Source organism: Lissotriton vulgaris, unplaced genomic scaffold, assembly GCF_964263255.1.
Source record: "Lissotriton vulgaris unplaced genomic scaffold, aLisVul1.2 SCAFFOLD_3519, whole genome shotgun sequence".
Classification (NCBI taxonomy): domain Eukaryota; kingdom Metazoa; phylum Chordata; class Amphibia; order Caudata; family Salamandridae; genus Lissotriton; species Lissotriton vulgaris.
This window is the reverse complement of record NW_028240618.1, coordinates 1-230875: the sequence shown is the minus strand read 5'-3', so window position 1 is coordinate 230875 and position 230875 is coordinate 1. Positions and strand designations below refer to the sequence as shown.

Below are 230875 nucleotides of genomic sequence, written 5' to 3'. Positions count from 1 at the left end.
ACACCTCCATGACACTTCTAGATCACAACCAGAAAAGCTATCCTTCCTAAAAGGGTACTGCAATAACGTCTTACTGATTGGTTCAAAAAGTGGTGCCAATAATTAAGATGCCGCAAAGTTACGTTCCCATGAAGGAAAAGGCAGCTGTCTTGGAGGGAAGGGCTTCTTCAATCTGGGATCATGAAAATATATTTTTGGTCTGGTCCTTTCTATAAGTAAGTAAGTAAGTAATTCTGTATTGTATGACTACCTAATTTACATAAGGCTTTCTGTAAGTAGTGATGGCAGCTAAATGTACTTTTATTGAAGAATACTGTAACTTCGATTTCTCCAGATGTAGAAGATAGGGTATAATGACATTTTCTTGGCATAAAATGGGACTGTGGTTTTTCTGTAAAAAACAGGATGATGAATCATTTCCACTTGAAACTGTAAAGACATTCTTTACGAAGGCTATTCTGCTTCCTACCAAATGTTAATTCATTCCGGAGGTACACCTAGGTGTCCATACTACAGGACCTCTGACGATGCAAGGATTTTATAATGGGATGATGGACTTTCTCCTGCATCTTCGATAACAAATTTGGTCTGTATAGCAATTTCATGTGTGGTGCTTTTGAGTGATTAAGTAGTTTTGGGAACAACCACTGTTTCGGTCATTGTGGGGCGATAAGAATCATTTTATGCATTGGAATTCCTCATCACCACAGTTTTAATTAGTGGGAACATTGGAAGCCCACACATAAATTTGTTGTACCAATTCATGACCAGTGCATTGGCCATTGATCCTGGTTCCCACACTCTCAACACAAAGTTTTTGGAATTTTGTGTTTCATCATGTTGCAGAAAGGTCGAATAAAGGCCAGCCCCAGTCTTCAAAATTATCTTTCCACACATCATTGCTTATTTCCAATTCGTGTTCTTTTTACTAAAAACTGCTGAACAGGTCTGCTTGGCAGTTTTGCGGGCCATCGAGATGCACAGCCTAGATTCCTCCTTACAAACCAATGCCAGATTGCTTGGGCTTCTAGGGATAGTGTCCTCAACTTGGTCCCACCCTGTTGGTTTCAATAATGCATTGTGGTCACGTGGCCTGTCAGAACTAAAAACTTTCTAGGGTTGCGAATGTTGAAACTCCTTCAAAATAAGATGTACAGCTTTATGTTCCAGTAGACCTGTATGGTATAGTTGTTTTTCTTTGAACACAAAACCTATATCGGCAGATCTTGGAAGTGGTCTCCCCATTGTGAAAGGGACACATATCTGTCTCTACGGTCTGAGAAGGTAAGCTTGAGTAAAATCGTATCCCTATTAGAAGATTTTTTATCTTGCACCACTAAATGAGTGACTGGTTTGTGGCGTTCGCTTCAGTTCATCTTTCCAATTGTCTGGTATTAAATCAATTGGTTTTCCATGTCCTGTTGGGGCAGTCTCATGACATTGCTTCCTGGCATAGGCGATATCTGACATGCAATGGGAGAAAGAGCTTGCATTAGGAGTAGTACTTTCTTCAAAATGGTAGCGACACATTTTCCCCTCCCCCCTCCCCCCCCCCAAAAAAAAAGGAGACACTTATTTTTGTGTTCAGAGTACTGCCTAAATAGACTACAACTTGAACCGGAGCTAAGGTTGATTTTGTATAGTTAACATGGGGACCCAGACTGTGAAGAAGGGAAAAGGTGGTGTAGAAATCCTGTTGAGACTATTCTGGTGAAGGGGTTTTTATTAGCCAGTCTTCTGGGTATAAATACGTGCAAATCCTTTGTCTTTTTAAGAGTGCATTCACAACTGTAATGCAAACAATATGTGTTTTTAAAGGAGAGATGTTACCTCCTTTCTCAGAATAAGTAGCTGATGATTTGATGTGCTTTTCAGTGGAATTATCAAGGGAGACAATTTGAATCGAATTAAATCCCCTTTTTCGAGGATTTGCAAACCTCACTTGTCTGATTAAATTTGTTTCCACTTTTCCATGTTTTTCAGTACACTACCTCCTGCTAGAGTGAGTAAAAAAGTGATAGGAAGTGGGATACTCATGGTTTCCACTGGTGGATCCAGAGGTAGTAAAGAATCCTGAACAGATCAGCAGCAACACTCACCTTCCTTGGCATCTTCATTGTAAGAGGCAAAATGAGGTAGTGAAGGAGAGTTTTTCTTCTAGTGACTACAGAAAAAGGGAAGTATGTCTCAATAGAAACATATTCAACATGGATGGTGATAATGGAAGACTCAACGTTGATGTTCAACAGTTATCTGATTGCCATTGGGGAAAATAGTTTGGTAACATTCTTATTGTTAATGGTCTCTACATCAGCCGAATCTTCCTCGCCACTGTAGACACCGTCAGGCTCTTTGACAGTGAACATGTCAGGATCGAGCATGCCATGGTGTTCACGTGACCCCCCAGGAGTGTGCCAAATGACGGGGATGGAATCTGTGCCACCTCTTCTCTCTCCTTCGATCTGCTCTACCGGGAGTTGTTTATCAAAGAATGCATAGGTTCAGTAGCGGACTTACCCTCTTTGACCTGCCTCTTGTGCCTTCACAATGTCTGCCTCCAATGTGTTCTGAGGTCCCTGCATGTTGGCAGGAATATTCTATATTTAGGACTATCAGTGAGGATTCAACAATCCAGAACTTTTGATACCTGTGCCTCAAAGAATAAGTCTGAATCCAAATGAATTTCCTGGTTTGGTACAGTACTAGATGGAACTGAATGAGAACATTGAGCATAGTTTTTTACAGAACAATTCTAGTGCTAAGGAGTTCTGTCTTACCTGGATTATATTCAGGTAACGAGATGACATCCATCAGTATACCAATACCAAACTGTTAGTGAAAGAATACTGAAGAGCAGCAACTTGACCAGATGGATGAAATTGTGGGGATCAGACTGAAGTGCATCTCAGTGTTGTTGACATACAGTTAACAATGGATAAGGAGGGAGTGAAGTAATGTGGCTAAATGCAGCATACACATAATGAAGAGTGAGAGATAATAGCAAGCCCTGGGGCACAAAGCAGCAGATCTTCTTTGCTTCTGTTCCAAAGGGTGCAGAGTAACAATTTGCTCCTGCTGTTGCTATATACTCATATGTATGTACGAGTTGCTGATGCTCAGTGGGCTCTATTTTACACTTCTCTAGTTCACTATTTCTGATCTATTTGTATAGGTGTCAATACAAATGTGATTTTGATGTTTAGTATAAAAAGGATAGCGACTATGCTCCTTCGCTACAGAATGCATTTTTGTTACTTACAGATGCCATATGCCTAGCAAACAAAGCTCTCAAATCAGTCTAACCATGAACGGCCGAACAATTTATATTAACCTCTTCATCAGTCCCATATCTACTAACTACCTCTCAATATGTCAATCTGACCTATCACTGTGGGAACAGAAAAGGATGAATAACCTTCCTTGTACCTAGGACTGCAGCTTCCATTTTCCTGGAAAAATTTTATAGAAATAGCAGGTCTCATAACTGCCAACAAATTATTGCTAATAGAAATCTTCAGAGGATTTAGAGTTTGAAAAATGATCTGGATAAAATACCTCTGAGCTCATGATCACCTATAGGAGGACATCAATTGAATATTTAGTTACTAACAGTGGTTTACAAACGGCGACATGCAAGCACACTTTTTCACTCCTCAAATGTTATAGACAGAGAAGATTGTTGATCATGAGATGAACAAAGCATACCTAGCAGGAAAGGATATTGAGTGAGCACTGCATAAAACACTCATTAGAGGGGCATCTTTTTTAAGTGAGGCGACTACGTAGATTCAGCAGCGACTTTATAACTGAATATTTCCCTTTACAGAGCAAACAGTAGGATGTTTTTAGAGAGGTTGATTGTGTGCCAGATATATGTGCATCAGATGGAATGTCTGCATCTTGAATGAAACCTTAATACCACTTCTTGGAAGTACTCTTGCTTGAAACCTTGTATTGCTCTGGAAATCTATAGCTTTAGCATTCCTTCACAACAGTGGTGAGAGACTCAGAACACACCAGGTGTGAATATGTCTGAGAAAACATACCAAGATTCTGATTGTGCATTCACTCCACGCCACCATAAAAACATTTGATCACTCTAAATTGGTCAGAAAATTTTTAACACACATTATCCTTAAAGCACAACTCATCACCTCACTTCAACCTCACCCATGTCTCACTGTTAAAAAAAAAATCTCTTCTAAACATTTGCTCATAAATGACCCATTCGTATCTATCAATGACTTTGCAACATCTCAAATATCACCAACTGCTTCACCACCCTCTTACACCACGACTACATCCCAACTATACTCTCACAAATTAGGCCACTACATGTCTGCCTGAACTCATTCCCATTATTAAAGCTTCCAACCCATCTTGGACACCATCTAATCCTGTCCGTCCTAGAACTATCAAATATCCAGCCCTTACATCTAGCATTGTTCTCTGTCCAACATATGTCACAAATGGGACATATTCAACTTGCTTCACATTCGCAGTGGTTCTATTTCTTATAAAGAAAAATACTGCTGAACCCCTCTCTCCCCCCCCCCAAACAAATGCTGCTCAGTATGTCAACTCATAAAATAGCCCTCTATGCCGATGATCTAATACTGTACACGAGTGACCCTGAGGTGGTGAATCCGAGGGTAGAGAAGCTTATGGGGGAATTCGGATCCCTATCTGGGTATTTAGTTAATAAAACAAAGACAGAGGTGATGTGCTGGAACTTGGAGTGGACAGGAAGGGTCAGCGCAGAGCTGAGATATCTGGGGATCTATATTGTTAAGGATTTGGAAAAAATACCCCAGATTAATCTTAACAGTCATTAAAGAAATAGCAAGCCTCTTCAGTAGATGGAGGAACCTTCCCTTAACCATTTACGGAAAAACCAATTTGGTAAAGATGGTCATTCTTCCTAAGCTGTCTTACTTATTTTCCTCTATACCATTAACCTTCACAAAAAAAGCCTAAGTAAGGTGCAGAGCAAGATTGGGAGCTTTGTGTGGGGAGATAAAGGGGTCTGATTGGCATGGAAAAAACTCAGACGCAGATTAAATAAAGGCGGGCTAGCCCTTCCTGATTTAGGCTATATGCAGCAGCATTCCAGTTTAAAAGCATCCGGATGCTACTTGTCAAACCAGAGGAGTCAGCTTGGGGCAGGCTGTTAGGAGAAATGGCAAGAGCGGAAGGAGGAGGAGGCGGTGATGCATTTTTATTTAAATTTGGATCTCTAAAATTTTTGAAGCGGGTACGTCTGAAGGTTTTGAGGGCGACCTTGGAGCTATGGTATAGGCTTAGATGTAGCTGGGGCATAGGGTATTATTTGGACAATGCCCCTGTTTGGGATGCACCGGGAACACCGGGATGCCTCAGAGACAGTTTGGCGTTGCCTATAAGTAGGCCGGGCATCACCACTTGGGCAGAGCTAGTAGACTCTGGGGGGATACACCCATGGGAATACCTAAGAGCAAAGATTGGGCCAGGGTTCTCTAGATTCAAATACCTACAGTTGGTGTCATGGTATGACGCAGAAAAGGGGGAAGTTAGTGGGAATGGGGAGATTGAAGGGCTGTGGCAATCCACCCTCCCAATTAAGAAGGAAATCTCAGTCTGGTATAACAACTTGATGGAAGTTGAAGATCTTGAGGTCCCTCCTTTAGCGGCGGTGTGGACTCAAACCCCCCTTGGGTCATCAATAGAGTCCTTATATGAGCCCTCATTAAATGTCTTGTATAAATATTTCAAACCAGCCTGTTTAAAAAAAAAACACTTCTTCGTCATCAACAGACTTTACTATACTCCCGCAAGATTGCCAAGTTTGCCCCAGAGCCACCCCCCAAATGCCCAAGATGTCTGCTACCCCTAGTTAATGACCTACATTGTTTCTTAAAATGTCTAGAACTGGCAACATTTTTGACAGAGGTGGACGACACCATTCAAGATATTTTTAATACCAATACAGATATCAACATGTCACTTGTATTTTTTTTAGATGATGGCCGATTCAGTCAGACCCTCTCTCAGAAAAACAGAGGTTTATTAATTTACTTAGTATTGTTGGCCCGGAGGGAAATCTGTACAAAGTGGAAAGATCCCCTACCACCAAAAAGGGAGGATTGGCTCAAGGCCTCATTCGCCATGTCCCGTCTGGATTATGAGAGCGCAGAAGATAAGCCATTAAACATCTGGCATCCTTTTGTGAGTTGGTGCAAAAATGTAAGATTAATATAATCTGTCTAATGATTATGCCAAGTTCCCTCACTAAAAGGGATCGGTCGGACGACCCAAGCGAGTGCGGTAAGCCGGACGGGCCACAGATCGCAAGGACGGCTTCGTAAGACCCGCAGAGGCTTGAAAGGTGAGACGAGGACCCAAAAAAAAAAAAAAAAGTATGTCAACTCCTCCTCTTTTTTCCGCAAGAGACTACACTGATTATTCTTCAATCAACTAACACTTTCCACCTTTGCTCCAATAACTCTAAATTTAAATATGCCCTTCTTGTCTGACTCTGTACCTTTTATCACCACTGCCCATTACAAGCAACTTTCCTCCTTCCTCCTGGGCCGATCAACAACCTTTAACACTGTTGACCATGCTATCTCCTTTCTAAAACCACTAGACATTTACTAGCTTGGCACACAACTTGCTCACCGCATATCACTCCAAACGATAATTCTCAGATGCATGAAACTCAATGACATCAGCATCCACCTCCTTACCAGTAAGTGACACTACAGCCTTTTTCACAGGCATTTCACGGTCTTCACTCTGCTTCTTCAGCCTCAGCGAGAAAATCTCCTCATTCATTTTTTCTATTCACCTTCATGCAGGCAATCTATAAATCCTTTTCTACAGTTGCACAGCACCTCCAGTCAAACTACAAGATAAGATACTGTCTGTCATTATAGTTGCTTATGCTGACCACCTATAAAACAGAGATCCTGTACTTGCCTTCTTTAACAGCATCCGTTTCTCTTACAGACTCCATCCACTCAGCCCGCATTCTGAGATCTGTGTCATAATCTACCAATTCTGGAGTTCATTTCAGCCCAGCAATAAAAATGGAAGCCATCGTTACCAACACAGCTACTGCAACATGTTCCCACAAACTGAATATATGTAAGATACAAACACACAAACTACTAAACAGAGGCAAAACACTAATCAACTCATTATTTCTCAGCAGACTGGATTACTCAAATGTCTAGATGCACTCCACAATACTCTTTCACTAACCTAGATAGGATCATAAACCTTCAAATTCGAACACTGTATAATTTACCGAAGCATACCCCACCTAAGCATACCGCTAAACAGTCAGCTGGCTCACTGCCATCAACTACGTCACACACACAGGTTCCTGAAGTTTGTTTTCAAAGCATTAAATTGTCTGATTGGAGACCAGTTATTGGACATTCTAGACGAACACCCATCTGCTCATAGATACATCAATCAATCAATCAGGGATTTGTAAAGCGCTCTGCTTACCCGTGAGGGTCTCAAGGCGCTGGCGGGAGGAACTAGTACTGTTCGAAGAGCCAGGTCTTGAGGAGCCTTCTGAAGGTGAGCAGGTCTTGGGTCTGCCGTAGGTGGGTGGGGAGGGTGTTCCAGGTCTTGGCGGCGAGGTAGGAGTAGGATCTGCCACCGGAGGTAGTTCGTTGGATGCGCGGGAGGCCGGCGAGGGCGAGGCTGGCGGAGCGGAGCTGGCGGGCGGGGGTGTAGAAGTTGAGTCTGTTGTTCAGGTAGGCTGGTCCGGCGTTGTGGAGTGCTTTGTGTGCGTGGGTGAGGAGTTTGAAGGTGATCCTTTTGTTGATGGAAAGCCAGTGCCGGTCTCTTAGGTGGGAGGAGATGTGGCTGCGGCGGGGGAAGTTGAGGATCAGTCGGGCTGAGGCGTTCTGGATGCGTTGTAGTCGTTGCAGGTGTTTGGCTGGTATTCCTGCGTAGAGTGTGTTGCCGTAGTCCAGCCTGCTGCTGACAAGGGTCTGGGTAACCGTTGTTCTTGTTTCAGTCAGGATCCACTTGTAGATCCTGCGGAGCATGCAGATGGTGTTGTAGCAGGAGGAGGAGATGGCGTTGACCTGCTTTGACATGGAGAGGGAGGAGTTGAGTCCGTGGGTGTCGGAGCTGTTCCCAGTGCGGTCGGCCACCAGGAGTCGTCTGAGGCCGAGGGGGTGGGACCTAGGATGAGGACCTCTGTCTTGTCCGAGTTCAGTTTCAGACGGCTGCTCCTCATCCATTCGGCGACGGTCTTCATTCCCTCTTGGAGGTTGGTTTTGGCGGTGTGCAGGTCCTTGGTGAGGGAGAGGATGAGCTGGGTGTCGTCAGCTTAGGAGATGATGTTCAGGTTGTGCTGGCGGGCCACTTATGCGAGGGGGGCCATGTAGACATTGAACAAGGTCGGGCTGAGGGATGAGCCTTGGGGTACGCCGCAGATGATGCTGGTGGCTTCGGAGCGGTAGGGCGGGAGCCGGACTCTATGGGTTCTTCCAGAGAAGAAGGACGTGGATCAGTGGAGGGCCTTCTTCTGAATTCCGGCTTCTTGGAGGCGTGTTCTGAGTGTGCGGTGGCAGACCGCGTCGAAGGCGGCGGATAGGTCCAGGAGGATGAGGGCTGAGGTTTTGCCGTTGTCCAGCTGACCCCTGATGTCGTCTGTGGCGGCGATAAGGGCAGTCTCGGTGCTATGGTTGCTTCTGAATCCGGACTGGGATGGGTGTAGGATGCTGTTGTCCTCGAAGTGCTGGGTCAGCTGCATGCTGGCGATTTTCTCAATGACCTTCGCCGGGAAGGGGAGCAGGGAGATGGGCCGGAAGTTCTTGAGGTCTTTGGGGTCCGCTTTGGGTTTTTTGAGAAGTGCGTTGATTTCAGGGTGCTTCCAGCTTTCCGGGAATGTTGCGGTGTCGAAGGAGATGTTGATGATTTTTTGCAGTTGGGGTGCGATGGTTGCGTCAGCTTTGTTGAATATGTGGTGTGGGCAGGGGTCTGATGGCGATCCCGAGTGGATTGAGTTCATGATCTTGCGTGTCTCTTCGTCGTTGACGGGAGTCCAGGAGGTCAGATTATTGGTGCAGCTGGCGTTCAGGGGGTGGTAAGTTGCGGTCTGGGGGGATGAGGAGTTGAGGCTGTCGTGGACCTACTGTTCGAAGAGCCAGGTCTTGAGGAGCCTTCTGAAGGTGAGCAGGTCTTGGGTCTGCCGTAGGTGGGTGGGGAGGGTGTTCCAGGTCTTGGCGGCGAGGTAGGAGTAGGATCTGCCGCCGGAGGTAGTTCGTTGGATGCACGGGAGGCCGGCGAGGCTGGCGGAGTGGAGCTGGCGGGCGGGGGTGTAGAAGTTGAGTCTGTTGTTCAGGTAGGCTGGTCCGGCATTGTGGAGTGCTTTGTGTGCGTGGGTGAGGAGTTTGAAGGTGATCCTTTTGTTGACGGAAAGCCAGTGCCGGTCTCTTAGGTGGGAGGAGATGTGGCTGCGGCGAGGGAAGTTGAGGATCAGTCGGGCTGAGGCGTTCTGGATGCGTTGTAGTCGTTGCAGGTGTTTGGATGGTATTCCTGCGTAGAGTGCGTTGCCGTAGTCCAGCCTGCTGCCGACGATGGTCTGGGTAACCGTTGTTCTTGTTTCAGTCGGGATCCACTTGTAGATCCTGCGGAGCATGCGGATGGTGTTGTAGCAGGAGGAGGAGATGGCGTTGACCTGCTTTGACATGGAGAGGGAGGAGTCGAGTCCGTGGGTGTCGGAGCTGTTCCCAGTGCGATCGGCCACCAGGAGTCGGCCGAGGCCGAGGGGGTGGGACCTAGGATGAGGACCTCCGTCTTGTCCGAGTTCAGTTTCAGACGGCTGCTCCTCATCCATTCGGACGACGGTCTTCATTCCCTCTTGGAGGTTGGTTTTGGCGGTGTGCAGGTCCTTGGTGAGGGAAGAGGATGAGTGGGTGTCGTCAGCTTAGGAGATGATGTTCAGGTTGTGCTGGCGGGCCACTTGTGCGAGGGGGGCCATGTAGACATTGAACAAGGTCGGGCTGAGGGATGAGCCTTGGGGCACGCCGCAGATGATGCCGGTGGCTTCGGAGCGGTAGGGCGGGAGCCGGACTCTATGGGTTCTTCCAGAGAAGAAGGACGTGGATCAGTGGAGGGCCTTCTTCTGGATTCCGGCTTCTTGGAGGCGTGTTCTGAGTGTGCGGTGGCAGACCGCGTCGAAGGCGGCGGATAGGTCCAGGAGGATGAGGGCTGAGGTTTTGCCGTTGTCCAGCTGACCCCTGATGTCGTCTGTGGCGGCGATAAGGGCAGTCTCGGTGCTATGGTTGCTTCTGAATCCGGACTGGGATGGGTGTAGGATGCTGTTGTCCTCGAAGTGCTGGGTCAGCTGCATGTTGGCGATTTTCTCAATGACCTTCGCCGGGAAGGGGAGCAGGGAGATGGGCCGGAAGTTCTTGAGGTCTTTGGGGTCCGCTTTGGGTTTTTTGAGAAGTGCGTTGATTTCAGCGTGCTTCCAGCTTTCCGGGAATGTTGCGGTGTCGAAGGAGATGTTGATGATTTTTCGCAGTTGGGGTGCGATGGTTGCGTCAGCTTTGTTGAATATGTGGTGTGGGCAGGGGTCTGATGGCGATCCCGAGTGGATTGAGTTCATGATCTTGCGTGTCTCTTCGTCGTTGACGGGAGTCCAGGAGGTCAGATTATTGGTGCAGCTGGCGTTCAGGGGGTGGTAAGTTGCGGTCTGGGGGGATGAGGAGTTGAGGCTGTCGTGGATGTCAGCGATCTTGCGATGGAAAAAAGGTGGCCAGTGAATCGCACAGTTCCTGGGAGGGCGGGATGTTGTTCGCGTTGGCGCTGGGGTTGGAGAGTTCCTTCACTATGTTGAAAAGTTCTTTGCTGTCGTGTGCGTTGTTCTCCAGTCGGGATTTGAAGGACGATCTCTTGGCTGTTCTGATGAGGTGGTTGTGTCTGCGGATGGCGTCCTTGTGGGCTGCGTGGCTCTCTGGTGTGCGGTCGTGCAGCCATTTCTTCTCCAGCTTCCGGCATGTCTGTTTGGAGGTCTGGAGTTCTTCGGGGAACCAGGCGGCTTTCTTGCTGGGGTGGTTGATGGAGGGTTTCTTGAGCGGGGCGAGAGTGTTGGCTGAAGTTACGAGCGGCGGTGTCTGGGTCGGTGGGGTCGTTGAGTTGGTTCTGGGCGAGGTTAGAGGTGTGGAGAAGACTGGGTCGAGTGTGTGGCCGGCGGCGTGGGTGGATTTGGTAACGAGCTGTCTGAGGCCAAGGTTGGCGAGGTTGTCGATCAGGGTGGTGGAGTTGGCGGCGTAGTTTTTCTCGAGGTGGAAGTTCAGATCCCCGAGGAGGATGTAGTCGGTGGAGGCGAGAGCATGGATGCTGGCGAGGTCGGGGATGGAGTCGCTGAATGGGGCCCGTGGTCCGGGGGGTCTGTAGACGAGAGTTCCTCTGAGGGTGGTGTTGGGGGTCGGTGTGGATCCGGAAATGGAAGTGTTCGGCCGAGTTGAGTGAGTCGTCTGTGAGGGTGTGGACCTGGAGGGTGGACTTGTGGACGATGGCTATTCCTCCTCAGATTCCATTGGTGCGGTCTCTGCGGGAGTTCTTGTAACCGTCCGGGATGGCTATGGCGATGTCCGGTGCCGAGGAATCGTTCCACCAGGTCTCGGTTAGGAAGGCAACATCTGGGGCGGAGGTGTCGAGCAGGTCCCAGAGCTCAACAGCGTGTTTGCGTGCGGAGCGGGTGTTGAGGAGTATGCACTGAAGGCGGTTGGGGCCAGTTCTTGGAGGCTTGGTGGTTCTGTTGCAGGTTAAGTTGCAGGTGTGGCAGGAGAAGGGTCCATGGGTGTTTCGGGGCAGCCTGGAAGCAGCGGTGGTCTCTGCCGGTGTTGAGAGCGTGGAGGGTGTTGGCGTCGTATAGGAGTCTGGTGTTGTGGAGTGCGCGGTGACCTTGCTGCGCCCGTCCGCTGCGTGTCCGGGCGGCGGTAGCCATTTAAGGCGGAGAGGGAGGAGCAGCTGGGAGGCGGGAGCGGGGCGGCGAGGGGGCGTGGCCTCGTGAGAAGGTGGCGGAAGAGACCGGGATACAGAAGGTGAAAGAAAGAGGTGGGTTGGGGGGTGTAGAGCGGCGAAAAATACAGTGAAATACGGCAAAAGATACAGTAAATAACAGGTGGAGAAGAGACAGAGATTAGGCAAAATACAATACAGCACAATCGGAGACAACTATAGAAGAGGCACAGGAGCAGTGGCAGTGGTCACTGCGGGCGCGAGCTCACGCTGGGAGGCAGCAGCGAGGCGTCAGCAGGTGGAGCCTAGTGGCGGTCGGGGAGGCGGCCCGGCCTGCAGGAAGGTCAGAGTCACCAGGCAGGTCAGAGTCATCTAAGCCACGGTTACAATCTTTCCACATTTTATTTGCACTGCACAGAAGCTTTCTCCCACCAGAAATCTAGAACACCTACTCTGCAAAAGAATTTGAAAACAGCACAGAAAATTCAGATTCGGAAACATGAAAGAAGAGTGTGATTACACCTCGGTCTAGCTGCAAACATAATTTCTATATAATCCACTAGCTAGCTCGACATGAAAATGTAAATAAATACATGGCAAAGCCTTAGTTAACTGTGCATCTCTTCCAGTCTATACCATACAACTGGTATAATTAACACCTACATCTTGAGTTGCACAATATTAACAACCATATTTCATTGAACCGTGTTCGGTCATTGATGCCATGTAAAAAGGTAATGGATCAAATGAATATGCTATCAAATTAATAAGTAAAAGAAAGTTGGGAAGTCGTGAAATCTGAGAGGTCTACTTCACACAGCCGCAAAACTGAACATCAACCCAATCTTTCGGCTTCATACTCAAAGCAGATAGCTCTGGTAGGAAATATCTGACTGGTCAATGCTCAGATTTACCAGTTTCATACATTCATAGAGTTTGTTCACTAGTACAAAACCTTACAGGACTCTATGTAATGTGTCATGCTTGTGCAAGTCATGCAGTCTACTTCTATGGAAACCACATGTCAAGGAGTCACCTACACATTCAGTGGTACTATACTACTAGACAACACCGCAAAAGTAAAACAAAAATAAATGAATACACCTCACGGAAATGTCAACATAAGCAAAAAGGGTACTGGTAAATAACTAAGTTACACTGCCCTCACGTCCAATAATTACATGTTTTCCAGGGTACTGAAAAGCCTTAGTCCATTCCGAAAATATCCTTGAAACCCTGAATAATGCTTAGTAGAATAAAGTATGCCAAATTAACTACAATGCGTAGAAATCGTATCTAAGTACATGTCTCAACTAGCAACTAAAGGAACAAGCATTTACAATGTAATAGGTCTCGCAATTGTGAGATTTTGAGCTATTGGCATTGTAAACGGCAATGCCTATTATAATATTAAAAGGCATTCTCATTTACAATACCAATAGGTCAAAGTTTAGCAAAAGAGAGACCTATTGTATTGCAGAGCGTGGTGTACATGAAGCAGGCACTGTACTCACCATTAAAGTAAAAAGAAAAAGAAACAAAATGAAATAGAGAGCGGTGTCCCTGAAGTGGGCACTGAGCTCAACATTAAAGTTTAAAAAAAAATAATGAATCTGATTGCGGTGTCCCTGAAGCAGGTGCCGCATTCATCTCAAAAGTAATTAAAAAAAAAAATAAGTGGCCACTGTACTGTGGATGCTGTGGTGGTAGGGGGGAGCTAATTTTAAATTCAGAGCAGCACAGTGCTCCATAGGAAAAGCGACCGCCATTGTCCTGTGTGGGCGCGCTGCAAATACAAGTAGCCACCGGCATTGTCCCCATTAGTCAATAAACAAAATTGTGCTCACCGACTTAGAACACAGACCGTGTAACAAGCCAAGGTAATAAATGCAGACAATGTGGTATCAATGAGGGACTAACAAGCCTATTTACGAACCAGAAGCCAGCATTTATGAAGGACAATGGCACAAGCAAATGACAAATATGGGCGGAGTGTGGGCGGAGCTTCAAGTGCATACTCTAATACAGCATGCCTCGCAGAGTAGTGTATGCGCAATACCTCTAGGCTCGACCCGAAAGGGTACAATGTTTGAAAAACCTACAAGGGGGCTGTCTTTAACTGGCAAATTGGTAAAAGACATGGTAATTTGACATGGGAATTTGACTGTGGGAAAGGATCACAGAGTCTAGTCTCTGCCCTAAAAGCGCCTAGCTCCCTGGTGCTCCAGCAGATGGAAATGATGAGGACAGCATGCAGGGCATGACCCATGTGACAGCTGTGGGTTATTTTATCAGCTAAGAGAGGACTGATGTGATTGTGTTCTGTCGCTTTGGGCATACTAGTAGAGGTGAATCTTCTTGGTAATTGTGAAAGTCGAATGGGTTGTGCGGATGCAGGTATGGAACTAAGAATTCCAGTGATGTGGGAGGCACTGACTGATTAGACTGGCAGAGTCAACTGGGAATGAAGCAGGAGTGATAGGCAGAGGAGACAAAGAAATCTGAAACAATAACCATTGGGGTGATAGCAGGTAGCAAAGAGTAACAAGGGAACATTTATCCAATACTAGTCCAGTTCACCTACTCAGACATAAAGATCTGCTAGGCACCTGTATGGGGCATAATATCCTCGCAGGGGTGGGTACCAGGAATGCTAGACCAACAGTCAAGCAGGGGAGAACAGAAGAAAGGCCGCAAATGAAGGTTTCTCGTAGTGGACAAGAATTCTGGTATAGGGTGTGAAGGCAATGTAGTGCAACTTTGAGGCCATGGGTTTTCATGGCTAAAAGCAAATTAAATATTTTCAGACTGCTCAGCCACAGCAGGTACAGCTAAAACTTGAGGAGCAAAAGCGAAAAAATGAAAGATTTCTTAGTTAGGCACAGGCTCCAAAGAAATAGTTCAGTGGTGCTAAATTGAGGAGGTAATAAAGATTCCAGTTTTGAAAACAACACCAAAGAAAACAATTATTTTTCTGATAAGCTTATATAAAAATGTTTGCAGTCCCATATGGGACGAATTGGCATTTTTGGGAAAGCAAAGAAACATTTTCTTATGTATGAATCCCAAATTGAGATTCGGTAAAATGTTACCGAATCGCAATTTGGAATTGCGAATACATATCGATTTGGTATTTGGAAGGGCTGTGTTTAGGGCATTGCTTCCAAATACCGAATCTGAATGGGACGTATTAGGTTTTGCAACCAAATTCTAGTTGCAAACATTAATATTTTACTGACACCTTGAAGGAGGTGGTAAACTCTTTGGCAATGGGAAAGGGTCAATCAGGAATATGCCTATATGGACAGACTAACAGCCTTGATTAGGATTCGGTAGACGGAATACTCCATCACAAACGTAGAAGACGACCCATCCACTCTTATAAGTGCATTACAGCCTATTCCACTTGTAATACGGTGGGTGCTAGATCTGCCACGTTTTGACGGAGTATGCTAAATAAGGCCCCAAGTTTTTGTTTCTCATAATAAACCAAAGTAAAAGTGTTATCAAAAGAGAAGACATGTAATATTTCTAAACATACACCTATCGATATCCACTTAACAAAATCAGGCAAAGCAGTGCAATGGTTATATGCTCCTAACCTCACCTGTATGGAAGCACCAGTCTTCTCATTGCAAAGACTGCACACTAAAGCCCATCTGCTGCTGGGAATATGGGACACCTTTGTTATAGGTTCCATCTTCTCCGGACTGCCGATGCTTACCTAAGACACGAGGAGGAATTATTATTCATGAAAACATTTTAGTTTTTTAAGTATCAATCTAAAGTTTAACTGGGTTGCAGTGCCCTATATTACTGCTATATAACTTCCTCCTTAGATACATACACTTTCATTTTGCAGACCACAAGAATGCAAAAAAACCACAAAGAAAACACTTTCTCGCAACAATTTTGTCGGAGCACGGCTGAAGTCATAGTTTATTACCTTCAGTGAACTCCTTCCAGGCAGTGTCACATAAAACCCTATAAATAACAAAATCACTTACCTATTACTACTGTTCTCCAGCTGTTTGTCACATTGACATACTTTTATTATTGCCAGTCATTGAGTTGAGAATCCTCAGCAATATATTCCTAAAAACTATAGAATTCAAATACATGTATTTATCACTACTTTAGCCGTACACTATGTGTAATCCCTCTACCTCTCTTTGTGGCTTGAACCCTGGTAAAGGCGATGGTGATACAGAGCTCCACATTCCTCAGAAACTTCTGTAACAGATTTTCAAATCAAGATGTGCATATGTCAAGCAGTCATACAGAATAGTGAATAAAAAGGGAGTTGCCTGAAAATCTTTTAAATGTACTAAAGCTGAAGAACAGTAGGCATATGTAAGCAACTTTGTTTCCTATAACTTTCACAGTTATAACTCAAGCTTGTAAATCTATCAAAGTAGTAGCGACAAACTACCAAACAAGTCTGTTGCAACCGCTTCAGATCTTGACTGGATTTCTTGACAATTGAAAAAAACACAGTTGATGGACAGAATGTAGAACAATGTCATACATTCACCCCAGTACAAGGATCTGGGCCTAAATCCATCGTTTTTTTACACTCCACACCACCCTGGGTTAGACACTGGCTATATGCAAATCAGCTCTGTCCCTGTGCCTCATGAGAACAGTCCAGTCCGAACTACCAAGCCATGTCTTTCCCAGACCGGAATCAAGCATCCAAGGACCGGTTTCTGGCTATCAGCCTTCATCAGCCTGGATAGCTTGACTCCAGTGGTGTGGAGAGCCTGGGACTCACGTCTGAGCATGCTTGATTCCGGTCTGGGAAAGACATGGCTTGGTAGTTCGGACTGGACTGTTCCCATGAGGCACAGGGTCAGAGCTGATTTGCATATAGCCAGTGTCTAACCCAGAGTGGTGTGGAGTGCAAAAAAACGATGGATGTAGGCCCAGATCCTTGTACTGGGGTGAATGTATGACATTGTTCTACATTCTGTCCATCAACTGTGTTTTTTGGATTTCTTGACAGCAGAGCTCTGTGAACGTGAGTGGTGCACCATGTTGCTGCTTCATAAATATCTATGAGCAGTACACCGACAAAATGTAGTGATTATGCCTCAGGTGGAATGAACATCCGTTTTGTGCTGAAAGGGCCTGACAACCTTTGATTGACACAGGTAATGTGCGTGTTGTAATCCAGTATGATACACCCACTTTAAAAGGGGCACATCCTCTGTCATCAATTGTATGTTGGAGGTTAGTCTCCTATATAAAGACTTTTTAGGGGTGGGAGACTGAAGTGAAATTTAAAGCATCCTCCCTACCATGTTTACCACCTACACTAGGAGCAACCACAAATTACAACCTAGACGGTTGAGCAGAGCAATGGCTCACTCTTTCACACATTGACAGTGTTAAGACTACTTTGAATGGTTCAAAATATTCACTGACGCCAAGGCAATAAACATTCAAACTGGTAGTAGTTCAAACAAGTAAGAACGGTTGAATCAATTTCCTCATGTTTCTGCTTGAGACTCTAATTGCCTATATAATTGGATATATACATTTCAAAGTCCTCTGCTTCAAATAAAAGAGCCTATTGATGATGCAAACAACATTGTAGACACACCTCAAATGACAAAGGACAAACAAAGGATATGGGAGATTCCTTTCACAAATACCTTAATCTTTCTTTGGATTTGCTCCTAAACATTCAACCAAGCTGGATGTCATCACAAAATCCCCAACTCATATCATTCTCCACGACTCGAGGTACCAAAGATCTATCTTCTCAATACTAGGTAAACTGATAATGTTTCTTAGCTCTCATATTGTCTTTGATTTACTTCTATACACTGAAGGTCCTTTGTTCATATGTTGAAGACTGCACTAAAGAAATGATGTGTCTTATAGCCAGTCTGAATATTCCATTAAGAAATTACTATAGGGTACGGGTATTTAAGCAGTCTCTTCACTTTTGTATTTAAATAAAAAAAGTGAAGACGCTGCTATAGTGCACAGACTAAAAATTGACTAGCTAAAAAACTCATTTTGAAAACACTAGCATTATGAAGCTGCCTCCTGTTGGCATGGGTGCTACAGCCAAAAAAGACCAATACTAAATAGAAATACTACACAAGTTCAGTAATCCTATGAAAACATTGAAGATGCTGAAAAAAGAGAAAGTAGATCGCAAGAACACTGTAGCAAATACTATGCAGAGACGTCTGAAAAATGTATTGAGATAAAGATAATTTGTGACAGTAAAAAAGGTATTGAACATGGCCCGCAACAGTTGTACCAGACCACGAGTAACTTCACATAAACTCCATACCTAGTGACAGAAGTCTACTTTAATAAAAGCAATCTCAGCTGCCTACACTCCAAGACAGAAGTCGTATGCTCAAGAGCATGCAATTCAGAGGTACCACTGCATGGTATAAACTATCACCTTATGAAAGTCAATACTTACCTCAGGTATCCAAAGAGCACAGCTAACATGGACCCATTTTGTTCCACTACGTGTTGGCTTCATTGCTCCACCTTTTTTGGGACACAACAGGCACTTTGGCTTAACACCCAGGGCGCAGGTTCGGCATAGCCAGCTTCCTTCCGGAACTTTCAGGATTCCATAACATGCCTGCATTTGTATTCAGAAAGGAAGAAATTAATAGTTTGACTGAACATTGTTTGGGGGGATAAACATTTACAAAAACACAACTTTGTTTCAACGTTAAAAACGAGTTGAAATCAAGACATTTTACATATAAATTAATACATAAAGTATGATCTAGAGCATTTGCTATTGGTGCGTTGCAAACTCAGATAGCCACTGTTGATCTTTAGACAATACCACTGCCTTCTTCATTACATTTAGGATCTGAATCGATTTGACATGAAATACTGCGTCTTAAAAACGAAACACTCCAATAGTCAAGTTCTTTGGCACAACCTAAACAAGCATTTACAATGCAACGGTCTCGTCTTTGGTAAAGTTAGAGCTATTGGCATTGTAAATGACAACATTTTTATTTATGTGTTGGTTTTAAAAACAGATAAATAAATGGCATTGTCATTTACAATGCCAATAGCTTCATCTCTCGCAAATGCGAGAACTATCGCATTGCACCCACACACAGAGCCACACACACACACAGAGCCACACACACAAACACACACAGAGCCACAAACACACACACAAGGCCACAGACACAAACACACACACACACACACACACACACACACACACACACACACACACACACAGAGTCACACTGGCATGGCATTCCCTCGCTAATCAAGCATTCCCCCTCTTGCCCTCTCCACTGTCGGAGCATTCCACAGATGACACTGCTCTCTCCACTCTAGTTCCTTATGACTTATGGCTAGGACACTGTTTGGGGCAATAGCAGTCTTTGCAGAAAACTGTTTTCGCTAACCTGGAGTGGTCAGTGTACTCCCATACTCCTGCACCATAGGAGGCTATCAATACAGATCTGGCTTTATACATTTTAACATCAAGTGGCATGGACCCTAGTTAGACAACAAATTTGAACAGTGATGCTATGGTAGGTTTGAATTGCATTGTCCTCACTCTCATCAAATGCTTCCTGGAGCTCGTATTATCAAAGGGGACCCCCAGGTAAGTAAAGTTTATATTATTTAGCAAAACATTTAATTGCCCAGGAAACATAGTGCATTATTTAAAAAAATTGGCTTCATACGTGTGCATTAGTAACTTTTCTCTAACAAATACTCGAGAGAGTTGTAGGGTGCAGAGAACTGGATGCACAGCCATCCATGACCATTTGCTCAGCTTTAAAAATGTCTTTATAGCGGGGCAGCTACCACAGAGTTTAGTCAAGAGAACGTAGTTTAAAAAACTATTCTACATTAAGGGGAAGAGTAGTAAAAATATATGTAAGGCTACTTTACATAAGCAAAACTTTCTGAACCATGGAGCACTGATGACAGTGCTAAATACAGAAGTTGCTAAGCTGGTTTATGTGTACAATCAGGCTCATAGAAAAGACATGGATTGTAGGGCATGAAGGCTAGGAGAGGGTTCTTGTGAGCTTATAGCTAGATCAAATCCAAATATTAGCACTAGTAAATAATTTGCATAAAAATACTGCATGCCGGGGGAGTGGCCAGGAGCATGGCTAAGTAGCCGCATTTGCAGAAGCTCAGTTCGCCCGGCACGAATTCTGCCTGGTATCCTGTCTTGTAGCCACCAATAACGCTCTTGCCTTCCAGCGGAGTGTGCCTTGATACTCAGCCCTGCAGAGGAAGCCGCCTTTGTGCTCGCTGCTTGCAGATAAAACAGGAGTAGGGTACCCGTCAACCGTGTTGGATTGGGGTGTAATAATGTAAGAACAACAGTATCCCAACTGGTATTGATTTAAGACAGTAAAGATATGAAAAAAACATTATCCGGAAGGAAACAAGGAGACTATATAATTCTGACATGTGCTAGAAGCATCATTTTATGTATAAATATTTAAAAGTGAAACAGAGATATAGTTTACAGTTATAGCAGCACTGCAGTATATAAATCACAAAAACTGAAAAACAACCCAAATTGTACGTGGTGCTCTAGGTGTAACAGTGGAAACCAAAATAGCGACGCATGTGACAATGTGAGACAGCGTGGGTGGCGCAAAGTGACTGGTGAATAAATATACAGTGAGATATTTGATATACGGCGGTTCCAAGTAGATTAAAAGTTCATTTTGGAAGTATTCAATGTCGTCAACCGCTTCGTATCTCGCGCCTGTTTTTGCGCTGGAAGGTCGATGGCGTTTCGATCCTTGTTAGTTCAGGATCTTCATCAGGGCTGGGTCATGGGCAGTGCTGAAGGCCGATTGCGAGGAACAAATCACTGGTGGACGGCACCTCAGACCCGGAATTCCTTTCGTGGAGAAGTGTGGCTCAGGGGTTAGAGGCGGCAGACCCGGAAGCTGAGATCGGCCCTGGACCAGGGTTCAATTCCCCGCCTCGGCGGGTCTTGAGCTCAAAAAATTCCACAGACTCGATAATTCTCGCTCCGGTGCCTTCTCAACTCATGGGTTCACACTCTGCGACTCTGGGCAATAGCTTGCTTAATCTCCACAACGGCCCCTCGCGGCGGGATGCCTGACTTTCACCTTGTGGATACCCTGCCGGGGTTATCTCACAGGGGAATACCAGGACGGGTTCCCTAAGCAAGCGCCGGGAAACCCTTTGTGGGTAGCTATATAAGCTCAAATACATTTACATTTATCCCCCATTAAACGTCCGGAGACTTCTGCAAATTTGGAACAAGAAGCCAAGCCCAACACTCGGTTATTGCCGTCCACCAGTGATTTGCTCCTCTCAATCGGCCCTCAGCACTGCCCACGACCCAGTCCTGATGAAGATCCTGAACTAACTAGGATCGAGACGCTGTCGACCTTCCAGCGGAAATACAGGCGCGAGATACGAAGCGGTTGCCTACATTGAATATATCAAATATCTCACTGTATATTTATTCACCAGTCACTTTGCGCCACCCACGCTGTCTCACATTGTCACATGCGTCGCTATTTTGGTTTTCACTGTTACACCTAGAGCACCACGTACAATTTGGGTTTTTCAGTTTTTGTGATTTATATACTGCAGTGTTGCTATAACTGTAAACTATATCTCGGTTTCACTTTTAAATATTTATACATAAAATTATGCTTCTAGCACATGTCAGAATTATATAGAGTCTCCTTGTTTCCTTCCGGATAATGTTTTTTACATATCTTTACTGTCTTAAATCAATACCAGTTGGTATACTGTTCTTACATTTGTGCTCGCTGAAGCGTGATTTGGGGTGGAAAAGCTATGTACCAGACGTCGAGATCCGGCTTCCAAGATGGCCGACCAGACCCGATAAAGACGCAACATTCTCCCAGGCCTCCTCACGGTGACAGGAGGAGCACCCCCACACTGTGACATGCCCACTGCGAACTCTGTCCAGCGGTGAAGTGCCGAACCTGTAGGCCGACAGAGGGGTAGATATCGCCGGGACTGGGCCCTGTAGACCCCGTGGTGCCAGGACAGCAGTCGCCACCATCTGGGGGGACTGAGCAAGTATTTCGTGCTGAGCTGTGGGGAGGTTCTCTTCCCATCCAGCCCTGCCGCGAAGTGGAGTGCTGTGCGGAGATTCTGCTGAAGTGTGGGTTAAGAGCGGGTTCGGATCGGCGTGCGCCCGGGCTCATGTCTGAGATGTGGTAAGGGCCGCAACTGCGCTACGGGCACGCCCGGAGGCAGTGAGCAGCTGCCCACAGTGGAGGCCGGTGGGGGAGCGGCGCTGAAGCAGTTTCTCTGGACAGAGACGATATTGCCCATGACACGCCTAAACAGTGAGACGGGCAGCAGGAGTCTGTAAGCCCCGTCCTTTTCAAACTGGGGGATGTGTTTTTCTTTCTCCCCTCTTCTCCATTGGCTGGAATGTAAACAACGGGCGTGTTTTTGTCTGTTGTTGTTTACATTCCAGCCAAAGAAGAAGAGGGTAGAAAGAAACTAAAAAACACCCCCCCAATCCTAAAAGGACGGGGTTTAGGTCGAGAGAATGTTGTCACTGGGACCTCTTCTCCAATGGCTGGCCGCCGTTTAGGAGGCCAGCCAATGGAGAAGAGGGGCGGGGCTTAATCTCGGAAAAGTGAAGACACAGCATGGCTCACCTCCTATATTCCATCCTGCAGACACTGCATGTAGTATAGGTAAGACACCCCTACATCAAGCCTTACATCCCTAAGGCAGGGTGCACTATACTACATGTGGGACATACCTGCATCATCAGCTATGCCACTGTGATATCTCAGTCTATTCTTGTATATTACCAGTAAACAGGGAAGCCATTTTAGGAACATGGGCTGGACACTGGTGGTTATGAGTCCCCCAGCTACAGGATGGCTTCACTGAAACTAGAGATGTTTGTTATCAAACATCTCATATTAATAAACCTACACTGATTCCGGTAATGGATTTATTAATTCATCCACACAGAGGGCATCTTTGAGGTGCCCCCTGAAAACCTACAGACTATCAATGTGCTGGGTGACTGGTGTAGACTAGACAGCCACCACAGAAAGGTTACTGAGCCCCTGCAGGTGGGAGCAAGAAATCTCTTGAGGGTAGAAATAATGCTTGCTCCCGCCGGAGGTGGTGTCATCTCCTCTAAGCAGGACAACTAAGCGATCAGTATATTAGGGTGGGGCTTCAAAGGCCACTGCTGCCTTTGATATGTGACCCAAGGCTTCCCCAGACAGGGGAATTGCCACCCCCTGCACAAGGCCCTTTGGCACTAGGACTGGTGGGAAATGTAGCTAGTCAGGAGGCGTTTTCCTCTCAGGCTAGTACCACCCCTAAGTTGAGCTACCTGATTTGAATACCACTTATCGAATTTCAACATCTTCGTTTCAGTGGACTTAGGCTCTCTGGGTCAGGATTATGCTCACGTCCCAGAGGAAGTGGTCATATAGAGGGTGCAGACACCCTAAAGGTAAGCAGCCCACTGGCTACTACCTGGCACTCTACATACCTCCCCTAAATGTCTACTACCTGGCACTCATCGTAACACCTATAAATTTAGTCTTTAGGTGGCACCCCTCACACCAGGAATCTAGTTTCGATGGATCAAGAAGAAGAGAACAAAGAAGAGCTGCGAGAAAAGCGAGAACTGAAGACTGGCTGTGGACATTAGGCGGCAAACCCTGCCTGCACCAAGTATCCACAATAGTGACAAGCGACTCGTCCTGCAGTTGACCAGCTTCCAAGAACCCCGGGAGACTGCCAGCCATTCACTAATTGCCAGCAATCACCCTTGAAGTAGAGAAGCTACCCCCCTGCAGTCACTGAAGGGCAAAGTCTGATTCACCGAGTTTTAGCTCACCGGCCAATCCGACACAGCAGCCCCCCAGGATGATGCACTGGTGATCCTGAAGGTGAGATCTGTCCCCCCACCAAGTGAGAAGACACCAGTACCAACCGGAGCCACAAGACCCAATACCCAGGGTACTGGACCCCTTGCAAAAAGCAAAGACTGTAAGAGTCCAATCCAGACTCCAACAACACTGAGACCGAGCAGCCATTGATGGATATCAGCACCGCAGAGACCTACTTCCAGAGTGGCCCAGCTGCCCTGATTTTGCACCCGTAAACAGCTAGGACAGACAACTGCAAAGTCCTAGGATGCAAATAGCCCAGCCAACCTTTTCACTCTGCACCCGAGTGTCCCAGCCTGGGTACAGACGAACTGACTGTGCTTTCTTGTTCCTATGACCCTTGTGACCCAATCTTAGTTTTTCTGAATTGGTCTTGGATTTATTCTGGAGTGTGCATCTAATTTATTGCCTCAGGGAGTACAACATATACTTAGCACTACCCTCAGATAAGCCTAACTGCTTGCCCAAACTACCACAAATGAGAGCATTAGGGTTATCATGTGTGCCTTTGTAAACAAACTGGGGTTTTCCTGGAGCCAGCTAACTACAGTAAACAGACCCACAAATATTTTCATAGAAATTTGCATACTAAGTGTTAAAAGTTCAAATAAGATCATAGGTCCACCTGACTCCTCTCAGATGTGGCCTTTCCTGCTGCCTGTGGATCACGGTGGCAGACACCTTCACATTGCTGACACACACTGAGCTTTCAGCTACAGAACCAGAGTCAAAAGTGATGTGTTCAGGTGACTTGCCATAAAGCATGGCCAGTTGATTGGAGGAGGCTAATAATTTCTACCCTAGAACGGGAAATCAGAATTGCCTTCAGGATGCTATGGAAGCATCTTTTGCTCCGCAAGTATCCTAAATGGATAAACTCCCTCCGTGTGATCTTCACTAGAATATTATGTCCCTTACACAGGTGCTCTCAAAAATGGAATATATAAATATTCACTGTGTATTTAAAAGGTGCTTGAATTGAGGAAGATTGATGAAGAACTTACAACACAACTGCCTAAGCAATTTATCCAGCAAATCCTTGTGGAACAGTGTATCAAAATCGAAAATCTTATGTGCTGCACACAAAGCAAAAATTCTCAATTTCGAACAATTTATGCAAATTGAGATACCGGTTTTAGATCTTACACCTGTATACGAACCTTATAGACTAAACATAGGAGGCAAACTAAAAACTAGGCTATAGAATTCTCAATAATTATCTAGCTAAACAAAATCAACTTGATTAAATATGTAGAATATCTGCAATAACCAGCCATCCTCTACAGAAGCTGTATGTTAGAGAAGCATTTTATATACATCACTCAAGATGGCATACCTGATGCACACAGATGTTACACTTGTCACAAAACACCATTTCATTGTCTTCTTCTCCATCTGGTGACTGGCACACATCACAAACCACATCTTCATCATACTCGATTCCGAGTCCTTCCTCTGTTTCAATCGCATGATTCATATTATCATAACACTTCTGTTCAAACAATTCCATGGTTTTCTCCATTGTATATTCATCCAGTTCAGGTATTCCTGGAATAAAGATGACTTTTAGTGAAAAAGATTTAAAGCAAGGACAAACAAAGAAGGGAAAGAAAAGATCATCAAAACATCCACGGTTACATGATTATTTTAAATAACTAAATACAGCTGGTTATCTCAACTTCATGATAGAGTACCAGCAACCAAATCCCAAAATGAACTGTCTTCCGATGTACTAGTGAAATGCCCTTATTATTGGGGTCTTAAAGCCATGATAGAAACTACCTTGTGCTCTTTGTCCCGCTGCGGCATGAGGATTGAAATCAGTGGGAACATATGGACCAGACCCTTCAAAAACAGTTTACAAAAGGTGACCTAAAGAGGCAGGGATGATCAGGTAAACACAAAAGGGCCGACAGGGCTGAGAAGTAACTTATCTGTTTCCAAAACAAGAAGATCGGATTAATGAGAATTTCGGGGTTGTATATTTCAGGAAGAGCACCAGAAAACAAACTTCTCCCAGTGTCACGCATAAATCAATTTGATAGATTCACGTTTGGCTACTAACCTGATACTAACCAGTTCGGGAGGAAGATCAAAAGCCATCAACTGTCGCCAATCAATCTCCATGCATTGAGATGTTGACTGTGCAGCAATGAGTGCTAAACTCTGCCCCGCTGCTGCTAAAGGCGGGTCTTCTGAAGGGGCATAAGTATTGGAGGGCATATGCTCAAGGCCAAAAGTTCCGGGTACCACAACCTCCTTCACCAGCATTGGGCCACTAAGCCCTGTACTGATCTTCTTGAGTACACTAGGTGGGAGGGTTGGAAAGGCATACAGGAGTCCCGGCCCCCAATGCTGGCGAAAGTAGTCTCCGTCAGGGAACTCCAAAGTGCAAACCTTTTGACACTGCACGCTCCCTGCTGTGCAAATTTGATAGAGCCAGGGTTCCCCTCATTCTTGGAAGATGCCTTATGCCAATGCAATTTCTGATCTGCAAGGTAACATCTGCAAAGTTGGTTTGCCATCATCATTAAGCCACTTCTAGAGGGCCACCACACAAAAGATCCACAACCCTACTCTGCCCTGTATGTTGCAGTACCACATGGCAGTTCTGTTGTCTAATAGAACTGTATCTGTTCCCCCGTGATTGTTGGTAGGAACGCCTTCGGTGCCGAACAAATCACTCACAGCTGCAGTAACCTGAAATGGAGGCCAGTGTCCACCATAGACCTGAGTTCTCTGATCACTACCCCAACCAGATGAACTTCCCCAAATCAGCCACGATGCATCCATCATGACCAATAGTTCTGGGAGGAATAGGGAGTGGGGTTTGCCACTGGTCTAACTGTGGTTGAGTAGCCACCACGACAGCATTTTTGCAGTCTTCCGCTCCTGAATATACTCCTACAGGTCTCCTTGGTGCTGAGCCCACTGAGACTTCAGATCCTACTTCACAATCTGCTTGTGCCACCTGGCATGGTCCACAAGCAGGATACAGAAAGCCAGGAGGTTCAGAAGACTCAGAGTCACTCTCATTGAGATCTAGGTCAAAGGCTGAAACATCAGGATTATAGACCGAATGTCCTGTACTCGTTGAGGCAGAGGGATGGATCAGAGTAACACTGTGTGAAGGCGTAAGGTGTGACTTTGGCACGCCGATGGAGAAACCCAATGGTGGTCAACAGGTCGGCCATAGTCTGAAGGTGATTTACAACTGTGTTGGCCAAATCCGCTTTTAGAAGCCAATCATCAAGGGTTGGGAAGACTGGTATTTCCAACCTCCACAGATGAGCTGCGACCACCACCACCACCTACGTGAGCTTCCGGTAAGGTCAAAGGCGAGCACAGAGAACTGAAAGCGCTTGTGACTTACATCAAACTGCAGAAAACGCCTGTGGAATGTCTGTGGGACGACAGGATGGGAATGGAGGGTAATGTGGAAATATATGTTCTGCAAGTCCAGCACTAACATCCAGTCTTCTGGATTTAGGGCAGTCAGGACTTGGACCAAAGTGAGCATTTTGAACTTGTCTTCTGTAGGGAAATGTTCGGAGAATGCAAATCTAGAATTGGATGAAGGTGTCCATCCTTTACAGCAACAGAAAATAAAGCAGTAACAACTAGTCCCAGTCTCTGATGCCAGCAACATCTTTGTTACGCCCTTGGCCAAGAAAGCTTTAACTACTCAGTGGAGTGTTTACAAGTGGTCTGCTTGGAGGTGTTAAGGTGCAGGTGGTATGTCTGAGGAATAGGACAGGAAAGGCAGGGAATAATAGTGTTCTACAATCTGGAGCACACATTGGTCTGATGTGCTGCTCAGCCATCTTGGGAGATGAAAGGTGACATACTCACCTACTGGGTGATTGTGTGACACCATGGACAAATTTAAAAGAGTTTTGGTGCAGCTGCAGGAAGAGGGCATGGTATTGGGGGTAGACCGTTGCCCCAGGTGGTCTGAACGCTGTCTGCCAGCCCTGCGGCTTCACACAGAAAAGGGGCGGAAAGCCTGCTATTATGGAGGCTCGTATTGCCATTGCCTCTGCAGGTATCCCCTTCCAAAACCTCGAAAGAGCAGCTGTTGTTGGGGGAACAGCCAAACAGGCTGAACAAGGCCCCGAGAGCAGCAGTGGATTTGCTTGATGGACTTTTCGTTGAATGTCCATCAATTGCTCGCCTTGACAACTAGTTCACAGACCATTGTTACATTTCGGAGCTGTTCAAAAATATTTTCAAAACACAATTTTTACTGCTTATTGATGTATCCCTTGGAGTGTCCTGTAATCAGATTGAATTTTGAGGGGGTCATTGTTCATTGATACTGTGGATTATCTTCCAAAAGTGGACATGCAGTTCAATGGCCTGAAACTTGAAATGTTACTATGAGTGACTGCAAGTGGTTAGACTAATTGCAAGCATTCCTCCCATCATGTGTTTGAGTGTTCTCTGATGGCTCAGGACACAATATCAGGTGAGCAACGAATACCAGCAGCTGATCTGCAGCCTCAACACCTTACTGTACATGTAACGCATATTAGGACAGGAGTGTGAGTAAAATGAAGGAGAAAGTGTAAGAGGAGTGGCTGTGAGAGGAAGAAAGCGTAATCTGAGGGATGTGAATGTGAGAGTCCGAGGACGAGTGAGTGACCGGAGTATATGGAGGAGGAGGGAGCAAGAGCAGTGTAAGGGGGGAGCAAGAGCAGTGGAAGGAGCAGCAGAGTGGGTGGAGGGCGAGTTGATGGTTTGTGAATTGGCTGATGGTGTGTGGAGTGAGGGGTGGGTGAGAAACTGTAGTGTAAGCATTCAGGTATGTTAGACGAACAACCCATAACTCACACTACAAACACAATGCTCATGAACTCAATATGTATACAAATAAATTACAAACAAAAACATAGCCAGAAAAATAAAAGATGCTGTAGACACAGTGATGCTGTCAATGTTAAAGTAATATATAATAATGTCACAAGAGATGTCAGCATTGATGAGACATGAGGTCATGACCATTGTGTTTGGGGTGTCTGCAATTATGCCCATGCAACCAAGCAAGTTATACGCTGCTGAGCTAGACAGAACTGACCACAATCAAGTGTATTTCAGTTATTTTCTGGTTTTGTTATTAACCATTCATTCACTAACTTTAAGATTTTTTTAAGCATACGTTACTATACCAACAACTTACTGTCCCCATATTCTTTTTCAGTTAAATGATGCCTTTATTAGTCCATGGTCTCGACACATACATTGAATTCAATACATCCACAATAGCACCCATAGTCTGTGGTCTAAACAACTGGATCTGGAACTATGGGTGCAGTCTTACGTGCATCTTGTCCGCAGCCTAGTTGTCGAGGCTGTGGACTTCCACGGCCCTCATGGAAGTGTTGAGTCTGCAACCTTAACAACTAGTCCACAGACCACTTTACATTTGGGGGCTATTTAATATTTGAAAAAAACATAACTTTAACTGTTTTTTTTTAACATATCCCTTGGAGTGTCCTGGCATCAAATTGAATTTTTAGGGGTCATTGATACTGAAATCAAATTTCCACACGTGTGGACTGTCTTGCAAAAACAAGGACCCCTAGTGTCTAGCAACACTGGCCCCTGTATAGTCAACAGACTATTTTACATTGTAAAGGCCCTTCGGAGCGTCCTAGTTGAAAGCCCACGTAACTTCCCAACACAACAAAAAGCGCATCTTCCCTGCCAGAAAGCACATCCATCATTTTGAATTGAGCAGTTGTGCCAGGAAGAGCCTGTTTATGTTTATGTTTATGTCGGTTTATATAGCGCCAAGTCACCGACAGGTCTCAGGGCGCTTTTGACCGCAATGACATCACAGCTCGGGCAGCAACAGGAGGCGAGCTAGGTCTATACTGAGCTCAACGCTGTTCTAAATAGGGTTGTCTTTAGGGCTTTCCTAAAGCGAAACAGGTTTCCTTCCTTGTGAAGAGCTTCCGGCAGCTCATTCCACATTTTGGGCAATAGGACCGAAAAGGATCTCCCTCCTTTTGTTGCTAGCCTGAACCGAGGACATACAAGCAACTGAGCCTCGGAGGACCTTAGGCTTCTTTCGGGCCTGTATATGACTAGTCTTTCCTTGATATAGGAAGGGGCTTGCCCATAGATGGCCTTGTGGGCTATGCAGAGGCTCTTGAAAGCCGACCTTTGCGTCACTGGTAGCCAGTGAAGATTCAGCAACAGCGGGGATGCATGTGATCTCCTTGGAAGTCTGAAGATTAATCTTGCCGCGTCATTTAAGACTACCTGCAGTCTGTTTGTTAAGGCTTTAGGTAAGCCCAGGTAGAGCGCATTTCCGTAGTCCAGCCTCAACAGTATGGTGGCAGAAACTATCGTGCGGATCGTGGACTGGGAAAGAAGTGGAACAAGTTTGCGCAGTTGTCTTATGATGCCGTTACAGGTACCTACTACTGCAGAGATTTGATTGGTCATTGAGAGGGCGCCGTCTATTCTAATGCCAAGACTTTTGACCACGATTGCTGGCTTAGGGGTGGGCCCTAATTCCTGGGGGCCAGTAGAGGTCACACCAGGGGGAACAGGTGGATGACACAATTAACACCTCTGTTTTCTCGGGGTTTATCTTCAGGAGATTCCTGGACATCCAGTTGACTGTGTACCTAAGAATCTCCTGTGCCAGTGACTGGGCCCGTACGGTGTCATCTATGCTCAGCAACAACTGGGTGTCGTCTGCATAGTTGAACACCCGACAGCCCATCTCAGCCAAGGTGCTTATTAGTGGTTGCAGGTATAGGTTGAACAATAAGGGGGACAAGGTGGAGCCTTGGGGTACCCCACATGTCAGGTCTCCTGCTCCTGATACCTCCTCTCCCAGCTGAATCCTCTGGGTTCGCCCGGACAGGAAGGATTCCAGCCAGAGGTAAGCAGAGCCCCGAAACCCAAACCCGGCCAACCTATCCAGGAGTATGGTATGGCTGACGGTATCAAACGCCGCTGATAGTTCTAAAAGTATCAGGGCGCTTGTTATCTTTTGGTCAGCCAACCCTCTAAGGTCGTCCAGCACCGAGAGCATGACTAACTCGGTGCTATGGTGGGCACGGAACCCTGCCTGCATCTCATGGAGCAGATGGTTAGACTCCAGGAACGCAGCCAGGGACTTCAAAACATGCTGCTCAAGCAGCTTGGATAGAAATGGAAGCTGGGAGATGGGCCGATAGTTTTTTAATAGTTTGGGATCGGCCCCAGCCTGCTCCATTACTGAGAAAAGAAGGCAGAAAACACCCAACCAGATGTCACCAGACAATCTAAACCTCCACCAGCAGCAGACAAAGATGAAGAGGTGGTCTATACCAGAAAGATGGTGAAGCAGGAGAAGTGATTGGTGGAAGTTCTTTAGCAATGCCCCAGGTGAAGAGAAAATTAACTCAGGACAGTAACCTGCAAGCTTTGAGACCAGAAGCCTAAACGAAGCCCACAAAGTCTCTACTCCTTTGAGACATCAAGCATGTAAAGACACAAAAGGCCTAAGCCGGAGAGTGAGTGCGCAAAGGCCAAGAAGTAGCAGTGCATAGGAGGGTGCAGGGGAGTGGCCTTCCACCAAGCATGGCGGAGGAGTGATGAACTGTCAGGAGGAGTGAACCCATATCTGACTGTTTTTGTTCTATATTGTGTGGTGTGCACTCCTGATGTGGTCAACAGAAAAAAAAATGGACAAACGATTTTTAAAAAAATAATAATATTTTCCACTTGCCTTGACAGTTGTGAAACCTTCACACCCACCAAAACAAAATGGTTCTTTTGATAACCACCCAAGAAAAAAAATATTACATTTTTCTATTGACCATGAGGCCCTGCATGGATGTCCACAGGAGGGTGGTAGCAGTAGGTGCCAAAAGTAAGGAGCTGTGACCTACCAGCTCTGTGGATAGGGTGCAAGAGCAGAGGCAAGGCGCTGTGGTCAACCACCAACTTCTGTGCATGCACCTGAACACCATGTGTAGCAGGAGATGAGCACAGGGCCAGATCACAGGTTAGGCGCTGGGCAAACCCTCATGAAGGGTCGAGCGCATGACCTGGCCGCAGACCAGGTGCCTGCAGTCATCCCAATGTGCACACAGCAGAGCAGAGGTTGAATGCCCACTTTTGGGATCATGGCTTGGTGATGTGGAGGGGTAATTGATACATAGCCGGTTAAGCGTACCATAAAATAAAACCCTAGCAATGTAATGAAAAAAAACTGGGGTGAAATAATGGCTATGTGAAAATTCTGAAATCCGCCAGTTTCGTTGTGGGGTGCAAACCATTAACCCACCCCCCTCCCCCAAATCACACATGACAGCACAAGAAACACCACTGAGAACATCAGTTAGATCACAACACAACAGTTTGTGGGAGGTTTTTTTATAATACACAAAACCTCTGTAACAATCACAGTTGCAGAATGGGTGGGCATGTCCTTTTTTATTTCACAGTCTACGAGACCAGGGGTGAAGGGGATGGGGGCCATGGAGGGGTCCTACCCTCCGGCTAAGCTGTACCTATATGAATTGAGGTTTGGCTCATGGTTGTGGAATGGCAGATGGCAGTCGCTGGGGAGTAGCACAGGTGGCTTGCGGCATATGTGGTCCTTACATGTTCGCTTTAATGTCCCAGTTGACACAGGCGTGTGCACTGGCTGGGCAAACTAACACAGGCTCTTATGTGGTAGGGTGTAATATGCACGGGCAAGCATGTTGCATGTCTATTACCCTTTCTTTTTATCTCCCCTCCACTGACTCTAATTTCCTTGCTCACGCACGGTCTCTCAACCTACTTCGTCCTCTAATCTTTCTTGCCCTCATCATTCTGTGTGCCATCTCTCACTTCCATGTTGCCTCTTCCTCGGTCTGTCACCCTTTCCCCCATTCTCTTGGTCTCTCTTACGACGTCTCCTTTTCCGTCTCGTGTTCTCTTCTGCCATCATCTTTCCTCTCTCTATACTAATCCAGTATTCTATATTTTTTGTTTCTTAAAACGGTTATGCAGCATTATGTTTTGTTTTCTTTATTATTTCAACGTTACTGTGATGTCACAAATATCAAGTGTGATATCATACATTGTGGATGCAGGAAGCTAGAGTTAATTGGACCAAAACGGGCGAATTTTAGTGTTTTGAGTTTAAGATAGAATTACATCTCGGTTTCAATTTCGGTTTTTAAATATATACAATATTCTCTGAAAGAACCAAAGGGTAAATTTACGTTATAGTTGGGTGAAAATGACAGCTTAAACATATGGTTTTAAACTAACAAAATGACTGAAATTCACCAGTTACAGTCATCTCAAGTAACTTTAACTCGTGTCCTAAAGTATGCACATACTTCCTGGTAATAACATTATAATCTGATACTTTTAAGACATCTTAGTCCAAGTGAAACATATATTCCCAACAAAAAACACAGCGGTGACTCGAATTGACCACTAGTCAAATCATGCAAAAGAAAAAAAGGTGAACAGCCTCTTGTGAGATTGCTTAGCAATTCTACTTATAGCCCCAGAAATGAGATATTTATTTCAATAATGTTTTACCTTATCTTCATATAATTCTTGCCTAAAATCCAATTTTCTCCCTCAGCAATTTGATTAACAATCATCTTAAACAATGGGTTTACTAGACGACGACGAGTATTACTTTTTGAGAGTGAATCGTCCGAGGTACCCGTGCCTATATACCTTACCAAAGATTCATAAAGGCCTGCCATTTCCACCAGGGAGGCCAATAGTATCTGGCATAGGAGGACCAAAGGAGAGGCTTTCACAATTTGTGGACGTCTTTTTCCAACCGATTATGATCAACCTCCCATCTTTCATAAAAGATACAAGACATATCCTTAATATTCTGGGGGATATTAAATGGGAATCAGGGATGACGTTGGTAACCCTGGTTCTCGTTATATACGAGCATCAAGAATGAACTAGGACTGAAGGCTTTGGACCAGTCATTGGCAACACACACAGATGATTTTGGCAATGACTGAATAGATTTTGGAAAATAATTACTTTCTCTTCAAAAAAGAGTGGTATAAACAAAAACAAGGTGTGGCCATGGGCTCTAAATTTTCTCGAGCCTATGCAAATATTTTCATGGGGTGGCTGGAGGAAAAGGTTGTTTGGGATCCAGGGGCAAGCGAATGGACTGGATCTATCCTATTTTGGGGAAGGTTCATTGATGACTGCGTTATGATATGGACTGGGTCTAAGCAGTCTCTTAATGAATTTTATGAGTACCTTAACAGCAACAACATGAATATAAGATTCACCACCAATGACAGCACAACCAGCATTGTATTTTTAGATGTGGAATTGTACATAAAAAATGACTGTATAGAGAGTAGATTGTATCGTAAACCGACTTCATGTAATACGATTTTACATGCGAAGAGTGCTCACCCGCATAACCAGATTAAGGCTATTCCATTTGGTGAAATGTTAAGAGCGAGGCGAAATTGCAGTGAAGTTCAGCAATTTAATGACTGTATTGAAGACATGGAAAGGAGATTCATCAGAAGAGGTTATGATAAACGCAATGTGTGTCTAGCAAAACAAAGTGTAATGAATGTAGAAAGGAATATGACATTGAAACCTAAAAGAAAGGATGTAAAGGAAGAGCAACCGGTGAGATTAATTACACACTATACCCCGATAAGCAAGCTATTGTATCAGAGCATGTCCAAGCATTGGGATGTATTAAGAATGGATAAAACACTGAGAAAATATGTGGGAGGAAGCCCTCAGATAATTTACAGGAGGGGCCAGACTCTGGGCACCCTACTGAGTCCAAGTTATCCAATAAATGACCGTACAGAAACCTGGTTGGATAAGCACTCGAAAGGGTTCTACAAATGTGGTCACTGTGGTATGTGTAAACATGCTAAGGATAAGACAAAGCAATTTCAGGTACCAAATGGAAAGAGATATGAAATAAGGATGAATTCGACATGTAATACGAAATATGTGATCTACATTATTGAATGTAAATGTTTAAAGATTTATGTTGGTAGCACCATTCGCATGCTAAAGGACAGAATGAGTGAACATCTGAGAGCTGTGAAAAACAATGATATGCGATATCCAATAGCAGAGCATTTAAATACATGTGACAAGCAAGATCAGAGTAAGAGCTTTAAATTCAATGGAATAGATCATGTGTATAGTGATCCACGAGGGGGAAACAGAGAACTGAAATTAAGACGGCAGGAGGCAAGATGGATCATGTGTTTGCAAGCTGTAGAGGACGGCCTAAATTATGATCGGGAGCTAGAATTCTTTCTGGGTGATTAAGAGGCTAATAAGTGTGTTACTCGCAAACATGTCCAATGTGATGGTGATAGTCAATTGGCTAATATCAGTTCCAGTACGTCGATTAGGGGGCTGAAATTTATTTAACTGTGGCTATTATTCGAGAAGCTGTTCAAAAGAAAGTTTTGATAAAAAGGCAGCAAATAGTTAGCGTTAAATTATTTGGAGGTAGGGGTAACATTTACTTTGAATGCGATTCAACAAACTCTATTCAAAGATGGCGACCGAGTAAACGCGAGTGATAAGTCTGCTCTCTTTCTCTGGGCCAAGGAATGTAATGGGACCAGAAAAGGAGGTGAGTGTTCGTATTGGAGAGCTTGTGGCTATTATTCCAGAGGCTATTCAAAAGAAAGCTATGATAAATAGGCAATAATCCGTTAGCGTTGAATTATTTAGAGGTTGGGGCAATATTTACATGGAATGCGATTCAGCAAACTCTTTTCAAAGATGGTGATCGAATAAACGCGAGTGGTGAGCCCACTCTCTATCTCTAAGCTAAGGAACTTAATGGAACCAGGAAGTGTTGGTGGTGTTGCCTGTACACGGGACGCCAACACAACGTGAGAGGTGAGTGTTCGAATTAGAGGGGCATAAGGCTTTCAATGGGATACGTCAAACTTCGGATTAATAGCGATAAAATACGCGTTTATGTTTAACAGGGAGAGGTGCAGGATCTGAGGGCAGCAGAGTGAAAGCGAGGGGATATGGAGTGAAGCCAATGATCAAGGTACGAATATGAAGGTTATATTAGTGGAGCACCGGTAATGTGGATGTAATGGTTAAGGATGGGACGGTGACCTAATGGTGATTTTTAATTTCAGGCAACCAAACAAGATAAGAAAATTTCAAATAGGAAAAAGGAAACGGGACCTAGACGATAAATAAACTAGTATTTCAGGTGAGAATAGTTATGTTGGATTGACACTCCTTTGTGGCTTTTTAGAATGGGCTATTGAAATAGATGGAAATACAATGCTTTGAGACGTAGTTATGTATTATATTTTTTAGAAATTACGGACGCAAAAGAACCTATTGACTCCAACCTGAGGTTAGCAGTAAATAATATAAAGAGCATCCTCCCCAAGATAAGAGGTAGGAAATTTCAGTTATTTGAGAACTGAACGTTGGAAATATCACGCAATGTGATCAGAAGTCTTTCCTCACGCTGAAACTTAAAAGTAAGGAAATGTTTCTCTCTTTAGGCATGGAATTATTTGAAGATAAGGTAAAACATTATTGAAATAAACATCTCATTTCTGGGGCTATAAGTAGAATTGCTAAGCAATCTCACAAGAGGCTGTTCACCTTTTTTTCTTTTGCATGATTTGACTAGTGGTCAATTCGAGTCACCGCTGTGTTTTTTGTTGGGAATATATGTTTCACTTGGACTAAGATGTCTTAAAAGTATCAGATTATAATGTAATTACCAGGAAGTATGTGCATGTATTCACTATATGATTGAAATTCTGAGGAGCACAGGTTTTCCATGGGCCATATGGGGCTCTATTCCCTTTTTTGCAAAAAAATCTTTATTGGAAATATGTATGTGATGCTAAGACAGAAACATTTTGTATTATTTCCAGCCCTGATGAAGCCGATCGGTGTTCAATAACCTAGGCGAAACGCGTTGGTTTGGGATTGGAAAAGGAATAAAAGAAGAAAATCCTGAGAAACCTTTGGATAATTTTCATCTAATAATTTGAGCTATTTTCAAGCGGTTATAAGTGGAGTGCTTCAATCTATGTGGATTTTCAATGCATGCCTAATCGTTTTGATTACGCAGGGAGAAGTTGGGTGTTTTTTCTCCCCTATTGTGAGCACCCAAAGGAAACAAAACTCATAGAGTGGAAATATAATTGTGTATTGCTTCTTGAGCGCTTTCAAAACTCCTAAAACACCCAAGGTTTTAGTCGTGTCCTAAAGTAATTGGAGTAATAAAAGGTTTTGCGATGTTTCAGTTTGGCGCAAATTACACTAAACCTATTCTCTCTGCTTAAAACCACTACTAGAAAAAAATAGACTTTTGAAGTGAGCAGTATTAGAGTGTCAGTGGTGTTGTAGAGTGATTCGTATAAAGGAGCTGTTCTCCATCTACTTCATGTGAACTATCCAGAGTTCCCTACTTCCCTTTTAGCAGATTTTATCTGGCACTCTTAAGCCTGAAAGGGTATTACTTTGATAGGTCTATCTATACACATACATAGAGCTACTAAAATAATAATTTTAAAAGCTCTCCACAATAAATGAAATGCACTAAGCAGCGAGACGACAGGCCATTTTGTCAGTGGGCTTCACAATTTTTCAATAAAAGACTCCTGCAGATGGACATTTATAAAAAAAGGACTTGAGATACCTGGCACATTGACAGTGAACATTATTGAACAAGCTTACTAAGACATTTCCATTCGAGTCTGGATATGGCAAAATGTTGGTGTATTCAAATGTGACTAGTGTGATGTGATACAAGTACCTTATAACTTATCAGCCTCACAGCTGCAATATGAACTGTCTGTAGAGAGATGGGGGAATCGACTAACAGATAAGGGAGTCTCACAGTGATTTAGGCATGGAGTGAGAGTTGCCCTCAATGTCTTCAGTTGTTCCTGGGAAATATAGATTTTATTTTCTTAAACCTTCTTAGTTAGGAGTAATACTATGGAGTCTAGAGGAAAATCTGTGATAAATATCTATCTATCTATCTATCTATCTATCTATCTATCTATCTATCTATCTATCTATATCTATATCTATATATATATTTTGGAGGCTCACAGTACAAGTGTAATAAAGAGGCTCAGAGGTGGAGGATAGAAGGATTACCATGGTAAGGTTATGCCTGATCTTCCTTATTGTCTGTGTAAATCCTATTTAAGACTCAGTCTCTTAAAAGCCTCAAAGGTATGACTGAAGAACACAAACAGTATCACTGCTAAAAGAATATCAAGACAAATAAAATGCAACATCTTCTCACCCAAAAAACCAACACATGATTCTAAACATCAAGTTAACTAGATTTGTGTCTCCCGTCATTTTCACCACCACACCATTCATGCCCTCCCAGAACTGCAAAGTAAGCCACATACTGCTGTCAAAGTGTTAGTCACTGAAAATAAGCATTAATGGTCGCCAGTCTGGATTCCCAGCATGACAGTAAGTGTGCTGCTATTCTGTAATAGAAAAAAATAATATTTTGATGCTTAAAACAACACTTCTACAGAAATCCGCAATTAACTTGAAAATATGCCAGTTCTCACCCAGGTCTTTAAATTCTTCATTGACAAGTTCCAACCATGCAACATCCATGTCATTCAAGTCATAGCGACAAACACCTTCAGCCAATGTTTTAATATCAATATATCCAGGTTCCGGAGGTTCTGTGTCAGATGATCGAATATACTTCTTGGACCTAGTAAACGTGACAAACGAATCCTTCGGAGCAATCTCCCTAGTAAAAAATAAAATATACAAGATTTGTAGCTAAAGACATCGTTTGCATTTTGAAAAAGAGTTCGGGATTCCACAGCAGAGCATTATGAGTCCTGCAGGAAGTAGAACTCACTACACTAAAATTTAAGGGGCTGATCAGCAGTAGAAACGAGTTTGCTTGCGTTTTACATTCCTGCGTCAGGAACACAGTCTAGGAATGCTAACTCACTCTGTGGATAACCCATGAAAACTGGTTTAGGATGTATTTTGTTCACAACCAAAAGCACTCCAGCCCTACTAATTAAATTCTGCCACTTCTCCTTATTCAGGAATTTCTTTGCACTGTATGGGCTAGTCTCCCAAACTAATATCATGGTCTATGGCTTTCTGTAACTATGCAACCCTTGCCAATGTTTCTGATGGCCACTTTTTCATAACAGTTTAACACTGGAACATATAGACCTTTGTAAACCACACTTCCGACAGACACTTATAGCTGCAGATTCCTCACCTTTTGAAGATTCCCCAAGTATTCGACTGGACGCGCTAGAAAGGTTGGCGCTGTGCATCCCCCCACTGAAACAGTCCCTCTCTGGAAGTGACCTGGTGGGTCTATAGAGGAGCCATTCCTGCATGCAGACGCCAATTCCTTTCTTTCTGCATCACAAAATGCAGATCCGGCGCTTCTCTCATCTCTGAGACCCTTTTTCTTCGTGATTTTCTTTGAAAATTATTCAGTGTGCGAGGGATGTCGCCCTCTAAGACAGTATTTAAAACCTGTAAGGACAGTCACAAGCAAATGCCTCTGACAGATCCCCACCAGGTTTTACTGTGGTGTCTGAAGTCCGGTCACAACTCCAAGACCTGCGGAGTCTGCCCGTTGATCAACCTGAAGGCCATCAAGGAATGCAAAGCAACACTTTACGTCACCACACACAAGTCGACACAATGAAGGAGACCGCTCAAAGTCCCACTCCAAATACAAAGCTCAACCATGCCTCTAAGGAAGAGAGACTTCATTGCTAGGATGCAAAAGAGCTCTTAGCTTCTACATCGGTCATACCAAAGACCACTGGTTGGACAATTAGCTCTTTGTGGGGTTCTCAGAGCTAAGAAAGGCAAGGCTGTGTGGAAGCATACCATATCACACTGGACTGTGCTCAACATTAAGATCTGCCACACTTAGGCAAAAATGTAGCATCCAGAAGGTCTGTGAGTCCATCCCACCAGGGCCAAAGCTATTACCACTGCGTTAGAACACAGAGTCCCTGTCCTAGGCCTCTACCAGGCAGCTATGTGGGCGTCCTTACATACATTCACAAGGTACTATTGTCTGACAGCCAGGCCCACCACTCAGGGCACTTTGCCTGCTCAGGCCCGTCGGACTTTCTGGTTTGAGTCTATCACAGCCCACCTTCCATTAGGTATCCACTTTGGCATCTATTCAAAAGGTGAGGAATCAGCAGCTAGTAATTTCTATCAGAAGAACGTGTTACTTACCTTTGGTAACATCCTTTCCAGCAGAGACTATCTAGGCACAGATTGCTCATTGTCCTCCCATTCTCCCTATTCTGTGATTGAACTCTATCCATTAACAAGATCCCAAGTCTAAAAAACTGCACACTGGTCTACCAATTTTCTTTTGGGCTCCACGTCTGGAAGTGCGAACACTTTCGAAACCAACTGACGCCAGCAAACGGGTGAGGTGCCTTTATAGGCCCTGCACGTCAGTTTCAGAGCCGCATGGCGCTGCTTTCCGGCACATAGAGGTACTACAGCAAACGTTTCCAGATCCAGTCTGACGTGTAGGGAATATTCATAAGGTGAGGAATCTGCAGCTACATAGAGCCTTTATCAGATAAAGCATTACTCAGATATAGCATTACGTAAGAAAGTACATTTTTTTATCTTGCTCATGTTAGAGGGTGCAATTACCTTTCCGGAATTTTTTAGATTGTTTGCCCCTGCTTGATATGCCCTAAACAGCAAATTAAAACATATTTTATCATCGAGCAACTCTCAATAATACCTGGCTGTAGATTCTGGGACGGCGTCTTGACTAACTGGCACCTGAACTCCCTTTTCCCATTCCTGTCGCCAGGGGTCTGCCAGCACATAGTACTCATCTGGATCCAGTTGGTAAGAATCATGCAGTTTCATGGCAGTGATCAAGTCAGTTCTGAACACCTAATAAGAAACAAGGTCATGATGAGTCAGGAAGAACTGGTGCAAAAAGAATATGTTTCAAGGGCACTTGGAAATTTTAGACCGATAGGACTAGGAAAGTCACTTGCAAACACTCTCCAAAAAAACACAAATCAGAGTCTGACATTAAATACAGAATAAATCCAACCCCTCACTGGCATACCTTCGTCCAAATGGAGTATTATTTAACTTATGTACCTGATGTTTTTATTGACAATAAAACTGAATTGATGTTTATTTGAAATTCAAGTCCGCAACATTACAAATCGATACAAGTTACAAGTGAACACATTTTAAAAAGAAGTAATAATATTCAAAACAAATGAAACAATGTGAGAAATATGAAAGAATTCTTTGTATTAGCATACAAAGTTAGTGAAATGCATCCATTAGGCATGTTTCAGGGGCAACTTCAAGTAGGCTTAGGATTCCTCGGCTTAACTTTAGTAGCTAGGTCTCATCAACAGGGCACTCCTCAGAGAAAATGTGAACAGTACAACCAGACAATTCAGTTAAGAAATTAAGAACGTAAAGGTTGTACTAAGTTCGATTAAAAAAAGAAAAATAATTTGAAGTAGGAAAGGATGAAAAAGATCAGAAACTGTAACAAAATAAATGATAAAAAACAAAATGGTTGGAAAAAAATAAAGCATCAGACAAGAGTTCCTTAGATCGAACTCACCACCAGGTTGCATCCAAGTGTTTTGACCGAACATTGAATGAGAAGAAAGCAAGTTTCACGAAGGTCGGGTGGCAGAAGAAGAGGCAATGCCTTCTTTTGATGAACACTACTGCTCTGACGGGAGCACTGTAGGATGGTTAACAAGGTAGCACTCTTTGGACATTTCAGAGTGAAATTCAAAGTCTGCAGGTCACCCTTTCTGGCTTTATCTATCCCTCATGGCCCAAGTGAAAACTCACAGGTATTCTGAACTGAATGCTGAGCACCCAGTCAATTGGGTTTCTGGTTCTCTGAATCAGCACATCCCTCTTGATTATGAACCTTTGCAGCTTCTCAGCAGTCGACTCCTTCCAGGCAGCAAATTCCCCAAGGAGGCCAAATTAAATAAATATGTAGGTTAGGTCAGCGAATCGACTCCCTAAGTGTTGGAGCAGAATTCTCGGCTCACAAATTCAAGTCAGACCAAAGAGAACATCCTGAATGTGCCTCCACAATGGTAACCTCTGCCTCAAAGCAACTTTACCTCCATCAGGTAAACACCACAAAAAAACAACACAGGTTATACTCCCACTTCGTACATCAACAGTTTGTCAGACATCACCATCGACTTCATCAGCACAAATATTAATGTAGATCCATCCTCTCTCCCATGATCTTAAACATGTACATGCACAACTTCAGAACACACCTAGCCAACGAAAAATTCAATATACTGACATCAACTAGGGATGTGAGGATGCATCTACTGGACCTAACAAATATGACCTACACAAACCAAGAGATACAGGTGCACTAGCTGTGTTCACCCCGTCCATAATTCACACCACTTGTAAATTCTACCAGTTGTGAAACATAGAATATAGTAAAAGACAATGTAAACGAGAACGAAGATCTTCTACCACTCTTGCCTTGGCCGACCTCCACTGGCTGCCTATACACCAGAGGATCGGTTTCAAATCCCCATGTATTGTCTTCAGGGCAGTTCATGGGCTAGGCCCCCGACCACTCCAAAATAAATTTTACTGGTATGAGCCTACCCGGTCTCTTCGATCCTCATCTTTAAACCTTATCAGCATTCCTAGGATCAAGAAAGCCACCTGTGGGGGAAGAGCCTTCAGTATAGCTGCAGCTCATTTATGGAACAACCTCCCTGTTGACATCAGAAAAACAAACAAACTGATGGACTTTCGGAAAAAGGTTAAAACATGGCTCTTCCCAAAAATCTAATTGATTAGCACCTTGACCACTGTCCTCTTCTGTTCTACAGGTTCTCAGCTATATTGTACTTAGCGCCAGGATGCCCGTAGGGTTGCAGAGCGCTCTACAAATACCATAAATAGATAAATTAATAAATAAACCTAACTGGACTGTAGGGGTAACAATACATATGGTTCTAAGATAGAATACTGAACCTCTACACTGGCCTACGAAAAGTATCTTGTATTTAAGGCCCTTTAAATGCTCACGTTGCCCCTAAAATGAGTGCTTTGACATAAAGGCTCCCAAAGAACCCTGCTTTCTCTTGTTGAAGATATTTTACAGTATTGAGGTCCACTGCTGGAACCAACAACTGCACTGGAAGAAAGTGCACAGTGACGGAGTCTGCATCAGTTAGAAACGCTATACAGAAAGCATCTTACCGTGCACTAAACTCTGAATGTAAGAGGTAGGAAAAATCGTTATTCACACAACTTGTCAGTTTTCCTAAAGGCATGAATAAAGATTGCTTGCTCAAGAACTATATCTTGTCAAATGCTTGCAATTAATTAATGACGAAACAGCTGAAGGGTTCCTTGGAGGAGTGCAGGATATAATCCGGAGCACTGTTACAAGATGGAGTCTTACCCTATGTAAAGCTATGCCCAGATTAAAAATAATCATGCCCTAAGAGCAATGAATGGGGAGGAAAATAGTAAAAATAGCTAACAGATACTGGAGGAAAGTTTGTTTTGGGGTAGAGAAGTGTCCACCTCTACCAGCTAAATGTCACACAAATGAAATTAAAAAAAACCTGGGCTCAATCCTGTATAATATTTCACAAACAGTTCGGTATAAATCAAAGGAAATTTGTACATTATTTAGGCAGTGAATACACAGTAGAAAATGTCACACAACATTATATATATATTTTTAATTTCCCGGAATTTTATTAAGAGAAATATTTCATGAGTAATGTGAGACCAAATTGACACAAATACAATAAGGGGAATCATAGACCAGCTATTTTAAAGAATTAACTGAAAATACAACAAAAAACACACTCAGTGCCAATAATATTCAACGGACGCTGTAGGTCAGGACCTAAGCCCAATTTGAGGCAGATGTCGAAGGAGCCCTGGTCAAATACACAAAGTGCACTGGTCCCGGGAGAGTCTGGAAATCCAAACTTTTTAAAACTTTCAAAGTCTTAAAACAAAAAATGACTTTCATTTTCTTTTATCTTTTGTTTTTTAAAGAAAATGTGGTCTTCCTGCAAAACAAATTTGAAATTGCAGCCGCTGCCATAGAACAGCCTGTCTGATACCTACAGCAGGTTGGCCCCACTAAGACTCCAGAGGTTTTTACTTTTTTTCTAGGAAAAGTTTTAAAGTCCAAACACAGAAAGGGACTTTGTCAGTTTTTCAGAGATGTTGGAGCCTTTCAGCAGTACAAACCTGAAATTCAATCAGACGCAATGGAACTGCTGATTCAGTGTGTTTTGCAGTCACTTCTGAAGCAAGTGTTTTCAAAAGTTTCCAACCTTTTTCCTGGTGCCCAAGGAACCACAGAAGTACACTTCTAATCCTCAAGGGGTTGGTAGGCATCTAGAGACTCTTGGGTGCCATTCATATGGCACCAGCATAGTCCAGTCCTAGTTCCAGGAGCAACCAGTCAGCTAGGAATTATCGAGAAAAGGCCTCCTGCAGCATCTTGTGTCCCTGAAGCCACACAGCATGTTAACCACCTGACCCTTGGATTCAACTTTTTTGCCCTGGGTAAAAGGAGAGAAGGGGTAGATCCAGTCCTTCAGTGCCTCTCACATGTCATACAGAAAGTGTTCTGCCAAACTTTCCTGGGAATGCCACATTTATGCCTGCTGCCAGCTATTGGGTTCTGTGGCTCCTAGGCACTTCCTAACCAGGAAGGGTAAAGGTTCCCGGGGGCAACCACACTCACTCGGTCAGTAGTTCTTGTCTGCATTACTGCTAACTGGCCCAAAATGCCACATGACAGAGCATTTTCAAGATGATGAAAGTCTTCGGCCACACTAAACTTAGGCTCCGAGTATTGTCGGTGAGTCAGGGAGTGTAATATGGTAATCACTAGTCTTACATGGAACACTAAAATCCAGTTTGAAACTGACACTGTACCCAGAGACAGAAGCCCAGGAGGACAAAAACAGGGTCCTTGAGTAACCAGACAGGGGAATTGACCCGACATCCTGTTTTGTCCCATTCAAGTGTGAAAATATGTTACAAGACACTCAACAGACCTGTGAGGCAGGATTTGACACTATAGTGTCCACAGAAAGCCCACAGTCCCACCCTACATATTCTATTCAGCTCAGAGGAATCATCTCTGTCCAGTCAGCCTACTCTGTGCTCTTGGGAGGGATTTAACACTTCTTTCCATGAGAAGCACAGGCTGGGAGTTGCAGGAGTGTTAATGTAAATTAGCCGCCATAAACTTCAGGCAGGCAAAAGGCAGATTTCTAAACGTTATATTTCCAGATATTTAATAATAATCTGTTTTCACAATTGATTGGAATTTTATTAAATATAAAAATAAGTCTTTGAAGGGATTCTGTAGTTTGTGCAGGTCAAATATTTTAGATTAAAATGTACGATCTATGCTTCAACTTGTCATATGTGCCAGCTACAACCTGACCGGTGACAATGCCATTTTGGGCCTGGTTATTGGGGGGGTGGGGGGGACATGCCAGTTCTAATGTCACACATGTTCCACTCTTAAATATTTTGAACCCTACCTTGTAAGCAGAAAGGTGTGCCCAACGTCCTTATTTAATATCTAAAATCAGGTTTTCTACCTGTCAAGAAGGGGGTTTAGACAGTTCTGTGCAGCAGGGTTCAAGCTGCCGCTGCCAGACTACTCAAGGTAGACCTAAAGCCATGTTTTCTCTGCCACTGTAGCAGATGATATAATAAGTGCTGCAGTCTACAAGTAGCAAATACCTTTCCAAGTATGGGTGTACTCTTGCACCATATACTGTGAACTTACAGGAAAGCAATATGTGCCAATGATGTTTTACACCAAGTTTGACGTGTTTTAGGGCTCAGAGCACATGCACTATGTAGTAGCGACCCAGGGATAAAGAGTTCAGGATTACCAGCACGTAAGTCCCAAAAATAGAAACCATACAAACGGAGTGAATACCCAAAAGGGGTCTATTTGCAAAGAACACCATTATTTAGCAGTAGAAAGTTCTAATCAATGACTGCATTTTCAGTGAAGTAGAGAAAATAGTACCTCTGAAGGTTTTTTATCTTCATGCCCAGAGCCAGAACTCCTCCCATGATGCGATTTGGAATGCTGCGACCAAGAAGTAGAGACACCTAGAGATAAACCAAAATCATTTAAATTAAACATGGGCAAAGCCTGCAGTTTGATAATTGCATAATGTGGAAATGCACTAATACAAACAGAACATGCATAAACAGGGTAAGAAATAATGCAGGCCAGTCACTCACAAGTGAGCAGCAATCGAAACTTCTCTGAGACACAACAGGTATAAAATGGTCAGAAACAGTGCAGCGCACCATCACACCAACTGCAGTAGTAGTATGAATCACTTTCATACGCACACGCATCCGAGGTACAACACAGGCAGTATTAGCCTGTGATTCAACAAAAGAAAAGATTCTTGCTGCCCAACTATGTGTTATTTGTACCAAAAATGTAGTTTGCACAAGAATGATTTTGTAACTTTTTTCAACATTTGGCTGGCTGGCAAAAGCCAAGACGCGATTCTAATTTCTCTGATCACTTTTTAGGTCGAGCCTAGCGCAGCACGCATATGCTGCTCTAGGTGATGACCTTTTGGAATCGGTCTGCACTTTCCTAACACTTGTGTGTGTGGCAGTATCCAGCTTGCGGTGTAGTGTAGTTCCTATTTTCCCTATAGGCCCTGCGCATTGGAATAACAAACAGCAGTGTAGACGTAGGACTGCGGTCTTCTAGGTCTCTACTGACTATGTTAGACTTAATTAGGTTTGTACCAGCTAGCTCAGAGGTCACTGGAAACTTTCTTGACTGAATAGGAAGTGATCAGCTTCCCTGGCTCAGACAAGAAGGGATTCAGTTTTCCAACAACCGCATTAACATGACAACTTTGCTCCTCAGAATAAGAGTCAATCTCTAGAGTCGTGTGAAACAATACACAGCTATTTCACTCAGTCAGTTGTGCAGAATTACTTTCACCAGGATGCAGAGAATAGAGAGACGGGCGTTTTCAATAAAAGGTATTATTTATTGAACAGTCTTCCTTCTCATGCAAGAGAAATGAATTGCCACAATTGCAAGACTTGTTATTATGAAAAGTGCATACAGTAAAAGGAGTATTACGAAATAATACTGTAAAAGCATTGATATGGTTTCTTAGCCATAAGATAGTTAAAATGAATAAAATATATACATTAGCTAACGTCCTCAACTGGTGCTTCTAACTACGCCTACCCCAGTGTACCTGACCTAAGCCTAATACGTGGGAGGGAGTAAGTAAGTAGCAGTTTAAGTTTAGTTGGTTTTGCCAAGGGTTTGCTTCAAGAATTCTCTCTAAGGGTTTAGTCAGCACCGTACCTCTGGATTAGAATGTTAAAGGTCTGGTATCTCCTCTCAGGACTCGATATTCCAGTTACCCGTAAGGGTAGGCTGGAAACGCCGGAGCTGGATTTTCTCGGCAGGAGAAAAGACAGCGTCTTTCTCAGCGCGTCAAGGAGGAGGAGCAGCGTCCGTGGGCTTCTCGCATCTGCAGGGCTTTCTGCAAGAGACAGCTGTTCTGCTCCAGTATTCACCACCACCGTGTTTGCTTAAGGCAACGTCGGTATTATTTATACCTGAAAGGTGCCGAGTTTGACGTACGTTTTTGGACATAAGACGTCAATAAAGATGTCACTAAGAACTGGTCGTTCTTACAGTGCTCGCTTGAGTTCTATTACTAATTAAAACAAAGCAAGTGGGGCTTTCCCAGGTTGCTGGGGGGTTTGAGCTGTCGAAAGAACTCGGTGTGTTATCTAGGAATCTAAGGAAGTGGCTTCTGCTGTGTCATGTACTGTAATGAGCTGCAGAGACGAGTTACTGAAATATGGCTCTGATTGTTTATGCCATTATAGGGATATGTATTGATTATAGCCGTATAGGGGCATGAGGTCACAATATTGATCGGGGTCCTAGATAGAACACAACAGCGGGAGCGGACAGCAGCACGCAGGTGCCATATGTTTCTAATTGACGTGGCCGCGCATGCTTGTTTACATTACTCTACTCTCTCTCTCCTGCCTGTCTCACCCTCGATTTTGATTCTGAACGACAAAGAGAATAAACTCACAAGGTGTAGAGTTAAGTGCAGCCGTTTCTTCTTTTAATTGTACTCTGTGTCCCAGTGACCCCAGTCAGCGTCACATACGGCCATGTATTTTAGGGGAGTATACACTCTTGCGTACACTGTGACCAGGGGGCTACAGTTTGTAACAAGTGCCGAGTCACACACTGCGTGCAAGTTTCGGGCAGCTTTGTTTTTTTGCGGAGAGCTTCCTGTCACGGTGCCGCTTTTCAGCAATTTCAAAGCATCAGACTCGTCTGCCACAAACAGCTGTTTTTTTTCGTCACCTCTCTATCTTTTCCGGCCCGACCCCATTTGTGTTGTTTAAGCCGACAGCTGCACCATGTGGAAGTCAGGCATATTTGAATGTATGGCCGAAGGAGCACTGAAAGCAATTTAGAGGAAGAAGCTTATATTTTAAAAACGTCAGCACTGTGAGGTCCAACACTTTGTTTTTTTTAAAAAGAAGCATAAACTGGCATTTTACCCTTGCTTCTCTTGCCAAATATATTAAAGAAAATATGTTTAGGACGTCAATTAGAAGTTTGTGGTATTTACAGTGCTTCAAATTGGCTTTTAAGCACTCAACAGTGAAGATATATTGAGAATTTGGGCACAGCCTTCATTCCGATCGGACTACATACACTTTGTAACTCGAGTAGGACCTTAAACTTGTTTATTATCGGGCTTAGCGCTCAGAAGTGTCAGCACTCTTCAAAACACCCAGCGTAAAAAGACCTAAATAAACTTGAAATTGGTTTATTACACTACTGCAGTTTTATCAGACTGGTGGACGCTCGGAGCAAACCAGTTTTCAATTTGATTGGATTGAAGAAGAGGAGAAAGTGCCGCACACAGTTACAAGCACGTTGGGTCATGATTCGTAGGACATACACATTTCACTACCCCTTATACCCAGGGGCACATCTGAACCCAGACAAAGTATTTTTCAGCCCAAGGCTTTAAGTGGGCCGGGTCCTGCTGGTGCTCAGCACTGGCAGCAGTTCTAAACAAGCATTAACCCCTTTACTGCTAAGGCAATATTTTACTCCTCATATAATTTCCATTGAAATCAATGGAAATTCCATGACGAGTTACCCTTGTCATTAGCGGCGAAGAGGTTAAAAATGTAATAGGTCTCGCCTTTCATTAATTTTAAGCCATTGCTTTGCTATACAATACCATTAGCAAAGCAAATGGCATTAACTTAATTAAAGGCGAAACCTATCGCATTTTCAATGCTTGCCCTTCTGGTCTTCCTTTGTATTTTCTCTAATATTATTTCCATTTCCTTTCTCCTAACCGTTTTCCCAACGGCTTCTCTAGTATTTCATCTTGTTCTCTTTTCTATGTTCCTTCCGTCTTTTTCCTCCCTCACCCACACGTCTTCTGTCTTCATTGCTTCCTCCATTTCTTAAACGTTCACTCTCGCTTTCTTTATTTCCTTCTGTTTTTTTTTTTATATTCCTCATTTTCTTTACGTATACAGGCATATCATTATTAGAATTAACATTTCTTCCACCAGATCCAGCGCTGGAATTTTGTCAGAAGGTAGAGGAACAGAAGGGCAAAACGAAAGCGAAAAAGGATAATGGCGAGCGACAAAGGTTGCGTGGGGTTTGATCAGTAAAGAATAAAAGAAAAGCGGAGGAGGAAGGGGGCTGGGGAGGGGAAAAGAATAGAGAACGCGGATAGCAGTAGCAGTTAAGAATAAAGAGATAAAGAGGAGCAGGCAGGGAAGAGAACGCAGAAAACGGGGAAGTAATCAGATAACCAGGGAAGGAAGAGGTTCTAAGAGAGAACAGACGTTGGATGAAAGAGTGGGGACGAGTAGTAGCGGAAGAGGTGGTGGAATTTCCAAGGAGTGTCAGAGTAAGAACTGGAAAGAAAGATGGGTGAGTGGGAAATAGCGGAAGTAGGGCCGGAATAGGGAACATGAAAAAAAGAAAAGATGAGAGAGAATCAAAGAATTTGATAAGAATTTAAGAAGGGGAGAAAGAAAGACGTATGTCAGAGGAAGGGAGAAAGCAGTTGAGAGAGCGAGGACGCAGGACATGAAGCAAGAGAGAGGAAGAAAGGTGCACAGCGTTGCATGCTTCGCAGAGGGGGGCGCGAAGAAGGAAGAGTTGACAGACAGTGGTGGGAGGCAGCAGATGCAGGAAGCTGCGCGAGAGCCAGGAACCAGACTTTGTCCCGTTGCTTTCGATGGGTCCTAGCACTCCCGGATTAGGCAGTCAATTTACATTGAATTAATGATGGTGTTGGGGCTGTTGTGGTGCGTAGCTAGAAAGATGGGAGGAGCTAATGATGCATGCACGCGTAACGTGGAGCGCCTAGTTAGGAAATTTCACAATAAGAAAGTTTGGCTGGATAAAACTGATTGCGTGTCAGTGTACGGCTTCATTACGAAATCTGAGCCCAAATGGGTAAAATCAGTGGTGAAAGTTAAAGCCTGAGCACAAACGTGTCGGGTTAAAAAGCAGAAGTGAGTAATACATGCACACTGGAAGTTGAGCAAAATAGATCGTGAGTGCAAATAAAGTGTTGGAATTCCCATAAATTGGGGGGGGGCGAGGGAGGGGGGAGGGGTGTGACAACAGTTGGAGGAGAGCCGCTCTGGGGTGTAGCCCTGAATGAAACCGAAAGCAAACATTTAACAAGGATTGGGAGGGTGAGAGCGGGGAGGGGCGAGTCAGAGGGCAGGAGAAAAGGGATGCCAGGGAAGTTTGGTGCCACGCCGGAGCTTGTCTTCATGGGGCGATGTGTTTGAAACACATGGCACCATAAAGATAAGAAACCTTTTGCGACGGGAGGAAGGCAGGTGAGCCCATCCAAGTGGGATGGCTCAAAAAGAGAAAAAAAACACGTCACAAAGAGCTCTTTCCCAATGGCTGGCCACCGTTTAGCATAAACGGTGATGCACGCCAATGTGAAAGTGGAGCGGGGCTTAAAAGCCTGTTACTGAAAGCTCCTCAAAAACATAAAATCTCGTCGAGCGAGCTGCGCATGTGCGCAGCCACGCCAGCCGAGACCTAAAAAAGAGGTGCTGAGATGAGTCTCTAGCAGGCTCTCTATTTTTGCCCTCATGGTGAAAAAAAAGTCTTCACTCTGCAGCAGTGCCACCCTTCACTGCCTATGATGTAACTTTAAAGAGACTCGCTAGAATTCTTTTATTATGCTGCATTAACTAAACACTTATAAGGTCCCAATGGCGAGACCTATTGGCTATGCCAATGCTTGTTATTCTTTCTAAGAGGGAATATCCACATGTGCAAGTCTAAATGGGCTTGGGGCATAGCCACTTGCAGGGAAGAGAGGAGCCAGACACTGGTTGATTTCTGGAGCCCCTTTGTTGAGTCCAGCAACAGAAGTTCAATTTTGATGCAACTGCACATGCAGAGTGTGTGTCTATGATGTAACAGTGAGGGATGCCAGGCACGGTCAAAAATGGGCAGTTTTTCCTCAGATTAGGGGGATAAATTGTCAAACACTGACCAAGTGATTCCGGTTTTCGTTTTGGCAGATAACTCGGACGGCCAGGCAATGGGAGAGGAGATGAGATCCTGAGGGGATGAGATCTTGGCACCCATCTCGGCTGCTCTCTGCCTGCAGTCTTCACTAGACTCACATGTTTGCCCGTCAACTGCTAGCATCCATGTTTCAACCCCAGCCACTCGCTGTAGAGTGATCTCTTCAGGGCTCGGGGAGGGGGAAGGCTGCCATGGGCGTTCTTACAAGATTGCAATTACCTTAATTCGTTACATTTATACCTCTGTGCATTACAAGATTGTGATAAAACTACAATATAATTATACTACCACATCCCAATTGCTGCTACAACAATCTTGTTTTTGTCTAATGCAGAAAAGTGATCTGCAGATTAATAATTGTGATAATTTAAAAAGATATGACTAGATCCCTAGGAAAAAGTACTGGCTCTGAATGCTTTTGGGTCTTCTGCGAATCTGTGCAATAACGGAGGCTCAAAGAGCAATTTACTGGCTAGTAGTTAAAAAACCTGCCACTTTTTTTTCTTCTCTTCAGCTTAGTGTTTTACTCACAAAGTTTTCTATAACCAAGACCTTTCGGGGAAAAGTAGGCGTTCAGCCCTCCCGTCGAAACCGGAGGTCCACCACTGCTCATCTTCCGGACACTGACTGGCTTTTCATACCTAGGCCCAAAACTTTGGAACTCACTTCCGCTTAATCTCTGGGTGAAATATAACCACTTCAAATTTCTCGAAGGACTGTAGACTTGGCTTTTGAACAAGTTTTTATCCCCCTCGTACAGTTGTAGGACAACTCGGCTTGGGTAGCCTTGGACTACATAAATGTGTTTTATTCATTCATTAATAGCGTTGGGGTGCAAATGAAACTGACCACACCACCAGAGGTGTTCTGCAAGCAATAACAGCCAGTTCGAAGGTACGGTGGCAGGGGGTATTAGCTACGAAGAGCCACCTTTGGGAATCGATATTACTGTTCGATATGCGGGCCTGGCAGACTTCCTTAACTAGGGCATAATCAGGACCTCGAAATGAGGTATCATACCAGGGCCAGATAGGTCCAGGGTGGGTCCATCACCTCATGGCAGATAGGTCCAGGATGGGTACATGATGGCAGACAGGTCCAGGGTGGGTACATCACCTCATGGCCATAGGTCCAGGGTGGGTACAGCACCTCAAGGCAGATAAGTCCAGGGTGGGTACAGCACCTCAAGGCAGATAGGTCCAGGATGGGTACATCAACTCATGGTAGATAGGTCCAGGGTGGGTACATCACCTCATGGCAGATGGGTCCAGGGTGGGTACATCACCTCATGGCAGATAGGTCCAGGATGGGTCAAACAGCCATACAGCAGATGAACAGTCCGAGGTAGGTGTAGGAGAGCGGCGGGAGGGGATCTGAAAGCATGAATCTATTCTACATTACTTTACACGCTGCATGACATGCTGTCGGTCAGCAAGGTAGTGCTTTTCCCCATGCCACCTTACACTTTCTCCTTTACCCCTCAGAGTTGGGCTGGGAGAACTTAGGAGAGGCACTGGGTTGTGTGCTGCTCCCCCAACCCCTCCACAGAAGCCAAGCTTGAGGGGTGGAACAAAGCCCGGGCAGGGATACCTAAACCCAAAGTTACTAAGGCTCCCCCGCTTTGTTGCAGATTCCTGTGCTGTGGCTGCTCCCCGTGGCTTAGTGGAGTTACAGAACAATCCAAAAGAATTTAGCGTAGACAGCAACGCCAAGGAAAAGTATAAGGCAGAACTGCCAACCAGTACACCAGGAATCTATATGCAGGGCCCGGATGAAAGGGACAGTACCCTCTTATATGATGGGTGAAAACCGTAACTACAGGGCTGGCCACATATCACTCTGCGTAAAATGAGAGGTCCTTTTTATTAGGTCGAGCCTGGGCAGAGCATGCGCTGCTCTGCGAGGCATGCTGTTTTGGGGTAGGGACTTGAAGCTTCGCCCACTCTTCACCCACATTTTTCATTGGCTTGTGTCATTGTCTACTGTAAACTGTGGCTGTTTATTGATCAAAAGGCTTAGTAGCCCCTACTTAGTACCGCCTAGACGATCTGCAATGCGGAGTACATTTTGTTAAAATGTTTTATAAGATGTATAGAGACATTGAGGCTGCCTATGTGCAAAATTAGCATTTTCCAATTTGTTAAAAATATGTGGTAACCGGACGTATATTTAAATTACATTGACTTCTTTAGTGCAAACTGGCAAAACACAGAGGGGGAAACTTCAGGCATGTGGAAACATTGAAGAAAACATTTAAACGCTTAAGGTGCAAACTAGGGAGTCTTCAGTACCAAGTTCACTTTTGTAAATCGTTTTGCAAGATGTGCAGACACATTTATGGTAACCACTGTGCAGATAGCAATATGTTTAACTAAGGGAGCTTTACCCCACCAGGCATAATTACCAAGTGTTACATCAACAATAAAAGACAATTCCGTGCAGGAGCCATCAGGGTGAGCAGGACAGGCGTTGTAGTTAGTGTCCTATGTGCAAAGAAACAGTCATTTCAACTGGGTGCATGAAACCAGTTCAGGGGGAAATTTGTTTTCTGCCTTAGTAAGGAATTTCACAAAGCGACAGTTCAGCTGCGTGTCCGTGGGTGGAAAGCAGGCCAATACCACTGGTCTGTATGTTTGGAGCAGAAAACAAGAATCCCTGTTTGAACAATTGTAGGCTAGTGTGGCCAAACAGAATAGTTCTGGACGGGGTAGGAGATAAATGAGTGATTATCCTTATCTAAATTAACTCATAGTAAGCTGTTCAAGCAGGCAAGGTCTAAACATTCACACAGCAGTATTCAAAAATGTATAAAATATATACTCCACGGGTCAAGATTTGTTGGTTGCACCAAAGTTAAAATAATTTATTCCCTCCCAGTATGGGTTACAGTCTACGACGCGGCGTTTCGGTGTATTTCTAATTCTTCACACCTTCTTCAGGACTTTTGTAAAATATTCATTCAGTATCTATAAAATTAAAAAATACATTTTACTATATGATCTCATGTCTATGTAATAACCAACAACCTTACGTTCCCACCGCCTTGCTCAAGAATTACACAGCTAATATTATTATATACGTTTCTTATCTACAACCCCTAGACGCAACATTTCTTGATCAGAAAAGTACACAGTTCATTTATAGCATTATTGCTGGACTCTCACAGGCATTGTTGTCTATAAAATCCATGGGTTTAGTGAGCTATGCATCTGTATCATTGTGCATGTGGACAAGGTTACCTGATTTGATACGGACAAGGCTTTAAATTTTCCTTTTCTTTAAGCTTGAATTGCTTTCAATAGTGTATCATTGGCTGTTTAAAAATAAACACAGAATACTAATTTAGTGATTTTACCCAGGTTTTCATATTCTTGAAATAACCGGTATTATACATATAGGTCCGGGGTTTTACCTTCGCATTAAATTGAAGAGAGCCTACGTGTACACGGAGGAGCCACCGTCAATGTGAAAGAATGGTCATCTTTTTCTTATGATCTAGAAAATTTACATTAATTGCAGCACTTATTATTTTTGCAAACTAAGGGTTTACATTCCCCATAGTGTTTCTACCATGACCAAATTTACTAACCTGTTTATGTTTATTTCACAGAAAACTTTTGGCCAAGGTATGATGTTCCCGTTGTGCCAATCTTCACCTTCTTACTTTGATGAAGTGGTCTGATATCAAAAATAAAAGGGAATGTATGTTTTAGGATCTTATCCCCATTGTTCACATTGGGTTATGCATCATTATTCCTAACTTAAGGAGAGCACATTTCACTAATAATATTAGCCCACTTATCTATTGTTGATCTGAGAGTAGGTTGTCTATTAGTCATAGCCATGGGCAGAGTGCTTATGTAGGCATTACGCAAGGCTAATGCAATATTGTAGTTTGTAGATAGAGTGCTTATGTAGGCATTACGCAAGGCTACTGCAATATTGAAGTTTGTATTTAGCCTTCACAAAAGAAGAGAAAATATATCTAATAAGAAAACGGCAATGTTTAAATGTTACCGCTTTACCGAGCAACATAAATTTCCTCTTTTGGATAGAAAACTTAAACTGCACATTGCTCAGTTGTCTTTCTCTCACGGGACTAAATTAACCCTACAGTCTAGAACTCCTCACGCTTTTCAGTAAAGGAGAAAAACTATATGCGCATCCCGAAAAGGATATTGCCTACCTCTGATTCAAAAATCGGCCTCCCTGCTCCTCCGTGTGTCAGGACTCCATGCGGATTCGAAGTAGAATAGGTTTCCCGAAAAAGCATCTTTTTATGCTGCCTCCGCCTGTCTTGACCCGGAAGTCGTCGGAACGACGCGAATACTTAAATTATATATTGCGTTCTTACCGAATGGTCTTTATTTTTTATTTATAGTGGATGCTTTGTCTTCCAAATTAATTATTAGGAAGCATCTTTGGCGGCAGACATGCATGGTTTTTGTTAATCATCACGATGTCTGACCCGGAAGTGGAGCGCTAAATTTCGTAATGTGGCATCGACAAGCCCTTCAATATTAAAGTAAAGGACTCAGCAATCGAAGTGGCAATAGGGACTTACTGGTGCCCCATATGTTTGCAGTGTTATCTTATCTCGTCCTCATAAAAGTGTATATTTTATTTCTGACATCCTATAGTTATGTCGGACATTTTGTGTTGGGACGATATCGATCAACAGGGGTCGGCCATTTTGGATAGGGACATGGCTCGGTGATTAATATTAGCCCTTTTACCTACAGCCAGGTTTTGAAGATACTCCCATTTATCTGTTTCGAGTGTCTTATATATTTTTGTTGATGTTTACATATTGTGCAATAAATCATAATCCATCAGCTTAATACATAACAATGCCATACTGTTACATTTTCAATCCTAATAAGTATTTATAATGCATTTGCCGGATAAAACTCTCTCATTAACCTGAACCAACAGATTACATAAATCAACATTCCAGAATTATAAATTATATGTGTTATCTCAGATCTATACAGTTTAACCAGTATGACATGGCAATCTATTTCTGAATAGGCCGCATGATTGCTCGCTATTCCTTTAACAATACTATTTTCAAATGAAAGCCCAGTGATTGTATATGAATCAAATATCCAGATGTACATGTCGTCCTACTTGCAGACACTCAACAAGCTATAGTTCTTAGTTCAGATTTTTAGACTGACATCACATCTAGCATATCTGACACCTTTAAAACTTTTGTCCATATATAGGAGTTCACTGACCCAGCTATTTCTACCTTTTGTTCGTTTAGAGAAAAATGTGGGAATATTCTACGTAAATGTAACTATTCATAGAAACTTGGAGATAAGGAGGGTACTGTCAGATATTATTATTGTCATATTATAGGATTATTCTTTCCCATTCCTCTCTGTTATTAAGGCCAGTTCGGAATGTATCGAATAGGGACATAAAGAATTGTTCTCTCTTTTTCCTTTTATTGTTGAAATTTCCGCCTCTTGAGTTATGCATTATGACTTCAACCACACACCACTTAAGATCTTCTAATTTGTGGTTGTGTGTTGTCCAATGTTCCACCAGTGGCGCAGATTTCTTTTTAGTCCTAATGGCCGACCTGTGTTCAGTGATTCTTGTTTTAATTTCCCTGGCTGTTTCGCCTATGTATGCTTTATTGCAGGGGCAGGTGATCATATATATTAAATCTTTAGTTTTGCAGTTTGCAAAGTTTTTTACATTATATATGCCATGCCATTATAAGATATCAGGTTGCCTTTAATCATTGATGCACAGTTTGAACATGTATTACACGTGAAATTACCAGTGGGTAGAGGGGTTCTGTTGATAGTATTAGAAATATTGCGGGTCTTGTCTTTGTATGTGTGAACCAAACAATTTTTAATTGTTCTGTTTCGGCGGAAACTGAACATTGGTTTCGGGATTTTCTCACCAGGTCTGTTATTTAATAAAGACCAATTGCGATTGATAATATTTTTTATTTTATTGCTTGCTATGTTATAGTTAGTCACGAAGATCAGTCTATCATCCTTCTTATCCATTCTTTCTTTGTCTTTATTGAATAGTGTTTCTCTGTTGTAATACTTCGCACGTTTGTATGCGCGTTTGATCAGTTTATCAGGATATCCCCGGTCTCTAAGTTTCACCGAAAGGGCATCTGCATGCCTGTTGAAATCATGTAGGTTGGTACAATTGCGTCTAATGCGCAAATATTGTCTGAAAGGTATATTGTCCTTTTGACTATTCGGGTGGTTACTTTTGTAATGTAACAATGTGTTACGATCACTTGGTTTGGTGTAAAGATCCACCCCTAATGTCGCATTTTCCACTCTAATTTTAATGTCTAAAAATTCAATTGCCTGTTTATTAAAATTGGAAGTAAATTTGAGATTTTTATCTCCCAAGTTCAACCAAAGTAAAAAATCATTGAGTAACTCAACTGTACCTGTCCAAATAAAAAAATATCATCAATATATCGCGACCAACATGTAATGTTCTCGCTAAAAGGTGCTATGTTATTAAAAATGTGTTTGTCTTCAAAGGCCGCTACATATAAGCAGGCTAGACTTGGGGCGCAGGTAGCCCCCATACTGGTCCCCTTTATCTGCTTAAAAAAGCAGATATGCTCCCACCCTTATCCCAGGGTTTGATGGTTAAAGATTCATTATTTTCAAGATTTTTCAGAGCAGCTCGTTCCTCTTTATTTAAATTATTGGGTCCTCTTAAAGGGTGTGCTAGAAGTTCTGAAATGTTGCTTTCAACTACTTTTTCGAAAAGGTCTATTTGTTTGTTCACCATGCCCACGTGGGGTGTCCAGGTTGATTTGGGTTTGAGGCCCGATTTGTTAGTCTGACCTTCTCTTGGGGGCTTATCTTTAAAAAAATCCTGTAGCCTAATCTTTCTAAAGAAACCTTGTAGGTCCCTTTCTAGGTTATACTTGTCAACCCGGTTGCTAATGGCAAAACCTAAGCCCTTCTCCAAGACATCCATTTCTGTTTTATTTAAAGTGATGTCTGAGAGATTGATGATAGCAGCCTTTTGTTTCAGTCCCATTTCGGCTGACTTCTCGTATAATATCTCCTCTGTTGAGGTTGAGGGAAAAATTTCCCTCTCCCATTGCCTCTCGGATGGTTGTTGTGATTGTTGTGATTTCCCCGTCCCCGTTGTCCTAAAAAATGGGACTGATGATTTGAGCCGGCATGCAACATTCATTATTGAATGTGCGGAAATCATTTTGAAAAATAATATTTTTTTGTTTAAAGACAGCTTTTTTAAGCAGATAAAGGGGACCAGTATGGGGGCTACCTGCGCCCCAAGTCTAGCCTGCTTATATGTAGCGGCCTTTGAAGACAAACACATTTTTAATAACATAGCACCTTTTAGCGAGAACATTACATGTTGGTCGCGATATATTGATGATATTTTTTTTATTTGGACAGGTACAGTTGAGTTACTCAATGATTTTTTACTTTGGTTGAACTTGGGAGATAAAAATCTCAAATTTACTTCCAATTTTAATAAACAGGCAATTGAATTTTTAGACATTAAAATTAGAGTGGAAAATGCGACATTAGGGGTGGATCTTTACACCAAACCAAGTGATCGTAACACATTGTTACATTACAAAAGTAACCACCCGAATAGTCAAAAGGACAATATACCTTTCGGACAATATTTGCGCATTAGACGCAATTGTACCAACCTACATGATTTCAACAGGCATGCAGATGCCCTTTCGGTGAAACTTAGAGACCGGGGATATCCTGATAAACTGATCAAACGCGCATACAAACGTGCGAAGTATTACAACAGAGAAACACTATTCAATAAAGACAAAGAAAGAATGGATAAGAAGGATGATAGACTGATCTTCGTGACTAACTATAACATAGCAAGCAATAAAATAAAAAATATTATCAATCGCAATTGGTCTTTATTAAATAACAGACCTGGTGAGAAAATCCCGAAACCAATGTTCAGTTTCCGCCGAAACAGAACAATTAAAAATTGTTTGGTTCACACATACAAAGACAAGACCCGCAATATTTCTAATACTATCAACAGAACCCCTCTACCCACTGGTAATTTCACGTGTAATACATGTTCAAACTGTGCATCAATGATTAAAGGCAACCTGATATCTTATAATGGCATATCATATAATGTAAAAAACTTTGCAAACTGCAAAACTAAAGATTTAATATATATGATCACCTGCCCCTGCAATAAAGCATACATAGGCGAAACAGCCAGGGAAATTAAAACAAGAATCACTGAACACAGGTCGGCCATTAGGACTAAAAAGAAATCTGCGCCACTGGTGGAACATTGGACAACACACAACCACAAATTAGAAGATCTTAAGTGGTGTGTGGTTGAAGTCATAATGCATAACTCAAGAGGCGGAAATTTCAACAATAAAAGGAAAAAGAGAGAACAATTCTTTATGTCCCTATTCGATACATTCCGAACTGGCCTTAATAACAGAGAGGAATGGGAAAGAATAATCCTATAATATGACAATAATAATATCTGACAGTACCCTCCTTATCTCCAAGTTTCTATGAATAGTTACATTTACGTAGAATATTCCCACATTTTTCTCTAAACGAACAAAAGGTAGAAATAGCTGGGTCAGTGAACTCCTATATATGGACAAAAGTTTTAAAGGTGTCAGATATGCTAGATGTGATGTCAGTCTAAAAATCTGAACTAAGAACTATAGCTTGTTGAGTGTCTGCAAGTAGGACGACATGTACATCTGGATATTTGATTCATATACAATCACTGGGCTTTCATTTGAAAATAGTATTGTTAAAGGAATAGCGAGCAATCATGCGGCCTATTCAGAAATAGATTGCCATGTCATACTGGTTAAACTGTATAGATCTGAGATAACACATATAATTTATAATTCTGGAATGTTGATTTATGTAATCTGTTGGTTCAGGTTAATGAGAGAGTTTTATCCGGCAAATGCATTATAAATACTTATTAGGATTGAAAATATAACAGTATGGCATTGTTATGTATTAAGCTGATGGATTATGATTTATTGCACAATATGTAAACATCAACAAAAATATATAAGACACTCGAAACAGATAAATGGGAGTATCTTCAAAACCTGGCTGTAGGTAAAAGGGCTAATATTAATCACCGAGCCATGTCCCTATCCAAAATGGCCGACCCCTGTTGATCGATATCGTCCCAACACAAAATGTCCGACATAACTATAGGATGTCAGAAATAAAATATACACTTTTATGAGGACGAGATAAGATAACACTGCAAACATATGGGGCACCAGTAAGTCCCTATTGCCACTTCGATTGCTGAGTCCTTTACTTTAATATTGAAGGGCTTGTCGATGCCACATTACGAAATTTAGCGCTCCACTTCCGGGTCAGACATCGTGATGATTAACAAAAACCATGCATGTCTGCCGCCAAAGATGCTTCCTAATAATTAATTTGGAAGACAAAGCATCCACTATAAATAAAAAATAAAGACCATTCGGTAAGAACGCAATATATAATTTAAGTACTCGCGTCGTTCCGACGACTTCCGGGTCAAGACAGGCGGAGGCAGCATAAAAAGATGCTTTTTCGGGAAACCTATTCTACTTCGAATCCGCATGGAGTCCTGACACACGGAGGAGCAGGGAGGCCGATTTTTGAATCAGAGGTAGGCAATATCCTTTTCGGGATGCGCATATAGTTTTTCTCCTTTACTGAAAAGCGTGAGGAGTTCTAGACTGTAGGGTTAATTTAGTCCCGTGAGAGAAAGACAACTGAGCAATGTGCAGTTTAAGTTTTCTATCCAAAAGAGGAAATTTATGTTGCTCGGTAAAGCGGTAACATTTAAACATTGCCGTTTTCTTATTAGATATATTTTCTCTTCTTTTGTGAAGGCTAAATACAAACTTCAATATTGCAGTAGCCTTGCGTAATGCCTACATAAGCACTCTGCCCATGGCTATGACTAATAGACAACCTACTCTCAGATCAACAGTAGATAAGTGGGCTAATATTATTAGTGAAATGTGCTCTCCTTAAGTTAGGAATAATGATGCATAACCCAATGTGAACAATGGGGATAAGATCCTAAAACATACATTCCCTTTTATTTTTGATATCAGACCACTTCATCAAAGTAAGAAGGTGAAGATTGGCACAACGGGAACATCATACCTTGGCCAAAAGTTTTCTGTGAAATAAACATAAACAGGTTAGTAAATTTGGTCATGGTAGAAACACTATGGGGAATGTAAACCCTTAGTTTGCAAAAATAATAAGTGCTGCAATTAATGTAAATTTTCTAGATCATAAGAAAAAGATGACCATTCTTTCACATTGACGGTGGCTCCTCCGTGTACACGTAGGCTCTCTTCAATTTAATGCGAAGGTAAAACCCCGGACCTATATGTATAATACCGGTTATTTCAAGAATATGAAAACATGGGTAAAATCACTAAATTAGTATTCTGTGTTTATTTTTAAACAGCCAATGATACACTATTGAAAGCAATTCAAGCTTAAAGAAAAGGAAAATTTAAAGCCTTGTCCGTATCAAATCAGGTAACCTTGTCCACATGCACAATGATACAGATGCATAGCTCACTAAACCCATGGATTTTATAGACATCAATGCCTGTGAGAGTCCAGCAATAATGCTATAAATGAACTGTGTACTTTTCTGATCAAGAAATGTTGCGTCTAGGGGTTGTAGATAAGAAACGTATATAATAATATTAGCTGTGTAATTCTTGAGCAAGGCGGTGGGAACGTAAGGTTGTTGGTTATTACATAGACATGAGATCATATAGTAAAATGTATTTTTTAATTTTATAGATACTGAATGAATATTTTACAAAAGTCCTGAAGAAGGTGTGAAGAATTAGAAATACACCGAAACGCCGCGTCGTAGACTGTAACCCATACTGGGAGGGAATAAATTATTTTAACTTTGGTGCAACCAACAAATCTTGACCCGTGGAGTATATATTTTATACATTTTTGAATACTGCTGTGTGAATGTTTAGACCTTGCCTGCTTGAACAGCTTACTATGAGTTAATTTAGATAAGGATAATCACTCATTTATCTCCTACCCCGTCCAGAACTATTCTGTTTGGCCACACTAGCCTACAATTGTTCAAACAGGGATTCTTGTTTTCTGTTACAAAGACCCCCTTCCCTGCTATAGACATCAGGGGTACCTCCTTCTGTTTAATTCTACTGTATGTTTGGAGGCCTCTTTAGTTAAAGAGTGGGCATAGAATGGCTTTTTGCTCAGACTTTAACTCTTTGGCGGTACACACCAAGTGATCTATCTTCTTTCCCTTTGCAGCACAGTTGGTCATGGGGGTGGGGCATTTCCAGAGTGAGTGGTGTAGGAGCGAAGGTAAAATGCTCAATCGGTATCTCAGAAGCTTTTCTTTTATTGAGTTGGAGTACCCCGTATGAAAGTAGGGCTGAGGTGTTGTTTTATCATAACTGTGCAGCACATACTATGAGTGGGCTTTGCCTGCCACTGCTGCCTTGTCCTCAATTGACAAGACTAATTTGATGGTTTTATTTACCAGTTTTTCTTTAAGCTGGCATGGGTTGCAGCTGGGATCCATTGATCTTGTAGACCAAGCTCAGTGACTGATTCGTAAAGATTAGTCTTAGTGGGAGAGTTGCTTCTGATTAATAGTTCCAGTCATAGTTGTGTTTTTAGTGTATTTGGTTCTGCGTTTTGCACCAACACTTGATGTATGCAGCTCTCCTGGCAAGGGATTGTTTCTGAAGCCCAAACTCCAATCCTATCTGAGCTGGAGAGGTGTATTTGGGGAGGACGAAGATCATTCTGTAAGATACAACCATGATCCCATCCAGAGTTGATGCGTCCCTTCCGCATAATGGTTTTGATTGTATTACCTGGAGCAGCGGAGTTAGAGTGGGGCAAGCCACTTTCTTCTTTAGGTTTCTTCGGGCGATGGCTAAGGCATTCCCCTTCCTTTTTAAGGCCTCTTTCTGTGGTTTAAATGAGCCCTTTTTAGATATTTACATTTCGACACGGACTCCAGGTGATGTATGAGCTAGATGCTTTTCTTTTCGTGCTGTTCACTGCAATTGGTTTTGTTTTTACAAAATGGATCTTTAGGCTATGTTCAGTTGAGTATGTCTGGGTGGCATCCAGAAGGTGCTGCAGGCCAATCAGAGTGCGGATTATTAGCACCTGGTCGTCTGCATAGAGGAGGTTGGAGAGGACTGACCACCAGGCTTCGGGGCGTGGGAGCTGCAGCAATCAAGTTTTGTCATTAAGTCAGCTAAAAAGGGATTGAACAGGGTAGGGGCGAGTACGCAGCCCTCCTTCAGGTCCTTGGTAGCTGGAATGCATCTTGAAAGATGCATCTCAATTCCTAGCTTAACTTGCACCCATGTGTCTGTGTGTAGAAGAATCAGTAGCTTCAAGAGGGCAGGTGGAGCATTCTAGTTAGCTCGGTTCATCCATAATTTACCATGGTGAAAAGCGGCGTGGAAATCAAAGCAGAGGTACAGTGGAAGCTTTGAGTTTTTCGACCAGTCTATTAGTAATGAAAGGGCCACAATATTCGTTAGAGTTCTCACATGTTTGCAGAAACTGGTTTGGTTTAGTGAATTAATTTGATTGGCTGAGACCCACGATGTTAATTCCACTAGGATGGTGCAGGCGAAGTATGTGGCCTCGTTATAGATAAGCACCACAAACTGGTAGTTTTTTCGCTAGTTTTATCACCGTGTTTATGGATTGATGAAATTAAGGATCCCTTCCAAGAGGACAAGATTGCGGTGTCCGCTGATATGTGCTGGCAAATTGGCTCCAGTTTATCGGACCAATAGCTGGCATCCTGTTTGAATAGTGCTAAGTTACCTAAGTAATGGATGTATTGTCTGGTACATGGGTATAGAATAACAATGCTATACCATTGCATCCTCTTCCTTTTGTTGTCAAGCTCTTACCGGGAGGTCTGCAGCACTTCTACCTCCCTAGAGCACTCTAGGCCGGGCTAATGAAAACACTGTTACCGGGCAAAGCAGTGGGGTGATAAATTACTTAGGGTGACAACCTCTCTTGCATCAGTGACGCTCAAAACTTTGGATTTTTTTTAACCACTTCAGTGTTCTACGGCCATATTTAATATATAATCTATTTTACAGGCATCAGTGTGCCTTGGGACGAGTAGCAACGCTACAAAACAAAGGAATCACATCCTTGATCTAGTCCCCTGCTAAGCAACCTGGCTGACTTACAGCATTTAAACAATGCCCATCACCTGAGCTGGAGGTACAAAAATTAAATTTAGCACAAGGGGGCATGCATGCAAAATCGAGATTCCTCAACTTGTTGGCAATGTTTCCTGCAGAATTTGACACGATGTTTCTGAAGGTCTGGATTGCATCTACATAATGGCGGCCTTCTTCAGTGCTTTTGGAGGGTCAGAAGTGGGAACGGGGTGTAATAAAGGCAGAAAGGAGAAACCTACATTTGAAAGGTAAATAGAATGCCTGCTAAATATTGCGATTAACAACGACTGGTTAAAGCCAAATACATATTTGCCGCAAATCAAAAAATATTTCCGAGTAGCCTAAGTTGACGGCACCTAGAAGGAGGTATATTATATTAAACATAGAATTACAATAACAATAGCCATAATGTCAACATATGTATGTCATATATTATTGCATTTCATTAGTACGTTCATTAGTAAGACGTAAAATACTGCATTTCAAATTATATGAAACCTGTGCATTAATCGACTAAGCCAGTGAATTCTCCACTGTAAGAAAATAGTTTATATGATCTGCTCAGCATTAAAAAGAATACAAAAACATCAATGCTACAATGTCAAATAGTAAAATAAAACTGGCGTTTGCTGACAATGTATTACCAAGCAACAGTAAGAAGCTTACTTAATGTTCAATGGACGGCATGCCGCATGTCAGATACAGTTTAGCATCTTGCATAGTGGACCCTTCCCACTGGCTCAGGTACTAATGTAGCTAAATGTGTTCCTTTGTCAGAACATTGTTTTTTGATTTCCAGACTTTCCAGATTCTGTAAATTATAGAACATTACACCATCCTCTTGGACAAAGGACCCCCAGGCTATGCTTGGGAAAACCAGAAGTGCGACAAGGGAATCCTCCAATGTGCTTTCAGTTTAAAAAATAAAGTGCCGTGAAATGCAACACCTGCTTCACATATTATGTACTATACACTGACCACATCATGTGTACTTACTGCCATTGTCGTCGGAGTCCTCGCTGCTGCTAGGGAGCCGGTTTCGCTTCATGATCTTCTCGAACCCCGACAGGCAGCCTACAAAGCAAGGGACCAGCAGTTAACCAAGGGAATGCACTAATGTGGAGTGCAATTCAGATACCACATGAGAATATGTATAACAGAACAAGGCATGCTTTTTATTTGCATCACAGCTCTAACAAATGCCAACGACTTTGCAATCAGAAAAATGCGGGATTAAAGACAACCTCACATAAAACATTTACTGCAACAAAAAAAAGCAAAAAACAAAATGTTGAGCTATTAATCTGTAGGAAAGAAATAAAAAAAATACCTTTTGTCATTCTCATTATTTAAAAACAATATTTCGAATGTTTAAATTTCTCTAATGGTGTTTTTGAATGTTCTCTGTGAGCAGGTATTTCCCGGGGCTGGGAGAAGAGGTCCGGGAGAGTAATGTGTGTGTGTGTGTGGGGGGGGGGGGGGGGGGGGGGGGGGCAGAGAAGGTAGAGGAGGCAGAGTAGCACAGCAGAAGTGGGAATGTGTGGGCTGGACATCCCCTCAAACGAGCATCTTCACGTTGGTTAGCCATGTTTGGGAGCTTAGAGTCAGATATACGGTTCAGCATCAGGAGTGAGGGTCCCTGTCTTCCGCAGAGGAGGAATTATACGTTTTATGAGTGGATTAGCATTAAGTAACTGACACAATATCTTTCAAATGTTAAAGCAGTGCCCGCTTGCAATGTGCCCTGATAGACGTTTCCAATGTTGTGTGTGTGAGTCTTTGAATGGTTTCAGTTGTCTGCTGCAGCTCAAGTTATCAGCATGCACAAATACTTATAAAGAGGGTTTTGGGGCAAATCCTTCAGCCACTGGCTTGTTTGGATCAGGCCTCCTACTTAAGCCATTGCTTGTCTGACGTCTGTTTCATGAGTGCTTTCAGCCGACCTAAAATACAGCAGGAATACATTCTACAATGAGGATTAGCAAAGGAGTGCATCGCTTGCACCACATATAATAAGTCTTGTAGAGCGCACAGCAACTTCTAACGAAGTGTCCCAACGCTAGGATTGTAGCTCCAGAGGATAAAATTGCCCATGATACAAATCAGTTCTCAACCAGACCCACAGAGCCAGGTTTCAGTGTTTTCCTGAAAAGAGTTTCAGATGAAACCTGCTGAATTGCCACAGGAAGAGAGTTCCAAATGTTTGGCGTGAGATGGCTAAAAGAGCTACCTCCAATTCTAGTTATTTTCCATTTTGGAATAATGGCCCATTTTGCTTCAGCCGATCTTAGATTTCTAGATGAAACATAAGGCTTACCCATCGACTGAAGATACGATGGACCTTCAGAGCATATAGCATTAGCAGGGAGCTTTGAAGAGGATTCTTTGCCTCACCAGGAGCCAGTGCAGTTTTAGAAGTGCGATCCCGATAGAGGCACGCTTAGGCAGATTGAGCAGTGGCCGAGCTGCATTGTTCTTGACTCGGTGAAGCCTGCTAAAGTGGGATTGAGGCACATATAAATAGAGGACATTACAGTAGTCCAGTCTGGATATAACCAGTGCCCGGACTACAGTTTATTTGGGCAGAATCTGACAAGCAGTGGAAAATGTTCTTCAGGGATCTCAGCATCCCAAAGCATTTCCCTGTGAGGGCAGTAATCAAGTTGTTGAAAGGAAGTATGTCATCAACAAAGATTATTGAATTTAGGCTTGGGAGGGGGTAGATGACCGAGATATATGCTGTGCAAAGCGAAATTAGATTCAAACTAAAAAGTGTGGTGTTTAAAGTTACATTTTAAACAATGGGTGACATTGAAAACAGAAGACATACTGCCCATACCTTTTGCCATGTCCAGTCGCATCTCTGAAATATACATTTGAGAGTACAAGGAACCAGTAAACAGAATAAAATATGTTCCTTATTACATCAAATAATACGCAATACAGGACACTGTATGAACTCCATAAGTCCTTAACGAATTTTAGAATTTTGTACGCATTTTAATGATTCTCACTTGTTTTGTATTCATGACATGTATCTCGTAAGAAGTTTTTTAATGAGGAAAGTTATTTAGTCTGCTAATGTTTTTTTTTTTTTTTGTATCCTGTATGCTTTTATGGTTTTTTTGTCAAACGCCGAATAAAGCTAATTTTGAATTTGAATTTGAATAAAATAAGCAAACTGTATGATCCAACCCAAGGGCATCTCTGTTGTGCAAATGAACCATGGCATAACGCTTTCCAGAGAAAGTGTGTACTGTCAGAGTGGCTATTCACAAAAAAAACAAGTTATTGCAAAGCCACTAGGTCTCTCTAATGTGAGGGCTATATGCTCTGCCAATGTCATTTAGTCGTGTTGTAGAGCAGTGTGGCTGCTGATCGCATGGCTAGAAGTTCTTTAAAAAACATCTGCTATATAAGTTTTCTTTTTAAAGCGATATGACGCGGGAAGTGACCCGTGACCCTGATCTCGGATCAGGTCGCTCCTCACGCCGCACGGCTCCTCCTGTGCACCCGCGACACCCCACTGCTGCAGCTGCCAGGTGTTCACCACGGGCGTGCCCCCGCGGTCTGGTGACTGTCTTTGTTTTTATCTTGTCTGCACTGTACTGCTGTAAATCTTGCATTGGTATTCTGTATTTTACTTTTGTTCTCACTGTACCCGGTCCCTTTGCGCCCCTTGCCCTCTGTGTCCTCCCCGCCGCTGCTCCCCTGCGGCCCGCCCCTTTTCTTTCTGTGTCCCGTCCCCATTGGCCACCCCGCTCCCGCCTCCCAGCTGCTCCTCCCTCCCACTTCGCGTCTTATGGAGGACGCCGCGCGGAAGCGCAGCGGACGCGCGCCAAAGGCAAGCCCGTCTGCGCCTGGACTGCACCCAGCGCCAGAACCCCTGGACCTCGTGCCCCCCGCAACACCAGACTACACTACGACTCCAGCACCCTCCACGCACTCAACACCGGACGAGACCACCCCTGCTACCAGGCCATCCCAAAGCACACCCAAGGGCCTGTCACCTGCCGGAACTGCAGACTCACCAGCATCCAGCCCACCAACCCACCTACCAGAGAACCCAACCACCTCCGTTGCATTCTCCTCAACACCCGCTCCGCTCGAAAGCACGCCATCGAACTCTGGGACCTCATAGACTCTACCGCCCCCGACGTCGCCTTCCTGACGGAGACCTGGCTGAACGCCACCTAAGCACCAGACATCGCCATAGCCATCCCACAGGGCTACAAGATCTCCCGCAGAGACCGCACCAACGGAGTTGGAGGGAGAATCGCCATCATCCACAAGGACACCCTCAGAGTCTCGACCTACACCGACGACACCCTCACCACTGTCGAGCACATGCACTTCCAGATCCACACCGACCCAAATACGACCCTCAGAGGAACACTCATCTACAGACCACCCGGACCACGACCACAGTTCAACGACACCATCGTTGACCTTGTCAACACCCACGCCCTCGCCTCCATGGACTACATCCTCCTCGGGGACCTGAACTTCCACCTTGAGAACAACAACGACGCCAACTCCACCGCCCTAATCGACAATCTCAGACTCAAACAGCTCGTGACGACACCCACCCACGCCGACTGGATGAAGGACAGCAGACTGAAGCTGAACTCAGACAAGACTTAGGTCCTCATCCTCTGACCCACCCGATCAGCCTGGGACGACTCCTGGTGGCTCAGATCGCTAGGCACAGCCCCAGAACCCACCGAGCAAGTCAACGCCGTCTCCGCGTCCTGCTTCAACACCCTCCGAATTCAAAACCATCATCCAGGCCCTCATCACCAGCAGACTCGACTACGGGAACGCCCTCTACTCAGGAACAACAACCAAGCTCCTAGGATGACTAAAACGAATCCAGAACGCCTCAGCACGTCTGATCCTCGAAGTCCCCCGACGCAGCCACATCATAACCCAACTGAGAGGCCTGAATTGGCTACCCGTCAACAAGAGGATCACCTTCAAACTCCTCATCCACGCACACAAAGCACTACACAACACCGGACCTACATACCTCAACGCCCTACTCAGCTTCCACACCCCCACCCGCAGCCTCCGCTCACTTCGCCCTCGCCACAGTTCCTCGTATCCGAAAAACCACAGCCGGCAGCAGATCCTTCTCCTACCTCGCTGCCAAGACCTTTTGTATGCCCTCCCTACCAGCCTACGACAGACACAGGACCTGCTGGCCTTCAGAAGACTTCTCAAGACCTGGCTCTTCGTTCAGTAGCAGCCCCCCCCCCAGCGCCTTGAGACCCTCATGGGTATGTAGCCCGCTTTAGAAATGCAATGATTGATTGATTGAGTGTTTGCGTGGGAGGAAAAAAATAACACAAAGCAACCCAACGGGAAGAAGCAGCAGGACAATAAAAAAACAGAACTTGAATCACAGTGCCAGCAGCAGAAAAATCCAAATTAAAATGAAGCCATCTGTAAATGGTCCATGCTCTTCTAGATGAAAGAAGAAGCAGCAAAGCCGACTCGTGCTGCCCAAAGCAGAGGCAGCAAATGAGAGTAACAATGAAGCCCACAAATGGTAAGTAACATGTGAGCTCCAATGCTCAGTGGAACACAATCTCTCTCACAAGCTAAAGCGCATGCACTATCACAGGGTAGACCTAATGAAACTAAGATCTAGGTGCTGGTGCCAGCCTGAAGCTTCCACATCTGGAATACCAGTGAAAGGCTCTGTAGTGCTGGTTGCTTCTGGAATGCAGGTGCACCTAGTCACTTTTAAAAGAAAACATTATATATGTGCTATTTAGCTTCAGATCTTAGGCAATGCACACTTATTTCATGCTGCAGATTTACATTACAGAACCATACCTACTTTAAGAGATGTTGCAGGATATATGGTTGTGTACGAGTGTGGCAAAATAATATTCGAAATGTAAATCAGCTATGCAAGTGCAAATTTCTTACTAGTAGGCTTTCTTAGTGCAAGGATTTTTAAACTCTTTCATATTTAGAAACGCTCTAATAGCTCTTAACATTTTCCTCTTAGATGGTGCAAATGAATTTAGAAAAAACACAGCATATACCTGCCTTATGCTACCCAATTAGAAGTGGCGTACTAAACTACTCCCTAATTGTATGATCATGGAGAGAAGAGTGTGTCAATCCTATAATTTTTGTGTGAATTCCCCAATACTGTTGCAGAAGAAATTAGCAATGCAAAATCCCATTTACTTTGGTAAAATATGTAGGCGAAAACAGCACAACATTGCACACAAAAAACATGATGTTGCTAACAAAGCACACGTATTCGAGGCCTGAAAAAAGCTAATCACGGACTAGAAGGCAGACCTAGAGAGCTCCTCTCTTCCTCAGCCCAACCCATTGGTAAAGCACCCCTTCCTGGAGGCTAAAGCTCTCCAAGACCACACACCATGAGAGAAAGTCAACACCCCCCCCCCACAGGAGCCCCACTAGGGGTTAGAAGTGGTCTCTAGACAAAGTCTCGCCAGCTGCTCCTGGGAAGAAAGCAGCCACCACTTGGAATCCACTATCAGTCAAGAACTTCCACGGCGCCCGCAGCTCACTCCAATCATCTACACCCCTCCAGAGGTGTAATGCACAGGCCTACCTGAGTCTATCGTTGAGACCAAGCTGCTGCTCCCCACCCCATGTGTAACACCGTTCCATACTGTGGCCACAGGCGATCACAGCAGCCAAGCAGAAGGCTCCGCAGCAGCGCCTTAGACCCCTGGAGCCTACTCCTTCGAATTAGAAGGCTCAAACGATCATTATCGGCCACGACAAATGACAAAATGGACATATTACCAGAGCTTCCCAGAAAGATACTATCAAGACTCGACAGTACGAAATACCATCACAGCTTTATGGAGGTGACAGCAGGGCCTGCAGATTATTATCAAGCATGAAGGTATCCAAACCAACCTATCACATCACCCTGCTGCACATCACAACCTCGAAGGACACAGAATACTACGAAATGCAGATGCATGTGCTAAACACAGGACCCTGCTCCCCAATATATATGTGGGGCTGCCACAAACTACCGGTGCAGAGATCTCGGAAAAGGGCAGAGTGATTCTCCTCCATGTCACTCAATATTGAATGCCTGGCCTATGGATTATCCAGGCCTCACCTTCCGGGGTCCAGAGCCTCGAACTGCGTCCTACATGCGCAGGTCACTTAGTAACCTGCAAGAATATCTATCGACCAGCTGAACTACTCAACATATGCCCAAGGGTTACAGTTAGGGAGTGCATGAACCGCTACTCATTGAATATGGGTGGATAGGGCTCTCCCAGATCGCCACAGGTGGACAGAGTACTGGAGAAAAGGCAAATACTAAAACATTCAGTCCAGCCTGCCTCAATTTCTCCTATGTAGTCCAGCCTCTCAGTGATGTGATCCTTCACCCTAGCCCCCTCATCCTTGCTATTGCAACATGGTCAAGGGCAAAAACCAGAAAGAGTTCCATCACAGATATGTCGAACTGAACAGGTGACGGGCCACGCAAGCAAGACGATCCACCAGAACAGAGTAAGGAGCTTACAGCGATCCCATCACACAGGAGTACATGGATTTATTTCTGGCAAATTCAATCTGATATTGGATCATTTTGAACAGACGTTCTATCTTGCCTGCAAGAAAGTTGGGAACATTTCCGTGACATAGGTTAGACGACCTATAACCACCATTGATTCAAGAACCGAAGACCAAGATAAGCTCTGGTAAATGGTACAGCTACTAGAAAAGCAAAACACAGAAGACTTGAAAAGCCACCGCAGGGGTGCGAAGGGAGCTGCTATTAGGAGTTTTACCACAGACCTCCATGTGACTAGAGAAAACTCAAATCTATCAGCACCACATCTTGACCATGTCCATGGAGTTCTGATAAGTTTTAACAGATCAGACATGGGCCCAGACATCCTAATGCAAGTACATTATTTTGAAAACAAGGAAGAAACCATAAGCATCGCAAGGGGGGAATCAGAGCTCATCTTCTGAGGGCACACTATTTACCTCTTTTAGGACTTATCTGCATCCATGGGCTGGCAGCGTAGAGACTTCAGACCTATGACAGACTTTTATAAGGAACGCAACATTAAGTACTAATGGAGTCATCCCTTCAGCATTATGTTTTTTATAGTCTGGAAAACAACGTCATATACGCTCACTTACAAAGGCGAAATCGCTGCAGGGTCTCCCTCAAGACAGAGAGGCCGAGGATGCTGTGCCTGTCCAGCCTCCGGCACCTGTTGAACTCCATCCAGACTGGAAGACAGCACACCAGAGTGTGCCAGGTCAAAGACAAGAAACCAGTCAATGCCAAGGTCGACGTTACATCCCCCACCCGAGAATAAAATGTTACTCTTAATCCCAAAGTCCCTCGACACATAATAAAGAACTTCCCACAGATGATTTATACACCAACCAATTTTTACTTCTCAAAGTAGGTCCTTTAGACTGGCCGAGACTGGAGAGTTAAGCAGAGACACTGATCAGTTCTTTCACCTTTTGCCTAACTAACGCTCACATTGACCTCTACTATTTCAAAGACTTCCCTTCAAAACGACAACACCCTTCCTTTCCACATTACTGGGGATCGCACCTCTAATGGGGAATGGTAACAATACCCCCACTTTTGATGTCTATGGAATTTTGGTTCAGCCATGTTGGCCTGTTAGTCTTCTTGCTTCTAGCTCTTCTGCCCTTCCCTTCCGAAGCTGCTTCGCTAGCCAACATGGTAGGAATCCACAGGTCCCAGTCCCATCTACCAGAGTCACCACCACTGCCCAGGGGATAATTTGTAAACAATTAAGTGCCATGGCCCTCATCAGGAGGCCACTGCAACTTACACCACCCATTGCCTCTTCTAGCGCTACCAAGTACAGTACCAAAACAGTTACTAACCATCACACTTCTACAAGTGCGACAATTCCAGGCCTCCAAAGCTATAAAATTAGCAAGGGCTGCAGTTATTAGTCATTTTTTATCCATCATTTTTTATGTATATTGATTTAGTAAACAACTTTTGTTGTGCTCACCCTAAATCAGGCAAAAAGACAGACAGACTACCATGTGGAAGACTGACATAAATGCCAGTGCTGTCAATTAAGTGCTGGTGCAGAGCACCAGAAACCACAGGCTCAAATTAAGCACTGTCACTAGCTATTTCACTCAAACACTATAGCTCTCAATAACAGCAGTGGCTTCATGCACATTTAAACTCCTGTTGTTAAGTGGCTTAAACTCGCCTACTTAGGGACAAGAGATATGGCAAAATCTTCTTCAACAGGATGCGGATATAATCTTTTTTTACAAGAAATGCATCTCCGAGAAAAAGGCCATCAATGAAAGCGCCACCCAATAAACTCTCTCCAATACTGTGCCTTTCCCTCTACTAAAACACCTGTTGTTGCCATTCTGTGTAAGCCTCGCACTGGGCAGAGACCAACCTCTATTGTAAGCATCTCAGAGGGCTGCTACCTGAAACTGGTCTCACACCAGAATTTTATAAACTATTTCTCCCCTCCTTACAAGACCATTTTTACTCTCTCTGTTTAATTCCTTTTCTATTAATGCAAGCATCACACTCACGCTGTGTAAAGAAAAGATTACGCATATGCCCAAGCCCTGGAAAGATCTCTCAAACTGTGCTTCCAACCACCTGATCACCCTCCTTATTTATTTATTTATTTATTTAATTTATATGGCGCGTTATAACCACAGGGGTCTCTAAGCGCTGTCCGTAACAGATGCTGAACTGTATATAAGAATATTAGCGATGTGACCGGAGATCCTTATCCCAGGGTTGATAGACCCTTATCAGGTTGGCTTTATCCGCAAAAGACAGGGGCCAACAACATTAGAAGCCTCACTCACCTGGTTGAAAAAGTGCATAAATGCAATAATTCAGCTCTGCTGGTCTCCTTAGATGCTGAAAAGGCATTCGACCAGGTTAGCTGGGCTTTGCTTGAGGCAGTACAAACCAAAATCAATATTGGCCCATTAATAATGGACAAAATTATGAATGCCAATGCCATACCTACTGAGGCTATAAGGATCAATGGGCAATGTAATGCTCAAACTAAACTTGCCAGAGGCACGAGGCGTAGCCACTCACCCCATTCCTATTTGCCCTAGCCATTAAAATCCGGAAAACACAAACGATTGTGGGCATTCCATTCAGGGTTGTCAGCATAAGTTAATCTATTCATAAAAGACATCCTTCTCTAGTTAACTACTCCTTCAAAATCCCTTCTAGAGCGAGCTGCACACATTCCGAATTTTAACTAATATCAGGCTTCAAAATTAACAAAGATTATAACACTAACAAGGGTTAAAAAATAAAACAAATATAACTGATATTGAAAACAATAAAAATAAAACAAACCTAATAATAAATCAAGAAAGCTATATCGCATAGAAAAACTGGACAAAATTACGAAAATTATACCCATACAAAATTAAACAATATATACTGCATTTACTGAGATATTATAAAAAGACGATACAATGATAGACAAATGGTGCTCATACAGTTACATAAAAAACACAATGTTAAGTGTAAACAAAAAGACAAGGGCAGAGGCAGATAAGTTAACGTACAAAAAAACTTATAAAACAAATCACGGAAACAGAAGTAGCAATCAATGCTTCCACTTCAATAAGTGGCAAGGGTTAGGCGTCGACCGCATTTCGAAATAACTAAATTGGTTAGGTCATCATCAGGACAACCAATATAATTATCAGTTAAAAATAAGAAAGGTTTGCTCACTCGAGGTAATTCGGGGACATGAGCTTATTAAGTTCAGGCCAAAGAAAAGAAGAAATCGCATCAAATGTAATGGAATAAATCCAAAGTCCAGCCATAGGTATGCTAGGGGGCGTGTGAACAAATCCGGGACCTCACATGGAAACCGGTATGAGCTTAATAACTGGCCCAAGGAAAATTCAAAATAATTTAGATCTGCCCAGTAGCCAGGTCTGCATCCGTCTCAATCACCGTGTATGCAAAGACTCAAGATTAACAAAGGCAAATCCTATTGTTTTAACCTTATGCCCTTCAGGGACATCCCTTCTCTAGAAATGTATGCTGCTTTTCAATGGGCCAACTCCTTGATCCTATATCTGGCTCTCGTTAATACTACTCTGCTTGAGAACTGGCTGAGGACAAACTGCATGGAATACAGTAGATGATGCCAACTATACTTACCATGGATAGGACGTATTACAGTTGTTAAAATGAACATTATGCCCAGGTTCCTCTACCTCTTCCAGTCCCTCCAAACCCCCATATCTACCTCGGATATTTCTCAACTACTTTCTCAAATATGCTCATTGACATGGAATGGTAAAAAGACCTGTATTTCCAACAAGCTTCTTATGTTCCCCAGATATAAAGGTGATTGGCCAGTCCAACTTTTTTAGATTACTACTGGGCAACACACACCTGTTATTTTTCAAAACGGGTGTTGAGAGAGTGAGGGAAATTGGTTTCACCTGGATCAAGCAGTAGCCTGCTGCCCACTTTGAGATTTAGCATGCTCAGCTGAAGAGTGCAAACACCACCACATTGATTAAAACAGTTATTGAAAAATGGGATGATATTGCTATCAAAAAGGGTCTCAGAACCTTCCCATCCCCAACCAATGGCCAGAAATCCTGATCTGAACCCTTCTTTAGACCCTAAGGCCTTCCCAGACTGGGCAAAGGGTGAATACAGGACTCTTAACAAATCTCTTCCTGGGGGGGAATCAATTACATGTTTGTTTCAATGTAAACAAGATTTTCATATCAAGTGAACATTTCAACTCTGATATTGCAGGCTCGGACACCGGGCATTACATTCACCAAATCTATCCATAGCTATGAGGCCACCCATAGTCTTTGAGAACCTGGTTCACACATACACAGGCACAAAAAGCTTAATCTCTGGAACATATCGTGTCCTTCAAAACTCCAAACATATGCCCACTCATTCACACCAATCCCTATGACAGGACACACCTAATATTTTACACAGAATCACACAGAGCTTCTACAGTTATGTACCATTGGTACCACACCCTGGGGAAGCTTCGTAAAATGATCCCTGCGACATCCACTATAAGCTGGTGTCGTGTACTAGAAGATGGTACCTTTTTGCATGTATGGTTGCCCTGTATGATAATTCAGACATTTTGGGAGGAGATTCTGGGTTACATTAAGGAAACAATAGGATACCCACTTCCAGCTGACCCAGCCATGATGAGCTTAGGCTTAGCACGTTCAAATATGCGAGGCATAACGGGCCGGTTTGGAAACTTATCTGTCAAAGGATAGGTGCAGCTAAGCGACTTCTAACTCTCTTGTGCAAGAAAAAAATGCTGCTCACACTGTACTGTGGTTCCATAAGTTATGACAGGTACTTCCTGTGGAACAAATCACACATAAGTTAGAGCACACTGAAAAGAAATTCTTGCGTACGTGGCAACCCCTCATAGACTATATGTCCTGACTAGAATATCAGTGCTTCACACCCTAGACGCCACGCACTGCAACTCACTGGAGTAACCTATATGGGCCACAACACTTATCCTAATATATGCGAGATGCCTTATATTCTCTACCCATCTTCCTTTTCAGGCCACAACACGTCCTACACCTACCTTCTCAGCTCCTACATTTTACTGTGCAGCATCCCTCTGTACGCCAAACTGCCCCCCCTTAGTACAAGAGCTCTCAGACAGCACACACTTTCTCAGCGACTCATAACCCGCATCTTCGATAAACCTGTGTTTCTTCACTCAGATAATAATCTGCTCCTCTTCATTTTCGTTTTCAGGCCATTGCCTTTCCTTTCTCCCTCCTCGATATCAACCTCCTCACAGGGGTGGGGAGGAGGGTCACAAGTTATTCATGTTTCTCTATACCAATGTTTTCCAAAGTTTTTGTAACCACAACGTAATTTTTTTTAACTACACATTTTTGTGACCAACCTTTAATGGAAATTAGGTGTTTTTTTAATGTAAATAAAGCATTGTGTGGTAGCGCACTATCATTTACAGACAGCACATTTTCGACTGAAATTTGTTAAGTCATACAGTTTTACTGGTATACCTATACTGAATACAAATAATGTGTGGAAATTGGGTTTCAATGAATATTTATCATTTGTTCATCACCAGGTAAAGTCTCTTGTTTTGATACTATTACAATATTTGTTCTCATTACGCTTTCAAATTACAAAAAAGTGCTTAATCTTTGCTATTTTAACTGCTAAATGTGTAAAGTTTAATTATAGGTATTTACATTTTGTAGTGTGTAACAAAAAATGACAGCCTCTCTTCAACTCCCTGTATCCCACCTAGATTGTCACGTAATCCACTTACTTTCTCTGACTGCAAAATGAGAAGAATTTGTAAACACCAACCCCCCATGTTAAAAAAAAAAAAAAAAAAAAAAAAACATAAGCAGCAATTTCTTCATCAGACAAGCCTGACATTTGACCTCTGGCTTTGTAGCGCTGCTACTGTGACAAGATAAATGCACAATATAAAGGCATCTTTATTTATTACTTGGACTTTAGGGAGCCAAAATCGCGACCCAGAGTTTGGGAAGCACATCTCTATACACTATTTGTAATATTAAGTGGGCTACATGGTTTGATATCTTGGAGATCATTGATTTTGCATGTCCACAAATTTCATGACCATATGCATTCCAATAAAAAGATTTGAAATACAGTAAACTTGTCAATAATGGTTCAATCATATTGGTACCTGCAGAAATTCCTCCTGGACTCCGTCCTCCGAAGAAGACATTGAAAGACAACGACGACACAGCGTTACTATATCGTCTATGCATGCTTCCATTCTAATACCAAAGTGGTTTATTTTGGAAACCCTCAATAGTTTTATCTACATTAAGCATAGGATTTGAATTTTTACTGGTTACATTCACTTTGAAAGAAAAATTCTCAAGACAAAAATAAAGCTAACTGCATTTTCTAGTTACCATCGAACCAAAATTGTTGAAATTGACCCTATGGTAGACGACAGAACGTGCTGCATTTCGTTCGAAAATCCTCATTTTCAACCTCCGCTAGCACGTAGGACTGCTGGTGAACAGGGCTATTATTTTCAATAACTGTTTCAAAGGGAGATCACTTTACTTAACAGATTTTTCGACTTTACTGTGTAAAAGGACAATCGAGATGCCATGTTTGCTAGCAGTGACTACTTTCATTATTCTGCCTCTGAATGGGAAGCTCCTGGCTACTGTTTAAAGCACAGTGCAAACATTATTTGAAGTCCTCATTCATTCTATTGAAATACAGCATGCTTTTCGTCACTGTTTTTGTGTTCTAGTCATTTAGTACTTTCTTTTTACATATCGCTTACTACTGGTACCCAGCGCCTAGGTTTTCCTAATTGTAGGAAATAAAAAAACTGAGCTATAGAGGCAAAGTGATATGTGCAGGTGCTCAAAATCTCAATATAATGCAATATGTTCGAACAGTGGAGCGATTCAGATGGTCAGCTGACATGAAATGCTACTGTGCGGTTTTTGTGGTGTATTGTCACCGCACAAGTGGCATTTATTGTAATTGTATTAGAATTGCATTTACATAGTGTTTACTACCCCTGACGAGGCGTTGCAGTGCTTTTCAGCAAGTAGCACGGTTCTCCAGAACCCATAAGTGATTAGTGTTGAATTAGTATAGTGAAAAATGAAATCCATTTGAGTTGTGGATAGGTTAGTCTGTTATTTGAATTCAGAAAGATAGCGGAGGGATAGAAGAGGGGAAAAAAAGTTTGCATTTATATAGTGCTTACTATGCCCAATGAGGTGTTAAAGCGCTTTTTTTCAGCGAGTGACACACTCCTCTGGAACCCAAAAGAATTAGTGGTGAATTAGTATAGTGAAGTATGAAATTTGAGAAGTGGGCATTTTAGTCTGTTATTTTGAATGAAAAGGATAGTGGAGTGATAGGAGAGTGAAGGATTTAGATTTTTTTTGGAAGTCATAGCAGTAGTGGGAGGCTTGGGATGAGGACAAAGGGATGCGGAGGGGAAGAGTCAGAGGGAAGAGTTTAGAAAGGCTTGTTTTGGGGGATCAGTATAGTAATTGTGACAAGAATTTACAAAATTCTGAAAGACTAAGGACTAGCCAAGGAAAGAGAACACCATTAAGTTTGATACAGCAAACATACATTCCTAAAGCCGGTCTGCTTTCAGTGTCTACATCAGCTTGACTAACTGAATGGTCAAAAACCATTCCTTGTTTAATCAAAACTACCAGCCACCTCAGTATTTGTTAGGGGGAGGGGATGCGAATTAATACAATCCTCCCCCCATCCCATCAGACAAATATTATAGAGCCCCAGGAGACCAATAAGAAGCAAGGAACTGCGCTGACCAATAAGACGCAAGGAAACTTAAGTGCCGTGGAAGGTAAGTAATGGCAAGCAATGGGTGAGCTCCAAGACAGTTTTTTTTTCTTTTTTTACCAAAATATCTTGCCAACAGCACAAGCATTTTCTCAGGTGAAACCCACAAATAGCCTACGGGACCATAAACCAGGGACACAAGCAGCCAAAAAACCAGCCAACACACTGTCATCTTAGACCAGCCCTTCGGGCATTGCCAGATTTTCATTTAGGTTAGTCTGAAACTGTTCAACATATACAATGACAAAAGCAGACCATGATAGTTACATTTCCTTTCAAGCATGCAAACGTCTATCAGTTACATCAATACAATCTGTGAGAAGATGAGACATCCATTGTCAAGTATTACAAAAAAGTTAAACATTGTCCTAAAATATGACGTATTTATAGACTATAACAGCATTAGCATTGAGATTTGTCACGAAAAACAAAAATCTCAATGGACTTGATTGAAAAAGTTAGTAATCTGCACAAAGAGGTTAATGGCGTTGCACGCAAGCAGACTTTTTGAATTCACGGCAATATGCCTAGTAACAACGATAGCTGTGACCAACATGTATAGTGCAAGAAAGCTTTTGAAAAATCTGATATACGAGCATCTGCAGACATTTTCACACACGTAATTAATAGGCCTGGGTGAAATGTTAATAACAGAGGTGAAATTCCCGAATCGCACAGTATATCCAAGTGATCAAATCTCACCTTATGCAATGTGATTTTTTTGTTGTTGCCAGGTTAGGTTGCTCTGCACAGAAAATATCTTCTATCAGTATACTACACGTCTTTAATTATGGGATACAAACCCTCGTGTGAACTTAGAGACCGGTACAACCCATATCTACTAAAGTCTTTAAAAACCGCAAATCTGCACTCTCTAGTAATTAAAAATAGTGGCCAATGGTTAATAGATCACGTGCATAACTGCAAATGTTTCCCTCCATGCAGGAAAATACTTTTCACTATGTATAAAATTGTTTGGGGAACTCTCTTTGCATTTCTTCATTGAAAGTGACTTACTCTCACTTGACAGAAGGGTTGTATTCTTGCCTTTGACAGAAAACACTTCTGATATTTTCCAGGGTGAGAATGGATTTGAAAAAAAACACGTTTGTGAATAACCAAAGATGTATGCTCAGGGGTTCCAACATACTACCACAGTACCTACCCTGGAACACCTAGAGCCCAAACACTCCTGTCGTCACCTTAAAGTAGATTTACTTACACAAAATCTTTGTGAGTAAATGAGTAAAACTAGCTTCTGTGAATTAGAAAATAGGTTTTAATCTCCCATGGTAGGGTAGTGGAGCATTTGAACTTAAATTAAATGCATAAACAGCTTTGTAATGTGGGCCCTCAGCATGGAGACAAATGAACATAATCCACACAGAACTGTGAAAAGTGGTCATTAGTTGCTGTCGGTTGCCTGGCCCCCACTCAAAGTCCAAAAGGGCAAAATATCACAAAGAGACAGGAAATGAAAACATGGCTTTCAGTATATTAGTTCCAATTAGACAGTTTGCCAAATAGTTCAGAAGTCAAACATAACATGCGTCAAGCTCCCGGAAGTTCTGCCTTGGCAGGACTCTTTGAAGCATGAAGGAAGTCTTGAGAAACCGCATGAAGAGTGGTTACAACTCCAAGGAGGCGACTTCACTGATGCAGGATGCTCGCAATAGTCTGAGTAGCAGGCCATTTAATCTGAATGTAAAGGAGAAAACTAAGAGGAATCGGCTAGCCATGCACCTTAAAAGCAGCAATCACGCTGGAAACAAAGATTAAAAAAATTAATTCTGGACAAGGATGTGATCTGAACAGATGTACGTCTCCTTGCCTCTTACCCGCCTCTGGCATCTCCTGCCATTAACTGTGTCAATGCTGCACCCAAAATTGCAGATACTGTCAGTAGAACAGCTGCAGATGTGTGTTGAGCCTTCCAGCAACCATAGAAATAGACAGCTAAGAAGTGATAAGGGTCAGAGCCCTGAGCATGTCTGCTTCAAAGAGGATTGCCTGAAGAATGTGGCGTGATGAAGATAGTATGCTGTGAACTGCCTCTCGGATGAAGAGGGTGGCACTCCTAGCAAACACAAAGTAGCTGAGAGAGGGGTCAAATATTGCCCAAGTTGAGGTCGCCCAGTCGAGGTGGCACGGGGTAATGTAGACCCGTGTTGATGCAACTTGTGACACTGCCAATGTGATCTACGCATTAAAATGCCCTTGTGGCAAACTGTACATCGGCAAGACAGAACGGAAAATGAAAATACGCCTCAACGAGCATAAGTCAAACATCAGACTGAAATCAGAAAAATCTAACATCGCCATGCATTTCATTGATGCTCGCCATACCATCGCCCAAATGAAATTCATTATTCTAGAAACTGTCTCCAAGAGAGAAGGGACTGATAATACCAAGTTTCTACTAAAGAGAGAACTCGAATGGATCTACTTATTACAGACACTAAAGCCAAACGGGCTTAATGACCGCACTGAATTTAGTTGCTTCTTATGATTCTGTACTGTGTATACTTGTGTCCCACCTTGCTCCTGTATCATTCACTGATTCATCTATAATTTCACCTTTCCATTATGGCCGCTTCACTTTCCATTGTAACCCTCCCTGCATGGTTTAGTCCGTTTTCACTGTTCGTTTATTTATACTTCCGTGTTTCCCCAACACGCTAGACAACCGGCGGTAATCTGCCTGAACGCGCGTTTCGGCGCTACCACGTTACTCACCATGAAGTAAGTGTCACACCCGGGTTTCTTCTACCCGTTTAGTCCGCTTTGATAGCACGCAATCGGTAATTTCCGGAGCACCCCTACACCCGCCTGCACTTATACCGAGCACTTCGTTAATGGTAACTTTTCAATCCAACACCATCACCCGTCCTCGTACTTTTACCACCTTTGATAAATCTCGAAACAATCCCCTCACCCTACACTCTATCATTTGGCACCCGTTTCGTTAACTAGTGTTTGGCACCACGAGCACTTGTTTATAACTCCCATGTTGTACTATTATATTTCCCCTGACATTTCCTTTGTACTCTTCCTCCTCAGCCTTTCCGTGATCAAGGGCTGAACAGCCCGAAATGCATTGGATACAACTGTTCATGTGTTTAACTATGTTGTCCTCTGATATGCTTGAATATCAGCAAAATAACCAAAACGGAATATACAAAAAAACATTGAAGAAAATAAATGTTACGTTTCAAATGAACTTTTGAATCACGTTTGATGATCATTATCGGTGTGCCTCTTTGGGGATGTACCTGCGGTTTCCGCAAACACAACTCTACAGTATTATTCAGCGGTGAGCAGACGGAGAACACCACCCTTTGAGAGCACCCAGAACCCTAACAACTTTTTCGCCAACATCCCTCTCAACCTAGTTGTGCACCCCCCACACTCTCTTTTGTCATATTTCACTGTCCGCCCTCGGCGGGGTAGCACACTTTCAAAATGCAATTCGACGATATCAGTAGAAGCACAGAAGCCAGAGCACACACATTGGCATATGATGAAACAGAAAAAGACCGGATCTATGCGCTGATTGAGGAAGATATAAGCCCTACCACCAACACCAGAAACAAGGAGCAATGTGTGAAGCAATTAATCTACCTATCCAAACGACACATCAATCAGAAGCTCCATGCGAGCACACTATTGCGTTATCACCGGGCACTCAGGATCCCACGCGGATTACGAATTGCATTAAAACCTTCGTTATGCAAAAATTCAAAAAGCTTCCTGGAGAAATGGAACGGGATACTAAACAAATGTAGCCTTGACCTTATATTATTGATCGTAGAGGAACTGGCTGGTATCCTCAAAGAATTGGAGACAGAAATGAAAGAGATACAGGATGAAGTTAAAAACCTACTAACACCTGAGGAACTCACATCCATACTAGAAGACACCAAAACGATTCTGGATAAATACCAGAAAGAAATACATGAACGCAAAGTCAGAAAATTCCGCCGTGATACGCTTGATTACAAGCTGGATGAAGTTTACTCATGGGCTGACGTCTATGCCCAAAGACGCCGCAACAAACCACCGAACATGAACACGGACACTTCATCATCTGATTCAGACTCAACTAAATTTCCATCTAAGCGTCCCCAACCTTCTAGGCAACCACCCAACAAAGAACAGACCAACACATCAAGCGCCAATCAAGCACAAAACATGCCTGAAACCTCACGTTCTTTTTTAGAGGTTGGCCAAACTCTACCCGAAGACCCAGGCGGAGCAAAATCAAAAGACAGAGACATAAGTCCACCGACCACGAGAAGCACGATTGCCAAAAAGAAACAAGTCTCGTAATCAACATCTCGAAGACAGAGATCAGCGATTATCAAATGAAACTACTTGAAAAAGGCACTTCATTTATCCCAACCACATCCACCAATCTGTTGGAACTTGAAGTAAGCACTTTCAAATTCACCCGTAAACTTAGACTCAGACATTTCTTCAATAATGTTTTACCTCCTTCAACTACAACTAAAGATGATGAGCTCAAAGGATTACGACCACCGAGTACATATGTAGCACCAACCAGCCACAAATGTATAGACTTATTTGAGACTCTAGTTCGCAAAGACTTAACCAATATCAACTTTAAAACACCAAGGAAAATCCAGAATCTGACCATCAAAGATCGAGACACACTCAAGTCGCTGGCTAACAATCCCAACATAAAAATCACTAAAGCTGATAAAGGAGGCGCGTTAGTAATACTTGAGAGCGAGATGTACAGGCAAAAACTTAAAGAACATATAGAAGACACCTCAACCTATATGGCATTGAACTGTAACCCCACCAATGAGTATCAAAACCTTCTGAAAGATATCGTTTACAAAGCACTCCAGGATGGGGTTATCGAAGAACGCACCAAGAAATATCTGCTCATTGATTGTCCAAAAAGTCCAACGATACATATGAGTCCTAAAATCCATAAAAATCTCATGGATCCGCCATTCAGGCCCATAGTGTCTACCAAGCAGTCCATACATGAAATGACTGGAAAATTCATTGATAAGTATTTGCAACCTCTACTGATTCAATCAGAGAGCTATATTAAAGACACCACCGATTTTCTGATGAAACTTTCCAAAGTACAAAATCCCAACAATAAATCGTATGTTTTATGTACTGCCGATGTAAGCGCCCTGTATACCTCTATACCACACTTAGGAGGCATCGAAGCAATTGAACAAGTCTTACTCAACAGTGAAATTGACTCGAAAATGCAAACATTTCTGATTGAATTGATGATTTTTACGTTGTATCACTCTTACTTCACGGTTGATGATCAATGGTTTCTACAACTCTCTGGGATGGCAATGGGGAATTGTGCTGCCCCGTCATACGCGAACACATATATGGAGAATTTTGAAAGACATCATATATACACCAATCCGAATTTCCAGAACCATTCTAAATTGTACGTACGGTACATTGACGACCTATTCTTCTTATGGTCAGACACCAAGGAATCCTTGCATGACCTCATGACTGAAATCAATAATAAAGATCCACGCATCAAACTAACATGGCTCATCAGCGATACCGATATCGCATTCCTGGATGTTCACATAAAAAACACTCCCCAAGGATTGGTCACTGACCTTTACAGAAAAAGTACAGATCGTAACAACTCTTTACACTATGCTAGTTTTCATCAAGGTTCCCTCAAAAAACATCTCCCATTCTCTCAGATGCTACGTGTCAAGCGCATAGTGTCTGACGAATGTTTGGTTGAAGAACGCATCACAGAAATGGAAAACAGGTTCCTTGAACGAGGTTATCCCAACAACGTTCTAGAACAAGCACGTGCCCGTGTTACCAATATATCGAGATCAGACAGTATGACAAAAACACAGAAAAATCCAGATCAACGCATGGTCCTCGTTTCCAAATTTTCAACTGCAAGTCCTAAATACAAGAAAATCATAAGGAAACACGGGCCCATTCTACAGAATGAACCCGATTTCCAGGGTATTTTTGCGGAACCTCCAATATTTGCACACACCAGGAGTAACAACATAAAGGAAATCCTTGCAAAACCCACAGATATACCCAAAAACTACTGTGGCACTCAACCGTGCCTAAACTGCAGTCATTGCAACAATGCAATAAAAGGAAATACCATACAGCACCCAATGAAAGGACACAATGTGAAACTTTGTGTTGATGCAACTTGTGACACTGCCAATGTGATCTACGCGTTAAAATGCCCTTGTGGCAAACTGTACATCGGCAAGACAGAACGGAAAATGAAAATACGCCTCAACGAGCATAAGTCAAACATCAGACTGAAATCAGAAAAATCTAACATCGCCATGCATTTCATTGATGCTCGCCATACCATCGCCCAAATGAAATTCATTATTCTAGAAACTGTCTCCAAGAGAGAAGGGACTGATAATACCAAGTTTCTACTAAAGAGAGAACTCGAATGGATCTACTTATTACAGACACTAAAGCCAAACGGGCTTAATGACCGCACTGAATTTAGTTGCTTCTTATGATTCTGTACTGTGTATACTTGTGTCCCACCTTGCTCCTGTATCATTCACTGATTCATCTATAATTTCACCTTTCCAATATGGCCGCTTCACTTTCCATTGTAACCCTCCCTGCATGGTTTAGTCCGTTTTCACTGTTCGTTTATTTATACTTCCGTGTTTCCCCAACACGCTAGACAACCGGCGGTAATCTGCCTGAACGCGCGTTTCGGCGCTACCACGTTACTCACCATGAAGTAAGTGTCACACCCGGGTTTCTTCTACCCGTTTAGTCCGCTTTGATAGCACGCAATCGGTAATTTCCGGAGCACCCCTACACCCGCCTGCACTTATACCGAGCACTTCGTTAATGGTAACTTTTCAATCCAACACCATCACCCGTCCTCGTACTTTTACCACCTTTGATAAATCTCGAAACAATCCCCTCACCCTACACTCTATCATTTGGCACCCGTTTCGTTAACTAGTGTTTGGCACCACGAGCACTTGTTTATAACTCCCATGTTATACTATTATATTTCCCCTGACATTTCCTTTGTACTCTTCCTCCTCAGCCTTTCCGTGATCAAGGGCTGAACAGCCCGAAATGCATTGGATACAACTGTTCATGTGTTTAACTATGTTGTCCTCTGATATGCTTTGAATATCAGCAAAATAACCAAAACGGAATATACAAAAAAACATTGAAGAAAATAAATGTTACGTTTCAAATGAACTTTTGAATCACGTTTGATGATCATTATCGGTGTGCCTCTTTGGGGATGTACCTGCGGTTTCCGCAAACACAACTCTACAGACCCTAAATGGACAACATCTCCAACAATAAAATTGTGTCATGTGTTCTCCATCTAGGGAATCAGACAAGACCTAATAGCACTGAATGCTCTCAAAGCACCTTATAGAGAACATTGTTAACTACTTCAATTTAAATGTAAAAGGACTTCTAATAATAAAAATTAAGGGAAGTAGTATCTATTTGGCCTCCATAGGAGACGCCTAGTGAAGGGGCGCAGACACCAGGTAGTGTGACAGGTGCAGACACCAGGCAGTGTGACCAGAGGAGCCAACGGCTTGGTTGGAGGGAGCTGGTGTGAGAAGCTGGCCTGGTATATGATGTCCAATTTTGCAAGTGGGCACCTTGCACCAGCCCAGATAATCATTATGGTGATTTAAGAGGTCTAAGACAACATTAGAAAGCTCTCTAAGTGGTAGCTGTGGAGAGCAGCCTTCAGGCTTAGTCCAGAAAGAGTGTAAAGCAGCTTGTTTTACCAGAATGCAATCTTATAGTATAGATTAAGTGAAAGAGAACCACACCAAGTATTTATAAAAATATGTATTTATTATATGATACTCTCTAGTACGTTCAAAAAACTCCTACACGGAGATATATCACCTATTGCCTAAAAGCGAAACAAGCTAGCCCTCTCACTTTAAAGAGCAGCATATGGTCAGTGCTTAGTAACCCCAAAACATTGTGGAATAAATATCTGACATTCTGCCTCGACTCCCTCGAAGCAAAAGTCATATGGTCAACTTCCTTGCCCATTGAGGTGAAATCGAAGCTTTTAAGCAAACAAGCAAAAATGTTATCAAATGACCTTGACGCGCAACGGGTACTTCAGCTCTTCCACGGCTCTTGGGCCTCCATGCTATATGCCTCGAAAACTTTACCGTCTTATCTTGCATCCTCTATGAAACCACATACAAAACTCCAACTAATGAGTTTCCGCTTCGGTTTAATTCCGCTCAAGGCATACAAGTTTGGCCAAGGATATAAGAAAGAAGCTTCCTCCCAATGAAGCTTCTGTAACCAGGAAGAGGAAAATCTCATCCACATCTTGTGTATTTGTCATTGCCTACGAGCCCAAAGACTTTTCTGGCTGAGACCAATTTGGCTTCTTCTTAGTAGCAGGACATGTCAAGAAGCATTAGATGCCTGCATGAGGGGGGACTCCCCTCAGATGGCGACACGCTTTGTAAAGTTTATTATAGAAATTAACTCCATAATCTTACCATCTGATCACGTTTGAGCGTTATCCTCTCTAAGTGACATTTCCATTGCTCTTTTAACCAACAATCTTACTGACTTTTTAATAGACTTGAATACTCCTTTTCTACAACAGTCAATTTGGAATGTGTAAATTGCAATAATTTTAATTAATTGTGCAAATACATTTTACTTACCTACTTACCTACACGGATATACACACAATACTTTAGCAAAGAAATACAGTAAATAGCACAGCATACACTATGGACCCCAGGGGGGCAAAACCATATACTAAGAAAGTGGTATAGAACCACAACTAGGGTCAAGACAATATCAAGAGGAAGTGGAAGTGCTAGAGACTCACAAAACCACCCAAGATAAGTACATATGGACCACATGGAGAGCGTGTACAGTGTGGAAACACGACTGCGTGCTCCGTACAAGTCTATGTGTAAGTCGCGGATGGATTTTTAAAGATTAAGGACCCTTCCCAGTGGACCCTGAAGAAACCCTGTGGAAGACAGAAGGTTGGAGAGCCACCCCACCTGTGGATACCCTACATTAACAACACTAGGGAAGCCAGGTGTTTAAGTGTGAAGTGGTGTTGGAAACGGCCGTGGAACCCAATGGACAACTTCAGGAAAATGCTGCTGTGGCAGAAGGAGAAAGTGTCCAGTGAAATTCGAAGCTGGATTCTAGACGAGATGTACCTGCAAGTAGAGGGGACAGAGTCTATGTCACTCAGGAGTGACCAGGACATTTTGAAGACAAATGCCTTCCGATGTCGGGTGTTGCAGGATGGGTGATGGTGACCATGACTCTGTAGCTGTGAGGACCAGGCGACACTGAGGAGGACCAGGCGCTGTGCACGGCTGTTCCACGAAGGATGTTGATTGCTGAGGGGTTGTGTCCGGCAGGAGCACCAACAAACCTTGGGAAATGCAACCAACGCAGGAAGTGAAGAAGGAGCAACATCGGGACCAGCAAGGTCCTGGGGACTCACCACAAGCAGGGGAGACCGTACAGGCCAAAAGCAATCAGGGGAGCCTAAAAGAAACAAGTGTGACCCTAAAATGGACCCACAGGCCAGAGGCACTGGAGTCGCCAGAGGACCTCAAGCAGGTCACAAAAAGATGCAAGCCACTATGCAGTGTGGCTGAAGATTCTGGTCACTGGAGGTGCTCGAGGTTGGGGCTACTTGGAGCCAGAAGATTTTCTTAGAAGGAAGCCAACAAAAAACCGCGTCGCAACTGCAAGTTGACGTGGTGCACAGGGGTTCGGTTATTGCAACCCCCACGAGGGATACTGCCCTCAAACTTGGGGAGAGGGCAGGGCAGGCGTCAGGAGCTGTTGAGAACCACCACCTGTGTTGCAGACCCTATGGAGTCCGGGAGAGCTCAGGATAAGCAGACCGGTCAACTTAGTAGCAGTGCCTGCGAATGCAGGTGCGTGACTCCATCACCCCAAGGGAGATTCCTTCAAGTGTCTTTGATGCTTCACAGGCCTTGGAAGGTTCCTGTATGATGCACAGGCACAGACAATGAAGCAGACTGGAAGGGAGACGAAGTCAGGCCCAAACGAAGTCCAGAGTGCCCAGACGGTAGAAGAAGTGTTGTCTGATCTGAATCTTATCCCACGACTAATCTAGGGACCTACACCCAGGTAAGCCCTTAAGTACCCTAGGGAAAGAGTTGGGAAGATTCAGGGGACCCAGCCAGTGGAGGGTATGAACAGGGGTTAGATTACTCCCATACCCTTCGTCCAGTTACACGCCAGAGGGGGAGCCAACGGCTCCCCGTACTGGTTTGAACTTCACTATGCACGGGGAGACCAAAAGTGCTCCTCATGCAGACTAAGTGGTGCTGGTAAGTGCACCCACCCTACCCCAATACACTAAATCCGGTCTGCGAGGTGGTCAAACCTCCCCGTGACAGGAGGTCTATTGTTCTGCCTTCCCCTGCTCAAGCTTGGCTCAGCAACAGGAGGGTAGAATCGAGTCTCTGGTTGGCAGCAACCATTTTGTGTAGTCTGGGTCATAAAGGCTGGTACCGGGAACACTGAGCCTAACTGAGGGCTCTTCCAGTGATTTAAATCATACCTCCCACACCATTTACGGTGTGAGGGTAGGATTCCAACATGTTTGATACTAAACATGATAGGATTCCTTGCAGCCAGTTTAGAGATGGTCAACGTGCAATTACGCGGTGCACCTCTCAATAGTATATGGCTGCTTCACTGACAACCAGGGAGAATGGACTCCGTCGGCTGTAGGGGTGACCTGCTCACGCAGGGGCACCCTCTCACTTAGAAACAAGCACCCTGCCTTCAGAATTACAAAGGTCTGCTAGAGGGGTGACTTACAGGTTTTAAGTGCAGTGACCCTAGATATAGGAAACCTATATCTTTAGTAAGTGGTGCAAGCACCAACCTACACAGGCTGCAATGGTAGGCCTGTAGTTCCATTTTGAATGGTCTCTAATGGGTGGCATGATACATGCTTCAGCCCATGGGAGACCTCTGGGGTACCTATGCCCTGGGTACATGGGTACCATATACTAGGGACTTACAAAGGTACCCTAGTAGCCAATCTGGGGTGTACCTAAGTACTGGGCATAACAATATAGGGGAAAGCAGATAAACTGGGGTCCTGATTAGCAGGATCCCAGTCAGACTAGTCAAATACAGCTTAGCACCAGGCAAAAAGTGGGGTTACCATAGGTGCAGATCCTACTTCCCAACAGCTGGCATGTGCCGCAAGGAAAGAGCGTGTTCACCAAACAAAAGAGACCTGCTCGGCTGAATCTGACTGACGAGTGGAAGCAAGACCAGAATGCAATAGCTGCTGTTTTGGCTGACTAACCTATCAGGTCACTCACACATTAAACCCTAGTCCCAATGCAGGCTGCACCCTCACATTTCTAGCTTGTTTGCCTTGCAGCACCTATCCAGGTTAATCCCCAGGTGGGCCTCAACAGCTTTCTTCAGGGACAGGGCCACTTGTACCTCAATGGCAGTGGGAAGAGCAATAATGGCCATTAGCATCACCTCTGTCTGGCGGCACCTTCTGCTCCCTGCTCAGCACTCCTAGCCATCTCATGACCCGGTGGTGACCAACTTGTGCATTGTAATGTTGAAAATTGCATTCTTATTCTACATATTAACTGATGTTCTTGTTGTATTTTCTCTGAACAAAAACATACTTCTGCAGGCACTGCCCCTTTAGGTATGCTTGAACATGATATTAACTTATGCTTGCCAAATTCCAAGTCAACATACCAAGAACCCATCTCTTTGAAAAAAGGCTTCACTGTACCATTACTTAAAACAAAACATAGGACATTCCAATCATGCTGGTCACATTTTCTATGTTTTTATTGACTCTGCCGGCTAAATTGATGGAATGCTTTGTCAATCTATAGCTGACCTGCATTCTTGACCCAGCTTAATCAGGTTTTCAGTCATCCTACACTATAGTATAGACTCAGACTAGTGTCACCGAAGAATGATACACGGATGCGCCTAGAGCAGGGAGCCCATTTCACTCTGGTCTGCTTGAATGTTTGACTTGGTCTCTCACATCATGTTGATTAATCGCTTATAGCCATCATAAATCTTTATTTCGGGACATTATGGCCATAAAAGATGCATAAAACAACACTGCATAGCACATACATAAGAGAAGAATAGATGATTTACATGCAGGTGGATGGTGTTTAGGGAAAGTACTATAAAATTCCTAAGTTAGATAAAAAGGCAAAATCTAAAAACATTTTTATAAAATTAGTTTATACAGTTCCAATATTGGTATCGTAGGGGCAATTCATTACTATACAACCATTTGATGAATCAAAGGAAGTACGTCAAATATAAATACATGAATACAAGCCTAAGTAACTATAAGTCCAGACCCAGTTTCTTGCGTACAAAGCTTGCTGCCAAAAGGAATCTGCTGATACAAAAGATAACCACTTGTCTGGTGTCCGTTTTGATAACCCTAAATGCTTCTTTGTACGAGCGTACACCTATGACATTACACAGTGGCTTAATCCACCGTTTCCTGGCTGATAAGTACGCTGCGCTAAAGAAGAGAATATGAACATCGTCTTTTTTAGTACTAATCTGACAACACGTGCATATCTCACTATTTATTGGTTCCACTGACTTAACCCATCTTGCTAGGGTTACATTAGTTTTCAGCATTCTATACCTAAATTTCAAATAAAGGCTTTTGGCCAAAGGTGGTCTGACATCATCTAAGAAATCCTCAAAGTATGGAAAATCCTTGTAAGCCAAAAAACTGTTTGTAATAGAACCACTTGCATGACTATTGGAGAGGTTGCATGTTATATAACCCCAAAATGTCATTTTTACCAGTTTTTTGCAACTTTGCGTCAGACATGAGGGCTCTTCCCAAAAATGTGACAGCCCAATTCTACAAAGCCATGTTCACACGTTTCAACTATGCATTGGAATTATGCGAATCCAAACTTATTATTTCTGAAAGACCATCTCTGTAATCTCCGAGCTCTGGTGTACACCAAAGTCTTACCCAATATGAAAGTGGGCGTAGGATTGCATAATGGTCTGTGCGTTTCATGTTTAATTCAAGCATTAAAGGTAGAAGTGGGGTGCGTTTAGGTAGTCTTAAAAGACTTCTATAAAAATTATTTTCGCTTTTCTGAAAAAGATTCCCAGTTGTTGTACCCCAAATTTCTGCGCCATATAGCGCTGCAGACTGGGCCTTAAACGTAAACACTTCTAGTGCTGGAGATACAGATTTACTAAGACTCGCCCCATGTTTTTTTTAAAATAGGTAAAGTATTCTGAGTCAAAAGTGTTTTACTCTTCTCTGCTTGGGTTTTCCATGAATTCTTTGAATCAAGAAAAACACCCATGTAGGTAAAATTTGACACTATTTCCAATTTCTGGTTGTTTAAAAAGAAGTTCGCTTATATGTGCTTGGGTGTGAGATCTAGTACTGGATGGGCTTTCTAGTTTTCTAATGGACTATTTTTAAGCCATGTCTTCAATGACCTTCAAATTGGACTTTCATATGTGGTGTGTCACTGGTTATGGACTTGAATTCTGCTGCTAACATCTGAATACCCCCGCCCTTGCCCATCGTGATCAGGCTTTTCAGTATTAGCTTTTATGCATTCGATACCGAACTGACTACTTGGCACAATAGTAGAGGCAAGGCGCTTCAGAATCAATTTAAGGACTGTATGAGTTCTGCTGCTTTATGGATGGATACCAATTTCTTATGTATCACCTTTGGCAAATCTCATCTCACCACCTTTGGTATTCCTCCTCCTCGTTTCATGAACTCTTAGAAAATCCTTGCTTCTCCTGGTCTTGTGCAGGGAAGATTTGGTCCAGGCCATTAGCATTTCTCATCTGAACTATTGCAGCTCTCTGCTTCTCGGATTCCCATCCAATATAGTGCCAAAAGCACCATGTTCAGAATACAGCCACTCAGGTAATTCTGGATTTAAAGCAACATACTCTTATCACCATCCACCGTAGGGCTTTATACAGGTCCCAATGCAAAACCAAAGACAGTTTAAAGGCCTAGGTCTTTGTCATACTTATATTTATTAATCTGCTCCATCTTGTCCTAAGAAACTTCAACCTTTTATTCTACTAACAGAACCTTGCACTTTTCATGAGGTTCTATGTCTACTGTGACACAGTTTCAACACTCTGGATGTGTAGGTAGGGCTTTCTTTGAGATCATAGCCAAGCAATGAAATAGACTCCCTCACCAGCTAAGGTTGATTAGTAAAACCTCTGCTTTTGGAAAACTTTAAATCCCAAATCTTCTGCTCCTTATAACGTTGGTTGTAGATTCCTTCATGTTAGCGCTAGGTACCCAGGCAACAGTGTGCACTATAAATGTCAAATCAAATTGCAAAATCCAAAGGGTTCCCAATCATGATTTTAGGATAAAACAGTGCCACGGGAGCAAAGAGAAGTCATGTCTTTCCAGCTTCACAAAAGTAAGCCCCCCCTTTCTTCTGAGTTCTGACATCAGAATCAGTCAAATGGTTATGATATCGTAAAATAAAAATATTGTCCCAGAGACGCTTCGTTCTTTGCTGAGGGACACGAGCAGCAGTAGGGGCAGGACTGGAAGCCCCAGAGAGCACCAGCGCAGCGAGTGAACCTGCAGCCCCTCCCATTGCTACCTGTGGGCTACATCAACTTTTTGCGCCGCCAGCTTCGCGGGAGAGGCTTTGTTCTTTGCTGAGGGACACGAGCAGCAGTAGAGGCAGGACTCGAAGCCCCAGAGATCACCAGCGCCGCGAGTGAACCGGCAGCCCCTCCCATTGCTACCTGTGGGTATTTAATTGGCCGTGGTCTCCCGCGTCGCAGGCGTGCGCCGGGCACAGGGCGAGCCGTCTGTGGCCGTAAGGGGCTGAAAGAGGCTGGGCTAGGCCACCCCATTTGGCACTGTCAATAAGGACTATCGACCCACGGGAGCAAGGTAATGTGTTAATCGTACAAAATTTTGTTGGAGACTTACCACCCAAGTTCATTAACGTATTGCCATTAAGCAATCAACTAACTTCACTGCTAAAATGAGCAAACGGAAGGGGGTAGTTGGAACGCTAGATGATTTTATTATAAGGGCCGAATCGGTACTTATACATGAGATACAGGCAACCGAGAGACTATTGTCCTTAGACCTTGCCCCGCTCCAACCGCGTTTGTCAACTGGGGGTACTTTGGTCCTAAATTCTTCTGACATTTTGAGATCTTCTCCTGTGCCTCTAATTCCCGATATAGTAGTAATAAACAAACCATCTTTATCCCCTTCTGCTAACCAGGATCTAAGCGCCCCTGCTAGCAACACACGAGGGACTTTGAGTAAGACAGCCAGACGGCGGATATTGTAAGCAGGTACACGCAGACAGAGGTGCTTCTTCAATCTTCTTTATTTGGATAAGTAACAAGTAGTACAGCGACATAAACACAGGAACATCCTCCGCCTTACCCTCCAGTAACTGACTCCCCCACCACATTCTACCAGCCAACCTTCCACGCACTCTACACTTGCACGCACATACACGCGCCACACACATACACGCGCCACACACACGAGACACACACACACGATACATAAACCAATACCACACACCCTCCTCCTCAAAAACTTAAGGACCATCGGAAAGAATCATCCCAATTTGAAATCCAAAAATCGGGCTGGCATCTTCCTTACTCTATCGCCACGGCGAAGACACTCACCTCTAATACCAACATTTGAACGAGATGATCCGACATCATCAACATCTATAACATCTCTAGCACCAGATGAACCCACGTCATCAACATCTCTAATACCGTTACCGGTCTCACAATTAGGCTCACATGAACCTGCATTGCCAGGCAACCCCAAATCTTTTACCAGACCAAAATCATCACCTAACAAGTAACCACTACAAGACCCACCATCAGAATGTGCACCTACCACACCACTCCTCTCATTACAAAAGCTCAATTGGCGAAAATTCCACCTTTTACCATCTTCCAATTCAACAGCACTACCAAAGACCTTCATTACCCTTAAAGGTTTGGACCATACACTTTCACCTTTCAATACCTTCCTAGGATTCTTCACCCTAACCATCTGACCAATCTTAACTAGTGGCCAGTTATGTCTGTTACCACGATACTGCTGATTGCGGTCTTGATACCTTCTGACTTTAGATCTAACTTCTTCATCAATGTCCTTAGTGTTACATTGCATTTTATCATTTCTCTTCCTTAACCACCAGGGAACCAACCCCGTAAATGGCTTCCTACCTCTCAAAATTTCGAAAGGTGTCTTCCCCGTAGCTGAATGGGGAGTCACACGATAAGCAGTCAACCTCTCTTGCAAAGCCTTCCTCCAGGGTAACCCTGCACTTAATGCCAATTCAATCACTTCCTTGACCACCCTGTTGAAGCGCTCAACCTGGCCATTTCCTTCTGGGTGGTATAATGATGACTTAATGTGCTTAATGCCCATTACCAATAAAAACTCTTCCATCTTTTGTGAAACAAATTGGGGACCATTATCCGAAACTAATATTTCAGGTACACCCTCTCTTGAAAATACATCCTCTAAAAACTCAATGACTACATCCGTAGTCATTCCACTCACCATTCTTACCTCGGGCCATTTCGAATAATAATCCACTAATACAATGGCATAACAATCCATAGAAGATAAAGCTGAAAATGGCCCCATAAAGTCGATAGCCACTTTCTGCCATGGGTATTCAGGTAGGTCCACCATGGTCAATGGCACACTTAATGGCTTAGCCACTTTATCACTGCTGTTACAAATTTTACAACCCCTTACTAATTGGTCCACCATGGAATCCACACCTGGCCACCAGAACCACTCCTTAACTCTCCTCTTAGAACTGGACATACCACCATGTCCTAAATGGCTTTTCTCAGCAATGTCTTTCTTTAAACCAACTGGAGGCACAATCCTGTCACCTCTTAAGATGATATCATTAGCAATACATAACTCATCCTTAAACTTAGAAAAAGCAATAGATTTGCCACGTAAATAGGACTCCCTTGGCCATCCTTCAACTATGAACCGTTTAATTTCTTTCAGGACCACATCCTTCTCCATCTCACTCACCCAAGATGCCTCAGAAATACTGCTAACAACATTCTGAGCATCTATAAGGAATACATCCTTAGCAGTAAATGCTACTTCACAGTCAGTGTTGGTCTTTGCATCAGTTAAATCCGCATTGGGCAATCTGGATAGGCCATCCGCAACAACATTATCTTTACCGGGAATGTATTCAATGTCAAAACTAAACATTTGCAGCTTTGAAGCTAAACGAGCCAATCTTGGAGTTAAGTTCTTTCCACCCTCAGGTCTCAAAATGTTCACTAATGGTTTGTGGTCAGTAAAGATTTTAAACTTCCTCCCCCATATATACATTCGAAATCTTTCAGCTGCCCATGAAGCAGCCAACAGTTCTTTTTCTATAACGGAATAATTTCTCTCCGCTTTGGTCAAGGTACGTGAAGCATACGCTACTACCCACTTTTCAGACTTGACCCATTGGGAAAACACAGCGCCAATACCATACCCAGACGCATCCACAGATAAAACACATTCAGCAGTTGGTAAAAAGGGTTTCAAACAAGGCGTTGTGACTATTTCCTTCTTCACTCTCTCAAAACATGTTCTCTGTTGATCACCCCATGTGAATGTTACACCTCTCTTTAGTAAAGATCTTAAAGGTTCAACCTTTGAAGCATAGTTCTCAATGAAACGCAAATAAAATTCTGTCAGTCCAAGAAATGACATTAATTGTTCTTTGCTTGTAGGTTCTGGAACAGCTAAAATAGCATCTACAAGACTAATTTTGGGCCGAATACCATCCTTAGATATGACATGACCTAAATATTCTACCTCAGATTTTCCAAATACACATTTCTCATTTTTAATAGTTAGTCCACTTTTCCTTAATGCTTCCAGAACTGCAAGCAAACTTTTATCATGACATTCTTTGTTCTTCCCGTATATTAAAATATCATCTTGAAACACTTTAGCGTTTTCAATACCCTGTAAAACCCTGCACATTTCCCTTTGGAACACTGCAGATGCACTGGCGAGACCAAAAGGCATACGTTTATACCTAAACATTCCTTCTGTGGTGATAAAAGCAGTGCAGTGGTTAGAATCGTCCTCTAACACGATTTGATGGTATGCACTAGTTAAGTCTATCTTGGAAAACCAAGAAGAACCACCAACAGAGGAAGTCAACTCTTGCAAATTTGGAAGAGGAAATGTGTCAACCCAGATAGCCTCATTTAAACATCTTAGGTCTACACACAAGCGCAAATCGCCATTAGATTTAAGCGAAATGACCCCTGGCGAAACCCAATCAGAGCTTTCCACTGGTTCAACAATACCATCACTACACAATATTTTAAGTATTTCACCCAATTTTTCTCTATAACTAATTGGGACATTTCTAAGTTTTTGTCGAATGGGACATGCACCGTCCCTTAATATTATTCTGTGCTTGAATCCAACCATTTTACCAATTCCATTTGAGAATACATCAGGAAATTTCTCTTGGAGATTTGAGTAAACATCCTTTTCAACACACTCATCCTGAATAGAATAAACCGGGCATTCCAGTCTAGGGTCAATTTTCATACCTAAATCAAAAATGTGTGGCCACCCCAAAATAGTCGCACCTTTATTGGCCACGTAAATTTTGCCCTGACAAGAGTTGCACCCAAAACTTATTTTGGCTATTATAAAACCTTCTAAAGGTATTCTGTGTCCGGTGTAACTTCCAGGATGTACATCAGGACCCAATAATGGCCTGCTGGGCCAAAGAGATTTGAATAAGTCCATACCCATAATGGTATACCAGGCACAAGAGTCAACCATGACCTTTACTTCTAACCCATCAATATCAACAAGGCATGACGGTAACTTTTTAACCTTACTCGTCCCTTTAGCTACTTCATCATGTATACTGCATATGTCACCCACTACGTGGAAAACATCATCTTGATTTTCGCCCTAGACACAATTAACGTCATCCTGCTCATCATCTTGCAAATAATTAACTTTAGCTTTGAAATTTCGACATACTCTGGTAAAATGTCCCTTTTTCTTACAGTTGGTACAAATTTTATCGAGAGCAGGACACCACTTATAATTTGCTAAATGAGTAGAAGACCCACATCTAAAACATACAAACTTTTTCGGGTCATTATTTCTTTCAAAACTCTTTTCATTGCCTTTCTTACAGGAATACAATGAATAATTGGTCATCTTATTATCACTCTTGAATTTGGACTTGTCACCCTTATTTACAACCTTAATAGAATTAGACTCAGAATCATTCTTTTCATTCCTGACCTCACGAATGCATTGATCCGAGATTTCTACTCCCCTAGCTACTTCAATAGCATTTTTTAATGAAGAACTCCCAGATGACCACAATTTCTCTTGAATTTTCTTCGATTTAGTCTTCATAAGAATCTGATCACGCAAAACTTGGTCATACGTCATGCTTTCAAATTCACACGTGACAGCTAAACCTCTTAAGGCTGATACATATTGATCAATAGATTCATCACTTTTTTGAGCTCTTGAATAAAACTTAAACCTTTCCATCACTACATTAATTTTCCTCCCGAATCTTTCTTGCATTTGTTTAACAGCACATTGATAAACACCCATGTCACCAGCATTCTCAATTTTAGGAAGATTTTTGAACTCCCTTAATCCTACAGCACCTAATCTATGTTTAAGTAACGACACTTTTCTCTCTTGTGAAGATTCTTCTTCGGCTAAAACTTCCACGTAAGCTTCAAACATGTCAAGCCATAGGTCCCATGCAATAGGAGGTTCACCAGATTCTGCTAAAAAAAATGGCGGTGGATGAATTGAAGACATCTCAATTAAAATACAAGTTAAACCATAAAGAGAGAAAAAAAAAAAAAGAATGAATTTCCTTTGTAAATACTTGTGCAAAAAGTTCACCAAAGTTCAAAATGGTATAGTAATACTTAACTTCCTTATAATTATCTTGCACAAACAGTTCACCAAAGTTTTAATAATATTAAAAACGGTAATTCACAGTTATTTGTGTTGAAATCGGCATCCGGCATTGAAATCAGCAACCGGCGTTGAAATCGGCATTCAGCAATTAGTATTGTAAAGAATCCTTTGTAGATACGTTATTTCATTAAGGCGTTGCGTAGTTGACGCGTTGCTCCATTGACGCGTTGCTAGGATACTGTTGTTAAACAAAAATCGCTGCTATACGTGATGCGCAGCGTAGTGACGATATGATGGTGTCATGTGATGATGCTCAGCGTAGTGACGGCACTCTACGGGCAGTCAAGGGGCTCACGCTCAAGGAATAACAGATCGCACGCGCCGACGCTGGTTAACGAGTCAACTTGAAAAATGCACCATGTCGAACAGCGTCATTGAAGGTAAAAAAAACTTTAACATACCAATTTGCCGAGGAAATCGCCGCTCAACGTATCAGTTACCGTTTTGAAGGTAGTTGAACACCATTTGATGAATAACGTGAAGTTGGTGAAAATCCCCAAAAATAAAAAAAAATTTGTGCTCGCTGTCGCTATAGATCCCGCTCGTCGCCATGTATTGTAAGCAGGTACACGCAGACAGAGGTGCTTCTTCAATCTTCTTTATTTGGATAAGTAACAAGTAGTACAGCGACATGAACACAGGAACATCCTCCGCCTTCCCCTCCAGTAACTGACTCCCCCACCACATTCTACCAGCCAACCTTCCACGCACTCTACACTTGCACGCACATACACGCGCCACACACACGAGACACACACACACGATACATAAACCAATACCACAGCGGACACCGGCCGCTACAGGACTTGGGGGGAAAGAAAAATGCAGTAAAATTAAACCAGTCAAAGTCTAGACAAAAAACGATAGACTCCAATACATGCATCTTGTGCAGTAGTGATGGTAGCAGCGGCAATGGGACAGTTGAAGCCCAGATGACCAACTCTCTCTCTACCCAAACTGAAGATCCTCTGGTTAATGACCCTAATACAACCGATATGGGTATCAATATTTTAGAAACTCTGATGGAAGGATTGGAGTCCAGACTGGATGATCTAATGGAGATTTTTGTTAAGAAACTTGATGCCCTGTGGGAGAAAATGTCTAAGATAAATACTGTGACAGCAAATACAAATAGGGGTGGGGGCAGGGATGGGGAAATTGCTTCATACCGATTATCGAATAATCAAACAAATGGTCAAACCAATTGTAATGGTGTATTGCAATCCCGAAGAGCAATTGACCCCACGGTTTCCCCCAAGTTGCCTCCCGCGAATAATGTAGGAATTTGTGGGAAGCAACTTGGGGGTCGCCGTAGGAAGCAGCGTTGGAAGTCCAAAGCTTTCCCTACTGTTACTGGAGTTGGAATAGTAAATGATACTATTCTAAAGTCCACCATCCACTAAGGCATGTTGTTGTAACGACTTGCGTTGTAAATTGAATGCATTTTTCTGACACATTCGTGGTTCCACCTGCGTTGTAAAGGAACAGGTGAAAAATGTATGTGTGGTTGTGTCATTCAACCTTTTTGTCCGGTAGAGTAATTATTTCGCTTCCCTGCAGGTCTGTGAGCTTAAAATACTGGCTATACTTGAGTGCGGCATGCATTTAAATGAGCCGGACGAATGCATATTATGTGCTTGTGGTATTGGTTGCATATGTTGTGTTGTGCGCGTGGTATGTCTCTAATGCTTCCCCTCTTGTGCGGCATAGTCTGCATGGACCAGTGGCAGAGTGACTTCCAGCTTACATTTAGTTTTTTAATTGGAGCGCCATGAAGTCTTTCTGCCTTGACAGAAGCCTTATTTTTTTTTCAATGCGCAGCATGAACCGGGGTGTGTTCCCAATTTTCTCTAGCCAAATTCAGTTTTGGGCATGCTTCAGTCAAATAGTCTGTCCACAGATTCTTTCCTGCTGTGAATAAACCCTTCAGAACTTCGTTCATTGTGTTTGGGGCTGGAGTGAGTGCTCTGTGATAGTACTTGACAATGGTGGACAGGTTCTCCAAAGATTGTTTATTCAAGTCAAACTCCAAGCGCACAAAGGAGTTTCAGGAGTATGACTGTACTCTAAAGATACACTTGTAGGCTAGGCATCGCACTTTCTCCATACTAACCACTGGGGCCCCGGGTAAAGCAAGTTGGCCGTAACAGATGGTTGATAGAAGCTCTTTTTACCCTCCGTATTCTTTCAGTAGATGGGCTATGCAGATTTGTATGTAGTTAACAAAATATCTGCCTTTCCCTTTTCTTCCATATGGGTCATGTTCAATTTTAGCTTTCCAATGCTGTAAACCATACACCCAGGTAATTGTACTTAGGAACTCTACTTATTGTCAGGTTTCCAGGTCTCCATTGGTGCTTGATCTTTTTAGAGTATTCCTCAAACATGACCACTTTTGTCTTAGTACTATGGTTGCAGTCCCAAGTTCCTTGGTCTGTCTCACTGTACACAGGTTTGGTATGTGCTGTAAATCCAACCAAATTTAATACAAGGATGTAAACAATAATTTTGCTTGTTCAGTATTATTGGTATCTCCAATGTGTTTTAATTCACACAATGCTTCTTCATTGATTTGTCACATGACGTACTCCGTTTACCATAATCCAATAGTATCCATTATCCAAACATTTGATTACCGGTAGCTCCCTCCCAATGCATTTCGGCAATGTGTGCCTTCATCAGGGGATTCATCTGCAAATTAAATACATCAGGGTAAGTGATGCGAATTCACCGATTTATGATCCACCACCTTATGGTTTTAGCATGGTGAAATGTGACCTCGGTATTTCCCAAAAAATAATATACTAATAATATGGGTGTCCATGTTGTCTAAAATGCTCTAAGGCAGTGCACGTGTATTACTATATATTGTGTGAGTTAGTGGTCTGTTTACGGTCTGGCGTTATTCAAATGTGCCCTTTAAGTGTGGAATTCTTTCCACATACCTTTGCATATTAGCGTGGGTAAAAACTATGTGAAAAGAATTCCACACTTAAAGGGCACATTTGAATAACGCCAGACCGTAAACCGACACTAACACATACGATATATAGTAATACACTGCCTTAGCGCGTTTTAGACAACATGGACTAATAGAATTGAAAATTCTTGGCGCGAATGCTAGCAAATTTTTTTGTCCTTCCCAGCACGGGTACCTGCAAAGTATCATGCCAGACACAGATCTTGGTATTACACGTCTTTATTCCTCAGCATGTAACAGTTAACTGAACATTCTATCTATTCTACACGCACTTATGTCATTGTTCTAAGGAGTCTGTCAGGAACCAAAAGGGTCCTGTCATCTCTAATTCACAAAACATTACACCTCCCCCTTTGTTGAATAAAAAGGTACATATAAAACAAATACAGATCACACCTCTTCAAAAAGTCATTTTGGTGGGTCTTGGACATGAGGGCAGACACAACCTGTACGCGATACTGCAAACGCACTCACTCAGCCCCTCTCTTTAAGAAAATATTATTTTGCCAACTTTGCATATGGGTCTTATAAGAATTTTAAATCTCCAGGAATAAATTTGACGGATACATTTGTTTTTTTTAACTTGATATTTCAGGAATATGAGATTTGTGATGTTTTACACCTCACAAGATCGTCGAAAAATGTTAAGTTATAAGAGACTGCAGTGGGGATCAATCCCTACTAGATAAGAACATAGTCTCTAGATGGGAAAGTTATAATGGATATCTAAAAATCAAGGAGTTGGAATATTGATATATGTTAAGGTCAGTATCACATAACAAATTCTAGAGATTAAGGGGGGCGCTGAGATAGTTGGAGGGGAGTAGAGGGAGGTTCCCCCCCCACTTCCCAAAGTAAAATTAATTAATATGAGAGTGGGGATGTAATGCATCATAAGGTCTTTTACTGGCATTATCATACTGATGTTTATGTTTGTTCTTACAGAAATTCTAACAGTCTTATAACATGGAGAATTGTTTTAATGTATAAATTGGTTTGATGACTTATGAACTCTTCCAATAAATACATTTAAAAATAAGCCGTTTTAATGCTTGAATCCATCACCCAGGTCTGGTCATGTGAGGCTGCAGAGATACTGGAGAAGATTCCATGGCTGGCACTGGTGACAGAAACATTGGTAGTCATTGAGTTCTCTAGATTCTCAGGTGGATAAATCCTACTTCTGACATCTGGAGTTGGAGAATTTCGAGGCAGGTGCTTAAAATGCAAAGAATCTCACGTAAGGACTTTCTAGGATGGTGAGCAGTCCCAACCCTCAGTGGGTCCGCATCAAAAGGAGCATTAGACTTGCGTTTTCATTTCTGCACGACAATAACGTGGTCTCATTTTTCATATGCAGTGCACCAAGCACAGCGGCAACTGTCCGCATAGGTCTTAATTTTGTGTTTGTGAGACGAATCAGTGGTGCGAAGTTTCTCAATATCAATAGATCGCTTTAGAAATAACGCCATGACATTGTATTGGTACACTTGAGTAGTTGGCAGGGCTTTTATCTCTTCCTCAACGATGCACAATCGTATAATTATACTCATGCAATTGCACCCCCACTTCTCAATGCGAGGGGGAATCTTGGCTTTAGGATTGCCGGAGATGGTGAGCAATGCTTGGTGGTCAGTGACAATTGTGAAATGCTTTACATACAGGAAGACATGAAAATGCTCTCAAGACCACACCACAGCAAGACTTTCTTTTTTAGATTGTGAATAGGTTTGTTCCCTTGATGACAAACTTAGGCTAGCAAAAGCCACAATGCGTCTTGGGAAATTGGGATGTCCAGTGTACTGAGCAAGGATGGTATCTAACCCCAATAGACTTGTATCAACAACAACCTCCGTCTGCAATTTCGGATCAAAGTATGCCACTTCAGTGGCTTTCTCAATTGTATGCTTGATTTCTTGAAGTTTTGTTAACATTCACAGGAGTATAAAAACGTAGCATTTAGTTTCATTAAGACTCTCAATGGGGCACTTACAGTGGCCAACAGTACCTGGCCATACCAAAGGAAGAATTGCAGCACCGTTACACATTGTAGGGTAGAAAAGTATGACAAGATGTGTACTTTATTTGAATCCGGAGTCACACCTCCATCAGAAAAAATATGCCCAAAGAACTTGAGTTTGGTTTTATAAAACTCACACTGACTCACTTAATATGAGATCTGCATGTATATGTCGCACATATGTAAAAGCTTTATCATGTTCCTTTTGTGTGGCATCAAACACTTGTATGTTATCTCTGTAATTGAGAGCATGTCAATGGTTGCATTATGCCACAATGACATTCTGAACGAGTTCTGCAGCTGGCGACACCTCAAAACTTAGCCTTTTATATCAAAACAAACCAACATGAGTCGAAAAAGTTTTAATGTACCTGCAATTTTCTTCCAGTTAGAGTTGGTGATACCCTTTGTTCAAATCAAGGTATGAGAGGACTTTAGCCCCATTCTGCTGAACAATCATGTTAGAAATGTGCCGACATGGATGTCGTTCTCTTTCAATCGCCTTGTTCGCTTGGAGCATATCAAAGCAAATACGCATGGCTCCACCACTATCCTTCTTCGGCACTACCACTAAGGGTGATACCCACGGCGTCAGACCAGTGGATCGCTGAATGATGTTGTGCTTTAATAGTGCCTCAAGTTCTTTCTAAAGAGACTCCTGTAAATTAAATGAAAACTGACGATGTCGTTGAGCAACAGGATGGATGTCCTCATTCAAGTGAAGTTGCCCTTTCTTGAGCAAAGACCAGACTATGAAACCAGGATGGAAACGGATTTTCTATCTCATAATAGACATTGATACTGTAATTTACAGAAATCAGCCCCATGTCAACAGCAGTACTGAAACTGAGTAAACATACACAATTAAATGCCTTGCAGGACATTAAATTGTTAATTGGTGCTTGTACTTACATTCTTTTATGCTTCACAGTTGCTATGAATGAACCTTGACTTTTAGTGGAGTCGAAGCATCAGTCAGGATTCTTCAGGTAGCCTATCAACTTGCCTCCTCTGGAAACACCTGGTGACCTTTGCCGTCTAAGTCTAGCACAATTTAGTGGTTTGGTATAGGCTAACTGGCGCCACTCAGACAGTCTCACAATTTATTTTGGTGCAGATGTTATTTCTCATGGTGCTATAAGGTAGAAGGAACCACCTAATCCTTCCAATAATGAGCATACGCTTCAAACAGAAACACACTCCTTAGCACACGTATATCAGAATATAGTTATATATAGGTGTTGCCACCCGTTTGACACAATTGCAATACGTAGTTCTTGGTAATACAGATATTATATTTATTCTTGAAAGCTGGAAGTTCTCCACACAGCCGACACGTGTTTCGTCGTGACCGGGAGTATAACCCAACGACTTTTTCAAGGCTATTTTCAATTCCGTTTTCTTTTTATTAGTATGCGGTGATAATTCCAACCCGCATAGGGGTTCTACGGGGGTCTTCTGTTATAGTGTCCACTTTAATATGTCCAAAGGACTCCACTTCACACTTTGGTTGAGTTTGGCTTTCGCCCAAATCGTTTTAGTCCGTCAGTGCCCCCGTTCAGAATCAGCGTATTTGCTCGATTGTTGAACCCCTATGCGGGTTGGAATTATCACCGCATACTAATAAAAAGAAAACGGAATTGAAAATAGCCTTGAAAAAGTCGTTGGGTTATACTCCCGGTCACGACGAAACACGTGTCGGCTGTGTGGAGACCTTTGCCGTCTAGTCTTCGAATCTCTTGGAGCCTCCTTTGTCCTTTTCGTAATGCCCACACACCTTAGTGGTCAGAGCAGTTACTTACACCACAGTGTTTGGTGGGTTTTTAGCATTGTTTTAAGAAGGCTTAGTTTGGGGATCTACCAACCCCAGCCAATGTTTTAGAGGGTTGAGCTGCCTTTTATGCATACACACAATGTGGCTTGCCTCTTAACTCCTTGCCGCAGACCTTGGAAGGCAACCCCAGTGATGGCGAGGCTCAAACACAGGTTTGACACGGCAGCCGTGATCCTGTGTGATTTTCTGACTCAGTGGCCATTTTCAATATTCGGGGCTATAAATAGCATGGTTCCCTGAACATTCAATGCTTCTCATCAAGGAATCCAGGCTCATTGAACCGAATTGTGCCAGCTCCTATAATCTGGTCGAAGAATTCTTGATGCCTCTGGCGAAAAGTACCCTCCTATCTCTAACCATTTTTCTGTTAGGAAGGCTTAGTTTAGGACTTCGATCAACCCCAGACCATGTTTCAGTGGGCAGAGAAGACTTGTATGCAATATTGTGGCTTGTCACTTAACTCACTGCCACAGATCTTGCTGCAGGCCCTGGTAGACAGCCCCGGTGATGGTGAGGCTCTGACACAGGTATTATGCGACTGACGGAAATCATGCAGACCTTCGTGTCTCTGCGGCCATTTTGGATATTCGGGGCTATAGAAAGCCTAGTTCCCGATCTTTCGAGGTTTCGCATCAAGGAATCCAGGCTCGTCAGACAATCCTGTAATCTGATTGGATGACTTCTTGATGCCTCTGGATTAAGTACCTTCTTCTTATGCACGAACTTCCATGGAATGGGGCTTATTTACCTTGCCAACTAGGGCTGTGATCTCTTGGCCGAAACTATGTTGCAAGGCATTCTTAGACTGCAACATTAGATTACTTTAAGCTCATTGTGTATCATGTGTTATATCTCCCTGCAATTACGATAAAAACGCTTGACAAATGTGTGACTTGTAAGAGAATTGTGCGATTAAGAAATCACTTATTACTTGTATGTACTATACTAAAGTGTACTAATGGAGATCATGCATCTATTAGATATGCATGATGTATAACGTGCTAAGTTCACAATATATGTTACTGTGTCATGTCTTTTGCCACAGTCTGGTCCAGTGTGCGCTCAGTAATACAATGGTGTTCTTTATTCCAGGTGCTGTAACCTGGTATCGAAATCAGAGCAGTTGCTGGGCGTCCCTGTAGGGTAGCAAGTGTCAGTTTTCGTTTTAGGTAATAAGTTGTCTCGCCTTTTGATCCCGTAGGAACCTCTGGAGGAAAACTGCTTAGCACAGTTATTTTTTTGGTAACTTGTTTTAGCTTTTTATTTTAGCTTGTTGTATTAGTTTGTTCTTCACCCCTTCCCTTGTGTTCATACTAACACCATCGTGTTTCCTCTTATCCTGTGGTGGCGGCATGAAAGGGAGAGTGGGTGCATGCTACTCCCGCATCAGGTGGGTCACGAAACTTGTGGATGGTGGCCTAAACTGCAATGCGCTCTGACAGCAGCCAACATATACACTTTGGTTTTCAACAGAGTTAACAGGGGCACTGGAGACAGTTCATTGCATTTTTTCGCTGGCATGTTTATTAATGTTCCACTGTCTATGATAAAAGGTATGGTGTACCCAGTCCCTTTCAGTATGATTTTGGGACAAAGTCTAAATTAATTTTGCATTTTCACTTGTCGACCTAGCTTCGACTGGCATTCTTCCTTGCAATGTGCACTTCATCCAGCGGTTATAATTGACTTTGTACATCCATCTTCTTCACTGTAGCTGGACAATGGCAGAGACAATACTTAGACATGGAATTTGACGTCAAATAGACGTTATTCACTTTCTCATTGCCATAACTGATGTTGCCACGTGGCCTTGTGGGGATGGTTGTAACGTTTTTGGAACTTTCTGGCATCTATTTTGTTTTCTCAACATGACGCACTTGATCTTTTCCTCGCATTGAAAACGGTTACAAAATGGTTCTCTTTCACGCATCCTTTGCATATTTGTCCAATGTTGAAGCATTTACCTTTATGTGAAAAGAAAAATCCAAATCGAAAATACAACTTCTTTTTCTTTGGAGCAATTACCTTATGGCCTTCTACCTTGTGTTTCGGCTTACTTTTCACACTCAGAGCTGATTAAATTTGGGCCGTTCAGGCCTCCATGTTAGCTGCTTGTCTGTCAGCTCTTTCTTTTGCCCTGACAGCCGTGAGTACTCTCTCCAAGCGGAGTGTCTCTTTCAGCATTCGTCGTCTAAAGGACATGGAGAGACAACCATCTATAAACACTGAGACGCATCTCTTCATCAATGAACTCGTTGAACTTTCAATGCTTGATGAGTAAATCAAGACTTTGTACAAATTCATCCATCGTTTCACCAGCTTTCTGCCTTTCTTTATTGAAAATTAATTTTCATTGTCAACATTTGGCATTGGATTGAACTTGGTATCAGCACCTCTTTTATTTGGTGGTATGTCACTTTATCACCCACTAAATTCTTTAGATATTTAATGATATTTTTGTCATTTCCTTCTTCCAGCGCATGACTGAAATCATGGGATTCAATTCAGGCAGTCAATCTGTCGCCAATATTCTGTTTGGTGGTACGCAAGAGAGGCAATGGTTTTGGGAACACAGCAAGAAGCATCATAACCTGTGGACCTTTCTGCTGTCCGAAGCGGAGCTCGCTCTGGCAACGTCTACTGCCCTCTTGGATCACCACCTTCGTCAAGCACTAGTTGTGCTCTAACATTTGGGTGGTCGCACCTGCTCTCTGGTCGTGAGGCGCTGTCTTCTTTGGTGGTGAATAGCGCCTTTGTTTCTTGCACGGGTTCTTCACTCGTCTTACTTCTTTGCATTACTTCTGGTTGATTTTGCCTTTTGTGTATCTTTGCGTCAGAAATTTTTCTGCTTTTAGCGCTTTCTTGCACTTGGCTATCACTGACTTAAGCGCTTTTCTGTAATCTGGTTGTTGCAGAGTTTAGCGTTCTCGTACTAAATGGCGGCTCTGTGTTAGTGTGGTGTAGTATCTCGTCTAAACTTTACCAGCAAATTACAAGCCGATGACAAACTTTTAGTAAGGCCTTTGCTTTTTTCACAATCCTTGCACTGGCTGGAGTGGTGCTTTGACTTCACATACGCCAACTGTTGATTTTCACTTTGACTGAGGCACATGTGGCAAAGGATCACGCCACACACACAGCTTGGTATTACATGTCTTTATTCTTCAACGTGTAACCAATAACTGAACATTCTATCTCATGAATCCTATTAACTACACCCATGCACTGATGCCACTGTTTCACGAAGTACGTCAGGAACTAAAAGAGTCCCGTTACCTCTAACTCACAACGCACTACAGCTCACAACAAAGGAATTAAGTATTTCTCAATCTTGACCTCATCTTAAATGTTGCAAACTTTTCTCTGAAAAGTTTGGCAATACTTTTGCGAAATTCCAATTTTAAAGTAATACAGTGTGTCACTAAGTGTGCTAAAGGAAACAACCAAAGTGAGCAAATCGTGATCCAGTGAATTATGAGCCCCACTTGAGTGTTTGTTGTGAGGGTTGCAGTCGGGAAATAAACAAACAGTCATAGGCCTCGAGTAAATGTGCCTCCGTAATTTATGATCCCTGCACAAAAATAGGCGCAGGCATCGTAATCACACAGTGGAAGTACGTGTATTGAACCCAGTAATTAACCTTGGGTTTCAGACTGACCTCTTTATTCATAAGTGTGAGAAAGTAAAACCTGAATACATATATTGTGAGAAAAGGTCCATGTCAATATGAATAAATATGTCAAAAAAATTGTTGGTGGAAGAGAATTAAAAAATACATGTGCTAGATTGTTACTAACCATCACAGCAGTAAAAAGGCAAAAGTACAAACATCAAACCATAACGAACAATTCCTATTCACTTGTTCAGTTAACAGTTGTCATCATTGAAGGCTGACATTTTTCTCGACATAAACGTGGACTCCACTTTGTGTATCCACTGATGGATATGATTGTTCCCAAGGGCACACACAGCGTTGGATGGAGCATGTCAAAAATCTATTTATATTGATTACACCGCAGCATTTGGGTACAAACGTGCACTTAGCGTCTAGAAAAGCAGTTCTTGTCCCTTTGGCATACACAAGTTAAGGCTTGGGTGGAACCCTACTCTCAAATGCATTTAAGATTCCAAACAAGTTCACAATTTTAGAGTATTACACGTATTTTATTTGGTTTGGTTTATTAGTGTGCACCACTACCAACTCTTCATCATTGACTATAGGCACCCACAGCATATAATCACATTGGAATACCAGCATATCAGTATCCCCCAATGCACCAAAAGCTCCATGACATCGAACCACTAGGAAACCACCAATTATTTGTAGAGGAACTGAATGAATACCTGCCAGACCGAATGTCTTATTATAGAATATTTTAATCTTCATTGTAATTACGAAAACAACAAGTCTGTTAAAACTATATTCTCCACCTTCACTATGACGTACAGAAACTTTCCCATAAATGTACCTACGTTAATGGGCCATTCTAAACCTTACTGCAAGGGGGAATGGAAAGACATGCCCGGTATTCTCCATGAAAGAATGCATTTAGTGCACTTGCCACATAACTCACCATCAACTTAATAGTTTGCAGAGTTAAACCATACATTTTCGAAGTCTTAAAGATTTGTACCACACATGCTTCACTGCTTTTGCAGCTCAGTGGCTGTCATTTTTCAAATATTAAACGGGCACTTTTCTGTAGTTGGCGTTGCATCCAGACATGAAACTTGTTCTAATAAAATTAGACGTTGTCCTGACTTTATTACTGTCTCCAACTGATGAACTGGGGATGGGCTCTGTCTATAGCATGAAAGTAATACTTGCAAAGTTAAATAATACAAACAGGGTAGAATTAATCATCAGTTATTTGTTCTGAACATATGTTGCTTCTTCACCGATGCACATTCATGTTTCACCATAGAAACTGTTCTGGGAGCAGGAATGATGTCAAAAAGTCACTCAATTGTAAAATCACAAATGTTTTACTAGTTCATTTATGGTCTGATGTCTTGAATCTCAGAGTGCCTCTCAGTGAGACTTACATAATACATATAGAACATAAAATTCTGCTCTGCAAATCTGTTTTTAATGTTAAGAGTTGCTCCTAGAGCCCTATGTTGTGGACAGAGTAAAACCAAAGTTCAGGACGAGTGTTGAAGTGTAACTGGGATACACAGCATAGTGTAACAAAAAAAAAAAAGCGGCACACCTTTTATTAAATGAACTGAGGACAAGTAGGCTCGTATTCTGCTTAGTGCATCATTGTATGTTTTACATAACCCGTTTTTAAATAAGATCTGATAAAGGTCTTTTGCTTCTTAAAAAGTATGTATATTTAGCACGACAGATCTTTTTAGCAATGTTTCTTAAAATGACAAAATAAATAATTTAGCAAGTGTTATATATGGCTTACATGTGTGCCTTTTCTTGCTTCATAACAGTCACCCAGGCCACGTAATTCAGTTCTACACTGCCAGAGAATTCAAGCGGCCCTTCCCATTACGGAGGCATCATTATTACACACCACATTCCAAAGGCTGACCACCATATTTTTGAGTTCTCTTGTCTATCACAACACCCAAAACCGTGCATAAACCTATAGCAAAACAGGAATGGATCAGTAACATTAACCCGTTGAGTGCTCATGAGGAGCTCAGCTCGTCATGAGGCACGGTTGAGCTGCACTCATGACTAGCTGAGCTCGTCACGGCCGTTGGAACGTTCGCACGCGGGGATAATTTCCCCGCTGTGATGAAAGTTCCAAAACGGGTGTGGTCGTGACGAGCTCAGCTGGTCATGAGTGCAGCTCCACTGTGCCTCATGAGGAGCTGAGCTCGACACAAGCACAGCTGCGCCGCTCAGGGTGCCCCCCTCCCCCCCTCGCAGTGAAGGGGTTAACATCACTCCTGCATCCTTAAATACCACGATCACAGCATCTATTCCCTCTAACACTGAACATGCGAACACACTCAATGTAGCACACTGATGCAAATAAACTCTCCGTGCAATTATATGAATTAACTCTCCGGGAAACAAATTAAAGCTGAACTAACCTATGTGTGGCTCTCTACCGCACGAAAATTAGAGAAGCACTCAATTTAATGAAAACGAAGAAAGAACCGTTCTCCAGTTATCTAAGGCCCTGAAAACTGGATGGGTATCCACATCTAACAGGCACTGGCAAAGCCAAGAGCTACGACATTGGCCGCCAGCCTTTTGACTGTCCATGATTGTTTCTTTATGGCTTTTTCCAAGCTTATTTCTTGGGGGAAGCAGACAGGCCTGTAGCACTCTAAATGAAAAACACTGACAAAAAGCACAAATAATTTTCTTCTGAAAGAGCACACCTTGCCATAGTAGTCCCTGGAACTTAAAGGAACTACTTTGTGGGTGGATTTGCTCCTCGTGAAAGAGCAGAATGCCATCACTCACAATGAAGTTAGTCAATGGCTGAAGTGGGCTGACGGAGTTCTATGTTCCTTGCTGTAGTGGGCAGGAGAAGCATTTGAATAATACAATAACAGACAACTGGACGAGGAGGGCCGGCTGAAAGACCCTCTAGGTATGCATATGATACATATACTTTCAGTAAAATCAAACAATCTTGGCTATTGTTAGACCCAACAAAATAACAAGCATTGGCATAGCCAATAGGTCTCGCTTTTGGGACCTTATAAGTATTTACTTATGCAGAACAATATCCTTGGTGCAACAACAACTGTTGCATGGCTAAACACTTATAAGATCCCAAAACCGAGACCTATTGGCTATGCCAATGCGTGTCCTCAATTGGTACTGTGCTTCTGCGTAGGTGAGCAGAATTTGTGTTGCTTTTTTATGCAAAATATCATTTTACGATGACCTTTCCCTTGCCTTTCAGCCAACCTGATTCATCACCTTTTTTGCGCCAATTGCCAAGGGCTCCCTCTGGACTCTGTTCATTTTCACATGTTTTTTAATTTATATTCCATGCCCCCTTCGGTGATAGAATCTGAAATCAGTTGGACTATTACAGAACTGCTCAGTGGGTGAGGCGAGAGTGTGGGAGCCATAATGCCTCCAAGAAAACAGAAACAGAACCCCTATGGGATAATGTGTTAATATTGTGGCCTGTGAACCTGCAAGTTGCTTGGTGGGCGTGCTCTGCTGTCCCGAAAAACATATTCCAGGTCAAAAAAATGCCTATTTTGCAGAAGATGTAAGTCTAGAAAAACCCCTTAGATCGGTCTAGATTTTAATGAATTAGTTGCTTTCGTGTTGACCGCCTTTGGAGCCACTGGCTAACAAGGATAGAAATTACGTCTTCTCATTTCCTGAATAAAAAGGCTCAACACTTGTGAATTTTGTTGATTAAGAGCAGAAATAATTAAGCGAAAACTGACGCAGGAGTAAAATGGGTACGTTAAGCCTTTGTGCCTCGCAAATCTTAAAATTAATGAATCCCAAGCAGCAGGTGCTGCAGCAGATATGTAGGCGGCGAAGAAAACGTAGCGTGCAACTCTTCCTTTCAAACCCTAATGAAGACAAGGCTTCACATGGGAACCCAGCATTCATTGTCATGGTCTTGGGCCAATAACAGAGCAGAGCATCTGAGAGGGAGATAAGACAGCTACACACGAAAAAGATCCCTTGAGGGTACTAATGTCAAAATTAACCTGCACTGTTTTTTTACTTTAGCCGAGAATTGGGTTATCAAAATATTTTTGAGAGGTCCTCATTCGATGACCTCACACCGGGGAGGTATTATCCCTACCCGGTGTGGGTTCATTTGGACTTTAGTACCCTCAAGTGACCTTTTTCGTGAGTATCAGCTTTGAGGGGATACACTTGAGGTTGAAACTCCTTTGACACTCTCCGCATAGGGATTGAGGAGAGTGAAGGCAACCCGAGCTTTCTAAACAGGGGGGGCAGGCTCAATCGATGGCTTTAGGTCTCTTTTCTATGCAGCGCATGCGCGCTGCGTAGGCGAGACCTAAAAAGGCACAGTCAAGTCTGTTCTTCAAAGTCCAAGGCGGCTTCAACACAGAATTACAACTACATCTTCTAGAATCAGTTTAGATTATTTAGTCTTACAGTGGTTCAAAATATATCTAGGGAAACAATACGCAAATGTCAAAATATTTACATCTATCCCCCTCCACATTAACATCATCTTTAAATCCCTCATAGACTGATCTTGGGTGGTGTCCTATTTAACATACATCTTTCGTTTTTGGCACTGCTGAGTCCCTTAGACCACAATTCACAGAAGAGAGAACAAAGACCATAATTTGTCAAAGACTGCATCAAACAACTGTTTAACAATCTTAAGTAATGAATTGATCCACTGTAAAGTAAAACTGAACCCCAAATAATTCCTCATCAGCTCAGTCGCCAAAAGCAATCTTGATACTTTAGGACAGGAAAATCTTCACAGATCGCACCTTCAACTCAATAGCATATGTTGCAGGGGATCAAAATTTACAAAAAATTTGATCTAGACGTACATGTTGCAATACTCCAGTTAGGACTACTGAAATGGAGTACATTTTACATCCCAAAAGTTGATCTCAAGCAAGCCATCCATGACAAAGTCCAAAATAATCTTTATTGGGTAAATATTTAATGCCAGAAAAGATACCATAAAACAACAAATACAAAAACATATTAAGGGAAGTTAAAATGAGATACAGTCTGCATGCATGTCCGGTAGCCATTTCCTCATCTTCACAGCACTGTTTACAATGCTTAACACTGCAAAACACATTTTGAGGAAATGCAAAGATTGTAAATCCAGAAGAGCTGGTCTTTCACTGTTTAAATTGTGGTACAAGATGCTTTTAAAAGTCGAGCACTTTTGGGAATTTATCAAATTCATAAAAGAAGAATAAATGTAAAGTGCTCTGTGCAGATGTTCCATCACATGAATTAAACCCAGATCTTTAACTGGGGGTGAATGTTTTGCCATTGTGCAACATTCTGTCCATCATCTTGTGTGTTTTTTTGTTCCATCACATGGGCATACTCTATTTCCTTTAAATCAAGGACCAAGTATCGGATGTGCAACCATAAAAATTATTTTTCCCAGACGAAAGTACGTTAAAATACAGCGCTGATGACTATTCAAAACATACAAAAGATAAAACTGCTAGCCAGGATTTGAAGGGATTAGTCCATGAGCCATCACTATACTCTTGACATTTTCACTGTGTTCCCTGGGCTCGCTGAATAGACCTCTCAGCTTCTGCTTGAGATCAGATTTACTAAGCTTCGAAAATGTAGAAAGAATACTTTCATCAGAACCCAGAGTAATACCTAATAATTCATAGGTCGATTGATTACATTTTCACCAATCTATTTCATGAGAACGATCAAACGACAGACCATGACAATTAAGGCAGTATTTAGAGACGGGTCAGGTGCTGTACAGATGGAATACCAAAGCAGCACTCATTGCAATTTGATAATGGCTAAAATGTCAGAGATCCCCAGTTCCTTATGACAGATAGGAGCTGGAGTAGCTTGTAAGACAAATAGAAGTCTTCTAAGGATTGTATTCTCCACCTGTTGTAAAACTGGGCAGCTACCATAGCCCCACATGCTAGAGCCGTAAGTAGCAGCAGAGATGCTCCAGTCATATACCAACTTAACTATAGGCTCTCTCTTCACACATGCCTCCTTAAAAATCACTATGCATCAAATCAGAATGTAGTTTACCACACCAGAGTCCAGCCGTTACAGAACCTTGTAGGAATCAGATTAACACCCGCTTCTTTCAAAAACCTCATTACAACTGGCGATGTAACTAGCAAAGGTTTATCTGGCAACCACAAGAATGCCAAAACAGCTGATAAGTAGCCCTTAACAGTGCCCAAAGAAAGTCTTTGCTGAGTGAGGGACAAAACAAAAAGCAAAACTTCAGATAACTGAATGTAAATGGTCAATTTGTCAGATGCGCACCAACCCACAAATTTGTCCCAACGAACAGCGTACAAAGATTTAGTGGAGAAATGTTTCACCGTTAGGATCACATCAGGGCACGGATCAAAGGAGATCAACTGGCACTGCTCAATTCCCAAACATTGAGAAGTAAAGTATGCAGGCCAGGGTGCAGAAGCCTGCCCTGTTGCTGCAATAGAATATCCTACCTGAGGGATAGCTTGTTGGTAAGACAGATGCTCATGCCCAGGAGTTGCGGGTACCACACTCTGCTGGCCCAATCAGGTGCCAATAGGATGACTTGTGCCTGGTCATTCCTGATCTTCGAGACAATAGAGGCAGTGACAGGTAGGCAAACAAGAGCGCTGAACTCCACTCTTGACTGAATGTGTGACGGAGCAAGTGCTGCTTTGGAAACTTCAGCATGCAGAAAGGCTGACATTGTGCATTCCCGGTGATGGTGAAAAGACTGAGCCAGAGTCATCCCCTCTTCTAGGATATGGCCTGGGCCACCTATTGGAGTAACTGCCATTCGTGAATAGCTAGGCTTCTGTGACAGATTTCATCTGCCCTGGCATTTAAAGTTCCTGCCAGGTGGTTCATCACATGCAAAACTGCTTGGCAGTCCACCCATTTCCAGAGGCACAGGACCCAAGACCCCACCCACCCTGCTTGTTGCAGTACCACATGGTGGTATCTGTAGGCACCTGTGCCAGCTGTCCTTTGATAGGGAGTAGTAACAATTTAAACCCCAAGTAAATTGTTCTAAAGTCCAACAAGTTGATGATGTTGAGTGTCCACCGGAGACCAGAGTCCTCTGATCTCCACCTTGCCTATGTGGCCTCCCCAAAGTGGTAGTAATGCATCCATGACTACCATTAGCTCTAGGTGGGGTAAGGAGAAAGGGTCTGCCACTTACCCAATCCCGGCCCAGTATCCACCACTAGAGCTCTTTTTCTGTCTCCTCTGAAATCTGGATATAATCCCTGATGATGTGTCCACTGAAATCTCACATTCCACTGCAGAGGCTGCATATGCTAACAATCCCAGCAACCTCAGAGTCATCCACACAGATTTAGGACAGAGGCTGAAACATCTGGATCATTGCCAGAATGTCCTGGACTTTGTTCTGGGCAAAAGGCACAAAACCAAACCATATCCAGAATGGCTACAATCAAAAGGAATGTCTGCAAAGCAGTCATGTGTGACTTCGGCTTGTTGATAGTGTACCCATATGAGGTTAGGAAATTCACTGTCATCTGGAGGTGGTTTACAACTGCCAAGGGCGAGCTGGCCTTCACCAGCCAGTCATCGAGGTAGCTTGAAACTGGTACCCCAACCTCCTTAGATGTGCTGAAGCCATCGCTTGGAGTACAACTGAGGGGTGCTGGTGAGTACAAAGGGGAGCACTGCAAACTGAACAAGCTCTTGGTCCATCGTGGGCAGCAGTTAAAGCCTGTGATCCTGGCAGATAGGGTTTTACAAATATGCATTCTGCAGGCCCAATGCCACTATCCAGTCTTCAGGGTCTGGAGCAGACAGAGCCTGGGTAGAGATAGCATCTTGAATGTGTCCTTCTAGGGGAATCCATTAAGAGGGTGAAGATCTAAAACAGTTTGAAGGCTCCCGTCGATCTCCACAAAGAACTAGTAGGAGTAACACTCAATAACTACATCCAAAGCCTGAACCCTCTCTATGGCCACTTTGGCAAAAAAAGGCCTAGTGGCAGATGGTCTATGGTCTCCCCCTAATAGAAGGGAAGGTGCAGTGGAGTAGAAAGAAAATGAAGGGTGTAGCTGTGGTTAACAATTTGTGAGACCACACTTGTATGACTTGATGGCCCGCCATCCCTGTAGAAAATATCAGATCCTGCCTTCCTGCCTTAGACAGGGTGGAGGGGTGCCACAAAGACACTGTCCATGCCCATGTGGTTCCATCTACGTGGGTCAAACTCAACAAAAAAAATCAATGTTCGAATACTGCAGCATTGCAGCAGAATAAGGTGTGACGTACCAGGGGCGCCCTTAGTGGAACATTTCAAAAGTGCAAGGCACACTGCTGAGGACATTCAATGGGTAGTTTTGGAAAAAGCGATTCTGGGGCCCCGGGGCAGAAATATTGTGTCAATCTTGAACGTTAGAGAATCCAAATGGGTGTCTCGTTTGGACTCAAAACAGAATGGTCTGAACGAACTCGACTCTAGCTACGCGCAACTAGCCTGCTTAACCTCAGAATGATAATATGGTATCTAATTATCTATAATAGCACACACTTTGGGACCATATGTCCAATCAGTCAATGACTGTTGAGGTAAGCCTTTGGTAACTACTGCTAGTCATTTTCATTACCATGCCGCCTGGTACCATGTAATAACCATTTCAATATGTTTAACCCTTACATGTCAACAATGAGTACTCCAATATGTTTATCCCAAACTTTGTACAGGATACACCACCTTGCTATCGGTACTGACACCTTTTTTCATGCACTAAAAAACCACATATGTGTTGGCCTTTGGTCACTATTGCTAGTTACTCTACCGTGGTGATGTACATTACAACATGCTGAACCTTTACGTGGCAATAATGAGTATTCCAACATGTCTACCCGAAAACCATGTTAAGGACACACCACCCAGTTATCGGTACTGCCTACTGATTTTATGTTTTTTTTTTTTAAGAAAACCACTCATGTGTGTCTATTGCATTTTAAGGTTTATAACAACTCATGGTATTTTGAGCAGTTGAAGTTCCACTTTTAATCATGGAATCTTGGATACTAATGCACTCGTGACACAGCTCTTGTGAACATATAATACCCATGGTTGTCCAGCATTGCCATTTTGAGCAGTTTAGGTAATTTCTTTAAATCTTTTGCTCATTTAATGGCACTCGACATTGGATTCATTTACGACACTGGAACGCCCACAGCCCTGTCGTCTGTTTTCGGCGTCAAACTTACATAATTACTACTTTCCAAACAAGATGCAAGTACTTTCTCCAGAATGCTTGTGTTTAACCTACATAGTCTATTTTCCCCGTCTACGATGACGCGAAGTACAGACTGCATCTAGCGCCTGTACTCCATTACGTCACGGAATGACTCGTGGTTTCGGGCGGCACTACTTAACAGCTGCCAGTACGCCGGCCCGTCTCCTGAGGTTCCATGCATTGATGCACCCGCTGTCAGCGCAGTAGCGGTGAGTACTTAACGGGTCCATTTTATTTACCATTTTCACGGGAGCCACGGCCCCTTGTTTCTTTCTGTAACTGATACGAGGCCTCCCTTTTGTGTGATTTCTCTATATAGAAAAGGCACCACTTGACTAGTGAGATTTCTATTCACCGAAGATCGGTGAGTTCACCAAACCTCTGGCTCTTTCACTTTAGATTAAGCATTATTTTATATGGCATATCTCGTTGCCAAATATAGAGTTTTATTTTATTCTCTCCACAGACACATTGCTACGTGCATGTTTGCAGTTTTCTGAAATTGTTCAGGTATTGATTTCGTGGTTTAAGAACACCACTTAATTTCTGATTGCTCTTGTTATCTGTCCGATTGGTGACAACCCAGTATATGGATTGAAATAGTTATAGACCCAATGCATAAATTGTGATCAGTCATTAAAATATGTGCTTTTCTCTATTTCTATGTTACATCCAGGTCTATGGACCCACCTAGTGGAGAGCAATAGGGATTACTCCCACAGAGTGGCACTGCCAAAACAGTTGGTAAAATTGGAGCCCCCCATTTTTTACACTTGGTCCCGACAAATGCCATGTACCCATGTGGACAATAGGCAGAAACATGTTGACCATCTATAAAACTTCACAGCGGTGATGTGAAGATAGTATCCTTATTCACCGCATTCCTGATTTTAATCCCACACAGTCTCCCTTTTGAATAAAGGATTTATGGGTGTACTGTGATGGCTTTTTAATTCACTTTCTTTTTCTGGGCCCCCACTCACTTAGAAGTGCATCCCCGTCTCCAGGTGTATGCCCGCCCTCCATCAAACGCGGTTTTTGGAGGGCGAGGACTGGCAGATGATGAAGCATGACTCTGGGTGGAGTGTGAGGTCAGTCTATCACTTTTTGTGAGATGCCCATCTATCTTTGGGCACCTCCCTCTTTAAGATTTGGTCTTAATCTGGGAACGGTCTCTACTGTGTTTACTAGATTGGATTGGAGGCTGACCGTCTTCCAGCACCCTACGGCCTCTTGTTCCCTCCTCAGGCCACTGCCTGAGAAATTTTGTGAATTCTCCTTTGTGCAGCTGACGGCTGCGGGAACAATATAGGGTATCATCCCCAAGTGGGGGTTGGGACTTATTAAAAGTGTTTGATCGTCCCATCGGCACCTTACACAGACTCCGTCGGAGTCCCCTGCTCACACACCATGGAGACTGAACTAGCATTCAGTGAAGACGCATATGCAGAGATCTTAAGAACACCCTCAATACTGGCAGATGCAGTAGTAACAAATACAGTCAGAAACTCAGATGAATGGGAAACATTGACATCTAAGAAGAAGGAACAGATACGTACAGCCCTACATGGGGCGTTTATGACAGAGTATCTCCGGAAGAACACAGCCCGAGAGGACTAATAGTTACCAACGAACCAAGACTTTTCCTTAATAACCGAGAATTCCGCATTAATTGGTCTGGAATTACATGGAAATGCACCAAAGACTGGTTGGTCTTAATCATTAATACCGCTAGGAAGCTGGCGGATGCATTACTCATCAAGATACAACGGAGTGAGAATGCCTTGAAAACAAGCATTGATATTAAAATCTTCAAGAAGAAACTAGAAGATATAAATAAGGATCACTCGGAATATGGCGAATTTCTGACAATCCAAAATTACCAAACTGAAGAAAGATGTACAGAAGTTCAACAGAGATACAGTTTACCCATACACCACCGATGAGTATTATGACAAAGCACCTGAACCACAGGCGACAAGAAGACAACCACGTACCAGACCAACACCTCAGAACTGGTCTTTCAGTTCTAGGGACAATAGAAGCTCTACAGGCAGCAGCGATGAGGACGGAGGGACAGGACCATATCAGGGACAACAACCCAAACGATACCCAAACCAACAAATGTATGCACCACCCATGAACCCGTTTGGTTACTGGCATGAACCATTCTATCCAATGGGATATGGATTCCCACAAGCCCCCCACCTTTTTTATCCAGGGGTAGGGGGAGGGGCTGAGGAAGACAAAAGCCAAGAAGAGGACCCAGGGTACACTGGGAGGACCCCGTGGAAGAAATCCAGGGAGCAGTAACAAGGAGCAGAGGCAAGGGCAACACCCCATCAACGAGCCGGATGCGACTAACATCGTAAATCTGAGCCAACATCAACTTTCCGAGGGTGAAGAATCCATCCTGCAGAAGGGACTGGGTTTTGTCCCTACCCCCAAGTATGATCCGTTCACTCTTCATGTAGAACTGGCCCAATTTTTTCTAAAAGATTAAGCTAAAATCCTATTCTGGGGATGCGGAAACAGTACAGGATAATGGACACACAAATTTAAGGAAAAAGTCCTCCTTCACTCCACCAATACAGAACATCCCATGTAATGTCCTCACATTTGAACAAGCAGTCCTGACTGAAATCGAGAAAATCAACTTCCAGGACATGAAAGGATTTCAGAACCTAACCAAGGAAGAGAGATCAGCCCTACAGGATTTAAAACAGAACAAAGAAATTACAATCAAGCCGGCAGACAAGGGTGGAGCAACAGTGATACTAGATACCATCATGTATCAAGACGAATGTTTAAGACTACTGGCAGATACAACCAGCTTTGAGATTTACGAGAGAGACCCAACCCAGAGTCTCCAGAACAGAATAAAGATGATCGTCCAGGAAGCAGTGACAAACGACTGGATAACCAAACATGAAGCAGATTTTCTTGTGAACAATGAGCCCAGGATGCCGAGATTCTATACCTTACCAAAAATCCACAAAAATAAGTTTCCACCACCGGGCAGACCAATTGTGTCTGGCATTGACTCTGTACTAGAACCTTTATCCCAATTTTGCGACTGGTTCCTCAGACCAATAGTTCAAACATCCAGGTCTTACCTCCGGGATACTAAAGACGTCCTCTGTAATTTTCGAGACATGGAAATTCACCATGGAGAAGATATCCTCATTACAATTGACATCGAGGCACTTTATACAAGTATCCAGCAGAAACGCACTTTGGAGGTGATCGAACAAATTCTCCTTGACCAGGAGTGGAACTTTGTAACACCACGACATTTTGTGATGGAGTTCGCAGAAGTAGCCCTCACAGAGAACTACTTCGAATTCAATGACGTGATTTACCATCAGATACAAGGCACGTCGATGGGGAGCACTTTTGTTCCGAGTCTGGCGTGCCTGTACGTACATCAATTCAAGGTAGACAACATCTTTACGAACACCAATCCATTTCTCACGAAAGTAAAAACTTGGAAGAGGTTCATACACGATGTTCTTATAGTATGGAATGGAACAACTTCGGAAGCACTTCTTTTTGTGGAATGGATCAACACTATCGACCCTCATCTAAAATTCACACACACAACAGATGAGAACCATGCAATCTTCTTGGATCTGGATATCTCCTTAACCATGGAAGGTATACGAACCACTGTACATAATAAACCTACGGACAAGAATAGTCTGCTCTTATTTGAAAGTTATCATCCGAAGGCCCTGAGACAAAATCTACCTGTAGGACAATTCCTGAGAATACGACGGAACTGTTCAGAACTAACAGACTACAACAGACAAGCTATGGATATAGAGAACAAACTTGTGGCCAGACATTACCCTAAAAAATGAATCACCAAAGCAAAGAAACGTGCCAGGAATAATCATCGTGAATCTCTTTTGGAAACCACACAGAAAGAGAAAACTGGCTGACTTGTGTGTGTGACTACATTCACTCCAGCCTCAAACACAGTTCAAAACATCATCAGGAAGAAATGGCACATCTTGAATACAGGCCAGAAAGAATGGGCAAAACCACTCTTTGCGTTTAAAAGGAGTCGTAATATCAAAGACGAAATTGTACATACCAAGAATATGACGCAAGAGAGAGAAACCCAACTAATACTCTGGGGACACCAACGACCTGTAGGCCATTACCTGTGTGGAGACTGTATTGCTTGCCAGTTCACGAACGCGATGAAAGAAGTTGATATTGGCACCAATAGACCATGGGTACTAAGCAACTTCAGTAACTGTAACACTGAAAACGTCATATTTATTAACCTGCCCATGCAAGAAAATGTATGTAGGCATGACCACAAAAATAGTAAGGATTCGCATCAATGAGCACCGCAGCACTTTCAGGTGCAATGAAGATAACACCAAGCTCACCCGACACTTCCTGGAGAAGGCGCACACTGAATGTGACTTGAAATGGGCAGTCCTTGAGGTACTATACAGAAGAGAAACTAAAAACTGTCTCATGCCCTCCATGTAAGAGAACAACGGTGGGTCTATAGACTTAATACTGCAAGAACCGGCCTCAATGAGGACATACCCTGGCTTCAAATGAACTGAGAATGAACTTTATAACAAAGGTCTTGCAATATGATGAGATCCTTCAAAACCAATATTTAGTTTCTGGAATGGCAGCCGTTTCACTGTAAGACTGTCTATGAATTTAACTAAAAACCTGAATTAAGCACAATAGTAATCGCAGGGCACGCTAGCTTTCTTATATAGTTTTAAATATGCATTCATCTCGCTATTTGGGAGACGGACGATGCGCAGATGTGTCACAATTGGGAACTGTGGAACCTGACTCACAATATTCACTATTTGGAGTCCTGGCAACCACATACGCTTTGTGGCATTTCGCTACTGCAAAACACTGACAAAAACATGTCGTATATGTCTTTTCAGGTAAAATGTTTTAGAAAATCTAAACTAACTCAGTAAAAGCACAATGTGTGAATTAATATAACAAACCCCTCGCCCAGGAACAGTAGGATACGATTTCACGTGGGGTCTTTTTGAAATAACAGCACACGTGATAAACAACAAAGAGCTCAATATAATAAATTACACATCCCTTTGGAACGATCACGACTGTGTTTATCAACATTTCGCATGTGATGACAACAACCCCTGACACACCCCTCAACCCCTCTCAGCCTATTGCATTCAGCCGGCGGGTCTCACTATGATCTGATACGACCATTAGGTACGCGAGCCTCACCATGTGACATCGGCCAACCAATTGGAACAACAGCATGTATACTCGCGTACATCAGGCATACGGTTAAGTGACACCGGACGCTGGCGGACGCATCCTATTGCGACGGAGCGCAGGCAATGGCTTCTCTTTTCCTTACGCCCAGGTTCAGGCAGGCTATCGAATCCGACTGTCTTGCATCGGGCCGCCTTCAGACACAGGAAATCCGACGTCAGTAACATGCGCGCTCACACACAGGTGCAGCTCGTTTTCGATAAATGGCATTTCAGATTAATTTAACTTGCGACTATATAAACGGAGCTCCACCTAGCAGTATTATCGACAGGGAGGTGGAGAGACACACATTGTAGGTGAATCTATGGGAGCTGCCCTGACCACAGGTGAGCCCAGCAATGCTACCATTTTCTGGGGATTTACAGCTCTATAACGATATCTCAGACAACAATCTTGAGTCTCCCCAGTTCTCAACACTATTATTGAGTACAGGGCCATTCACCATTTTTATAACCCAGTATATGGATTGAAATAGTTATAGACCCAATGCATACATTGTGATCAGTCATTAAAATATGTACTTTTCTCTATTTCTATGTTACATCCAGGTCTATGGACCCACCTAGTGGAGAGCAATAGGGATTAATCCCACAGAGTGGCACTGCCAAAACAGTTGGTAAGATTGGAGCCCCCCTTTTCTACACCTGGTCCTGACGAATGCCATGTACCCATGTGGACAAAAGGCAGAAACATGTTGACCATCTATAAAACTTCACAGCGGTGATGGGAAGATAGTATCCTTATTCACCGCATTCCTGATTTTAATCCCACACAGTCTCCCTTTTGAATAAAGGATTTATGGGTGTACTGTGATGGCTTTTTAATTCACTTTCTTTTTCTGGGCCCCCACTCACTTAGAAGTGCATCCCTGTCTCCAGGTGCATGCCCGCCCTCCATCAAACGCGGTTTTTGGAGGGCGAGGACTGGCAGATGATGAAGCATGACTCCGGGTGGAGTGTGATGCCAGTCTATCACTTTTTGTGAGATGCCCAACTATCTTTGGGCACCTCCCTCTTTATGAATTGGTCTTAATCTGGGAACGGTCTCTACTGTGTTTACTTGATTGGCGACTACCCTCTGTGTATATGTTTAAATTCTAGATGTAATCCACTGAACATATACCTAGCCGTGACTTATTTGGCTGAAACTACATTTATTGTTGAATGCATTTTGGAAAGGGACACGCATGATTCATCAGCCTTTCATGTAAGTGTAGTCATTCTTGACACTATATTTAGAACTGTTAGATATTTTTGGTGTTGCGGAAGCCGCAATTTATGCCGGCCCCGTACCTACGGATGTTATATATATTTCCTTAGGTTTTGCTGTCTCTCTCTCTACCTGGAGCCCTTTGGCCCTCAACGCATTCTGGAGGCCTCATTGTAGGACCGTGGGTGGTAATTATATGTGGACCATTTTGGCTTCTCAATTAGTTACACAGGGGCATATGTAGGTAATTTCCATTTTGCGATTCTCAAATAGTGATTTTTAAGGAATCGCTATTTGAGAATTGCAAAATGGAATGTAGGTAAAATAATCTAAAATTTTTTTGCGAATTGCTAAAATTCCTTAATTGCGATTAGCAAATTGCGAATCGCAATTAAGGAATGAGTGTCCCAGTCATTCCTATGGGCCAAGAGGCCCATAGGAATGAATGGGGATACATTCTCAAATTGCGATTTTCTATGAGAATATCGCAATTTGAGAATCGCAATTCCAAGGGTGCCAGGGTGTCCAAAGGACACTTGTTGCACCCCTGGAATGTGCCTGTAAGTAGATGTGACACACAGACATGCCCTAAGGGCATGTCTGTGCGCCACATGGCACTTTGAATTTTTTATAAAAATGCATTTTGACAGGAAATCGCAAAATACCATCTACTTGGAGTAGGTGGTATTTTGCGATTCCTTAAGCCAAAATCACATTTTAAAAGTCACCCCTAGATAGCATTTAAGGAATCGCAATTTTGCAATTCCTTATTTTGCTATGTGGCACCTACATATCAAATGGCTGTTTGCGAATCACAAACGCCTTCCTACATATGCCCCTTAACTCTTTCATCTACCGCAGTAGGAACTATCCTTTATACTTTAACCCTTAGGTGCCCTCCCTTTATCACAGTCCTCATGAAGACCCCGCTGTAAGGTGTCAATTAACCTACAACTTAATTTTGGGATTGAAACGTTGACATTCCATCTGCACCACACTAGCCCTACAAAACAACAGAGACTAAATCTATTGTGTTTTAACAATAGGGTCTCGAGAACTGAATTAATGCATAACTTGTGTATCTTTGGGCTTACCTAATCAAACCTAAGTTTCTTTTAAAATTGGCACTGTCTTGTTGTCACTGAATTTCTATGCTCTTTCACAGTCACACATCCTTACCAAATTCACCTACCCCCTTCCTTCCCCTTTGTTCCCTGTCCTTTTGGGCACCATTGTGTTCTGAATTTCATTGGATAAATGTACAACCTAATTTCCTTCTGCGGCATTCTGATTAAATAACATTTGCCCTTCTAATTTCTTTTGAATTATTGGTAATTTTTGTTGTGAAATTACATTAGATTGTACAACATTCCAGTCAGTCCTAGCAGTACTGGGGCCACGCTATATTGTACTACCTATTACCCAGGGCCCAAAACCTTTGGGTTTACCCTTTTGTGTGTACACTGAGTAGCTGAGCAGACATAGGGGTGTGACCAACAGCCCTGCATAAAGCTGTAGCTCATGGCTAAATCTAAAATTATGTGACTATCCATTCCTTCCAGGTGTGCTTGGATTTTTTTTTCTTAGACACCAAAAGATACGCTGACCTTCTTGCCTCCCTACAAGGTTCAAGAGCACACAGCAGCAACATCCATGTCAATGCACATGAAGTGATCAAATTGAATTTTTCCATCAGCCTGAGAGAATCACCTCTCTAGCTAAAACCAAAGACAATCTGATTCTAGCATTTTTTTTTTTGTTCCACGCAACATTTGACAGTTTCCGAGCACCCAACGGGTGCATAGAGAGCAGCAGTGGCAAAATGCAAGTACGTGTGACTGCATTCTTGGAGAACGAATTGAAAGCAAAAGCATATTTGAATGCATCTCACTTTCTGCGATTCCTGACTATTTGGTGCACACATTGAACAATTGCCTAAAAAAGCTGCTAAAAATCTGAAAATTCCATTTGAGATATGTTAAGGCATCCAGTAGAGTGGAGGCTCTCTTCACAGTGAAAGTTGCCTCACCATGCATCAACCACGCAAGCTCCTCGTCACCACTTTTGTTGACGAGACAAGGGTAGGGAGTGCCTCAGTCCCTGAAACGTCTTGCAACCCTGTGCCCAGTCTTCCCAGTCCAAGGACACAACTAATCAGACTTTTGTAGGACTTAAAAGCACTTTCCGAAGTCGCTGATCTGCTTTTTGCAACCAATGGGATAAGTCAATCTCAGATCAATGCATTCAAAAAAATTGTAAGGGCGAAACAGATCCAATTAGAACATTTATCCATTCCATGGGCAGATATCCATTCAAGCAACTAACGCTTCCCCAAGAAGTCTAGAAGCTCCATTAAGGAGGACAGCCCCACTTCCAGGGGCAGATGCTTGGGAGATAGGAGTATGATTAATCTCATTTTTGGTTCTAAGTCTATGGTTGCACTAAACCTTGCTGTACTACCATTATGCCTATTCTCTGCACCATATCTTGATGTGTTCCCCCTTTGATCAATCTAAATGTGTTCTATAGGATGTTGCAGGACCTATGGTTCCTGTTCAATCTAGTAATGTCTTACCTGGAACCAGAGCAAGATCTAGAATTAATCTCAGGCTCCCTCCAGACAAACATGGGTAAGTCCAGTTGAACTTTGCACCTTTTCCTCATTGAGCAGGCAGTTTTGATCAATAGTCTCGCAAAGCCTGGAATCAGTTTCAAGAACAGAGGATTAGAGAAGTGGTCTAGCTCCATCAATTAGACTTTTGGCTAAGCAACCGGCCCAATGTTCAGTTCCAAAGGCCACTTATCTTCTGTGAAGGTTATATGTTCCAAGTAAATCAGTTACATATTCTTGCATTCTCTAAAACATTGTTTTCCTACATCCTCGATATTTCTGAGGCTCAGTTCATCATACCTGGTCCTCTCTGCCTCAGAGATGAACACTCTTTTACCTAAGCTCTATGCACAGTACATCAAATGCAGGCATAGGGAAGGATGCCTGGTATTTCTGCAGGAGGTCTGGGGGGGGCGGGGGGATCTGCTACATACTATCGCACCAATTCTCACTATTCTGAGCATGCTACTAAATAGTTGAAATGAGAAACTGGATTTCTTTTAGTGGCTGGCTCTCTGCTCCACCGAACATGGCCCCATCTCCTTCAGAACTTGGAAGAAGGGAGAACATTGGCTATTACTAATATTTCCTGATATTTCCTGTCTGCCAAGGGATTATCTATCATGCCTTCTGGCAACTATGCTTTTTGCAAATGTGAGAAAAGAAATTAAGGAAAACCAGTTTAAGTATATGGGGATCGATTATGTGTCACTGCTACCACGCCAGTTTGCAACGCTTGTTATTTTAAAGCTTTTGGATTTAAGAAATGCTGCTGTAATATTCACACAATTCCTCATCTTACTATACATGGTTCCTATTTTAAATTGTATGATATACAAAGCAATGGAATTTGTTGATATCAAATGACCCAATCTCAATGTCATGACAAATGTGGGATATCAATGCAACTCATGGAACACAAAGAACGGAAGGCTAAATATGGCTACATCAGCAGGGACAGCAAATGTATTTAAATAAGTATCTAACTTTAATCATGGGCACGTAACACTGAATCTACCATGACATCGGTCCATCATTTTATTTCACCATACAGAGTACACTTTTAACATGAATGCTGCAATGTGCTGTGGGCGAGTGTAACTTGATGCCCATTACCACGAATACTCAGCCTTTGCCTTCGAAATTAATTTCATCCCTTCAAATCTGAATTTCTTTGGATCAATCCATGTGAGACAGCACAGCGTCAATTGCCTAAATCTATTCCTATTGCCAACGTATTTCAATCACGGAGATCTCATTTGTCTGTACAGACCAGCCACTTGCCTCGCAACTTTGTAAAAGCACACCGAGAGAGGTGATTCTCTTTAGTAACCGGATATCTGTTGGTTGCCAATGTAAACCGTGGCAAGCAAAAATATGTCAAACAGAACCTGGTGCACAGCTGTCGAATTTACCAAGCTGTCTCCGATTAATCAGTTTTAGGCACCTGCATGGTATCTGACCTATTCATTCCACTTTCTTTTGCCAGAAAGATTTTTTACATGCTTAAGCAATACTGCCAGGGTTAGCAAACAAAAATATTAATTCAGGAGCAAAACCATCCGAGGCTTAAATACATCAGGCGCTCGCAGTGCTTTTGCATCGGATGTACCCACTGGGGCAACAAAACGAGTAATAACATATTCTCATTTCTTTTCACCTGCTTTAGATGTATTGTCCTTTTCAAATTATTTTGCACTTGCTGGTACCAAAGCAAAAAGATCATACAAACCATGAGCTAGCATGGTTTGTTCTCAGGTTCCAATGCACTTCAGAGAATTCAGATGCGAATATCCTTGGAACCCAAGTTTGCCTTCTCACAAAGACCATAAATGATCCCACTGGACACTTTTAAAGCAACTAGGGACAACAAAGTTGGGTCTGAACTCAAAACCGTACTATAGGTAAACCACCTTAATGCTTTCATAATTTTAAGATATGGATCAAGTTCAGAAAAGGGATACACATTTAATTTTGCCCCACAACGATAAGCCTTACAAAACAGGATTCTGTTTCTATGCTTCAGCCTCCCAAGACACAGCAGTTCTCTGGACTTATTTCTGGCAGTGCTGAACTCCTCAAAACTTGCACATGAAGCATTCATTAAACATTTGTAATAGATATAGTCGTTATCATCCATCCTACTATTCCAGGGGTTATGTGTCATTGCGCACAGCAAATGAGTATCCACACCAGATACTAAACAAAGTCCGATTCAATAATGTTATGTCATAAATAAATCGACAATGTGCTTTATTAAAATAAAATGTTAAGAACAATGTGCAGCGAAAAAGTAAGGTGAAAGATGCTAATAGGTGCTTGTCAAACGTAGAACAACAATCTAGCTGTAGAGCCTATCGGCGAAGGCACCTCCCAGTCTAGAGATGCACCACCTGGCCTCCTTTGCAGCAATATCAGACCTAACCACTCTGCAACAACAAAGCAGTACTAAAAGTTACATAAAAACTAAATCGCAAAAGACTTCTGCTGCGTTTCTAGGCAATCAAGAGGCAAACTGCAGAACTGTGCATAAAGGAATTAAAAAAAAGTACAGACAGGTAATATTAACGAGACTGACACGGGCATAAAGGCTTTACATTTTGAGGGTATTTATAATTAGGTATTAAAACAATTCTTTCAGCTTTGAAAAGGCTAACTGTCGCAAAATAAAGTGCATTGCGAATTTGAAATAGAAACCAACACTTGTAGTATGCAATACTCACATGCCAGATCAAACAAGTTTTTAAAAGAACTTGCAACATCCTATTATCTGGTCAGAACGTGTACGTCTGCAGAACTTAAATACAGTGTTCAGTATTCAGTGAAGTATTTGAATTTGATTTACACTACAAGTTCACTAGATGCATTTTCATGGCACAGAATAATGAAGGGCAGAGAAAAAACATAACACAATTTATATCAAAGATACCTCTCATACACAGAGTAAAAATACACACGTCAGCCCAACATCAACGATTCATTCGGATTAGGAAATCACAGATTTAATTTCAGGGAGAAAACAAATTACGGGCCTTGGCATCCCCTGTGCTCCATAAATAGCAAAGCATACTGCCCATCGTGGCTCATCGTCACAAACAGGTTTTCATCTAGTGATTAAGCAGGCGTGTGCTAAATAACTTTACACCTCAACATTTAATTAACGTATTCCTCAAAGTGATCAAAGTATTCATGAGTTCCAAAGACAGACCAAACGCCAACATTGCATGACTAACTTTATGCACAACAGGAATTCCAATGCCTGTACCGTTTAAAACATTGTGCGTCACTGAATCACAGATGCTTCCATCTTGGGCTTTAGTTGCCCAATCATCACTCCAAAACCTGGGCAGTAGCAAACGCTTATCCACTTCGTGTTTTGGAGACAGGTGTGGTCAAACATGTGGACTAGCATATACAATATGTATAATCATAATTTGCTTGTTTCACACCCTACCAGATCTTTAATGTATTTAAAGTTATTTACTGTTACCATCATACCAAGAATTACCACAACTAAGCCAGAGCCAGCCTCATTCCAGGGTGGCCACCATCCAGTAATGCATGGCTAAAATAGAGTCTGGCGGCTTAGGGGACTAGTGCATCCACTGCAAGGGCCTGTGTTTGACCTCATGGTCACAGCTTCAATTCTCAGCAGATCCACTCAGCCTTTCATCCTTTCTGAGGTCGATAAAACGAGTACCAATGAGTTGGGTAACAAACAGCTGTTATTCAGCGCCAAGATGCCCCTTTGGGGGTGAATGTGCGCTTTACAAATGTACATGTTATCTTCTAATATATGTCATGAATTGCAATCATTATAGCATGTGTGGGTGCCATGGACTCACACAAGTCACAAATTATCACTGTTGTGCAATGGATGGCCACAAGATTAAAAACTAGAGCCATACTACCATAACCTCCAGCATTCAGGTGGAGTGGGCATCACTGTTCCGGCGATTCACAATATGTCAAGTATGACCACCATTCTGGTAGGGCTGGCATTATGCCAGTGGCCAACACAAACACACCATGGACCACACAAAATGCCAGGAAATCCCATCATTCTGCCAGTTTTTTGCAGGGTGGTCAGAGGGCACAAATCATACAAGCTCTCAAGCAATGTGTACACACAGAGAGGTGACGCAAACACACAATATTAACTTTTTTTGTTTTACTTCTGTAACATTTCCGTACTCCTATGCAGATGGCAGTTAGTGCTTTAGGTTTTTTGCCCTCTCTCAGACTGGGAGCTGCTGCTCCCTGATAGGTGCTACTGAGAGTTTGGGAAGTGTAAATGGGAGAGCTTAGGGTTTCCTCAGGAAGAGAGGAAGTAAGATTGCCTCGGGGGAGACAAGAGGAAAGGTGGGATGTTAAAGCAGATGGTAGAGAGAGCTAGCAGATTCAGCAATGTGTGCATGGAATCCATTCTTGCTGGTGGGAGAACCTCCAGCATCCCTTTCAGAGGAAAGAGGTTAATTTTTTTTTTTATCTATACATTACTTTCCCCTTCGCTAGCTAGAAAGGTTAGCAGCAGGCTATTTTGACCTTTTATTGTGTGGGTGGGAGGTTTCTCACACCTGCTTAGCAAGAACTGTTTTATTTCTCGCGTACAGACATACTGAGACACCGATTATCAAGACCCTCAAGATAACGCTTCGCCTCAAGGAGTTTCACCATGCTACTATTGAAGCAGAATTTAAAAGGAACCCAGAGGCTAACTCTTACTAGGATATGATATTTGTTTTAAAGCGCTCAAATGCTGAGGCGTCATGGTGCTGAGAGGTGAGATAAAGGGACTGCATCAGCTATACCCGTACCTTAGATCGGGGGTGGGGACAGCCAAGTTTTTAACAATGTCCTGAAATGCTACCTGTTAGATAGGCAACGAATTCCAGTGCTTGGCTGCACAGTGTGATAGACTCCTGGCTCCCCATCTGACTCTGAATTTTAGAGCTACAGATGAGACCCATGTTTGTGGATCTAAGGTTTCTCATGGGAGTGTACCTGGAGAACAATTTCCGGAAATCAGCTGCCCCTCCTCCATATAGTGCCTTATGAACCAAGCAAATGGCCTTAAATTCTATCTGTTGCTGTGACCTGATGGCAGCAGAGGTGGGATGGCCTTTAGGAATGTTTAATAACAAACGTGCAGCAGCATTTTGTATCGATTGTAATTTTGCCCTCTGCACCTTATCAATGCCTATGTAAAGGGCCTTGCAATAATCTAACATTTGAAAGAATAAGGTCCACTACCAGCGTTTTCCTTAGTTTCTGAGGGATGAAGGGGAAGATCTCCAGAAGGATCTTCAGTAAAAAGAAGCAGGAAGAGGTTACACGGTTGATCTGAGCAGCAAAATTAAGCCGATCATCAAAGATGACCCCTAGATTCTTGGCCTTGTCAGTTGGAACGGGACATTCGCCAGCCTCTGTCGGCCACCAGGTTTGATTCCACATGGACTGACGGTTGCCAAACTCCATTCACTCAGTTTTATCAGTGTTAATCTTAAAATATTTATGACTCATCCAGCTTATTTCTATTGTGAAACTTATCTCCTTACTTTTTTTGCATTTACAAAATTAATGTTCATGGAAGTATCTGGACTGTACTTTAGGACTGGACTGCAGTTCCATGACTAATAAACTATCTGCATATTGCAATACTTAAACTTGCTTTCCTCCAACATTTGGATGATATGCTTGAGTTTTCACAAATATAGAGAAATTGGAAGTATACGGGGAGAACAAAAAGAAGTGAGGATCCCAATCATTCTATTTTCTATCCTAATTCTTTTTGAGAACTCCTGATTTTAACCCATCAGGACTCGCACCCATGAGTTCGAATTGAGGTAGACCACAACTTTAGTGCCCCTTTCGGAATTCCTTTTAGTTCTGTCTAAGCCTAGACCTTTTTTATTACTAAATATATACACACTGCAAATGCTTACTTACAATGGCTCTCATTCCGCCCTCTTCATCCATTGGTGTACTGTAGTGAAATCCACATTTTGCTCCCACCCACCTCAGCATTCAGTATGGGGCACAGGGTCAGCCATTGTCAGACACTGGTTTACCTGTCATGCACAATGCGCATATCAACACAATAGAATCCCCCTCCCCCCAGTGTCTGAACCTACTGGTCCCATGTAGGCTTTAATATACATTTTTTATTTTTTCCAACACTTTTGTTTTAATACAATGTGTACCTTCATAGAAAAATCACCACAAACAAAATATATACCAAGTAAAACCACTACTCTGTCAGGGCCAGCATTATGCCAGAGAACAACGCCATCATAATATAGACCTACATAGCATACCAGGAATTTCAATCACTGTCAGTTTTTGGCATGGTTGTAAGAGGGCAGAAAGCATACAGGCTCTCGCTCAAGTGTGCACACACACTGAGAGGTGATGCACACACAAGCCAAAACCAGCTTTGCTAATGTTTTTTTTTTTCCATCTTCCATATGTGTGGTCAAATGTATGAGGTGCGTGAGTATATGTACGAACAACACATGCACCACCATGCCTCTTTTTTACATACTTCTGGTGCATTAGATTTAACAGCAAGGTATATTAGAATCTAAGCGCTTCCTGCGAAATCATACTGGATCAAAAACAAAAATCCTTATATTATCTACCCAGCTAATCAACTAACTTAGGTAGGTCTAAGCAAATAACTTTCAATGGAATCCAATAAAGAAATACAGCATCTTAAGAGCAGCCGTGAACAAATAACTATTTTGTAAATCAAATCTCCACAACAAATATAGGTGCTGTCATCCAAAGAATGTTTGGACTGGACTGTTCCAGTGGGGAGCAGGGTCAAGACTGATTTGGGTATGGCTGGGTTTAAACTGAAGTGGCATTGGGGGGGGGGCATACAATAACTATGGATTAGGCCCAGATCCTTGTATTGGGGTGAATGTTCGACATTGTTAAGCAATCTGTCACAGGTTTATTTAATGTAGTCAGTGTGGAGAGGGGAAGCAAAAGAAAAAAAAGCATCCAACACAGTATATATATAAAAAAGGTGATTCCATTTACATCTGCCGACACAAATCGATTAAAACCCCTTAGTGATTTCCAAATGTTAAAGTAGTCTGGTCGTGCCCCCCGAATTTTTTTTTTGTTTTTAACACATTTAGACTAGTCAACACAAACCACAGAAAACAAGCCATCTGGCAAATCTCGAATTTGAAAAAAAATCCAAACAGCAATGAAATCTGTGGCTCTGAAAGAAAGAGCTGTTCTAGTTTCCCACGGTCTAGACATATGATAATATAACAGTAACTGTTTTCTAATAAAAAAAAACGTCCTCCAAGTATTTCACGTGCTCCGTTTCAAGATTCCATGCGTTGCATCCCATCAGCCATTCAGGCCTTCATTTTTAGCTTAACGCATTGAGCAATAGCAACGTAGTAATGGTTAACTCCTTAAATGCGGAATGCGCCCTCTTCTTGACTTTTCCAGATTTCAAAGCAAGCAGCCGGGACAATAATGCACTGGCCGAAGCCCTGCCCCGCCCCTTTGTAAAGGTACGTCCCTCCTCCAGCGAGTCTAACAAGTGACGCATCCGTCCGCCGACTAACGTTTATCACAGCCTTACTGCTGTGACAGAGGCTGAGGGGCACGTCAAAGGTGACCTCCTTATTTTCTCAAAGTCCTATTAGTGCAAGTAAAAAAACGACACATATGGTCCTACTTGAAGGGCAATGCTCGGGCTTTCAACACCAATCCCGTTCCTGGTATGGAAAAATCTCCTGGGAATAGGATTCGGGGGTGCTCGGAGGGAGGAGAAAAAGTAGTGTCAGAGGAGGCGAAAGTGGCCGATGTGCTCCCTGCAAAACATCTCACGGTCGGTCAGCACGACCCAGTGTAGAGTTAACCGATACTGTTACAACTAAAGGAAGTAGTCGCATGCATCCGCCAGTTTATGTCAGACACTAAAACACGCGCACGCCTGGAAACAGTAACATTGAATGAAAGACGCTGTAACACCGAAAAGGAAAAAACATCATTTTGGCTCCGAACGACGCACATGGAGCTGGTTCCACAGGCAAAACGAAAGTAATTACGTTCGCATGCAATGGGGTTCCGCCATATGCTCGTTAATAATGACTAGTATGCTCAATAGAGAGGGTCGCCAGGCTAGCCCCGCCGAGGTGGAGTGCGTGGCACTACTAGCGTGTTTGAAAGTGCTGACGGACGTGGGGCTCCGGCCCCTGGCACCAAAGGCGAGCCTCGCAGTGCTCAGAGAAGTAAACAACCTGCTGCTAGAAGGCATCAACCTGCTGCTAGGAGCACTGCATCTCCTTTGCATAGGTGAGTGGTGCCGGGGGCGCCGGTTCCACCCGCCGCGCACTGGAAGTCTGCCATACGGCGCACGAAAACAGTGCCACCCCCTTCAAGCATGTCTCGCGCTCCCAACCCACAGACACGCAAACCACAAACCTGCTGAGGGGAAGCGCCGGTCTGGCGCAGGTGGGTGTGCAGCGGTGATCACGGCCGCCCCCCGCCAGGGGACATGTTGCACTCTCCTCCCAGGAGGGCAGGAAGCTCGCACATGCGATGTCACTGACCCTGTAACACGCCCTCAACTCCACAGGATTTCAGCCAAGAAGCTCGGTTATGGGGGAACCACGCAGCGCTGGCCCAGGAGTAGCCTCGAGTAAGGAAGAGCCCGAGGGAGGCGTTACGAGCTCCCGGGCCAAGGCTGCCCTGCCCCCACCGTGCAGAGTGCCAGCTGCTGCCAGAGCTCGCGAGAGGCGGCCGGGCACCGCCCCCTCCCCGGGATCAGGGACCGGGCGCACACCGCCGCCCACCGGCCCCCGGAGGCTCCAGAGCTGCGCAGACTCGGCTCGGTGGAGACTCGTTGGTACCGGCGTTTACCCGGAAGAGTCAAGGGTTTACGGGCATGTTCCAGGGTCACCAGAGCCTATGGAAACTGCTGGAAATGTCCAGTGTTTTACAGTCGAGCGTGTAACCACAATGGGCTTGGCATTTCGGGAGGTGCGCCATCGCCCATGAGCCGTACTACCCTGATATCTGCAATGTGTTTTCGTCTGTGTGTATTTTTAGTCCCACTTTATTTAATTGCAAAATAACCGGCCAAGTCCCTTACTATTTCACGTTGCCAGCCGCTGCGACCAGGGATGGAGTAGGCGTGACTCACACAAGTGACAGTCTCCTCACTACTTCTTTTAAGTCTGTTAATGCGCATGTCAGGCCATGCGTAGGTGTGTCACCCTGTCTGTCATGCGCACTTTTAAGCCTCTGGTGTGTGATGCATCAGCGCTGCATCACAGAGCCTGGTGGGCAGACACCGAGGCCACCACACATTACTGTCAAATCGCTGGATTACCTCGCCCACTAACAGTCAACCAATCCCGAAGCTGTACTCTGTTTTAAAGAGCGACGTGAGAATTGGCTAGTGGAGTATGTCGTGTTGGTACCAGGATAACCTGAAATTGGAGAGGGAACCGTTACAGGAATAAAGCGATGCTGATCGCAGACGTGAAACACAATAATGTAGTGGTTGCATCGCATTCAACAAAAGACTTATTATTCTTTTGACTTCTTTCACCGAGCGCGAATAATGGGGTTATGATGTCTCGGGAGGGCTTATCTGCAATGAAGTGGGTGAAAAGTTTGGCATTTGTGTTCATTATACAAAATCGTGTGCCAGCAGAGGCTCGTCCCCCTCGCTTCCTTTAAAATACCTCCGTTGGGAAAGGACTTTGCAATCCGCTTTCCAATTATAATTCACATTTTAGGCGGAATGGCCAACAACCTATTAAAACAGAGCAAGACTCCTCGAATACCTTGTTGTTTCACGAATAGTGGGAGTTGTTTAGTCGACAAAGCATTTTTCACTTTTCTTGATTATGTGTACTTTTCTTATTTGCATTTTTTGAAAGTATTTATTGTCTTCAGCATGAGCCATACTACCGTAAGTATAACAAGGATTGCCATTAGGGCTGGCTTATGACTGAAAGGATCATGTGTTTAAGCACGCAATAAATTATCGTTATCATTTCTGGACTCGTGCATCCATTCATCCATCCTCTGACTCAGTCTTGCATTCACCCTCTGACACAATCTCAGTAAAACACCCACAACAACATATGCAAGATAAATTTAAAGAAAGCAAGTAAATAAAGAAAATATGCTGTTGTCTCAACACTGTAGTCATATGCTTGCTATAACAAAACTAAACAGAATCAGGCGTCCGTCTTGCAGAGATATTGTAAACAGTCTATAGTTGTTTTAAAGTTCCAGCATGACTTCTGGATTTAGAACCAAAGTGCTGGTCATCTTGGATATGTAAAACTCGTACAATATGGACTACAGTGTTCCATAATGGTTGCCTGACTGGTTGTGTGACTGAGTTCATGAGTGTCTCAGTGGGTGTGTGAGTGGGTGGGTGTTAGAATTGGGGGGCCTCTAGTTGGCACAGGCAGGTACTTATGACAAATAGGGACCCTTGCCTCCAGTCAGGGTAAGGGGGTACACTCCTAAAATAACCCCTGCTCATTTCTCATGTCCGTGATGCAAGTCATAAAGAAATGAGGTGCAAATTAGAAAACATGAGAATTGTAGTGGCAAATGGAGAATTCATGTATGTTTAAAATGCTTACTTTCAGTTATCTCTAACGAAGGGCCCTAGAGGCCTGAAATGCATTGGATTACAATAAACTGCTTTTTATGGATTTGGCTTCAGTACGTGTCCTTGAAGAGAGGTTCGGATGGCCCATCACAGACATGAGAAATTTGGGAAATGGCTTTTTTTGCATGTGGATTTAAACAGTGTCAAGCGCAAAAGCTGAAAATGAATTCAGTTCAAAAGGAGTGAAACAAGAAATAAGTGACAAATTACAAAATGCTATTGCAAATGCAATTTAAAAGGCTGTGCCACAGGCTTGGGGCCTGAAGGTGTCCCATTATGATGTTGTTAATTTTCTTGCTTTACCATTCTGTGTGCCTCTGCCTGTTTGTGTATTTACCGTCTGGGTTTGGGGTGACAGGCTGGGGATGTGCATTCACTCTAGACTTTCACAATGGGGGTTGAGGTGTGTCCTGCCTTGCTTGGGTGACAATAGAGCTGGTGTGCATTTAGAGTGGTGAGAGGAGTTTTACTAGGACCTGAATAGGCTGTGTCTCCTTTGCCCAATGCTGTCTCCACCCCCTGTGGTCAAGTTGGACCATAGAGGACAGAACTGGTTTGGAATGAGTTCAGAGACTCTGAAGCAAAGAGAACAATGGGAGAATGGGGCAAAAGTATGAGACCTTAAACCCCAGGACTTTAGATTACTTCTGGAAACAAGGGGACCCTGCCAAGAAGAACAGATTAAGGGCCAGATGTAGGAAGGCCATTACTGGTCGGTAACGGCCGAAATCGGCCGTAAGCTACCGGTAATAGGCTTTTCCTATGTAGGGGGAAAATGTACCGATTTGGTAAATACCGAATCGGTATTTACCGATTCAGTATTTACCAAATCATCATTTACAGATGTCTTCTCTTAATATGTACATTAAATACATAGATTCTTATTTTGAATAATTAGAATCTTACACGGAGTACGTGTACGGGGTGCCGTATATGACGTCACACAGGATATATTTTTTTTGTATTAAAAAAACGCAGGGTACGCGTTTTGGGTGAAAAAGAAAAAAACGTGAAGACAGCTTTATTGTTAATTAGCCTCCGGGGGGGGGGGTCAAATCTCTGGGGCTATTTGTTTTTCATAATGGAGGCCTAGAGGGTGTCCTCTGCGCGGGGATCGCTACCCTCGGATGTTTAACTATATGTATGCGAGGGGACTCATGGCCTCCCGGAGTTCCGGGGACTGCTTTCTCCTGCACTCCATTCCCTCCCCCCTCCCCCACCTCCGGGGTCTCTTTTTATTAAAAAAAACTGTGCAAAGGTGTTGCAAATGTGGTAGTTTGGTTTCGTTTCTATCTTGTAGAGGATCCAAGGGGAATATAACGTTTTTTTGTACAGCCACTACTTTTCTGCCTGTTACTATAGTAACAGTTCATGGATCAGTTGTGTGAGTACAGAGGTTAGAAGTTCACCACAATATGTTGGTAATTGAAATACTTACTGTGCTGGAGATTTATATTTATTTTTTTATAGGAACCGTTCGTCGTAGAAGAAGTTTGTGGAAAAGTTTTATTAAGGATTCCTTCCTGTTCGGGGAGTATTAGGGTAACGTGCGCCAAGCGGGACTTTACGAAGTTCAATGTTCATTGACTGTAAAGTATTAAAAGTAGAAGGCTTAGCCGTCGTTCCTTGCTCATCTTTGGAGAACATGAACATTTGTGGGAACGGTTCACTGTTGTCAGTGATATTGTGATGCATTTTCCAAAGGAGTATGGGGAAAGAAAGTAGTAGAGGGTAGGTTAGGAAAACTATTAACTGTGTACAGTGCCCATAAGGTGGTGGAAAGGAATTATGAGGTAAACAATTTTTTACATATGTTTCAAGGGCCATTTATATTATTGCCCTGTGGTGTATAAATCACGGAGGAAAAATGACAATGTTTTGCGCTGTTTTCTTTTATCAAGTTTGTTGGTTATATACTTCTTAGTACTACTATTTAATTATAATGTGGTGTTTACTTTCATGATGGGGAGGTGTGGTTGTGCAGCAAAAATTCAGTCTAGGTTTGTTTTTTGTTTTTTTGTTTTTTATTGATTTTATGGCAGAGGAAAGTTGCATAATAGGAGATACAGACAATAACTACATATATTACAGTACAATAATTCATCAGAGGACAAAAGGAAAAAGGAATAATAAACAGTAATTAATACAAAGACAGCCTGATTATATCCAGTTTGTTATTAATGACCATAATTTTTGGCCAAAGATCTTTCCTTTCCGGCCCTTAAGTTTATACACAGCATTTTCCAACCGGTAGATACTTAACCGTTTGGATTACCAATGATAAAACGTTGGTGGATCAGCGTCTAGCCACCGCGAAGTTATGCAAAATCGATATGCAGACATAGCTATAAATATAAAACCTTCTTCCTCAGCCGTCTTGTCAATTTGATCGGTTTGAATTCCGAATATTACTAATTCAGGTGATAGAACAACAGTCGATTCCAAAATAATATTAAAAACATCTTGCACTTTGGTTACAAATTGAATTAATTTCGGACAGTAAAAAAAAATAGGAATTGAATCAGCAGCCAGAAATCCACAACAACTGCAGTCGATACCCTTCTGAGCTTTCCATTTCACTAATTTTAACAGTGTATAATACAGGTCCAAAATAGACATGGAATGCTGGCTTTTGAGTGATCCGTTAAATAACACCTTACAGCCCACCTTTAAGGATCTGAATATATCGACTCTCTCGATCCCCAGACTTCTTTGCCATTTGTCTGCAAACACATCTAGATTATCTGGCATTCTGTTTACCATCATTCGATATAATACACCAATTCGATCTTTTTTCCTGCAGCTTTCCAACACGTCTATTTTATTCATAGATTCGGTGTGTAATAAATTGTTTGACTCTAGAAAACTACGAATCTGCAGGAATCTAAAAACCTATACGTGTTACTATCAGCATTGCGGGAGCGCGAGTTATAGTTAGCTGAACTAACTATAACGGACGGGGAGTTTCAAAGGTTTTGTATGAGTGAAATGTCCAGCTAACTATAACATGTGTGAAACCTATGTTTTTTTCAGTGAATTTCTAAGGTTTTTTAAATGCTAATTCCTAACTATAACGTGGCTGAAACCTATGATTATTTCAGTGAATATATATATATATACATGGCTAGGTGCGGGGGTTTGAGCACGAAATAAACGATTTTGCACCATCACTTTGGGTCCGCAGTCGTCTTTTTGACATCGTTGTGAAGTTCGACTTTCCTGCTATATATATATATATATATATATATATATATATATATATATATATATATCAACACATTTAGGGGTTCCCATTTAAAGAAGGCCACTGGAAGACAGTATTTCACTCGCTTTAATTGGCGGCATGCTGACAACCAACTGGTGCAGGAAAACACTTCAGAAAATGAAGAATGCCATACGCGTTTCGGGAATGACGAATCCCTTCCTCAGCGGCATGTCGGTTTTCCAAAGTAAAAAGCGCTGCTGCTAAAAGTCAGTTCGATTTAAACCTCCCGCCCCAATGGGCGTGGCCGAACACACGGCCTTCTGGATGGTGTAGTGTCATTAGTATTGCCCATGTGGGCGCGCTGTTCAAAAGTCAATAAAAACCTCAGTTGTAATCCCAAGTGGGTAGAAGTGCGATCTGCCAGTCAATTGTCCTGCTTTGAAATCGCCAATGTGACTGAAGCGGCACCACCCCGTTTGGTTCCTTTTCAACTTCCATCCTTACGCTGCGACATCGGGTTGATGCCTGCTTGGACCCGCTCACCAGCGGTGGGCCATCTTACCGACCGGGACCGGCCGTAGAACATCAACACATTTAGGGGTTCCCATTTAAAGAAGGCCACTGAAAGACAGTATTTCACTCGCTTTAATTGGCGGCATGCTGACAACCAACTGGTACAGGAAAACACTTCAGAAAATGAAGAGTGCCATAGCCGTTTCGGGAATGACGAATCCCTTATATATATAAAATAGGATTCCAACTCCAGTTGCGTTCACATGGAAATCATCCAGGCACTCACGAATATCGTTTTCTTTCGCTTCTTTATTATGTTACAGCAATGTCATCAACGCGTTTTGGGAGTCAAGCTCCCTTGATCACGATCTATATATATATATATATATATATATATACGCCAGTAGGTAGTTATAGTTAGGACCTAGTTTCCATAGTAAATTCACAACATTCTTTTTGGAATAACTTTGGCGCCAGTGGATGGATCTTCGCGAATTTCTCCAAGAAAATGGCCTGCTTGGTTCCGCTCCTTCCCTGAAAGTTTGGGGGTGATTCGTCAAGCGGGGGCCGAGAAAAAAGGGGGGTCCCAAAACAAGTTTTCCCCATGCAACTTTTTATATGGACCTTTAGCCAGGGCTACAGCCCGAACGGCTGAACGGAATTACACAACATTTGGCAGACTGGTAGATTTCTGTGCGCAGATTGTGCTGTTTGTTAAATGGTGTAAATCCGTTCAGTAGTTTCTGAGAAAATTGCAAGTAAAATCATAGCGATATCTAAAGACGGAGTTCAGCATGCGTACGGAAATCCGTTCAATTACGAGCGCGAGCCGCATGCTGATTGGCTGTGAACTGTCTGTCAACACTCGAAACCAGGAAGTGTTGGTGGCCATCTTGTGCGTCAGTAGAATCGAGTCACAAGAAAACAGTAAAACAAAGTTGAGAAATAAGAGAAGGGCAGGCTAGAAACATTCTGAACCTCTAGGCTTGCTCAGTGGGTCGTATATGGATGTTTAGGCTCAATTTTTTTTTTTAAATAAAAAATGGTGGGGTTCTCGTGCAGTACTTGTACGCGGTGGAAAAGGTGGAAAAAACTAGAAGTCTGTTTTATTCATTAGGTCCCGGGGGGACAAATTACGGGGGTAATTTTTTTGGCATAATGGGGGTTTGTAAGGTGCCCCGAGCACTGGGGAACGGCTCTCCTCTGGTTTTATTTTGAAGTATGCAGGGGGGGTTACAGTACTACTCCCCGCAGTCTCAGGGAGCGGCACCCCTCGGTCTTTTTAAAAAAAATATGTTTTGAGCTCTCTGTTTCTCTCTCCCTGTACACGTCGCGGGGAACGCGACCTTTCTAGGGCAGTAATATGTAAAATGACCTTCCAGCTCCGGGTACCTGCATTGTCTAGAGTTTTTTTTATTAATGTTGGGAGGGTGGGCTTGATAATACGTCCTTGTTAATTTCCATAGAAGTGCATGTTCTGGTGTTAACATGGGCTTCTATAGGAAATAACAAGGACGTATTATCAAGCGCATTATCGCTGTTTTATCGGCAGTTTCCTGTCAATAAAACAGCGATAATTTTAACACTGGTCCTTGATAATATGCACCTAAGTTTACTGGTCAAAAAAGAGCAATGGGCCATATTATCAACAAAAGGGGAAACATTATCGCCGCTTTTATCGGCAGGAAACTGCCGATAGAGCGGCGATAATGGGCTTGATAATATGCCCTTGTGAATAACCATAGCAGCCCAGGTTAACATCCGAACTTGGGCTGCTATGGGAATTTACAAGGGCCTAATATCAAGCCCATTACCTCCGATTTATCTGCAGTTTCCTGCCGATAAATGCGGCTATAATGTGCCCTTTCATTTGTATTATTGTATGTAAAACTTTCCTTTTTTGTGTGTAGCAGTTGTACTCTCTACGCATGCGCAGCCTCGTTTCGAAGTCCACGTTTTTTTCTTTTTCTTGAAGTTCAACAAGCAAACCTTTCTCTATTTCGGGTAGTAAATTTGTCGCTTTCTTTTTCCGGGTCATGTGTGTCATCCACTGCTGTACTTTTGTAATATATTAATAATCATTTTTTCTAAATTTATTGGAAAGCGTTGATTACGTACTCCGTCCACTGCCATTTTAGTAGTTCTTCAGCGTTATTTTTTATTATATCGGTTACTTAGAACTCTGTAGTTTTCAATCCTAGTCTTGAATATTTTACTATGGTATTTCAACATTTTTTTTGTTGTGGACCGTCATACCACTCCCCCACAAAATAAAAGAATTATGTAGTTTTTTTAAATTAACTTTTATTAAATAAATACATGTAAATGAAACTGAATTATAACTATAATAGAAGCAACTAGAAAAATAACTTTAACAAACAATATTATAAATACATTTTTAATTGGACTCCAGAAGATGTCCGATTGGTAATCTGCAAAACAAAAAAGAAAATTAGAGTTTAGGATTACAATTTTTGGTTACTCTACAGTTTTACGTGTGCAGTGTGCCTCGTACATTTCAGTTCTGTTATACTGCCACATTCAAGTGGTGTCTATATGGAAGTGGCTACTGCATTACTGACGCCCGTTATGCCGACTTATTTCTAATGTATTGCTATGAAGGCTTTGTAGATCTAGGCCTCTGTGCTTACCTTTGTATAAACCTTGCGGCCAAACATTACAGACAGTGTATTCCACAACTTCATTTCGGCTGTTCTTCTACATGTCGAAGCGGACAGCAGTGTCTGTAAGTTTAAGAGAGAAAGAGAAATGATGTCACAGAGAGTGCGAGAGAGAAAGAGAGAGAAAAGAACACTAAAACTGTGTAGCAGAGTCTGGAGTTGAGATTTTTTCTTGAAAAGTCAGATGTAGATTTACAAGCTTCTTGCGTCACTTTACCCATGTTAAAAGTGACTGAAAAGTGGCGTAATAAGGTTGTCGATCTGTGTGTCAGACTGTTGTAACCTATCTGTTGTCACTGCTCGGAGCTAATTATAGATTTTACAGAGAAACTGCTGTACACTACGCACTCTGGGCCATAATATCAAGCCTGGCCGACAAAATTATCGCCAATTTATAGGCAGGTAAGTGCCGCTAAAGTGGCGATAATGGGTTTGATAATATGCTCTATGGAATTCCAATTGAAGCTCATGTTAGATGTTCTTCATTTGACAGTTCTGCTGCAAACACGGATCTAGAGAGATTCTGTACAAGAATATTCACTGTGTGAGTGGTATTCTTCTTAATCTACAAATCAATTTGAAAGGTGAGTTGATAAGTTGTATGGGGTGCATCTTTGTACATTAAGGAATTTTGGGGTATATCAAGACAGGCGATAATATTATTGCCGCTTTATGGGTATAAAACTGCTGATAAAGCGCCGATAATGTCATTGCCTGTCTTGATAATCTGCCCCTATATTCATCCGTTGTTAAACGTTTTACAGTAGTAAATGTGTTTTGCTATAATGCATGCTGTTATGTTTTTTTGTTTAATATAAGTCTGTGCATCTCTGTACATTAAGGGATTATGGGTCATATTATCTTGATATTATGTGCTTGTGAATTGCCTTAGAAGTCCAGGTTAACAATATAACCTGGGCTGCTATGGGAATTTACAAGGGCCTATTATCAAGCCCATTATCGCCGCTTTAGCGGCAGTTTCCTGCCGATAAAAGCGGCGATAATGTATCGACCTTTACTGATGATATGGCACTGATGGGCATATTATCAAGGACCGGTGTTAAAATTATCAACGTTTTAGGTCAGGAAACTGCAGATAAAACTGCGAAAATAGTCTTGGTAATACGCCCTTGTTAATTCATGCTCATGTTCTGGTGTTGACATGGACTTCAATGGGAATTAACATGGGCGTATTATCAAGGCCAGACGCGGCCTGTGGAGGGAGTTGCGGTGGGACAGGCGGGGGCGGGGGTGGGGCAGGGTGGGGGGTGATAAACAACGCAATCTGGATGATTGTCGGTAAGTAAACAATTAAATTAATAAAACGAATTTTGGGCCATATTATCAACAACATAAGGCAATACATTATTGCCGGTTTTATCGGCAGGAAACCGCCGATAAAGCGGCGATAATGGCCTTGATAATATGCCCTTGTGAATTCCCATAGCAGCCCAGGTTAACAGCAGAACCTGGGCTGCTATGGGAATTTACAAGGGCCTATTATCAAGCCCATTATCGCCGCTTTATTGTCAGTTTCCTGCTGGTAAAACCGGCGATAATGTATCGTCTTATGTTGTTGATAATATGCCTCTTCGTTCCGTGCTCTGCATCGCATTTTGCGATGCAGGGCGCGCTACAAAATCCGGTCTTAAAATTATCGCTGTTTTATCATATTCGTAGCGTATACTGAGAATGATTAGCAGTAGAAACTATGGTGCAATCACTTTCTCTCTGTCAAATCAGAGCAGAGGGCGCGCTATGAGAATAGCTAGAAGTGGTCACTTATTGGAGATCCGATTCAGCTGTGTGGCTTATTGTGCAATGTTAGCAGGCATTGCTTACATGATTACGGTAACTGAGCGTGTGGTTTGCTATAAAAAAATTGTGTTTAGTCCTTTGTATGGGAAGCTGGATGTTTGCATCTGGCCGTCGATTCCGACCTTGAAAGAAGAGTCAACCAAATGAGCCGTATAAGAGCGCTATAGTCTCAAAAAGAGGTCGTTAACATAAACATCTGCTAGAGAAACATTTGTCCTTCATGTAGTAAACACCCGCACAGAAGTGTATGCTCTTTATTAAATACAGACTTGCCTCGGAATTTTAGGGAGTTAATTTAGAATATCTTTAATGCGTCCTCGAGTAGGTGGTTAGCTTACTTTTTTAAAGTTATAAGCATTGGCCCTGTGACTTCTGTAGAAACTATATTTGGTGTCTTGTCGGTGTTTTTTCATTCGATTTTTTACAGCATCTTTGGTGAATTGTGCTTAATGCTCACATTAGTTGCCGGTGTGCTTGTATTATTTTGTTTACTTAAATATGGATGTACATTTTGCAGCAGACGACAATATTTCTCGGTTGTTGCTGGTCGGCAACCGAATGCCTAGTTAATATGGAGCGCTGCCTCTTGCAACGTTGAGTGCAGCTTATGGATTATCGTTTCTATTCTCCTTTTTCACATGCGTTCAACCTGTCTTCCATTGCCTGAGCTGCGATTTCGACTGGGCCCTGGATTTGTGTCTCTGCAGTTCTTTGTCTCCCAACACGGATTATGATCAGCTGATGAGCCCCTTAGTTGCTCATGAATTGCTCTGTTCTGGCGGCGGGATTATGGCCTTAGCAGCGACACATGGAATAATGGGATGTTGGAATCTTTTTGCAGCGGCGCATGACTTCTTGGCACGCAGTTACATTGAAGATGACCCGAGTTTTCCTCCGATGGTGATAGATGCTCCGGTGGTTGAGGAACATGTATGTTCATTCCCACTATTTAATTGGATGGCTGAAATGTTTTCAGATGAAAACAATGACTTCCTGTTGGAGGCTGTTGCTACATACTGTGCTTATACGCTGGTGGAATAAGACTGTTTGATTTTTCTACCTATTCTTTATTATTTAGTCACTGCTTTTTATCAAAGATCAAATAATTTTTTTTGCAAATTTGAACTTGACTCTGCTTTTTAGGCTTGGAGTCTGCGTTCGTAATTTGCCCATGTTTACATTATGTGCTTTGGTCAAGGAAATGTGTTGTGGGCTGAGCCTTGCACTCACACCGTGTTAAGTTAGCATGGGTTTAGTAGAAGCTTAAACGCCATTTTTGTTTTCCTGCTCTGGTTTGTACACAACAAGCACTTGCAATATTATTTAGAGAAGGCTGAGTATTTTGCTTCATAAGAGAATAATTTGATATACTACTTTTGTAGACTGTGTCGCTACTTTAGTGTGTATAGTGAGAGCATGAAACATCAAGGTTATGTTGGATACTGTGTGTGTTATTTGGAATGATGTTTGCACGTTTGAGCCATGAGAAATATGCAGCTGTTGCATCTCTTAAACTTGCACGTTTAGTAATGAACTGTGCAGGCATGATTACACATAGTTTGAGAACATTCGTATCTTGACAGTTTGTGTAGAACTCAATGTGATCCACTACTGCTGAGTAACAGAGGTATGGGTCTGCCTATGTAGTCGTATGTGATCTTCTGTAGTTATAAACTAACCTGCTAAGTAGGGAGGGTGAAATGTAGGTATATTTTAAATCTGTTTCCCTTTTGCGTTATAGGATGCTTTCTCCCTTTGTATTTTATGGAATTGTAACAATGCTGACAACTTTGTTTCTGATAACATGTTTGCTTGTATTATGTAGGGTACTGGGCATGAGATTACGGTGTTAGAAATAAACATTTCTAAGTTGCAGTTGTGTTTATTAAGTGCTTGTTTTGGACTTGTGTAAGAATGTAACGAAAGAGTGCTCTTGTTATCTACCTTATGTGAGGTAACCTAAGTCTCAAGTTGTGGGTTGACTAGTCATTGGTGTTTTTGCTATAGGAGGAAGAACCAACGAGTCACTGATTGCTAGTCTGTTAGGGGGTTTGGTTACTAAGGTGGGGTTTGGAACACCGTAATTCACTGAGGTCGTAAGTCTTTATGCACAGTTGTGTGTAGGAGCAGAATTACTGCAACAGTAGTTACAAGAAAAAGGCTCGATAAAGGGCCTTGAGTTTGAATCAAAATATGAAATTGAAGAATAATTGATAAGTGCAGCCAAGAAAGAGACCACACCCCTTTTTACACCTCTCTGCAACGCAGCCCCCTGGCGCATACTGGAGGTTCCTGGTGTGCTAGTTGGCCCCCAGGAACCCCCAGTATTCAAGGGGAATTAGTTCCCCCTCAGCGAACGCGCCAGGGGGCTGCCTTGCAGAGACGTGTAAAGAGGCCACACCCCTTTTTACACCTCTCTGCAAGGCACCCCCCTGGCGCATACTGCAGGTTACTGATGGGCTAGTTGGCCTCAAGGGACCCCCAGTATTCAAGGGGAATTAGTTCCCCCTCTGCAAACGCGCCAGGGGGCACGTTTGCAGAGTGGTGCAATCTGTCACCTCAAGCCCTGCCCCCTCCCTGCACCACTCTGCAAACGCGCCCCATGGCATGTTTGCAGAGGGGGAAGTAATTTCCCTTGAATACTGAGGGTCCCTGGGGGCCAACTAGCTCACCAGGTACCTCCAGTAAGCGCCACAGAGCTGCTTTGCAGAGTGTTGTAAAAAGGGTCGTGGCCTCATTACACCTCTCTGCAATGCAGCTCCCTTGCGCATACTGGAGATTCCTGGTGGGCTAGTTGGCCCCCAGGGACCCCAATATGCAAGGGGAATTAATACCACCTCTGTAAAGGTGCCAGGGGGCTGCATTGCAGAGAGGTGTAAAAAGGTTGCGTGGCCTCAGAACACCTCTCTGCAACGCAGCCCCCTGGCGCATACTGGAGATTCCTGCTGGGCTAGTTGACCCCCAGGGTCCACCAGTATGCAACGAGAATTAGTTCCCCTTCTGCAAACGTGCCAAGGGGCTGCCTTGCAGAGAGGTGTAAAAAGGGGCGGGGCCTCATTACACCTCTCTGCAACGCAGCCCCCTGGCACATACTGGAGGTTTCTGGTGGGCTAGTTGCCCCCCAGGGACCACCAATATGCAAGGGGAATTAGTTCCACCTCTGTAAATGCGCCAGGAAGCTGTGTTGCTGAGAGGTGTAAAAAGGGGCGTGGCCTCAGAACACCTCTCTGCAACGCAGCCCCCGGCGCATACTGGAGGTTCCTGCTGGGCTAGTTGGCCCCAGGGTCCACCAGTATGCAAGGGGAATTAGTTCCCCTTCCGCAAACGTGCCAGGGGGCTGCCTTCCAGAGAGGTGTTAAAAGGGGCGGGCCTCATTACACCTCTCTGCAATGCAGCCCCCTGGCACATACTGGAGGTTCCTGGTGGGCTAGTTGGCCCCCAGGGACCACCAATATGCAAGGCGAATTAGTTCCACCTCTGTAAACGCGCCAGGAAGCTGTGTTGCAGAGAGGTGTAAAAAGGGGCGTGGCCTCAGAACACCTCTCTGCAACGCCGCCCCCGGCACATACTGGAGGTTCCTGCTGGGCTAGTTGGCCCCAGGGTCCACCAGTATGCAAGGGGAATTAGTTCCCCCTCTGCAAACACGCCAGGGGGCTGCCTTGCAGAGAGGTGAAAAAACAGGCAGGGCTTGATTACCCCTCTGTGCAATGCAGCCTCTTGGCGCATACTGGAGGCTCCTGGTGGGCTAGTTGGCCCCTAGGGACCCCCAGTATGCAAGGGGAATTAGTTCCCCCTCTGCAAACGTGCCAGGGGTCTGCGTTGCAGAGAGGTGTAATGAGGCCACGCCCCTTTTTACACCTCTCTGCAACGCAGCCCCCTGGCGCATACAGGAGGTTCATGGTGGGCTAGTTGGCCTCCAGGGAACCCCAGTATGCAAGGGGACTTAACCCCCCAACTTAGAACGCACTACAGGGCGCGTTTGCACAGTGGTGAAGGTAGGGGGCGGGGCTTGAGGTGATATGTGTGAAGACATGCCCTGTGGCGCGTTTTAAGTTGGGGAATTAATTCCTCTTCAATCCAGAGGTCCCATAGGGGCCAACTAGTCCAACAGGTCCCTCCATTAAGCGCCACAGAGCTGCGTTGCAGAGTGTTGAAAGAAGGGGACATGCCCTCTGAACACCTCTCTGCAACACAGCTCCCTGGCGCATACTGGAGGTACCTGGTGGGCTAGTTGGCTCACAGGGGGCCTCAGGATTGAAGAGGAATTAATTCCACAATCTAAAACGCGCCACATGGCGTGTTTGCACACATGTCACCTCAAGCCCCACCCCCTTCCTTCACCATTGAGCACAATATTCCTCTAAAATCAGCCGAATTGCGAATTCCGATTTACTCACCTGTTATCAGGAGAGACCTCAGTGCTGCATTTTTCAGCCCACTACTGATCCTGAAAAGTAATTCTAATCGTAGTTACAGTAACTTGAATTTCCTTCCATAGGCTAACATTGACTGATTTCACTTGGAAATGTTTGTAAGTGTGCAGTTTTGGAACTTAAAAAAATTCCTCTAAAAGCAGCCGAACTACGAATTCCGATTTACTCACCTGTTATCAGGAGAGACCTCAGTGCTGCATCTTTGAGCCCAGTACTGATCCTGAAAAGTAATTCTAAACATACTTACCAGTAACTAGAATTTCCTTCCATAGGAATCCATTGTCTGGTTTTCACCAGAAAAGTTTCTCTGTCTATTTTCACACACTAAAAATATTCCTAAAAAATCGGCTGTATGACTTAAACACATTCGTTCAACTGTTTACAGGGGATGCACCAGTGCTGGGACCAGGTTCCACCACTGAGTAAGAAAAAGTAATGATAACACTACTTACCTGCTAAATAAATTTCCTCCCATAGGATAACATTGGTGATTCTATGTGAAAACATTTCTGTGCCAACTTTTAAAATACACTAATATTCCTTAAAAATCACTACTGTAACTAAAACACTTTTACTCAACTGTTTACAGGAGATGTCCAAGGACTGAATCTAGGATCCAATCCTGTGGTTAGAAAAGTAATCCATAAAGTAACTAATTGCATTTAGCTAGAAAAACACATTGAGGTCAATGTTTCATTGTGTTTGAAATTGTGTTGCCCATTGCAACAACTGTAACTACTGTACTTAAAAGTCTATTGCCTATTTGCAAAGTATTTAAACTAAAGTAATTCATTCTGAGAAAGTATATTTTGTAATGTAATCTATAATGTAATTACAATGTAATTTAAAAAATAAAATATCTAAAAATTAATAGTTTAAAAATGTAGTAAATCAGTATAAAAAAATATAACAATTAATACATTTAAAAATTGTCATTTACAAAACCTTCAAAATTCACTGAAAAAAACAAAGGTTTCAGGCCTGATATAGTTAGGAATTAGCATTTAAAAAACCTTTGAAATTCACTGAGAAACCCATAGGTTTCAGGCCTGATATAGTTAGGAATTAGCATTTAAAAAACCTTTTAAATTCACTGAAAAAAACATAGTTTTCAGGCCTGATATAGTTAGGAATTAGCATTTAAAAAACCTTAAAAATTCACTGAAAAAACTGTAGGTGTTAGGGGTGTTATAGTTAGCTGGACATTTCACTGATACAAAACCATTGAAATTCCTCCGATATAGGTAGTTGTACTAACTATTTCTCGCGCGCCTGCAATCCACTGCTGATGATATCACATATTACATCATTCATGATATGGTCAGTGACATCACTGATGACCTCTCAAATGACATCACTGATGACATCACTAATCTAATGGAGGATAAGTCTATAACAATTAAAATGGTCGATAAAGGCGGAAATATTGTTATCCTCAACACAAAAGACTACGTATCAGAATCACATTCACAATTAAGAAACAAGAGCTACTACAAAAAATTGGAGAAAAATCCAACACAAATTTTTAAATCAAATCTTGACAGAAAAATTAATGAATGGCAACCAAAACAACTTAATTGACCATGATGAATGTAAGTCTTTGATGACAGAACATCCAGTTACCGCCACTATTTATTTTCTACCAAAGGTGCATAAGAATCCACTTAAAACACCAGGGAGGCCAATTGTATCAGCCAAAGGCTCCCTTATGGAGCCAGTGGCCAATTACATTGATTTTTTCCTATGCCCTTTGTTTTGAATCTGAGTTCATATTTACGTGATACAACTGATCTGCTAAAACATCTCCAAGAATTACCATGGCAACCAAGTTACATGTTAATTACGATCGACATAATCTCACTATACACAAATATTGGCAATAATATCGGACTAATGGCCTGTGCTTCTTTTTGAAAGAAAGAGACATCCAATTCAAACAACACAATCAGATGCTGATTGATATGATAGAGTTGTGCCTCACACAAAACGTATTCCTCTTCGGCGAAGAAATTTTTCAACAAATCAAGGGATGCGCGATGGGTTTCTCTTTTAGCCCCGTGTATGCATGTCTCACTATGGGATGGTGGGAACAACAAGTGGCATGGCACCCTAACAATGACCAATTTGTCAACAAAGTAGCGAAATGGATGAGATACATCGACGATCTCTTAATAGTGTGGGATGGGACTGTGCAGGAATTTGAAGCATATTTTAAAATTCTAGATTTAACTGATGCCAACATAAGGTTCACGTACAACATCAGCTATGAAAAAGCAATATTCCTTGACACAGAAATTTATATCAAGAACAATAAACTGGAAACCACACTACATAGAAAAGAGACGTCTACAAACTCAACCTTACATGCCGACATTTTCCACAAATCATCAGTAAAAGACAACATCCCGTATGGGGAATTTTTGAGGCTACGACAGATCTGTTCGGAAGAACATGAATGGGAAACCAACAGCAGCAAAATGGCACACAGATTCAAGCAACGTGGCTACAAAGATGGAGTCATCAAAAAATGTTGGAAAAGAGCCAATGAGAAGAAAAGAGAGAATGCATTAGAAACAAAACTCAAATGTACATCTTCCTTAGATAACATACATCCAGAAGAAACAAAGGTGAGACTCATCATAAATCTTATGAGAATCAAAACAGATTGTAAGCATCCTTAGAAAGGATTGGAAACTGCTTCAATTAGATTAAACGGTTGGTGAAATAATGGGGAAACATCCAAATGTTACTTTTAGACGTGCTAAGAACCTGAGAGATAGACTAGTGCATAGTTATCACCAAGATCAAGAAAAAAAGAAGGGCATACAGTGGCTAAAAACGAAAGGCTTTATGAAATGCAAAAATTGCAAAGTGTGCCAAATTGCTGTCAATAAGACAGAAGTGACACTACCAAACAACAAATCATGGCTGATAAAAGAACTTATAACTTGCAAGAGTCAATTTGTTGTATATGTGATCGAATGTCCTTGCTCCTTAAAATACATAGGGAGCACAAAGTGCGAGTAAAAAAAAAGGATACTAGAACATGTAAGTGCAACGGTAAATAAAGACAGAAGCAACGCCGTTGCAAAACATATGGAATCGATGCATAACAGAGATTGGAAATTATTACAATTTTATGCCTTGGAAACAATTGTCCCAAATGTGAGAGGTGTAGACAGAGAGCGGACACTTAGATGCAAAGAATCGCAACAAATTTTAAACTTTCGGACTTTGACTCCGATGGGCCTGAACCAAAGTGAGGAATTGTATGTTCATTTGTAATGATAGAAATTAATTTGATATGAACTAATTGCAGGGTTGCCGAGGAGAAAATTAAGAGTGATGGAATAGATAGGAAATCATTTTCCTTTTTTTTGTCATAAACAATGTAAAAGTGTATAGGTTTAATGGGGAATCTGATTAACTTGGCACGGCATAAAAAATAAAAAATAAATAGGATAAAAAAGGACAAAATGAAATAAAGAGTAGTTTGGACAGAGGGACTATGAATGCCCACTGGAGGGCTTAAACAAGATAACGAAATAAAAAAGAAGTTTCTATGAGCAACTTGGAGTCATTACTAATGTTGTAAAAAGAAGGAGCAAATTAATTAATCATAAGCTCCCTTTTTGTCGCATGAAAACAAGCCCACCAGAGGGCGAGATTTAGGCAATATAATGTGAATTCGCACAATTCGAGGATAAGTAAATAATTTGTATATATAGAGAAACATGCGATGTAAATATAATAACGATCGAGAAGAAAAGTGATCCTTAGATAACAAGCAAACATCTGCAAATAAAACTCAATGTTCAAGACCGGTTTTTAATATAGTTTTGAACGAGTGAAAGTAGATAGGAACTGAGAATAATCCGAGGTCTAAATGATTAAATAACAAAAAACGGATACAATAGCAAACTGTAGGTTGTAAAAATGAATGCCGATTGCCAAAATGTAAATAAAATGTAAATATGTACACATGAAGATTCAATTGCACTACAATCCCCATGATTCTTAACACTAACAACAGGAAATGACATAGTGAATCACGTGGGTGGTAGATCACTCCTAAATGGATGGTTTGATTGTACTTGAAAATATCTACCGTAAGCAAGCCGCCAGTTTGGTGGCGAAACGCGTCAGTATTTTGTGATATGCTGGAAATTGCTGAAAATAAAATTTTGAAAAAATGTAAGATCCTGGGAGTGGGTATTCATTCCTGTGAAGGAAGTGTGTGCATAAAATTACGGCGGGGCTCTGCCAAGGAATATCGCACCGGTCAAAGAAGCGCCAGGGATCAACAAGGACGAGCCAACTTGGAGGAATATATATATATATATATATATATATATATAACACCTACTGGCGGTCGCCAGTAGGTAGTTATAGTTAGGACCTACTTTCCATAGGAAATCCACAACATTCTATTTGGAATAACTTTGGCGCCGGTGGACGAATCTTCATGAATTTCTCCAAACAAATGGCCTGCTAGGTTCCACTACTTCCCTGAGATTTTGGTGGTGATTCATCAAGTGGGAGCCGAGAAAAATGGGGGTCCCAAAACATGTTTTCCCCATGCAATTTTCTATAGAGACCTTTAGCCAGGGCTACAGCCCGAACGGCTGAAGGGCATTACGCCAAATTTGGCAGAGAGGTAGAGTTCGGTTAGCAGATTGTGATTTTTGTTAAATGGTGTATATCCGTTCAGTAGTTTCTGAGAAAATTACAAGTAAAATCATAGCGATATCTAGAGATAGAGTTCTACACGCGGACGGAGATCCGTTCAATTACGAGCGTGAGCTGCATGCTGATTAACTGTCTGTCAACACTCAAAACCAGGAAGTGTTGGCAGCCATCTTGTTTGTCGCGGGAACCGAGTCACAGGAAAGGGGGCAGGGTAGAAACATTCTGACCTTATAGGCTTGCTCAGGGGGTGGTACATGGCTATTTAGGCTCTATTTTTTATTTTTGTTAAAAAAGAAAATTCGTGGGGTACGCGTACGGAAATCCGTACAATTACGAGCACGAGCTGCATGCAGATTGGCTGTCAACACTCCAAACCAGGAAGTGTTGGCAGCCATCTTGTTTGTCACGAGAACCGAGTCGCAATAAAACAGTAAAACAAAGTTGAGAAGTAAGGAAAGGGGGCAGGGTAGAAACATTCTGACCCTATAGGCTTGCTCAGGGGGTGGTACATAGATATTTAGGGTCAATTTTTATTTTTTTTAAAATAAAAAATCGTGGGGTACACGTGTGGTACTCGTACGCGGTGTAAAAGGTGAAAAAAAACTAGAAGTTTGTTTTATTCATTAGGTCCCGGGGGGGGGGAAAATTACGGGGGCAATTTATTTCCATAATGGGGGGCTTGTAAGGTGCCCCGAGCACTGATGAACGCCACTCGTCTGATTTTATTTTGAAGTATGCAGGGGTTACAGTCCTACTACCCGCAGTCTCGGGGAGCGGCACCCCCGGGGCTTTTAAAAAAAAATATGTTTTGAGCTCTCCCTCCCTCTCTCCCTGTACACATCGCGGGGAACTCCATCTTTCAGGGGCAGTAATATGTAAAGTGACCTTCCAGCTCCGGGTACCTGCACTGTCTGGGGGTTTTTATTAATGTTGGCAGGGCGTCGTGAGGCTCCTTACCGGAACCCTTGATGGTCCTGGGGTGCACCATTACTCAGGGCCGGCTCTTGCAGTGTGTCGGGGTGCGTACTCCCGGGACACTGCTGTTGGTATGGTAGGGCGGTACCGTCGCCGCTCCGACTTTACCATTGCAAACCGTTTTTGTTGTTGTTGTTATAATTTTTATTTTATTAAAGAAGAAGAACTTATACACAAGGCAATAAGACAATACAGTCGGACATGTGTTCAAGGAGGAAGGAAACTGCAGTACAATATAATACAAACATCATTGATGCAAGGGGGGGGGCAGTGAGGAAACAAGATCAGTGTTCATAAAAGCTACACGAGACTTGGAAGGCCGGGTCAGGGGGAAAGGGGAATCTCTGGGGTCTCCACGAATGGAGGCGTGCATATATTTCCACGGTAGGAGTTCCATTGGCTCCAAATTTTATTCCATTTCCTGGGTCTAGCCCGTGCCACATACACCATCTTCTCCCTGAACATACAGCAGTCCATGTTCTCCTACCATGCCAAGACCGTGGGCGGCCGCTCTGAACCCCACAACTGGGCGATGTCTCTCTTAGCAGTCATATTACCAAGGGTCACCCACTGCATCTGTGCCACATCATAGTCATTCGGTTCCCAGACATTCAACAGGCAACGCCTCGCTTCGGGTAATAATGCCACCCCCGTGACTCTTTCCATCACAGCATGTACACGATTCCAGAACGCCACCACCCCTGGGCACTCCCAAATTATATGGAGGAAGGTTCCAACCAGTCCACAACCACGCTTACATAACCCATCCACTGAATAACCCATATGAATCATGCGCGGGCCAGTGACATATATCCGATGTAGGATTTTAAGTTGAACGAATCGGAGGCAGGCCGGAATCGTGACCTCCTTCGGCGAGGATAGTGCCGACTGCCAGTCCTCGTCATCCAACTCTAAACCGTTTCTGGTCCAAACCTCCCTGAGCCGCACCAACAGATCCGTTCGAATATTAATCAATTTCTTATATATCAAAGAAATAGTGCTGTCGGGCATGTGGCCGTCAAGCACCCGATCTTCTAGTGGGGAGGATTCGGGGATGTCAATACCCTTATGAAAAACCAAACTCAACGCGTGGGTAATCTGTGCATAACGGAAAAATTCTCTATCACTCAGCTCATACTCTATCTTCAGTGCCTCGAAGGTCATGATTTTACCCTTGACCCATAGATCACTCACCCTACTAATACCAATCATATCCCACTTTTCAAATCCTTTTGTTTTCCACAGGCAATCCAGTCTTTCAGACGCATAAAGCGGAGTTGCACGGGTCACTTTGAAAGAGAGAGCAAGTTAATCTGCTCTCTCTTTTAAGTAGGAAAGGAGATTGGTAGGACATGGGGAGCCGTCTGGGATCGTGGGGGCATTGGGGCTAAAAGAAAAAGAAAAGAGTTCTCTTTGAGAACTAGGAGGCATATTATCAAGGACCGGTGATAAAATTATCGGTCCTTGATAATATGCCCCTTTGGAGCATATCATCAGGCCTGGGCGTTAAAATTATCGCCCATTTATTGACAGGAAATTGCAGATTAAGTTGCGGTAATGGGCTTTATAATATGCTCTATGGAATTCTAATTGAAGCTTATGTTAGATGTTCTTCACATCTAACATGAGCTTTGATTGGAATTTCATAGAGGATATTATCAAGCCCATTATCGCCACTTTAGTGGCAGTTTCCTGCCGATAAATTTGCGATAATTGTATCACCCAGGCTTGATAATATGCCCCTATATTCGCCCCTTTTTGCATATTTTCTACACTGTCTTGTCATACTCCCTCCTCTCTTTCTTACTCTTTGCTCTCTCATTATACTATCTTCTCTTTCTTATATTCTGCTCTCTTTTTATCCTTTTTTTATACTTGGTACTATTTTTGCATATTTTGCTACTGTTTATATTGTCTCTTGTCTTTATATTCACTACTGTCGTCATAGTTGTTACTGTCTTCTGGTAGTACTCCCTCTCTGCTTATACGGCCAGTCTTCCTTTATATTTGTCTTTTCTTCATATTTTTGTTTCTGTGTTTTTTTTTACATTTCTTCGCCTTTCTTCATATATACTCTTCTGTTGTTACATTCTATGTTTCTTATTCTTGCTGTTATTTGCAGGTACTCCCCATTGTTTTCTTATACTTTTCTTTTTCTTCTAATACTCTTGTGTCTGTTCTCACATTTCTTCTGTCTTTTCTTATACTTTGCACTCTCTGCTAATATTGTCGTCTTTTCCTATTGTGACATTCCTCTCCTCATTTTACCCCCTGTTGTTATACTGCCCCCTGTTTTCATATTCTCCTCTCTCTTCTCTTACTTCTCAATGTGTCCTCTTACTACTGAATTTTTCGTATATTGCCTTTTGTCCTATATTCCTTCTTTCTGTGTTTATATTTTCCACTGTTTCTTCATATTTGTTTTCTATTTTCATTTTCTGTCCTCTCTGTTTATACTTCTTAAATCTGTTCATATTCTTTGCTCACATCTGTTACTGCTCCTTGATTCACTGTATACACTCTGCAGCACTTTCCTCATATTCTCTGTCTTTTCATACTGATCTCTCTCTTTATATTTGTTTGTCTTGTCATACTTCTGCCTCTTTCGTCATACACTTTTCACTCTTTATAATCCTCCATCTGTTTATACTTCTTCTTTCTACCTCAGACTGTATCCTCTGTTCTTGTTTACCCCTTTTTTCCCTTTGCTCTACTTTTCCTCACATTCTTCGTGCTTTCTTCTGGTACTGTTCTCTCTGTCCTTATACATACTGTCTTTTGCTAGTATTTTTTTTTGTTCTTATAGTTGCGTATCTTTTCAAATATTCCTTCTTTTTTCTTTAGAGTCTTTCTCTCTCTTCTTATAGTGCCCCCTCTGTCCTCGTACTCTCTTTTTTCTTCTTATACTTATTCTTCTTCTCATATTTCTATTTTTCTCTTCATACTCTCTCTTACCTATTCATACTTTCTAGTTTATTCATACTTCCTTTATTTCGTTATATTGCAGTGTCTGTTTATACTCCCCTTTTTGGTTATATTTTCCCTTGTTTCATACTCCTTCCTCTTTTGTTTTAAGTGCTTTTATTTTTATAGTCCCACGTTTGTCCTCATAATCCTCCCTCTGTTCTTGTAAGTAATATAATAGAATATTTGATATATTTATTTTTGTAATGTTATATATATTTTTTTATTATAGATTCTGTTTATCGATACTGAAAAAACTGTATGATGCCGACTAAGTTTCAAAAGCAGAAACAACGAAAGAAAGGTGTTTATTTGAAGAGAAGTCATCAACAAGATTTACATGAAGAAGAATGTGTTAACAAAGAGAAAACAAGTGCTGGTAAGACAAGGAACACTTTTTGAAGAAAATATTAAAGACTAAGAGTACTGTGCTCAAACAGAAAAATGCTATTAGTGTATCTGCAATGAAACATAAAAATAAAGTGAACAATCATGGAAAATCAAGTGCAGAGAAAACTGTGTCTAGTAAAAGGAGGAAAACCCAATTTAAGGAAATTAGGAAACAAATGTTTTATAATATATTTGTTTCAAATTCAATTAAAGAAATTAAGGTATGTAAGAAAAAAACTGTATTTTATAAGAAGAAGAAAGCTATAGAATATGTAGTTGAGAAAGCTTTGGAATTGAAAAGAAAATTGTTTATTTTAGTAATCAATAAAGTTAGATCACTAGATAAGCCAATCCATTTAATGAAGGCATAAAGTAAGTGGAGAAAATTAATTAACAGAAGTAATTTTCGTGAGTTTTTTTGGGTGAATGGAAACATGGTTCAAGTTCTGAGCCTTTTTTTAATGAAGAAAGTTATCTTCAGAGTAATGATATGTTGCATGCTGTTGACACTAGTGGTTGTGCTTATGAGGTTAGAAATGGTTGTCCTGTTGAGAAAGTGAAGATTGTTCCTAGAAATGCAGAAGAGGTGTTAGCTGGTGAAGTTTTAGGGAGACGTCCTAAAGCTCCAGTGTACATTTGGAATTGTAGTAGTATTTGCAGTGTGCGGCAAGAATGTTTTGATTTTTTACGCAATTTCTTACGTAACTAAAAAAGTGTTAACCCCTTCCATGCTCATTACAAGGTCAACTCGTCATGGGTATTACCTGCGCTGTGCTTATGACGAGTTGACCTTGTCATGAATAATGGGATTCATAGAATGTCAGCACAGGAGGGGAAACCCCCTAGCAGCCAAGGTGTTAAACAAAAGATTAAGATGTTGCAAGGACTAGACCCTTGCAGAGTGAGAGAAAATAGTGGTTTACAAGGTCATTCTCTGGCTTGTCTTTCTAAAAAAGTAGGTCAAAGTGTTTTTCACCATTTCAGGATGTTAGCAGTACATCATTCTGAAATGAGGAAATTAGTGAGAACATTGTATTAAGCAAAAAGTCCAGCACTAATGTTACAAAAGTTGAACAGTGCTCTTTTGCGTGGATCTGTATCAGATGTAACAAATGTTTGTGATGAAATTCAGGTTAGTTGCTCTGGTCCTCAGGAAGACAGTGCAGAAACTGAGACATTAATAGAAGAAAATGTGGAAGAGAATGTAGAACATTGCGGTGTAGAAAGTTTTGAGCAAGAAATTATAAAGTTTAAGGTGATTTCAGGTGAAAGGCCAAATAATTCTTGTATCTGTTGTCGACGAACTCATTATAAAAATCAGACCAGGAGTGTTGATTTGTATTTAAAAAGTGAAAAGGAAAATAATAATGAGTGGAAGGATTTTGCAACTTTTTTGTTGGTTGAGAATTGTTTTGATTTGGGTTCTGATCAGTGTATTTGTAAATATTGTTCTAACAAATTAGAATAGAACAAAATGCCTACTGGAGCTGTGCATAATAATTTTGAGTTAGTAAATATTCCTTCTCAACTGATGGATTGAAATACCTATGAGTCTATTCTTATTCAATGTGTGCATCCATTTCAGACTATTGTTCATATGGAGCCTAAGACAGGAAAATTGCCTCCTTCAGATTTACAGAGAGGATTAAAGGGAAGAGTTGTATATTTGCTTCTAGATTTAAAGAAAAATATTGAAACTATTGGTGTAGAAAATGTAGAGGATGAACCTTTAGTTATTCTTGTTAATGGCGTTCCTACTAAGAGTAAGAAAATCTGGCAAGAAGTAGTGGATTCTAGGAAAGTGAAAAAGGCAACGTTGTATCTGGTAAAAAATAATCAATATTACAAAAATGTGTATGTGGGAGAAGAAGAAATAACTGTACAAGAAAATAGTGACTTGCCATCTGGACAAATTGAAAAAGTGGATGTGTCCAGAACTGAAGAAATCTACGAACATTACAGTGTTCATCGGGAAACAGAAAGGGAGTGTTCATCCACTGCATTCCAAAGAAATGATGGGGAATGCTATAGAGTTATTCCAAATGAAAGAAGCAAAAGGAAGTCCCATTAGTGTATGGAAAAAAGCTTGGAAGCTCGCTGTGTCCCTCAGTAGTTTCCTACTGGAAAAGGAGGGCGATATGATGAACTACCTGTGCAGATTCCTGCATCTGAATACCGGACATCAAGATTATATGCAGAAGATCCAAGATTTCGACAATGTATTCTGTATTTGTTTTATCTTTTGTTTGAGAGTGATCTGTCTGGACTTTCTTATGCAGTAAACCATATATTGAAAACAGGTGTACATCTGCAAAATGTTTCAGCAAAGGAATTTATGGATAAAGTACAGCAGAAAGATAATGTTTTGGGATGTCAGCTGATTAATCTGATTGCATGTCAGCATGGTAGTAATGAGTACTGGTACCATTGTCACGGAGAACTCAAATGTATGCTAAGGAACTTAGGAACTCCTATATGGTTCCTTACTCTAAGCCGTGCTGAATATGCTTGGGATGATTTACTTCAATTTCTTTGAGAGGCAAATCCAAATATACTAAATATCGAATACAAGACACCTGGAGAATTGTGCTCTTTGGATTCTGTTAATTTGTGTGGGTATTTCAATCATAGATTGGTAACTATGATGTCTTTTATCACCAATAAAAAAAATCCTCCTCTTGGAGAGGTTCTGGATTTCCTTTGGAGAAAGGAGTATCAAGCGAGAGGTGCTCCTCACATACATATGCTATTATGGATTAAAGATACTCCCAAATTTGAAACAGACTCAGCTGATACTGTGTAATCTTTTATTGAAGAATATGCTACATGTAATGTACCCAAAAGTACACAAGATAAATAAGGACTTAAGACAACAAGTCTTACGATTCCAAAGCCATCGTTGTGGGAAATACTGTTGTTGAAAGTACAAATCTAAGAACAAATTCTACAGCAAATGCTGTTTTGCATTTCCACGACTTGTAATATCAAAAGGAAGAGTGAACAGTTTTATGTAATCTTTTCGACATTCTATTACAAAAAAGTCTCCAAAAAATACCTACAACTTAAGAAGAAATGAAGAGTCAAAATACATAAATGAGTATAACCCAGTCATTTTGTCCATGTGGAATGCAAATATGGATATTCAATATGTTGCAGACAATTCCATTGCTGTTGATCGATATGTGACATCGTACATAACAAAGTCAGAAAAGACGGAATTGAAGGAAATGTGGGAAGAGATTACCCACGAAAAGAGTCTAAGTAAGATATTATACAGTTACAGTTTGAAGATGTTATCTCATCAAAAAATTGGAGCGTATGAATGCTCGGATCGCTTATCATCTGCAAGTCAATACTCCAAATCTAGAAGAATCATTTGGATGAGTCTAGGTCTTGCTGCAACACAAAACTGAGTACTTAAACCTGTACAAGGAATTTAATATTTAGCTGAAAAAGAGCCAGAAAGTACAGATATTGTGAAAACAAATATGTTGGATACATATTATCCAAACAGAAGTCATCCTCTTGAGAACGTTTGTCTCTATGTAGTGCTGCAAAACTATATTTTTAAACAGAATATTACAGAAAACATCAATAATGGTATATATGCCATGATTGGTTCTGAAGGTTGTCTGGTGAAAGAAAGAAAAGGACATTTGATTAATCACCGTAAACTGAGTTGCAAAACACCTGACAAAAGGGAATTTGACTATTTAGCTCTTTTGCAACTTTTCAAGCCATGGCGTTCAGAATTGGAATTACTTGGAGATTTTGAGAGCTATGAAGATTCCTTCAATGCAACTAAAGATACTATAGAATGTCCTGTTTTTGCTAATTATGTGAAAATGTTGAACGACGAAATTGAGCAAGAAGCTACAATTGCAGCTGAGATTGCTAGAGATAGTTCTCAAGACAGTGAAACTTCTGCCCTGTTGAGTCAGGACCCACTAGGAGAACCAATTGTTCAAAATGAGGCAGCAACTGCTATGGAAGAGGTGGAAACAGCAATGTATCAAGGTCAAGAAGATGTAACAAACTTAGGAAACTTGGAAGAACAACTAAATCTGGAGCAGAAAGAAATATATGAGCAAGTGAGAGAACAGATTGACCATGGATTACTTCATGAGAAGAAAGAGTGCTCTTGCTCATCATTTGAACCTATCCGAATTTACGTGAGTGGTCAAGCTGGAACAGGCAAAAGTTCTTTAATTAAAGTAATCACAACTTTTCTACAGAAAGCAACTGAGTCGCATTTGTCTTGTGTAGTCACTGCTCCAACTGGATTAGCAGCCCACAATATTAAAGGAATTACTTTACATCGTTTATTAATGCTACCAGTAGAGCATGAAAATAAATTAGAGTACCATAAGCTATCTGGAGAAGCTTCTTATGAAGTTTCAAGAGTCTTGAGGAAAATGAAACTTCTCATTATTGATGAGGTAAGCATGGTATCAAACTTAATGCTTGCTTTTGTGCATTTAAGAATGCAGCAAATTCTTAAAACAGAGTGTGACGTATTATTCTGAGGAAAACATGTCATAGTTTTTGGAGATCTTCTACAACTTACTCCTGTAAAAGGACAGCCAGTGTTTAAAACACTGTCGCATGAAGATACCAGAAAGTCTTTGGGGAGCATTGGAAATGTAAACATTTGGTCATATTTTGAGTATAAGTAACCTATTACAAATATGCAACAGGCAAATGATGCTGATTATGGAACTATTCTTCAAGATATAAGATTCAGAAAAATGACTGAACAAGCTTTACAGAGACGATTACTTTCGAATTTGTTTCCAAATGAAAATATTGTCCCAGAGAAAATAAACATGAGAATTGCAGAAAAGCCATCTGTAATCTGCTTAATGCCAACACTACGTGAATGTTCTATATTCTATGAAGAAATGTTACATTTGGAAAATAAAGAAATTATAAAATTGGAAGCTATTGATAAAATAGAACATGAAGGAATCACTATTATTTTGAATGAAAAGTTGAAGAGGAAATTGGATTCTTTAGAGAAATTGATAAGTAAAACTGCTGGTTTAGAAAAGAATCTATATGCATGTGTAAACTGTAGTGTAATTTTACGACGTAATTTGAATGTGGAAAAAGGTTTTGTAAATGGAGAAATGGGTAAAATTGTTGATTTTGTAAATTATGTAAATAGAGATGGGATTGAATTTTTGAAAATCAAATTTGATGAAATTGCTGAAGTACAACAATTTAGTCGTTGTTCATCTTGGTTTTTGCTTGTAAAAGATTTGTATGTACGCAGAAAACAGTTTCCTGTTTGTTTGGAATATGCGGTGACCATTCATAAATCTCAAGGTTTAAGTCTAGATAGTGTTTTAGTGAATATTCGAAGTACTGTGTTTAAAGAGGGGATGGCATATGTTGCTTTGTCATGAGTCAAAACTTTATCTGGATTGTACTTGATTGATTTTGACGAGACAAAGGTTAGTGCAGATGCAAATTGTGTGAAAGTGTATAATAGGTTAAGAAGAGAATATGCACCCAATTTAGGTCAATATCCAGTATTTGAAAAGCGTGTGGTAGGTAGAAATAGGAGATTTGAGAATATCTGTAGTGAAACTGTAGAGAAAGAAAAAAAACAAGATGAAGTTGCGCCTGCAAGCAAAAAGAAAAAGGACAGTGTTGAAGAGAATGTTGGTTATCGGTTTGAAAATAGTTGTGGTGTCAATTGCTATGCTAATGTAGTTATTAATGTTGCTTTTGTTCTTGAAAGTTTGCAACAGCAAATTGCTGAAAATCGGGACGAAAGATTCTGTTCATTGTTGTATTCTGTTTATGAGAAATGTAGTAGTGATGAAAGTAAAATACATAGGGCCAGATGTAGGTCACCAAATACCGGTCGGTAACGGCCGATTTTGGCCGTTACTGACCGGTATTTGGTGATTGAGATGTAGGGGGCCTTAAATTTACCGATTCGGTATATTTAGAGAATCAGTAAATTTACCGATTCTGTAAATTACTGAATCAGTAAATTTACCAAATCTCAAATTTGTGATGTAGGTGGCACTGAAAACAGTGCCATCGGCCCTTAAGAATTCGTTATTTACCATGACATACTATGTCATGGTAAATAACGAATTCCTGTGTACATGCACATCTGTGCATGTACACCTGTGCCATGTGGCACACATACATACCCTAAGGGCATGTATGTGTGCCACATGGCACACAAGCCAGAATCAGGGGTGCAGCAGGGTGTCAAAGTGACACCCTGTCCCCCTTGCAAATTTGGTAATTTTACCGAATCGGTATTTACCGATTCGGTAATTGACATTGATTCCTATGGGCCTCAAGGCCCATAGGAATCAATGGCAATTACAGAATCGGTAAATACCGATTAATTAATTACCAAATCATACCGATTCGGTAATTAATTCGGTAAAATTACCTACATCCCGATTGACAGTTCAGTATGATTCGGTATTTAAGAATCGGTAATCTGGGATTACCTACATCGGGCCCTAAGTGTTTCTGATATTCGAAATGTTTTGGACATATGTTTTGGTTCTAGTCAATTTACGCAGAATATTCAGCAAGATTGTCAGGAATTTTTAATGTTTATGCTTGGTGTACTGGAAGATGAAGGTATAGATATTGAAAATCTTTTTGGCCTTTCTTATGAATGGCAACATGATTGTCAACATTGTTTGTTGTTTACATGTAGCACTAACATAGACACTGAAAGATTCATATATTTGACTTTACCTGACTGTGGATCAGTGTCTTTTAACAATCTATTTAGAGGACCAACTCAAAACATGGAGTGTAGCCAATGTAAATCAGAAATGTCATCAACATTGTTTATACAAAGATATGGACAGTATGTAATTTTAATGCTGCAACGTTGTAGAGCTGATGGAAGAAAATTGGAAACTTTAATTAAAATTTTTGTAGCTGGGCAAGTTTCAATATCAGGAAGAACTTTTGTAGCTGTTGCAATTATTTTTCATGATGGACCTTCTACAACATCTGGGCATTAAACTGTTAATTTAAAATGTCTGAAAGGTTGGATACACTGTAATGATAGTTAATTAGTTTTTAAGCAATGTTTGCCTAAAGAGTTACCAAATTCTTACCTAATATTTTTAAAGCCAAAATTTTAAGTTCAAAATTTGGCCTTTTTAGGATTACTGCTGTTAAGGTACATTAGTCTGGTGTTGTATAGTATTTTGTAAGTGAGGTTGAGGAGGTTGAAAGTGACCCTCTTGTTGATATTGAGGCAGTATATGTGTATTAGGTTGTGACTGATATGGCTGCAGCAGGGAAAATTGATAATCAGTCAGGTGGAGGTCTTTTGGATTTGTTGTAGTTGTTGTAGGTGTTTGGCTGGAATTCATGTGTAGAGTGTTTTGCCACAGTGTAGTCTGCTGCTGATGAGGTACTGTGTTACTGTTTTTCTTCTTTTGGTAAAGATCCACTTGTAAATGTTGCGGAGCATGTGTAGGGTGTTATGGAAGTACCAGGAGAGGGTGTAGACTTGCCTACACATGGAGAGGGAGGATTTTAGGATGAATCCTAGGTTGTGGATATGGTTGGTAGGTGTTGGTAGTGTCCACAGTGTAGTGAGCTAGCAGGAGGCTTCCGAGGCTGATGGGGTGGGTCTGAGGATGAGTACTTAAGTTTTGTGCGTTTTAATGTTTATAGAGATGCTCTTTATGTAGTTGGTGATGTCCTTCATTGTGTTGTGGAGGTTGCTTTTGGTGGTATGTGGATTCTTTGTGAGGAAGAGGATAAGCTTGGTGTTGTCGATGTAGGATAGGAAATGATGTTGAGGTTGTGATGGCGGGTTACTTGTGTGAGGGTGTCCATGTAGATGTTGAATAGCGTCGGGCTGAGGGATGAGCACTGGGAGACGGAGCAAATGGTGACGGTGGTTTTGAATCAGAAGGCTGGGAGGCAGACGCTCAGGATTACTATTGAACAATTAGCAAACTAAGAATTTGACGCATACTATTTGGCCGTGTGGAATAGTATGTGAAACCACAAAGGACTTGTTGGTATACATTTTGTCAGCATATATTTGTAAGTAATATCATTTACGGTGTATGAAATTTAATCATAAGGTTTTGTTATGTTATGATTGTTTGAGATGTACGTAAGAAATTGCTCTTAGAGAAAAACATTTAAGATATGTTTTATTTCTATTTTTTAGATTGTTATTGAGAATGTTGAATGTTTTTTTTAAGATAATCTGGTTGATTGTCTTTTTTTTGCCCGCTGTTATATGATGAGTACTATTGAACTCACTTTTTATAGTGAAATTCAATATTTTCTGAGAACAGCAAAAAAGGCAAATGTAATACTTTACAAATTATTTTGTGTTGTAAAAGATATATTGTAACTGTATTTTTTTTGTGTCTTCCACAGATGATAATTTTATAATATATAATTTTTTTATTATTTAATATGCTTAAGGTAAGTACAAGTAACTGCTAAAAATGGTCGATGGAATGTGCTTCAAACGAGCTCAAGTAACAAAACATGGACGAGAAGGTAAGTGTGTAAAAATGGTTTGTATCTTTTAAGGATATTTCAAAAAATTATATACTGGGTGTACCTGTCAGAACCCCTCATCAATCAGTGGATATGATAATGACTTATCTAAACCATAGCTGCTGCAGGAGAGATGAAGAATCCGCAAAGAAACATACTTGGAGTGCTTTAGTGGAAGAGAGGAATTCTAAGATGGCCTCCTCGAGTTAAGACACGGTAGTGGTCTAGTCATTTAGCACACACCTCTGGGGAATCCTTGGTGAGGCGCGCGCTCCCAAACAAGTGCACACTTCACCTACGACGTTCCTGAGTTCAGACCCGTTTTCAATTGCTCAATTAATATTCCTGAAGAGAAAGCACAAATATTTCTGAGAGAGTTAAAGAAGGTTCCCGGTTAAACTTACCTTAGTTATCGTGCCCGCAACTAGAATTCAGCTTCCGAGTTGGAAGAAGCCCACACATTACACAGCGGTTGATTTTCCTGTCGTGGCTCCTTCAGGGCAGACGGACTCAGTTGTGTTCAGCATCAGAAGAGCGTGGAGAGAATAAGAAACGTACAAGAAACCTAAGTGATACCTTATAGTTGACAAAGGTATATTCTTGGAAAATAATCGTATGACAAGTTACTGAGTGACTAAACTTACCTGACAATATAGAGAATATTGAATATATTCACTCGATGTATCTTCTGTAACGTAAAATGAGAAACGATAACATTCGTGATAAGCAAGGTCTTAAGGAAAAAGAACACATTGAGTAAGGAATACTAGAAACACTGTTGATTTAAGAACGAATGTTAGTGAAAAACACCAGATATTCAAGGATTGACAGAATAGATAGCAAGCAAAAGCATAAAGAAAGGTTAGTAGAAGTACACAAGGAAATTAATATTATACAAATTAGATAATAAACTGAGAGGCCTAGGTTAATGAATGTTACGTAATTATAGGTTATAAGCAGTGAGAAAAATAAAGAACCGCAAGCTTCAAGGTTGCAGATGAATACTAGAGGAGAGGCTAGTTCGAAAGTTGAAGAGGTAGGTAATTAGTAGGGTTAGACTAAGTTATAGATGAGGAATAGAGATAGAGTAAAGACATGAAGTATTCAAAAAGTAGTGTGATAATGATGTCTAAATATACACAGATACACAGTGTTATTATGGACTATGAATAGTATCTTTTGCATTTTACTAGAACACATTTATTATTTTGGAATGGGTAAGGTGAATAGATATATTCTACATTTTTTAGTAGTGTATTTCAGTATAATAGCCTGAGTCTTTTCCTATAGTCATAAGGAGTGACTGGTTTGGAAATTTAAGAAAAGCTAAGAACAGGATATTCTTATAAGTAATTATATTTATATAGCTTTTCAAAGGAGTAAAACTCTAGTAATGGAATGTTATTAGATAATAGTATTTATATAGTATTTTTCGTAGGCCAAAATAGGTGAAAACAGTAGTTTTATATTATATCTTATGAAAGTGATAAAATTAACTGTTTATATTTTTATAGAAGGAGCAAGAACATAAAGGAAAAATTATGGAACAAGAACAAGCTCATACTGAAGAGAATTTGGATATTATCTTGAGTATAACTGAAGAATTAATCGCATCTGTCACAGGCAATGAGAGTGAAGAAGGGGAAATTAGTGCTGGAGAAATGAGGTGTGATTTCGAAGACGAAAGCTTTGATGGAGATTTTATGGAAGAATTAAATTATGTTGAAATTTTAGAACAAATTAATTCAGAAACTGCTAACGAGGCAATTGATCTGAATGACATATCTGATGAACTTGTGTTGGAATGTCTGTTCAATTATGAGATGTTACAAAAATACATTTATTGTTTGAAAATAATAAAGATTTGAGTACTATCTACTAATGTATTTATTGGACTAAAAGTGAAGCACTTATAGATTCAGTTATATATTTTTTAAATGTTTGTATTGATGTAAAATATGCAAAGTGGGTCTGAGGGTATGGATTGCTTAAAATTCGTATGGAGTATACATGCAGTCTTGTATGCACCTGCAAACTTGTGTTTTATGCCTTCTCAGTCTGTATCCTTAGACTTCCTCCAAACACTCTGTCACTGTTGTTTTAGTTTTGTAGTAAGTCATTTATCGGTATGTAGTAATGCATTCACTACATTAAAACACTAATGGGCACATATATAATAACTGGCATATCCCCAGGAATATGTTAGTTATGGTGCTCCGTGATACCATGGATGTGCGGTATTTACAATGCGGTGTACCATGGGACAAAAATGGCACATATATGTGATGTATCTGTGCTGTAAAGGTGGTGCATTGTTTGAGTTATGTTGCAAGTGAAACGCATCTCCAGCAATGCTCTGGGGGCCCTATGCTGAGAATGCTGTAGCAATCCATATACCTGCTTCAAGCTAGTGCAGGGATTTGGACACAGCATGAGCCCAAAACTGACAAAGTGAAATCTTGTAGATTTCAGTCAGCCACTTTTAGGAGGTGTTCCTGCGCCGCAACGCCCCCCCCCCCCACCCCCCTATGTAGGAATGTCTCCTTCTGGTATAGGGATTTACAATGTGACGCAACTCCCAGAGATGTCACATTCTAAATATCACATACCATGGTGCATCTTTTGCACCACTGCTTCATCAGAAAAGTGATGCAACAGCAGTGTAAAAGAGGCACAAGGGTGTTGTAAATCTGCCCCTAACAAACACTTACAAATTCACCCAGGCAGTTTCACTAGCAGTGCATTCTTTTTGAATTTACTTTTGTTATTATTTTATATTAAAAATATGAAATGTAACTTTAAAAATAAAATAAAGTATTTATAATAAAGATGTAGGCAATTACTATAAAAAGAAAGAAATATCATAATTAATACATTTTAAAATTATCATTTACAAAACCTTTGAAATTCACTGAAAAAACCATAGGTTTCAGGCACGTTATAGTTAGGAATTAGCATTTAAAAAACCTTGGAAATTCACTGAAAAAACCATAGGTTTCAGCCACGTTATAGTTAGGAATTAGCATTTTAAAAAACCTTAGAAATTCACTGAAGACTGCCATGGATCAAGGGAAGAAGGCTGTCCTTATTCTACTTGATCTATCGGCGGCCTTCGATACGGTGTCACACTCAGTACTGATTGGCCGCCTAGTAGCAGCAGGAGTAGCAGGGACTGTGCTGGACTGGCTAAAGAACTTTCTCAGCCATAGGAGGCAAGTCACGGTGCTGGGGGAATACTGCTCTGAAGAAAAAGCTATGCCAACGGGGTGCCACAGGGCTCAAGTTTGAGCCCCGTACTGTTCAATCTGTACATGACCCTCCTGATTGAGCTGATTACATGTTTTCACATCAGCACTATATCGTATGCTGATGATACTCAGCTCATACTTGTATTACACGGGGAAACGATGAAGGCAGAGGAAAATCTTAGAGATTGCCTCGCCGCAACCTTCGCCTGGATGAGCAAAAATCATCTCAAATGCAACACTGGGAAAAACGAAATTTTACCGTTCGGGCCCCAAAACCCTTTTTCCCCTAAACTATGGTGGCCATGAGATGCAGAGATCCCCCCTAACACCATCGACACGGCCCGTAACCTAGGGATTAGGTTTGATGCAGCACTATCATTCAAACAACAAGCAGGGGCTGTGGCAGAGTCCTGTTTCAGTATCATCAGGGGACTTAGAAAGTTCTTTGACTTTCTTCCATGGGCAGCCAGGAAGATGGTGGCGGTAGCACTCATAACATCCCGTCTGGACTACTGCAATAGCCTATATGCAGGATTAAATAGATCAGTCCTGCATAGGCTGCAGTTGGTCCAGAATGCTGCCGCCCGCCTAGTCCTAAACTGGACGAGGAGGTCATCTGCCTCGGCTGCGCTTAGGGCCTTGCACTGGCTGCCCATCCACAAACGTATACTGTTCAAAATCTTGGTGATCACTTTTAGAGCATACCACCAGCAAGGTCCCAAGTATTTTCTCCCTTGGTTCAGACGGTATATACCTACCCGTACCCTCAGATCCTCCAACATGAACCTGCTTCTGATCCCCAAATTCAGGCTGTCCACAAAGGGAGGAAAATCCCTCGGATCACTGGGTGCTAGAGCCTGGAATAAGCTTCCACCCAATCTGCATCTCATCCCTTCTGAGAGCAATTTCAGAAAGGCCTTGAAAACTTGGATCTTTATCCTCCCAGATACAGTATGCATGACTCTGGTATAGACACAGGGAGATTAGCGTAGACGAGACTGATGTGTGAGTAACTTTTTCCGGCTTTTCCATCTAGGCTACAGGCTACAGCGCCAAGATGCTCCCTGGAGTGATAGCAGCGCTCTTTAAAAGTATATTACATTACATTACATTACTGAAAAAACCATAGGTTTCACCCATGTTATAGGTAGCTGGACATTTCACTCATACAAAACCTTTGAAATTCCCCCATTATAGTTAGTTCAGTTAACTATAACTCACGCACCCGCAATGCACTGCTGATGACATCACATATTACATCACTCATGACATTATGACAGTAGAGAGGTGTGGCTCAATGGTTAGAGGCGACAGACCTGTAAGCAGAGAACGGCCCGGGACCAGGGTTCAATTCCCGACGCGGCAGGGTCGCGGACCAGGGGTCAATGGACTCGATAATTCTCGCCTCAGTGCCTACTCTAACCAGGGAACACACTCGGTAACTCTGGGCATTATGCTTGCCTCATCTCTACAACGGCCCCCCACAGACGCCAGGCATGCCTGGTTTCACCCTGGAGATACCCAGAAAGGGACCATCTCACAGTGAAAACCAGGACGGGTTCCCCAGCGGTCTGCAGTACCAGGACACTCGGTTAGAGTTACAGTGCGCTTTACAAGAATTCCACATTTACATTTACATGGTCAGTTACATCACTCATGACATCACTGAGGGTTTTGTTTTGACTTAATACTGGGTGCTCCCTTGTGTCTGGACAAAGCTATACCTCTCTGAAGAGCTCTAATTAGAGCGAAACACTGTGTCAGGGGTTGCTTTTACTCATTTCAGGTTGGCTTGAGTTGGTATTTTACCAATTCAAAGCTGTAATATTGTGCCTGGAGTGATAAATGGCTTTTGTCATTTTACAGCTCGGCAAGGACAGCACTGTACTAGTCCTATGCTTAAAGACTTTGCTGTATAAATGGCAAAAGACTTTGTCATTTTCTATCTCGGCGTGGATAGCACTGTGCTAATCCTATGCTTAAAAACTTTGATAGAAAAAACAGACATTTGAAGTGAGCAGATCTAGAGTGTCTCTGGTGTTGAGAGTGCTCTAACAGGAGCTGCTTTCCATCTAAACTTGAGAACTACCCAGAGTTCTCTCCTTCTTTTTTACACACACACATATATATATATAGAGCAAAATAAGCCATATGTAATGAGCAAGGTTGCTGGTCTAGATTTTTAATAGACATGGAAAAGGGTACTTTCACTTTGCACTATAAGATAATGTCTAGATCCCTGGGACTCTATGGTCCAGTGGAAGGCTAGAGTAGCCGAAACGCGTAGGCAGTCCGTTTTCTGATGAGTTGCATCCTGCACATGGTGTGTAAATAAAGAATACGTTTTGAAAAACTTACTGCTGCTGTGCTGTGACTTCTGCCGACGAGTAGGGGGCAAGGAGAATCCAGAAATATTGACACGCAGACTGGGCGTGTATCACGAGCACTCTAAGCTGAGGTGAGGCAGTCGGAATCGAATCCAGTTGACTGAGCAAAGGAGCAAGAATGACTAACACCTCTGCTGCCATTGCCGAGCTGCCGTGACGGAACACAGTGGAATCCTGTGTGTGAAGCACGTCGTGGAGAGGATACCTGTGAAGTCCCGCTGGTGAGTGCGCTGGTTGGGGGGTTACTTGCTTTGCGCTACTGGTACACGGCAGCGTTCAGGTGGTGTGAGGCAGCAGCTTCCTGCCGGCAATCGAGCCGCGGGTATAGTAACCAGGATCCGGGAGCCGGGAGGACTAATGCGGTCAAATGTTAAAAAGTAAACACTTGTACGCCGCCTAAAAAACACATCCTGCATTCGTAATTGTGTTCGGCATTTCGCATTGAAGCGATAATTATGATAACTATGCCCTGAGAAAGCCAAGAGAGCGGAGGAGCGCGGTCTGTGTCGAACGAAGACCGGGGAGTTTCTTAAAGGGCCAGTGCAGCATTTTGGGAGCCGGTTGAACACTAAGTGTTCACGAGGAGCAGCAGTTAAACCTGGTAACCTGCCAAACCTAAGGAGCAGGGAGACAGGGAAACCAGTACAAAATGAAATAATATAAAAGCACACCTAGCCAGGAAAGGCTACATCAATCAGAATAAAGATCGCAACCAAGATCTAAGAAATATGGCAGACAAATCAAGAAATCGCCAGATGAGGGCGAGCAAATTATTAAATGATGACAATCTCCCCGCAGAAGTTACAAATCAAAGGGGCAATGTGGTGGAAAAAGAAAAAGACAGGAAAGTTAAAACCATAGTGCGAGAACTGCAACAACAGAAAATATTAGAAGTAAACAAATGGTGGGAGAAAACTACTCTGGAAAAGTACATTGAGTATAAGAGGATCCCAAGGGGACTGCGGATATTAATCATGCCCACGCTAAATGATTTGGATGCAGATCTCATAAAACTGTGGCAAACTGACACCAATGAATGCTCTTTTAAATTGATGAGAACTCTCATTATCCACGCGGAAAGAAAATTAGAGAAAATAACAGCGATCATCTAAGCTTTAGAACTGGAACTCGCAGACATTCCCTCTTTGGAGGAGAACAAGGAGACCATTGAAAATATGGAAAAGAAGGTAGCAAAACATGAACTGGAGGTAGAGAAACGCAAGGCCAACAAATTCACTAGGGATAGGTTGGACTATACGAATGGTCGAATATATACATTCGCCCGGAAATACAACACCTTGAAGAGTCATGTAGCAATGGACGTGAAGACTGGACCGGAGCACACAGAGGTGGTGGACAGCTCAGAAATAAGCTCAAATGATGAAGAAATCAACACAACACCCCTGGATTTTCGTGGGGAGATGCAGTTGGCCCGAATGATCACGCGGCAAAGGGGAAGAGGAAGAACCAACACGTGGGGAAGGAAACAGCAATCACTCCAAAAGAAACCCCAATCAAAGCCACAACAAGAAGGGGCGGTAAGAGGAGCCAAAGCAAAAAGAGACAGAGGAAAGCAAAAGTAGCTGCAAAAAAACGCACAGTATCAGACAATAAAGTGATCAACCTCTCAAGTAAAGAATTGTCTGATACGCAATTGAAACTTTTAAATAGAGGACTTTCCTACTGCCCAAATAAAAACATGGATGTTCCAAACACACGCATTGACTTATATAAATTCTGCAGAAAGGTGAAGTTGAAAAAATTCTATGCAGAAAAGCCCCAGAAAAAATCGGACCCCGTGGAACCAAAGATAACTACATCGTCCATTAGACACAAGGATTTACCAGCGATTGTCACACTAGCAACAATAAAGGACACAGTTTCCTTGAGTCAAAAGGACCATACAAGTACAATCCAAAATGATATTGAATTCTGCCAAAAGTCAGGAACCCCCTCCAATGTAGGAGGTAAAAGTGGTCTAAAGAGGAAGTCAAGATTTTGCCCACAGCTTCCCCCCGGAAACAAAGTGGACCTTTTTCATGAGGGCATGATAGAAGAGATAACAAGGATTGCAGGCAAATCTTTTAACCACAAGAATGAAAAGGATAGCACTCAGAATCTAACAGCAGAAGAATACAGAGCAATGTCTGAACTGAGGAATGACCACACCCTAATAATAAAAGCATCAGATAAAGGGGGAAATCTGGTTGTGCAAGACGTGACAGACTATATAGATGAAGCTAATGGGCAATTGGACAAAGAGGAACACTACGAACGACTAGAGGTGAATCCACTTGAGAACTGGATGAATGAATATCACTCTATTTTGTTAGTGTGGAAGGAGAGAGGCCTTATAGACTTCAATGAATATCTATATCTAAAAATGGACAATCCCATTACTGTGACGATATACTTTCTACCAAAGTACATAAATGCCTCAGAAAACCACCAGGAAGACCAATCGTCAGCTCCATAGGATCATTGTTGGAAACAAGGTCAAGATTTATAGACATCTTTTTAATGACCTATGTATCTGCCCTACCTTCCTACCTGAGCGACACAATGGACTTCTTGAATAAAATCTCAATGATTGAATGAAAAACGAACTATCAAATGGCGACCATTGATGTCGCCTCCTTGTACACCTCAATACGCCATGAAGATGGTGTTGAAGTTGTCAAAAAAAACGTTGGAAATGAGGTCCATAAGTCATTTAGAACACTCTGTAATGCTTTTGGATATGTTAAACTACTGCCTGACACATAACGCATTTCTGTTTCTAGGACAATTGTATCTCCAAAAACAGGGGACCGCAATGGGAACATCATTTGCGCCCACATATGCTAACCTCCTGATGGGAGCATGGGAAACGCCAGTAGTGGACAAATAAAAGGAGCATGGATCAAAAATCAGACTCTGGTGTCATTTCATTGACGACTTGTTCATTATTTGGGATGGAGATAAGGAAACATTACAAACATTTACTGACTCACTGGAGGAAAATGAATATAATCTCAATTTCACTTCTACAATTAGCTCAACCAACCTCATCTTCTTGGATGTTGAAATGTATGTGAGCAATAACAAGCTGTGCTCCAAAATTCACAGAAAAACAACTTCATGTAATAGCATACTCCATGCTAATAGTGGACATCCAGCTAACCTAAAATGGAGCATCCCGTATGGACAAATGCTACGTGCAAAGAGAAATTGCTCAGAAGAGAACAACATGAAAGAGGAGATTGAGAGGATGGCACAACGCTTCCGGGAAAGAGGCTACCCCGAAGAAGTCATCATCACCGCAAAAAACAGGGTGGCTCAAGAGAATAGGATTGATCTTCTGACTCCTGGTGGCAGCAGGAAGGATAGTGGCAGTGATGAGCAAACCAGAGATGATGAAGAGGCACGATTAATTATGGATTTCAACAAACAAAGTAGGGACATGAAAAAAGCTCTACGGAAGAACTGGAATATACTGCTCCTGGATAATACCTTAAAACAACAACTAACTCAATATCCAAGCATTACATATAGGAAAACTGCCTCATTACGTGACATTTTAACCCAAAGCCATCTCACATTGAAGGAACATCTCCCAAAAAAACTAACATGGTTGACAACCCCAGGCTGTTGGAAGTGTGCCAAATGCAAGGCCTGTGAACATGACACAAATGCAAAAGAGTACAAATTACGAAAAGGCAAAATTGAGAAAATAAGAGATCACATAACTTGCGAATTAAAATGTGTGATCTATAGGCTACAATGCCCATGTGGGAAATTTTACATAGGGAGCACAATCAACAAGTTAAAACTAAGAATCTTACAACATCTAAGGGCGATCAAGAACAGAGACCCAAGCTACCCCATGGCCACACATTTTGCCAAATGTCATAACAGCAATCCAGACCTGCTAAGATACTCAGGGATTAAACTGAGTAAACCATCAGAGAGGGGTGGTGATCGCACTTTACAGTTGCGAAAACTGGAGTCCAGAATGATTCTTGGCATGGGAACTGAACACCCGGATGGACATAATCTGGATGCTGAACTATATGTACATCTCCTATGAACTATTTGTACATCTTCTATGAAAGTCCAATTGATGGGGAAACATAAGAACTAATTGAGAGTGACTATTTGGACCCATTCATGTAAATAATTGTTAATAGGCGTTAAACTTGAGGAGTCAAGGGAAGTTGTAAAGGGACATGTAGCACACATGGGAAAATATCGTGAGATGAGCAAAACATCTAAAATGGAGGAGCATGATTATCCTTAGTCTGCATATGTAAATAGGTGTTAAAACATCACTAGGATTTATCAATGGGATAAATGAGTTTAAGATACCCAGGGATCATAGAATATGAAATGTACTTTACCATAACGTAATGATTCAGACCCTGCAAACAACCATGTTCATCCCGACTGACACATTTATAGCTTAAAAGACATAGCTTAGAATCCTAGATGTTTATAATATAATTTGGAGGTCATGAATTGACTTTGGGAACTGTAAAAAAAGTGTATATATAAGTTGCACCAGTATTGCTTACTAATAGTAATATAATCATGTCTGAGAGAGAGAACTCTGAGAAGATGTGTAAACACATCCAGGTATGATCTATGTTTAATCCTCATAATTATAAACACAACACATGATGAATATATAAATGAAATTTATATGAAATATCTGGCTCAAAATTTGGGCAAATTTTCATCATGGTCAAGAACAATGTTGAACTCCACTAAAGTGATATGAGGAACACTAGGTATGTTTTGATATTGCATGCCATGAGTGTAAATATGCTGATACATGTATATATCTGTACATAAGCCCAGAAATTTTGTTCCTAAAATGTGTACTTCACAGGAATGTTGAGTCTTTACATTAGCCCAGACTTTTTGTTTATATAATGTGTACTTTACAGGAATGTAGAGCAAAAATGATGCTCAAAATAAGCCATATGTAATGAGCAAGGTTGCTGGTCTAGATTTATAATAGACATGGAAAAGGGTACTTTCACTTTGCACTATAATATAAGGTCTAGATCCCTGGGACTCTATGGTCCAGTGGAAGGCTAGAGTAGCCGAAACGTGTAGGCCGTCCGTTTTTTGATGAGTTGCATCCTGCACATGGTGTGTAAATAAAGGATAAGTTTTGAAAAACTTACTGCTGCTGTGCTGTGACTTCGGCCGACAAGTGGGGGGCAAGGAGAATCCAGAAATATATATATATATATATATATATATATATATATATATATATATATATATATATATATAGATATAGATATAGATATAGATATATATATATATATATATATATATATATATATATATATAGATATATATATATATATATATATATATATATATTTTACCTACTGCCGGTCGCCAGTAGGTAGATATATAGTTAGGATCGTTTTCCATAGGAAATCCGCAACATTCTATTGGGAATAACTTTGGCGTTGAAGGACAGAATTGGCTGAATTTCTCCAAGAAAATGGCCAGCTCCGCTCCGCTCCCTCCCTGACAGTTTGGGGGAGATTCGTCAAGCGGGGGCCGAGATAAAAGGGGGGTCCCAAAATGTGTTTTCCTCATGTTAATTTCCATAGGGCAGTTGGACTCACTTTTAGCCCGAACGACTGAATGGATTTCCGCCAAACTTGGCAAAATTGTAGGGACTGGTAGCCCGATGTGCCTTTGCTATGTCTCAAGATATGTGCTCCAGTGGATTTTGAGTAATTTAGGTTAAAAAATATAAATATATCTATAAGCGCGCCCCGGTATGCGCACCGGGGCACACTCCAGCGCGCTACGCGAGTTCGCGCGCGGACAGCTGATTGGCTCTCGGGTGTCTGTCAACATTCCAAACAGTCCGGAGCAGCCGCCATCTTGTGTCTCGGTAGGATCGAGACACAAGAGGTGACAAAAACAAAGGGGGAAATGACCAAAAGGGGGCAGGGTAGACCCCCCTGACCCTCTAGGTTTGATGTGGGGGCCATAAAAGGGCCCCGCGGGGCATTAACATTTTTTATTTTTTTTTCGATTTTCGCGGGGGGAGCGCCCGGTACGCGCACCGGGGAGCGTACCGGGGAGCGTACCATGGGGAAAACCCAGTGAAACAGTAAAATAATAATTTAAAGTGGTTAGAGGTAGGGTAGCTCTGAATAGAGTTGTTGTGTTGTGTGGGTGATTTAAGTACCAACATGTAGGTACCAATGCAGAGTCTTAAATTCAATGTACACCGTCTCCTCTGTAGATATCTTGCATGTTGTTACAGAAGTTATTGTGGTATATGGAATCCATACCATAGTCTGTCAGGAAAGCAGAAACAGATCCTTTAAGCACTCCCTGAGAAGGCCTAGGGGATCATGGGTAGTCTACCCTGCTCCCTTATGATGTTTTCAAGTATTACATTTTTCTTTCTTCTGAATCTACACAAAATTGGCGGTGATATGGTGCCTTAGAGACAGACATTGAGAGAAAGGAGGCAAGAGATGAAAAGAGATGTCAAATACACATTGGCGATAATATAGTGGGAGAAAGGAAGTAACTATGAGCAAACTTACTATGTAACACAAAAAAGTTGCACAGTATACTATAAGTCTCACTTTACATTATAATCATTTTGGTACTACTTCATGCATGAATTACATATAAAAATGAATAATGTCTCAAACAATTTTTAATTATTAAATATAAATTTATTGTTCAGAATTTTCATAATTTAATAGAACTTCCAACATCAGATTATCTGGAATCTCCTCAAAAGTTTGATTGCATGATTCAATGGTTTCTATACAGTCAATTATTTCTTGGTCCAGAGACTCATTCATGAAATCCAAGTCAAGAAAATCTTCTTCAAGAATGTCCTCATCCATAATTTCAATAGAAATATTAATGGTCTCTTCTTTAGCTTCCATTTTCTTGCTGTAAATTGCATAACAAATAACTATATCAGTAGAGTTTGGGCACTGTTGGGTTTAAGTTCAGACAGGTACTTCTGAGTTTTTAACAGTGAAGTTATCTTTGGGCAGTGTATGGTATCAGGCAGGAAGTAGAAATATAAAAAAGTGCACGTGATGAAGCCTAAGTAAATTCATAATTATACCAGAGAAGCGTAACTCAATCCATAACTATAACAGAGAAGCCTATCTCAATCTATAACTATAACAGAGGGACAGTAAATAATAACTAACAGAAAACATTTTTCTAAATTAACTTAAAGTGCACAACATAGTTCCCCTTACAGATTAACAACTTACCTTTCAGAAAGCAGTTGAAGTTTTGAGAGAAAATCCTTTATTAATGTACCTCAGGTAGTACTAGTCAAAATGGCCGTGTTTCCCTCTCATTTTTCATATATATTCATGTACATAACCAATCAAATGTCAGCACATAAAAATACAAAACGAAAGTAACATTTTAATTGGTTGTAAATTCTAACACTTTCATATGTGTTTTTGTCATGTAATTTACCTCAGGATATTTAGACAGGGCTACAGCCCAAATGGCTCAATGGAATTCCACCAAATTTGGGAAAATGGTAGGGACTGGTATGTAGTAGGGCCTATTCTATATTTGGTGAAAGTCTCTCTAGTGGTTTTTATGTAAATTAACTTCCAGCGGCAGCGCTACGGGAGTCCGCAATCTTATGTTTTGGTAGAATTGAGACACAAGATGGAGGACAAACAACATTGGGAATGGGTAAAAGGGGGCATGGTAGACACCCCCTGACCCCCTTGGCTTTCTGAGGGGGGCTTAGGAGGCCCATATAGGCCCCCAAATTTTTATTTTTATTTTAATTTTCGCGGGGTGAACGCCCGGTACGCGCACCAGGGAGCGTACCGGGGAGCGTACTATGGTGAAAAATAGTGAAAAAAGTTAGAGTAAAATAATCATTTTGAGTGATCAGAGGTAGGGTAGCCCTGAAAAGAGCTTTTGGGTTCTGTGGCTGATTTAGGTACCTACAAGTAGGTTCCAATGCACAGTCTTAAATTCAGGAGGAATATTCTATTCCCCTCATCTGAGAAGTGCACACCATCTCCTCTGTAGATATCTTGCATGTTGTAACGCAAGTTATTGTTGTATATTGAACCCATTCCATAGTCTCTCATGTAAGCAGAAACAGATTTATTCACGTATTTTTTCTCCTTCCTTTACTCTCTCTGTCTTTTCTCTCTGTCACTCCTCATGTCTTATCCACCCTCTTTCACCCCTCTTTACTTACACTCACTGCTCTTTTCTCACCCTCCCTCACCGCTGTTCCTTTACTCCGGTTCCGTCACTACCCCTCATTCCCCATTCTTTACTCTCCTTCCCTTTACTTTCAACACCCACTCACATTCTCCCAGTACCTCTGCTTTAGTCTTCTTCCTCTCTCTTCCCTCCTTTCACTCCCTTATTCATTTTCCTTTTCTCACTTACACCCTCTTACACCTTCTCTCTGTCTTACTATCTATTACACAGTCCCTCTGTGTTGCTCCCTCTAGCTCTCTTTCTCTTAATATCACTCTCTCTGTCCCCTTCCCTCATGCTCACTCCTTCATTTTTTTTTTGGGTGCGCGCCCCGGTGCGCGTACCGGTACGCGTTCCCTGGAGAAAAAAGAATGACAGAGTTTTTAAAAAATGTAGCATTTTTTTTATAAATTGGAGGTAGTTCTAAAAATAACTTTTTTTATTCTTTTTGTTGTTTTATATTTTTTTATTGTTTTTCTGAACATTTTTTACTTTTTTTGGCTTTTATGAACAATTTTATATTGTTTTGGTAATTTTTATGGGGACAAACAAAAAACAGGGAATTGTAAACGGCTCAACTGGAGTAAAAAAAAACAGGAAAAAATTAAGGTTTCTTTTTGCAGTTGTGGTTGTCTCCAGCACAGTTGATCAGTTTGATACTTTGCTCTCCATAGCAAATTGTAGTCCCGCAAAATTTACAAAGTATTTTATAATCTGCAAACTGGGGTTGGATATTTGGGACCATCTCCCTTGTCTCTGGACCCGATGGAGTGGGTTGTTTTCTTTTGGAGGTGCTGGGAGAAGATTGGGGAGGGTTTCTTGTCAGTTCTCTGACCTCTGCCGCAGCATAGTTGTTTGGGTGCTTGCGTTGCATATGGCGAATCATTGTATTGTTGCCAAATGAATACTTTTTTGCAGGGTTCCCCCTAGAAAGTACAGTGCCACAGATGAGACATGTGACTTTTTGGAGCATTTACTTTCTTTAGTCCCCTTGGGATTTTAAAAAACTCCCACACAAAGTGCTCCTTGGGTTTATAGGGGGTATTATCTTCAGGCAGGAACTGCCTCTCCTCCTCCTCCTCCACCTCCTCCTCACCACCACTGTGGTGTTGTGGTGGTCCTTGTGGTGGAGGTGGTGGTGGTGGTTGAGATGCTCCTACTGCTGCTGCTACTGTAGCCATTTCTCACTTACTACAAACAGGTCTGCAAACAGGTCTCCCTCAGTCAAAGTACAAAGTGAGAATGAGGAAAAAAGGTGGGGCCTTTCATTATTTGGAAAAAAACTGTTCTGAACCAATGAAAAGTGTTATTTTCAAGTCACATGACCCGACGCACTTACGCACGCGCCCCAGGGTGCGCCCGGGGCCGCTTACGTAGCGCGATCGTATGCGCTCGGGTGCTTCCGGGTGCGTTTCCGCCGTGCGCCATAAGACGCATCACGCGGCTACACGGTACGTCACGATGATGTTTTCGTTACCGGCAATAGCGCTAACGGGACGCTCACGGTAGGCGCACCGGGAGCGCTCCAGGGCAAAAATAAATAAATAAATGTATAAACATGAACAATATACATAAAAAAAATAGTATTACATAAATATACAATATAGGATTCATTATAAAAAATATTATATTTCATAGCTATAGAAATTTGCTATTAAAAAACCTTTGAAATTCACTAAAAAAAACATAGGTTTGAGGCCCTATATATAGTTAGGAATTAGCATTTACAAAACCTATGAAATTCACTGAAAAAATCATAGGTTTCACACCAGTTATAGTTAGGAATTGGCATTTATAAAACCTATTAACTTCACTGAAAAAACCATAGGTTTGACACCAGTTATAGTTAGCTGGAAATTTTACTGACATAAAACCATTGAAATTCCCACGTTATAGTTAGTTGGACTCACTCCTTTCAGTGTAATGTAACCCTTGAAACACATATTCAAAAATAGAAACAAAAATTTTCAAAAAAATGGAGATACTCATACCAGTTACAACTACCTATTCAGTAATTCCACCATCTATATACACATCCTCTCATTCACCAACAGTTCTATATAGTCACTCATACATATAGTCACTCATCATATGTAGTGATACACCTATACATTCTGTTACACACCGACAGTCATCCAAAAGTTACTCACACACATACTCACACATGCAAATAAACTATTGAACATCCATTTATTTGCATATACAGCTATACACACACTACCACCTTACTTCTAAGGAAACTTACACATACTTACCCTCTTAAACAATCACTTGTGGAAACACATACTTATTTAAACAGGAACTCTTACAATCTCTCACTCTCACATATACCCACTTATATACATCAATACTCAGATATACTAGATTAAAACATATGTAGTTACTGATAAAGACACCAGTGAGACAGTCATACACTCACTAACACACACATATACACACTCATCCACCCATACAGTCCTGCACATATGCTGTCTTCAAAACACATACAAACAGTGAGTCATTCATTGATGCATCTATGTGCTAAGTAATACCCCCACCAAACCATACAGACACTGATACTGAAACTAAAAAAACATCTAATAACCCATATACACACACATGTAGCTACTCACCAACCCATACAGCCACTTATACACAAAGTGAAACACTGATACATATATTTAAATATTTAAACATTACTCGCTAATATATGTATTCACTAAGATACACCTAATAAGCCAGTTAACCAATCAATTTTTTTTTTTTAAAAACATCCATTTAGACACTTATTTAAACATTTATTCTTCCATCGACCTTTACATATACATATATAAAACATTTATTTTTCAGAAAGACACACATTCACTAGATGGTGTCATCAGTGATGTCATGAGTGATGTCACTGACCATGTCATGAGTGATGTGATATGTGACATCTTCAGCAGTGGATTGCGGGTGCGCGATATATAGTTATTGCAAATAACTATATATGCGAATTTCTATGGTTTTGTGCGAGTAAATTAAGGTTTTGTAAATGCTAATTCCTAACTATATATGGTCTATAACCAATGGTTTTTTCAGTGAATTTTCAAGGTTTTGTAAATGCTAATTCCTAACTATATATGGTCTATAACCAATGGTTTTTTCAGTGAATTTTCAAGGTTTTGTAAATGCTAATTCCTAACTATATATGGTCTATAACCTATGGTTTTTTCAGTGAATTTCAATGGTTTTTTAATAGCAAATATCAAAAGCTGTCAAATGTCAAGTACGTGATAGGTAAAAACATTTTCGTGTTTATGCACGCTGATGTGCTTTGAACGCTGCCCCCCTCCCCCCCCCCTCCTCTTTTCTCTTAGGAGTACTCTCTCTTTGCAGATAGTGAAGGTTGGTTAACGCAGGCCTTTACCCCCGTTGTAATCCGTCGTGCCTGCTGCCCTCTCTATTTGATTGATTGTTATCCAAGCATTTACTGTTTTAGAATTGGTTCTCTTTGGTTCATTCTCTATTTACAAACAAGCACAGATTCGCAATACTCTGTTTAGTCTTTGCAGATAGTGAAAAATTGTTTTAAAAAACAAAAGGAATCGAGCAAAATCAGTAGGCCACTTATGGGATCTCTTTTTGACCTCGCTAAAATAGAAACATTAAGAACAACCCATCATGAGAAATACGAAACTAGTGAGATGAACTTAGCTCCACACCATGATGGCTGCAAGACAGCTCGGCTCCGCCACCCACCCCACCCAAAATAACGACAAACCCTATGCAATTATGTGTCACATTAAAAATATATAGTACTCCAACAAAGTAGTAGGATTATAACACTTTAATAACTTATAAATATATACAACACACCAGCAAAGTAACAGGGTAAAACATTTTATTAAATAACTATTTACATAACTATTTTATACTTTTTGTTGCCCGATCCGGCTAGCTCAATCGATTGAGCATGAGACTCATGCACTCTGATCTCCTTGGCCTCAGTCAAGCATTAATAGTAATATTTTCATACGTGAGTGTACTTTTTGCCTTTTGGTGACTCTTCCATTCTTAACATTGTCCCACAATCCGTTTGACCTGAAACGATTACACAAATAAAACATTTGTGAGTTTTAAATTTCCGGAGAAGTATAATTCACCAATACCTTTTTTAAAGTGTTATAATCCTACTAATTTTTTATCGATTATTGATCTTTGAGATATTCCCTGTCTACAAACAGAGAAGAATAGGAATATTCTGTCTCCCTTTGCAGATAGTGAAGGATAGGTAATGCGGACTTTTTTCCCCCATTGTAATCCGTCATGCCTCTTTGTCTCCCCACTAATTGTTTGATTGGCTGGACATTTATTGTTCAAGGAATAGTTCTTTCGAGGTATTCTCTGTTTGCAAATAACGTGGAATAGAAATATTCTGTCTAGTCTTTGCAAGTAGTGAAGGGTGGGTAATGCGGACCTTTGTCCCCCGTTGTAATCTGTCATGCCCATCTACTCCCCACTGATTGAGAAACTAGTTCCACCCGGACCATTTATTAGAGGTACATCATCTGGCTCAACCGGAGGGTACCCCTAATAAAGAAGACATATGTAAAATACGAAGTAATCACTGTATCCTGTTAAACAGAAACTTTAGCATGAAACACACTTGAAAAGGAAGGGAAAGAAATCGAACAAAATCAGTAGGCCACTGATGAGTTTTTGACTTCGCTAGAAATAAGAAACATGGAAGTGGTGAAAGAAGCCAAGCTTGACGTTACGGCAGCCACGAGGTAGCTAGGCTCCGCCACCCCCCCACTGCTCCAAGCATGTCTGTCCCACCACCCGCCACGCCCAACAACGGTAACATGAAATAGATACAAATCAGCAGATACCTACCCCCATTCCGGAAACTCCCGAAGTGCAACAGGTTCGCGGCTACGCCCATCCGGAAGACGAGGCCTTCGGCACGTGTAGGGCGAGTCCTGCTGGCAGCCGTCGGGCGGGGACGTCGTCGCCTAAGGTGGGCCAGGAGAGGAGCCGAGGCCGACGGGATCCCTCTTCTTTTTTCAATAATGGCTGCGACAACAATGGGGGGGGATGTCTTGCACATGCCACGACCACCCCCCCCGGGCCAGGAGAGGAGCCGAGGCCGACGGGATCTTCTTCTTTCCTCAATAATGGCTGCGACAACACTGGGGGGGGATGTCTTGCACGTGCCACCAACCCCCCCCCCCCCTCGCCCCCCCCCCCCGGGCCAGGAGAGGAGCCGAGGCTGACGGGATCCCTCTTCTTTCTTTAATAATGGCTGGGACAACACTGGGGGGGGGATGTCTTGCACATGCCACCGACCCCCCCCTCCTATCTCCTGGTCTGGCCTCCCCGTTCGGTCCTGAAGCGGCGCCCTGCAGGCCACGGGGGGGGATGTCTTGCCCCTGCCTCCGACCCCCCCCCCCTCTTATCGCCTGGTCCGGACATCACGGATATCATGCCAGGTGTCGGCGTGGGGTGCGCTGGGAGGGAGAGGCGGTGCGAATGAGCCTCTCCCACCCCCCCAGGTGGGGGCCCCTCAGCTGCACCCCCAACGCTCCACTCACCCAACAAAAGGTCCTGAAGCGGCGCCCTGCAGGCCACGGGGGGGATGTCTTGCCTCTGCCTCCGACCCCCCCCTCTTATCGCCTGGTCCGGACATCACGGATATCAACGCCAGGTGTCGGCGTGGGGTGCGCTGGGAGGGAGAGGCGGTGCGAACGAGCCTCTCCCACCCCCCCAGGTGGGGGCCCCACAGCTGCACCCCCAACACTCCACTCACCCAACAAAAGGGTTCCTCCACTCTTGCGATGCAGCGGCGCTGCACTCACCCGACAAAAGGTCTTGTCCACTATTGCGAGGCAATGATGCTCCGCTCACCCAGCGGGGGTCTCGTTTACTTTTGCGGTACAACGACGCTTTTGAGTTCAGCTAGAAAATGAGTCCTGCGTCCAGAAACGTTCTCCTCAACTTTGAAGATTCTATAAGAGCCACGGGGGCCCCCGACCCCCGATGGGGAATGACTGCCATGATCACCCACAGAACGACCACGACGTAGCCGAGGGACGTCGGCGCGCTCATGCCGGCGCCGGCCTCACTCTTGAAATGATCAAAATCCTGCAAGACTACCAACTTGATCAATTCCGGTGGGACACCAGTATGACCCGGTAGGAGAGATTGTTGCCTCCCACCCCACTTTGACTGATGGTTCATTTCGCCAGTCCCCTCTGCTACCCTTCAACGAAAACTTTTGGACTGCCGAAAGAGGTCCCGGTCCAACCACGAGTTGGTGGAGACATTTTGACTATACTTGGACCTTCCTGACCTCACCCAAAATGGCGCCGGTACAAATGAAACTCTCAACTCCTTGTTGTGCCCCGATTGCTCAGCCTTGATATCATGAGATATGTATGCAGTTTTTAGCACATGAATTGATATGGGATAAGACTGATTATATGTTCGGACAATGAATTGATCCGGGATGGGTATTGATTATACATTCGAACAATGAATTGACATGGGACGGATACTGATTACACGTTCGAACAATGAATTGATATTAAGTTCTAATGCATCATTGATTACTGTATTTATTATTGAAGGTTCGAATTGTCGACACTTTTGGTACTTGCTCACAATGAATTATCGATATGATTTTGTTGCACTTGTCGTACTTTTTACTATGAAATCAACGACCACTGACTCTGTTATGTTTTCCACAAATAAATACCCCCCCCCCCCACCATTTACAGTTCCAGCCTGCTCCGTGGCCGGCCCACGAGCAAACGTAGTTGTAACGTGTAGATTGGTAAGCTTCGAATAAATAGCCAGTTTCCGTTTTTTGTTTTTTTTAAAAGCAGGTGAAATGAAGCAGCTCAATTAGTTAAGGGTTAAAAAGTATAGTACGCAGAAACATTGAAAATATGAATGGTCCAGGTTTGTTGTATGTGTTTTTCATTTTTGTACAGCATAAAGCAATCGATAAAGATCCTGGTATTTAGCCTCTATTTTATATGCTACCTGTATCAGGGAAGTTGTTTTAAATGCCCCTAAGCCACCCCGAAGGAATGTCACCTGGCCCCCCTAGTACGAACAAAAACGACCCCGTACCACTGTAGGTTATCTCTCTTCCTCAAAAATGACAAAAATTACTTTCTAGGACGTTTTGGACATTGATGATTTTCATATGATCTATTTATTAAAGTGATACTCATCTCTCCGCATGAAATTAATTTTCCACATGCTACACAAGTCAATCTCATCTGCCCAAAGTTCGTTTGCAGCTTTTGGGACCGTTTCCCTTGCCTCTGACTCACTTATTGCTAAGTCATTGGTGGATGTTTTTGCCGGTCGGGGGTTATCCACCAAATCTCGAAGTTGTGCTTTATAATAATTAAGAGGGTGCCACCTCTCCATGTGCCGATGCATGGTATGATTACCATAGCTATATTTTTTTTCGGTCCCTCTTAAGAGTTTTTTTTTTGCAGATGAGGCAGGTAACGAACCTGGCATTAACTTTCTTTTCATGAGAAGGAAAAGAAAAAAATTGCCAGATAAAATTCACTTTCACATGGGACGTTCTTGGCATTTCTTTCAGAAACTTTTACATCACTGTGTCATTTCTTTGTCTATCCTGGTTAAAGCAATGTCATGTTTAATATAAGCACTTCCACATAGGATTGGGTGCATTGTTATAAGGCATGCTTTAAAAGTGATTTAATGAAATGAGCGACATTTCACTGAGTGAGTTCAGCCACACTGATATATGAAAACATTAGTGGTAAATGATATTAAATGTTACATGGTGTTCTTTGCAGGAGTTTAAGTCCTTTGTTGCAGTGGCAATTCTGCCTCAGGATTAGGGGGCCGGGGGGCTGAGTGGTACTTGTATGATATGTAGAGTGAAATGTCAGGCTCTCCTCATGAGAAATAAAACTCTGTTCTTGTGTTCCTGCTTCCAGCGCCCGTCTCTTTATTTGGTAACCGTTCAAGATGGGAACTAAGTGGCGTCTTGTGCCAGCAGCCTGGGCATCGGTTGTAATCTGGGCTGAATTTTCCTCAGCACGGGGTGTGATTCTCAGGGAAGAGCAGTGCATATGGGAGGAGGTTTATGGCCCATACATGAGAGAGAGAGCGTAACTCCTTTGAACAGGGGTGATTCTTTACAGTTGGGGCCATAAACTACATCCGCAGGGCTAGGTGATAGCCTGGGACCGGCCTGGACAATCAGACACAGAGGAAGAGGAGTGTCAGAGGGTGCGGTAGTGAATAGGGTGAAAGGGAGGTGTCGGGCGGGCACAGGGTGTGATTCTCAGGGAAGAGCAGCGCAGATGAGGGGAGGTTTATGGCCCATGCATGAGAGAGAGAGCGGGGTGGCCAGTGCGTGGGGGAGATGCTTGCGAGGGTGGGGAGCCATGCTGAGGATCGGCGGTGTGCAGTGAGTGGGTCTGGTCAAGGCATCTAAAATGGCTGCCGTGCACGACAAAAGTGTGGCATTGGAAAAAAAGCAAGATGGCGCAGACAATGTTTATCAATACGGATTAATTTATAACAATTATTTTTAACAATATATTTACTCGCAGTGTCAAAATGGCGGTCAACACTTCCTGATTTCCTTCGAATCGAACGTTAACAGAAGTCAAGCTGCAAAAAAAAAAAAAAAAACGCTCACGCGCAACCGCTGGAAGACAAGTATCAACATATATGAGCCTCCTCAACCACCCTCAGAAAACATAGGGGGTCAGGATACGTCTCCCATACCCCCTTACACCCAATACTCACATTGCTTTTCCTCCATCTAGTAATTTAATTAAATCAAAACACAAAATAGCGAATTCACGTTTCGCTACCAGTTTGCGACCCGGTTCGCGAACCGAGAAGCGCTTCTACCGCAAAAAATCAAATTTTTTTTATTTGCCCCACGGGACCCTTTAATAACCCCAACATCATTCCTAAGGGGTCAAGAGGAGTCTACCTTGCCCCCTTTCATTAAATTCCCCCTTCGTTTTTCTCCTCCTCTTGTCTCTCGATCCTACCGAGAGACAAGATGGCGGCCGCACCGGACTGTTTAGAATGTTGACAGACACCGGAGAGCCAATCAGCTTCGCTTCGCAAAGCTCCGTTACGCGAAAAGTACGCGATCTGGAGCGCTATCCGGGACGCTGTCACAGATATATCTGTTTTTTTAAACGTTAATTTCTCAAAATCCACTGGAGCACATATATTGAGACCCAGCAAAGGCACATCGGGCTAACAGTCCCTACAATTGTGCCAAGTTTCGTGCAAATCCATTCAGCCGTTCGAGCTAAAAGTGAGGCCAAACGCCCTATGGAAAAATGAATGGGAAAAACGCGTTTTGGGACCCCCCTTTTTTCTCGGCCCCCCCTTGACAAACCCCCCCCCCCCCCAGGGGCTGCTCAGAAACAAAATGTGCCATTTTCCTGAAAATTTCAGCAGATTCCGTCCACAAACGCCAAAGTTATTAGACATAGAATTTTCAAAAGTTCCATAGAGAAAAAATCCTAACTATATATACCTACTGGCGACCGCCAGTAGGTAATATATATATATATATATATATATATATATATATATATCAGGATCCGGTAGACAAACCCGTAAGCCCCGTGGTTGAGAGAGACAGTCTTAGAATCAAGTTACCTTTCTGTTTCACTTACTTCATACTGCCTGTGTCAGTGTATTACACGCCTGCTTAATGTAGTGCGGGCTAGACACTAATTCTAAAGGACTTTACGGTCCGTTTCAGGCCACAGGCATACTCCCGGGGTTCGATCCTGATGCTTAATGTAGCGCAGGTTGGACACTAACTCTAAAGGACTTTAACGGTCCGCTTCATGCCACAGGCATACTCCCGGTGATCGATCGAGTTGGTACTACAGTTAGACAGACCTTTGGTTCTGTTTTGTCATGACTCTGTCTTCACCTCATAGCACTTACACAGCAATGGGCACCTAATCGACCTGTTTTTTTCCAGTCCTATTCAGCTGGCTGGTCCTGTCGCTAGGTAGACTTTATGTATTGCTCTGAATTCACCTGACATATTGTAGATAGCAACTGGCACAATGTCGATTCTGGTCCAATCTAATGCAGACTCTGGATATCTCCATTAGCCTTTATATCCTCTAGCTACTTTACAGATAGTGGGAACTCGGTTTAGATGAGTCAGACTGACACAAACATACACGTTAGTGACCAATTTAATTGATCACTCCAGACTTGAGTACAATATAGGCTTTCCCATAGACCGTGCACATTGTCCCTATGACCTGCAGCCTATCTGGCCGCTCTGTTATTCACTAAGAATGCCATACATATATCCCAGCTTTTGGGGGAACCTTGAGGCTCTCTTAATACCTCTATACCTCTCCTCAGCCTTATTTACAATGGCTTCTCCCCTGATGTCAGACCTGCCGGGTACTGTTGACACCTATTAACTCTAACTACTAGGTGAGTAAATTGCTCCTACTCGTATAGTTACCCTGCTAGGTATGAATGCTGCTGCTATCAATTGGTTTTATTGCTTTTAAGATATCCAACTTTGGATTTGCCACTTTGGTTTTTAGCCACATACTAGTCACACCCTTCACTAGTATGTCACTATTTCGCTTTTTGCTCATGGTCACTACAGGGAATGCATTTTGTCACTTACCTGTTGTAACGGTCTCTTTTGTCTCCCAATTTAGGCAAGAGCAGGTGTTAAACAGGTAGTACAACTTGTGTGCATTTTGTAAACTGACACTTTTGTAGGTCATGTTTCTGTAGATAGTAGTTTTGATATATATTAGGTCCTGAAGAATCGCATGTCAATGAACCTTAAGCGAGAAACATGCTGACCACACCTTTCACCTCTTAGTACTGTCCCGCTCTTGGAAACTTAAGTTCCAGCGAGTACAGACTAATCCTCATTTTAATTGCGTGAGAGGACCACCAGAATAAAATTGGTTTGCGGTACCTTGTGCCTCATTTTATCCTCACCCACACCGTCTACTCTGTTCTGGCCCCTCACCCACACTTCACCCATAGGCAGTTGGATAAAAGATCTCCGATAAAGAGCCCCTCTTTGAGGTGTGCCCGTTGGGTATTGCACTGCCTACCCAACGAGGAGCATTGCCTATGATGAAGCATGACACTTGCAAGGGTGTGTGAGGCCATTATATCCAACACAATGGATACCCAGGGTTAGCTCTCCAACGAGCACTATCTCTTGCACCTTAGTGACCGTCCCTTCCTCCTTTTAGGAACAGCCCAGCTTCTTTTTTGTTGACCGCTATTCTCAGGGCTGTGACTGTGGCTGGACCTTCCACTCACCCTCCTCGAGTGGTAATCTCAGCCCTTTTGGATCATAACCGATCCTTTCTCTCCCTTCCTTTTGTTACACGGCTGGATTACCTGCCCAGGTCCCTCCTATGGGTGGACCTGAAAAGGGGGTGGTTACACCCCTTTCCCTTTATCCAGTTTCGCGCCAGAGCTGGGGCTGGAGTGCCCCAGCAAATGGTTGAACCGGGCTATGCATGGAGCACCTTGTGTGCCCCAGGCAGTGTCTAGATGCATTCACTGAATGCAGCCCTCCCTGCCCCAATACACAAAACCCCTGGCCGGGGAGGTGCTGGCACCTCCCTGGACAGGAAACCTATTGTACAGGCCGCCCTTTCTGGAGTTTCCCCCAGCAACAGGAGGTCAGACTCGTGTCTGTGGGAGCAGCATCCATTTTGTGATGCTGAAGCTCTGTTTAACTTTAACTGGGTAAAGCAGTAACATACATGTCTTTTCCCTCTAAAAGGGTGGAATGCTACCCCCGCCGTCAGAATTGGAGGGGGCGGGGTAGTATTCCAAAGTGTTTGACACCTTACACGACATGTTTTGATAAAGCCAAATCAAAGTTAGCATTAACTGCGAGGATTATAATGCACTTAAGAGTATATGATTTGGCTATATCATGGAACAGCTACAAGGAAATGGTTCCGAAAGCTGCAGAGGGGCTCAGCTCATGCCAGAGCACCCTCCTACATAAAACCAAGCACTCTGCCTCCAGGATTGTCGAGGTCTACCATAGGAGTGACTTATAGGTGCATATGTGTCTATATAAGGTAGATATAGGTATACTATATCTAAGTAAGGGGTGATTACACCACCTTACCCAGGCTGTGTGAACAGACCTGTGGTGTCAGTTTGGAAGGCAACCAGGGGTGACACAATACATGCTGCAGCCCCTGGTAGGCCTAGGGTGCACCTATGCCCTGGGTACCTAGGATACACTATTCAGGGGCTCACAAAGGTGACCCAATACCCAAACTGGTATATACCTAAAGTACATGGTATACATTTAGAGAGAGAACAGCTGGGCTGTGGGTCTGATTAGCAGGCCCACAGTCACACTAAAGTCGAAAAACCAGAGAATCACAGCAAAAAGTGGGGGTGACCATAGGAAGCAGACCCTACTCTCCAACTACATGTGCCCATGAACTTGAGGAACAATGTTTCATCAGTGCATAGCCTGCGGAAAAGACACATGCAGTGTGTCAAATGGCACTGAATGTTTGTAGTAACTGCCTACAAGATGTATTTTGACCACAAAATAGTCTTGCCACTAGCTGTCCTGATCTGGTACATCATATTTTCCATCCAGATGGGTCAATGCCCATCAAAAGCAAAAGCTGTAGAAAGCCATCACCCAAAAGGTGCAGACCCTGGGGATCTATGACAGGTTCAGCACCTACTGCCGGAAGAGATGGGAGGACCTAAGACGTGCAACCCGAAAGTGAGCCAAAGGACATCTTGGACAGTCTTCCCAACCATCCAAGAATGTGTGCTGGAGCCTGCCCCCCTAATGGCCCAGATACTGGAGGTGGCTTATCCGGAGCTGGATGGGCAGTTGAGGACCCAATTCAGCTACATGGGGGTGATTGGTAGCCAGATCCCTAAATGTCACATTGGCCATTTGGTGTGTTACAGGCAGGCAAATGCCTGGTGATATTGAGGGTTGCCTATGTGGGACACACATACAACATTGTTTAGTGTATAGATCTGGTAGTAGGTGCATGATGAAGTGCTGTGCCTATTGTCTTCGTGATCAGGAACATAGCAGAGTTCAGCCCACTAGCTATTTACAGTCTAATGCAGAAACATGGCTGAGTATAGTGATAAATCAGATCATGACTTGTGGAGTAGTGAATGACTATTGTTCCAACAAGGACAGTAGTGTCCATTGTGTCAGGAGTGATGCACCCTCTGTACTGTAACTCATTTGATGTTGACCCTCTGACACATGAAATAGCATATAGTGCTCTTTTGATAAAGACACGGAACAGTACTTCCCCTTGAAGATTGGGGAATATAAAGTGAACCAGCATAACAGACATCACTGATGCCACAGGTATTAGACTGTACATGTTGCCAGGTGCACCTTTCTCTGTTGTATAGTCTTGTGCACCACAGTTGCATACATGATCTACATGTCTCTGTTTGTTCATGATTGATTCCATCTCAAATGTGTGTGTAGGTCAATCTGTATTTGCAACTATACTACTATACATATTGCAAGAACATGGCAGTACAACTTGTCCATCTTTCCATCAAGATATCTTATTAGGTATATGACCATTTGCTTGCTGCAGAGCCTTGTGTGTAATCTGTATTACTAAGTTTGACTTTGAGGACCTATTTAAAGCACACAGGTTACTATGGTCTAAAAGAAGACCCAAAATGTACAAGCTGTTAAGTATCCTATTAGTTTTTTTTTTTTTTAAACCTTTATTGAGGCAGATAACAATTACACAGCTGTATTCGCCTACAACCTGGAATCGCAGGCCGGCAGCTTCGTCAGTGCCATTAAAGTAAATCATTTACTGGAAAAAAAAAAAAAAGGAAAATGAAAGCATGTGTCTAACACGGCAAGCCGCCTACAACCCATCCGGGCCGGCCGCGAGTAAGGCTAATATGAGCTGCGTAAGGATGCATTCTGTAATAATGGAGAGAGTTAGGTATACCAAACTGTGAATGCTTGAGGTTCTCGGTTTTTTAACTTTACTTTTAACCTTTTGTTAAGCCCAACAAACGTGTGGGACTAGCGCAAACTGTTCCCCTCCATTGTGTGTCCACCATACTGGGTATGTGGGGATAGGATCGTAGGGCGCGGAGCGCTAGCGTTGTATCCTTGACCGATGTGTAGGCACAATATTCCAACCTAATGCACTCTGCACCCGGTGAATCAATCCAAAGAACATGGAGGGGGAGGGGTATGACTCATAAACAGATATTGAACTAGACTATGTGTTGTTTATTAGTACGTCATGCTTAGTGTATGTCCTTAGGGTTAGGGGACCGTATCTGGGGAAACAGGCATTGTTGCAACCATTGCAGCTAGTGTGAAGTCTGTAACACTGATGTCCCGTGGGTATATTGGGTGATGGTAAAGTATTACAGGAGCTCTGGTAAAGGGTACCACGTATGGTGGTATACGTCATGTACCTAGCATATGTAATGAGGAGAGTGTTATATGTAACTTCACTTAGGGGTGCTGTCAGGGTCTGGTATCGCAGAGGTGCCCTCCAGTTGTTCAGTCTCATCCTCGGCCTGGGTACTGGCCTGAAGTCGGAGAAGGTACGCCGTAAGAGGACCCCATATATCTTTGGGCCTTGATGTATGTGGCAAAAATTCCGCGTAATTAGACAGTTGGTCTTGCCATGTGGTCATCGTTGTCAACCAGGTCTTGAATTTGGGGGCACGACCTCTCCCCCACCGACACGACACCAGTCGCCTTGCCAAAAGGAGGCCCAGTGCAAAACATTTATGGTGAGCCTGCAGGGCAGGACACGCCTGCCCCAATAGAGCAATCCTCGGGCATGGTGACACGGTCGTGCCTACCATGTCCGATAAGGCTGCAAACACCTCATCCCAGAAAGTCTCCACGGCACGACACGACCACGCGAGGTGGAAGAAGTCCGCCCCCTCTCTCCTGCAACGCACACAACGGTCGTCATCTCGGAGGTGAAAGCGGTGCAGTTTGGCCGGGGTGTAATAGAGTCGGTGTAGAAATTTATAATGGACCAGTCTGAGGCGTGTGTTACCTGTCACTGCGGCGGAGTGCGAGCAGCTCTCTTCCCATTGTTCATCCGACAGTGGTGTGTCTAGATCACTGTCCCATTCTCGTCTCGCTCTAAGAGAGGGGGGGGATGGGGCTGCCTGTGTGTGCTTGTAAAGCATGGAGACAACATGTTTCGGGTTATCTGACTGGAGCAGGGCATGGAGTGGCGCCACCGTATCCGGTTCATCTGGAAAGTGTGGGGTAACTGCCCTGACGCCCTGTCTCAGTCGCACGTACAGAAACGTATCCATGACCGAGGGGGTAACATCTCCAAAGAATTGTACCGATGTGCGGAAACTGCCCTGGAGATACAGGTCTCCCATTGTGTGAATTGCTAGCCTCGTAAGCAGTTTACGGCCAAGTTCTTCACAAGTTACACTCAGTCTGGGGTCGTGCGCCAGGGACATGCGAGGTGAGTAGAGAAATGGCGTTCCCATGGCCTCGGCTAGGCGTCTCCAGGCGAGCACCATGCAGTCCACGGTGGTGGGATCGCAGTCTACTATCTTGGCTCTAGAGAAGAGATAACCTGACGGCTGTTCTGGTCTCATATAGCCATCTTCAACAGCCAAGTGCGCCATAAATGGAGGAGGATGTAGCCAATATGCCGCGAAGTGACCTTGTGCACAGTCATAATAGCGCTGAAAATTGGGTACGTTAAATCCCCCTTGATGGTATGGTAGCATCAGCGTCTTTAAGCCAATCTGAGCTTGTTTCCCACCCCAGATGAGACAGGACATTTGTGAGTTAAGGGCCCAAAAGAAATGGGCACCCAGATTGTACGGGATATTAGTGAAAAGGTACAGCAGCTTAGGTAATACTACCATTTTGGTCAGGGAAATACGCCCCGCCATAGAAAGAGGGAGGTGTATCCACCTAGTTACGCTATCAGTCAGTTTATCCAGTACTGAACCGTAATTGGCCCTGATGAGGGTATCCCGGTTTTGAGTCACTTTGATGCCCAGGTATTTGATCTCATCCGACTCCCAGATCAAGGGATAATCCAAAGGAAATTGTGTAGTACTATCAGTCAATGGAAATAGAGCTGATTTCGACCAATTTATGTGTATTCCTGCGATACCCCCAAATTTGGTGATCTCGCGCAGCAAGGGGTTTAGGTTTTCTTGAGGTTTGTGCACATAAAGGGTCATGTCATCAGCATATAATGCAATAAGCAATTGCCTCTCTGGGTATATAAGAGAGCGATGATTGTGATGTTGGCGTAGTTTGGCTGCCAGAGGCTCAATTGCAATTGCGAATAGGACCGGGGATAACGGGCACCCCTGTCGTGTGCCCCGGTGAATAACAAAGGGGGCCGAGCGGGACCCGTTAAGTACCACCGAGGCCTGAGGTTAGTGATAAAGTAAGCGGATCCAGTCAAGGAAGCTAAACGGAAAGCCCATCCGTTCTAGTAGCGCCAGTAGGTAGTCCCATTCCAGTGAATCGAATGCCTTTGTGGCATCAAGAAAAACGGCGGCCGCCTCGCACGTGGGGTTGATGTCTTGTATTCCTGCCTGAAGCGTACGCAGATTATGGGAAGTCGCGCGGTTTGGGACGAATCCTGCCTGATCTGGCAGTACCAGCCGTTCCATCAGTAAGTTGAGGCGCGATGCAAGCACTTTTGCCAATATTTTAATGTCTGAATTTAAAAGGGAAAGGGGTCTATATGAGTCACAGGACTCTGGTGGCTTGCCTAGTTTCAACAGTGAGGTTATAAGGGCTTCGCGCATGGTGGTCGGTAGAATACCCTCCTCGAGAGCCGTGTAGTACACCTGTTGTAGGATCGGGGCTAGAACGTGTATGTAGGCCTTGTAAAAGTCAATTGGTAGACCGTCCGAGCCCGGAGATTTGCCCGATTTCATGGACATTATAGCATCCGTTATTTCCTCCAACTCTAGCGGGTGGTGAAGGAATTTCTGCTGTGACGGGCCTAGACATGCTATCGCAGTGTCGTCCAGATAAGTATTTAGATTAATCGGGGTGTGTCTCTGAGAAGTGTAAAGCATGGAATAGTGGTCAGTAAGAACCCTGAGTTGTTCTGATAGGTCCCGTTGAGGCACATTATGCTCATCCAGTAGGGTGGTAATGTAGGTGTGGTATCTGGGGGGGCTAACAACAGACGCCAGTGCCCTACCCGGCCTGTCTCCCTCACCATATCCACAGGCAGTGTGTGTTTTCCCTAAGAACTTAAATTCTTTCTCCGCTAATTCTGCATAGTCATTTAGTTTCTCCCGAAGTTGAGCTTTGGTTGTAGGGCTGTGTGTAGGGTGGGCAATATCACGTTCCAATTGCCGCAGCTCTAATTCAAGTTTGCGCAGTTCGTCTCGTAGGGATCTGAGGACGCCTCCCCCCTTAGCAATGCACCACCCCCTCACAGTGACCTTGAAGGCCTCCCAGACTGTTGTGAGACTAGAAACCGATGAGATGTTACGCTCAAAAAAATCTTTTATATCTTGCTCTAATTCCGCCTTAAAGGCCGAATCAGTGAGGTGTGCAGGATTGAGGCGCCAGCTTAAATAAGGGGAAACATTTAGAGGAATGCGTAATGACAGGAGTACTGGTGAGTGATCCGAGAAGGTACGGGCGAGGTGTGTGACTTTGACCAACCAGGGAGAAAGGCCCGCCGTCAAAAATATATAGTCAAGACGTGCCCAGGTGGAGTGTATGGCAGAGAAGTGTGTGCCCTGCTTGAGAGAAGGGTGTGCATGCCGCCAAGCATCAATCAGGCGGTGTTCCTCCACGATGTCTGATAGGGTGCGTTGCGTGTGCGTGTAGTGTACCGCCTGTGGGTGGGATCTGTCCATACTGGGCCGGAGTGCAGTATTAAAATCGCCTCCCAGAATTACGTGAGCGACACCCAATGATTGGATTTTACCCCAGAGTGTGAGGAGAGCAGTTGGGTCATCCGTATTAGGACCATAATAACATGCAAAGAGTATTGTGTGCGAATGAAGTCTGCCCCAAACCATGCAATATCTGCCACATGCGTCAGCCTCAAACCCTACCGGGGCAAACTGCACCCCTCTTTTGACTAGGATCGTGACCCCCCTAGCGTAATTTGAATAGGACGAAAATGTTCTACAGGAGGCCCAACGGGATGCAAACAAGGGGGGGTTGCCGACAGTAAATGTGTTTCTTGGAGCATGGCAATGGATACACCCTGTCGATCTAGGTAGCCCAAGATCTGCCTTTTCTTCCGTGGGTCATTAAGCCCCCGTACATTCCATGAGGTCAGTTGCAGTTGTTGGGCAGGTTGCACATTTGTTACGTCACCCATCCCAGGAAATACAGAAATTTGTAACACATAAGCATGACATCAAGATTCTTGTAACAAACAACATCAGAAGTGCAACTAGAAATCCTGATGTCCATTTTGGCAGTCCCGTCCCATAACAGAGCTAAAATTTGTAAAGCTATTCCAGTAGTGTGCTGGAACATCCACCCTCCCACACCGGCAACCCCAACTCGCCGGGCAAAGAATACCCACCCCCCCACCCAAAGCCAAAGAAAAACAAAACATGCTACTTTCATCTCTCCACTATGGAGGGAGAGGTCGCAAAGGGGCTCGCCCATTGGGGAATCGCATCTAGGGGCGCCCGACTTGCCTCCCACCTCTCACTCACATCCACCAGACACCAGGTAGCAACCCAGTTGTCTCCCATGGGACGGAGGTGGGGTGTCGAGCGCTTAGTGTCACATAGACCAGTGAATAGTAAGTCAGTAAAAGTACCTCACCGGAGTCACAGCACCTCGCGATCAGCCATGTCAGGAATACTGGTCTCGTGGGCCAGGCAGGAGCCCAGCCACTGTCAGTCCTGCTGTTCCAACGGCGAGCGTGATCTGGAGCGGCGTCCACCCACATCACCACCGGCATGATCCCTCTTATGTTGTTTGAGGAAGTCCTCCACCTGCTGCGGGTTTGTGAAGATGTGGTGTTTGCCTTGGTAAGAGATCTTTAATTTTGCAGGGTAAAGCATGGCGTAGGGGAGTTCCTGGGATTGCAACTTCTTTTTAACCACCACAAATTTACGCTGTGCTTCCTGGGCCGAGGGGGTAAAATCCGGGAAGAAGGATAAGGTCGTGTTGCCGTAGGTTATCGTGCCCAGCTCTCGTGCCCGACGCAGTACAGCATCTCGGTCTCTATAGTTCAAGAAACGCGCTATGATGGGCCTAGGTGTTGCCCCTGGAGGGGGGCGTGCAGCAAGGGATCTATGGGCTCGCTCAACGATGAGGTGTGGAGAGAAGGAGTCTTTCCCAAACAGTTCGACCACCAGGTTCTCCACGAAAGTCTCCATCTTCCCAGTGTTTGTTGATTCCGCCAGGCCTAAAATTCGGACATTGTTTCGGCGAAACCTGGCCTCCAAGTCCTCGTTTTTGTCTGCAATTACCTTGAGGAGTCTGTCCATTTGCGTGACCTGACGGTTGGTAGAGGCGGTCCCGTCTTCCAGTTCGGAGATCCTGTCCTCGTTCTCCTTTATGCGGGTGTCGTGTTGGTCCAGTTTCGCCACAATCCCATCCATGCGCGCATTTATGGTGTCGATCTTGGAGTCGATTGTTGAGAGGCTTTGTCTCATACCTAGAAGTAGGGATTTCCAGTCTTCCTCTGGTAGGGCCGATGTGGTAGGGCTCCCCCCAGGTCCCGGCATCGTTCCGGATGTCTTTTTGGCCTCAAATGGAATTTTGGACTGTTTGGCGTCGCTGCGGCCCATGGTACGCCTCGGTGTCCGTGACGTCGCGGTAGCAGATTCCGCCAGGTCCGTGGTGGTCGAGTTCAATGGAGGCGGGGGCTACCGGCCCGGCGAAGGAAAAGGAGTTTGTGGGTGGTCCTCCCTGCGTCCCCAGTACCAGTGATTGTAAGTGCGCGTTCGGGTCCCCTCAACGCAGCCCGGGACACAAGAATGCCCTGTCCCGTCCCCGAAATGGCAACAGAACCGTTGGTGGACCAGCGTAGAAGGCAATTCGTGGATAGCGTCGAAGAGCCAGGGGAGTGGAACCGACAGAGAATCGTGCCGTCAGTCCGTACAGTGCGCATGGGAGGTAGAAGGCAGTTGTTGAATGCGTCGGCGTGCGGCACTGCAAATGTTTTTGGCTGCGGCACAGGCGTAGGTTTAAAACAGGCACTGACGGTGCATATAGAGAAGTATGGCGGGGAGGGGGGACGCCGCCCAATGTAGCACGCAAGGCAAAATTGACAGAGGGTCTCAGCAGTCAGTCCGCGCTGTACCCCGCCCTAGATCCCGCGGTGGCAATGCAAAATGGGTCAGGCCTTACCCCAAGCCGGCCGCAGCTATGGCACAGGATATCACCAGGGTGGACAAGGAGAGTAATGGAGGCTCCTCCTGCAGCAGCACGATGTTTTCAGTTTTCCTGCAATGTGGTCTAAGCAGGGGAGAACCGGCACTTGGGTGTGATCCGGGCGTTATGCCACATGCATCGCTATGGTGGCCATGCGGCAGTTGGGCCTCTCCGTCACTCCTCGGGTCTCCGGAGGCGGCGAGGCTATTGGGGGGGGGGCACAAGTCCGGAGCGCGGGCAGATCAGGCGGCGGCGGTCACGGGTCAAGGCCCTGCGCTGTATAGCGGCCGCCGCTCCCCAGCGGGCTCTAACAAGGGGGAAGCCACAAGACAGGCCGCCCGGGCAGGTCCGTAACTGTAGGGGACTCTCACCTCCCCGTCCGACCGCTCCGGTGTAGCACGCAGCAGCAGGGGGATCCAGACAGTATAGTCTGTCTGGGCGCAGGGAGCTCCGCGTAGGCCTCCGATCCCCGGCCTCACCCAGCTCGCTCCCCCGGCAGGAGTGCACCACAGGAACGTGAGCGGGACCGCTCGCTGAGAAGGAGGTAGATTCCGCCGGCCCCCCGATATGGCAGACGGGAGGCGAGGGTACCGATATGTGCCTCTCGGCAAGGCGATTCAGGGCGCACTTCCAGCAGGCATTGGATTCCGGTCAGGATGGCATGGAGGATGGGTGAAGGCTCGACCAGGCGAGAGCTTCACTATAGTGCGGCCATCTTAGTCCGGCGCCACCTAGCGCCCCCCCGGCGCCACCTAGCGCCCCCCAAGTATCCTATTAGTTATATGAGGATGGAGATCCTACAACTTCAGTCATGCAATTGGAGATGTCTGTAGGTTTGACTTCACTGTGAGGAAGTATTGAGATTTGGGCTAGCATGCCTGCATGTGCTCATGCTTATTAGTCCACATACATACAGGAACTTGTAGGTTGAGCCTTCTAAAATCTTGATAAAAGTGCTGTGAGCACAGCTGCTATTCAGGTGTGCCCTGGCATATGCAATAAACCTACTTTGTTTTGCATTTCCGCATCATCCCAGGCAGGTGGAGGAAACATGGCCAACATTAGTGGGAAAGCAGCTGACCACAGTGCTTCTGGTCAAGATACATCAGAGATCGATGGAGCCAGTGGCCCAGTGGGTGAGGAGGTGCCACAGAAGACACAAGCTCTACTATGTCATTTTTGTCTGTCTTCCTCCAGTGTACACTGCCTACCCGTGGCAGACCCAGAAGTACAAGTACCACCACCTTCCCTGTCTGCCATCCCACAGTCAATCTCCACCCTCCCTGCTGCTCCCCATCCAGTTGTCCGGCCCGCTCCCCTCACAGGGTAGCCTTCTCCCTCATGCCAGTCACCTCCACCCCTGCCCCAGTCCCCTCCGCTGCCCTGTGTGAGGAGGCTATTTAACTCTTGAGGGCCATCTCTCTAGGCTAGACAGCCCTACTGATTGCCATCCAGGGGCTAGGCATCCACCTCCAGCAGATGGCTGCCTACCTGTAAGACATCCATGCGGCTCAGTCTTCCCTATTGAGATCCTATCAGGCTCTGGCGTCCTCCCTCACGGCAGTCTTCCAACGGCCCCAGTCTTCTGCACCCCCCCTTCCTCTGCCTTATTTCCATCTACCTCCTGTCCCAAGCACATTCACACCTTTGCATGCATCCACATCAAAAGACACAAGCACCAGACACAAACATAAACGTCACAAGGGAAACAAGCACGCATCCACACATCACACACTGACCTCCCTCACCAACCCACCACCCCTAGCATTGTCCCAGACAACCCACCTGCACACACAGACCCATCCACTACACCCATCATTGCCCCAGACAGCACACCTGCTCACAAAAAGCCATCCACCAGACCCAGGATTCCACTGACAGCACACACAAAGTCAACCACCACACCCAGTGTTGCCTCTGATAGCACACAAGCTCACACAGACCCATCCACAACACCCACCATACCCAGTCCATCCCTCTCAGATTCCAGATGAGAACACCCACCCACACACTCACCCACACAACACATACTTGCACCAACAACACTACCACCCACACATAACACTTCTACTCCCTCTCCCTCACAAGCCCAATGCACTTACAACTATCCTAAACCCAGTACACTTCTAGCATATTTCTTTGCCATAGGACACATGCCTGTAAGCCACAAAAACCCTTCCTTGCAAAACCAAAGGACGGACTCCCACATCCCAACCCATCCCTTCCACTTCCCACACCACCATGCCCCAAAAAAGCCACCTATCCTAAATCAGACCCCTCCACTACAAAAAAAATCCCACCCCTCCTAAATCAGAACCCACTACTCCCAAGAAAAAATCCACCCCTCTAAATATGACCCCACCACTTCCAATAAAAAGTCACCCCAACTAAATTAGACTCCACCACTCCCAAGAAAGAAGCCACCCCTCCTAAATCAGACCCCACCACTCCTGAGAAAAAAAGAACCCTCCCCGAAAACTTAACCCACCCCTCCTGCAACCGAATACACCCCCCAAACCCAAATCCCCCCCACGCCAAATCAAGCCCCCAACTCCCAATGAACATGTTTGAGGTACCAGAACTGCCCACTCTGTGCCCTTTCCTGGGGAGGTTCCCATGGCAGTGTTTGTAGGCATGTTTTGTGGTACAGCACTGTGCTGGTCCACAACAGGACACATTTGGACTGGCCATTGGCCTTTTTTTTGCTACCATTCCCTCAGTTATGGGACAATAACATTTTTGTTTGTTTTGGAAGACAGTTGTCCTATCATCACTTCTTATGCTATTTGATGTTCAGGTATATTTGGTGATGTGTGACTATAGTTGTACTTCTTTAACCCTGAATGTTGTGCAATTTGGAGAGGATTGTATAGTCTGGCCTTGAAAACAGTGTTGGAGTCACACAGGACAAGGGGACTGGTTAAATGGATGGATTTGTGAGATGGATTAAAATTGGGCCTGAGATTGAATTGAATGGAATATCATGTGGTAAGTATTTCTGGGTTTCTTCGTCAATATTGGAATCTTTGGGGCGCTATGTGGCGCACGAACAGAATGGCCGCCGAGAGATGAGGCTCCCGTTGACCGGCACTATTATCCTAAAATTATCCTGCCAACTACCTGACTAATACGCCTGGCCGTGTACGACATGAAAGCTGTTTCCTTTGGACTACTAGCGCTGTGAAGAATTTCGCTGAAGGAAGTTCCGCTGACATGCGAACCGTGGGGAAGCCTGAGATCGGGCTGTTGTTTGAACTGGCCTGGAGCTGAGAGGCGGGGAGAGCGGCTACGCAAGACCCCCGGCTCACCGTGAGGGCTGCGGGCCAGGGCTAAACCGCGGTAGGACACTGTGAGGTGAGACTAGCGCAGCATTGCAGACTAATTGAACTCTGTCTCCGGGGGCAAGCTAAATGGCTGCTGGGCAGACTTGACTGATTGAGGACAGATTAAGCGGCAGAGTGGTAGACTCTCGAGATCGTACCAGAGGGACCGAGAGCAGCCATTTTGCAGTATCTGGCAAACTTCACCGGAGGACGCGAACGCCCGACATATCCTGATCTACCCAGTGAGCTGATATATGGTGCTCTGGAGAGGTGTGCTGGCTGCAGCAGGGACTTTGGGAGATTGAGCAGGTTGAATGCGCTGTTGGCCTGCCGGACATAGCACTCAAGGAGCTTGATTGACCGCCATTTTGCCCCACTGTGAACTGAGTTGTGGAGCTCTGGTGACGGAGAGCAGCGCGTTTTGAGCTCTTCTGGCTAGAACTGTTGTGAAATTGTGGTTCTCACAGCAGCAGGGCAGTGCAAGAGTTAAGGGCATCAACTTGGGTCCATGAGCTGGGCTGCACACTGGGACAGTTACGGATCACATGGAGGAGCGCTGAAGGCGGTGGCATTGCGAACTAGAACTCTCCAAAGGACTCCATGAACCAGACAGACCCCTGGTGCTGGGGATAGAACGGGTTCATTGGATTTTGCTGGTTAGGCTGTATGGGCTAATCTATACTGTAATTGGAGTGATCACCTGTTGCTGGCATTAAGGGATTTTACTGACGCTCTAGACTGTGAATGGAGTGCACGGCTCTGGTATACTGCAGAGAGACGCTCTGAGATAACTGCATCAGCAAGTGGGGAGCGAAACTGTAAAACGACTCCTGGGCCGCGACTTCTGCAAATACTTGGAGACCTATATGAGTGCCGGGATAGGGCGGCCGGATACAAGGCAACCAAAAATATCATTTGAAAACAAAGAGGCCCCCAAACAACCAAAGGACGGACTCCCACAAACTGAGGATAGTGCTGAGGCGGAGACCTCTCGGCAGGAACCCACAATGCTCCGAGCGGTGGTGGGCACTAACTTATTGTCCCCCAGTTTGTGGTGGAGAGGGCCCATAGGTCGTTGGGGCAGCGTCCGTCTCCAGGCGGTCCTCCAAGGCCTATAATTGCGCGCCTCTTGAATTACCGGGACAGGGATGTAGCCCTACGGATTGCCGGAGAAAAACAACAATTGACCTACGATGGCCTGACATTTACAATGTACCCGGATTTCACAACTCAGGTTCAGGAGGCATGCTGGAAATTTCTGGGGGTGAAGCAAAAGCTCAGGAAGGCTCAGATAGACTATGCCCTACTTTATCCTGCTCGTCTAAGAATTACCCATCAGGGGAAACAACACTTCTTTGTTAATCCGCAACAAGTGGAGGAGTATTTGAAGGAGCTCAAGAAGCAGAATCGCTTGCAACATGACCAGGATGACTCACAAGGATCGATATCTCAGGAGGGGGACTGAAAGAGGTGCTGAAAGGAGGACTGATACCAACAGCGCTGGTTAAGGTGACATTTTGGTTGAAGATGAAAAATTGTTCTTATCTTCCTGGGGGATTACTGTTTTATTTCCCAGCTGATTGATCGCCGTTGCGGAAGGTAGGATGGAGACTTGACCTGCCGGTCACCCTCAGACTAGACCCTACAGGGCACATGTGATCAGCAAGTAGTGGGGTCTGGTATGAGGGGTTACTGTGCCACCTAGATGTGCTGCACACTAGGGAATACCCCATTGTGGTTCTACTATTATGGATTTTCTTTACTCCTTTGACCCGAGTATGGAGAAAAGAGATTTTTTCGACTGAATATTTTGATATAGAGTTGGGTACAGAGGGGATGCTTTGTTCTTTGTTTGTGTTGGAGGGGAGGGGGGGAATCACAAGAGTCTGGCATGATTGGGATGCTTCAGTGGGAGGGGGGAGGTGGGGTAATAGAAGTTTGTAGCATCGTTGACATTGTTCGAAATATTGCACTGGTGACTGAAGATTTGCCTTTTTTAGACAAATGGAAGTATCTTAGAGTGAAGTGGATATATCCTAGATGTGACGGGTGAGACGTCTGGGAGGGGGGATGATATAGATTTACGGGTACTATCCTGGAATGTAAGGGGGCTGAATGATGACAGGAAATGTAGACAGGTTTTGGCCTACCTTGATCAGCAACAAGTGCAGATAGCGCTTTTACAGGAGACCCACATTCATCCGCACTCACGTAATACCTTTGCTGCTAGATGGGCGGGTTTCAGGGCTTTTTCATCATACTCATCATATGCTCGGGGGACGGCTGTCTTAATTAAAACCCGTGTCCCATTTGCGCATGCAGGTACACTGATAGATCCACAGGGGGGATATGTGATTGTATGGGAGATGTTGGGTAGGGACTCTGTGACAATAGCTATGCACCTAACGTGGATACACCTGACTTCTTCACAACAGTGTGGGGAAAGATCTTAGATATAGGGTCAACACATATTTTATGGGGAGGAGACTTTAATGTGGCACTGGTCCCAGCTCAGGATAGGGCGGGTGCCACGACACAGTACAATGCTAGAGCCTGTGAAGCGTTGGCTGGTATAGTGACAGAGGGTGGACTGGTGGATGGCTGGAGACATCTGCACCCAACACGTAGAGAGGGGACACATTTTACATTGCACACGGGGGCATGGGCGAGACTGGACTATTTACTACTATCCAGGGGATTGACTACAGGGTTGAGGGATATCAGACATCTCGCTAGGACGTACTCCGATCATTGCCCAGTTAAGATTACACTTGAGATTCCTGGATATGGTAGGCCCAAACCAACATGGCGTCTTCAACCAACTGCACTACTGGATTTAGTATTCAGAACAGAGCTGTAGGAGGAAATCCGAGATTTCTTTCTACGTAATAAAGGATCAGTGGACAGTGTAGCAGTAATATGGGAGGTTTTTAAAGTTACCATACGAGGGCATTGCATTTCCAAAAGTCATGGGGTACTGAAGGACATTCAACGTACATTAACCCAGATAGAGAAAGATCTGAAAAGGCTGGAGGAGCGCTTGCAGAGGGGAGACACGGGGAAGGTACAGAAGGAGTTTTGCTCTAAGATGACAGCCTATGAAGAGGAGGCCGCAAGGGAGGCCCGCTTTAAGGGGAAATATTGGAAGGCGCGTCGCTATGGGGAGGGGGAATGCGCAGACAAGGCATTAGCTAAGATTACGAGCACCCCACGTTTCAGCACAAATATATTGGAAATTGAGACATCGGAGGGAGACCTATGTCAGGATACAGCAGGCATTTTAGAGGCTTTCACTTCACACTATCAGACGTTGTATACTATCCAAAGGAGCGAGGAAGTGAATCTTGAGGAGTTTTGGGGGGATGTGACCCTATGTTGGTTAAGTGATGTCCACAGGAAATTCCTTAGAGCTCATTTTGAACTTGATGAAATTAGGGATGCTATAATGTCGCTGCACAATGGGAAGGCAAGAGGACTTGATGGCCTGCCAGTTGAGTTTTATAAATGTTATATAAATATTCTAGCATCAGTCCTGCGGGAAGTGTTTGAAGAGTAGCTGGCTGATGGGATCCTTCCCTCCACAATGCGAGAGGTGGTCATCACATCCTTGCTCAAACCTGGTAAATCTCCACAACAATGCGATTCATATAGGCCGTTATCTCTTATTAATTGTGATACTAAAATTCTGGCGAAGGTATTGGCAGCACGACTAACCTTGCTTATGAATGTAATTATTCTCCCTGACCAGTCTGGGTTTGTTCCCGGGAGGGCCACGTCGCATAATTTGCGAACCCTTTTCTCCTTGATACAGACAGTCGCCCTGGAGTTTGAACTGGCGGCTGTCTTCCTAGATGCCTTTAAGGCATTTGACTCCGTGGAGTTATCTGTTTAAGGTCCTCCAAAGGATGGGATTCCCCACGCTGTACATCTCTTGGGTGAGGTTGTTGTACAGTCAGCCCTCGGCTAAAGTGTTAATAAATGGGCACTTGTCCACGGCTATCCCTATTTTGCGAGGCACCCGACGAGGATGTCCGCTATCCCCGCTCCTTTTTGCCATAGTAGTTGAACCCCTAGCGGCCAGATTACGACAACACCATCGTGAAAAGGCGTTTCAGTGCTTTCAGCATCAAGTACTGATTTCTTTATACGCTGATGATATTACTTTATATATAAGAGACCCTCGTCAGAATCTTAACCCCTTGTTGAGGGAATTTCTGGTGTTTGGGCAGCTATCGGAAATTAATATAAATTGGAGTAAATCGCAATTCTTTCCTCTGACGCCGGCTGTGACACAGTTCCCCTTGGATTTTCCCCTGGAATGGTGCGCCTCGGACCTTAAATACCTGGGTATTCGGGTGTCTCGCGACAGGGAAGAAACGCCCCACTTAAATTATGGTACGGCGATCATGAAATTGGAGGCTAATGTATTGCGCTGGATTTCCCTACCTATATCCTTGGCTGGGTGTGCTTCCCTGATAAAGATGGTAGTACTTCCTCAGTTCTATATCTATTTCTTAATATCCCTTACTACCCGGGGGCATATTTCTTTCGGGCGCTGCGCACAGAATTAATCAGGTTAGTTTGGGGAGGCAAACAATCGCGTCTCTCCTGGGCGGTGCTGACGCAGCCATACTCACAGGGGGGCTTCGATATCCCTGACTTTGAGGTCTACTATATCAGCGCACAGGCGCATTATGCGTACCACTGGATGGTACCCACGACATTTATGCCTCAGCTGGCAGTAGAGGACTGGCTGGTGCACCCGATTCCGCTGAATGGTCTCATACATGAACCTATAAATAGTATGGACCCACCGTTCACAACTGTGGTTTGCACGGTGAACGCATGGAGGCGTATGGCACGCATGCTACAGGTTCAGTTATTATATTCCCCACGGCTCCCACTCACATGCCATCCTAAAATGGTGCTATTTCAAGAAAAGGGGTTCTGGGCCTTCTGTGAGCGAGTACGTATCACCACATGAAGGGATTTATTCTGTGATGGTCAATTCCGTAATATGGAGCATTTATTTCAGGGTACACATCAGACGCCTATGGATGTTTTCTTATATATAAGATTGCGACAGGGAATGAGAGTGCTACTTCCAGATTTTCCCTGTGTGCCAGAAGTCTTTGTCCCACTACACTACATTCTCAGCTCCTCTGATGGGACACACTTAGTATTGGGTGTCTATAGAAGTGTACAAGCACAGCGACAAGGGGTGGAAAGCTCTGCTCGCGGACACTGGAGTGTAGAGATTGGGCGAGGTATTACTGAAGATCAATGGCAATATTGCTGTGATCTTACGGGATCATGTCTGCTAGCTGTAGATTTAAGGTTATCCATTATCGGTTTTTGCAGCGCCAGTACTATACCCCTGTCAAAAAGTTAAAGTATAACCTGTCTGACAGCGACAGATGTGCGAGGTGTAATGCGGATGGAGCAGGGTTCATGCACTTGGCAAGGGAATACCCTGGGGTGTACGAGCACTGGACACAAGTGCATGACGCCATATCCAGTATGTTGGACATTGCTTTGGAAAGAGACCCCCTGATCATGCTCCTGGGGTATACAGCACATTTCCCTAGGGGCAGCAGAAAACTCATGGATGTTTTACTGTAATTGGCAAACAGTAGAGTGGCCTGCCGCTGGGGGAGGGGAAGGGCCCCAAAGTTCAAGGACTGGATACAAGATGCCATATACTGTCAAGAGCAAACTTCAAACACATGCTGAATTGATGTTGTTAGCCTCTAGGCCAAAGGACATATGGGGCCCAGTACAGGTTTATTTCCTGCGGGCTCATGAGGGGGATCCCGACTTGTCAATGGTGTCTGATGAGATATGTAACTTTTCACCCACTTTTTGCTTTGACTGTTGATTGGATTTTAGATATTACAGACGCTATTACTGCCATAAATGACACAACTGGATGTATATGTAATTCGATTGTAGGACACAAGTAAGGGATAAGATAACATACCTTTGTATGTGAATGTGAGATTACAAATGATAGACCCGTATATTGATGTGTAGAATGCTTTAACTAGAACCAAACATAGTTATCTATTGAAGCTTCCTGTAATTATAATGTAGTCTGGAAATGGACAAGTCTCAATGTCACAAGGTTATATTGTCATGTATGTCAAGATGCATATTTCTGTACTGTTGGTCTTATGCTATACCTGAAAAATTATAAATAAAGGTTTAATATATATATATATATATTGGAATCTTTGATGTTCAAGTTCTCCCAAGGATTTACATTGTATTTGTGTATGATGTGTGCAAGTTATTAATGTGTTTCACTACGTCGGGGTGGTGTTGTGTGTTGATATTTTGGAATTTATTTTTGGAGATTGCTCATTAGTATGTGTACCTTACACATAGTTTATATTTCAGCAAAAACATGCAGTGCCTGCTGTGTTTGGTTTTCTACTTTGAAATTAAACATTACACAGATCAGCATGACATGTTGACTATACTATTGTTTGTCCCTAATGTACTTCACTCCACAGGTATTGTGAGCATTGAGATTTGGAGGCATGTGCAAAGTGGACTATGGCCCAGGCACTCTGGCTTTCGGGATTACCCCGTTATTAGTATTGCTATTCTGCAAGAATTCTTTACATTGTGACCTTTGCATGCTTCTCACCCTGTTCAATTTATATCCTATTTACGTGACATTACCTTTTGGGGTGGGTGCTGTGTGAGAATACATCACAGTGATTTGACATGTATATTTTGTGGTTCTTCACACATCCTTGCAGATCCATGTTTAATATTACACCAGGACATGCCAAATGGTAAATGGGAGGCTGTCACAGAAAATGATAAGTGTGATATTAATGAGTGGCTGCTGCTGTGTTATGGTAACTGACTGCTGATATCACTATATCCCATTATTATTACTGTATACAATGCAACTTTTGTGGTGCGTGCCTGTGCAGTGTCAGTGACCTGCTTAAGAAGGCCATCATGTAATTGGATTTTACGTTGTGAATATTTCCATAGGGAGACCCACACATATGTTTGGCCCAGGGACCCCATGGCCCTTTCCGGGGACATGGCGGACCATTTGTTTGCTATGTAACTGATGGAATCGGGTAGCAAGAAATAAAGGGACCCCCTCATAAATTTATGTTGGTCAGGGAAAAGAGGGGAATGAATAGACACAAAATATTAGACATTTCCCTCATAGACCATAGCACTTCACAAAGGAAATTAATCACAATCAATTTTAAAGGACACTTGTGATGACCAAAAATTAGAACATTCTATATTTATTTTTTCAAAACATTTCTTTTTATTTCGTTTTTATAAAAAACTATTTTTTATATTTATTTCATTCATTGTCTGTATCAAAAGATATTTCTTTTCTCATTTTATCATATTCTATCCCAAATATAATATGTACATAAATCATAAGAATTACTTTTATCAAAGATACATCACTTGAGTTGATAATACAATAAAAAACGACCACAGTCTACATACAACACTCATGGCCCTGAATACAAAACATACATTCAACAAACATACCATCCATCCTTGCTCTCATCAAATCCATTCACTCTTTATCTGTATATGAACGAGTTATATATGACAAAGAGAATTTCTCTGTCCAAAGGTAAATCTCAGAAGATGACATGAGATTCCGCACAAGGTCGACGTGCGTTTCGGCGGCAAAACCACCTTCCTCAGGACCTTCTCCAGTTATACATTTGCACTGCACAGGGACCTATAAATATATAAAATGGAATTCACAAGCAGTCCTATCATACATAAAAGACTAAGTATAACTAACTAACAAAAACCCAACATTAACCTCCAAGTGTGACTGAACAGAATCCATAATCCTTCAAGTATTACAAAAAATAATATAGAAACTTATTAAATGAGTAAGTATTTATGTTAATTTCATGCTAAAAAGAGAAAGAAAAAGAAAAAGAAAAAAAGGAGCAAAGGAGAAAAAAAGGGAGAGACCCAATAGTAAGAAAGAGAAGAAATTATTGTTTCTTATAAAGTGGTGTTTAGTATGAAGATTTGAATATGGGAACACCATCGCCAAAGATGTAACGGGGACCTATTTAATGACTTCTGTGATTATGGAAAATAGTCCACACCATAGTCTTTCCATTATATCCTTCTGTTACACTTACTAATATATACAGAGGACCAATTTCTTTAATTTTCAAGAATCTACAGCACCACTGAGTACGATGGAATACCGATTTCCAAAGAGAATCCTTTCACAAGAGCCTGTAACAAGAAATGTAACCAGAAATATGCCAGATGGTCCTAGATTTCTGAGCAACCTATAAACACAGCGGAGGGCTTGCTGCAAACTGCTACTCTAGGCAGAGCCTATGCCAATTGTACAGCCCAAATGAGAACATTTTAATATTTGGGCGTAATTGGGGACGTAGAAGCAGGCTTGTGGGCAAAGAGCACAAATTTGTGGTGCTCCGACTGTAAGTTCAGTGTAAAAATGGATGTAAACACTCAAAATGGCCGCCGGCCGAAAGAAACCAAAAGAAAGGACTACGCGATGTAATCGCGTAGCCTTCCACTGTCCCCAAAACTCACTCTCCACCAAAACAGGCGCGGGCGCCAAGCGCCCGAACTGGGGGGACGAGCACGCACTCCCCGCAAAACGAAGAGTGCGCAGAAGAAAGGACACCCGCGAGGCACTGCCGCGTGCATACAAAGCACAGCCGGCAACGAGAAACTGTCCATAAACAGCGCAAACAGAGCGCAGAGACAAGCAACGGACAAAGCAATGCAACAGGCAATTCGAATGGAGAAAAACAGCAAATGCAGCAAATAACACGCACAATGCATGAAAGGTAAGAAGCACTTAACTGGCTGCGGAGCAGCAAAGAAAGAGGATATGGTATTCTCTGTGAGGCATTTTATACTAGTTACTCTATGGTTGTCATGTGATACCCTAGTACTAATGGGTATTGTAGTTTTTCTTATTGTTTTTCTAATTGGCTGCTGAGCATTTCTAATAAAGAAATGAGAAAGCATAATCGGAGCCTCCGGTCCTGACATAGAATTAGGCACAGGTTTATTTTATGACTGTATTGGTTCACCCTGAAGGAGATGGTGACTGCTGTTTGAAGAGGGCCCTAATCCTCCTCAACCAACAACCCAATTTGTTACAGAAGCGTATCCAGTTCTGTGTGTTTTTTTCATTTGCTTTTTGGTCCTTGTAATTTTCTTTTACCATTTTTGTACAAATACAGGGCTACAAATCCCTAACTGCAAAGAAAACTGGAATGAAGGTTAGCTATTCTTAACTTTTTGATATGAAACGAGGAACACAACCTCTAGGCACAGATTTTTTTGTTTTGCTGTTTGTAGCTTTAAAAAAAAAAGATTTGTAGGTTACACCTGTGCAGTACTGGATATTCGATATTGCAATTATGATCCTACAACGCCCGTAGTTGCCAAAGTTTATTCCTAAATCTATGAATTTCCCAGTTTTTGGTTCTAAAAAATCTGTTCAACCTATCTCACAGAAGTTCTGAGACCTGAGGAGAGAGATATTGCACATACAAATCGCAGTGTAATGAAAAGTCCTGGGCAAACGCCCAACACTTACGTCACCGCTATCCCTCTGCACCTCTCCCAGTGCGTAATTTGAGGAGGTGGGGCCCACCAGCACTTATTTTTGGCCTCGAGCGCTTATTTTTCCTCGTCACACTTTGTCCTAGAACAAAGGAGAGAAAATCACAAAAGAGGAAAAAGAGAAGGAAGGAAAAGACGGAAAAACTATGAGATAGGGAGAAAGCAGAGACAACGAAGACTATGCAGGAGTGAAATAAAGGGACATGGAAGTGTCTTGTGATGGGTTAAAGAAGAATGAGGTGAAATCAATGCTAGGCAGCATTGGTGTTCTGCACCCCAACATTCGACAGCACCGGCGGCAGGTTCTGAGCAAATGTTTGGGCTCCGGCACTTATTATTGTACTATTTAAGCACCGAGTGGGATTTCAGGCTGAGAACCCTGGTTCACTGTTTTACTTTTAGCACCAACAAATGGTGTTACTTCATACATTAATGCACACAATGTATCAATGAGTTGATGCAGTCAGGAAATAAGTGGCAGTACAATTAACTTTCCTCGTAGATGTAGCTACTACCGACTATACTACCATAGTGACTGTGGGAAACTGATGTTAATACAGTCCTGAAGTCAGGGCGGATGGCCTCACAGTGCCCTACTTGTTTGCAAGCTCGTTTTGCCATTCTCCTGACAGGTGTTGGCAGTTGTGTGAATAAATCACAGCTGACTCGCACAGTCAGCAGCTTGCCAAACAAAAGCCCGACGCCGACAGGGGAATGTGGCTATTTGCAAAGTTACCACACGATTGGCATTTGTTTGATCGGAAGCAGAGAGGTGGGAAAACACATGCATACTTAATTTTTTTAAACGCTTTGTATGCATATACGTGTGCTCACGCTCACTTCTTGTAAAAAGCTACCTAATGTACCTCAGGTGCCTGACAAACAACGCAATGGACTCAGCCCTTTTCTCGCTGATATCACGAAATTCCTTGGTGAATTAACTCAACACATTAAAGAAATAAAACAGCAGCAGAACACATTTTGTTTTTTCAAGTGGCCTAGGTAAACACGGGGTCCTCTGCAGAATGTAACAACAGGCCCCCGATATTTCCATGTATCACAGATATTCATCTATGCTTTGGGGTCTCCTGTGGGGAAAGGAGTCTCGTTCACAAGTCCTCTGTCTGCCCGGCCTGCTATGCAAATGTCTTTCGATGGCTTGCCAATCCGTTACACTAGCTAAAATACGAGTTTTCGCAAACTTAACATTGATATCGTTATTAATTACAGACACTGGAATAGAGTTCGTCCCGGCTCATTAAGCAGTGTGTTTGTTGGTTCGGCTGCTAGTGTTTCAGACATAATACACGCCAGTCAGACACTTCAGGGAATACATTTTTAGACATGTCAAATATCCCCTCTGTCTGATTTGCCTACCCTTGTGTGAATGAACAATAAATCCCTCTTTAATTGCTTTGTTTCTTTTTTAACAGCAGAGGGAAGGAACATTGCCAACGTTTGCTGCACTGGAACATCTTGACCCCTTTTTAAAAATATTAATATTAATTATAAAAAATACAGTCTCTATTATTTTTATTGTTTTTGTTTTTTTCTGAACGACCCATGCATATGGTAAAATATCTGGGCTACATTAGTGTTTCATAATATTTGCAAAATTTGGTTTTAAATCGGGTGGTTTTGTGTGTTGTTTAGGAGCTCTTTTCCTACTTCAAACCCAATTCTCTTTTGCAGTTGTTCCGTCGTTTTATCCTTCAGCTCTATGCCAGTCACACTTTCCCTTTTGGTCTTGCATCCATTGTCCTTGCACCGAAGATGACGGTATCAATGCGGATTTTCTAAGGCGCCAACACACCCTTGTTATTGGTCCTTGAAATAAAAACAAAAGCAGTAGCCCTGGCAAGAGTTGAAAAGCGAGGCGAACAGCAGGGTCTGGAAAACTATGAGGAACTCATTTATTCGAATTAATCTGCAAGGAACTTGCTTGTAAGTTCATCTGAGTCTAAAAACACAGGGCACATATGAAAAAACGAAGTTTTAAACTTACCTTTGCTTGGACACCCTATATTTGCTTCATGACATTTACTTCATTATTAGTGGTTCGATGTTTGTATGATGCACATCATTATTTTCCGGAAATTCAACTCCCCATCACGGTGATGTAATAACGAATATTCAGTTATAGCATATTACACTCAGTCGATCTGCATATATGGTTTATGCCATGCTATATTGTCATACGTATGTTTTTGCAAATAGTTCACTTAATCAGAATCAAGACACTAGAGCAGTGGTTCCCAAACTTTTTTGACCCATGGTTTACTTGCCCTAATTCGCAGTTGGCCGTGGCTCCGCCCCATTTTTTTACCGGTGGACGGGTGGGTGGGGATGTAAGCCCGACCTCGGGAGTACTTCCTGTTGCACTCTGACTGCCCCCTCTGTCCATGCCTGTCCCCACGCCCTCAGACTGCCCCTTCCCTCCATGCCTCCTTTCTTCGTGCCCTGAGACTCCCCCTTCTATCCATGCCTGCTCCCTTCGTGCCCTGAGACTCCCCATTCCTTCCATGCCTGCTCCCTTTGTGCCCTGAGACTGCCCCTTCCCTCCATGCCTTCTCCCTTTGTGCCCTGAGAATCCCCCTTCTATCCATTCCTGCTCCCTTCGTGCCATGAGACTGCCCCTTCCCTCCATGCCTTCTCCCTTTGTGCCCTGAGACTGCCCCTTTCCTCCATGCCTGCTCCCTTCGTGCCCTGAGACAGCCCCTTCCCTCCATGCCTCCTCCCTTTGTGCCCTGAGACTGCCCCTTCCCTCCATGTCTGCTCCCTTCGTGCCCTGAGACTCCCCCTTCTATCCATGCCTGCTCCCTTCGTGCCCTGAGACTGCCCCTTCCCTCCATGCCTTCTCCCTTTGTGCCCTGAGACTGCCCCTTCCCTCCATGCCTGCTCCCTTCGCGCCCTGAGACTGCTATATACATTTACTCCTGCGTATAGGTGAATATACCAACCTCGCCCCTCCCCAAGTAACATCAGTCCATTTTCTTTAATGTCAATGGGTACCCCACACTGTACAATGGTTCTGTTCATCAATTCATGCCACGGGCATAGCTATCAGTAGTGCAGCAGATGAAGTGGCACCAGGGCTCATGTATGTTATACTTAGGTGTGGAATGAAAAGCTGGTAATGCACCAAGAATTTGGAACAATATCCCCATATCCATCTGGACAGCCCGCACACTACATCGTCATGCAGTAACAGACCACCAACCATCTACCCCTCCTTTCAAATGTTGACTGAGTCTTTGGCTTTGGCCCTGTACAGAGGTCTGCAGACATTTGGCTAAGTTTGTGCTGTATTAATACAACATACATACAGGCATAATACACTAATCAAACAAAATTGGGGAATTTTCTTAAATATAGAAGACTTGGAGAGACCTTGGCCAAACCCTTCTGCCCACTCTGTGTATAATGAAGTATTTCCTCTAAATAGAACTTCAAAATATATGTACCTATTTTATCAAGGTTATGATTTAGACTTTTTATGTTTTTCTGCTATCTTCATCAATAAGGTTGCTTCTTGCAAAGGAGCTTCGGCAATCGTTAATCGCTGGCACCTCCTGTGATGTCATTGTCTGTGATGCCACAATGTAAGTAAATCAGAGGAGCTTCACTCATTTCCCCTCAGAAGCCTTGGGCCCTTCAGCCGTGACTGGATCCTGGGGTCCCAGGCCAGAGAGGCTTCCTCCTTGATGCTTGAGGGGATATTATTAGAAATACAGCAGAAGGAGAAGCAGAATTACCAAGATTATATTAGACAGAACAGCATGAAGCAGACTCCAGGTGTCAGTGGGGGCGAACCATTTTTTCGTATTCAGATAATCAAGTAGACATGTCCATGAAAGAAAAAAAGCCTCTGCTTGGATTTATGGTTGAATATAGGCACTGAGATATTCTATTCGAAGGACTATAGAAGATTAGCAGACAAATCACTTGAGAAAACCCGCTTCAATATTGTGCAGCTAACCGCTCTGGACAGCATGTTAAGCATCTAATTACACGAGCTGCGCACCCTACAGCAGTTGTACCTCACTACATATCCCAGCATACAGCTCTTCAAAGCAGCTGTGATTCAGACAGTCATCAGCATCTCCTTCTGAGGACCGACCTCGTTCCTTTCACAGCCGGTGCTGCAAGCACAGCCAGCCACCGATGTGGCGACCAGTAAGGGGACAAAGCTGACCCTCAGCAGCCCCTCAGCTCCTTACACGTCAAGAGAGGTCTGTGCTCGCGAAGCAGTGAGGGGACCTGGCGTGTGCTCCACCAGCACAATGGTTCCTGGTTGTCCGGAGACAGACGGCTGTCCGCTCGGGTCTGTGATTTCAGGCGGCGCACAGCTGAGGCGGGAGACCACACTTCACTGTGAGGGGCACGTTCTTCAAACACATGCCAGATAAATGCGCATGCCTACATCTTCTCAGACAGCAGTAGTGAGCAGAACCAGGTAGCATTTATCCACTGTGATGGTGAAAGGAATGTGCTGTAACAGTGCACTAGACATGCACTCTGAAGAGCATGCATCCTGGTGTGAGACTGAATGCCTCATGCACACCGGTAACGGTGCACACACACACACACTGTTCTTCTTGTTAGAGCGCACACACAGCCACACCCCAGCACTTCACAGGTCGTTAAAAGACCATTTGCATGTTAATGAGGCCTTGCTGTTGTTTCACCCCTTCCAAGAGCCCCTGCAGCTCACCCTTTCTTTCCATCCCTGTTTCCTTAAAGCGGCGGGTTTGACACTATTATGCAGGTGTCATTTCTAAATTGCTAGCGCTGCCACTGCAATTTCACACATCGTGCCGCGGCGCCCCTGGCAACTGATAACGGCGCACCGGGGCGCCGCGGCGCACAGTTTGGGAACCACGGCACTAGAGGTTAAATCTATGCATTGAGATTAAATCACACTATATTTGCCTGGAGACTATTAGTAGAGTTGGTTTTTTTTGTGTAAAGTCATCGTAATATTAATTGTGTGAGACAATAAACCAGGCGCGGTGCGTCCAGTAGGGCGCGGGGCGTAGCCCCCCGCCCGCAGCCGCCCGCAGCCGCCCGCAGCTCCGACGTTTCTGAACTTAAGTAAACTGAATAGTTTACTTAAATGACCAACTTCGAGGGAGAACTGACAATGCATGCCAGCCAGCATGACGTCAGACCGCCCACCCCGTGGACGGTCTGGCGCCATGTTGACTGACATGCATTGTCAGACACGGGGGCAGCAGGCAGCAGCACAACACAAGTGCGCATGAGTGGGGACGGAGGGCGAATTTTCGCACCGTGACCACTCATGCGCACTTGTGTTTTAACTTGTTAGCGCATGCCCATTAGGAGCCCCTTGGTCTCCTAATGGGCGTGCTGCGGGCGAGGATTAACTGTGCCCTGGCGCTGCAGATTGGCTTAGGGGGTGCCACTCGGTGCTGCTGTTCCTGTTCAGGTTCCTGTTTGAAGATGAGGCGCCAACGCGGACCAGGAGCAGAGGCGGTCAGGTAAGTTTTCTTAATGTTATTCTCCCTTGTCACACCCCCCACGCGACCCCCTCCCCCCGCAACTTCCCCGCCACCCCCCCTCGCGAGTACTGCATTGATTTGCCAGTTTGTTGAAGAAGATGAAGATAAGGCGTGTAACCACTGTTCAGGAGACCACTTCCAGGCACCGAGGGAAGATCAGTGCTTAGTTGAGTCTGTGTGTGAGAGACTACAGGCCTCAACACTCACTGTCACTCCCACATGTTATTGAGGCTTTTGGATACAACACAAGGGTGGGCAAAGGGACTAAAGTAAAAGGCCAGATACCAAGGAACAGGAAAAAGTGGCTGAATGCTAGCACGGTCCCACTTTCCTTTGCAGTATAGGGTGTTGCAGTGACGAACAGCCTACAATAACACCAGTGTCTGTGGGGGTGCTGCTTGCATTCTTGGGTCTGTGCTGAGCACCCCCAGCTGCTCAGAGGCCCCAGCTGACCTGGTGTTATGTACTGGAGTCTGTCACCAGACAATGTCGGGCCTAGACAGGCTGAAAGACATGAAACCTATTGAGTGCAGTGCATTGAAGGGTGAGTGATGTCTGTGTGAGTGCAGGGTGAGCAGTGTACCTGTGTGAGTCCAGGGTGAGTGATGTCTGTGTGAGTATAGGGTGAGCAGTGTGCCTGTGTGAGTCCTGGGTGTGTGATGTCTGTGTGAGTGCAGGGTCAGCAGTGTGCCTGTGTGAGTGATGTCTGTGACAGTGCAGGGTCGGTGATGTCTGTGTGAGCGCAGGGTGAGCAGTGTGCCTGTGTGAGTCCAGGGTGAGTGATGTCTGTGACAGTGCAGGGTAGGTGATGTCTGTGTAAGCGCAGGGTGAGCAGTGTGCCTGTGTGAGTCCACGGTGAGTGATGTCTGTGTGAGTGCAGGTTGAGCAGTGTGCCTATGTGAGTCCAGAGTGAGTGATGTGGATGGGTGAATGCTGGCTTAGTGATGTGTCAGGGAAGGGTGAGTAATGGGTCTATGAGTGCAGGGTGACTGTGCCTATGCGAATGCAGGGAGAGAGATGTATCTGTCCAAGTACATATAGACTTGTCTGGCTACAGAGATGTATTGGCCAAGATACCTCTTTCTCAAATGTGCTTAAAAATGCACCATTTGCCCACTCTTTTTCAAAATGTTCTCGTGGCAGAACCCCCGAATCCCCCATAGGTGGTTGGGCCTCGCTCTCTGTGCGCATTCGTCACAGTGCAGTATTTACGCCTCACCACTTTCAAATGTCACCAGCCGCCCCTGCAATAAACTTGATATTTTGATTTCATTTACACTTTACTGTAGTAATAACATAGAAGTTGACCTTTACACTGTAGTAATAATGTGTGTGTGCCTATCACTTGGTTTAAGTAACATGTATTATTCTTATTGTTATTATTATGATGATGATGGTTATTATTTTAATTATTATGTTGTGACCCCATTTTGGGTGGTCACCCCCAGTTTTCATTTTTTTGTAAACTCACCTGCTGGTAATCTCGAACTCTAACATTGGGACACTGCTATCCAGTGCCCATTGGATTTGCTCTGACTCCTAAAACATGTCAAAGTTGGCTTAAAACCTGATTGACAGATGCAACTTTGCTGTATGGCCATAGTAAATGGTGCTGAAATTTACCCGTGTCTTAGAAAGTTAAATGTCCCTTTCTGAGTTTGTTCTTAAAAACCTTTTTGAACATTCACTGGGACCAATCCATTTATTGTATCTGGCCAGGTGTGGTTGCCCTCAAATCGTGCCTAGTCCCAATTTCATAGGTTATCAATGGCACTTTGTGTTTTTAGCCGCCATTTCCCTTAAATCTTAAAAAAATCGTCTCTGGTTCTCCTGATTTAAGCCTGACTTGTTCATGTGAAGTTATGAAGGATTGAGAATGTTAGTTTTATTTAATTTGTGTAACATCTAGTAGGTTGTGACCTAATCCTTAGTGGTACAAAAGGGGGTGGTGATGGACGGAGCATCTGAATCAATCAAACACTCACACCCAGTCAAAAGATCTGGGTTTAATCCATCACCGTTCTTTAGCCCACTCTGCCACCCCAGTTCAGACATGGCTATATATATATGAAAAGCCCTTCATCAAGAGCTTCCTCAATGACATGCAGGACTCTGCAATATAGCCCTGCAATTCCTCAGAACCGCCACTGCACCACACACCTTTGACACAGGATCTCACAACGTAAACCAGGATTTAAATTACTTTGTTTAGCAGGCCTCAATGGATCCCTATATTCGGCCTGCGCTCCATTGTGGTTGGCCTGAATTTGTGACTTTGTCTCGGTCCGATATAACCAAGTTACCACAGTCGGTGCCTTGTGAATCTTAGGCATTGTTTTTACTTAACATATTGAAATTGTATATCTTTGGGTCTACTGATTAGAGTTTTGTCATTTTGAACTCAAATATTTTATTAAATAATAGTCCATTTTTCTAGATTTGTGTAGGGGCACTATTTATAAAGAAATGAATGGCCACTTACTCATCGAAAAATCATAATAAACAACAATCAAGCAGTCAAGTAAAAACAATAACCAGGATAAAATGTTCTTTTATTAGCCGTATTCTGAAACAAAATCGCAACAGAATACTGAGACAGATAAAGAAATGGCTGGAAAATTTAGATCTCTGTTCCAAATTAAAAAATATAAATATAGCATTGAGGAGGCTAATTTGTGGTGAAAAATCTCAAGAAAAGCAAGCACTCTTGACAAAAGCATTATATACAAGAAAAATGAAAAACTCAAGACACTTCTGGAGAATGATAAATAGTTTGAATATAACTAATATGAGGACTACACCATCCACCCTAACAGAAGCAAAATGGGTTGAGTTTTTAACAAATCATTTGAATAACAACCCAGAAGTTAAACAAAGGGACAGGTCCGATTATCATAGAGGAAAAGATAAAAATACAAATCCCGAAACGGAACTGAATATAACTGAAGACCAAGTATACAAACTCATCAGAAAACAGAGGCAAGACTGAGACCCAGGCCCAAATGGATAGATAATCCTACTGTTTAGGCAGAATACCTGACAAAAGTTTTTAACAAAGCAATTTAATTGTCAATCTTGACGGAGTCATAGAAAGGCTCCATAATATCACCCATTTACAAAAGTGTAAATTGGGGACAACCCGCCAAATTATCGTCTAATTACATTAAAAGATACAGAGGCCAAACTCTTTGCTAGACTGCTACTGACAGACTAATCAAAATGGGCAACGAGAAGCAGATAATACCGCCAAATCAATCTGGCTTTATGCAAGGGCTGGGTATATTGCAGCAAACGGACTGTATCATGCTTGTTTTACCTTGTCCATTAAACTGAAAAATGCCTTCATTAAAGCATGATATGGCCTTCTCCCAGGATCATCTCATGCAACGCCATGGCTGTGCACAATAAAACCCATGTCCTGTTGGTTATGCAAAAAAGAAGAAGAAAACATAATTCATTTAGTTTGTATATGCCGGGACCTGATGGAAGAAAGAAGGAGGGCACTAAAGAATTATTTTAACACCTGCGGAGTTCGATCTTGCAGGCAAGCGCTTATCAAATGTTTTAAATCCACAGATATAGTTCTGAACGCTGCTTTTGTTACATTTATGCTACTGGCTGAAAGGAAAAAAGACTCCTGTGAATAGACTGCAGTAAACCCGGAAGACTGAACTTGAAGAATTACTCCCAAAGATGGTTCAAACCAAGTATGCATAATACAAAATTTGCACAAAATGATTTGTATTAGAACATAAATTCACTCTCTTAGATACCAGCAGTGGTAAGAAGGAATTAGGCACCTGTTGTTTTTAGATCAAAAACACAAGTGATGTTTACCTTGGTATTTCAATAAAGAGTTTTAGATTTGTAAAATGAAAATTAGTTATTTCTTTAAATGTATCATTTTTAATGTTAAACTGTTTTATCATATGTGGTGATTTTTACAGCACACGTATGATTTTAAATATTAAAACAATAAAATAAATGTACTGACTTAGATTGGTGTAGGATTTTGTATTTTCATTGTATTTTCACTTTAATAATGTTTTAAATGGTGCATAAATACTTAGCACATTGCCTCTAACTATCACACGGATAAGTGCAGGTTAGTTTGGGTTTGTTTGTGTTTCGCCCAAACAGAGGTTGTGGTTGCTGCTAAAGTAGGGGTTTACCCCCTCAACCTGTAACACAATTTCCTACAAGGTAGTTATCTGTATTGTCATCAATGAAGTCATAGGAAAAGTCAGAAGTGATGCCGTCTGTGAGGTCAAAAGCAAAGTTTGATAGGGGAACAAATTCTGTTTAGCTCAGTAAACTATAACTGGTTAATTTCATTGTTTTTCTTTTGAGATTATAATGTTATGTCATAGCTTACATTTTTACCTAACTATAACGTATAACGTCAAATTAACCTTGGGATTTTTCTGTGAATTTCAGAGGTTGTTTTTTTAATGTAAAATAAGATAATATTAATATACCTAACTATAATGCAAATGTAACCTTTGTTTTTCAGTGAATTTCTAGTCTTTTTTAACATAAAGTAAGATCTTAATACCATACCCAACCTCTCGTGGGCAATTAATCCGTAGCTGACACTGCCTGATAGTGTGCGGTGTGAAGTTGTATTAATTTTTGAAGTCTCTCTGGAGCCCCTTGGGAGTCCCGCAAGATTGTGGCTATCTCGAAAAACATTCATGAAAATAGGGGTCAGGGGGTGAGGGTACTCCTATTGTGACCCTTAATTGGTATTTTTTAAAACATTTTCAGGATAGTTTCCGTGTCTCGTAATGGCAGTGCAACATTTCTGTTCACATTCTATCCACCCAATCATATCAATCACCCAAAAGAATGCCCTCAGCAAATCAGAAGGCTTGAATATTTGAGTTTCAGTCCAACTGTCAGCATATATACATTTTGAAAGTATGAATTATTGTTAATTTCTCCAAAACTACTGAAAGTATTTACCCCGAAAGACAAAAGCACACGTTCAGGGCAAAGATAATGTATTGTGCCCAATTTGGTGTAATGTAGAATTTCCTAGTTGTTATGACGGAAAGTCTTAATTTTATTAAAGACACAGAGGCGATTAATATGCTTTCTTTCTAATCTTGCTTTATTGTAATAGCAGCCAAGATAAGTAAGAAACCACAGTTCCCAGGGGACCAGGCGAACAGCTGGCCAATAGGAACGTGAAAAACGATATCACAAAGAACAATCACACCCCAGTATAGAGATAAGAGTCCCCACTGACTGCGCAGCTTCCTCTTTTCGCTGACCAGCTGGCCAGATAAGATCGGAAAAACAAAGGAACCATAACAATAACCAAGGAAAACTACAAAGTCCAGGAACAGACATCTTGAATCAGAGTAATCCAGGAAAGGTGTCCAACATGAGTCTCAGGAGAAGGATCCAGACGTACAGGCGGGGAGGTCCGTTGAGGCGACAAACGGGTAGGTGGAGAGAAGTGTTCCTACGACGATGCAGGCGGCAATGCCGGATTCGCTGAAGGGAGGGAGGGAGAACACAAGTTAGAGGTGTAGAGGTGGGATAATACTCGCCTCCGTGTCTTTAATAAAATTAAGACTTTCCGTCATAACAACTAGGAAAATCTACATTTTATGGCAAGACCGGAGGCTCCTATTATGCTTGTTTAAAGCATATCAACAACAACAGAAGCCACAGTATTGATTGGTTTGCAATAGAACATACGGAAAACATTATCATTGGTCCAATCTGCTGATCTCAGAATGTCCTCTAATTGGGAGCCTGCCCAAAAGGCCTTAGAGGCCATGGCTCCTCTGGTAGAATGAGCTCCGAAAACGGAGACATCTATGCCCGCAAGGGACATAACCCACCAAACCCACCGGGCAAGGGTAGGGGAGGAGACAGGAAGGTGGGGCTTTTGTTTGGAAGGAGATTAGGAGTTGGGAGTGAGAGGGCGCTCTGAGATCAGAAGTCCTTTGTTTGTACACTTTTAAACACTGTCCGACACATAGCTTAGGATGTGCAGGAAAAAAAGGATAAAAAACAGAGTCTAAATGATTTTTTGTCTGCCTGTGAATCTAGAACACAACACCTGTAGGGGAAAACTGATGAGCAGAAACATCTAAAGCTCTAACATCAAATACACGTTTTATAGAAATTAAACACAATAACATTGTAAGTTTAGCAGATAACATTTTGAGAGAAAGAGCGGAATTATCTGGCCAGTCAGAAAAAAGTTTGAGTACAACTGAAACATCCCATAAAGAGGAATACTTAGCCAACGGAGGTTTGGAACAGCGGACTCCTTTCAGCAGGCGGCAAATCAAAGGATGGGCGCCAGCCGGTTTGCCATCAATAGGGGCATGATTGAGGGAAATAGCTGAACGATAAATATTGATGATACGATAAGACTTACCTGAACTGGCCTCAGAAGCCAAACAATTTACCACAAAATTCAGAGGTTATGAAAGGGGATCGATATTCCGTTTCAGACACCAGCTTGCCCAAAGAGACCAGGCGGGTTTGTACGCTTTGGAAGTCCCAGGGGCCCAGGCCTGGCTGATAAAGAGAGCAGCCTCTTGTGAAATGAGGACGTCAGGAGGTGAAGGCCGGAAACTTTCCAGGCTGACAGAGTCATGGAATTGTCTAGAATGAGGTTGTGCTGTTCACCTTGGGGATTCAGAAGCAGATCGTCGAAGGACGGAAGAAGAACTGGAAAGTCTATTACCATCTCCAGCAGAGAGGGGAACCAAATTTGGGACTGCCAAAAGGGAGCAACCAGAACCAGGGAGGTCGATTGCTGACGAATCTGAGAGAGTACTCTGCTGATCATAAGAAAAGGAGGGAAGGCATAGTTGAGATGGCATGACCAATCCTGGAGGAAAGCGTCTGTTGCCAAATCCAAAGGATCCAGCCGCCAAATGAAGAACTGGGGCAACTGAGAGTTGAGACGGGATGCAAAGAGATCTATGGAAAAGGGACCCCATTTTTGAGAGAGAGAAAGGAACACGAACGGACACAGCTTCCAGTCGCTGGAGTCTCGGAGAAATCTCAAATGCCAATCCACCACTGAGCTGAGGTCTCCTGGAAGATACTACTCCATCAAGGAAAGATGGTGTGACAGATAAAACTCCGCCAGACTTTTCACCAGCTCTGCCAGGGGTTTGGATTTGGTACCGCCGAGGTGGTTGATATAGCGAACCGCAGAAACATTGTCCATGCGCAGCAGGATGGAACAGCGGACTGTTTTTTGAGAGGCTTTGTATCGCAAAGGAACCTGCAAGCATCTCTAAACAGTTGAGGTGCAATTTGGACTTCTCTTGAGACCATGTACCTCAAGTCGATATTGGACCACAACGGGCACTCCAACCCGACAGGCTGGCATCGGATTCTAACACAAGATCTGGGGCCGAAGCGAAGATAGTGCGCCCGTTCCACGCATCTAAATGGTCTATCCACCATTGAAGTTCGTCGCATGACTCTAAATTCAGCGCAATAAGATCAGCATAGGCCCGACCTTGGGGCAGATGCCTGATTTTTAACCGTTGAAGGGCACGATAATGAAGCCGACCCGGGAAGATGGCTTGGATAGAAGAGGAGAGAAGTCCGACGATCCTGGCTAACGACAGTAAGGAAAGAAGAGAAGTTTGAAGTACAGATGAGATCTCCGCTTTTATCATGGAAACCTTTGCCTGAGGAAGGCGAAGAGATGCTGCCACAGAGTCTACTAGAAAACCCAAGAATTCCATGTTCTGGGACGGTGTCAGAGATGATTTCTCGAAATTGATGAGGAACCCTAGATCCAGGACGAGAGACTCGGTAGTCTGTAGATCGGACCGGAGACGCTGTTTGTCGGTGTTCATAATCAGAATGGCGTCTAAATAGATGATGAGTCTGATTCTGAGAGAACGGAGAAAAGCGACCACAGGTTTCAAGACTTTTGTCAAGCACCATGGTGTGGAAGAAAGACCGAAGGGAATAGAAGTAAACCTTTAAGTCACGCCC

General features: G+C 43.0%; 1 protein-coding gene across 1 annotated transcript; it reads right to left on the bottom strand.

Moving 5' to 3' along the window:
* Positions 1-14680: 14680 nt before the first annotated feature.
* LOC147672939 (protein Jade-1-like) lies at positions 14681-138022 on the bottom strand. Its single transcript, XM_086947908.1, has 8 exons — positions 137741-138022; positions 65864-65941; positions 46003-46088; positions 40678-40835; positions 38477-38667; positions 25243-25454; positions 18425-18592; positions 14681-15700 (listed from the first exon to the last, which is right to left on the bottom strand). Exons 2-8 carry the CDS (start codon positions 65913-65915, stop codon positions 15374-15376), a joined length of 1194 nt encoding a protein of 397 aa, XP_086804034.1. The 5' UTR covers positions 65916-65941; positions 137741-138022; the 3' UTR covers positions 14681-15373.
* Positions 138023-230875: the final 92853 nt, after the last annotated feature.

Coding starts and splice junctions, on each gene's coding strand:
- LOC147672939 (XM_086947908.1), bottom strand. CDS start 65,915: ATGAAGCGAAACCGGCTCCCTAGCAGCAGCGAGGACTCCGACGACAAT. Junction 40,836..46,002: donor AAGATAAAAAACCTTCAGAG/GTACTATTTTCT, acceptor GTTTCTTATTAG/GTGTTCAGAACTGACTTGAT. Junction 38,668..40,677: donor GTCCCAGAATCTACAGCCAG/GTATTATTGAGA, acceptor ATTTTTTACTAG/GGAGATTGCTCCGAAGGATT.